Here is a 271,887-nt window from a genome sequence, read left to right as displayed (position 1 = left end):
TTCATATTGTCAAAGCCAAGGATGAGACTGAGACAGGTCAATGAAAGTAACAAATTTGATATAGCCCATACCAGAAGACATAGTGCACTGTAAACACTACATCTCGCCAGCAAAGGCATGATATGAAAGCAAAGTGTAAAAATCGTGCGTAAAGAAAGAAAGTTCGTAAGCAACTCATTACATATAATGGTACTCTACTTAAGTAAAAATATAAATCCTTGACGTTGTTGGGATTACTGCACTGAAAAAAACAGAAATTGACATTGAAACTTATTGCATAATAGCGAAGACAGAATGAAAAACAAAACAGAATTCATTGAAATTAGTTAATGCATGAGAAAACAGCAGGAAGTGATTATGAATTTCCAGATGCAGTATAAGAAAGACTATTCCACGAAAAGTGCTTAGAGCCAAAACGTATGAGATAGTTGCGTGGAAATATAGATATTTATAAGAAATTAAGAAGTTTCCACAACAGGGATATAATAATGTGAATTTTTTTGGCCGTGACCTTAATTAAGGTACAGCCCCGGCATTTGCCTGGTGTGAAAATGGGAAACCACAGAAAACCATCTTCAGGACTGCCGACAGTGGGGCTCGAACCCACTATCTCCCGATTACTGGATACTGGCCGCATTTAAGCGACTGCAGCTATCGAGCTCGGGTGATAATGTGAATTTAGAGGAAACTTAGTTCGACAGCAATACATGTAGAATGAAGAACTGGTCGGATACGGAAAACTGCATGATGACCGTCCCGAATCAGAAAGGTGACAGAATTGTGATTGCTCATTATGGAGGACGTTCTGGGTTCGTGGATGGAGTCATTTTTGTGACCTATCAGAAGATGGAGAGAAAGAACGCTTCTTCTGATTATCATGGATCTATGAATACAATTTTTGAGGAATGTTTTGAGTCCGCCTCCGTGGTGTAGTGGTTAGTGCTATGACTATATTCAACCCTACTGAAATTGTTTGGTCAGAAATTAAGAGGACCAGGCGAGTTGGCCGTGCGCGTAGAGGCGCGCGGCTGTGAGCTTGCATCCGGGAGATAGTAGGTTCGAATCCCACTATCGGCAGCCCTGAAGATGGTTTTCCGTGGTTTCCCATTTTCGCACCAGGCAAATGCTGGGGCTGTACCTTAATTAAGGCCACGGCCGCTTCCTTCCAACTCCTAGACCTTTCCTATCCCATCGTCGCCATAAGACCTATCTGTGTCGGTGCGACGTAAAAAAAAAAAATAAGAAATTAAGAGGAAAGTAGCATCTCAGTATCTGAAACGTAGAATACTTACTGAAGTGTATTGTTTGTTAGAATGTACGTTTGATAGTGTAACTGTAACATTTCCAAATTTGAAAAGTGGTACGAGGGCTGGAACGGGGTCCACTCAGCCTCGGGAGGTCAACTGAGTAGAGGGGGGTTCGATTCCCTCCTCAGCCATCCTGGAAGTGGTTTTCCGTGGTTTCCCACTTCTCCTCCAGGCAAATGCCGGGATGGTACCTAACTTAATGCCACGGGCGCTTCCTTCCCTCTTCCTTGTCTATCCCTTCCAAACTTCCCATCCCCCACCAAAGCCCCTGTTCAGCATAGCAGGTGAGGCCGCCTGGGCGAGGTACTGGTCATCCTCCCCAGTTGTATCCGCCGACCCAATGGCTCACGCTCCAGGACACTGCCCTGGAGGCGGTAGAGGTGGGATCCCTCGCTTAGTCCGTGGGAAAAAACTACCCTGAAGGGAAAACAGATTACGAACGAACTGTAACATTTCAATCAACTACATCAGGGATGTAGCATATAAATGAAGATCTTGTATATGTCTAGTGTGCCGCTAGCTATTTTCCTTTAAAATCATCATGAAACCTCATTTTTGACTTAATTTAGGTATTAGACTGCATTACATTTAAATCTCTGTGACTGTATGGTTCATGATTTTAATTTGCAAACATCATTGAAAATTACATTTCAAAAACAGGTAATTTTCAGAATGAGGTATATTTCTGCTTTAACCTAATAAAATTTGTAAAAAATATGGCCATGGAATTAATTGTGACTTACTTTTTAATTAAAGCGTAATGTTAAAATATGCTGTGTTAGTAGATGTTTAATGTACTTATTACATGTTAAAAACAATGAAATATGTTAGTATGCTGTGTGGCCTGCCACAGAAGTCGTGTCACCTAGTGGCACGCGTGTCATAGGTTCGACATCCCTGAACTACATCAAGCACGTGGCGAAAATGGAAGATACTTTAGCTACAGAAGTGTTCAGTCTGCTTACGATAATGGATCTATTTCGATTAAAGTGAACATATCGAAAGAAGAATTGTACGAAAATTAGCTGCATTTTCAGGTATGTAATTTATTTATTTCTTTATTTTATTTTATTTTTATATAAATATTCTTCTTCTTCTTCCTCTTCTACTACTTATTAATCTATTTACCCTTCAGGGTTGGTTTTTCCCTCGGACCCTGCGAGGGATCCCGCCCCTACCGCCTTAAGGGCAGTCTCCTGGAGCTGGAGATTTTGGGTCGATGATAAAACTGGGGAGGAGAATCAGTACTTCGCCCAGGTGTCCTCACCTGCTGTGCTGATCAGGGGCCTTGTGGAGGGAAAGGGAAGGAAGTGGCCGTGGCCTTAAGTTAGGTACCATCGCGGCATTTACCTGGAGGAGAAGTGGAAAACCACTTCCAGGATGGCTGAGGTGGGAATCGAACCCACCTCTACTCAGTTGACCTCCCGAGGCTGAGTGGACCCCGTTCCAGCCCTCGTACAACTTTTCAAATTTCGTGGCCGAGCCGGAAATCGAACCCAGGCCTCCACGAGTGACAGCTAATCACGCTAACAACTACACCGCAAAGGCGGACTTTTATTTAACTGGCGAAAAATAATAATACCACGCGACGTACAGTTTGAAAACTACGGCTGTCTCTTAAAAGTGACATGGTAGCGTTGCAATCCTGGTTTAGCCTACTATCTGGAACTTGAGGACTGTTACTTAAAGAAGGGAATAGGGAAGGTTATCATGTTATGAACCAGACTTTGACAGCCAATAGCAGCCAACCGAGCGGCCAATTTATTCACTCCAGCCGAATTTGTCATGTTCTTTTTCTTAATAGTATCAGCTACAGATTACTCTTACCTATTGTTTGGGAGTACGTATCGGTAATCCACGCCATTTCACGTGCACCACAATTCAATCCAGGACACAATATATCAGTGCATGGCCCTGTGAAAGAGACAAGCACCGAATGTTATTACCCGTTCTTTTTATATTGTGAAACACTACGACTAAAATGCAGTGAACCATTGCAGAGTACTGTCTTAATCACGCTAAAACCAAAATCATAATCGGGAGATTTTAAAGCAGTTCTGTTAGATATTGATATAACTTAATCAACAATGAATAAATTCGGTTGTCCGAAAAGTCCTGAGGAGTAATTTTGAATTAAATAATAATAAAATGGTTATAAACTTGTAACTTTAGCTTGTTGATATCGGCAGGGACTATCTAATCAAGGCGGTAAAAGTGTGCTGGGTTCACCCGGAAGGTGGTGGTGGTGGTGGTGGTGGTGGTGGTGGTGGTGGTGGTGGTGGTGGTGGTGGTGGTGGTGGTGGTGGTGGTGATTACTGTTTGAAGAGGAAGTACAACTGGCAACCACCCTGTATTAACACTAATCAGAGGGAAAAAATGGAAGGGTCCCGATACTTCGAAAAATGAAGGTATCGACCAACGAAAGACAAGTGCCACGAAGAGTATGAAAATAAAAAACTCCGTAGGCCTCGACACTTAATACCATTAAGGTCGGAAGAGAACGAGAATTGACCAAGGAATGTCGGATAGGATAGAGTGCTGCTTCTGCTGCTGCTAGTGGTGGTGGTGATGATTACCGTTTTAAGAGGAAGTACAACTGGGCAACCAACCTTTATTAACACTAATCCGAGGAGAAAATGGAAGTGACCCGATACTTCGAAATATGAAGATAACTGCCAAAGAAAGACAGGGGCCATGAAAGGCCAAATGGAAAACCATGACAATGTCCATGTTCATAGCCAAGTCGTCGCGGATCAAGATGGCGATATACCCACTTCACATCAACTTATCCTTAAGGGACTGTTTACACCCTTCTCGAATATACTTTTACTTGATTCTATATCAAGTTCTTGTCTCCTATTAATAGTGTTAAAGAGAGTTGGGAGGCGGATTAGGAAAGATCGTTGAAGTATTGAGTGCTGAGTGTGGGGAATGTTTAGAAGGTCTTTACATCTGGTGGAGCGGGAAGGAACTCGGAGAGAGAAGAATGACACAAGATGTTCCAAGCGGTAATGCCCATTTAATATCCCGTGGAAGAAACTTACGTCAGCTACCTGTCGCCTGATGTGCAGTGGTAACACATTTATTGCCCTTAATACCTGCTGCGTGGACAGATTTCTGAGCTTGGGGTTTCTGTTTTTAACAATTGCAGCAAAGAAGGACACTGCTCTGTCTGACTCGTTAATATTGGAGGGGGAGGCTGTTGTCCAAATCGGAGAGCAGTAATTCAAGACAGGTTGAATGATCGTGAGGAAGAAGCGACGAAGAGCAGTGGGATCAGAAATTTCTGTGAAGCGGTAGAGAATGCCTAGTAATTTCACAGCCTTGCTTGTAGATGTTTTTATGTGGTTCCTTAATTGTAATTTTGTATCGAATATTACACGCTGTTGCGTAACTACGGCGATGGACTTGACGAGTGAGCAATATGATGTTTCTCTACGAATATAGTTAACAAAATAAATGGAAATTTTAATTTTGGTGAGATATACGGACTTTTATTTTTTATGTTCAAGTTTAATTATTTTAAGACGAAAGTGAGAAAAACATTAACCGTTGCCATGAAAATGAGTAGAGATAATATTGGTTCCCAAATACAATTTGATGGACAATACATCACAACAGTAAAAGAATTCAAGTACCTTGGGAGCGTGGTCTCAAACCATGGTGGAGCAGGGCATTGAAGTTCTTAATAGAGCGGCCAACGGGACTAAATTCTATAAACTCATACGCGCCTTGATCTAGCTCAAGAAGGTACCCGTGCAAACCAAGATGTCCTTGTATAAATCGTATCTTATTCCCATACTCACATATGACTTAGAAACCTGCGCGTTGCGGACTAGAGACCTTAGTTAACTACAGGCCTTTGTAATGCAATATCTTAGGAATGGCATGCAGGAAACACGGCACGATCATGCGAGAATTGGGGGTGTTAGATCATCTTCAGGAGTGGAGCACTTCTAGAAGATAAACTTGTTTACAAGTTGCTTTACGTCACACCGACACAGATATGCCTTACGGCGACGGTGGGACAGGAACGGGTCAGGAGTGGGAAGGGAGCAGCCGTTGCCTTAATTAAGGTACAGCTCCAGCATTTGCCTGGTGTGAAAATGGGAAACCACGGAAAACCACTATCGACCCCACTATCTCCCGAATACTGGAAACTGGCCGCACTTAAGTGACTGCAGCTATCGAGCTCGGTGGTAGAAAGACTAAGGTCTGCAAGACTTAAATGGTTCGGGCATGTAAAGAGAATGCCAGGCACTCGAACACCACATGCATACCTGGAAGAGAGAGTTAGCAGGAGACCTGTTGGATGACCAAGGAAACAATGGCTGGACCAACTGAAGGAGGGAGAGATCCATATGGACAGACAACGCTGGCGAGAAATCGTTCAACACCACCCTACCCATCAAGCAGGAAGGGTTACATAATGATGATGATGACCACGTGCTTGATGTCACTGAGAGTTGCGGAGAAAAATTGTTCATATGTGTCTCCGTTCCTAACCACAACGCAAATCCTGAACTTGCTTTCTTTGATAAATTCACAGTAAAGTAACTACAGAAACAAGTTCACGCTTAAACATGTGAAAGGTGAAGTTATGTCCAGTACAATTTTAAACATATCAACAGAGTTCAGTTTTACGAGCATCTATTAGAGAACAAAAATGTAATTAAAGAAATTCCTTCTTTTGGAAGATATTCGTGGTTCAGCAAGATGGCGGATAAGTTTTCTCAGGGGAGCTATAAAATTGCCCCTAGAAACAATTAAATATGATGATTCTCATTATTAAAACATTGGTATTTTTGAAAAAGTACTTATTTTAGAAAAGCATAATGTTGATATGCCTGCGCCGTGGTGAAGGGGTAGCATGCCTGCCTCTTACCCGGAGGCCCCGGATTTGATTCCCGACCAGGTCAGGAATTTTTACCTGGACCTGAGGGCTGGTTCGAGGTCCACTCAGCCTACGTGATCAGACTTGCGGAGCTATTGACGGTGAGATACCGGCCCCGGTCTAGAAAGCCAAGAATAAAGGTTGAGAGGATTCGTCGTGCTGAGCACACGACACCTCGTAATCTGCAGGCCTTCGGGCTGAGCAGCGGTCGCTTGGTAGGCCAAGGTCTTCCAAGGGCTGTAGTTCCATGGGGTTTGGCTTGGTTTATAATGTTGATATAGTTCGTGAGTTTTTGTTATATTTTAGTCAGTAAATATCAATTTACTTTTGTCAGTTCCCTGTTTTTTCACGGTGGTCATATGGTAATCCTAACAAAGGAAATTTGTAAATTGCTATTAATTATCCATGACATTTAACAATTTTGTGATGAAATAACCAAAATATAATAATTAGATATCCATACCAGCAAATCCTTTCTTGAATAATTCGAGGGCGAATGTTCTAATAATTCTTTCCAATTCGCCTTGGCTGTGTTCATTGGGATCCATTTCTATCCCTGCTTTGGAACCTCCAAACGGGATATGAGAGCAAGCACAAATGTACGAGTTGAGACCAGCCAGAGCTGCGATCGAATCTCGGTTAACTTTCTTTGACAAACGGATCCCTAAAGGAAACGGAACTCAATTAATTTTGAAATAATTTATAGAATGCAGTTTCATACATTCAGGTATGTTTTAAATTCTTACCTCCTATACATGGTCGTTTGTGTGTATTATGTTGAATTCTGTATCCTCGAAAGAGCTCAAGACGTCCATTGTCTTGCTTCACAGGAAAAATAACCTCAAGAACATGTTTAGGAGGACGTATCAAGGCTAGTATATCTTCCACTCTTGTTCTACTTTCAGTAGTGCTGCCGTTACATTCATATTTCAATTCTCCGACTAACTTCTCATATATAACCTCACATCCGCGATAAAAGTAAAAATCGAGTATGTCACTTAACCTTAAAAGTTCTTTCCTGATTGGAGCCTCTTCAACTTCCACGAGAGCACTTGAAAATTTCCTCCGAAACCCTGTCTTAACGATTGGAATAAAATTTCCAGTATTAAGTTTCCAGCAAATGCATGTATTAAACTTCAATATGTACATATTTCAAGTCAAGGCTTCGCAAGTTCATTTAACTTCCTGACGCACAAGTAGGGGAAAAGCATACAAAACGTAATACGAACCGAAATTCACCTATAAGATGACGCATCTCTGATCTCATAAATAATTATCTTGAATAACAAATACAAAAAAAATTATCAAAATTTCCCTTAACCTACGTTCGCTCATGAAAGAGCACAACAATCAGGTAAGAGCCGTCAAACACAAGGCCATGTGCTTCGGGGAAATCGTTAAATCTCGATCGAGGACAATACGGATCAATAAGTACTCAGCGTATTTTTAATTTAGTTCATGTCAAACTAATGACTTAGACAACTACGTGAACTAATCATAGTGGCGCCACCGTTGATGCTTTCTGGAAACTGGACCGTCATTTTAGAGTGACATTTATAAGAATCCGATCATTTTATTCCTTGCCGATTGATAGAATTAAGACACAGAGCTATGTCAATATTACTTTTAGAATGTATGTGTAGATTACTGGCAAAAATAGAAATTGCAATCCCACGAATAAATGAGTCATTCATATTGATATTGAAGATATAGAATGGTGCCAGCCAGGTACGTAAACGATACTGCTGACAGGCCCATCGGATTATTCATACGACTGGTCACGGACGAACCACCTGTATAGCTTAGCTGACGAGTAGTTTGTGAACGGCAGTGACTGAAGTGTTCACTTATTCTCCGACGGTATGAGCAGGATATCAACTTTCTTTTTTCTTTTTGCTAGTTGCTTTAGGTCGCACCGACACAAATAGGTCTTATGGCGACGATGGGATAGAAAAGGCCTAGGAGTTGGAAGGAAGCGGCCGAGGCTTTAATTAAAGTACAGTCCCAGCATTTGCCTGGTGTGAAAATGGGAAACCACGGAAAACCATCTTCAGGGCTGCCGACAGTGGGATTCGAACCCACTGTCTCCCGGATGCAAGCTCACAGCCGCGCGCACGGCCAACTCGCCCGGTGATATCAACAACTGTCACCGGTTTAGAGGACATTGATAATTGGTCTACGTGAGAGTGGGTTATCTGTGCGGGCTCTAGCTAAACCCGTTCGCCGAATTTCAGTAGTTGGATGAAGGGACACATGTTCGGAGATCTGGGACAGGACCAAAACGACGGACAACAGAGAAGCAGGTTCACCGCATCATTTGAATGTTCCGGACAAACCCCCGAGCAACAGTAGCAGAAATACAGTGGCACATGTTACAGGATAAACAATACTGGTAATCGTTTGCGACCAGCTGGCTTACAATCCCGTGTCCCTGCAGCAAGTATTTCATTGATCCAGAATTTCGACGTGTGAGGGGATCCTCGTGTCGGGAACGGTCACACTGGGTCGACGAATGGCCGTACAGTCGTCTTCAGTAATGAATCGCACTTTGTCTTGCCCGAAATGATCGTCACAATCGTGCCCAATGACGTTCGGATGGAGTGGGATCAAGCCGATCTCAATGTTGAGAGTCACATGGAATTACAGTCTAGGGAGTTATTGAGTTTCATGCGAAATCACCATTAGTGAATGTTGGGGCACAATGACTGCTCGATAATATGTGGAGAGGGTTGTCAATCCAGTGATTGTCCCTCTGATGGCGTTGTAAATGAGATGTTTCAGCAGGACAATGCCTGCCCCCACGCCGCAGGCATCTCCAGGGAAGGTCTCCAAGATATCGTGCCTTTACAATGACTCTCCAGATCTCTCGATACAAGCACTATTAAGCATATGTAGGATACGATGAGTACACACCTGCATAAATCCCTTCATTAACTCCGAGCAGTGGACGAATTGACTCTCTCGGTGTCCCAAGGATGGGCCGTAATTCCGCAGGACGTGTTCCAGGGCCTTATATAGATTCAGAAGAAATGTAGGAACACGTAAAGCAATCCTGACTTTACGTCTGATCTTAGATGATCAAATTAAGAAGGACAAGGCCACGTGTACATGATGTTCGTAGATATAGAGAAGGCATTCAATAATGTTGATCGGATTTTGAAAATGATCGGGATCAAAAGAATTATCTATAGTCTGTACAAAAATAAAATTAGCCTGCTTTGAAAAATCCAGAAAGGAGTTAGGCAAGGGCGGTAAAGGAAATAAAAGAGGAATTTGGAAAGAGAATCACAATCCAAGGAGAGGATATCAAAATCCTGAGATTTTCCGATGACATTGTTATCTCATCCCAGACTGAAAAAGATGTGGAAAAATTGCTGAATGGTGTGGACAGAGTCTCAGGGAAGGATACAAGATGAAAATAAATAAGTTCAACACATAAGTAACGGAGTGCAGTCGAACGAAGTCAGGTGATGCAGGAAATATTAGATTAGGAAATGAAGTCTTAAAGAAAGTAGATGAATATTGTTCCTTGGATAGTAAAATAACTAACGATGGCAGAAGTAAGGACAAAAAGTTCAGACTAATATAAGCAAGGAAGGCCTTTCTTAATAAAAGAAATTTGCTCACTTTGAACAATGGTATAAGGATTAGAATGATGTTTATGAAGACTTTCGTCTGGAGAGTGGCATTGTATGGAAGTGAAACATGGACGATAACTAGCCCAGAAGCTTTTGAAATGCTGAAGATGAGATTGGTAGATCGAATCACGAATGGAGGTACACTAAACCGAATTGGTGAGAAGAGATCGATTTGGCTAAATTTGACGAGAAGAATAGATAGTATGATAGGACACATCTTAAGACACCCAGGACGTGTTCAGTTGGTTTTTGAGGGAAGTGTGGGCGTTAAGAACGGTAAGGGTAGACTATGTATGAATACGAGAAGCAGATTAGAGCAGATGTAGGATGCTGTAGTTACGCAGAAATGATAGAGTGGCATGGAAAGCTGCATCAAACCAGTCTATGGACTGGTGACTCAAACAACAACGCCATGAAGCCGCCCACAGCCGTGCTGTTGGAAACCTGAAACAAAGAGTGCAGCCGTGCTCTTAAATTTAGGCGTTCTATGTTCCAAGGCACTACCGCACCGTATGAAGCATTGCACTCTGTAAACTTCAACAGTTTTGCCAATATTACGACACTGTAGTACCATGTTTAGGTTTCAATGCTGTTTGCCGTTGTTTCTCTTGTCTTGCCTTGTTGTAAAGTGCGTATCATAACAAAAACAGTTTTTGCAAGTGGATAGAGGTGAATGCAATCATTAGTTTGCAATCACAAACATTTTATAATCGCCGTTAGAGGAGAAAATAGATATTAAACAACTTGGAAGAACAACACCGGCTTTTAAATTTATACAAATAATTATAATTTCAATAGAATATTTAACGCTGGTATGTGTTTAAAAAACATGGCTAATTGTTCAGTTGCGATGTCAGTAATAGCCTCTTTATATTTCCGTGTGTTTTAATAAACTCGTACGCTGCCAGTAACGAAGGAGAGCACAGCAGGTTATTTTTCTTTTTTGTCCGTTAGATGAGTCACATATTTCCGTTTTGAACTGTTAAAATATTTAAAATAGTTGTCAACTCAAAGGCATCATAGCTCCACTACCACTCAGAACAGCAGTCATTTCTGAGCATTATTGTGAAAGTGAGGAGTCCGTAGTGTATATTACTGTAATTAAAACTACACAACCCAATAGATGGAAATTCACCGGTCGCCACTACTGATATTGCTGCCCAGGTGTCCAGCGAATACATTTTCCTCACGGATCCTGCCCTATTGAGGGACAAACGCTAAGAAGATTATGATTTCCGAAAGAAGTACCCTTCAAGTGGTTGGCAATATCATGTTGTCTTTGGTGATCTTAGGTATAATAAATTTGTTTGGAAAATTTGCGTCTAAAAGGGTACGGTCTGTACGAGTAGACCAGGAATCATACAGAAATAGGTTCTTTTCACTTCGCTTACATGTTCCCCAAGGACTGAAGTTAGAAAATTTTTCATATGCTCTTTCTACTTCTGCTTACCTTCACAAGCTCGGGTTTAGCAATAGCCAATAATTGCAGTGTAATTATCAAAGTGTCTTTTGTTTCGGCATCTGAATTTCCAAATCATCATACAGTCATTTTGGGAATATGAAAGGACAATGTAGATTTGTAATAAGTTTCTCCTTAAAACCATAGATTCGTTTTTTAACAAAGCGTTCTCCAGGACTATTTAGAGAACGATGGAAAAAATATCCAAGTCAATTAAAGCCACTGGTGAACTGTATCATTTGACTTCCATGTAGTTTCTCCGAATGCGAGACGTTCAATGAACAACATTTTAACAGATAAAAGGAACAGAATTACATCTTCGGATCTGTCATCTTTGATGTTCATTAAATTAAATTGACCCCCTTTACTGAAGTTGAACGCGCTGAACAACTTGAACGAGCATCATGCAACGACATCAACACTAAAGGGAAACTCGTGCTCAAAACGAGGATTGTAGCGCAGATAAAGAAGAGATATGGACCTTATTTTGAACTATTACATATTATTATTAAGAAATAGATCACAATTGGGAATTATCCCGGTGGCAATGGTCAACAACAACAACAACAACAACAACACAAGAACAAGAGTACAACAAGCAATTCCATGGAAAGAAAATATTACAAAATATACTACCGTACTAGTTCAACATTCTAAATCCAGCATTATTATGTATAAATTCCCAACAACTTAAATATTTCCAGTGCTTAACACTACGGTTTATAATACCGTACTACAAGTTGAGCTTACTACTAGCTTAATATTACAGCAAAGTTAAAACATAACTACCCAACAACAACAAGAATACAACAAGCAATCCCATGGAAATAAAATATTACTAGAAATACTACTAGTTTAATACAGTATTATAAATCCCGCATCAGTATATACAAGTTCACACACAACGTAAGTATTTCCAGTGCTTAACACTACAGCTTACAACACCCTAGGCTGAGCTTACTACTAGCTTAGCCGACCCCGTGGTATAGGGGTAGCATGTATGCCTCTTACCCGGAGGCCCCGGATTCGATTCCCGGCCAGGTCAGGAATGTTTACCTGCATCTGAGGGCTGGTTCGAGGTCCACTCAGCCTACATGATTACAATTGAGGAGCTATCTGACGGTGAGATGGCGGGCCCGGTCGAGAAAACCAAGAATAACGGCCGAGAGGATCCATCGTGCTGACCACACGACACCTCGTAATCTGCAGGTCTTCGGGCTGAGCAGCGGTCGCTTGGTAGGCCTGTTGCGCCATGTGGTTTAGTTTTTCGGTTTACCACTAGCTTCACATTAAGAGTGATAATAAAGTTAAAAACATAATTACCCACCAACTACAACAACTGGTGACTGATTAAATATTAATTGATTCATGCATTGAATTCTGAAAATGTACTAGCTAATCCCAAGGTATATAGAGCTAATCCTCCTGTAACATAGTCCTATCCATATTCGTATATAAGTAGCCGGCATTGTTTTACACTATATACCATTATAACATCCGCCTCTGTAGCGTAACGTTTATCACTATTAGCTGCCGTCCTCAGGGGCCCAGGTTCGATTGCCAGAAATTTAAGAATGGCAGGAGGGCTGGTATGTGGTTGGAATGGTACATGCAGCTCACCTCCATTAGAGGTGTGCCTGAAAAGAGCTGCACCACCTCAGGATAAGGATACGAGTTTACTTACCGTGCAGTATATATGTACAGCAAGGTATATTATTTACCAGTACACTTTCTCATCACTTATTAATTTACACGGCATTTTATTTTCTTATCTGTAACAAAACAGTAGACCTATATTCGCGTTGAGGCTTCCACGGTGTGAAGAAATTAATAATAGGTACGCCAGATAGGTCATTTTAAGATTGTGTTAATGTTTGACGTAGCCTGTTGATAAATTTGAAACATCTGGGAGGAGCAAGTGACCACCAGCCAAGTTTTACGTATGGTTATATCTCACAGGTTAGAACACGAGGGAACTTTCCTTTTTTTAGAACTGCGTCACTGTGTGATACATTAAACAAATAAAGTGTATCACAGGGCTGTGACAAGAGCACTTTCATAAATACCTATCCTCGGAAGAAGTCTTAACCTATTCTAAATTTGCTCTGTTTCCAGAGTTTTCATCATCACAAATACTGAGTTATGTACGCTACGGTACGGTAGGCCCCTATGTGGGGTTATTTTCAGTAGTCTACCTTTCTTTGGTAACCCATAATAATGAATCTAGCCCATTCTTATGTCCAGATTCCCGAACATCACTTAAGGAGAAACTTATTACAAATCTACATTGTCCTTTCACGACCAAATCACTGTATGACGATTCTACCACACCACAACATGGTCATGTTGTGGTTTTAGCTGACAGTCAACAACTAATGCAATGGTAGGCCTACAATATGTAGAAAATTGAGGACCAAAGATTAAAAAAGGGGTGCCAGAAACATTTTTTCGAGTAAACGCCAATAATAAGAGGTCCCTGAGCACAATGACACTTTCGCCATTCTCTAGCAAAGGAGACCAGACCTACGGCCTTTGAAGTGCAAGTATACTACATCCAATGGAGTTGGCATTCAGACTATATCATGACACATATAAGTCCAAGTCCCTCTCAATTCAGGCCAAGTTAAAACATTACTGCGCAGTGGTTAGAACGGAGTGCCTTAATGGAGCAGAAACCTTGACGAGGATGGCTGATCCAGTCCTTGAAAAAAGAGAAAGAAGATTCTTACGAAAAATCTTAGGCCCAAGAAAGTCGACGAGTGACCCAAACAATTTCCGGCTAAGATCGGATTTGGACCTCTACAAAACAGTAAAAAGAAACACGACTGTGATGAGGAACAGGAGACTGGCATTTTATGGGCATATCAAAAGAATGAACCTGAGAGATTGGCCAACAGGATACTTCTTCTGCAGGAAAAGTGGAAAAAACAACCGGAATGGCTTACACAGGCGCACAATGACTTGGCAGAAATAGGTATCAAGGAGGAGGATATAAAAGAAAGGACATCATTTAGGAAGAAGTTTGCGGGAATGAGGGATGCGTCTGAAGAGCAACGGAACATCTCGGTGGAAGAGCGAGCAAGAAGTCAAAGACTCAACAATCTTTGGCGAGAGTGTAAAGAAAAGGGCATCAGTCTGCGCGACAGAAGGAAGATTGTGTAAACGTGTCCCGCAGGTGGCCGTATCGATAAATAAATAATAATACAATTTTATATAATTACATAACAATATTTAGTTTCTATAAATTTAATTTCTTTAATTAAGTTTCTCAGAAATTAGAAAATACATGAGTGATAGCACACTGACACAATGAACAGCACAGAAGAATTGCAGCGCGAGACGCTGGCCAAACTCAGTTGGGCACATTGCACTGTGGTTCTACCTGTTGAACTTCCTACCAACTAAACTAATGATTTCAGGCTCATCCACAAGTTACCACCATGTGCGGCATGCCTAATACATCCCCTTACACATTTTTCATATTTCGGCACTTTCACCATCTTTTGTCCTCAATTTTTCTGTGCAGTATTTTAATAATTTTATTTGTTTTACGTCCCACTAACTACTTTTACGGTTTTCGGAAACGCCGAGGTGCCGGAATTTTGTCCCGCAGGAGTTCTTTTACGTGCCAGTAAATCTACCGACACGAGGCTGACGTATTTGAGCACCTTCAAATACCACCGCACTGAGCCAGTCAGCCCGGCAAAATAACAATGTAAATATATTTTTAGCTTCAAGCTGCAATGTACCAACATTGAATATTGTCCTATGCTTAGCCTATGGTTAATGAGAGAGTATAACATGATATACGCAGTTCAGTGGTATTTGAGTGTCCTCAAATACGTCAGCCTCGTGTCAGTAAATTTACTGGCACGTAAAAGAACTCCTGTGGGACTAAATTCCGGCACCTCGGCGTCTCCGAAAGCCGTAAAAGTAGTTAGTGAGACGTAAAGCAAAGAAAATTATAATAAACATGATATACAAGCAAAGGTAATTCGAAATACGTGCATTCAACAATTTGGGGTCAAGATTCCGTAGACCCTTCAATGTCAAAGAAATTAGAAACGCAATATGGCGCGGCTTGGACGATGCCTCAGCGGGAGCACCATGAGCGCGAGTAAAAGAGTAAAATAAACAGAAACTGACAATAAACAAGTGAAAGTCAACTGAAAGGTTTGGCTCTTTTGAATATTCATAGAGACAAAATTGTAAAACCAACAGATTTCTTGAATCTATTTTCTACGAACCCTTGAAAGTTGGATTTTAGATTGTAATCTGAACATACCATTCGCCGTTAAACTATTCACTTTGGTCATATTGTTCCTTTTTTGTATTTTAATGCAAGATTTTGTAATGTACCGGTACTGAAATCTGAATATCAACATAATTTACTTGTATCAGTGTCCACACGTACATGCGCGCAGCACACACGCACAAGCACCTACATTATGTACTTATCATCATTTCGTAACCATAACCAACCAACCCCCCCTCCTCCCCCTTAGTTGGTCGATCCTGGCTACGCAACTGCCCGGCAGCAACCAGGGAGTAAAGAATACAGGGAGATACCTCGTGCCTCAGAACTCGGAGAGTGAAACCCAATGACATAGGGGGCGTGGTCATGTATAGGCACCAACGAGCTAGGCTTTCTAGCTCGTTGATAGGCACGAGTACGCATTTTGTTTTTTGACAGTCAAATCCATCACAGCTGATGCCTTAACTCACCTGGCAGCTAATGGATATGGGCAAATACAGTGGAGACAATACGCGACACTCAGCGAGATATCGAGGAACAGCTATTAGAGCTCTCTCTATCTCCTCTCAACATGAGGGGGAAAGGTATGTGCTGTGTTTGGCTGCAGTGACTATGAAGTAGAGAAGAATGCGCGGTCTTTCTTTCGCTACCCTCGTGACAAGAAAATGTAAGTAATATTGTGTATGCATATATATTCTTCCAGTGACAAAGGTATTTTTATAGTGCTTCATGATCTTCTGACCTGCTCGACCCATATTTTAACTGGCTTAAAATATAATACGCATATTTTATTGTATAGTGCAGCAGTTAACCGTCAATACCGATGTGTTGTTGTAGGTGCGATCTGTGGGTTTTGAAATGTCACAGAAGTTATTTAGATAAGGTGTACAAGAAAGAAGGGACGTTACGCTTATATAAGAATTATAAGATCTGTTCAGATCATTTCCAGGCCAGCGACTTTAAAAATTCTCGACTATACAGCCAAGGGTATGTTACATTTTTACTCTAATTTTACGTAACTATTCCTAAATGCATCACTATCGACAATATTTTCATACTTTTCTTTCTTTTATCCCTCTTCTCAGATTAAAGCCGGGTTAGTAGGCTTCACGTTAAGAGGAAAATAGTCCAGCTTTTAAATGTTAATTCATTGCATCATGGTGTGAGGAATGTGCCGATATTTTTATTGACAAGTGTCTTAATGTGATGACACAATGTTTCTTAAATGAGAAAAAAAGACAAATCTAACCGTAAAAGTTCAGGCAGGAATGCTAAAGCAAAAAGTAATGCATAAATGAAAGATCAACCCATTTCACATCTTGTTTGTATGTCTAATTTCAGTCTTTAAATAATAACCTTTTAAATAATTCTTCATTCATTTATCTAGAATTGCTTTAGCAACTTCGAAGTTAATATCTCAATAATACGTTCTTTCTAGACGTGATTTATTTATCCATTTTCGTATATGCATTTCCATTGATATTTGAATTTAGCGCGACTTTTCAGGTCAAGTCACTAGGAGCGCCACCGTCGAATTGTCTCCCATTTTAACAAGGCTAAATCTGTAAGTGTCGCGTATTGTCTCTACTGTATTTGATATGGGTTAGCTGTCAATCTGGCCTTACCATACACTGATTTTTTAAAATATTGTAGATCACACATTCAGCAAATGTGGCAATCGGATTGGAAGAGATCTGCGATAGAGAAAGGTCGTCACTTGTTTAAAATACTACCAGCGATTCCGGGGAAATCTTGGTTTATGATTCACTATTACACTCGACGTCATATCACCAACCTGATACGTACGAGGTTCAATCGCATGTGCACTCGTCTCATCTGTTTCAAATAAAAATGGTGGATTCGATCTTATGTAAATGTGGAACAGATATAGGTACTATTAATCACATTATTCCTCAATGTCCCCTGCTAGAACTGATTCGTAAACGTATTTTAAATCCACTTCTAGGAAAGAAATTCCCTCTCCCTACTCAAGTCTTTTGTCTGGTAATGGATCCTTCGCCTCCTATCGCTGAATCACTTTCTGTTTCTGTCAGAAGCCAATGTTAGAAGATCCCACTCCCTACGTGTTGATCCGGTCATGTTTGTTGTAGATAGCCGCCGTGATGGATCACACTGCCGGGAAGACTAGAATCTTGTGTCTTCGTGTATTATAATTTAGAGTTGTTTCGGCATAGTTTAAGCTATCTAAGTATGTTTTCTTTTAGTTCACCTTTTTATATTTCCCGTTAACAATAAAATAACATCCTGTATAGATTATCCCTGTGGGTGGGGGCTGTAGAATGACACCCATGGTATCCCCTGCCTGCCACAAGGGGCGACTGAAAAGGCGCCTCAGGGGCTCCTAACTTGGGAGCGTGGGTTGGCGACCACGGGGCCCTTAGCTGAATCCTGGCATTGCTTTCACTTACTTGTGCCAGGCTCCTCACTTTCATCTATCCTATCCGACCTCTCTTGGTCAACCCCCGACATCGACGGTATTAGGTTGTGAGGCCCAGGGAGTCTTTCATTTTCACACTTTCGTGGCCAATGTCATTCTTTAGCCGACACCATTTTTAGATGTGTCGGATCCCTTCCACTTTTTCTTTCTGATTAGTGTTGTATAAAGGATGGTTGCCTAGTTGTACTTCCTCCTAAAACAATAATCACCACCCCCACCACCACCACCACTCCTGCTCAGATTTGGATCCACTCCATAAGAGGACTAGTGGCTGGGTACAACGCACAAACGAAGCCCAATAAATAAATTTAGAAGAAGAAATCCCTCACAGCTCAATAAAGCGAATCGGTGAACGCAGACTGTAATTGCGCGAATATTCAGACATGAACAGCGTACGGCACTAAAACGTAAAAGAGGTACCTATTAAGTTGGTGCTGTAGCTGGTAGAATGTGGTCGTGTTGTGCATGCAGTTGCACGAATCGAAAACCAAAAATATTCCTGGAATAACATTTCACAGGAAAGATTCAATGCAGTTAGTGTATTATATTGCCTCCACTGTTATTGTGCTAGTTCACATTTCGTAAGAATTTTTAGATAAGACATACTTTCCACCTCTAAAATATGTATCCCTCCTGTGGGTGGAGGCGGTAGGAAAAGACCCACGGTATTCCATGTCTGTCGTAAAAGGCGACTAAAAGGGGCCAACGGGCTCTTAACTTGGGTGTGTCTGTTGGCGACCACGGAGCCTTAGCCCAGCCCTTCACTGCTTCCACTTGTGTTCGGCTCCTCACTTTCATCTATCCTATCCAACCTCCCTTGGTCAACTCTTGTTCTCTTACGACACCGACGGTATTACAGTATGTGTGGAGGCCTATCGAGGGAGTCTCATTCTCACGTCCTTCGTGATCCTTGTCTTTCTTTGGCCAATACCTTCATTTTTCGAAGTGTTCGACCCCTTCCATATTTTCCTTCTGAGTAGTGTTAACATAGGATGGTTTCCCAGTTGAGTTTCCTCTTAATCATCACCACCATTCTAAAATATGCAGTAAACAATGTTGATAAACCCAGTCTGGTGATTTATTGCACATTCTCCTCAAGCATTCGGATTGCAGTAAGTCCTTATTAATAGGCTATTTCTTGTCTTTACCGATATCTGGTGAAGATTTACATCTCCTACATCTGCCATGCCCGAGAGTGGATAGCCTGAGAGTCATGGCAAACACTTCTGTAGAACTTAGTAATAAATCGAAAATAGGTCTGCTGGCCAGAAAATTTTGCTACAGTTAATCGCCGCGTAATTTTGAAAACGATTATATATAATTATGCGATTGTAAGTTTCCTAATTGCCGATAATAATAATAATAATAATAATAATAATAATAATAATAATAATAATAATAATAATAATAATGTCTTTACGTCCCACTTACTAATTTTACGGTTTTCGGAGACGCCGAGGTGCTTGAATTTAGTCTCGCAGGAGTTTTTTATGTCCCAGTAAATCTACAGACACGACGCTGACGTATTTGAGCACCTTCAAATATCACCGGACTGAGCCCAACTCCCGAGAAAATGTCCTACTTTGTATACAGGGTGTATCAGAACTATACCGGCAAAAAAGGATCAGGGATGCTCTTCGTGTTATGTTCAGGAAGATGATGCAATCGGATTGGCGGAGAAAATGTTTCGTTTTTAGAAAATGAGGTTACTTTGTTACTTCCGGGCATGCGATTCAAATTGACGAACTCTCCGTATTTGCCATGCCAGAGTACAAGCTGCTGCCGTGCTTCAGAGAAGGGACGGGTGGGGCGGAAGTGGGGTGTATGGTGGAGACAGAGATAATGCTCCGCGCGTATGCACAAGTTTCCTCGTTCGACTCGCACAGGATTGTCCTCGTCTCTTACAAGCAATAAACACACTTGTCAGTCAAAGAATGCACCAGATCATTTCTCCTCTCGTCTGCTGGTCGCAGTAACGTTCTTTATTAAACATGCTCGAATATGCAACACTGCCGCCCCACGATTGTGTATTCCTTCACTCACAACATTGTAAATGGAATGAAATACAGAACGAAGGAAACAATGCGCCCAATGGTTTGATTACAGTACATGTTCAATATGCCCCCCCCCCTCCCTCCTTCTTACTTCGATGCACAGTTCACAACGATGTATCGCGACTTTTGGACTCTGTTCAGGATGTGGTGTGTGTCATGATCGACCTGGAAAGTCGCTACAATGTATATAATATTACACAATGATTATATGTCTATTAAATTACTTAATTCGATTCCTTTCTTTACAATACTTCTATAGTTGAGCAATAACATTTTTATGTCATCCCTACTTGACTTCCATTTTCCGGTACCCTTATCACCGCTCAATAGGCCACCCCGTTTCCCTGAATGTACCTGTTTAAAGCAATTGTTGAGGAATGTGAATATAGGTTTGAACCTTTAAAGATGGTAAGGAATAGTAAAGATCCACCATATTATAACAGAGAAGTAAAGAGACTAAGGAGGAGGTGCAGGCTGGAAAGAAATAGAGTTAGAAATGGCTCTGGAAGTAAGGAGAACTTACTAGGAAATTGAATCTAGTAAGGAAGTCAGCTAAGGATAACATGATGGCAAGAATAATTGGTGGTCATGCAAATTTTAGTGAAGCATGGAAGAGTACCGGTATGTATAGGTACTCTAAGGCAGAAACAGGTTCCAAGAAGGATATTCTAGAAATCATTGATGAGCAAGAGGAGTGTGTATGCGGGTTCTGACCCGAGGTCATTGACGCCAAGTTGAGTACCGGTAGTAGTGCAATGTCGATTCGCAGATTTTGCATAAGAGAGCATGCCTAACCTCACAGTCGCCATCCTGGAGGGGTCTAACCTCACTTTTACGGCCAATTACCTTTCCCGACGTCATATTTTGCGTACAACAACAAGCCTAACCACACAGTCGCCATATTGGAGGGAACTAACCTCACTTTTACGGCCAGACGCATTTCCGACGGCAATAGTCGCCATCTTAGAGGAGTCTAACCTCACTTTTACGGCTAGATGCCCATCCCGACGCCATCTTGAGTAGTAGAACAATGGGAATTCTCGTGACGCCATCTTGTATAGTAGGGCAATATGGATTCGCTTAAGAGAGCAAGCCTAAAGTCGTGGTGGGACCCAACCTTACTTTTACGGCTAGATGCCCTTTTGGACGCTATTTTGAGAAGTAGGGCAATGTGGATTCGCGTAAGAGAGCAAGCCTAACCTCGTGGAGGGGCCTAACCTCATTTTACGCCCAGATGCCATTTCCGACGAAATCTTGAGTAGTAGGGCAATGGGGATTCGCATAAGAGAGCAAAACTAACCTCATGGAGAGGCCTTAACTATACAGAGCCAAGTTTTACGGTCAGATGCTCTTCCCGAAGCTATTTTGGAGGGGCCTAACTATACAAGGCACAGTTTTACGGTCAGATGACCTTCCTGTCGTCATTTTGATCCTCCCACGAGAGGCGGTACATATGGCCTAACCTACTTTTATGGCCAGGTGCCCTTCCCGACGTCATCTCGGGGCCTAAATACACAGGGCCCAGTTTTACGGTCAGATGCCCTTCCCGACACCATTTTGGAGGGCCTAACTGCACAGGGCTCAATTTTACGGTCTGCTGACTTTCCCGTCACCCTTTGATCCTCCCACCAGAGGTAGCATATATGGCCTTACGACAGCTGTACGACAGATGCCCCTCCCGCCGCCATTTTGGAGGGCCTAACTATACAGTCGCCATCTAAGACCCAGTTTTACGGACAGATGCCCCTCCTAACGCCATCTTGGAGGGGCCTAACTACACAGTCACCATCTTGGGCCCAGTTTTACGGTCGGATGACCTTCCCGTTGCCATTTTAGAGGGGTCTAACTACACAGTCGCCATCTGTGATTTTGAGGAGGTCAACTCAAGGCTTTATGTTCCCATCCGACAGATTACTTAGTTGTACGCCTTTGTCATCGAGTGGTCTGCTCATGGCTTTATATCTCTATCCGTCGGACAAATAACGTGACGTAACAGTCATATCCTTGCGTACGAGAACAAGCCCAACCACACAGACGCCATTTTGAAGGGGGCCTATCCTTACAGACACTATTTTGGTGGGGTCTGGTCCAGTTTTACTCTGCTCAAGGCTGTACGTCTCCTTCCAACGGACAAATAACGTGATGTTACAGCGTGAGTGATTTTAAAAGAGGTCAGATCATGGTTTTACTTCTCCATCCGACAGTGACGAAGAAGTCTAAACATGCATAACCATGACGACATGATTCTAACGTGCAGCGATTACGTCGACATGGTTATGCATGTTCAGACTTTTTCGTTATCGAAGTTACTCTCTACTAAACTCAAGCCTTTACAGATTTTATAAGTGAGAATATTTTCGATAGGTGTGAGGGTGGCAAAGGGAATGCAATAAGTAGAACGTTTTTAAATTTGGTTATGTTGACAAGAAGGTTGTTGTACTCCTTAAAATCTTACTGTGAAGAGGTAGCATGATTCCAAAATTGTAATGCGCTCTACAACAATCAAATTGAACAAAACAAATATTGTTTATGAAAATGTTTCAAACTATTTTATACTACGCATGTTATGCAACACAAAAAAGATGACGCAGTTCTCAACTTAATGTCATCCATGTGTTTAGTTCCTTTCTGAATTATTATTAGGCACTGTAAAGAAGGGAAATAGCTCATCCATACACTGCCTACAGTTTACAATCGTCGGATTGTCTCCATTCCAATCATCTGAACCATTTCTTTTACCTCGATGCTTGTATTGTCGTCGACAGTGTCTGCATGAAGTTACATCGATTGACATCTTACTGTGGAAAGGCAGGGCATCCCAAAAAGCATCTTCGAAAGGAGCAACGTACATAGATAAAAAGAATCCTGGTGGTAAACACTGAATCAGATGTTTTGGCATCTGATATAAGGTTCTATGTGTATGTAACATCTCAATAGCTTCACTTACTTGAGTGAGGTAAATAAGATGTACCGGTAGCGTATTAGTTTTGCTGGTAGGCGAACAGCATGCACATTCACAGTTTTGTTTGTTATCAAGACAATTGTCTGTAAATGTGCAGGCTTTTTTTCTTCTTTCCGTTCCATAGTGTACGGTGTAAAAGCACACACTAATGATCATGATAAAGGGCTATCCTTATTTATAGTCTTGTAACAATATTCGTTAGCGGATGGTAAGTAACATCACTCATATGAATAATAAGACAATAACTGAGCTCGATAGCTGCAGTCGCTTAAGTGCGGCCAGTATCCAGTATTCGGGAGATAGTAGGTTCGAACCCCACTGTCGGCAGCCCTGAAAATGGTTTTCCGTGGTTTCCCATTTTCACACCAGACAAATGCTGGGGCTGTACCTTAATTAAGGCCACGGCCACTTCCTTCCCACTCCTAGCCATTTCCTGTCCCATCGTCGCCATAAGACCTATCTGTGTCGGTGCGACGTAAAGCAACTAGCAAAAAAAATAAGACAATAGGCTGTTGTGTTAGCAGGAATATTTTCAGATGTTTCAAATTCTAAACGAATATCGACAGGAGATTCTTTTATAGATTTTTTATGATAAGAGAAGTCTAAATACAATCGGTGCTTTATTTTTAAATTCTTCAGGCGAAAATAGCGGATGATCTTCTTTCTCATAATACGATGATTGCAATTTACAAAACATGTCATAGAGAAACCCAAATTTATTTTTTTCAAAATTAATGTCCATGTTTTCGTATGGATACGTAATTCCGTTGAGATATAGTCTAATATTTCTTAATTTACAGTGATCAAACTGTGAGCTATCTTTTTCATGGTTGAATTTACGATGGGTTTGAAATACAAAAATAATATACAAAGCCATTCAGTAAAACGTGACGTTTTAACAGCCCAGCTATGCTTGTTTATAGGTGGTAACACAGGATATTCATGCAGATCCAAATTTCGATAACGTATAGGTAATGGTGTATCATTTTCTACAATCTTAAGCAATCGAAGTTTTTCTCGATCAGATAATGTTACATGTGGAATCCTCCACAATATACGATGAAGTGTAATTTTTGAGTCTACTGATGATTCTGCTGCTTTAAGAGAATTGTAAACGCTTCGATCATGGGTCAGAATTAGCTCTTGTTTTGCGTTGATTATAATACGTCTGTAGTCTCCAACGAAGCCAAGAATATGTTTCAATGATAACATACGTGTAAAAGTTCCGTCCTCGTTACTCATTCAGTTGTTAGTAGCTTTTGGACACCATCCTGCCATCCGTTAAGAGATTACATTCGTCGATACTAAAGGAAGGGTAAAGTTTGATTGCACTTGTAATACCAACATTCTTCGATCTATCTATTTCCACATTATTTACTTCATATCGCGCTTCAGGAAAGAGAAAAGCTAGACGATAGTTGCTTAGTTGAGATGTGCTTGGTCCACTTCCATCTGACTTATCTAGTCGTCCTTCAATATAAAGGTAGCTTTCGAATGGTAGGGTGTATATATCTTGCTGATTAATGATAAAGCGAATTTCATCATCGTTATTTAGTCCAAAAGTAAAAGGTTGATAAGAATGAAGCTCACTTCGTACTACACCTCCCTGAGTTTCTACTGTGTTCATAATGTCTAGAATTTCTTCCATTTTGTTGAGTAGCGTACAACCTTAATCTTGGAGTATCTGCTTATGGGCGTCTGTTAACTCGTTGAGTCTTCGCAAACATGTAGTGTGTCTCCGAAATGTACACCGAGTTGTATAGATTTTTCATACTGGTTTATGATGAAGTTTATACGTGTGGATCTAAATTAATAAGCTGATTATGTTTATTCACAAGCCTAAGAGTGATGATACTTATGTGTTTTACAGACAAAGAATGATAAAGAACTAATGACGGTTTCTCACGAACAGCATTCCTCTGTACTAATAAAGTCGTGCAGGACGTGTGAAGGTTGTTGATTATTATTCAAGTTTGTAATTATATTACAAGTAATGTTTACATGATGATCATCGAAGAGTGTTATAGGTTGATCAGACTCGTAACGTACGTTCGGTATGAGCTCTCTTGAAAATCCAAGCAATGGTCCAATCTAATCATGTTTTGATTTGAAGTCAATCATAAATGAAGACCCAATAACACATTTACGTGTGAAGTTGCTCACAGTAATTGAGAAATTGTAATTGTGTTTACTAAAACTCTCTTCACTAAACTGTTCAATTAAGGTTCTTTCAGTGTAGTCATGAATATCGTCTACTGAATAACTGCCCGATGGTAGCGTTAGCACATACTCATCGTAATGGAACTTGTTTACGCCATCACGCACGTTATAGATTTTATTGTAGCTTCCAAACGACACAAGTCCAAAACTATGTAGCTGTTGAACGAGTTCGATCGGTGGATTAAAGTAAACGGTTGTTTCAGGTCCTCCTCCGCGTACAGTGAACGTTCTTTCACCGTAGGTCGTCACGAGTACACTGTTGCTCTTTGTCTATTGTCTGCGTTTGATATAAGAACATAAGACATAATCGCCCGCACATGCGTGTATTGAATTTTTGCACACAGTTTTTATAGTAAACAATGTCTGCACTGCTTCCGAAATAACGTATGAGCTCAAATGGAGGAGGTAAGTCTCCATAGCTATCGAAATATCATACTTTAGATTTACGTTTCACGTAGGCAACGTAATGAGTTCCATGTCGGCGACTGTTGTCTAAGTGGGCGTGCTGGTAGTTGATCACGCATATACACACCTCGAAAATAATGAATTCCAAGTTGTATAGCAAACGTTTAAAATCCCTTCGTGGGTTAGAGCTCGATGTGGCAGTGCATTCAGTAGACGTTTTATGAGATATGTAGATGCCAAGCCCTTTTTTGTATGGCGCAAGCTTCATCTGTACGTCTTTGCCTAGTAATGCATTTGCATCCATAGTCTTGTTATGACGTTCACTCTCTTTCAACTGTTGCTTCGCTTCTTCTACTGCCTTAACAGTTCTTGGTACAGCATTAGCACCACCCAGCAAAGACCCTAAAGCTGTTAATCCAGCAAACAGCACAGGAAGAAATCCTCGTTTAGGTACAGGAATAATTTATACACGTTTTCAAAACTTTGCTATGCACGTTGGAGAAATGTTCGCTCTGATGCGCGTAGTGCCTTAGTAATAGTTACACGCGGACTGTATTCCCAACGAATAGCTTTTTGTGCAGCCTTTACAACTTCTTTCCATCCAACAGTTTTAGTTTTCTTCTTTATAACGTTTGGATATCGTTTCACCATTCTGTACACGACTTTATACGTCAAGAGTGAATTATGAACTGACAGTTACATGTTGTTCCGTTTGATATATATGTATACAGGGTGAAGCGTAATTCGCGCACTTGGGCGTCGCAGCGCGACTCCTCACATGCCAGCAATAAAAAAAAATGTCTCTTACAAAATTTCATTTTGCGAGTATATCCGGCAGAAAAACGACGTTGAAGATTAGCAATCTGGCAACACTGTAACCATATGTAGGGTAACTACCTCTGTCAGCAGTAGTTAGTCGTATTGTACAGTTGGTGCAATGGATAGAGTTTTGGGTTAGCATGCGAAGGTCGAGTGGTCGATCCTGGGTTGAGGCGTATGTTTTCTATTTCGTAAATGGAGTCCAGGTGGCATCTTAATCGTCAACAGCGATTGCAGCGGGTCCTCTAGAAACCATTTGCACTTACATACTACGATCCTAGAAATGGACGAACAATCGTTTACATTGGTCAGCTTTGAAAGGCGCCCTTTCCACGTCGTGGGCGTGAATTTATTCGCACCACTTCATCTACTAGATGTGAAACCTGTTTTCTTTGTACCCTCCTCCAATGGTCCCATAGATTAGTCATCATCATCATCATCATCATCATCTGTTTACCCTCCAGGGTCGGCTTTTCCCTCAGACACAGCGAGGGATCCCACCTCTGCCGCCTCAAGGGCAGTGTCCTGGAGCTTCAGACTCTTGGTCTGGGATACAACTGGGGAGAATGACCAGTACCTCGCCCAGGCGGCCTCACCTGCTATGCTGAACAGGGGCCTTGTGGAGGGATGGGAAGATTGGAAGAGATAGGCAAGGAAGAGGGAAGGAAGCGGCGGTGGCCTTATGTTAGGTACCATCCCGGCATTTGCCTGGAGGAGAAGTGGGAAACCACAGAAAACCACTTCCAGGATGGCTGAGGTGGGAATCGAACCCACCTCTACTCAGTTGACCTCCCGAGGCTGAGTGGACCCCGTTCCAGCCCTCATACCACTTTTCAATCGAACCCGGGCCTCCGGGGGTGGCAGCTAATCACGCTAACCACTACACCACAGAGGCGGACCCCATAGATTAGTGCCAACTATTATTCTTGCCTCGATTAGGTCCATTAAATTTCGTTAGGGCCTTACGTTACCAGTAGGCCTAGCAACGTGCTCTGCGAATAATGTCCAAACTCGGTTACAATTTGTATGTGTTATCACCATGGTCTCAATAATTCTGCCTTTCAACATTGCGTGTTGCGTCTGGTAACCGCATGCTGTTTAGTACGTATCTCAATGTATTATTATTATTATTATTATTATTATTATTATTATTATTATTATTATTATTATTATTATTATTATTATTATTATTATTATTATTATTATGTTGTAAATGTAGGATACATGTGACCTCGGAAACGATGTCTTACTGTATTACAGTAGGTAATGTCAGATGGAAATTATCAAATAAAAAATGCGCCTCAACCCAGGATCGAACCATCGACCTCCTGCATGCCAACCAAAACCCACTGCACCAACTGTATAGCACGATGACGACGTGCTGACAGTGGTAGTTACCCTACATATGGTTACAGTGTTGCCAGATTGCTACTCTTTAAAGTCCGTTTTCTACCGGATATACTCTGAAGACGAAATTTTGTAAGAGACATTTTTTTATTGCTGGCATGTGAGGAGTCGCGCTGCGACGCCCGAGTGCGCGAATTACGCTTCACCCTGTATATTACTATTGCCTACTGTATTATTCAGTTATCATGAACATTATAAAGCAGTAAGGCACACTACCTGTTAGTGACATAGTGCCACATCTCTTACCTAGTTCTGGTACAACTACAAAAAGACGTCATGGAACGTTCTTTCTCCTTACTATTCGATGCACTGTATTATATCTGGCCCATCCGGATGTGGGAAGACAAATCTTTTATTCACACTCTTTACCTTTTTAAAAAGCATTCGCTTCGAGAATATTTGCGTTTTCGCAAAGTCACTTTATCAACCGCTATATATTTTTCTATAGGTTGTAATGCACGATCTGGTTAAAGATGGATTGAAATATTTTCAGTTTAATTCACATGAAAAAGTACCATCACCGGATGATGTGCTTCCCAATTCTCTTATGATCTTTGACGATGTCGCAAAAGAACAGCACAACGTTATTCGTGCATACTTTAGTATGGGGCGTCATAAATACAGTATGTAGATTGCATCTATTTATGACAGACCTATCCTCGTATGTTAAGCAGTTGATACGCGACAATGCAAATATTATTATGCTTTTTCGGCAAGATGAGCGCAACATGAGACATGTGTATGATGATCATGTTAACACTGATATGACATTCAATAACTTTAAACGTATGTGTGCTGCATGTTGGTCATCACATCGTTACCGCTTTTTAGTTATTGGTAAAGAAAGTGATGTTCATTGTGGACGATATCGCATGGATTTTTATTATTTTATATGCATCAACACAGAGTTACAGTCACCACTTGATCAACAACCACCATCATGTCAACATCCAGCAAAGAGATTACAAAACATATAATCCGTGCTCGAAAGAATATTCGACGAAAATGTAAAGAGATTAAACGTAATCAAGCAGACACTGATTTATTTTTGAAAACGCAACTAGGTACACCACTGAAAGAAATTTTTAATTCTACTTCGTTGCCCCAGCCTACTACAAGTTTTGTTTCTATGCAAACATCATATGATAAAGAGAAGCATGAACAAGAAAAACATAAAGAAGAAGAGAAGCATGAACAAGAAAATCATGAAGAAGAAGATAAGCGGAATGAGGAAGAGAAGCTAGATAGGGATGAAGAAGAGGATGAGGAAGAGAAACTTAACGAAATTTCACCATCTAAGCGTGTTAAGTTTTTAACTTCAGATGTTATTGCTGAAACACCTACTACATCAGATAGGTCTTATGGCGACGATGGGATAGGGAAGGGCTAGGAGTGGGAAGGAAGCGGCCGTGGCCATAATTAAGGTTCAGCCCCAGCATTTGCCTGGTGTGAAAATGGGAAACCACGGAAAACCATTTTCAGGGCTGCCGACAGTGGGGTTCGAACCTACTATCTCCCGAATACTGTATACTGGCCGCACTTAAGCGACTGCAGCTATCGAGCTCGGTGGATCTACCTCCTATGTCTAAGGTTATGATCACGCCAGAGAATCATAATCAGTTTAAGACTTTTATTCGAAATACGTATGGATTTCTCTTAGCCCCTTGTATAAAAGAACTCTTTACAGGACAAACTGACACAACATACGGTATTCACTATGAAGACGACAGTTTCTGGAGAGGTAATGCAAATGTTAAGATTAAGAGCAACAGTCTCATCGTAAATAGTGTTACCCATAAACGTACCAAAGGTCTCTTAGAACTTCTTTTCTCACGAATACCTGACAAGGATATGATTTAACAAGATGATCTTTAAAAATATAAAGCAATACCTTTTGCTACTAATACAACATGACGTAATTACAAGAGGACAGAAGCTGTGAGTCACAAGTACCGATAGTTTATTTCCAAGCTGTTTCCGCCACATCAACCGTCTGTACATGGTCTTAATGTTATCTAAATTGTTGTCGTTTGCAGACATAAGATACTGGAATCTCCCTGACTTACTCGTTGAAAGATTACAATTTCTAAGAGCTTCGCAAGATGCTGGTCACACAGGTCACGAATGAGAAATTCTACAAATAGAGAGAGAATTACGATATGCGGGTATTATTCAGTAATGGCTCCTCAAGATAAGACCTCAACTGTAAAGATAAGCATCGCACACGAGTTACATAAACTAGCACGTCGCACCTACAGTCGCAGACGCGTTATTACACGTGGAAAGGATTATCTCTGACAAGCAGATTGAGTAGAAATGATTCCATATGCCTCTAGCAATAAGGGGTATAAGTATCTACTTACTGTCATCGTTGTGTACTCTAAGTTTGTTTTTGCACAACCTGTGCGTTCTAAGACAGCAGCTCAAGTCAAAAACGCATGTAAACATATTGTTGAAGAATCGAAACGCTGCCCAAGGCTTCTTCAAACCGATCAAGGTCAAGAGTTTTACAACAAGGATTTTTCTTCTTACCTCGAGTTACTTGGCATTCATCACTACTCTACGTACAGCAATCTCAAGGCAAGTGTTGTAGAACGCTTTAATCGTACACTCAAAACAATGATGTGGCGAGAATTTACAGCAGAAGGATCTTATCGTTGGATTGAACTGCTAACTAGACTCGTGTCTACCTACAACGATAAACCTCATTGCACTATCGGCACAAAACCCCGTTTTGAACACACCATGCTTAGATGCTACTCATCTTATAGTCAAAACGGCTGATCCACGCCGCCATCGCTTTAAGAAAGGTGATTTCGTTCGTATCAGCAAACACAAGTCTATTTTAGCAAACGGATACACTCCTAACTGGAGCACAGATACTTTTCAAATCAGGAATGTCAAGCTTACTAATCCAGTTACGTATTTATTTCGCGATCTCACAAGACAGCCTATCGAAGGAGGATTTTACGTCGAAGAACTGCAGAAAACAAAATATCCTGATCACTGTTTAATCGAACGTGTTATTCGTCGTCGTGGAAATAAACTGTGTCAAATGACTTGGTTTTAATAACTTCAATTCATGGACTAATAACGGGGATGTACTTTAAAAACTTAAAGTTTTGCTCGAACCTCTACCTCTCATTTCTTCTATGTCATAAGACAAGATTAAACTTGCAAGATAACATTATTACTACTAGTTAATTCAGGTCATGCTGCAGGGTATAATTGATATTTAAAAAATTAAACAACACCTGCAATATGTTTCAGAATTCGTATTTATTTTAGAATATATACATTTTCTTTCTTGAAGTAAATCTGTTCTGTCCTTTCTTACATGGATTATTTCTACTGTCTTCGTTGTTTAATGGCACCACCCAGTAACAGTTTTCCTTTCATTGCACCGGCAACAAGTCCTGCTATCTTCTCAACAACAGTAGCATTAGGTGACAACACACGCTGCATAGCTTTACGATACAGATTTTCATCAGCTACTCGTCTTAGTTCAGGATCGTTTTGACGATAAGCAATGTCATGCTAATCTAACATCTAACATATTAATACCAGGATCACCACGTGCCAAGCGGACGTCAAGTCGTGTTCCAGGGCCACAGTACAGGTAACTAGGAAGATGAAGCTCAAAAGGAAGAAGATCAATCACCTTATAGATGAGTCCATGTCCAGCATGCTTCCTCACCTTTCTCCCAGCACGTTTCTTCACCTTTTTCTGCGACAGCTTGCTTACTCTTTTCCGCAGCCATGATAAGTGTTTATAAGCGAAGACAACTCGTTAGTTTTAGGTCCGTGATACAGTTTAATGAGTTGACATGTACGGCACTGTCTCACTGAAGGTCTCCTAGCTAAACTTCCTTGTTAATGATGTAAACTACACGTTTGAAGCTCTGACAAAACAGGATCTTGAGTCCACTCACAAGGCACCTTATGCCAGATCATCTTTACTGCATTCACGGCTACAGACCAAAAATGCCTTTGGTAATGCATTCAACTCTTCTTCAGTAAACGTGTTTAGTTTCTTTTTGCATGCATAAAACTTTACGATTGCCTTTTCAACTGCATTACACTTAGTTTCAGATAGAAATGACATGATGCCTTTACTCTACAAATGTTTATTTCACAATGACGTAATTTCGACATTGGAATTTACATATGTTGTTCACCTCCCGGCATGCACTGCAACACAAACAATCAAAGAGCATGCACACATGTCGTAAAGGCTGTTTAATTGTTTCTCCATTATACTCCTTGTGAAAACTTTTAAATGATGGACATCCTAATTCATGCATGGCGATAATTTTACACGTTGATGGTAGATACTCACGCAACCATTCCTTCTTTTCACAACCCTTTAAAAAAACACGATCTGCTCTTGACAAATGAGCGTTCATGATCAAAAATAGAAAGCGATAAGGTATTTCTTTTTCTTCCCACTGCAGACCTACATTTTTTCTATCCATTGTGTCCTCTTTTTGTCTTTTGCAAACAGTAAGGGAAAGGTGGGCTAAATACTAAACTGACGAGTTTTGGAACCCACAACACAGTGCAACCCAACATAGGCACCTCTTTGAACACATATTTGTTCCCGTTCCTTTGAAGCCATGTACATCAACTATTAATGTTCCTGTCATGATGGAATAAAGCACTCTACTCTCAATCACAGTATCTCAGAGACTAAAGATAAATTCACATTTATACCATCTATTAAGGCTTGAGTTTATTAGAGAGTAACCTTGATAACGAACAAGTCTAAACATGCATAACCATGTCGACGTAATCGCTGCATGTTAAAACAGAATGATCTTAGTATGGCACGTGCTCAGACCCGACGGAGACAGTCTGTCGGATGGATATGTAAAGCCTTTAGCATAAGATCACGTCGTCATGGTTATGCATGTTTAGACTTGTTCGTCACTGTCGGATGGAGAAGTAAAACCATGATCTGACCTCTTTTAAAATCACTCACGCTGTAACGTCACGTTATTTGTCCGTCGGATGGAGCCGTACAGCCTTGAGCAGAGTAAAACTGGACCAGACCCCACCAAAATAGTGTCTGTAAGGATAGGCTCCTTCAAAATGGCGTCTGTGTGGTTAGGTTTGTTCTCGTACGCAAGGATATGACTGTTAAGTCACGTTTTTGTCCGTCGCATAGAGACGTAAAGCCATGAGCAGACCACTCGATGACACAGGTGCACAACTAAGTAGTCTGTCGGATGGCGACGTAAAGCCTTAAGCTGACCTCTTTTAAAATCACAGATAGCGACTATGTAGTAAGACCCCTCCAAAATGGCAAGGGGAAGGGCATCTGACCATAAAACTGGGCCTACGATGGCGACTGTATAGTTAGACCCCTCCGAAATGGCGGCGGGAGGGGCATCTGACCGTAATCCTGGGCCTCTAAGGCCTGTGTAGTTACGCACCTCCAAAATAGCGGTGGGAGGGGCATCTGTCCATAAAACTAGGTTAGGCCATATGTGCCCCTCTGGTGGGAGGATCAAAAGGGCGACGGGAAGGTTATCTGACCGTAAAACTGAGCCCTGTGTAGATAGGTCCCTCAAAAATGGCGACGGGAAAAGCATCTGACCGTAAAACTGGGCCCTGTATAGTTAGGCCCTCCGAGATGACGTCGGGAAGGGCATCTGACCATAAAACAAGGTTAGGCCACATGTGCCTCCTCTGGCGGAAGGATCAAAATGGCGACGGGAAGGTCGTATAACCGTAAAACTGTGCCCTGTTTAGTTACGCCCCTCCAAAACGGCTTCGGGAAGAGCATCTGAATGTAAAACTATGCTCAGTGTAGTTGGGACCCTTCCATGAGGTTAAGCGTTCTCTCTAATGCGAATCCCCATTGCCCTACTTCTCAAGATGGCGTAGGGAAGGGCATCTGGCCGTAACAGTGAGGTTGGGCTCCTCCATGAGGTTAGGCTTGCTCTCTTACGCGAATCCACATTGCCCTACCACTCAAGATGGCGTCGCGAGTATCCTCATTGCCCTACTACTCAAGGTGGCGTCAGTTCTGGCATCTAGTCGTGAAAGTGAGGTTAGGCCCCACCATGAAGTTGGGCTTGCTCTCTTACGCGAATTCACATTGCCCTACTACTCAAGATGGCGTCGGGAAGGGTATCTAGCCGTAAACGTGAGGTTAGGACATTCCAAGACAGCGACTGTTGCCGTCGGGAAGGGCATCTGGCCTTAAAAGAGAGATTAGGCCCCTCGAAGATGGTGACTGTGAGGTTAGGCTTGCTCTTGTACGCACAATATGACGTTGGGAAGGGTATCTGGCTGTAAAAGTGAGGTTAGGCCCCTCTAAGATGGTAACTGTTAGGTTTGGCATGCTCTCTTATGCAAAATCCGCGAATCGACATTCCACTACTACTACTACTCAACTAGGGGTCAATGACCTTGGGTCAGAACCTGCATAGGTACACTACTAGGGGTCAATGACCTGATGGGAAAATGCTGATTCAGCGCCCATTGCTTTAGAACCGCTTTTGCTATACTACTAGCTCTGCCTTCGTAATGATCAGGCCGTATTTTAGCTCCGGTGACATCACACAAAGAGGTGGTCGGCTAGGTCCGTCCGACCCGCGAAATGCAAGTACATATCGTTGTAATGCGATACAGTTTGCCTTTTAGTAAAGAAATATTAACGAATGGTTGCATTGATATAACAGATGAAAACAATAACACTGTGATCTTTCGAAATATAGTAAATAAGCACGACATAATTTTAGGAGATTTTGGTTTAGAACGTGATAAAAACAGTCAATGCATAACGATTGTCTTACTTGTCAATGCACTCAACAAATTATATTTTTCATTAATAAAAGCACGGAGACAACGAACGTACAAAATTAAAATGTGTAATAATATAAGGTATTACCTCCATAACTTTAGATTTCCATAAATACGGCAGCTTTCCTGGTTTTGTTCTTGGAACTTCCAGCACTATCCTTCCAGGATCGTTTAAAGGCACTTTCTTCCACACAAACATTCGTTTGAATTTTACTGTAGTTATTTAGGGATATGTTTGCCCAAATGGTAACACACTGGCCAGCAAGATATACTAATGTTTTCCCACATTCACATACAATTGTACAGGAACTAAGTTACATTGCTTCCAGTACCAGATGATTAAGCATAGATTTTGGGTCCTCAGAATACAAAAATGACATTTTGTAACTATCAGAAACAAGAACTTCAAAAATTTGATACATCTGAATTCCAATTTCAAGTGAAAAACCACATGGATACTTAAGCCCTCCATGATTTAAATGGTTTAAATAACTCACTTCAGAGGGTAAATCACAAATTAAGTCTGAAGCTGTAATTAGAGTTGTCTTACACAACAAGCATTCACATCTGAGAGAGACTTTAAAGCTAACATAGCCAGCAAAAAATATTATTTCTAAAGTAGAGGATTCCATCTCAATTTCCTCACTTTCATTTATGACAGGGTCATATTCAGCTGGCAAAAGGAATTCACTGGATATGTCCTGGTCTGAAGCTGCATTAATATCTTTGATCATCTCAGAAACATTGCAAATTATTTGCCTAGACTTTAACTTTAGTAAGTTTGTAACTTTTATTTTCCTCTCAGATTCTATTATCTGCTGAACTGAAACATTGTAGTTGCACCCACTCATCTGCCTATACTTTCCAAATCTTTGCTCCAAGTCATCAGTTTGAAAAGTGCCTAACATGACATAATGCAACTTCAGATCATTCAAAAGGTATTTACTTAGTTCGAGCAAGGTCTTAGTGGAATGTAACAGTGGCGGCTGGTGGTTTAAAAGTTCAGTGGTGCACAGTTTTTACCAATGATATAATATGATTACAGGCTAATTTTCAAATCTAGATACATCAACAATACCTTTTTATTATTAAAAATAAAACAAACATTTTATATTTCTATTTTCAGGAATATTACTATAACGCATTAACATTTTTTCATTTAAAAACTCTCTTACCATACTGAAATGAAACACTTTGAGGTAGCCTAATTCCGGTATTGAAAAAATATCCTTTTGTAACGTATCTGGTTTCGAAATTAAACGTCGCGTGGGCCTTCCCATTCGTTTCACCTCGGATTGTTCCTCAGCAGTCCGTTGCGGAAACGGCCCAGACATTAAAGACTGCACCGAATTCATGATCTGGCAAAATACCGTACCACTAACTGATAAAAACGCACAATAATAAAAACACACATGCTGACACGAATGTTTACACAATGAAATCAATAATCTACTTAGCTTGTACGCACATAACAAAGCTCACGACTATATTGAAAGAAATGGCGGTTTTTATTATCAAATTTAGAGACATTAGTTATATATCCAGCCACGGCCGACTTGATGCGTCGCACTAGCCAGGACGAATAGCTCCAACTAGCTCCTTACCGAGCGCAGCAAGGGATCCAACCGGTCGTGATCCAGCAGATGAACTTCCATCTGGTGTCGCTAGATGACACTCCTGTTCTATAACAGAATCTCACATTGAGCAGCAACGGTCTCTAGCGACTTCGCTAGTAGTTCGTTACGTAGGGAGCACGGCCGATTTGATGCGTCACTCTAGGTAGCTCCTTAGCGCAGCGAGGGATCCAGTCGGCCGTGGTAGGAGGAGCCAGGTTGATAAACCTCCATTTAAGCAATGTATAAGAAGCCACGCCTATCTTTTCCTCTCCCCGCGCACCCCTCTAGCAGCCTAAAAGCACACTTCTAGCAGCCCCGCGCACCCCTCGAGCAGCCCAAGTTTCATGCTACCTCAGGTTGACTTCTCGCTGCAAACTTTTCGACTCCTGCAGTGAACATCTAAGAGTAGCGGCTTGTTAAGTACCCTGTAGTCAATATTTGCTCTTTCAAGCTCTTGAAAGGTTTGTCTTGCTGAATAAAAATACAGTAGTTGAGTAATCCAAATGATAAAAGTTTACCTAAAATAAACATAAAAATTTAATGGGGGTAGCGCAAACCTGCAACCTTATGGAGAAACCGCCCCTGGAATGTAACAAAGCTGAAAATGTCTCCTTACTGAGCTTTCCACAACTTTCGGGAGAGTCAATTATAACAATATCATTCCAGCTTTTGAGCCAGGAGCAAAAGGAATACAAATACTGAACACTTTCCTGATCCATGTTTCTAATAGGCTCAGCATATTTCTCTCTCAAACGAATCCCCTTCTCAGGATGCTTCACATTAACAATCATCCACCACTTCCTGATAATTTCCAACCACTCTTTCGTACCCTTTGTATCCTGGATAGTAGACACTGCAGCAATTGTTTTATTGTCAAAAAGATGTTGTTCAAAACTGCTTGCATAGCACACTCGAGAGGAAAGTCCTGGGGCATGCTTTTCATGATGAAGTTTCTGGTCCTGATAAATTCTTCTGACATCCTGAAATGTACACAATTGAATTGTGTTAACATCGTACATTGATGGGTAGATGAAAGTACTGTCCCTCTCGATTTAACCAATTGTTTCTTAAATTCTTCAACAGATGAACTGTATCAAATAGTAAAAAGCACTTCTTCTGACTGTCACAGGGGTTAAAGATAAAAGGGTGGATCACACACTATCATTACTTAACAGTTGGTAACATTTAACTTTAACCTTAGCAATGTCTGCAACAGTGGCGGCTCGTGCTGAATAATGTTGGTGGTTCTGCTCTGTGACGCACAGTCCATTGCAGTAAGTGTAATAGACAAATCTAAATTCGTATTGCATACGGAAAGTGTCAGCTGAGCTCGTTTGAATCCGTCCTCCAACTCCGCGGAAACGCTTTACTCCATGTCCTATCAGTGTGAAGTTCTCGAAAATGTACCGAAATAATACAGGTAGACGTTCATCTCAATTTGTAAGACCCCGATTTCGAGAGACATCGACAATATAAATAACTGACTTGTACAAAAAAACAACAATTAAAAAGTTACACACCGGGCGAGTTGGTCGTGCGCGTGCTGTGAGCTTGCATCCGGGAGATAGTAGGTTCGAATCCCACTATCGGCAGCCCTGAAAATGGTTTTCCGTGGTTTCCCATTTTCACACCAGGCAAATGCTGGGGCTGTACCTTAATTAAGGCCACGGCCGCTTCCTTCCAATTCCTAGCCCTTTCCTATCCCATCGTCGCCATAAGACCTATCTGTGTCGGTGCGACGTAAAGCCCCTAGCAAAAAAATAAATAAATAAAAAGTTACAAAAAATAATGCCCCTCTTCTACTTATCGAAAAAAAATGTTGACCTATTGACACATATTTACAAAGGTTCCGAGACCTGCATACATCTTTGGCAGCCGGCTTTCTTAATGGAGGGGAACATCATCTGATGGTACTTGCGTTTCTGTTTTCAATTTCATGACTACCTAACTCGGAAGAATTCACTACCGTTACGGAGAAACATAGTCATTATTACTGTATATAAGTTACTTGAAGGCTTAAGAACTCGCTCATTCGCTTCGTACGGGAGAATGTTTTCGGCCGTTGGATAGAATTTTGCTGAAGTCCTGGTCATATACACCAAATACAGAAAAATATACATACCCCCAATCATAAGGTAAATTGTTTGGACAGTAAATTGAATTGTGCTACTTAATCACAACCATCCTCTTTTATCACGCACTTATCCTGTATTTAAGCTATTTGGGCTTTCTTTCTACTCAACAGAAGCATCACAACTATACTGTAGTATCTGAGAATGTTGGCATGTAAGAATTTTAAACCATATCAATATCCACACAGTTTTACAAGTTCTCTGTTTACACTGACGAGTACAAAGGAGGGAGTTTTTCTCAAACAGCTGAGATTACAACATGCTCGTTCGCTACAGCGATTCTCTCACGGACGGTGGCGCTGTCTAGTGTATTATTTACTAACTCTATGGTCATGGGAATAGGTCAGACGTACTGCAAGGCGTGCAGTTCATACAGAACCTTATGGGCGACCCTTAGCCACCTATCGGAAGAAAGCTGTAATTAAGTGCGCTCTCCTAATATTCTGTCGTTCACAGTTCTAAACAGGGTTGCCAGATCACCAGCAGCTGTATGGGTATCGGTCTTTGGCAAACACTCAATATGAAGGATGGGATCGCTAATCGCTATACATTACTGTATATCTTTCATTGTGGTGGTTCTGCAGCTCTGCAGATCGTATTATGGAGCCGCGCCTGGTCTGCAATAACAGCAACAACCTCATAGCCTGCTTCATGAAGTGTGTGTAAAACATTCATTACTAACTGATGTCCGACTCGTTGGTTGAACGGTCAGCGTACTGGTCTTCGGTTCAGAGGGCGCCGGGTTCGATTCCCAGCCGGGACGAGGATTTTAACCTTAATTGGTTAATTCCAATGGCACGGGGGCTGGGTGTATGTGTTGCCTTCATCATCATTTCAACTTCATCACGACGCGCAGGTCGCCTACGGGAGTCAAATAGAAAGACCTGCACCTGGCGAGCCAAACCCGTCCTGGAATATCCCGGCACTAAAAGCCATACGACATTTCATTACTGACTGATAGAGAAAATCAGCATCCATAATTTTTACTGGCAGTAAAGCCACTACCGTACATCTTTCTGTTTTGACAAAATAGATTTAATCATAAAAGTCTGAACAATAATTGCTGATGTAAGATCCAATGAATTCCTTGCCATGCCAACAATTTTGTTGCCTTTATACTGTATGTAATTTTTGGTTTAACATATATCTCATCTAACAGACATACCAGTTTTTCATGTGCTTCCAGGGCATCAAATTTTACTTTCAGATACTTCTTAAGTGAATCATTAACATCAGAACTAATACTAGATAAAGTGAATGTTTTGAGATAAGAGGGGCGTGGCAACACAAGAATTTCCAAATTCCTAAGAAATCTGTAAGCAGCAGGAAATGAATAAAAAAAAGCTACAGGCAAACACTAAAGTATCAACAGAATGCCTCATCTGACTGGAAAATAAAAGTGCAAGCTGTAATGAAATCCAGAGAAGCTTTTATTCTGCTTTCCTCACAAACATCATTACACTCTTTAAGAACAACCTGGATATGTCTAATTTTATCTTTAATTGTAACATCTTTACTTTCAAGATTGTTTACTGCCGTTAACAAATTAACCAGTTTAGAGTAAGAGTTGCATAACAGCTCTGAGCCTAAATTATATGAAAACTGCCCTACCTCAATATTTATATTGTCAACAACAATGTTTACTTTTAACTCTTTATCAATGGTCACAGTTCTTTCACTGAAATCTACTTTCATAAAATACAATTTTTCATTTTTACCTTTGACTATCCAATCTAAATAATTATACTTTGATACTTTATACATGGTGTGGTGGTAGGTAGTTGTGTGGCGGTGAAGCTCCCTCAAACTGTGTAATTTCAGTGTGTTATACCTTGTGTATGCAGCTAGAAAGGTATGTACGTTTAACAATTAGCATTTTACTATCAGACTGATAAATACGTGTGCATCGAAATTCTGAAAGAACAGTAAAATTCCAAATAAAGTGAGTACGGATTGTGTAGGTTAGATGTAAACAAAGAGTAGTGAATGCACTGTTACCAACAGACAATATCAAACTAAGGGAGTAGTATCGCCGTTGAACTATCGATTCACCGTTTCGCAAGTTCTCCGCTATGAATTCATGTGTAAAATGTGGTAAAACTATTGGCAAACGGAATAGTTCACAGAAAATTAAGTGCAGAGCATGTCAGGGTTGGTACCACAGCAAATGTGTTGATTTAACAGAACAGGATGTGGACATTATAGAATCGGAGGGACGGTTATGGAAATGTAAGACATGTCAGGTTGTAGCCTGTGGTGATAAAGCCCAGGCGCCATCTGTTAGTGATATCTACCAACTACTAGCTGAGTTGAAGAATGAAGTAGCAAAAGTAAAAACAGAGATGAAAAGTGTAAAGACGGAACTAGAGAACGTGAAAATAAAGAACATGGAAACAGAACGGGAACTGGGCAAGAGTTTAGAATTAACTCATGAGAAACTTGACACCGCCGCGGAGCTAATTAAGCAACAATCAAAAGAAATAGCGCTGTGCTTAGAAAACATTGACAAACTGAAAGAGGAGAACCTGCAACTTAAAACGCAGCTTAATAACGTAACATTGCAGCTTGACGATTTAGACCAGTATGGTAGGAGGAATTCCATCGAAATTCATGGAATTCCTGAAACGAAAACAGAAGACACGCTGGAATTAGTGAAGGTGTTAGGTCGAGCAATGGACATTGAAGTGAATAACGAAATGATCGACACCTGCCACAGATTAAAGAAACAACCCCATCAGTCTTCAGCGGGAATCATTGTGAAGTTTGTGCGGAGAACAGATAAAGAAAACTTTATTCGGAGACGTAAAGTGAAGAGGAATCTGAACGCATCCTAGCTTGGCTTTCCAAGTAATGGAATAATCTACATAAACCAGAACTTAACTCCTTATCGTAAGAAGATTCTTGGACATGCGCGCAGATTGAAGAATGAGAAGAACTACGCGTATTTGTGGGTTGATCCTTCAGGCAACATAAAGCTTCGCAAGCGGGAAGAGGACCAGTACGTGTATAATCTGAAAACACTTGAAGACGTCAGCAGGTTAAACTAAAATGACTTATCTCTCAAACTCATAATGGACTCTAATATAATTTCTATTTATTATCAGAATGTGAGAGGACTCAACACCAAACTGAATGAATTTTGCGTAAATAGTACCGATTCAGAACATGATATATTGTTAATTTCCGAGACATGGTTGAGTAGTGACGTCAGCAATAGTGAACTCTTGGATAATAGGTATAATGTTTATCGTAGAGATAGAATGGGTACCAAGAGGGGAGGAGGGGTACTTATTGCTGTCAATCAGGAGATCATGTCACAGCAACTAGATGTAAAATTTAAGGATATTGAGGCAGTATGTGTTAAAATAGTGTTGCACCATCATACATACTACATTGTATCTGTATATTTTCCACCTGCCAGTGATCTAGAAACATACTTAACATTTTATAATTTATTTGAATCTAATGAAAAACTTCAAAGCCAGGATATCATACTTGTAGGCGATTTCAACCTTCCATTAATAGTTAGTTCAGATTATAATATGTTAAATGGTGGAATCGCATACAAGTCCCTAGCTAATTTTATGTCTCTGTATCAATTGAAATCTCTCAATAATGTTTTGAATGTTAATGATAGAACTCTTGATCTCGTTTTAACTAATGTAAGTGGTGTTACTGTGAGTAGAGAGCAATATCCGTTAGTCCCAGAAGATCCACACCACCCTGCACTAACAATTCTTCTGGAACCAAGAGGTGAACGTGATCGAATAAAGCAAACTCGTACTATAGCGTATGATTTTCAGAAAGCAAATTTTCTTGGTATATATAACATGTTTCGAGAAACGGACTGGTCTGAGTTGGAAAAAATCGAAGATGTAGATGAAGCAGTAGAACATTTTTACGTGAAAGTAAATTCTGTATTTGAAGCCACGGTCCCCAAAAGAGCATTTTTTTGTAGAACTAAATACCCGGTTTGGTTTACTTCGGAAATAATCCATAATATTAAGTTGAAAGAATTGCATAGAAGACGACAAAAAAATTCTGATCATAGTAAACAAATATATAAACAACTCAGGAAATATGTTAAAACCTTAATCAACAAAGCGTACAATCGTTATATCTCTGAAATTCAAAACAACATCACTAAAGATACTAAATCATTCTGGAATTTTATTAAAAATAAGCAAACTCAAAAAGATCCACCCTTACAGAGTATGAAACTTAATAATATAACGCTAGATAATAGTCAATGTATCTCCAATGGTTTTGCAACGTTCTTTAAATCTGTTTACTCTTCTTCTCCACCTTCTTACGCTATTCCTGATACACCGCGATTACTGGTAAACGATTCCCTAGGAGTAGAATTTATAACCACAAGTGAATATAAAGCAGCTATTATGAAATTAAAGTCCAAAAAATCATGTGGCCCTGATGGGATACCTCCCTACATCCTAAAAGCATGTTCTGAAGTGTTACTCATTCCTCTTCTGAGACTGTATAATTTGATACTTAAGAAGCAGACATTTCCCAAAGCCTGGAAAATATCGAGAGTTTGTCCAATCTTTAAATCTGGGGACAATAAGATGATTGAGAATTATCGACCTGTCTGTATTTTAAGCGCTCCGTGCAAAATCCTAGAACAAATTTTATATTGTCGTATTTTCGCTCATGTAAAGAGGGCTATAAGTGAATATCAGCATGGCTTTATGCCTGGTAGATCAACAATAAGCAATCTTGTTAATTTTGCGCAGTATTCTTTTAATGTTCTACATAGGCAGGGAAATGTTGATGTAATTTACTTGGATTTTTCGAAAGCCTTTGACAAAATTGATCACGATATTTTATTGAAAAAGCTCTCTGAATTTGGAATGACTTCACCAATGCTATCACTGATTTCATCTTACCTTAGAGACAGGCAACAGTATGTAGCATATCGCAATTGTAATTCAGACATTTTTTCTGTCTATTCTGGTGTTCCACAGGGTTCAAACCTGGGTCCGTTGCTGTTTAACGTTTATGTCAACGATCTCCCATCTAAGGTTAAGTTTTCAAACTGCCTTTTATATGCGGATGATGTAAAACTTTACAAAGAAATAAAATGTGATGGAGACATCGACAAACTTCAAAGCGATTTAAATCAATTATACGAATGGAGTATAGAAAATAATTTACATTTCAATATAAAGAAATGTTGCTTCATGAAAATTACACACGGAAAATTCCCTAAAGAACACGTGTACTCTATCAACAACGAATTACTGACGCAGGTTAATTCAATTAATGATCTAGGAGTACGCATCACAAACAATTTGTCGTTTAACTCACACATTTATGACACAATTAATGATGCCTACAAAAAACTGGGCTTCTTAATCCGACACACCAGAGAGCTGAATAATATCCAAGCCCTCACACTTTTGTTCAACACACTTGTGAGGTCCAAACTTGAGTACGCGTCGGTAATTTGGTCTCCCATTTACAAATCTTATCAAAACCATGTGGAGAAAGTTCAAAAACGTTTCTTACGTTATCTTTACTTTAAAAAATATAACAGGTTTGTTCCTAGCGGCATAATTCACTATAAAGATCTCCTGAAAGAATTTAACATCACTTCATTATTAAACAGACGTATAATAAATGATCAAAAATACCTCCATAGAGTTATCAATAATGTGGTAGATAACAGTTACTTTCTACAACAATTCTCGTTCAATACCCGGAAAGGAAGTTTAAGACACAGACATCTCTTGTTTCTTCCGATTCCTAAAACAGTATTTTATAGAAGCTCACCACTGTTCAGAATGTGCACTACTTATAACGTCACAGTTCAGAAATTTCCTGATCTTGATCTAGACTTTGCTGTTAGATACAATTATTATGTAAAATTATTGAAGAAGGCACACAGTTGAAGTAATGGTCACACTATGCTGGGCACTTTGAGTTCAGTTCACTATTTCTGAAGGTTTACCCTATAGGTGTATATATGTACTATATTTATACTTATTTCTTGGTTAATTTGTGTTTCATTTTTGTGTTTTATTTTATTTAAATTCATATAATTTTATATAGATGAAGAAAATGTAAGGAAAACTGCAAACAAATTATCATTACTAATGTCTATTTGCACTTAAGATTTAATGTGCTGTTCATACCTATTGCTACAACTCATCTCTCACCAAACACATATATTTCATGCGTTACTTTCTATGATTTTCTTTTGTATGTCAGTTTCTTTAACCGGAGTCAGTCTAAGATTGGAGTTATTTCTTTTGTAGATCCTAATTCCTAATTTATTTTATGTTTCTGTTTTTCTAATTTTTAATTCATTTTTAGATATTAAGTATTTTAGGTCATAAGTCCACTTCGAACCTGAAAAAGTCTACTTTTTAAATTAATTTTTAGATATTACAGTAAGTATATTTAAACTTGAAAAAGTATTAATGTGCTGTAAATTCTGTTTGCTACTCTACTTGTTAATAATGTTGTATATTTTTATTTTTAGATATTAAGTTCTTTCTAACAATTGTTATTTTTAATAATTAATGCATAATGACTAAGCCACCTGTAATTGGAGAAACATCTCTGTTGGTGGTATGAAATAAATGAAAAGTATGAAATAAATGAAATTATTTAAAACCTGATCTAAATTTGAAATTTCATCTTCTGACAGCCACTGAGTATATATCCTGTTTTCATTCTCGATATAAATTTTCTTCTTTCCTCTGAATCTTTACGATGAACACGATTGTCTGAAGTAAGATACTTTGGTAAATTTGGAAATATTGATGGTACGGCATCACTTGTCAGTTCCAATTTCTTGCGTGGTACCACCAATTCAGTACCTATGAAAAAAAGTTGACCCATTTGTTGTTGTCTTACAAGATAAACATCATTCATACTAGCAATAGTTTCATTTCTAAGTGTTATAATAATGCTAAAATCATTTAACAAAGATTAGGATTTATAAACTGCATTCATTTCTACATTTTAAGCTGTGTTTTAATCTTACCTAGCATCAGAGGAAAAAGGCAGCTAATTCTCAATATTCCCTACCCAAGAAACATCACAATTTCAGGCTCACTTATTGACCTTTCAATTACTTGTAGGCTTATTCTACAAAACTCACTACTATAAATCTGTACCACAAGAGGAAAAACAAAAGCAGGACTCACCATCAGCATGGGTTGCTCTGATTTCTCTCACAATCTGGTCTTCAGGAAAATGAATGAGGCATATTCCTGTATTCCTTGTGATTGTTAAATTTTCCCCTCGGTATTTTCCTCTTCCATAACCTCCTCAGTCCTGAGGGTATGTTTGAATTTTATTTTTTTGTTTTTTATACTTATTCTGGTGCTAAATAATGATCATAACACTAGGAAAATGATAAAAAATATCTTTGACCAAATCTTCATTCGAAACTTTAGTGTATCCTACAGGAGACATTAGGTCTTAGTCACTTAAAATCTGGTGCTCTTACATAATTATATTTTTATTATCATTGACATTCAGTGAGCCTTGTTTACAAGGAAATTGAGGGAGAAGATAATCTAATAAACACTTTTCTTAAAATTTGAAGTACTGTCTGTACTTTTATGTCTGTACTTGATGTATTGAAGTCCATTTTCTTAGCACTTGACACCTGTCATTACACACACTCTTGGTGACTAAATTAATGCTGCTTACATTTACAATTCGTGAAACAACTTGAAGCACTGTCTTTCTTCTTGCATACAGAGATAGACTCCACAAGTTGAACATTTTATTCTTGCAGAATTGGCTTTACAACCTGGCATTCTGCATCTATTTTTGGATGATGGTGTAGGGATCTCTGGAAGATGCAAGACGTTCTTCGTCCTCAGGTGACGAGAAGGTAGTGGTGTCCTTGCGTTGTACCTCATTTTCTTGGGAGAAGGTTCACTGGGCTCGTATTCTGAGGTATCCTGTTCATCAACTGATTTACAAATTAAATAATCTGCCAATTCCATTCGAAAACCCAAGTAGTCGAGTACATCCTTCTTTGGAGTTTTCAAGGCAAGTTGGTGTCTTTTATATTCTATCCAACTGGCTGCTATCACAAAATCAATAAAATGCATCATCATTCTGATGGTCCATTTTCTAGTTCTTGCAAAAATTCTGTAATAACTAATTATCCTGTCCAAGAGGTCGACTCCTCCCATGAAAGCATTATAATTTTTTACAGCAAGAGGACGATTTACTGGAATATATTCTTTATCCTTCTTCGACCACCGACGGCAAACATCTTGCGGATCCTTTCCTTCAACGGAGGATGCTAATATAACTGGCTTGTTATCAAACCATTTTAAAATACAAATTTGGCCATCATTTCTCACTTTCTCATCAACAGAACCTCGACCAAGTCTTTTCAGCTCTGCATCAGACTTGAAACTGATGTTTGAAGGGATCTGGGACTTCTTCAGTGTCCCCGTTGCTTGACATTGAGCCTTGCAATGGAGAACATCTAGTAATTGAACTGACGTAAAATACCGATCCATATACAAAGTGCAACCTGGAGGCATATGTTTAGCCAGTCTCACAACTACTCTTCCACCAAGATTTAAATTACAAATGTCAGGATCATTATGATCAGTGATTTGGTGACCGTGTCCTGCATAAACAAAAAAATCCAGCGGTAGACCATCCGAGGCAGTTGCTACGAAACATTTGAGACCACATGGGTTTGGCTTCCCTTTCACATACTGCCTTGCAGGTGCATGGCCGTAGAAGGGAATAATCTGCTCATCGATGGCAACATTAGAAGATCTTTCATTCAGCAAACATGCCGCTTCAATGTATTTCAGAAGAGGTCTCACTTTCCAAAATTTATCTTCAGCACGTTCATTGTCAGAAACCAGTAAATCATCCCTTAATTTTAAATTTCTCCTAATCAAGAAGTATCTATCCCTCGACATGTTATCTGCGATTTCAGGAACTTTAGTTTTCCGGGCCCAGTACATGCGGATCCTGGGATACTTCAGATAGGACATAACTATTGTAATTCCTAAGAAAGTTGTTGTTTCTGTTTCCGTTAGACCTAAGTTCCTGCCGGTGTCTCTTAGATATCTCTGGTTTGTGTGTTGTGTTAGTGTTTTTACGAGATCGTCTGGAATGTATTTATGGAAGTAGTCCTGTGGCTGTAATTCTATGCTGATAACAGCATTTTCTTCAAAACGAGGAGCTGGGGGTAAAGGATTGAATGCACCTGATGCCACATTCTTCCAGTAAGTTCTTCTAGATGTATTAGTATCCATAGCTGGAGAAACAGAGTCTGCAGGAGGAGATGTTTCTTGTGGAAATGTTAGTTTCCTTTGTGAGGTCCTGAGGGATGAAGAAGGACAAGAATTTGATGACTCAGGACATATCCGAAATGCATCCTTCGATAGTGAACTGTGTGTGGTAGTCGGAGTTATGGAAATGATAGATGTTTCACAAGAATCTAGATCATCTTCACTTTCGTCAGTAGAGGGTGATAAAGCGTCGTCCTGAGGAATATAAGCTGGATCTATTACATCCTCGTCATCGGAAAATAGATCACAGTCAGAGACATCTCCATTCAGGTTTTCCATCACAAACTCACTGAAGTGTGGGTCGTCTGCAAAGTAAAGTCAGACTTTGTCAATTGTTGACAGCTGTTTGTTTGCAATTTCTATAATACTATTAATAACATAATAAAGCAATGTTAATATAGCAATTATAAAATAATAAGGGGATTAAGTATAGTTAATAGGCAAACTATCGCATAATTTGTTGCTCAGATTCAGAATGTAAAGAAAGGAGTAATATATCAAACATAACAGTACTAATAATATTGGAATTATTGTTGCCTCTGTAACTTCAGTCATGCCCATTATTACTATTATTACTGTTGATGGAATTATTGTTGCCTATAATGACGTATTCTTCAATGTATGTTATTGTTGAGAACCAAATGATAGACACACAACTTACATTCATGAAAGTCAAACCGTACTAGCTTATGGCCTAATGTCTCCTACAGGATACACTAGACAAAAGTGAATGTTTCTAGCCTAGAGGATAAGACTAACGCCAAAGTAATATGGTGTTTATAACTATCAGTATCTTAAGTTAAATATTTGGTGGAAATCAGATCTTATGAACAGAAATTGCCAACAAAATAATTACATACCAGCACGAACTTCTGCTCCATCCTTCCTCCTAGAAACCGCCATTTTCAAACAGTTGGCTTCACTTCGTCAGTACCTCCAGGATGTCCAACTCACTCTCAGAATATAGCGCCAACTGTTGTTAATATCACGCAGTGGTACCAAACTATTATAATAATAATTTGATTGTCTACCACTAATTTCAAAAGTACATTGTTAGTGTCTCCTACAGGAGACATCAGGACTGAGGAGGACCTATGAAAAAAAGTTGACCCATTTGTTGTTGTCTTACAAGATAAACATCATTCATACTAGCAATAGTTTCATTTCTAAGTGTTATAATAATGCTAAAATCATTTAACAAAGATTAGGATTTATAAACTGCATTCATTTCTACATTTTAAGCTGTGTTTTAATCTTACCTAGCATCAGAGGAAAAAGGCAGCTAATTCTCAATATTCCCTACCCAAGAAACATCACAATTTCAGGCTCACTTATTGACCTTTCAATTACTTGTAGGCTTATTCTACAAAACTCACTACTATAAATCTGTACCACAAGAGGAAAAACAAAAGCAGGACTCACCATCAGCATGGGTTGCTCTGATTTCTCTCACAATCTGGTCTTCAGGAAAATGAATGAGGCATATTCCTGTATTCCTTGTGATTGTTAAATTTTCCCCTCGGTATTTTCCTCTTCCATAAATGAATTCTTTCCTCATATGAAGGAAATGAAAATACTTGTGTATAGTCACCTGTGTAGTTGGATTTGCATCCTGGTACACAACAACTTCTTGGCATAATGGCAATCGCTTTTCACACATACTTCAACTCACAACACATTATATTTACACAGAACAGAAAATATTCAATTAATATATTTAACGAGGAGCAATATATCTTCTGAATTAATTCAACTCCCCACGAGAAAATAGCATACCTAACCTAAACGACATTGTCCCACTATTTCAATTACAGCTACCTATGTGAATCTTGATTTGATGAATTAAGATCGTTTAGAAGAAAAGGCATTTAACATACTTAAAAATCAATAACTGACTTTCAATAACCACTATTTTTCACAGAAAGCTTTCAATCACTTCGTATTACACTCACAGATGCAACTCGCAACATTTGCCCTAATTGATCAGCTGGTTGTTGATAGCAACAGATAGTATCTGTTTTCTCGAACCTTTGCATCAACTTTTTGCACCAAGTCTTCAGAATTGACAGACGGTCCCCCCAGTACGCTTCTCGTCGTGGACATTAGTATGGCCTTCTTTAAATGCTCTAACCCATTTTCTTACCATTCCTTTGCTCATACTGTGTTCTCCATACAATTCCCTCATTTAAATGGTCCGTTATTGGACATTATAAATTTTTCAGCTAACTCATTCCTGGTTGCCAGCGTTTCGCCCTCGTGTGCTAGGTTGGGCTCATCAGTTGGTACCTAGCACACCTAACAAGATGCTGGCTAGTGCATACCGTGGAGGCCACTGCATAGGCTACTTGGAGCCACCAGCAGTGTCAATGCACTATGAGAGACTTTGTCTCTTTACCAAAAATTGATGCCTGCTTGGCTATCAGATGATAGGCTATAGCTATAGATATAGCAATTTTTGGTAAAGAGACAAAGTCTCTCATAGTGCATTGGCACTGCCGGTGGCTCCAAGTAGCCTATGCAGTGGCCTCCACGGTATGCACTAGCCAGCATCTTGGTAGGTGTGCTACATACCAACTGACAAGCCCAACCTAGCACACGAGGGCGAAACGGTGGCAACCAGGAAAGCTGGAAAATTTATAATGTCCAATAACGGACCACTTATATTGGTATTATAAATTTACTCATTCGGGACAAATATTTCAGATTCCCTGTGGGAATCAACATCTGTATAATTCCCTAACTTGCCGATGAATTTCAACAGCTTTCACGCCTTTTCCATTTAAAAATCAAATCACAGCACGTACTTCACACTCGGCGGGACCGTTAATTGTCAGAGGCATTTTCAATATGCACAAATGAACATAAATATGGGCGAATGCTTCCATAATGGTGTTTGTGACTAGCCTACAGATGTAACTACTGAGCATGTATGCTCTGAATGACGATTGAAACGCTGCAGCAGTCATATTTAAAAACGGTACTAATTTTAAAAACATGCTTCGTATGAACCAAAGGAATGCTATGCTATAAAAAGAAAGTTACCGAACTCCCCGGTTAGAAGCGGTGCAGCAGGCCCTAATGGCTATTAACACATGGCTCCGCAACCGGCAAGGCTCGCGCTAGTCACGGCAGTGCCCAGAAGGACTGATCCCTTGATAACTGGACTGGCGAGAATATGGATCATGGCTGGTGCATGATACCGTACCTTTTCTCTACTAACACAAACACCTTGTTAGAAATTCTTTATCTGACTCCATATTTATATTAAAACATGCCTTATTTTCTCTCATGAAAACTATATTGAAATTCACCTTCTGCAATGTTTATAAAAACAATAACAACCACATTATTATCATATTACCCCATGATAGTTACTTACTCCTAGGAGCTCTGAATCAACAGTTCATAGAGATAACAAATTCAAGGAGTATAAACAAAGTACTTGTAACACACCTGGACCTATCCAGAAACCACATCCTTGTATGTGCTGTCAAAATTAGTCGGGTTTTTACATTTAAGCTTTCTTTTTCCACCTATGTGGTTTTCCCTGACCCTTAATACCACGCCTCAACACCACATACTCAACACAAACTCTGGCCTTGGTAGTGTGTTTAACACAGAAATGGGCAGATACTCCTTGTATCACTTTCCTCCCTGCTATCTCTTTTCTCGCTAGAAACTAATAGCATGTCGGAGGCAATGTAGATTAGAGTCGATTGTCACGCCCCAACTCCCCATGAAGATAAAAAATCCCCGGTTACTTCCCGCCAGTATCTAGGCAGGTCGTTCTACTTGGGTGGCTAACTCCCTTCGCTCATGCTGTCCGCAGGAATAATGTTATCTACCGGACGTCCAGCTCCATGGCTAAATGGTTAGCGTGGTGGCCTTTGATCACAGGGATCGGGTTCGATAATTGGTTAATTTCGCTGGCACGGGGCCTGGGTGTATGTGTCGCCTTCATCATCATTTCATTCTCTTCACGATGCGCAGGTCGCCTACGGGTGTCAAATCAAAAGACCTGCATTCTGGCAAGCTGAACCTGTCCTCAGACAATCCCGGCACTAAAAGCCATATGCCATTTCCATTTCATCTATCGGACATGAACGGCTGCAGAAGACACAAAGCACATTACAACAAACAACAGCCATTTTAATGTTGTTGATCAATTTTACGGTCCGACTCGTTGGCTGAATGGTCAGCCTACTGGCCTTCGGTTCAGAGAGTCCCGGGTTCGATTCCCGGCCGCGTCGGGGATTTGAACCTTCATTGGTTAATTCCAATGGTCCGGGGGCTGGGTGTTTGTGCTGTCCCCAACATCACTGCAATTCACACACCACACAACACTATCCTCCACCACAATAACACGCAGTTACCTACACATGGCAGATGCTGCCCACCCTCATCGAAGGGTCTGCACTATCAAAAATAGATGTTGATTCCAATAGGGAATCGGAAATATTTGTTCTATATCATCTGATGGTCAAGCAGTGAGACAAAGTCTCTCATAGTGCATTGGCACTGCCGGTGGCTTCAAGTAGCCTACGCAGTGGCCTCGATGGTATGGACTAGCCATGCATCTTGGTAGGTGTGCTAGGTAGCAACTGATGAGCCCAACCTAGCACATGGGGGCGAAACGCTGGCAACGAGGAATGAGTTAGCTGGAAAATTTATAATGTCCAATAACAGACCACTTATATTGGTATCATTCATAAACATGTCGGAGGTCAAGGAAATGGGTTGTCACTTATAAACATTCTGAAAGCCAGCTTCAGATGGTTTTAATCCCCCATCTTGTAAACAGAAGGTCAAAGATTAACCCAACTAAACCATAAAGGTTGATCCCGACTACAGTAGTTTCTAATCTAGTCTGGAGTGAAGAACTGTAGAACGATTAACAGATTCTTCTTCTTCTTCTTCTTCTTCTTCTGCCACTTCCTTACAAAGTTTGGTGACAATGGAGTAAGTTTTCCCATTTTGTGTTTCCCGTATAAGAGTTGCAGTGTTGTCAAACCACTTTCAAACGTTACTTGTCAAGGATAATCATCTTTGCCCCCGTCCTCATTTCCCATCTTTGTCACCTTTGCGTCAGGCTGTATTTGTCATTTTGGAAGATGTGACTGAAATAAACCGCTTTCCTGCTTCTTTTTGCAAGAGTTATGACTTCACACAATTTGCCAGCTTAAATGCTAACTAATAAGCAGAGTTATTTTGCTCGAGTTAACATGAGATAGTGAGCAGATAAATGAAGAATTTAGGAACACTGAGGGTGAAGGTTCTCGCTATATGCTACTTGATGGAATACCTCCCAGAATAAATTAACAAATTACTATTGGAAAAAGTTTATTTGGCCTTTTTTTTTCACCTTCACTTTTACAATTATGGCAGCATAACATCACTTATTTGTTAATATAGGAATATTGTACAATTTGTGAGAATCAGAGAACAGAAAATTGATTTTTTGAGATAGTTTCATTTAGGATAACCAGTAAATAACCACTTTGTAGCTATGCAAGCACGTTTTATATCTTTAAGATTCACCTTGACAACTACAGTAATAATTCTGAAGCAAGATACTGCATAGTTGATTTTCACAAATGTATCATTAATGCCATTACTCATTCAGGATGGTACTGATAATACAAATTTTCATAACATAAATATCTTAAAGACTACAAAAAGGTACACTTACTGGTTAGCTAAACATGTTACTTATTTACAGTAGGGAATGAGCCTATTTATGGAATGTTACTTCAAATATGGGCTCTAGTCCTTATAGCATCTGAGTAGATCAAATTTCTACTGTTATTAAGCAATTGTTTTCCTTACAGAGTCATGAAATAATTCTGATGATATTTCTACTACTAAACCTGAAGTTTATTTTCTTTCTATCCAGTGTTTGAAACATGTATTCTACTAGAAATCAGCATTCATTCCTCCTTTACTAAAAGTAGTATAGCACACGAACCTTTCCTTGATCCCAAGTTCCCATTCAGCACTGTGGAGCTCAGGTATCAAGAAAAGGTTTGCGTACTATACTTGCAGAGATTCACATAAAGTAGTCTGACACATTCATATAGTGACAAAACTGTTGTTGCCTTCAAGGCTTGAAAGGTTCTACACAGAACTGAAAAAGGGAAAAATACTGGATGATAATGAAAATAGAAGGGTACTGATACATAAAACAAATTTTTTTCTAAATTCACCAGTAAAAAAGCAGTATGATATTCCTAGAAAGAAGGGTCCAGAAATAGTTCATGCAGAAAATGGCATGAATATTAAAGTGCCGTGCACACGGGAAATGTTTATCAATAACATTCCGTCATTTTGAAAGAGAGATCATTCTTTAGAGGTAGAAACCCATAAATTCAAAGACTGATACAATCTACAATGAACTTAACTCGCATAACATTAAAAATTATAAATTAATCTAACTTACTGTTAAATTAAATGCATACATAAGGTGATTAATCTATTGGCCCCACTTCATGGAACAGTACTGGTTGTGGCAGATAATATAATATGATACAATAATGTTCTGCATTTCATACAGATATAAATGGTGTATTTCATACCACGGAAATTTCAGATCCCTCCAATGTATTCAAAGACAAAAAGCTGAAATCTTGACCACTCTCAGGATCCCTTGCTCTCCTGATGGGTGTGTTAAGTGTTTCTACTAGAACAGCCAATATGTGAGAGAGACCTACTCAGCTCTTTGGAGCAACATCTACTGAGTAATACAGTATGAAGCAAAACAAACAGTACTGGAATTATAAATATACTCGGAACATCAAACAGAACTGAATGTCACCACAAACCTGCCTTCTGTAATGACAATGAATTGCAGACAAACCTATACAGTGAGGTCACTTCCCTACTGCAACAACTCAAGCTATCAGATGCCTACATATGAGGTATAGTGAAAGAATCAGTTTTCTGGTCATATGTTCCAATAGAGGAATGTACTCAAATTACAAGAGAAGACACAGTAATTTCTTGTGTCCTTGTGGTAACTAGAATTCATCAACATGTCCAACCAGCAATCTAAAGGACCTTTATAAACATTGCACGAGACATGAGGGTGCACATTTTGAACACAGGCTGTATCAACGCAGTGAGATGTGTTTCTGTCGTCACCTTGTTTGACATAATGACGTATCTTGATGTTCTGAGCATATCTGCAACTTCGGTACCGTTTGTTTGCCGCATACTGTACATGCTAGTAATTCAATGCAGATATCAACAGAAGAATGGGATGCAACAGACTGAACATTTCACTTTTCATTTGGATTTTGCACACAGAAAATCTCACATGCATTGACCAGAAGATTGAGTTTATTATTTTAAAAAATAATAATAATGCAAACTAATACTGCATGGGCAAAGTTACAGCATTATGTTATAAACATGTAACCTTGAATTCATATATTATATGGTCGAAGCTCCAGCTGTGGCATCAGTACATGTTACATACTCTATTTTAGAGTAGCTTTGGTCATTTGTGATGTATGCATGTTCTACTACCTGGGCAATTACTCCTTGCATCCGAGACAAAGATCGTTACACAAGTGAATGTGTTTCTGTGTACAGTGTGATGATTACATGTTTTGTGTTGTGGGGTGAGGTGGTGGTGGTGGTGGTGGTGGTGGTGGTGTAGGGACAGATTGAAACCTGGTATTGGTACATAGCCTATTCCTGTCGAATAACACCAAGCGATCTGCTCAAGGCTTAATACCCCCATCCAACGGACAAATCACCATCAAGAGTTATATGCCCTCACTCCACATTAGTACTGCGAAGACGCTTGGAATTGAACCTAGGCTTTTGTATACCACCACCAACACCTCTCCTACCCTATTGGCTAACATAATGATTTTTTTGTTCCCACCAACAAGACTCAAACTGGCTGATCACATCTCAGTTATAACAAATTGACACCTTAATAATAATGGCCACCAGGTGGGCTTCATTTGCGATATTCTTTTGTGCGTTTCTCATTATGTTTTCTTCATTTCTCCACCATTTACACTGAATATATATCCACATATAAAATGACCATGACCCAGACACTACTACTACTAACTAAGAAACCTAGAATTATGAGCTCAAGGATAGGATTTTGTTTATTTTTACTTTTTTTTTTACATCACACTGACACAGATAGGTCTTATGGCGATGATGGGATGGGAAAGGGCTAGGAGAGAGAAGGAGGGAGAAGGAAGTGACCATGGCCTTAATTAAGGTACAGCCCCAGCATTTGCCTGGTGTGAAAATGGAAAACCACTGAAAAACATCTTCAGGGCTGCCGACAGTGGGGTTCGAACCCACTGTCTCCCGATTGCAAGCTCGCAGCTGCGCAACCCTAACCACATGGCTACTTGCTCAGTAGAGGGGTGGGAATTTAATTTAAATGAGCATACAGCTAAATTTTCCATCATATGGATTCTGTGGGATAATACAGGGTGAGTAACTTAAGCCTGGACTCAGTACAGACTGGCTGAAATACAAGCCAGGTAGTTCAGTTTTAAGATGCTCACACAATATTAGTAAATATTACTGAATTTTCACACATTGGTTCCCCATTAGAATACCAGAATGTAATTATCAATTCAAGTGCTCTACATGAACATTTTGTAACACACCAGTCTACAGTATGTATGAAATGCACAACCAAATGAAATACAAAATATAATACAGCACGTCACCGTCACCATATTTCAAATTAACTTGAAAAAAGTCAAAATACTGACATAAGATTCTGCATGAATATTTTGTGGTCTTTCTTTCTTTCTGCCTATCGATAACTGTGTTAATAGACTTAATTACATTTCTTCCAAGATTTGGTTCTATTAAATTTGGGACAAATACCATATATATTTTGTACCCATGTATAGCATGTACCTAATTCATGATATGTTTTTAAAGAAAGAAAAAAAACACTATATATAATTAAAAATTCAAGCTCCAGAGTTTCATGATTAAATTTAATAATATGCTGCCTATGAAAGAGGATAGGAACATACACGAAAGATAACAAAATAACAGGCTAGTGCGATCAGAAGAAGCTACAGAGAGGCAAGAATATACCACAAATATAAACGCACAAGTACAAACTCTACATTATCATACACTGTCATTTTTATAGACTGGGTCTCTCTTCATCAGTCCCTGTTTCTTTCAAATCCATTTCTTCTCAGCCTATGCGCATGTTCTTGTCTCCTAGCTTCATCAGAGAAATGGGAATATCCACACTCTTTGAGGGACCTATTCTTTACAAATTTTTTCTCAATATGTAAAGTGTAGGACATGAAAAAAGCTGGACAGTAAATAAGATGGATGTTTCTTTTTTTTAACACAGGTTCCTCTACTCCTACATTTGCCATATGTTCTTTGTCTTCCTCCAAACTATTTAAAACTTTTCCCCCATTTCTTGTATTTAAACTATTAATACCTATTTCCCCCATTTCGTGTATTTGTGCTTAACAGTGGAATGTTCCAGAACTTGTGTTTATTCACTGAAATATGTCTCTATATGTACTCTTTGGCTTTTACAGCCACAACAGGCACAGATAGGACTCAAAGTTCAGTGCATTGCTGTAGCAAAGTCATGTACACTTTTATCTGTGTACTGGTGTGGCATTATGCCCAGACTGACCGTATTTTGAGAGAAATGTAAATACTGTACACTATTATAGCATGATAATGTTGTACCCAGTTATTATCGATTTTAACCCAAATATATCAATATGCTATGGGTCAAGCATACTTATAAGTGTGCATTTCGGTTAAGTGAAACCGCATTTACCATTTCTCAAGTCAAACGGAAGTTTAATATACTTTCTTCTTGCTCATTTTGAAAACCAATATGACTGAGGAAACTCTAACCAAAGTCACAATGTTTATTTTGGCCAGAGATGTTTGGCTAGAATTGTGTAAGTTATACAAAGGTATTATGGAGAATAAAATATTTCACTTGTGTATGCAGTTCTTCATATCTTCCCTTAAGAAACAAAACCTCATGCCTGACAATGCTCTTCCTGCCCATTAGTTTCCATAAGACTGGTCACACCTCCCACCCACATATGGATATACAGTCCATCAGAACAATTTTTGTTGTGTCCATTTTCCCATGTTTATGTGTAAAGGAAAATGAACCTTAAATACATTACAGTATACTGTAGGAGTATATAAATACTTCATGCAAATATATATTCCTACATTATGGTATGGTTAATTTTCCTTTACACATGACCATAGGAAAATGAACACAATGAAAATTGTTCTGATGGACTGCATATTCATATATAGCTGGGAGGCATGACCAGTCTTAAGGAAAATAATGGATAGGAAGAGCACTGGGGGATGCGAGGTTTTGTTCCTTAAGCGACAATATACAGTACAATCACAAAGATGATATGGCTAATCACCTATCTAAACTGAAAAACAGCTGGAATAATTTAATTGTGGAGATGAATGAAGGGAATAAAATGTCTTCTCTCTGTAAGATTCTGAAATCCTTACCTCAAGTTTTTCTTTCAGTTTAGTTGGCTATTAATGCCTAAATCTGACATTCAATTGAGAATTTAACAAGTCACTTATGTGTCCATGAAAGAGCCCTAAAGAAATGGAGATGCTTCGATGGTCAATGGGACTCACTAAACTAGACCACTTCAGAAATCAAGATGCGAGGATGGCATTTGGTGTGGCTCCAAAAACCAAGAAAATGCAAGAAACTTGTCTGAAGTGATATGGCCACGTTCTGCACGGCAATACCACTTCAGTTGCTTAGACAGCATTAGAATTGAATCTTGAAGGCCGTCGACCACTAGGGCAGCCAAATAATTGATTGCTCAATGCTCTGAAGGAGGACATGTTCTTGGTTGGCGTAACTCCAATGCCACGGATCGGGCAATATGGAGAGTGAAGTGCAAAGTAGCAGACCCTGAAATGAAGCAAATAAATACTAAAAAGAAGAAGATCCTCAAAGAATGTTCTAAATCCCAACCTGACCAGACATCAAACCTGGGACCCTTTGAACCGAAGGCTAGTAAGTTAATTAGTTAACTACGGAGCAAGATGCCTCTCTGTTGCTCCCTTTACTCATACTGCTTAGTCACTGTGTTCATCCTTTCTACATGCGTCTATCTCCCTTCATAGTTTCCTTTGTACATACGTAACATTTAAAAAAGATAAACACCAGTCAGGCTTAACTGGGATGAAAATGGGAATTTCATCATTTCAGGGCCCCTAGGTAAGAAAAAATAAATTAAATACATGCTTCACATAAGTAAATATTATAAAATGGAAAAATCAAAATTAAATACCTCAAGAATAGTAATCTCAAAATCTCTGCTACAGTAATGGCATAGTTCAGCCTTAGAGAAAGCTGCAGTTAGCATTTCTCTCAGGTCCAAAAAATGTATAAACTTACATGGAGGAAGAAAGCATTAAATGGGGACAGTGAAAGATGTTGAACCATAAGTCTTATAAACAGGAAATATTATCAAAGTATACTACATAACAGATGATTCACTCTATCAATAGATTTCTGACAAGTTTACCAATGTGCAAAACAAAAAAATCCTCCAGTGCAGATAATTTTGACTATATACACAAATCATGAATTATCTGTTTCTACTCTGGTAGGAATAATAAACATTTCATCTTTATACACAATGGAACAAGTAACAGTTCTAGGCTAATGCAGTAGCACTGAGTTTGAAATGGAACTCTTTCGTTCAAGTGCACGATGTTACCACACATTTGATAGGGAACTATACAGCATATTTAACAATAGCAGTATATCCTAAGATACAATTTATAGTGGCTTAAGAGACAAATTCACAACATACAGTTAGATTTACTGTAAATGAAATTTACAATATCAAAATACAAAATGATATTGTACAGTGAGTACAGTACAATAATTTATACAACAAAGGTTCTTGCAACAAATGATCAGAATCAACTAGTATCATTAGTGCAAAATTCTAATCAAGTGTCTTGTTTATTTGCTTTCTCAATAATTTTCTTCATCCTACTGCAAAGCTCAATTTCATCTATGGGTATGTATATTTTAATGTGATTTACTGCTTGATTTATAATTTTATTCTGACTGATTTTTTCAATACTTAAAGGATATAAAAGAAAATTTTACCTAAATTTTATGGTTACACAGCAATGCATGTATGTGAGGGTTGAAAATTATGGGGAGCATCTCTCTCTTTTTCTTTTCTATATTATAAATATTTGAGACCAATATTGGCAAGTGTTATTCTCTCCTTGACAATTTACTGTATACAGTAAAATTATAAATAACTGACAAATATTAATATTTTTCAATTTTACTCTTTGCTGTCCAAAAAAAAAAAAAAGTTTTAGTTTTAACTTGCAGCATGTGTTGAAAAACACTGATATATATATCCCCTTATGTTTATCAACTCATCAATCATTATCTTCTTACCATTTATCTACCCAAAATTTGCTGAAGTTCTTTCTTTCTAGCCCTGATATAGGGCTAGAAATGGATGTATAATAATCAAGCTTTAACACAATATATGTGAATAAACATAACCTCACCAAATTCTCCCTTGATTTTTAAGACAGCAGTGAAATAGACTAAACAGAGATTTTACTATTCTTCTTTTAGGCAAGAAGTTCAAATAAATCAGTGATCTTGTTACACAGATTTCTTTATAAAGGTATATTAGCAGTTAACAAAATTAATCACTATACTAATGTCAACTGAAATTTTAAGGAAATATTAAATTACTACAGTATCAAGTTGAAGATTCTGATAAAGATATACAAGAGTGTGTTATAGGAATATCATTGAAAGATTTAAGATACTGTAGACAATATTGTTCAATTCATTAAAAGAATGAAAACTACCTTTTTAAATCTGAGAAATCTTCCTGGTTTTCAGCACATGCTGCCAGTCCAAATTTAAAAAATAAAAAATGTACATAAGCCACAATTAAAAACAGTATCTTTTACAAACTGCCTTCTACAATGAACAACCACTATCAAATGTGAGCCACAAATGCACTTACACAATTTTCCCATAAATTGCATTCTAAAATATATGTGCTAGCTGGAAGTCAAAGAATAACATCAGTACAGTAACTCTCAGAACATCAAATACAATATCTTTCTAGTTATCTCATTCAATAAAATGTCTTTCAAACTATCATACAACTCTTATTACTAAGCTGAAACACCAACATAAATTTAACAATTCTTTTTCATAATCTTCAATCATCTTCACATGTCTCAGCAAACAATCCATCTGTACACCTAATAATGTCACCAAGTCGAACTATTCACCCTCCACCCTGCAAAAACATCAAAATGACTTCCACATTTTTAAGAGTTAATCTCAATATACACAATCTGTATTCCAAATAAAAGTTAAAAACCCTATAAAAATTTGTTACAATATGAGGTATCCATTCTTACTAGAATATTTCGATTATAATACACAAGATCTTCTATCTCAATGCCTTACGCAACCTGCAAAGCATAGTTTCATTTTTCCTTAAATTTGCCTCTCAGCATTTGGTATGAGGTCACAAAATACCAAGTAAGCTATTATTCATTTAATTTTTGAAATAATACAACCAGCTTAGTTCAGATTTACTGGAGAAACAAGACCAAACAACGATACCACAAGCATAGAAACATTAGGATTTTGATAATGGTACTACATTTAAAACATGTAGAGGGACAAATATAACATTTTCTTCCAATGAACTAAGAAAGAGTCCATACCACATTTATACTGCTTTTTTCTTTTTCTTTTTCTTCTTGAGGGAGAGATGGGAGGAGACCCCAAACTTACTGTGGTTGTGAATTTCACTTTTAACTCCATACATAAGCAAATTATAAACAGTCACTTTTGCAACAATTTACAAATACATGACAAACTAGTGACTAAAATCAACTTCCCCTTCTCAAGTACTTAGAAGCAGGAGACAGCACCTTTAAGACAAAATCAAGATTGTTTTTTTAAAAATCAAATACACTAAGAGATCCCTCATCTCCCCCAACACATATGCAAATACCTGTTATCCAATTAACCCATGTAATTTTCAGAATGATGGCATTCATTCTTAACTTACAATATACAATAAGACTGACTACCACAAATAACACCTACATGTTACCCTCTTTTCTGTCTTAACTCCTTTGGGTTCAATTAATTTGTCTTCATACAGCATAGTTCCAGCAGATCTACCACAAAGATGATGATGATGATGATGATGATGATGATGATGATGATGATGATGTTTGTTAGCCTATCAGCTAGGTCATCGGCCTCTAATAGTACGAGATGGAATTGTGGAAAAAACCATGATAATTAAAATTTTAAGATATATCCACTGACTAGCATTTAAAAAAATTATGATGAAGAATGATTATGAGATTAAAAGAATCAGATCTAATTTGCAACACCTTATTTTCTAATAAAATTATGGAAAATATAAATTACAATGGAATAAGAATAAAGATAATATATATCATTCTATTTAGAAGCTAAAATTTTAATGTGTTGAATACACTAACAAAAAAAAATTTTTTTAATGAAGGAAAACTTTCAAGGACTCCCCATGAAAAGATCTGAACCTACTAATTTTCTCAGTCTGCAACATCTCACGTCATTGACATCTAGATTTTCTGATAAGTGGTATTCGCTCCGTACCTATGGTGTCCCAGAGGAGTGTGTGTTGGTTTCAGCTCCTCCAACACAACTCTACAAGCTCTGTTCACTTTGCAGCTGGCGTCGCAGCACCGTTTGATATTCGAGTCGGGAGTTCATCAAGGATCCACCCTGTCACCTCTCCTCTTTATCCTGTGCATGGACACATTAACCGTGGACCTGAAAATAACCCATCCCTGAGCCCTTCTCTCTGCAGATGATGTTACGCTGGCTAGCGACTCACACAAGAGGCTTAATAAATTGGTTACCCAGTGGAAAACAAGGCTGAAAATATTTGGCTTGGGGATAAACCTCACAAAAACAGAATACCTGGAATGTGGCACCCAGACAAACGGCACAATACTGTTGGCGACATCCCATTATTGAAGATGACAGCTGATGGTGACACACTTGCAAACGCTCAAGCACATAGCCTAACTGAGGTGGCGTCAGGTCATGGGCATCCTTTTTGACCACAAGATACCAATGTGTCTCAAATCAAAAGTTCTACCGCACAGTCGTCCGTCCAATGATACTATATGTGGTGGAATGTTGGTCTGCAACAAAGAGACATTAGCAGATCCTGCATGTAAGGAAGATGCACATGTTTAGGCGGACGATGCGAGTCATGCGACTATACCACACTAAGAACAAAGAGGCCAGGAAAACTCTTACAGTTGTCCTGATTCCAGACAAAATGAGGGAAGCAGAACTGAGGTGGTATGGTCATGTGGCCAGAGCTGGTGCAGAATTTCTATTACAAAGCGAGTACTTACATTCAGCCAACATTGACAACGGCCTCAAGGCTGACCTAAAAGCAATGGATGGACTGCCTGAGAGAGGACATGACAGCTGCAGGTGTTCATCCTGCTGATGCTGATGACCAGGCAAAATTCAAGAAAGGAAACCCCACATAAGATGGGAAGAATGACAAGAAGGAGAAGAAGATGATATGTGTATAATGTATATGTACTGCATAAGTCTATATACATTTAGAAGTACTGACCTGAGTATTGCAATTGTATCTCTTTCTTACATGGATGATACAAAACATATGTGGGACAACAGTTTGAAGTTATGCCAAATAACTCAATAAAACAGGATTCCCCTAAAATGTGCATCTGGACAACCATCTCCCAAAGTATTACTAACTGAAACTATTATAACAATGAAACTACAAGCAAAATGTTGACATCAAGACAACAGTAATGTTCTAAGTTGATTCGCTATGGAACTCTCTTTACATCAGATATCGACCTCTGTGACTACTAATATACCATAATCACAAAGTGATCTGGTTTATGTTTTTTTAATATTATATTCATGACACACAAGATCTACAGTCCAGCTACATACATACATACATATATACATACATACATACATACATACAGTACAGTACATACATACATACATAATGCACATACAAATTACAAGCACTCATAAGTTGAAATGTAAGTCTGAAGAGAAACTGTCTGTTCAACGGTTCCTGCTGAACAATGTCATACTGCTAAAATGCCCCAATCGAACTGAAGGAGAAACATGCCAATCTCAAAATCCCTTTTGTCCCCTGGTTCCCTGTCTCTTCCTTAAAGTCACTTATGTATCAAGATATTATGGCATCCCTTACACCAAAACATATATCTTTTTATTCTCGACCATTCAGTCTCCTTATGACACAACATATAATGACAATAAGATAGAACATTAGTTGGCACAGAAACACTTCAAGCAGAGACCTCTCTAGATCAGAAATGCACAGTTCTGTTCCATAGGGTGAAATCTGCAACAAAAGTCAGGTTCTCAGGAATGGTATGTGCAAGTACTGGAAAAGCAAGTAAAAGCCATCTACAAAGGTTACGGCAATGAAGTTTATTTGTCCTTAGTGGTTTAACATTACACTAACACACCGAAGGTTTTCAGCGACACAAGGATGGGAAAGGGCCAGTGTTGGGAAAGAAGTGGCCACGGCCTTAATTAACGTACAACACCAGCATTTGCCTGGTACGAGAATGGGAAACCATGCAAAACCATGTTCAGGGCTCACTATCAATTGTCAATACGGACCATAATGAAATTCATAACTTATTATGTTCAGGGCTGCCAAAAGTGGGATTCGAACCCACTACCTCCCGAAAGTAAACTCACAGCTATGCAACCCTAACCGAATGGCCAGTAGACCTTTAGCTCATTAGGTCATAATTCCAACATAATTGGTCCATTACTGGATATTATGAATTTCCAAGCCAACTCATTCTTGGCCATCAGCACCCCGCCCCAGTATGCCAATTTGGGCTCATCAGTTGGTAATTAGAGCACTTACCAAGACGCAGTAAGGGACCAATTATATTGTAATTATGAATTTACTCAACCAGGACAAATTTTTCAAGTTCCCTATCGGAATCGAATATATATCATCTGATGACCCAGCTAATGCCAATTTTTCTAAAAAGAGACCAGGTCTCTCATAGTGCAATGGCGCTGCCTGCGGCTCCAGGTGGCCTCCACTACATGCACTAACCATGTGTCTGATGCTTTCCTGACTGAGCTATGATGGCCTTGGTCATTCTTATTCTGTTAGCAGAGTTCGAAGCAACAGGACTCACACTACGGCCAGCACAACTGTAGTGTGTACGCTACTTGCTGCCCGCTACAGGTCATTTGAATGGATTATTACAGCTGCCTCTGTGGATCAGTGGTAGAGTGCTGGCCTCCGGATCCCAAGATACCGGGTTCAAACCCGGCAGAGGTAGTCGGATTTTTGAAGAGCGGAAAAAAGTCCATTTGATAATCCATGATGTACGATGTCGGCATGTAAAAGACCTCTGCTGACACATTTGGTGTTTACATGACAAAATTCATTAAATCTCGGCCACAGACGCCCAAGAGTGTTCCAGTTTACTCAGTCTGCCATCTAGTAGGCATAGAGTAAAACAGAACGTCGAAATTGACGAGCAGACAGCCAGATGGCGTCAAATCTAAATGTCTGTACACGGTAGCTGAGGCCATACGATTATTATTCCTATTATTATTTAATGGATTATTATTAAGCTTTCATGACTACAATGCACTTTCAGCTCATCAAGTCATGCTGACTACATGAAGTACTTGCCAAAGACAATCGAGTGCTGGGTCGGCAATGAAACATACTCAGTTTGAGTATAAGGAATATAAACCAGCAACTTGAGAATAAAATAGTGAAAAAAGGGTTTAAAACTTCATTGAAGAACGTGAAACTGGGCAGAATGAGCAGCGAAGCAACTAACTGACTGGTCAATAATGGTTTGTGCAATAAAATAAACATTTTTATGATTCACATTTCTTGCACTTTCTGTACACAAGTGGTTTCTGATTCTATGAGCTGAGATAAAAAAAAGTGGGGTCCTGTTATGACAATAATGTCTTAATATTAGTGAAGACTATGTATAAAAGTAGTTTGAGGTGCAGTAAGTAGCCTAAAAATAATAATAATAATAATAATAATAATAATAATAATAATAATAATAATAATAATAATAATAATAATTAAAATACTGTTCTGTCTTTTTAATAGTTAGTTGGAATGTTGTTGATATTTGTGTTAATAGAAGGGAAGGAAGAAGTGATATTTTGTAATATATGCAATAGCAGATCTAGTAGCAAGTGTAGTTAGTGTAAGACTTTTCCCTCCAACTTCAATTATGATAGTCAGGCCCTGACAATATGCACCCATTTAATACACTATCCTACATAATACAGATTTTTCACAGAACCTTGCACATCTTGTACATAAAGCCTTTAAAATTTACCCTTATATTGCGATTCAATCCCACCTATCACCTTTCATTCGTGGATTTTCAATTCATTTTCAGCAATGCTAAAAAGTAAAGTTATAAATTTACATTACTTATTCTTGATATGGTCAATGATCTGTAGAGAATTTCACCCTTTACCTGCCAGCTTAGTAAAGTATTGATCCTGTTACCTGTATTCTGCATATCTCTTTTGTATGGAACAAACTGTGACTGCTGTTCTGTTATCCCTTCTACCTCTTGTAACAGGGGATTTCAGGAGAAAGAGTAGTGTATCAGAAATGTTAAAGGAACTTGGGTGGGAAACTTTAAGTAAGAGAAGGGAGAAAACTAGACTTATAGGATTATATAGAGCCTATACAGGAGAAGCAGCATGGGGAGATATGCGTGAGAGGCTTCAGTTGGAAAATAATTATATTGGCAGGACTGACCACAAATATAAAATTAGAAGGAATTTTAGCAGAAGCGATTGGGGTAAATTTTCATTCATTGGGAAGGGTGTGAAGCAGTGGAACAGTTTACCAGGGGTAGTGTTTGATCCTTTTCCAAAATCTGTACAGATATTCAAGAAGAGAATAAACAGCAACAGAGGAAATAAATGAAGTGTTAGAGGGCATTTGACCAGTGCAGGTTATTGTAAATAAAAAAATGTGTGTGAATAAATTAATTCCATCCCCTGGTCTAAGGAGTTTGGACAGCCAAAGTAGGGGACTGCCTGTAGGGGTGAAGTACAGTGGGGACTTCGAGGGCCCTGGGACCGCTACGGTAGCTGTGAAGGCCCTTCAGGAACTCTGAAAAGTGGTGGCAAAAGGGGCTCTGGTTAAGACGCAGCAGGTCGTTATGCTACTTAGGATCCAGAACGGGTAAAAAAAAAAAAAATTGTAAATAAATAAATGCAATGTAAATATTAATCTTATACCAGCTGTATAGTATCATTTGAAGTAATTCCACATATCAGTTGACTATATTTGTAAGTAGTACAGGAGATATTATAAGTAGAATTTTGTAAACAATATAAATTTATTAAGGATGAGCTGTGTGTTTAATAGAAAACATTGTTAGCGTAAATTGTATAATATTGTATTATAGGAAAATTTTCTTCTCTTGTTAATTTAATATTTAGTGCTTGACAATAATGTATTTTAGTGTACCATTTGCCACCAAGGTAGACACCTCATTTGCAAATAAAGACATTTTGATTTGATTTTGATTTACTCATATTTATAAGTTCTGGAAGGGGTATGTGAGAAAGAATTCCTCGTGGCATATCCTGGGCAGCGTTCTTTAGCAGAGTGGCTAAATTTTCAATACTGACAATCCCTAAGTCTCTTAATACTCAAAAAATGAGTGGTTTTTCTAAAAATCTGTCCTGTTCAGGACAATATGATATGCTCTCATAGTGATGTCGCTGAATACTGAAGGTTTCTTAGCAAGCAAAGCTGAAGTACTCAATAATATTTGCTTGCCAAGTGCTATATCCTCTACATCCAGGAGACCCACCATGCTGCTGATCAGGGGCCACTAGCTGTCCCAGGCATGTGACATTATTAATCATCATCCAAGCTCTGTGTACAGTAGCACTGTCTTCTGCCAACCTGGACCGACAAACTTGTCTACTTACATCAGTGAGAAGGAAGATACCGAAATTCTTACTACAGAAGAACCTTTGTAATCCAAAACACTTTTAACCTAAATGCCATTTAACCAAAACAACAACAAAAATTTGATTAAAACAAATTAGGGAATGTTCGCTTTGTTACGCCAAAGGGGATGATGAGTAACAGAATGCATGGACTCCGACCTTGACTTGCCTCCTTCCCTTCTCCATTGCCAACTGTTTTGGCTCTGTCATTAGTTCCATTGTTTGTATGTTGTGTTATGACTAGACATTGGATCTTCAGATCCCAAAAATTAAGTTTAAGGCACCTGTATTGGTGGGAAAAAATTATAAAATAGGTTCTTATGGTTTTAAATAGGCACAATAAAATTAATGAAATACATCTGGAGGAATACTGCACAAGTAGAAATAATACAGTGTTTTTATATTTTTTTTAACACAAAGTACTGAGGAGTTCTGTGCATTTAAAATGAGTGTTATATGAAAAGCACTTTCTTTGATGGGTGACTTAGAAATCTTAAGGAAGCATTATGAAAATGCCATACTTAATGAAAATTCTGTGATTCAGTACGGATCTCAGCATCATTAAGAATCCTGATTCAAGCACTATACCTGCAGGATTTGGAGGAAGCAACAAAGGAAAATAAAATGCAGGAAACAAGGATTTGGAGATTTCAGTTGAATGGCTTCATTAGTCCCAGAACTCAACAATATTTTGTGCATCTATTCTACAGTACGTACAGTTGGCTATCTTCCATTTAATACGTGGTTAGTACACAATCTCTTGACGAGCATTTTACTGGAGTTTTAATGCATTACAAAACAGGATTAGTGATTAGCACAAGCCCCTATTGTAAAGAATAGTCATTAGATACAATATTTTCCCCAGATTTTAACTTCAGAATTGGAAAGTAAAGGAAAATGAAATTTTGATCAACTACATCCCCTTTTATGGTCATTGGTGGGGTCACATTAGACTACCTTGCTTTTACAGAAATAATTACCACCTCCAGCTGATCTTCAGTTCAAATGAATTAATCTGTGCATAACTGGTCCAGATCACAGCCAATGAAGATGAGGAAGTTTACACATCAACTCTCATCGGTCTTTCAATAAGAATATAATAACTAAAAATTTTTAGGTGTATATCTGTATTACAATACTTCTGTTTCCTACTATAATTTGTATGATCAAGTGCCAATATTTACAGATACTCTTGATCCTTGAAGAGATAACATTAATCTATGAGATGCCATGGATCACAGTCAGTACTAACTAAAATATTTACAACTAACAGTGATAAACATAATTCACTAAATTTCAAAATATACCAAACTAAGGAGAGAAAACAACCACATATACAACTATAATAGTATCATACAGACATATTTAAGTAAGAAATCAAGGGACAATGCTGAGTATTCTTATTCCATCTCCAACTGTCCATACAATCAAGTCAAACAATCACTGATTGAAAATGGAAGAGAAGTGATGACTGCAGTTACACTCAAAAGCATGTCATAATCACTTGCAATACAAGATCCAACTTACCTAAGAGAAGGCACTAGTTTCATGACAATCATTACACAATCATTCATCCAGTCAGGACAGTAAGTAAATACATATCACCTCCATTTCATATAGCATATATCACAAGAAATGCCCATGGTATACAAATTATATACAATGAAATGCAAGAATAAATTTAGTGTAACTTGATAGATCTACCAAAAGTTTTCAGTCGATATATATTAAGTCTTTAAGTCATGTGTATGCTTATGAATCAGTATACCAGAAACATAACTAGCATTTCCTTCTTTTAAATAAGCTGAGTAAAGGCTTATTTACCCAACATCTGGAATATATCATGGCACTTTGGTTTATTCAGTTTACCTTAGTCTTACACTGTATATCATGGACACCCAAGTAAAACTCAGCAGAGTCTCAATTTAAGTGTGAAGTGACTTAGCATGACAGATAATTCCCTTTACATTTTACAGTGGAACTCAGCAAGAATATTAGATCTCTAAGAGTCTGATACTGGCTGTAAAGTGCACACTCCTCATTCATTTTCATTAATTCATTCATCTATAGATTACCGTAATGTTTTAATATAATTTAGGTAGTATCTTTATTTACCCCAATACATTATACAGTTACTGCCTATAGCATAAAAGGACATGAGCCCAACACTAGGCTGGACCTGTAAGCTGAAGTTTTGTCTGCACACACACATTGGCACAGTCATGCTACAAACTGAGACACTTCTTGCTTCATGAACAGGGCTTGGAACATTGTGGTCAACTGCCCTGTATACTTTAGTCATGTGAAGCATTTTGTCTGATAAGTGTGATTGTGGTGCGAGTACTTGTGTGAGTATTTTTAATTAATTGAGACCAAGACTGGGTAGGAAGGAACTATGATATATATATATATATATATATATATACTAGCTGATGTACCTGTGCTTCGCTACGGGATTCTCAGAAAGACTGACTTGGTGGTTTTCCTAACTGAAGTGAATATAGGACATTACAAAAACGTCAGTAGGAATGTAGCGATTAAAAGCAATGTTATCATATCCCTTTCAGACCGTGTACGCACAATTATACGGATTCGTATTTTATTTATGTCTGAGCTTATTTGAAGTTTTCTTGGTGCTAGACCAGACTGCAGTGCTTGCGCGGGACACGTAGCATGTACTTCAGCTGTTTTTATTTAGTACTTGACCACCAGGGGGGGGGGGCAGGAAGAAGAGTTTAAAAATACAGTTCATTAGCAAGATGGGGGGAAGCAGTAACACCTAAAGTAACTATTTATTTATTGCATTCATATTGATCTACAAGCTTTACTGAATATCAGAATATAATCAATGAAGTGTGTAAATTGTGTAGCAAACGTAAATTGTGAACTTACAACATCATACGTAATACCATGAGGTTTTGAATGTTGATACGCACATATGTGCGGGCTAGGTTTCCTTACATGCAATGCATGCAGGAGTGCTGGGTGCTGTCACAAAAAGGACTGTGAAAGTAAAACTCGTACTCTACATAAGAAATGTAATGTATAAGATTTTAATTGTTTAAAATCGTTCCACACTGTAAAATAGAACATTTGATCATGTCCATGTGCATATTCACTTGTACTGAGTTGAATTTATTAAATTTTTTATTTTTTGCTAGTAGTGAATGAAGTCCTGACACGCACATTTGTTTTTCAGCAGATAGTTTTTATTTTGTAAAATAAACTGTAAAAACATGTATTTGAGAGCATTTTAGTAAGTTTCTGACGTTCTGACACCTCCAGAGTTCTTTCAGGTCTGATGGCAAGTTGCTGCTGCCAAAAGGGCAGTAAAAGCAAAACTCTTCCTCAATGTAGAAAATGTAACGTTTACTTGTGTTTGAACGAAGATTTAATTGTTTTAAATTATTCCCCACTGTAAAATAGAACATTTGATCATGTACATATGCATATTCACATGCTTTGAGGTAATTTTTCTTTTTTGTAAGTAGTGAATTGTGCAGGTGCTTTTGTTCAGATGTTAATTTTTATTTTGTAAAATAAACTAAAAATATACGTATTTAAGAGCATTTTAGTCAGTTTTTGACGTACAAACAAAAATTCACACCGCCAGTTTTCTTTCAGGTCTGAAAGGGATATAAAATACTCGATCAAATGAAAAACTCCATATTTTCTCATTTTTAACGAACAGTACTACGGTGCTGATCTAACAGTCCAAAGTTCCCGAGCTGGAATGACCAGGCCGCAGACAGCCGTGAACACTTCTCTGCCTTTATTCCGTTATATATGCACACTTCTAATTCCAATCAGTGCCTCAGAGTAGGGATTGAATAGCTCAAATTCTATGATGAACCAGTGTATTACGTAGCAGTAGTATCGGAAAATTTATGAAACGGAGGAATGCCATGCTAGAGAAGAAAGTTATCTAACTCCCCAGCTAATTTCTGCCATTATTAAGGCAGACTGTTACACTCGTACGACTGGGCGAGTTGACCGTGTGGTTAGGGGCGTGCAGCTGTGAGCTTGCATCCGGGAGATAGTGGATTCAAGCCTCACTATCGGCAGCCTTGAAGATGTTATTCCGTGGATTCCCATTTTCACACCAGGCAAATGCTGGGGCTATACCTTAATTAAGGCCAAGGCCGCTTCCTTCACACTCATAGCTCTTTCCTATCCCATCGTCGCCATAAGACCTAACTGTGTCGGTGCAACGTAAGGCAAATTTTAAAAAGATACTCGGTACGCAGCAGTAATCCCATCTATTGGAGATGAGTGGCAACAGAAGACAAAGCAAATCACAACAAACAATGGTCAATGTAATGTTATTGTTGATCAATTTTATGAGCTTTCTATATTGTAGGCCTTCACATTTAGTTTTCTTTCGGCTCTGCGATCTTAGGGCGTCTTATAAAATTATTTGTAGCGTAGACTGTAGTTCCTTATTCTCAGATTTTACATACCGACTTTCATTAAATCCTGTCTACCCATTTTCTCGTGACTCTGCGCTGATAAGGACTTAGTAACAAAAATCCAAATTCATTAATTTCTTTGATCATAGCCGGTATGGTAACAATGTATAAGACAAGAATATAGTAGTTACTGATACGACCACTATTAACATAATTATTTGGGAATTATATTTTAGGCCTACCCCTAAACTACCATTTCATTCAGCGTGAATAAAATTATTTATAGCCCAGATTACAGCGACTTATTTCCTGACTTTGCATACCAATTTTCATTAAGATAGGACCACTAATAGCATAAATACTTGAGAATTCCATTGTAGGCCTTCCCCTAAACTACCATTTTTCTCAGCGTGAATGCAATTATTTATGGCCTAGATTGTAGCGACTTATTCCTTGACTTCCCCTACCGATTTTCATTAAGATACGACCATTAATAACAAATATTTGAGAATTAATTTTTAAAAATGGCTTTCACGGCTGCAGATCTTACGATCACGGGAACAGAACCAGCTTTTGGGTGGTTAGGCCGTGATCGTAAGATCTGCGGCTATGAAAGCCATTTTTGAAATTGTAACTCCATGGGGAGTACATATTCTGTAAACGGAGAATTCACTTCTCCTTTAGCAGGTTAGCAATCCCTATTTGCCAAGACGGCAGGACCACGCAGTTGGTCTACCATTGCTAGAGTCCTGGAGGGGCGTGCCAAACCAGCTGATGAGCCCAAATGGCACATCTGGGCGAAATTCTACAAATGCACATGGCCTAACCATCCAAAAGCTGGTTCTATTTGAGAATTAAATTGTAGGCCTTCCCCTAAACTACCATTTCACTCAGTGTGAGTAAAATTATTTATGACCTAGATTATAGCTACTTATTCCCCGACTTTGTATACCGATTTTCATTAAGATATGACCATTAATTAAATTAAATTTTAGGCCTTCCCCTAAACTACCATTTTACTCAGCGTGAATAAAATTATTTATTGCCTAGATTGTAGTGACTTATTACCTGACTTTGTATACCGATTTTCATTAAATTGTCTTCAGCCGTTTTCTCGTGATGCGTGTACATACATACAGACAGACAGACAGACAGAAATTACGGAAAAGTGAAAAGTGCATTTCCTTGTTACTGTGGGCATGACTGATACAGAAATACCATCCTTTTTAAATTCTGAACAATGTACAGACAAAACTCTTATTTTATATATATAGATAGATAGATAGATAGATATAGATTTAATTCATTTATTTATTTTAAAATAAATATTCCCAAGACTAAAGTGATGTCAGTAAGAAAGAAACCTAACAGGACTGAATGCCAGGTGGGGGATACAAAACTGGAACTGGTGGATCATGGGGAAATGACGGCTAAGTCGATGAACAAAGCTGTACGTATAAACCAGCTTTGGTAGTGGGGTCATATGAGGCTAATAAAGGAAGATAGGTTACCTGGAAGAATAACAGACTTTGTCATGGAGGGTAAGAAAAGTAGAGACCCACCAAGGTAACAATGGTTAGACTCAGGTTTTAATGATAAGAAGTATGGAACTAAGCACAGCTACAGAGCTAGTTGCAAATACATACGTACGTACATATGTATGTTAGCATTTGCCTGGAGTTTAAAGAAATAAAAGAAGAAAGAAAGAAAGAGGGAAAAAGAAAAAGAAAGAAAGAAAGAAAGAAAGAAAAATTGCAATAATTAATAACAATATTACTGTTTTTACGTCACATTAACAACTTTTTGACGGTTTTTGGAGACACCAAGGTGCCAGACTTTTGTCCCACAGGAGTTCTTTTACGCGCTAGTAAATCTACCGACACGAGCCTGGCGTATATGAGCACCTTCAAATACTTGAGCCAGGATCAAACCTGCCAAGTTGGGGGTCAGAAGGCCAGCGCCTCAACTGTCTGAGCCACTCAGCCTGGCATAGAAATTATTGTTTCACGAGGAAATACAACTGGCAAACTAAATGTAAATAAAAATAAACATAGAATGAATGACTTTTGAAAATAGAGGAAAAAACAATACATAAAATTATTTTTAAAAGTTGAAATTGGCAATAACACATCAAAAGGGAATGGAGGTTTCCCAACGTAACAAAATGGTTGAAATTTATATGTACGAATGACAACAACAGCAGTATTCTTTTCACTGGCTAATGAGAGTGAGTGTTTCCAGCACGCTGTGTTCTGTCTTAGGCCAGAGAAATGCACACACTCAGTGAGGAAGTGGGCCACAGTGAAATTGGCACCATGGGAACATATTTGGAGGGGGTTCTTCTCTCCTTGATAAGCAAGAGTGACTAAATCTCCCATGATCCACCTTCAACTTGCATAAAATTACAGCCTCTCGCCATGAAGGCCAGAAAGAAGACTGCCATACTGAAATTGTCTTCTTAATTGCCTTCAGCTTGTTGGGAGTTTGTTTAGCTACCCACTGTGACACTCAGTTCGCCAAGATGATTTGGTGTAGCCGAGAACGCATAACCCTAGCAGCACGTTCAGAATTTTAAGTGATAGGAGTACTACTGCTTCTGCAGCCTGATCTGCCGGTCTGTTTTCCACAACCCCCACATGACTAGGAAGAACAAGCAAAGAAAAAAGACAGAGGAGCGGGAAGGGGGGTGAATCATTTAAAAAAACTTTCAGGATGACAGGGCAAGATTTTAATCCTCTTCTTAATTCTACCCGTGAGGCTGAATGGACCCAGTTCCAGACTTTCATACCAGTCTTAAATTCATGCCACAGCCAAGAAGTGAACCTGCATCAATGAGTGATATTTCATTAAAAACAGTAAAGCACTGTGTTGAAGAAGGACTAAATGTAAAGGGTGAGAAACACAACAGAGGAAGAAAGGATGGTCCTAAAGAACCAGAGAAGTTTAATAATAATAAATAATAATAATAATAATAATAATAATAATAATAATAATAATAATAATAATAATAATAATAATAATAATAATAATAATAATAATAATAATAATAATAATAATGTTATTTGTTTTACGTCCCACTAACTACTCTTTTACGGTTTTCGGAGACGCCGAGGTGCCGGACTTTAGTCCCGCAGGAGTTTTTACGTGCCAGTAAATCTACCGACGCGAGGCTGACGTGTTTGGGCACCTTCAAATACCACCGGACTGAGCCAGGATCGAACCTGCCAAGTTGGGGTCAGAAGGCCAGCGCCTTAACCGTTGGAACCACTCAGCCCGGCCCAGAGAAGTTTTGCTTGTGGTAAGGAGATACTAAGAAAAATGTGATTTAGTAGAAATTAATCAATAACCCAAGAGACACTAGATCTGACTGACGAACAATGAAGTAAAAGAAGGCAAACAGGAAAGCAAATGACAAAAGAATGCAGCAGATAGAAAATCCCTTAAAGATAATAGCTGAAAGAGAAATATAAAGATGTACAGATTGCATTGTTATACGAAAAGTAGATGATGCATGCAGGAAAATTAGCTAAATGATCGCAGAATAGAAAAGCAGATACGTGAATATCAGGAGCTCCGATGGAAAACCCCACCTTAAAACAGGGGGGGGAGCAGGAAACTTGCAAGAACATCTTTAGGCCTATGAGCTCTATCAAATCAAAGAAAAAACTAATATGATACCATATTAAAGAAAGAAGAGGCAGCTGACAAAATAGAAAACAATTTTGAGGTCAGAATTTGACAGAGCAGGAACAAGACATCTGAAATTGATAACACTGCCTGTTCCTTGAGAGAAACTGCCAGAGTACAATTATTTTTTTAGTATGCACTTTACAGGAGGCAGAAAAAGTGTCGTCCTATTTCAAAAAATAAATATGTTCTCAATATCTATGGGACAATGTTCTGACAAGTGTGAAACATACTGCACCATTAATAAAATTTTAACACAAATTAATCATAGAAGAATGGTAAGACAAACTAAAGACAAAATGGAAGAAGTTCCATTCTGCAAAATAGAAAAAAATAGTAATACAGATTCTGAGGGACTCTCTACAAATCATTCATTTACATCTACACCTGAGAACATGATTAACATTCCTTGCCCACCCCCACCCTCCACCCCCAGGGAAAAGAAGAAGATAACAGCATTAACAATTATAAATTTCCACTTTTTGATGTTTTTTAAATTCAATTGAAATTGTAACCTTGACTGTATTCTGGATCCAAATGTTCACACTCATTGGAAGATGAAAGGTTTATTATTTCTTTAATAAATCTATCTCTCTGCTTTCTGAAGAAATACCGGTACTGGAACATATGAACACATACTGACTATATCCGATCACAGAAGTCTGAATAACGGTGAGCAAGCCCATATATATGACATTTGCAGATCTGAAAAAGCCATTTGATGTCAAAGCTTTTTTTCTGAATGTATTTGAATCAAGTACAGAGAAAGATGGGTTATCTACAATCCCTACAGGAATCAAACTGCAGTGATAAGAATCTTAGGTTATGTAAGAGAAGCAACTAAGTGTAGAAAGGACTTGGGCAGAGTTGCAGCTTGTCCCTTACCCTTTAAATCTGTATATAGAGCAGGTGATGCAGGAAATGTTAGGAAATAAAGTGTAGACCAGTCCAAGCAAGGTAGGCCTTAAAGTGATGTTTCTCAAAACATTTGTATGGAGCACAGCACTGTATGAAAGTGAAACATGAACAATGACTAATGTAGGAAGATAGTGGTGTTCAACAAGAATATTCAGAATGACAGGAGTAGATCAGATAGCAAATGAAAATATGCTGAATCAAGTTAGTGAGAAGAGAAAGATCATACCAGAGATGATGGCTAAGTTGTGGAAGAGATTTGTAGTGAAGGAAAGCTACGTAGCCATGACTGCCAAAGCGGCTGTGCATAGGTCTGTGCTTCTTCCAAAGAAGAAAAGGCAGATTGATAGAAAACCTCTACAGACACTCTGGACTTGTTCAGTTAGTTTTAGAGTGGAATGCTACATCAAACCATTCTACTGATCCAAACAAAAACAATAACATTTCACAAAAACAGCTGATAGATATTCTACATCTCCCGTGAAAATATTCAGAATTGTATAAAGAAGGAAGACTGAATTTTGAGCTCAGAATTTGACAGAGCATAGAGGGTCTTGTGTAGAAATTTTCCTGAATTTTTCCTACGAATGGATGTACCTTCTACCTGCCTCCCTAATCATGCATACTAAGCACCAAAGATGAACTGTTTAACGTTGGCCAAAGATATCATTTTATAGCTATCCAGAGTATAATTTTTCTCCAGATATTTCATTCACTTCAGGCAAATAGTGGGATAGTACCATATTCGAGTTCTCTACCCCAACACTAAAATTACATTCAAATAATTACACTTTGATATACATACAGTACAAACAGATACACCCACAGCAAAGACCATTAATCAGATAGTTTTCACACATACAAGTATACAAGGCTAATGACCAAGAACATTCAAGCCAATAAAAGAAAGCAAATATATTCATGTGGATGATGCTGAGTTTAAGATAATCCAGCACTTCAAACTGCAGCAGCAGCAACAGCAGCAGGAGACATTAGGCAACCAAAGGTATAACAGTTGAGACTAGAAAAGCAATCTTCACTCCATATCATGTGTTAACTGATCCTTCTAGGACTGTCAAAGAATGAAGAGGTGCTATCTTCTAAAGCCAGATCTAAAACATTAAGTATATATCTAGGGAATGATTCTTCTCGCTGAGAACCACTGTATACCCCAAGTCTTCAGTTCATCCAATAATTTATAGGATCAGTGCAGTGGAATCTCGACGTCATTAGCATATAGCCAAACTGGATGTCATATAATCCTATAATATGTCAGGTAATGTAGCTTATTTCTTTCTATTCTTTCCTTCAAATTTAGCAAAAAAATAAAGTTCCCACATTTATAGATGAAACTTATGGCTGGAATTATGAACAGGCCCAGGGTGCTAACAATTTGGGGGAGGGGGTGGCAAACTTTGCTAAACATAATAGCTGCTCCATGAAGGAATACTATGAATACTATGTTCATGTTAATTTAATTACTTTTGAATTTAAATTAAATAGTTTCTGCAATTTATAAATAATAAAAATAATTAGCACTATAGTAGAAGCTCAATATAACATGATTCAATACACCATGATTCAGATTTAATGCAATGAAGAGTATATCCCTCCCAAAAATATAAAGTATTAATTTATCCGTGAAATTCTTATTTTTGAAAGCCAGTAAATTAGACTGCTTAAAAATGGGGAAAAAGTACATGCAGGAGATCCGGACAATGAATTAATGCACTGAGCTATGGTGGTTGGTATAACATCTTGTTTTACTAATCAGTGGGTTGTCATTTCACTACAACAATCGCATTAATGTTACAGCTCAGCAATTCTTTCAAGGGCTCAGCCAATAAGAAACAATAACAATAAGGTACGGTACCTATCATGGTCTCAGCTTTTAAGGATGTAGGACTGCATTCCTGGGATACCAAAAAGCAACCAGAAACAAACAATTCCTGAGCTATTTACAGTATTTACATTTCTAGGAGTTCTTGCAAAGGCAAGCAGCAGTGTTCATGGAACCAGCCAAAAAACCTCTTACTCCACCTCCCCTCCTGTCAACAAGTGTAGGCTATTGTACAGTATTGTCATGCACAGTGTTGAATTCAGAGTTCACTGCACGTGCGTGATGTCACAGAAAAGCAAAGCATAGTGATAAACTCAAAATACTTGATCACGTGAAGAACAAGGAGTCAAAAGCAAATTTATCATGTGAGTAATATGTTGTCATATTTTTTGCTTCTTCTTCACTCTCATCATTTGCCACAGCGCACGCCACCTTCCGAGTTACTGCGGTTAAGCTATAATGCAGGGGTACAGTATGTTCTCAAACCACCACATTACATCAGGCTTTTACTGTAATATACTATTCAAATGTTTTCATATATTTTATATTTGAGCATTGTTAAATAGAGCTGTTACTTTATACCAGTTTCTTCACTTTTTCAAATGTATGCTTTTTCAATATTATATATACACAGTATATATATTTCTAAAATTTAAAAAAGTCTGTTCAGCATTTTGGATGACCACAAGGGTCCAGGAGAAACTGGAACAAATACAAATACATGCAAATGGCTAAAATTACACTCTCCATTTATAATTTAATGACAAAATATTTTAAAGTGCCATACAATTGGGGGTGCAAAATATTTAGTGAACCTTTCAAAATATTGGTACAGAGGTTATCGTTGATCTTATTTTCAGTGATGCCAAATTCTTTCAGGATGGATACCTTGTGCTTGAAAGCTGTTGCCCGAGTTCTGAAGAGAAGATACTCTACTGTCCATGCCTTTGTGTTCAGCTTATCTCTCTCACTGACGTGAGGTATGTATGGTTGGTAATAGCTTTCTTTTCCTCATAAACGCAAACTGCTTGCTGGTTGTCCTGCTCTACTCGCACCATTGGATCTAAAATCAGTCCTCATTTTTGTTTCTTGTCAATACAGATTATATCTGCTCAGTGATTACTGATAAGTTCTGAAGCACAGTGAACCTTCTTATAAACTTCCCAGCGCAATTTACTTAGTAATGTGGCAAGTGAAGAGCACACTCTATGATAAGAGTTTCTCAACAATTCTCATTTAGAACACTTCCCCAGCACATGACCCAACATCTCCCGTTCTCCACAACCTGGGTGTCTGCACAGTGTTGTGTGTTGGTTCCTCGGCAATGAGATTTTACCGGACTTGATGAAATTAGCCCATTGGGAACACGATAACCCCTTCTTAATATTTATTATTATTATTATTATTATTATTATTATTATTATTATTATTATTATTATTATTATTCCAACATTACAGCTAGAATCAACCGAATGACTGCCGCATGATGTGCAGTCTGAGAAGCAGGCAAATTATGTTACAATATTCAGTTACATTATGGAGAAATACTACATAAACTCCATCACCATTTATGAACTGTTAGTGGGCACAAGAGGTATCATACCAGAGATGATGGCCAAGTTGTGGAAGAGATTTGCAGTGAAGGAAAGCTACGTAGCCATGACTGCCAAAGCGGCTGTGCATAGGTCTGTGCTTCTTTTAAAGAATCATTTCTACTCCTTAATCACATACAGGTAATAATATGACAAACCTCTTGAGGATCAGTTTCCTGAAGAAAGGATTTTATATATTATATTTGCCTTTATTCATAGTGGTGAAGTTAGGACTCATGGTCCTCACTTGCACTTGACCAAACTTCTTGAACAGTGTACGTATGAGAAAAATATCAACCCACAATCTTATCCTAGAAACTATAGTTTACAAACTAGAAGCAACATAACACAAAATAACATCACATAAGCAGAATACATGTAAATTCAAATACATATTCACTCCTCAAAATTCATTCAACCAAGTGGACATGCATCAAAGAGATGCTAAGTGCAAGACTACTTGAACTATATACTGTATGGCTCTGATATTATAGGGAGACAGTTCCATATTCTAACTCCATTCACAACAAAGAAACGGCTACATGCTGTGTATCTGCTGAGAGTAACAGCAAGGGTGCTGCCAGAGCGCATGTTTGACTCATGAAATGAAGACAGGAAATTCAGTTGTGAAGATAAGTAATAGGGGGTATTCTCGTTTAACATTCAAAAGATTAATACTGCTATATGGAGATTTCTATACTGTTCAAATTTTAGAAGGAAAGTTCATGATACAAGAAGTAACATCAACATCATAGCCAAAGAAGATAAATCTAATACAAGAGTTCATAGGTCATTGTAATTTATTAATTTATTTAGTTGTTCTCTCATGGTATCAATTAGTATTACTGTCACAGTAGTAAAGTATAAGGAGAATAAGAGTATTTATAAGCCTATTTTTGATGTTCAGCAGCAACATATTTTGATAATATATTAGTGGGTGGAGGGAGGCATTAACTTTTTTTTTTTTACAGACATTGATAATGTGCTCTCCCCAGTTAAGACTCATTTATAATTATATCAAAATTTCTTACCGAGTTTTCACACAAAATAATTTAACCAGATAAAGTGAGCAGAGTAATTTTTTGTTCTTTACCACAGCAATCAATCAATCAATCAATCAATCAATCAATCAATCAATCAATCAATCAATCAAATCAACTAATCAATCAAATCAACCAATCAATCAAATCAACCAATCAATCCAATCAATCAATCAATACTGATATGCATTTAGGGCAGTCGCCCAGGTGGCTGATTCCCTATGTGTTGTTTTCCTAGCCTTTTCTTAAACGATCGCAAAGAAATTGGAAAATTATTGAACATTCCCTTGGTAAGTTATTCCAATCTCTAACTCCCCTTCCTATAAACGAATATTTGCCCCAATTTGTCCTCTTGAATTACAACTTTATCATCATACTGTGATCTTTCCTACTTTTAAAGACACCACTCAAACTTATTCATCTACTGATGTCCTCCCACGCCGTCTCACCACTGACGGCTCGGAACACACCACTTAATCGAGCAGCTCGTCTCCTTTCTCCCAAGTCTTCCCAGCCCATACTTGGGAACATTTTTGTAACGCTACTCTTTTATCGGAAATCACCCAGAACAAATTGAGCCGCTTTTCTTTGGATTTTTTCCAGTTCTTGAATCAAGTATCCTTCATCTGTCCAACAATTACAGCTTTAGATTTTGATAGATTAATTAAAATGTACTTTCCATGGGCATAGGTGTACATATTTTTTAACTTATAACTGTTAGGTTCTTCAGTCTACCGAAATAATTCTAACAATCCTCGCATATTTAAAACAAAAAAGAGGCACGAAATTCGGATGCGGGTTTTATTCGCGTCAAGGTTGGCAACATGCTCCTAGCTCACCTAGTTTTCGATACTGGGTGAACAGTTACGCTTTGTGTAACTGCAGATGGAAGAAAACTGCCCCCATATGTCATATTTAAATGGAAAAAATTCAGACTTTTAATTTAAAACTGCCTTTACATTTAAAAAAATAGTATTTTACAGAGTAATTTAAATTTAAAATTTCTCCGTGTCATGATATAATCCACCTTCTGGAACATGCAGGGGTAGCTTTCCGCACTTTCACTCATATCAAAGGTAATAAATTTCATATTAATCCGTACTGAAGAGCAATACACTGTAAAACAAAAGCTAAAGGTTACCACCTATTCACTCACTTCCATTTGTCGACAGTGTATTTCATAGTTGCTAAGTTCGAGTGAAATAACAATTCTTTTGTATTAAGTGTTTTAAGGAATGCCACAATATCATGTAACAGGCAGTGTGCGGAGAAGCAGAATCCATGAAAACTGGCGATGCCGACAGTTGGCGATAAAGCATGGCTCATAATTATAATCAATTCATACACAATGAACAATGTTGTCAATGCCAATGAAACTGCATTGTATTTTGATGCTTAGCCCAAGTGCACTTTTTAAAAGGAGATGGGGTCACTGTACTGTGTTGCAATGCAGACAGAAGCGAAAGACTTCCTCCCCTCATCACACGAAAGTTCGATAAGCCACGATGTTTTAAAGACGTCTGGTGCTTTCTGTGCAAGTACAAGGCATCTAAAAATGCAAACAGTACAGTAATCCAAAAAAAAGTACTTGCATAGGGGAGCCAACGTAATTTGTCCTCGTCTTTGAATCGTGTTGTTTTTTTTCGTTGCGTGAGATTATATTTGACAGTGATTTATCCGAGTGCATTATTTGAATAATGTAAATGCACCTTGTTGGATACATTTCGGGAATCATTCTTTCCATTGTACTTGAAAGGTTTTACTGTGAATCAAGGTGACTGCACGCATTGTTTTCTTTTTTCTTTCACTGCATGAGGTTATGTTTGCCAGTGAGTTATCCAAGTGCATTATTTGAATACTGCAAATGCATCTTTTTGGATACATTTTGGAAGTAGTTTTCTTCCATGGCATTTGAATGTTAATTGCATGCAGTAATGGATCTTGGAATATTTTGTGATGCAGCAAGGTTTGGCATTTCTGAAGTACGAGTTGTCGGTTAATTCGAAATCACGTAATTCAAAGTATGATTTTTGCGTACCAACGACTTTGAATTAATGAGATTTTACCGTACCAGAAAACTAACATCCAAGTTTGCCGGCGTATCTGTTTTAAGTGTTTACAATGCACAGAAAGAATTATCCACCACCAGTTGTGTTAATATCCCCATAAAAGACCACGTTGGAAAAGTATGTTAGACGTGGAGTGTGACGAATTTTTAAGTACAGTAATTTAGGAGAGGATTCTAGTGATACAAGAGACAACGAATCTCTCAATCTACAGGGAATCGAGCCTATTGCACGTACGTCAGATTAATGAAATACGTAGGCCTACTTGCTAATTTTCATGGCAAATATATTTTATAGCAGTGGTAATGTATTTTTACCATCTCAAATATATTCAGGCAAAGCAGCTACATCCGTAAATTTACACGTTCATATCTGCATAAAGACCACATGGACCTCATGGAGTGATATAAAATGTTTGTTTATGTCTATGTTACTCTTTCGATGAAAGGAACTTTAGTTAAATTCTCTTTTTTTCAAAATGAGCCTTCCTAAAATTAGGGTGCGGGAATTATTCGGCGGTGGGGATTATTCACATAAATATGGTATGTGACAAAAGCAAAGATGCTATTTTTGAATATGCATAAGCCAAAACACAGGTTCATTCAACAACTTCGGAAGAAATAAAAGGACCCTGCCAAAGCAGTTATTCCCATCTTTTGTGATAACCAGATACAATTCATGGTTCTATGCAGTCATCTACATCGAAGAATACCTTGTAGACATGTGCGAGTTCTTCAAGAACTCTGAAGAAGGTAGTTCTGCTATCCAATACATAACAAATACGACCAAAGAAACTCTCAAATGATACTGTATCAGGTGACTTTTGTTGCTGATTGAATCACTAGAGGGGCCAAAGTGCCCTTTCACTCACTAGTTGTACTAGAGGGTTAAGATGTGAAAAAGATGCTTTTCATTACTTCCAGAAAGTTGTTTTGGAAAGAAAAGAAGAAAAAATAAAAAGGAATACCCTTTGGGGTCAGTAAACCCTGAAAAATCCATTCCTATTAGCCAGTTCAAACACGTGGGAACATAATCTGTCACAAAGCTGAATGCTTTGATTTCAGCTGATCCAGCAGGTCCTTTTATTTGCTCTTTTGGCAACACCAGATGAATTACATCTAACTGCCTTGATGTCACCTTAGAGAATTTTCATACCGGTACCTGAAGGTGTTATTAATCAGTGAAGTTCTCAGAGTCATATTTTCTCTTCTATTCATCTGATTCACAGAAGGAACAGGCCGTTCCTGGTAAATCATTCTTCCCTTGAAGGTAGCCTGGTCAACTTCAGGAGTGTCATTGTCTGCACAGGATAGGGTGGCATGGAGAGCTGCATCAAATCAATCTCTTGACTAATAACCCAAACAACAATTCTTCTTCTTCTTCTTCTTCTTCTTCTTCTTCTTCTTCTTCTTCTTCTTCTTCTTCTTCTTCTTCTTCTTCTTCTTCTTCTTCTTCTTCTTCTTTCAGTTCACAAAAATGCAGTGATGGCTTCCCATTTCCTTGCCAAGTTTCATTTTATTTTAGTGCACCTGTGCATTAATTTCTTTGAGTCAATCAATAGGTGTTTTTTAATTTGTTAAAAATACAAATTAATATCATAATGGGATTTTAAGCACCACTGTAAACACTGCTCTGTAACTTTTTTCTTTTTTTCACTGATTACATATTCACTAAAATTATTTTCAAAATCTTCCTCCACTTGGAGGTTGCCAAAGACAAAGAATACACAAACAATTCATTCACAAATAAAATAAGTAAATTATGTCTCAATCTGGTGAGTCTCAGTCTGCCGAGTATAAGTGGTGTCTGTGTATCAAAAGAGAACCCCTGAGCACTTTCAGCCCCCAGTCAATGAACTCCTATATACAGTACATGGTTTTAATAAAATCACTAATTATCAACCTGCAACTAAAAATATGCAGAAATATTTAGTGATAATGCTTGTTATCCTAATGGTATGTTTTAGCTGTAGGTGATGGTGGGAATTATTGTTTTAAGGAAATTTACATCCCCTTCCCTTACTGTTCTAGTGTTTTCATTCTATTATCATCTTGTTAATCCTGTTATTGTGCAGATCCCATTTTTCTATGGATTTACAGTTGTTTTTACCTACTGCCAATCTTTTTTCCTCATCCTTATTTTTCACTCTACCAATTCCTCAAAAGATACATGCTTCTTTAAGTCAGATTTCTTGATTAAATGAATTATGAAACTTTTGCTGAAAAGAAGATTGTGTATGCTAAATGACCCGGTAGAGTACCTCTTTTATGTACCACACTTTTTAAAATAATTTTTCTTTATTTTTAGTTTCTTGAGTTACCTACCGAGATTCCACTGTACTACCTCACAGGTTTCATCATCATGAAAGAAATACAGTTTTAGAGTAAAAAAATGAGAAGATACAAAATAATACAGGGAAAAATGGATTATGAACAGCGAAGTACATGTAATTATTAATAAGATGGTTTTTTTTTTTGACAGAACAGCGACTGTACCATGTCTACTTAAACATATAAAGACAAGGAATTTTTGCCCTTCTAACATCTATCTTCTAGGTATAGTTTCCACCACTCTAATGCTTTTCTATTATGATTTATTTCATGCATAAGAAAATAAATTTCAAGGATCAAACATTTGATCAAATGTAAACTAATAACAGGCAAATAAAACTTACTGTGAAACAAGATTAAAAACACTCAATTATCTGATTCATGAGGAAAAGCATGAAGTACGTAGAGCTCCACAATACAATGTTGATGTACAGTTCCTTAAAACTAGCAACAAAAACATAGCAGAAGACACTGAACTCAACAAACAACAACAAAAAGTAATAATAAATAAACATTTAAACAAAAACATACAATATAAACAGGAAAGAACACTTCATAAATGAGATTAACAGAGAACATAATTACAAAATAATAAAACATATAAAAATGTAACTTGCTGCCATTTCATTCTTTTACATTCTAGCAGCACTCTGTGGCAAACATGCCTGAGGGAAACAAACCTGAATGTGAATAAAACTTACATACAAATGAGGAGACAATATTTCATACCAGCTGATGACTAGATACGACATAAGACTACCACACTCACTTGATCTTGATTTTATGCAGTTTCAGTTTGAAGCCCAAGAGTTCTGATAGGACTCCTGATAGTGCAGACAGGATAACAACTTTAGTGATGGTGTACAAATAAGGATTGGCTGACAGACCTGAGATCTTGAAGGGACTTTCCAACTCCTAAACAAAAATTTGATACATTAGTAATGGAATCATAAATGAATAAAAAATTCATAGTCTCATAATGCAAGCCATTAAATAAACACCACATTCAACCTAGTAACAGCTTTTCTGTCTTCCTGCATACATATATAGGATAGTCCAAGCAGAATGTACAACCAAACCCATTTTCAGGATACGTGTTATCTCGAATGAATGAAAACTTACATAATGTGAATAGCTGTAACTATGCGTGTGTTCTAATGTCAGATACTTGGACGTAAGTCTATTAGCCGCCATGATGGGTGGTTTGCAATCTTCATGTATTTTTGCACACCATCTTTCATCAAGGAGTTAATTACTCCCAGCCTTAGAGACAAAGATCATTTTGCAATTTTTGGTAAAGAGACAAAGCCTCTCATAGTGCATTGGCAGTGCCGGTGGCACCAAGTAGCCTGCGCAGTGGCCTCCACAGTATGCACTAGCCAGCATCTTGGTAGGTGTGCTAGGTACCAACTGATGAGCCCAACCTAGCACACGAGGGCGAAACGCTGGCAACAAGGAATAAGTTAGCTGGAAAATTTATAATGTCCAATAACGGACCATTTATATTGGTATTATATATTTACTCATTCGGGACAACCCTATGGGAATCAATATCTATATCATCTGATAGCCAAGCAGGCATCAATTTTTGGTAAAGAGACAAAGTCTCTCATAGTGCATTGGCACTGCCGGTGGCTCCAAGTAGCCTACGCAGTGGCCTCCACGGTATACACTAGCCAGCGTCTTGGCAGGTGTGCTAGGTACCAACTGATGAGCCCAACCTAGCACACGAGGGCGAAACGCTGGCAACCAGGAATGAGTTGGCTGGAAAATTTATAATGTCCAATAACAGACCATTTATATTGGTATTACGCCAACTACTGCTCGGCGTGCGCACTATCGTAAGTGGCTTATACGGTGCGAGAGCCGCGTCAACATTTTTAGTTTTATTTTCTATACGCTTGGCCATCTGGAGTTCCCACCTCGGGTACTTTCATTTCGAGCCAAGTCCTGCACATTCTATAAATTTGAGTGAAATCAGTAGTGACGGATAGGGAATGCCCCCTTGTTAGTCAAAAATGGAAGGGTATGTACAGGTACTTTAAGGCAGAAACAGGCTCCAAGAAGGACATTCCAGGAATCATTAATGAACAAGGGGAGTGTGTATGTGAGGATCTTCAATAGACAGAAGTATTCGGTCACCAGTATGTAAAGATTGTTGGCCACAAGGATAACGTCCAGATAGAGGAGGTGACTACTGCTAAAGAAGTATTAATTTACATATGATAACAATGACATGTACAGTAAGATACAAAAGTTGAAAACTAGAAAAGCAGCTAGAATTGACAAGGTTTCGAGGATATACTAAAGACAATGGTTTGGGGTATAGTACCATATCTGAGGTATTTATTTGATTATTGATTGCATGAAGGAGTTATACCAAATGAATGGAGAGTTGCTATAGTAGCCACTATGTATAAAGGACAGGGTGACAGACATAAAGCTGAAAATTACAGGCCAGTCAGTTTGACATGTATTGCATGTAAACTTTGGGAAAGCATTCTTTCTGATTATATTAGACATGTTTGCAAAATTAATAACTGGTTCGATAGAAGGCAGTTCGGACTTAGGAAAGGTTATTCCACTAAAGCTCAACTTGTAGGATTCCAGTAAGATATAGCTGATATCTTGGATTCAGGAGGTCAAATGGACTGTATCGCGATTGACCTATCTAAGGCATTTGATAGGGTAGATCATGGGAGAATACTCAAAAAGAGTGCAATTAGACTAGACAAAAGGGTGACTGAATGGGTGGCTATATTTCAGGAAAATAGAACTCAGAGAATTAGAGTAGGTGAAGCTTTATATGTCCCTGTAATAATTAAGAGGGGAATTTCTCAATGCAGTATTATTGGACCTTTATGTTTTCTTATATATATAAATGATATGACTAAAGAAGTGGAATCAGAGATAAGGCTTTTTGCAGATGATGTTATTCTGTACAGAGTAATAAATAAGTTACAAGATTGTGAGCAACTGCAAAATGACCTCAATGTTGTGAGATGGACAGTAGGCAATGGTATGATGATAAATGGGGATAAAAGTCAGGTTGTGAGTTTCACAAATAGGAAAAGTCCTCTCAGTTTTGATTACTCTGTTGATGGGGTGAAAGTTCCTTTTGGGGATCATTGTAAGTACCTAGGAAAGATCTCCATTGGGGTAATTACACTGACTGACAGAGCAAATGCAACACCAAGGAGGAGTGGTTCGAAAGGGATGAAAGTTGGGGAAAAAACAGAGACGGCACGGACGAATAATTGATGTTTATTTCAAACCGATATGCAGGTTACACAATGCGCACGGCATCGACTCAGTAGGATGTAGGACCACCGCGAGCGGCGATGCACGCAGAAACACGTCGAGGTACAGAGTCAATAAGAGTGCGGATGGTGTCCTGAGGGATGGTTCTCCATTCTCTGTCAACCATTTGCCACAGTTGGTCGTCCGTACGAGGCTGGGGCAGAGTTTGCAAACGGCGTCCAATGAGATCCCATACGTGTTCGATTGGTGAGAGATCCGGAGAGTATGCTGGCCACGGAAGCATCTGTACACCTCGTAGAGCCTGTTGGGAGATGCGAGCAGTGTGTGGGCGGGCATTATCCTGCTGAAACAGAGCATTGGGCAGCCCCTGAAGGTACGGGAGTGCCACCGGCCGCAGCACATGCTGCACGTAGCGGTGGGCATTTAACATGCCTTGAATACGCACTAGAGGTGACGTGGAATCATACGCAATAGCGCCCCAAACCATGATGCCGCGTTGTCTAGCGGTAGGGCGCTCCACAGTTACTGCCGGATTTGACCTTTCTCCACGCCGACGCCACACTCGTCTGCGGTGACTATCACTGACAGAACAGAAGCGTGACTCATCGGAGAACACAACGTTCCGCCATTCCCTCATCCAAGTCGCTCTAGCCCGGCACCATGCCAGGCGTGCACGTCTATGCTGTGGAGTCAATGGTAGTCTTCTGAGCGGTCGCCGGGAGTGCAGGCCTCCTTCAACCAATCGACGGGAAATTGTTCTGGTCGATATTGGAACAGCCAGGGTGTCTTGCACATGCTGAAGAATGGAGGTTGACGTGGCGTGCGGGGCTGCCACCGCTTGGCGGCGGATGCGCCGATCCTCGCGTGCTGACGTCACTCGGGCTGCGCTTGGACCCCTCGCACGTGCCACATGTCCCTACGCCAACCATCTTCGCCACAGGCGCTGCACCGTGGACACATCCCTATGGGTATCGGCTGCGATTTGACGAAGCGACCAACCTGCCCTTCTCAGCCCGATCACCATACCCCTCGTAAAGTCGTCTGTCTGCTGGAAATGCCTCCGTTGACGGCGGCCTGGCATTCTTAGCTATACACGTGTCCTGTGGCACACGACAACACGTTCTACAATGACTGTCGGCTGAGAAATCACGGTACGAAGTGGGCCATTCGCCAACGCCGTGTCCCATCTATCGTTCGCTATGTGCGCAGCACAGCGGCGCATTTCACATCATGAGCATACCTCAGTGACGTCAGTCTACCCTGCAATTGGCATAAAGTTCTGACCACTCCTTCTTGGTGTTGCATTTGCTCTGTCAGTCAGTGTACATAAATGGAATTATAATGGAATTGTAAATAAAGGGTACAGATCTCTGCAGTGAGGGTGTTCCAGAGGTGTCCAGTGAATTTCCTCCAGTTTTTCCTGCGTTAAAGCGGCAGTATGCGGCCTTGCATTGTCATGGAGAGGAATGACATTTCAGATTGGTTGCCGGTGGCGCTTGGTGCGATAAGCAGCTTTTGCTTCATCCAAAAGGTGACAATAATAGGCTGCATTAATTGTCCTTTGTTCATGAAGAAAATTCACCAGCAAAATGCCTACAGAGTCCCAGAAAATGGTTGCAAGCACCTTTCCAGCAGATGGGCGTGTTTTAGCCTTGACCGGAGCTACTTCGTCTCTTCGCCGCCACTCCATGCTTACTTGCTTTGACTCTTGGGGTCTAATGATGCACCCAAGTTTCATCACAAGTCACAATACAACATAAGAAATCCTCTCCTTTCTCCTCGCAGCGACGCAGGAGTCTCTGACAAACTTCCTGGCGTAAAGTTTTTTGTTCCTGGTTAAGGAGACGAGGAACCCATCTGGCAGACAATTTTCTGAAACGGAGTACATCTTGGATGATGGTTTGAACACTTCCGTAACTTATTCCTATGGCTGAAACAATTTGCAAAATTTTTATTTGATGATCTTCACCAATAATGTCACAAATGGCAAAATAGTTGTCTGCAGTGATGCTTGTCTGCGGTCTCCTTTCATGAAGTTCATTTCCACAGCTTCTCTTCCTGCCACAAATTTTTTATCCCACTCATACACTCGAGTCTGCAAAATTGTTTCTTTCCCAAACTGTGTGCAGAGCCGTCTCAAAATTTTGCAAGGTTTGGTGCCTACTTTTGCGAGAAATTTAATAATGATGCATTGCGCAACCAACATGTGGACCTCCTGCTCACTCATGGTGTACTGAAGCAGCCCAGCTCTCCACCGTCGTTCGCGCGAAAACCCCTTCTCCAGACCCCCTCCATCAACATCCTGGCAAAGCCCTGCCTCAGAATTATTACTAACAGCAGCAGTACATTCAAATTCCCATTTATATTTGATCTGCCTTAGTATGTGTCAGCTGGGAGGGGACAACGATAGCCCCTTCTCTCTATTGTTCACTTCGTCCTGTTTCTCATGGATCATCTGGAAGGTGTAACCAGAATGTTCTCATTCCAGCTACACCCGGAAAAGCCAGGAAACTTCATCACGGGGCATATAAACCAGCCGCCATAAACAGACAGTTAGTGCAGTGGAGTTTGACAGCAGAAGTAGCAGCTGCCAATGGTGTGGTTGGTGTCCCACCAGAGTCACTGTCAGAGTATCATTGTCTTGGTGTGTTGTTGGAGTAAGAAGTAGAGTACTGTGTGTGTACGGCCATGGAATCAGTGTGTAGAACAGTTGGTGTGAGTAGAGTTGGAGCAGTGTTCATTTTCAATGTTGTGAGTAGTATTGTAGTGCTTGTTAGTACTGGTGAGTTGTAGCTGTTATGTTACAGATGTTTAGTTGGCAGTATTGAGTAGATCACTGTGTGGTGCAGTCACATTGACTGAGAGTTAATTGCATTGACTGATCATTGTGTGAATTACTGGACTATTCTGGAGTCGAACCAAGGAACATTCGTGTGTGTCACGATTGCTAACAGACTGTTCGAACCTGTTTGTGTGCAGCTGTTATGTGAAATGACTCAGCGTGCAGAGCGAACTGAAAGTGAGGCCTGTCACTCAGGTTAATTGTCTGCCCCAGGTAATACCACCGAGACGGGCTATTTGCTCTGCGAGTACTAGAGACTTGTCAACGGCGGCGCCGGCCGATACTCGTATCAGAGTTTTTGTTTCTCGCCTGTAGTTCCGTAATCCTTAGTCCACACAATGAAGGTGGCGCTCATGGCCTATCGGACCAATTCTTGCATAAAACATATGCAGCCACACATGTTGCATCTGATGGAAGGTGGGGGACGTGGCAGTATTTGACATAGCTTCTTTCTCTTTTAAAGTTAAGAACTTTAAAATTGTTCCGTATTGAACTGAGAATCACAATACTAAAAAGAAAGTATAGAGGTTCCACCTTTTCAATACACTGTTATTAATTTGTACCGATATTAAGTTACCTCTTGTTTCATTTCTATTTAAGTCTCCTTTTCTTTAGGCTTCATATTTCCGCATTGAACTGAGGAACTTAAGTCCTACACTGTATCCTAGGACTTCATGTATGTCGCTTTCCACTCTTCAACGTGCCGATAAAACAAATGCCTATAAGATCTTGCTTAGCAACAACTGTACACAAGCTGCATCTCTCAAGATCAATCTTTTAATGAGTCGTCTCTCAACATTTTATGTTGGATCAAGTTTTTAACTCGTTATTTACCATCAATTCAATGTCTTTTTACGTGATTACAGCACAGCAGTAATATACATGACTGTCACGTTACAAATGAACTTCAACTGAATTTACTTCATAAAAAGTGTCGATATTTCTACGTAGACCCTTCTGATTGTGAATAACGTCTTATATTTGTTATGTGCGTTTATAATTGTTTATGATTTAGTCCTTTTGCCCTGTTTTCTTGATCGGCTGATGATGACACTTTAAATGCGTCGAAACCAGTCGCAAAGTTAACATGTTGTAACTTAATATTGGTACAACTTAATAACAGTGTACTGAAAAGGTGGAACCTCTATACTTTCCTTTTAGTATTGTGCTTCTTTCTCTGGCGAGTTTCCTCTTCCTGTCTTCGACGTTCCTTCTCAAACTGTGCAACTGTAGCTGAGATGGTAGCATGCCAGCAAGGGCGATCCAATGCAAGAGTATGCCAAGTATTTGGGTTTATATCTACTCTTCTCAAGGTCCGCTGAAGTTGGTCTTTATATCACTTCACAGGAGCACCACAAGTCCTCTTGCCAGTGCTGAGTTCACCATACAGGATTTGCCAAGGGAGTCTGCTGTCACTCATATGATGGATATGGCCTGCCTGTCTAAGCCGATGACCAACGATGGTGGCTTCAATACTGTTTAGCTTTGCTTTCTCGAGAACTGCTATATTAATTATACAGTAACCCCATTTGATGTTCATGATGGATCTAAGTTTTTGTTGATAAAAGTGTTCCAGTTTCTTGATGTCCCGGTGATATAGAGTCCAGGTTTCACACCCATAGAGTAACATAGAAATAATAACAGCTTGTTACACCATTATTTTTGTGCGGATACTTAGATCTTTGTTCTGGAATACACAATGTGAGAGACGTTCGAAGGTCACATGGGCAGCCTGTATTCTGATTTCCACGTCCTTCTCAGAGGTACAGTGCATTGAGAGAATACTCCCAAGGTACAAGAAGTGCTCCACCCTTTCCAGAGCTGTGCCAGATATGGCGATATCAAAATCTGGGGGGGGGAGAGTTCCAGAAGCAGGCTGAGTAAGCACTTCGGTCTTCTGAATGTTGACAGTCAGGCCAAAACGTTCATAAGCTCTGTTGAAGCAGATGACAGATTGTTGCTCTTCTGGTGTGTGGACTGGAGAAGCATTGTCATCAACATGTTGCAATTCTGTGACCCGGGTGGAACAGGTAAATCTTTTGGAGCTAAGTCTGGCCTGATTGAAAAGCCCCCACCATATCGATATTAATTTCCACACCTGTGTTGTTTGCAGGAGTTGTCTCAAAGCATAGCAGCCAGGTACAGGGCAAAAAGTATAGGTGCAAATACACATCCTTGCTTGAGTCCATTTGTGATTGGACATTCTTCTCAGATATCATTCTGATACAGTACCTGACCTACCACCACGGAGAGCTTGCCAGACCAACAAAATGATCATGGCATGTAAAGCACCTCAAAACCATGCACATAGTGTTTCAAGGAACCATATCAATGGCCTTTTCAAGGTCATAGAACACTAAAAACAGAGGTGTCATTTGTTCTCTGCACTTCTCCTGGAGTTGTCTAATGCAAAAGATCATGTCAATTGAACCACGAGAAGCACGAAACCCACACTAAGATTCAGACACAACCTGAAGTCGATTCAGCAAGATTCTAGCAAATATTTTTCCGGCTATGCAGAGCAGGGATATACCACGGTAGTTTCCACAGATACTGTAATACTGAGATTACTGGAAAGAGACCTGTTGGAAGACCTAGGAGGAGATGGCTGGACCAAGTGAAGGAAGATATCACATCCAAAGGAATCAACTGGGGTCAAGTCTTGAAGGAACAGTGGTACATGAATAGACTAAAACGGAGAGTTCTCGCAAACCACACCCGGGAAACTGGAGTGGAAACTTGATGATAATGATGATGACTGTGATCACCTTTCTTGAAGATTCTAACTATTCTGGAGTTTTTCATGGCAGCAGGAACATATTTGGTTTACCAGATTAGAAGAATCAGATAGAAAAGCCTGGTTTTTAGAGGTGAGCCTCCACTTTCAATGAGTTCACAAGGAATGTTGTCTGATCCTGGAGCTTTCAGTGTTTTCATTCTGCTGAAAGCTTTGATAAACTCTTAGAAGGTTGGAAGAGTGACCATCCCGGGTTGGGGATTATGTTCGGGAACATGTTGCAGAAAATCCTCAGCAGCAGCAGAATACGGTTCAAGAGTGAGCAGAAGTGCTCTTTCCATCGTTTCAAGATGTCCTGGCTGTCTGTAAGAATGGTGGTATTATCAACAGCTTTCAGAGTTCCTGATGATGAGAGGACAGAACCATACAGCTCTTTCAATCCTGCATAAAAGTTGCACAAGTCCCCGATATCTGAGAATTTCTGAAGTTCCTTGACTTTTTGCTGCCATCAGTTGTTCTTTATTTCCCTGATTTCAGACTTATACTTCTGTTTTAGTTCTTGAAAACGCATTTTCTTCTCTCTGGAGGATGGATCTTGAGAAACGAATAGATAAGCTTGTTTAGCCTTGATGAGGTTCAAGATTTCTTCATTGTTATTGTCAAACTTGTAAATAGCCACTAATTAGGGAACTGTTGTCATCCATTCTCAAGCATAACTTTTGTTACAAATAAAACACAGTCTCATTTACTGATCTAAAATTCAAGATGGTGACTGATCAAATGTTATTGAACTACTAACCAGAATTTTAGCACATAATATGATTGAAATTTATAGCAAAACGTTCACTTCTGCGAAAGTTGACATTTTCTTGAAAGTTGCCGCTTTCTTAAAAGTTGCCATTCTAAATTAATTTGAAAGTCAATGGACTTATAACCAGTAATTCAAAACCATACACTAGCTTCAACAGATTAATACTGAAGACAAAGCTAGCTACTTCAATTTCTTACATAATTCTTGAATTCCTTGGAATTAATGGTTTGCCTCCACATATTCTTATTCTAAAAATTGGAGCCATAGTTATGCTCCTTAAAAATTGGAACATTTCCAAACAGCTCCTAAATGGAACCAGATTAGGACCTAATTCTAAGAAGCACAGCACATATGAAAATTGTTTATATTTGATAACAATAATGGAAATAAAGCTGGACAGAGAGCTCTGATCCCTTGAATTAACTTACCAATATCTGATAAAACACCTCCATTTTTGTCAAGAGGCATCAATTTCCAATTCACTTGGCATTTTGTATCACAATCAATAAATCTCATGGGATGTGAATAACTATTTACCTCAGCCAGTTTTCAGTCATGGCCAGTTAAATGTTGCAATGTCAAGACAGCGAGATTTTAAAGTTGCAATAGTGCCGAAAGGTAATTGTACAAGGAATGCACCGATCAAGTGGCTACGTGGTTTTGGTCATGTAGTTATCAGCTTGCATTCAGGGGATAGTGGGCTCGAACCCCACTGTTGGCACCCTGAAGATGATTTTCTGTGGTCTCCCATTTTCACACCAGGGGCTGTACCTTAATTAAGGCCATGGTCGCTTCCTTCCCACTTCTAGCCATTTCCTATCCCATCATCACCATAAGACTTACATGTGTCGGTGTGAGGCAAAGAAAAAAAAAAAAAGGGAAAAAAAAAAAGAAGTAGAAGGAATGTCGTATATAAGGAAATCCTGCAATAAATATTTACCCCTATTGGCCGTCATGTCTTGATGGGTTTCAGCTAGTATTTTATTTAGTATTCTATCTCTTCATAAATTCTTTCTGATTTCATCATCTGCTGAACTGAAATGAAAATGAAATGGCATATGGTTTTTAGTGCCGGGAAATCCCAGGACGGGTTTGGCTCGCCAGGTGCAGGTCTCTTGATTTGACCCCTGTAGGCGACCTGCGCGTCGTAATGAGGATGAAATGATGATGAAGACAACACATACACCCAGCTCCCATGCCAGGGAAATTAACCAATGATGATTAAAATTCCCGACCCTGCTGGGAATCGAACCCGGGACCCCTGTGACCAAAGGCCAGCATGCTAACCATTTAGCCATGGAGCTGGACATCTGCTGAACTAATAGGCATGTACTATTGTGGTGGGGAGGTTTTCTACATATAAGTGTAAATTTCCCTAATTTTTCCAGACTTTACCCTACAATTTTTACAATTTTCAAAAGCAAAAAGCAAGCATGTATTTTTACAAAACGATTGGTATCATAATCAGAGACATATATTTTCTACTGTTTCAGAATGTAGTTACCACCTATTTTAATTACAGGTGGAACTTCTGCCGTATACAATGGCAGGTCAGTGTGGATAGGAGCATCAGAAAGTAAGGGTAAGTGCAAACATTAAAACACAAAAGGACAAGGTCAAATGTCACTTTTATCATTTCCAGGTATTTGCCTTTGGGAATGGCGACCCCATCATAACAATAGCCTAAAAGTCAGTGATGATGATGATGATTATGATGACTTCTAAGGTCTCAGGGAGTTTGTTTCTCCTTTTCCATTTTATTAGAGGGACAGGAATCATATTCATTGAGGGACCTCTTCTTGAGAGATCTTCAATCTCAGTGTATAAGAAGCATGCCAGATAAACTCTAGAAAAGGAGAAATCTAAATGAGGGGGAGGGGGAAATGAAGTTTTACCAGGTTTTCCTCTACCTTTATACCTGGCTTGCATGTGTATTTGTTCTATTTTTCCTCTATCGACACTTTTTTTTTACTTTTTTTTTTTTTTTTTTTTTTTGCAAGTGGTTTAATATCGCACTAACACATTGAAGGATGGGAAGGTATTGGCTGGGCCCTTCATTAATTTTGCCTAGTTTCTCCATACTGACCTGTCATATTTATCCTTTAAACAAGAGAGTCTTTACTTAATGCGCATCAGAAAGGACATATTCCCTGTTGAATTCTACAATATCACAAATTCCAACAGTTTACGAGACAGACAACCCTTGGGAAATTAGATGACAATTTCTGTGATAGGAAATAGGGCAATACCAATCATTATCAATACTAGTACTTAGTTATGAAATTGATAATGGTCTATAAATGTGATATATATGAAAAGATAGACATAAAGCATCATCCACCCATGACTGTCACTCCCATTTATTTGCTACTACACAGAACTCAGACGTATGTGGAAACCAAAGAAGGACTATTTGGGCCAAATCTCACTAAACACACGATGATTTCACTGTGTTATTTCCTTTTCTCTCATTGAAAGTTGCTGTAACAAGTTACTGCAAACTTATGAATAAATGATGGTGTCAGCCATCCAAACTGAAGATGTTTATCAGGAAGTACATATCTGAAGTACTATAATTATACCAGTCTTAAGAAAAACATTAAAAAATGTATGGAAAAAACTTTTACATTCAAGTTATACCAATAAGCCTGCTCAAACAATAAAAATATATAATTTAATGTGGCTACTTAAGCCACAAATAAACACAATTACATTTGAAGTACAAAATATACCTATTTAGGAATACTTTGTTTTGGTATAGTGGCTGTGAAAACATTGGGCTATGCACATTCCAACCTTGCACTTCTTGAACCACTAATCATCCCTTTTGCGGTACAGGTGAATCATCAGCCTGCGGCCTGCGTCTCTTCGTCTAAATGAAAAAATAATCCCAAAATTCTGGAGAGGTGAATTATTTCTATAGTTTGTATTTGGGATAAAATAATGCAACTAAAAACTTCCATTCAAAAGTAACGTAGCAAATAAAAATTATGCCCGAACTATCACTTGATAGGTTATCAGGTTCGTAAGCAGTGTCTTCATCACTGTTATCTATTTATGAGCCTGCTTCTCCGACAAAATATCCAGGATATCACTATCATTGAGTCGGCATGAGGACATGTTTGCACAGTAACACAGATGACAGCATGGCAGACTTGGAGCGCTCAGCACCCAGTACATCGAGTGTTTCAATAGAGGTCACGGCAAGGAGAAACTACCCTTTTTATCGTTCCAGCTTGAATTTCCCGATAACTGTTGCATTCTAGTGGACACTAGCTAAACTACTTCCTCCAAGCAAGAGATGGGAACTGTATGGGATACCTGCAGCTGCCTATAAACATGCATGAAAATCATGCCCTCACGGTATATGGGCATCGTCCACAACCAGGAAAGCAGTGCACCCGTCTCTCGTAAGGGCATAGTGTTGAAAGTGCTAAATATACTGCACGGAAAAACATACAGGTGCTGGTGGTGGTGGTTACTGTTGTAAGAGGAAGTACAACAGGGCAACTATCCTCTATTAATACTAATCAGAAGGAAAATGGAAAAGATCTGACACTTTGAAGAATGAAGGTATTGGCAAAAGAAAGGGGCATACAAATGAAAGTCTCCCTAGGCCTCACAAACCTAATATTGTTGGGGTCAGAAAAGAACAAGAGTGGACAAAGGGAGTTTGGACAAGAAAGATGAAAGTGAGGAACCTCGTACAAGCTAGTAGAAATAATGTCAGACTCAGCTACGGCAACCATGGCTCCCAACCAATGTTCTCAAGTTCAGACTTTCTTGCCCCCCTTTTATTTGCCTCTTACGACAGACAGGGGATACCATGGATGCATTCTATTGCTCCAATCCACAGGGGTAACAAAACATATAACTGCCTACCTTAAGTAGGTCTGCTGCCAACTTCAGCACACTGTTCGCCACCATAAGTTCTTCCTTCTTATTAGGCTTCTGCTCAATTTGAAGATACAAATTGATCTGAAAAAAAAAAAAAAAACTTGGTTAAGACAGCATACCAGCAAAATTTCAGAGCACGCGATAAAAATAATTATATCAGGTAGCCAAGTTCATTTTTGAAGAAGTGAGCCTATTTTAATTTAACTTTTTCCACTCATACTTTAATGAAATTTGTGTATACAGAATAGATTGTTCACAGGTAACTCTGGCATCTCTATAGACCTAGAGTACCTGAAGGGGAGATAGAAGTATTTAAGGTGCAACAATCGCACAGATATCAATACACAGCAAACAGAATACAGTAAGTATTATTAAAGACATTTTGCTAATATCAACATATGAGTTGAGTTTCATAATTCTACTGTAGTATACTCTTCGTGTTTTATAACAATGATGATTCTTTTTAAGCAATTATCATCACTGTCGTATACATCTGTTCGTGCTTCCAATAGCTTCTTGAAGTTTTACATTTTTTTTCACTACCTATGTTAACTGCTCTAAACTTTTCTTCCCTTCACAGTTTTAATTAAATTACATTATCCTTAATCAAAATTCAAAGTTTGTACTTGCATTTGAGGATTTGTTTTTCCTTCATTTTTGTAAGCTGTGGTGGGATAGAGAACTGGAACTGGATATTGTGTGTTGCAAGAAGTAAAAGTTTTTTTTAAATTTAACATATCTGAAGGATTTTATTTTGTTTGTAATATTTTGAGAAATGAAGAAAAAAGAACTCTGGACTTTGCTGGAATATTTGTTTATGTAGCTGAAATATGTGTGTAATAATTTTTCAAAACATTGCGAGATGAAAGAAGTATTTTGATTCTGAAATGATGTAACTAGTAAAATGTAAATTAAGAAAACCTCAAGATTGGATTGTTAACATTGCAAGAGTGATAAAGTGATTTGTATATCATGATGTAATTTGGTAACATTTAAAAACTGTAAGGGTGCTTTAATTTGGAACAGCCTATACCGCACGTGCGGTTAGGGATGTTGAAATAAGTGATGTAATTTATCTAGCGTCTGTTGCCCGGAAATCACCATATATGGTCATGCGAATGTATTGGTAAACGAGAATCCAGTGGAAATTGTTATTGGTTGATTGTAATCGGGCCATATCCGGTCTTCTTGCCGGCTTTGGAAAAATAATGCATATGCTCGGCGTCATTTTCCATCGGACCGCCCTAGCGAGCGTTCGCGCTCGAGGGCTACCCTCGGGAACTCCTGCCTTTCCGAAGTAAGTGTTATTTCAGTGCTATTTTCATGTTATTTTCTATGCTTTCTGATTTCGTTTAATTTAATTTAATTCCATTGCGTTTCGGTATTTTCTTGGCTAATGTGATTTTCAAAGTTTTAATATTCAACGTGTCTTGAGTTTGCCCTAGATTCTCGCTTTCGTAATTTAAAGTCTTTCCCCTGTCTTTTAATCAACTATCCTTTCATTTGTGTTTTGGTTTCGTAATCATTCCTTAAGTCAAATGTGTAAAGTATCTGCCGCTCTGTTATGTAATTTAGTCTCTTGTAATTTTGGTTATTTGTTATTTTTAATAGAATTGAGCTAGAGGGTGTTTCATGTAAGTCTTTCCTCCCCCATAACGTCATACATTCCCATGGACCTCATTAGGGCTTCCAGCACGTTCCACTATCCCTTCTTAGTTGTCATTTTAGGCCTGTAAGTGTTTTCTATATTTGCTTTAATTTTGCGTATTTAAAAGATACTCGTCACGCTTCTATGTTTTGATGTCAATACACCACCACTGCGTTATTTACTACTATTTCCTTAGTCAAATTATTAAGTATTATATTATTTACTACTGGTATTATTATTATTATTATTATTATTATTACTTCATGTTTATTATTATTATTATTATTATTATTATTATTATTATTATTATTATTATTATTATTATTATTATTATTATTATTATTATTATTATTATTATGGTAACCGTAATTGTATTGTCCTCCACGGTACCAATTTTAATCATCCATTTAAAGTTGCTTTAGACACTACATTCTTGTTCATCGCTCACACTTTACTACCTCGCCAGCCTGCTTGGCAAGCTTGTCTTGCACATGATATAACTACGTAATTGTCTCATTGGTTATTTCTTGTCAAAATAATGTTATTTGCTTTATATCCCTCTATCTACTTTTACAGTTTTCGAAGACGCTGAGGTGCTGTAATTGTGTCCCACATGAGTCTTTCACATGCCAGTAAATCTACCGACACGAGGTAACTTATTTGAGCACCTTCAAATACCACTGGTTTGAGCTAGGATCAAACCTGCCAAATTGGGGTCAGGAGGCCAGCGATTCAACCATCTGAGCCACTCAGCCCAGCCATGTCTTACCACATTACACTGTTTGGTCAATGGCAACTTCATTTACTATTGGTTCCTGATGACGTAATGTCATCAAAATCTGGGCCCTGTATATTGGACAGGTGTGCACAGAGTTTTAGCATTAATGTTTTTACAGTTGTTCATAATATTTATCAATTCTTAATAAATAATAATAACAACAACAACAACAGCACTAGCAGCAACAACGTTTGATTTAAGAGAATCAGATTTTTTCAAGAATAATATATAATTATGTAATTCTGTTTTTAATTAAATTATATATTTTCTGCATATAATCTGTTATTAAATGTTTTCTTTATCAGGTATTTTCTAATTTGATTAATTGTGCATTAGTTTCGACATGTTTTTGAGAGCATTTTAGTAAGTTTTTGAGGTACAAACAAAAATTCACACCTCCAGTTTTCTTTATTTATAAGGTGCTGCTGCCAAAAGGGCAGTAAAAGCAAAACTCTTCCTCAGTGTAGAAAATGTAATATATACTTGTGTTTGAACGAAGATTTAATTGTTTTAAATTATTCCCCACTGTAAAATAGAACATTTGATCATGTACATATGTATATTCACATGCATTGAGGTAATTTTTTTTTGTAAGTATTGAATTAAGTCCTGACATGCACAATTGTGCGGATGCTTTTTCTCAGATGTTAATTTTTATTTTGTAGAATAAACTAAAAATATATGTATTTAAGAGCATTTTAGTCAGTTTTTGACGTACAAAAATTCACACCTGCAGTTTTCTTTCAGGTCTGAAAGGGGTATCTGGATTAGGGGTATATAAACATACCTATTGCATCATGAATTTTCGCTATTACCGCTTACTAGGAAAACGATCACATTTTCCCTAGCCCTGAAAATGGTATTTGCCATCCCTTGTGAAAGAAATGTGATTTACAGCTTGGGTAAGAGCCGTCACCACAGTTGCATAATTACGGAAAAAGTGAGCCTATTTGCACTTGTATTACATTCAGAAGTTAGATTATTTTTTTTAGTGTTGAGTGGCACAGTGGTACGGTAGCCTATATCTGGATTAGCAATATAATTGTGTAAAATTGACTAGCGTGGTGCATATTTGTTTTGTGATAGCCTAGGTATGGATACCGGAAAGGTGAAATTACTTTCTAATGAAGACAAAATTAAAATCTTTTAGAAAGTGGACTGGCATCCTCTTTAAACGCGCAGACAAGACCAACTACAATATCATCATCATCATCATCATCATCATCATCATCATCGACTTGCCCTTCCAGCGAGCCGGGTAGGGTGTTTGAAAACGAGAGTCTTCCAAAGTTGCCTATTGAAAACAATTTTGTTGTCCATGACAGATTCCCAATTCCATCCTCTTCTCTCCACGTCTTCCCTCAATTGGTCCATCCATCTTCTTCGCGGTCTTCCAGCTGGTCTTCTACCTGTTATTCTCTTTTCCAAATAAGCACATGGTAACCTTGTGCTATTCATTCATTTAACATGCCCAAACCATTTAAGTCTAGATGACCTAAGTCTTTCCTCCATCGATGCATTTAGACCTACGTTAGATCGGATCTCATCATTTTTCACATGATCAAGTCATGTCTTTTGGAGGGCAGTTCTAAGAAATTTCATTTCAGAGGCTTGAATCCTACTATAATCCTTTGATGTTAGTGTGCAGGTTTCCAGAGAACATGTAAGAATGGGAATGAAATATGACTTGTACAGGATCATTTTTGTTCTTTGTGGGACCTTCTCATCCCATAGTAGGTGTCTAACGATACTGTAAAAGTTAGAGCCTTTGGTTACTCTGTTTGTTATTTCTATCTCAGCTCTATTATTTATTACTGGCCATTCTTCTTCTTCTTCTTCTTCTTCTTCTTCTTCTTCTTCTTCTTCTTCTTCTTCTTCTTCTTCTTCTTCTTCTTCTTCTTCTTCTTCACAGTACCATATCAAGTCCCCCTGACGTTGGCGATCACTGTGGCGAATGCAGTACGATCTCTTGCTAGGTGGAAAAGTCTTAACACTGTGAATTCCAGTCCATTCTTTGATGTTTCCAAGCCATGATGTTCGCCTCCTCCCGACACCTCTTCGACCCTGTATTTTCCCTTGTACAATCCGCTGTAAGATGAGGTAATGGTCATTTCTAAGGATGTGGCCAAGGTAAGAGATCTTCCGGTATTTATTGTTTGAACGAGTGTTTTAATGTTTGAATGAGTTCCCGACTTGCTCTTGCCCTTCTGAGTACTTCTTGATTCGTTAGTTGTGCAACCCACAAAATCCTGAGCATCCTACAGTGGATTCACATTTCAAAGGCTTCCAAGCATTTCACTGATATGTTCTTGAGAGTCCATGTTTCCACAGCATATAGCAAGGCTGACGATATATAGCACTGACCATCCTCTGCCTAAGTAGTCATTGCAAGAGAAAGATTTCATTTTGGTAAATATTCTTCGTACTATTGCTATCCTCAGTTTCACTTCTTTCTCAATATCAAATTGTTCAGTGACAATGGCACTCAGATTTTTAAAAGTGGTTACTCTCTCAATCTGTTGGTTGTTTAGTAGTAAGATTGCCTCAGCATTGGCACGACTGCTGAAAATCATGAACTTAGTCTTGTTTACATTTAAGTCCCATGTCCTCACTTACTGCACTAATATTATTGAGCAAGAGTTGGGGACATTCAAAATTGTCACACAAGATGACTGTATCATCCGCATATCTTATGTTGTTAATTATGCCACAATTTACTTTTATTCCATATTGGTGATATTCTAAAGCTGTTTTGAAAAAATTATCCGAGTAAAGGTTGAATAACAATAGAGATAAAACACAACATTATCTAACTCCTCTTTGGATAGCTATCTCGTTTGTAGTTTGATTTCCGATTCAGACAACAGCCTTTTGTCTCCAGTAAAGATTTTCAATAATGCAGATATCTTTGCTGTCAACTTCTATATCCATTAGGATTTCTACAAGTTTTTGATATTGTAATCTGTCAAATGCCTTTTAAAAATCAATGACACAAGCGAACACTTCTTGCTGTTGATCTAGACTGTTCTGAATTAGAATATTTAAGCACAAACAATGCTTCACTAGGTACTAAAAGAATTTCTGAACCCAAACTGTGTTTCGTCAATGTCTTGTTCACACTTAGTCTTGATTCTGTTATGTATTACAGAAAGGAATACTTTAAGTGTGTGGCTCATGAGGCTTATTAGCCTATAATCATTACACTTACATGCCTTTTGCTACTTTGGCAATGTGATGAATGTAGATAACAGCCAGTCAGATGGGAAGTCTCCAGTATTATATATAGTATTGAACAACTTTATCAATAATTGGATATTGTGTTCATCAATCATTAAAGACAATGGTTTGGGATATAGTACCATATCTGAAGTAGTTATTTGATTATTGTTTGGTTGAAGGAGCTATACCAAATGAGTGGAGAGTTGCTATAGTAGCTCCTGTGTATAAAGGATAGGGCGATAGACATAAAGCTGAAAATTACAGGCCAGTAAGTTTGACATGTGTTGCATGTAAGCTTTGGGAAGGCATTCTTTCTGATTATATTAGACATGTTTGTGAAATTAATAACTGGTTCGATAGAAGGCAGTTCGGGTTTAGGAAAGGTTATTCCACTGAAGCTCAACTTGTAGGATTCCAGCAAGATATAGCAGATGGATTCGGGAGGTCAAATGGACTGTATCGCGATTGAACTGTCTAGAGCATTTGATAGGGTGGATCATAGGAGACTACTGGCAAAAATGAGTGCAATTGGACTAGACAGAAGAGTGACTGAATGGGTTGCTATATTTCTAGAAATTAGGTCTCAGAGAATTAGAGTAGGCGAAGCTTTATCTGACCCTGTAATAATTAAGAGGGGAATTCCTCAAAGCAGTATTATTGGACCTTTATATTTTCTTATATATATAAATGATATGAGTAAAGAACTGGAATAAGAGGTAAGGCTTTTTGCAGATGATGTTATTCTGTACAGAGAAATAAGTTACAAGATTGTGAGCAACTGCAATGTGACCTTGATAATATTGTGAGATGGACAGCAGGTAATGGTATGTTGATAAACGGGGTTAAAAGTCAGGTTATGAGTTTCACAAATAGGAAAAGTCCTCTCAGTTTTAATTACCGCATTGATGAGGTGAAAGTTCCTTTCGGGGATCATTGTAAGTATCTAGGTGTTAATATAAGGAAAGATCTTCATTGGGGTAATCATGTAAATGGGATTGTAAGTAAATGGTACACATCTCTGCACATGGTTATGAGGGTGTTTAGGGGTTGTAGTAAGGATGTAAAGGAGAGGGCATACAAGTCTCCGGTAAGGCCCCAACTAGAGTATGTTTCTAGTGTATGGGACCCTCACCAGGATTACCTGATTCAAGAACTGGAAAAAATCCAAAGAAAAGCAGCTCGATTTGTTCTGGGTGATTTCCAACAAAAGAGCAGCGTTACAAAAATGTTGCAAAGTTTGGGCTGGGAAGACTTGGGAGAAAAGAGACTAGCTGCTCGACTAAGTGGTATGTTGCAAGAGGCTATCCTCATTTTTTCCGTATTGAAAGTCCGTTAAAACGAGAACAATAAAACTGTGATATCCACCTATTCAATACATTAAAAGCAATTATAAAATTAGGATCTCATCCTGATTTTATTGCTTAATTGTTAAAACATAGGACATGTTTTGTTCATATTCAGAAGAACCTAAAGAATATACTAAAAAATTCCACTTTTCTAATTAACGAACAAGAGTATGAAAAAATGATCAATATGAATCCCAAATTACTAACAGCTAAAGCTCTACCTAAAATCCATAAAACAAATATGCCTGTTAGACCTATAATCAATAGTAGAGGAAGTCCTACTTATAAAATCTCAAAATTCTTACACCAGTTTTTAAAGAAACATAACAAATTTAACAGCGGTTCCATGATAAGTAGTTCAAATGAATTTTGCAAAAACGTAAGTAGTTTCAGCTTACGATCACATCACAGGATGTGTTCCTATGATATAACTAATATGTATCCAAGCACACCTATTAAAGAAATTGTTGAAATCATCAAGTCTAATCTAACTAAATAGGGCAAGCTAATACATGCGAAATAGAAGAGTTTATAAATCTATAAAATTTTGTTTTAAACAACAATTATTTCACATTCAACAATAAAATTTATAAACAGATGTGTTTGGGGATGGGAGACCCCACGTCTGGAATTTTAGCCAATATTTACATGGATCATCTTGAGCACAGCAAAATAAAAACAAGCATAAAAGGACTATGTTTGTGGTTGAGATATGTAGACGATACCTTTGTTATAATAGATAGTAAACTTAATGACAGCGATAATATATTAAACTTCTTAAATAACCTAGACCAAAGAGTAAAATTCACTAAGGAGGAAGAAAATCATTTGTTAAACTTTTTAGATATTACAGTAACACGAACAGAAAATAAATTTGACTTTCAGATATATAGAAAGCCATCTTACATTCCAATATCTGTCAAAAATTATTTCCTACACCCAAAATCATAGAAACAAGCTGCTTTCTTTAGTCTGATATACAAAGCCTCCAATATGCCATTCTCTGATTATAGTTTAAAGAAAGAAATTAAATTTATAAAAGACTTTGCTTCTGTCAATGGTTATAAAATAGATGTTAACAAAATTATTAATAGAGTGAAATCGAAACTGGCCACTAACCTTATGCAGATCAAAACTGAAAAACCAAAATTCGCAACATTTACATTCACCAACCCAGCAGTATATCAAATCACGAACCCGATCAAAAAACAGCAAATTAATATTGCATTTAGAACACAAAATACAAATAGAAATATATTTTTCAACCATAATAGTGTAAATTCAGGCAACAACAAATACCAAAGTTCAGGAATCTATAGGCTGATTTGGTCAGATTGTGGTTTTCCTTACATTGGCCAGACTGGCATAAGTTTTATAACCAGATATTTAGAACATGTAAATGCTGCTAAACATAAATTTTCTGCTAAGAGTAATCATATGCAAGAAAAAGGACACCTTTTTAAAACAAAAGAAAAAGATTTAAATATAATCAGAAAGGTCGATAAAGGAAAATTAATGAATGAGGTGGAGAACATACATATCTACCTAGACAAACACTTCAATAGAGATAAAAACCTGAACAACAAAATAGAAATCAAAAACCCATTAACAGAGCAAATACCAAAATTAATACAAATATTCAAACTCGACAGCACAAAATTTACAAGCAATTTTATCCTGGATAAAAATAAGAATCAATCTATGAATACACAACCCCCCTTCCCCTACCTAACTTCTGACATTCCCCTCCACGAATCACGCCATTCGCTAGAACGTTGCCCTCTGTTACCTCCCCTCCTAATGCCCCGCAGATACGAAGACACATATACAACACGAGGAGCGCAAGTAGAACGACAAGCAGTCATCAAACAGCTGAGTGCACTAACGTAAATGCAGGCAGGAGTAAAAGGGTTAAGTGCTGATCCTTCAACGTTAGTTTCTTCAACTTTTAAACCATTCAGCAAATTCTTACGAAAAAAATTTTCCCTTACAGATATGTCAACAGACTTACTTACATAAATTTGGATGAAATTACCACTTGCAAATCACCAAAGCTTGTCTGTCACCATCTGACTGAGTCCCTACTTACGTCTATAGGATTGTCCTACTCTGGTTAAGACTAAAAGCAATTTGTGAATTTGACAAATTTTGACGTTAAATATTTAAAGTAGGACAATATTCATAACCTATAATCAACAGTGCGCAGCAGTGTTGTCAATTTTAAGTACGAAAAGAATAATATTCACACCTAAACTCAGCTGTTTTGAAAGTGTATTGAGATTTCAATTCCATATGGTACAACATGTGAAAAAATTTACGTCCAGTTGTAACAAAATGTTTTAATGTGTATACAACAAATAATTTTAACATATTCAGCATTTTAACAGATTGTAAAGGTATTTATACAGAGACTAACTAAAGGCATTGTATTTTAAATATTAGAATAAGGTTTTAAAGTTTCAAACTCAATAATAGTCATATTATTTTCAATAAGACGACATAATATATAAACGCTTTATATTTAAGAAGTTTTTTAAAGTTTAGTATGGATAAGTTTGTTAATGGCAAACTATAAATGAAAGTTCTAGAACTATGTTATCAATTTAACCTTGTAAGAAAATTTATACCTGAAGATGTTCAAAATATGAACAAAACATGTCCTATGTTGTAACAATTAAGCAATAAAATGAGGATGAGATCCTAATTTTATAATTGCTTTTAATGTATTGAATAGGTGGAAATCAAAGTTTCATTGTTCTCCTTTTAAGTGGTATGTTCCGAGCTGTCAGTGGAGAGATAGCGTGGGAGGACATTAGTAGACGAATAAGTTTGAGAGGTATCTTTAAAAGTAGGAAAGATCACAATATGAAGATGAAGTTGAAATTCAAGAGGACAAATTGGGGCAAATATTTGTTTATAGGAAGGAGGATTAGGGATTGGAATAATTTACTAAGGGAGATGTTCAATAAATTTCCAATTTCTTTGGAATAATTTAAGAAAAGGCTAGGAAAACAACAGATAGGGAATCTGCCACTTGGGTGACTGCCCTAAATGTAGATCAGAATTGACTGATTGATTGATTGATTGATGTGTCAACTGAAAGCACTAGAGATCTCAAAAGAACTCAAAACACAGGGTTTTACTGCAAGCTGCGAATGGATCCGAAACTTTTATCGGAGAAATGGATTGTGCATTCAGAGATGTATGTCTATTTCACGTCTCCCTGGGGCGTATGAAGAAAAATGAACGGCCTTTCAGCGTCACATTCATTTGAGGAAGCAAAATTCTTATTTGTTGTCGCAAATTGGGAATGCTGACCAGACACCTCTCTATTTTGAAATGCCATTGGAAAATACAGTGGATACAAAGGGTTCTAAAAGTGTAACAATCAGAACAGGTGGTAACGAAAAGCAATGATGCACGGTAATGTTATGCGTATTAGCGGATGTAACCAAACTCCCTCCGTATGTGGTTCTGAAAAGGAAAACACTTCCGAAAGGAAACTTTTGTCTGGTGTTATTGTTAGAACACATGAGTCCGGCTGGATGGACAATGCATTAGTTGAGGACTGGGTGATGTGCGTTTGGCAACGTCACCTGGGAGCTTTGTTATAAAAACGAAACATGCTTGTGTTGGACAGTTACTGAGGACATCCAACTGACGCCGTGAAAGATATGATGAGGAAAGGAAAAACCGATCTTGCGATAATTCCCGGAGGACTCGCTTCTATTCTACACCCGTTGGATGTGTGTGTAAACCGGCCTTCCAAAACTGCAATGAAACAGTTGTGCACCGAATGGATGTCTGATGGTGATCACACGTTAACACCAACCGGACGAGTGAAGAGGCCTGAAGTGGGACTAATATGCAGCTGGATCAAGACCGCATGGGCACGCATTCCCAATGATCTAGTGTCCAAAAGCTTTAAGAAATGTGGATTTTCAATTCAGTGGACGGTAGTGAGGACGATTATTTGTGGAAAGATGCCAGCGACGAGAGTTCCTATGGTGAAACTTCAGATGATTATGGTGAATTGTGAATGATCTTAGTATTGGACCGATTTTATTTATGATTTTTGTGATGATTTTATTAATTGTAAGCTGTTTGAATTTATATTTGTGGTATATTTGAATAAAAATTAAATAGGTATGTAAGTTATTCTTTTCTTCTTTTTTTTTTTTTCCGTATTTTGCAGTCTCAAATTTAGAGTGCGGGTCTTATTTGGCGGCGGGTGGTATTCGGGATTAAATGGTATGTGGCGCGTCTGAAAATGCCCACAGTTTTCTGCTAGAGTCAGCTGGATTGGAAATTGAACACTTTAGATTCTTTATGTTGCTGGATATTCCTAAGCATGTCCATACCTCTTTATTCTACTGGCTACCATCTGACGTGAAACCAATGATTCCTACACCCGCTCGCTCTAATTGTATAATGACCTGAATGAGAAATTTTGCAATTATATCACCAGGGGTGGCATTCTGGCTAGTGTATATTGCTATGGGTTGGATTCAGTTGTACAGAAAAGGAATAAGCATAAAAACTAGAGCATGATCTGCCAGCTGATCCTTGCTTTCCTCTTAAGTAAATGTTCCTATATGAACAAAACTGTTCACTTGTAACAAATCCAAGTTAAAGCAAACATTTCTTCTCTCAGCTTTACCTCAATAAATACCACTGTCCCTAGGCATTCATGCTCCTCCTTCCATTGAAAAATTGAGCTATGGCAGCAGTAGCATGATCATTTATTTCATACGAACATTTAAGGCCCATCACCAATTTTCTCAAATGACCATCAGACAGCAAAGGCAGCAAGTCATGGTTTAAGCAGGGCTGGTAACCCTTGGGAGACTTTATTCTGAAAAGAAGAGAATCCAAGAGAAATTCATCACTATATCTCATTTGTTTCTTAATTTTCACTTGACATTTCTTTAACATTGTAGTGAGTATAATTTTCTACATTTTGCTGAGAGATGCGAATTGTTTTCGTTGTGTGAAACTGCTCTTTGAGTTCATATCTGAATTACTTTTTTTAAAGCAAATGTAGTTTAGCTTCAGCGATATTTAGTTTATTCTGTGTTCTATTGAAATTATGTTTCTGATTCTTCAATCTCCTCCTTGACAAAGCAACTGTTTTCCTAGCATTCGCGGCATCAGGACTATCTTCAACTGCTAAGCGTTCGGGCTGATCACTGACATTTATGTTTTAATTAGGCCCTTCAATAGCAACAACTGTTCGCGTGGATTGCCTCTTCACAGGAGAGTTACGTTTCTTAACTGTCATAGAGAGATACTTGGGCATATTAAGTAATATATGGGGGAATGCTTCTGGTCTTAATTTCCACCACTATCTTGGTATCTCTACTCTTTTACCTTTCACCGTAAATGAGTCTACTTTTATTAAGAAGATTGCAAAAATGAATATCACACACCAAACAGTTATGAATTTTCTATCTTTTCTTCAGGCAGCCTTCTCCCACTTCAGGAAAACACTACTCTACTTAGGGGGTCTAAAGAAATGTCTACCTAAAGATGATCGGTCATATCCAGATCTACAGTTGGGTACGAAACACATGGGCATGTTGCATGAATACTTCCCGTACTGAAACACGCTGTCTTCAAGCACAACAGCTATGTAAACTACTGTTTATAATACATAACACAACTCACACTATTCACTAATGAATACACCAATAATGCAAACTGCCTAAACCACTTTAACAGTAATAATGGAGAGGAATATAACTTCCAATAACTTGACATAAATGTAATGCGCACTAATGACAAGTCTCATCTGCTGTCGGCAAACAGCGATTGTGCTGCCACTGGTGAAAGGACCACCACTTTCTTCTGTCTGCTTACAGGTGAAAGGAGAAGACTGCTCACTTTTCCTTCTATATGCTATGATAATATTATAAGAACACTGTTGTAAATTTAATAACTCAACTTACCTGCTCAGTAATGAGTACAGACAAGTTACGATATTTGCGGTTGATTTTTGTACCCAGTGTCATGAAGCGCAACAGAAACACTCCAAGGACTAAACACCAGGCCATGGCTTCCAAATTGTATTGACAATGGAGACGTACAGAGTCCTGCAATACAACACCCACAAAATCAATCTTCATATACAGCTACAGCCAGGGAAAAGTCCAAAAAGAAAGGATAAGTAACCAGCTGACCTTTAGGCACTCTACACTGAGGAAGGATAATAACAGCAACGTGATGAGGAAGGCTGCCGATACAATGACATCAACAGATCGCTGAGGACCACGCCTCTGAAACAGTCAAAATGTTACCATGATAGCATAGGATCTTTATTTAGTAAAAACCAAGAAGAGTCTCTAATAAGTACGAAGGTACTGTTGGTGACTAATACACCACTTTTTGCATAAAACATGTAGCCACCTCCCTTACTTATAATAGAAGGTGGAGGATATGACCAAGTCTAGCTAAGGTTCCATCTTTGACAGCCATGGTTTTCTATGATTGAAAAAATTATTTAAACAGTACAATGGCAGCCAAGGTGATAATATGCGAGAAAGTGAAATCTTCTGTAAATGCATTCCAAGTAGTGTATTTGGGTTCTGTGCTCTTCATAGCCTTTCTGAGCTGATTTTTTTTTACTGTTTCAGATGGATGCCATGTAGCTTCATGCCAGTGCCAAGCTCACTATACAGAATTTGCAAAGGGAGTCAGTTAATGATCATGCACTGGACATGGCCAATTCATCTGAACAGGCGACTAATGATGGAGGATTCTGTACTATTCATTTTTGCTCTCTTATGAACTGTAACATTAATTAATCCAAGTGTTGGTGAAAGTATTCCAGTTTCTTGATGACACTGCGGTAAAGGATCCAGATTTCACAACCACAGAATAATGTTGAGATGACAACAGCTTAGCATATAACAATTTGGAGCATATTAGATCTTTATCCAGGAAAATCTAATGGGAGATGCATTCAAAAAGAACTGAATGTGAGGAGTGCAAATTCTATTTTTCACATTCTCTATTTATTACAATGTGACAACATTCAGACAGTGCACTGCTGTTGGCAAATAATTTCTCAGCAATAAAGAGAACACCCCAAAATTAAAGGTATTGTTGACTGTACACAAATATATAACATTGGACCGGTATGATTCATACATAAACGCTGAGATTAAAGGAACAAAGAAATTAAAACAAAAAGCCACCACACTGTGTACTTTGCAATATTCTGACGTTTGTCACATGAATGCTGCAATGTGATATGGGAAACTAATTTCAGGTTATTGGGCATCATGAATTTCAGGGATTATTGGTACTCCAATAAAAATAAAGTTATGTTTTAATATTGTTATATATAACAGAAGAACTGAACTGCTTTAAAATTATATACTCTATATTAATCTACTGGACCACGAGGCATGAATCCGCTGTGGATGGGGGCGGTAGAATAACACCCACGGTATCCTCTGCCTGTTGTAAAAGGTGACTAAAACGGGCCGCAGGGGCTCTGAACTTTGGAGCGTGGGTTGGCAACCACGGGGCCCTTAGCCAAGTCCTAGCATTGCTTCCACTTACTTGTGTCAGGCTCCTCACTTTCATCTATCCTTATCGACTTCCCTTTGTCAACTCTTGTTCTTTTCCGACCCCGACGGTATTACGTATGGAGGCCTAGGGAGTCTTTCATTTTCACGCCCTTCGTGGCCCTTGTCTTCCTTTGGCCAATACCTTCATTTTTTGAAGTGTTGGACCCCTTCCATTTTTTCTCTCTGATTAGTGTTATATAGAGGATAGTTGCCCAGTTGTACTTCCTCTTAAAACAATCACCGAGCTCAATAGCTGCAGTCGCTTAAGTGCGGCCAGTATCCAGTATTCAGGAGATAGTAGGTTCGAACCCCACTGTCGGCAGCGCTGAAAATGGTTTTCCGTGGTTTCCCATTTTCACACCAGGCAAACGCTGAGGCTGTACCTTAATTAAGGCCACGGCCGCTTCCTTCCCACTCCTAGCCCTTTCCTGTCCCATCGTCGTCATAAGACCTATCTGTGTCGGTGCGACGTAAAGCAACTAGCAAAAAAAAAAAAACAATAATCACCACCATTAGGAGGCATGATTAGCTCAGTGGCTTAGCTCCCGACTTCTCACTTGGAATCCCAGTCAATTCTGGTCGAGATTTTCATCTCAAAAATCACATGACGTCAGGAAGGACATCCAGTCTTAAACCCCCAGCCAAAGCCGAGAGCCTAGGTGGCTCCAGCAACCCCAGAAATAACTGAATAAGCTGAAGAAAGAATTCATTTTCTGGACCACAGTTTAGTACAAATTAAATTTGAGAGTAAATATTTACGTGTATTTCAATACATAATTCATCAATAATAGTAAATTGTTTACTATACTGTAAGATTTTTCAATTTCTAAAAGTGTATATTCTCTTTATTTTAGTGCATATATCCTGTTGGGCTTTTTAAAAGTAAATATGTGCATGCATATTTTGCCAACTTTTAGTGCCTCTGAATCTGTGTCTGTTCATTACTCTTTATGTCACACTGATTCAAGCAAACATTTGGTAACAGCCCAAAGCGAGATTACTCACGCTAGCATGAAATAAAGTGATTAATTCCATAAATTAATCCTCCTTGCCTTGAACAACATTATTAATTTTACACATGTAGTAGTAGTAGTAGTAGTAGCAGCAGCAGCAGCAGCAGCAGTAGTATATATTTCTCAGAGACATCGGTCTGCACTTGCAGATGACCACATGGATCCACAAGACAAAACAAAATAAATCAATTAAAAAAATGGAAGCTCTACAACAATGACAAAAACACAAAACATAAATAATGAAAACAAAAATCATCACTAACAATAAAAGACTGACCAATCAGATGATAAAATTTTTGAGACCATGAAAACTACAGTGCACTGGTACCAGGAGGTGGAGGTGAAGAAGGACCTGGAAGAAATGGTAATACAAGGACTGGAAATCAGCAATGGGGATGCTTACAAGTCAAGGATAAAGGCCACAAAGAGGTTTCAAGAAAAAGTTAGATCCTGTACCCAAGCGCCATGGACAGAATAAAGGAGGAGATTGAAGAGTGATAGGATGAACGAGTAATGGACAAAGTTAAAAGCTCAGAAACAAATGAAGATGAATTAAAATTAACGTGGCCCACAGTCGGCCAAAAGGAAAGAAGAAGAACAAGAAAAAGAAAAATGTGAAGACAACTAACAAAAAACAAATGTGTAGATGAGTCCTTCAGAACCATAAGGAATAGATGTTGTAGATCCTTGGAGTATAAATCCCATCTTCTTGAGGATGGAGCTTGTGCCCTTAAAGGAAGTTCCTCTTGCTTCAAATGGAAGACCCTTCACTTCTCATGAGTATCCAATTGTATTGTAGCTCTCACTTAAGTGGGGGACACATGGGCAGTAAGCAGCTTTCTTCTCCATGTCAGTCATCGTTAGGGCGGAGTCGATGTTGCTTCATGCCCATAGGTTTTAACCTTAAAGTGCCCTACATGTGTCCCCCGGGTGTTGTTAAGATAGCAACATAACTGGCTGCCAGACAATCTTTCCAGATCTCCTGGCTACACAACAAATACATACCAAACTGATGACCCAACACTATATCAAAAGCCCTTTGCAGGCTTTGCACGGCCAAACATCTAGAAAACTTGGAACAAATATTAAAATATGTCAACTAAATATTGAGGGCATTAGTAGAACCAAGTGTCAAATCTTACAAAAGATGTTGGTAAAGTATAATATCGATGTGGTTGCCTTACAGGAGATTCATGCAGATAGTGAAGATCAACTTTGTTCTAGGGGTAAAATACCAGGATATGACATATTGGTGCAACATACCATCATGCCTATGGAGTAGCTACATACGTCCGAAATGATATAGAAAATGCCCATCTGCTATCAACTTCCACAAATGACAATATTCACTCAGTGACAAAATTGGGGAACTAATCATATGTAATATCTACAAACCACCAAGCTCCCCTTGGCCAATCCACGTTCTTCAGACGTACCAACATCCTGTAGTCTTTGTAGGGGACTTAAACAGTCACCACATGCAATGGCGATATAGAGTATCTGATACCAACAGTGAGGCATTAGTAAACTGGGCAGATGAAAATAATATCCACCTTATTTTTGATGCTGAAGACCATAGTTCCTTCCGGTCAGGACGTTGGAAACAGGAATACGACCCAGACTTATGCTTTGTCACAGCTGATGATAAACATCACCTAGTCAGCACTACCTGCAACATTCTACCAGATTTCCCTCGTAGCCAACACCGCCCAGCTATAATAGAAATTGGTACAAGTATCCCATTGATAACCTCAATCCCACGACCCAGATGGAATTTACAAAAAGCTGATTGGAACGCTTTCTCTGAAAACCTTGATAAATGTCTAGGCTGGATCCCACCATCTGTTGATAATTGTAACAGATTTGTTGGAGCAGTTATCAGTACAGCAAAAAAGCATATACCTAGAGGATATCGTAAAAAATATATTCCGGGCTGGGACGAGAAATGCAAAGGAGTCTATAACAATTTTCAAAGTAGTGGTGACCACCTATGGGAATCAACATCTACATCATTTGATGGCCAGGCAGGCATCTATTTTTGGAAATGAGACATAGCTCTCATAGTGCATTGGCACTGCTGGTGGTTTCAAATAGCCTATGCAGTGGCCTCCACGGTATGCACTAGCCTTGCGTCTTGGGTGGTGTGCTAAGTCCCAACTGACGAGCCTAACTTAGCACGAGGGAGAAACGCAGGCAACCAAGAATGAGTTCGCTGGAAAATTTATAATGTCCAATAACGGACCATTATATTGGTATTCCAACATCGCCTTCGAATGTCAACAAGAGAGCTCGCAAATGCACATAGTGGGTGCGCAGTTGTGAGCTCACATCCTGGAGATAGTAGGTTTGAGCCCCACTGTCAGCAGCCTTGAAGATGGTTTTCCATGGTTTCCCGTTTTCACACCAGGCAAATACTGGGGCTGTACCCTAATTAAGGCCACGGCCGCTTCCTTCCCATTCCTACGCCTTTCCTGTACCATCGTCGCCATAAGACCTATCTGTGTCGGTGCGAAGTAAAGCAAATAGAAATAAAATTGATGCACATAGTGAGAAAACTATACCGTACTGAAGATGATCGATCGCATATTTGGCAAAGTTTGTTTTCTTATTCAAACAGCGTCACCTATCCTAACTTAACCGTATGATGAAAACACGCTTCAAGCGCCAGTAGAGAAATTATAATCTTCTCGCTATAAATTTACGCAATAATAGCCTTTCCGTAATTTAACCAGACGTGAGAAAATATAAACTAACCTATGAAGTCAATTATGCACTCTGCCATATCTCGAGGTGAATCCCATTCTTATTAAATTGCAGTATTTTGCCTTAAAATTAAGAGATTGTTTAGTCAGCCTTTATTTTTAACGAGTTAACAACTGTTATCAGACACGTTATTTACACATGTATTATGAAATATGTCCTCTTTCATTTCTAAGTTTCGTTACGGAATGGCAGTCGACGGGTATTACTAATTGACTCCGATATTGCCTTTGAATTACATAAAATCAGCTTCATGGTCCGTATCACACTTTAACAGATTCACAACTAAGTATTTTTTATTTTCCACCTTGTCGATACATTAATTGCTTAAGGCAATTTATTGGTTAAAAGTGGTACATGTTCCGTATATTATTAACATCTTCAACCACATGACACTGTTTAAATGAAAAATTCATATAGTGACAAAGTATCAATGCTTGAGAGGAATTGTCCTTAAAATTAACATAAGAAGATTAAATGACAACATTAAAAACAAAATACTCAAGGGAAAATATATAAATTCTTTCTACAATTGAAAGCAATTGTCAAGGAAACACTTGTAAAACAGTCCATAGAGAATATGTCCTAATGAATATTCTTTTCTTAAAAAGTTCATGGAAGGAAAAAAATGGCCAATTTATAAATTAAAAATTATACATTTATAAATTGGCCTTTTTTTCTTTTCTTTTTTTTCCTTCCATGAACTTTTTAAGAAAAGAATATTCATTAGGACATATTCTCTATGGACTGTTGTACAAGTGTTTCCTTCTGCTTTCAATTGTAGAAAGAATTTATATATTTTCTCTTGAGTATTTTGTTTTTAATGTTGTCACTTAATCTTCTTATGTTAATTTTAAGGACACTTCCTCTCAAGCATCGATACTTTGTCAATATATGAATTTTTCATCTAAACAGTGTTATGTGGCTGAAGATGTTAATAATATACGAAACATGTACTACTTTTAACCAATAAGTTGCCTTAAGCAATTAATGTATCAACAAAGTGGAAAATTTTTAAAAAATACTTAGTTGTGAATTGCCTTCAAATGTCGAAAAGAGAACTCACTAGTGGAAATAGCGAGGAAAGGATACCAAAGGTAATCAATCGCATAATCGCTGGAGTGCATAAATACTGGTAACGGAAAAAATCGCACGCGAATAATCACTCATAATAACGGATGTGTCAGTGATAGGGCTCTCGTTGTAACCGAAAGATAATACACAGTTTAATATAGGAATTTTGAAGGGACAGCAAAAAATTGCTGTTATAACGGAGTTCTCGTTATATGTCGTACTCGCTATAGCGGACCTCTACTGTATATACAAATTAATTTCAGAGAAAATCTTGTCAAACTTACCTTGAGATATGATCGCACTGACAGCCACGTTTTGATATTCCGCACCTTATTTAAACGAAAATGTGGTAGTTCTGATTTCCGTGCTCGTCGGAATGACGTCAAGTGGGAAAACAATTTGGCATACAAGAAGCGTTGTTTGAAGGTACGTTCAGCTACAGCCAGCAAAAAGAAAAATAGTGTGGCCAACATACACCGTTCAAACATAGCAATCAACACGATAGTTCGTTCCCTGCAAAAGAAAATTCTGTGATCACATTCAAACATACATAAAAAGTATTACATAAAATGACATCAGAAAATGATATCCAGTCACCAAAATTACAAAGGTAGATCAAATAAGAATGAGACTTTTGAAACTGGCATGGTATACTTCAATGCTTGTTAATACAGCAACAACACATAGGTGGCAGGAGTGCTTAGGCACACTTTACACTGTATGCGTGCTTCTATCCAGTCATTTCTCTTATCGTAATCCAATGTGTTTGTTGAACAATGAATTTAATTATTAAGTCTTCAGCAATGTGAAAATATTAAACCAGCACAAATATTGCATAGTGTGATGATATATATCACATCCCCAAACTGAATTTATTTCAGCATTTTATTATTACTATTATTACCATTTCTTGGACCACTTGGTTCCTAACTCCGGTGAGCTTTCTTCTTAGCCCAGTATTCCTTCATCTTTGCACTGTGAGTTGTTTTCCTTTTCTGAGTCCACTTCATTCCCACTCCAGGACGCAGTGTTTTAGCTGACAGTGACCAGAACGAGTCGGATGTTCTGATCCACTTTCTAAATTTATCCCTGTTGAATATATCTTCGGGATCAATTCCTAGGTCTTTTTGAACCAGGTTTGTCCATTTAGCATTTCTCCCCTTCTCTCTAGAAAGGGTGTTGAAGATTCTTGAGGTCAGTCTCTTGTTGTTCATTCTGACTATGCGAGGTGGTGGTGGTGATTATTGTTTTAAAAGGAAGTACATCTTGGAAACCTAATAGAGTTGGGGTCAGAAAAGAACAAAAGTTGACAAAGGGAGGTCAGATAGGATAGATGAAAGTGAGGAGCCTGGCACAAGTAAGTAGAAGCAATGCCAGGATTCAGCTAAGGGCCCTGTCATCGCCAACCCACGCTCCACATTTCAGAGCCCCTGCAGCCCCCTTTAGTCGCCTAGGGGATACCGTGCGTGTTATTCTACCATCCCCACCCACAGGGGGTACTGACTATGTGACCATACAAGGTAAGTCTCCTCTTTCTCATGGCTGATGTTATGAACTCCGAATGTTGGTAAAGTTCGTTGTTATGCCTAATTCTCTATTCATCTCCTTCTTTAATGGGGGCCATGATTTTTCTCAGGATCTTTCATTCTTTCAGTTCCAAATTCCTGAGTTGTCCCTTTTTGACAATGATTTTTTTTTTTAAAGTGTGGTTACTTTTATTAATACTATTACTGTTTCTATTGTTAACATTATCATATTATGATCATCAGTAGTTATTATTAAGTGTTCTAGGTTAAGACTGGTTAAGTGTCAGAAAGGGAGTACATCCCTAACTTTGCCAGAATAAACATATCATCATCATCATCATCATTATTATTATTAAAAGCATTCTGAAGCATACAGTACCAAAGGTCTTACTACGGTTTCATAGTGTCGAAGTTTGAGGCAAAGGGAAAGGAATTTGGACTTGTAAACGTTTTTACAGAGATGAAAAGCTCTCTCCAGTTTGGCAAACCTGGCTTTCATGGCTAGATCTTCACTAACATTCAAGGTTACCTGTTCTCCGAGATATTTGTAGGAGTTAATCATCTTTATTACTGCATCCCCACGTGGGTTTGAGTTGGATGCATCTCTGATGTTGGTGATGAACTCAGTTTTGTTAATGGCAATCCTCAACCCTACTTTAGCTGCTATTTGACTGAGGGAGGAGAGCTGGTGTGCAGCTTCCTCCATACTTGATGTTAAGAGAGTGAGATCATCTGCGAAGGCCAGGCAATTGATGTTTAACTTGCCCTTCTTGAAACCGATTCTCAACCCCGAATTGTCTGGTAGAGTTTTCGTCCATTCACGAATGACTTTTTCTAGCATGCAGTTGAAGAGAATAGGGGATAAACCATCCCCTTGCCTAACACCTGTTCTGATATCAAAGCTTTCTGATAGTTCCCCTCCGAATTTTACTTTTGAGTGTTTGTCAAAGTAGCCTTTACGAGATTCAGGGTCTTATCTAGTCTCAATTCAGCAAGGGTCTGAAAGAGACTGTCTATCTAGGGAATCATAAGCTTTTTGGAAGTCAACAAAAATTGCCACAAAGGGTGAAGAGCTCATATTCTTGTAAGTGAGAATAGTTTTGAGATTTAGGATCTGTTCTGCACATGATCTGGATTTCCTAAATCCGGCTTGATACTCTCCAATGCAGGAATCCAACTGAGCTCCTAATCTTGAGAGAAGTATCTTGGAAAAGATCTTGTAAGTCACCCAGAGGAGTGAGATTCCTCTGTAGTTGTTTAAATCAGACTTGTCTCCCTTTTTGTGCAGAGGGTGGATGATAGGCGAGATCCACTCATTAGATACTTTCTCTGTTATCCAGATGTCACATATAATCTCATGAATACACTGAACAGAATCTTCGCCTGCACATTTCCACAATTCTGCAATGACACCATCTTCATTCGCTGCTTTCTTGGACTTAAGCTCGGAAATTACTTTCCCGATTTCTTCCTTCATTGGTGGGAGGGAATTTGGGTTAGGAACATCCTTTATTTTATAGAGTAGTTTCTCTCTGGGTTTCCCTGAATTGAGGAGGTTGTTAAAATATTCTGCTAGGGCAGAAGTGCAATCCACAGGGTTCATATTCATCTTCACATCTGGTCCCCGGAGGTGAAGTGTAGGGGATAAGTACGGGGTTATTTGGGCCCTGAGGGCTTGGTAGAGGTCTCTTGTGTTGTTCCTTTGAAAGTCTTATTCTCGCTGGTCGATAATGTCCTTATTGTATTGCCTCTTAGCATTTCTGATGATTCTGGTGGTGGATTTCCTGGTTGTTAAGAAGTTTGTGTAGTTAGCATTGTTCTTATTACTCTTCCACTTGAGCAATGCTTGTCTTCTTTCTACAATTGCATTATCACAGGCCGTAGTCCACCATGGATATTTGTTTCTTCTGGTTGATGGGATGGTTTTTGTAGCTGCATCTAATCTGGCCTTCTGCAGTTGTGGCCAACCCTTTTTCTCCTTATTGTCAGCTAAGGTATTGGTAGTGTAGTGCAATTTGTTTTACGTCGCACCAACACAGATAGGTCTTATGACGACGATGGGTTAGGAAAGGTCTAGGAAGTGGAAGGAGGCAGCCGTGGCCTTAATTAAGGTACAGCCCGGGCATTTGCCTGGTGTGAAAATGGGAAACCATGGAAAACCATCTTCAGGGCTGCCGACAGTGGGGCTCGAACCCACTATCTCCCGATTACTGGATACTGGCTGCACTTAAGCGACTGCAGCTATCGAAGGTACTGGTGAAGTCATCGTTATCTTTCAACACTATCACATTGAATCTTGGAACTTTTGAATTTCTGCAGCTGGGATCTCTATGTCTTGTGAGAGGAATGAAATTAATTTTGAGCGTAGACAAGAAGCAGTCTGAATCAATGTTTGAACTTCTCGGGACTTTGACATTTAGCACTTCTTTGTTATTTCTTCTGCTAATGGTGACATGGTCAAATTGGAACTTCCCTAACATAAGGTTCAAACACCTCCATATCTTTGTTTTTCTGGGCAGGCATTTAAAAGCAGTGGACTTAAGGACTGATGCTTGCTTGTTGTTTAAATGGGCCAAACATCTAAGGTCATCGGCCCCACACGGACTTAAGAAATAGGTTGTAGTTTCTGCATAGATCGATCAGTCATTCTCCATTTCTGTTGGTTCTCTTATGGGCTGCATTACTGAACATTATAGGATGCTCTTTATAACGCAGTAATTAGTGGAATGTCTCTGGGTAAGGTTTTATACATTATCAGTATTGTGTCACATTAGTGCACTGCAAATTGGTCATGGATACAATCCCACAGAATATTTTTAAAAATGGTGACATTAACTGAGTATACCTCTATGACAAAGACAAATTGCTTCACAATGTGGTGTTGGTGTGGCTATGATAAATTCAATTTTGAAACGATCCCAAGAAACCTGGTCTTTTTTTTATATTTTTTATTATTATTGCTGAAGGAAAGAAACTGTGGTTGAAATGCAAGACTACACCAAAAGAAGACCATTATTTTATTCATTCAGAAAAATAAAGTAAATCCCAGACCTAAACCGAGATTTAAGTCAGAATGGGCGAAATGTTCAGCTGTGGCTGCCAATACCCCTTAAGCACAGGTAATTTTGTATATATAATTTATACCACCTGCACCATTCACTAAAACTTGTAAGTTACTTAGAAGTTTTTCTGTTTATCGGGTCAAATTTAATAATCAGCTGTTTCAACAATTACAACAGTTTGCTGCAGACTGTTTGAGGAAGGAAAAGAGCAAGCAAAGCAGCAAAGAAGTTGCTTCTGAGGGATGGTGAGCACAAAAAGCAATTGACATGGGCTAAACTACGTGAAGAGTGGACTGTGGAAGAATGGAAGAAAGTCATATTTTCCGATGAAAGCCATTTTAAAAGTTTGTGGTCAACATGTTCCTTATGTGCATAAAGAAACATCAGAGGAAATATCACTGACCCATATGCAACAAGTAGCTAAACATCCTCCAAAAGTGATGTTTTGGGTCTGTACAAGGGGTGAGGACCTATAGTCCCCATTAAGGGTATGAAACAGTGACAAGAGGTACATATAAATCCTCTGAAGGAAAGTAGTGCCTTAGTTACAAAAACTCTCTCCAGATGGTGAAGGTGTTTTTCAACAAAATCTTGCACCATCCAGAAAGAACAAATTTTTTGAAGACAAAAACACTGAAGTGCTACCTTCAGTGCTGGCAACTTGCCCAATATCAACCCCATCAAAAATTTATGGGGCATTTGTAAAGAGAAAAGGGCAAAACTGGATAGATCAACTAAGGTGAGTATGATATGTTTGCTTGTCAATGTGTGGTTTCACGATGAAGAGATCAAGAATATTTGCAAAAAATTGGTGGAATCCATGCCAAAATGTGTTGATGCTGTTTTGAAGGGAAAGAAAGGAGACCACAATGTACTACGATGTAACTTTCTGTAATTGCAGAACCGATTCAGTAGCTTTTAGGAATTTTTTATGAGATAGCTTTTCTGTATTTTGTTTAGATTAATTTGCACACCTCTGTACCCTCAGTGTCTTTAATCATTATGGAGTCCAGTTTAGATAAAGCCATGCGATATCAAAATCATCTCTTTTCAGTTTTAACTCAGTTAATTTGTAACTGTTAGGTTCTTCGGTCTGCCAAACTAATTTTCAATACATACATTTTTAAACTACCCAAAATAGAAAACATATGGTACAGTGACAGAACTATACCTGAAAAAGAAACAATTAAAACAGAATTATTTCCTTTTTTTTTTTGCTAGTGGATTTACGTCGCACTGACACAGATAGGTCTTATGGCGATGATGGAATAGGAAAGGCCTAGGAGTTGGAAGGAAGCGGCTGTGGCCTTAATTAAGGTACAGCCCCAGCATTTGCCTGGTGTGAAAATGGGAAATATTTTCTTTTTAGGTATAGTTCTACTACCATATGTTTTCTATTTTAGGTGTGTTTGTCCAACCCTTGTCCCATTGCTCTACGGCAGGGCCTCTCAGGGTGCATGCGCCTGGTGCATGCGCTGTGCACGGTGCAAAAGACGACTTCACGTTGTGCCCGTTGCATTTTTGGACGTATTCCAAAATGGCGCCTAACATAGGTATAGACCACTCAAGCTAAAGAGAATACACAACGGAATCTTAATATTGAGATGATAGGAGGCCATGTCTAACTTGGAACGACAGCATTCCAAAAGCAGTGCAGAACAGTGCAAGGTCAAACAGATTGTTTCGAAAAAAAAAAAAAAAAGTGAAATAGAAGGGATTATTATAAAAATGGACTTGAAAAATTGAAATCATCAAGACAAGAAGTGAATTGCGGTTGCTCCATAAAAATACAAAGATTGTCAAGATTAAGGCAGAAATTCTTAGGAAAAACTAGTTTAAACTAGAAGGAAATTATAAAACATCGCATAAAAACACTGTGGAGTATATAAAATACATCGAGATAAACGGCAATTTATTCAAATACGCATATTGGTAAACCCAAGGCGCAAGTCAAGCGATACGGCTGGAAACGTAATTTGGAATCTGCGAGAAGAGAAATAAGAAATCATTCCATTAGAGGAAAATTTAAAGAAGAAGAAATATTCGTGAAAAATAAATAATCTAAATTTGAAGATTTTCACAGAACAATATAAAACATCTTACACAAAGTTAGAGCGTTAGCCAATTACGTCGCAGAAGAAAACTAAAGAATAATTGGAGAGACATATTATTCTGACAAGAACTTAAAATGAATATTTACTTCTCAGAAATGTTTGATTTCATTGGCAGCTATTTGAAGAAGGTGATGTTCTGCTAAGCATCCAGATGGACCGACCTGGAGGGAGGTATCATCCGACCAGATGAGCTTACCCGAGATGAGAGGAGGATATTGCCTACCTAAACCAACTTGAGATGAGAGGAAGAGTCCAGACCAACATCAGACCGAGGCCATAGAACCAGCCATGTGATGGGCCGAACGAGAGCAACTGACGTTGGATGTGGCGAAAGACGAGCTAAGTTTTTTTTACAATTAATAGCATAATTCTTAATTTTGTTTTGGCATATCCAGTAGACTTGAATATTTTAAAATGAATTACTTAAGTGTGCAAGTGAAACCATGTAGTGAAGTGTATTGTATTTAAGATGCTAGTGCTACATTAAGATAGTGTTGAATTATATATATCGCGTCGGATGACTATGTTTGAACAAGTGAGTCAATGAAGTAGTTGTAATACGATTCGGAAAGAAAATAATGTAACAGCTGATTGCTAAAACTGTCATATGGTAAAGAGTAATGATAAATCTCGCGAAGTTATTCATCTAAAGATTACGTCATAGATGGACCACGTGTAAGAAGAGATTAATTAAAATCGAGTATTCCTTGTAAAGCAACATTATTAGCTGCACAATTAACGTATTTAAGGTTATGCATCGTAAATATTGGAAAGGAATTAAGTAATGAAAAGAAGTGTTTTGTGCATTAAAAAGTGATATATCTCAGTAATTGCGAGTTATATGGAGAGGGTTATGAGAGTTGAAAATAGATAATATGGAAGTTGAGATGGAATTATTTGATGGTTATAAGAGGTAATATGAAGTTATATGAAATGATTTTAAAAATTATAATGTGCGTCATGGTAATTTCGAGATATACATGAGGTAGATTAGCGTAAAATATGAATGATATTGGTTCAATTCGACGATGCGATTATTAAGAAGGAAATACACCGTGGCACTGACTGGATATAAAGTATGGATTATGAATAATCATTTATAGATGAGATTTAGGAGGTAATATGATAGTAAAAACAGCTGTTAATGTAGAGACATGTGAGTTGTGTGATATATTCTCAATACATGTGAAATGTGAAATAGGTGAGATGTTATATATAGTGGTGTTGACGCGAAACATAGCACTGAGGTATTATACTGCAAATACTTTGTAAATGACTTGCACAGTAGGAATTTGAACTTGGCGAAGGTATGCATATTGAGCCAAAATATTATAAATTAAGAATTATGTGAATAGAGTAGGAAGATGGATTATTTATATATTGAGTATTATTTTTTGTATTTGTGAAAAAATTACTAGATAAGGAAATAGTAGATTAGGAGCCGGATTTAAGAGGCAATAGGGTCGCATAACCTTAGCACGTCAGTCGTCCCAGTATAATTTCCTAAAATGATATTCTATACCAATGGACTCAGATTTCATTACATATAGAAAATGTGATTAAGAAATTGAACTCTAAATTTTCTTAATGTTGTTATAATTGTGGCATAATAACGTATATGAGTGATTAATTTAATTTTTCAAGAATAATTTGGACAATTTATTGCCATTTGATTTCATTTCAGAAGAATTCAATTCATGTTATGTTATTTTTGGTAATAAGCCAGCGCTGACTTAATTGTAGGATTTCATGAATTATTTATTCCAAATAGCGATTAGGGAAATTTATGATGAAGACAGTTCTCATTTCTTTTTGGATTTTCTTAATTTAATAAATATGATTTTTCATTATTTTTATAATTCTACGAGTAATAATTTATAGTAATAGTTAGTAATAGACTTAGTTTATAAGGTGAATTTCTTGCGGATTGCGTATACGATATTAGAATTAGATATTAGAATTAAAGAAGGTTCAACCTATTCAATACAAAGTGTGTTGTACAAGGTGTTTACAACATGTTATTTATTATTACTAGTACCGATTTCGACGCTTAATGGCGTCATCATCAGCTAGAAATCACAAAGTGGGCAGGGTACATAACATAAAATTGTATACATGATACATGCACTGCAAAATACAAATGATTGACTGTTTTATATTAAGAGCTAGATGAATAATGAGTAAAATATGATGGCATAATGTAACGCATAGGGGCCTTATAGTCTAATGAGGTAGGTAGGTATTGTACAATAAAATTGGTCTGATGAATGAGATTAAAAATCTTTGTATAATAATAAAACAATTTGGTAAAATTGTCCACTCTTCTGTTATTATCAATGGAGATATATAAGTCCAGGTCCAGTGTTGTGTGTGGTTGGCAAGACCATTAAATATTTGTTTAAGGCCGGTACACCTGACGTTGAGTGCTTCAATAAGGTTGAATTTTGAGGTCGTCTCAGCTCAACATAGGTGATGAAGCTTAAAAGGAAGAAAAACTAAGTTAATGAAATGGATAGCTAAAGATGGGTTCACGGCCAAATGTGATGGAATATGGGACTCACCTTGTCCAGCGTGCTGGTTGTGTGTTGTGAGAAGGGTTGTGGACGAGTGAGATGGATTTGGAGTTCTTAACGTATAAATACGATACTGCGGTCGGTGGTGAATTTTACGCTTATGCGATAGGATGAAGACGATAATTTGGAAATTATCGCGTATGGTAGAGTCATATTCTCTCGGAATCCACATAAAGCGAGATCTACAGAAAAATTAAATATTTTTCTTATTCAATGGCATACCCTGGAATTGCGTTCTGACTGTCGGGAGTTATTTGTGTCCTGCTTGGACATGAGCGAGTACGGCGTGGTTGACCAGAGTGCAGACCCCCACTCCTCGATTTGGAGCAATAGCGCTGTCTCTCTCTTTCCCCACACCTGTCTTGCTCACTCCATCTGTCTCCCTCTTTCTCACTTGCTCCATAGCGCTCCAAATCCGAGCTGAGTTGAGCCGAGTTGAGCAGAGTTGAGCCGAGCTTAGCTGAGTAGCCCAAAGACAGTGTTGGTCCGAGCCGAGCGGGACCGATGCACTGTGCACAGGAACTCTGCGCCGCTGTTTGCACGCGTGAGATTTTGGACGTTTGAGAGGCCCTGTTCTACGGGGTCGGGTACAAGGCAAGATGAATCTGTCGTGGCGGGTTTTTATGACCGGATGTCCTTCCTGACGTCAACCTCATCAGAGGAGTTACTGAGATGAAATGAATGATGTGATATATGTATGATAGTAGGGAGAGGGTGAAACCTGGTACCGGCACATGGCTTACTCCTGTCGAATAGCACCAAGGGGTCTGCTCAAGGCTTAACATCCCCATCCGACGGACGAGTCACCATCAACAGCGTCATATGCCCTCACGCCATATGAGCACAATGGAGAGGTTTGGAATTTAATCCAGGATTTTGGCACCACCTCTCCTACCCTGCCGGCCAACATGCTGATGGTGAAAATTTTTTGAGCAACGGGACTCGAACCGGCTAATCACGGTGTCAGACCGTTTAGACTTCAGCGCCTTAACGATCACAGCCACCAGGCAGGCTCCTGTTTTCTATTTTAGGTATTTTATAAATGTATTTATTCAAAAGTTAGTTTCAGCAGACTGAAGAACCTAATAGCCACTCTCTAATATTTCACATCTGGGTCTCAAGTGAGCAATTTCAAAAAAAAAAAAAAGAACCAACAACAACACAAAGTGAACTAAGGGCTTATCTTTAGATTGAAACTCTAAGATTGGATATGATATGAACATGCAGTTATCAGAAACGGCTATTGTTTGTATCTTTACAATATCGTAGTACGGTATTTGGCATCATTAATATAATAAATTTCTAATAAATTTTTTGAAGGAACTGAATGGAGACTTTCTTTTCACAAAGGAAATCTACAATTGCATCAAAATATTTACCACTGAATGAAACCAACTAGATTAGCATAGCAGTTGCCCAGTTATGCAGAAATATGTTAAAACATTGTAAATTAAAGTCTTATAGCAGAAATGGATTTAATATGAATCAATGTATTAAAATTGAAATTGGAGTAAATTAAAGTCACAAGAACTGGAAAAGAATGAGAGATTATATAACTCTTATTTAAAACTGATATAGAGAAATTGGTGGAAAGATTTCATTGTAGACCAAGTTCTTGGTTTGAACAGAACCATCTGTCGTGACTCTCTGGTCTTTCACTGGAGTGATCCAAAGAACGGAAGCATCTAATGACAATATAGAGCTGGCCATGTGGGAGATAACTGCCAGAGAGAGAGAGAGAGAGAGAGAGAGAGATATTGGCTCTGTAAGTGATTGACAGTCATCACAAATGCCAGGAGGACAGGGAACCGCAACCGCTTAAGTTCGAATGGAAACAGGCCTTTGATCAATCCAAGTGTGACTCATGGGATTAAAATAACCTTTATTTATCAATCAATCAATATTGATCTGCATTTAGGACAGTCCCCCAGGTGTCAGATTCCCTATCTGTTGCTTTCCTACCCTTTTCTTAAATGATTTCAAAGACATTGGATACTTTTGAATATCTCCCTAGGTAAGTTGTTCCAATCCCTAACTCCCCTTCCTATAAATGAATATTTGCCCCAATTTATCCTCTTGAATTCCAACTTTATCTTCATATTGTGATCTTTCCTACTTTTAAAGACACCACTCAAACTTATTCATCTACTAATGTCATTCCACGCCATCTCTCGACTGACAGCTCAGAACATACCACTTACAAGTTATAAAAATCATTGTGATTCCTCATCAAGTCTTATAAAATATTTTAATTTGGAGCTTTATTCACCATTGTCATTTTTTACCATTTAGTTTAATTAAATCATATTTTACATCTGACTATCGCCTTGGCCATCAATATGTTAATTCTTCTCGTATCTAATCTAGTTTCTTTTGTAACGTCTACATATTAAATTAAATTCGTAAATGTTCCTAATAATTCTTTTAATAGACATAGGTTAAATTTTAATCAGGTACCTCGTTCAGTTTTAAGGTGATATGGCTGATGATACCCTTTAAAAGGGGAGAAACATGTACCATTTCATATTTTAATGAGGATAAAACCTTGATTTTATGAGGTATTCCATTGGGTACTGAAACGCAACCGCACTCTTATCACTGACGACCTTGTCAACTGAGAGAGAGATATTCATGAGACTCGCCAGGTAAAAGTAAAAGGACTTGCTGGTTGATTTCAGGACAGTCTTTATTCTTGGGTACGAGGATTGCATGGTCAATGATTATACTGTTGTTGTTGGACTCAAGAATATTTCCATACATAAATTTCTTGATACGCCCTGACCAATGAACTGAGGAGACACAGAATAGTCTCCTGTATCGACAAGCAGACTGTCTCCAAGCTTTCAGAAGGAAGGAAGGAAGGAAGCAAAATCATTCTCTCTAGCATCAACTTGTATATTTTTAATTAGAGTTAAGCTCTGCACGGATTGGCAGTGTGGACTGCCCTTGACCAATGACTCAACAAAATGCATTTTTCCAGCATGTGACACAACTGGAAGTGTCTGAGAATACTTTTTGTTAATGAAAGCCATTTCTTTTCAGTTTCAACTTAGTTGATCTATAACTGTTAGGTTCTTCAGTCTATCGAAACTAATTTATGATTAAATAAAATTTAGAAAATACTGAAAAAGAAAACATTTAACCACAGATTACATCAAAAAAGAAACAATTTAATTAAAAACAGAATCACATGCTTCATTCTTGAAAGGACATCAGATTCTATCAAATCGCGCTTAATTTTCACATGGGCATGCTATCTCACTTCTAACCAGTTACAGTATTCTGCACTTAACTGAGTTAGGGATACAGAACCCTGAAATTATGTTCCCGCTAGAAAGCTCTATGACCAAGGACCAAAACAACCAAATAATGATGTTGATAACTCTTCACCTCCATAGCACCCCTCTTCAATGTACTGCAAATGTAATTTTAAAATTGATGGGAATGCTTAGAACTTCCTGGAAAATCTGATAGTATTTACAATATACAATCTAATCCAATAAATCTGTGGATACAAAAAAGTATTTTTCACAACTACTAAAGTGTGATTAACACTAAATGTGCCTTGCAAAATTCCATATGATACTGAATTTATATTTACCACATATTATTGCCTAGAGCTGCATCTATAATAACCATGACAGACGAGGAGATTCGAGACACCAAGGAGCTAGTCAACTGCACAACAGTGACAGTGAGTACAGCAGGCACTTCAGTGGTTGCTTCTCCTAGAATACCTTCAGGTAAAGCTTCACAAAAACGGCAGATCGAAGGAAGAGCAGCCAACAGCACAGCCACCATCATTCCTATAAACAAATAAGCATCTATGAAGCCTTGTTTACAATTATGAGGAGGATAAAACATGAAAGTAACAATACAGGCAAATAAAATATATAGGTACTGATATTGTGGATCAAGCCTTCAACAGCATCAATACTTTTATTTATTTTTCCATTACACAATATTAGTTGGTAATAAGTACACTTTGTCTCATAGAACAGAAACTCTCAAAAGAATAAACATAACCAGTATGGATACCTGTCCTCTTGATAAAGCCGGGAAGCAAAAAAGAGCTCATAAGCTGACAAGAAATAGATCACTAGTAATTCTTCATTGATTTTTTTTTTCTTTTAACCTGCTTTGAAAATGTTAACTATGCTACTATTTTAGGAGATGATGATATATGGTACTTGTCCAACGATAGCAGGTGCTGAATAAGAGGAAAAGTTTGCATGCAAAATAAACATAGACCATGTCCGGCCCCGCCGTGTAGGGGGCAGCGCGTCCACCTGTCACCCAGCTTCAATTCCCGGCTGGGTCAGGGGTTTTGAATTGTAAATGATTAATATCTCTGACCTGGGGACTGGGTGTTTGTGCCGTCCTTAATGTTCCTTTCCTCACATTCAACACTACACTTCCGCAATTCCAATTACACACAGGTTCATATCATATGGTGCAAGTAGGGGCAAAAGATCTCTATAGGTCAACAGCCCAAACAAATAGAATTTCTTAAAAATAAAATTAAAAAAACATTGACCATCTTTAGTTCTCCTCCCCTTGACACCCTGGTGGGATCACAGGTGCAAACGATTTATTATAATAGAAAATTACCGTATTTACGTGTGCATTAGACCCCCTCACTTATTAGACCTCCCTTGGCTTTTCGAGACAAAGAAAATGAAAAAAATAAATCTTGCATACAAGACCTCCTAACATAATTTATCAGAGAAGAACAACGATTCCGCTTCTAAGTGGGTACAAGCCCTACTGCAGCTCTGACAACATTATACAAATTCGTGAATAGTTTCGTCCATATGACCCACGCAATGAAAACGCATTGAAGTTATGCGGTGTACCTGTGTTTCATAGTTAAGAAATGTCCCGCCTCCGTATACTGCAGCTGTGAGGACGTCACACAAATAGGTGAATAGTTTTGTGTCCGACCCATGCACTGCAAGCACGCATCATGTATATATGTGTTTTGTAGTTAAGAATGTCTGCCAGTGTAATGGTTAGCGCAATTAGTTGCCATTCTCAGGAGCCTGAGTTTGATTCCCAGTACCGTATTGCCAGAGATTTACGAATGGCAGGAAGGTTGATTTGCGGTAAAAATGGTACATCCAACTCCCTACCACTGGGGGCCTGTCTAAAACGAGCTGCACCACCTCGGGATGAGGAAACGAGTTTACTTTAGTTAAGAAATATTCACAGTTGTTGCTATTAATATAGCAAGAACATTAACAAAGTGATCGTTTAATATCTGATAACTCAGGCCAATAAAGGTTCTTTTTTTTGGAGAGAAGTAGGTTTAAAACGTGTTAAAAACAATCCAATCATACCGATTGTTTTACTTGCCAACGTACATCACGAATAATAATTATAATAATTTAGTCTATTTTACATTTTATAGTCTACATTGGACCACTCTAGTCAATTATACGAAGGATTTCTTGATTTCCTATCAGCCCAATATTTTTTCATTTTGAGAGATGCTCCCTTTCTTTCTTCTGTTCAAAATACCCTCCCATTAGACCTTTTATTGATGTTGGTCTATAGCCTGATGTGTGTGTCTTAAAGTATCTTAATTTTTTCTGTTTTGTTTTTGAGATTGTCTATTGTTATTTGTAGTTCTTTAATCATTCATCATCATCCTAAACCATCTCCAGTTTCCCGGGTGTGGTATATGAGCCTCCTCCATCTCATCCTGTCGTTGTACCATTCTTCCTCCACCAACTTGTCCCAATCATCACCTCTCAGCAGTACATCGCTCTTAACTAAATCTATCCATTTCCTTCGTGGCCTTCCCACGGGTCGTCTTCCTTCTAACTTTCTGTCAAATTCCTTCCTTGCAGTTCTGTTTATTGGCATCCTCTTCATGTGACCAAACCACTTCAGTCTTGATATCTGAATCTTACTGAGGAGAGAATCATCTATTTCTACTTCTTCTCTAATTTTCTCATTCCTAATCTTGTCTTTCCTGGTTTTCTGGATCATAGTGCGTAGGAATTTCATTTCAGCTGCCTGAAGTTTGGAATTATCTCTATTGATCAGTGTTGTGGTTTCGAAACTGTACGTAAGAATTCTTTAATACCCACCTTAATTTCTGTGATCCATTTAATCTTGTTCTTGCTATTCCATAATTTTTCCATTATTCTTCTGCTAATTCTGATGTCAGGTGTTCTGATAAGATGTGCAAAGAATGGTATACTTTTTTCCTAATCATGCTCAATTATGGTTCAATTTCCCTATAAACTGTTTCATTTGATGCTATTTTCCATTGTCCATTAACTTGATACTGTTTATTTATGCATGTTCAAATTATTCTTCTTTTTGTCTCAAGTATTTTTGTCTGTTTCAGCTGTATTAGTAGTTTTTAAAATGTTTTCACTAGTATAAGTTATTTCTGTCTGTGTGACTATATTATGTCTTAACTTAACTGCTATCAATAAGCTCTTTTTATAGTATGTAGTCTTGATAATATCATTCGCTTTGTTTATTTTATAGATTCTGTTATGCCAAGCTGGTTCCTCTTTAAGATTATAAGTTATGATTTCTCATAAATATTTAAATTTATCAACAATTTTGATTTCTTGCCCATCAGTTATTTTATTTACCAGTGGGGGATGTATAAACACGATCTCAGTTTTTACAAAGGATATTGTAATACCTATTTTTTGTGATATTTCCTGTAGAGATTTAATTTGGTGTCAAGTTTCCTGAATATTGTTGGACAACAGAGCAAGGTCAAATCCTAAACAGTTTTGGAGCTGCCAACTTTTATGTTCTTTGGGTTGACCTTGTACCATTCCCTTATTATACATTCTAAAGCATGATTAAATAGTAATGGTGATAAACAGTCTCCTTGTCTTAAACCTGTTTTAATCAAAAATGGTTCAGAAACCTCTCCTCTAAACTTCAATTTTGATATGGTATTAGTTAAAGTAAGTTCTATCAGTTTAATTAATTTAGGCTAGAGTCCAACGTTCTGTAAAATTTTTAACATTGAAGGTCTAATCATATGCCGTCTTAAAATCAACAAATGTTATTACTATAGGCTTGTTTTGTTTTGTGTAGTAAGCCATTATTAGAGTGATGAACTGTTCAGCACAACTTCTCCAGGGCCTAAAGCCTCCTTGATATTCTCCTCTTTCTCTAGTTGATCTTTAATCCTTCCATACAAGAACTGGTATTTTTATATTTATTATTATTATTTTTCACACTTTCATGGTAATGATATTGAACTAATTGTACAGATTTTAGGAAATCAAAGCACAATAAACCATAATTTACACTACATCTTTACGTAGAATTCGAACACATAAATTTCTGTACAATTCAAGTTGTGGCAGTGACCACCGTCTTCTGCATGGTCTTGTAGATATTGGTGCTGATATCCAACTTCTTCAGTCCTTCCACCAGAGTTTTAGGTATAGCAGCTGTACTCAAAAGGATGATTGGTACAATTATCAGCTCTTCACAATGCCATAATCTTTCAATATGTTCTGTCAGTGGTGTATACTTATTAATTTTCTCAGTATACTTTTCACAGAGGTCCCCAGTGTTCGAGACAACCATGTCTATCAGAGCGGCATATTTTATTCCCTTCTCTAATACCAATAAATCCGGTCTGTTGTGAAGTCGTCTTATCCATGATAATTGTTCGGTCCCCCCAGTACAGTTTATCTCATCATTTTCGAGTACAGTTTGAGGGCTATACTTAAAATAGGGCAGTCTTTCATCAACCAGTCTGTATTTAATGGCAAGTTCTTGGTGCAAAATCTTGGCAACCAAATCGTGGCATTCCTTATACTCACTTCCTGAGAAGTTTGAATATCAAGAAGTAACATGATGGATGGTTTCTTGCATTTGGTAGCCACATTGCACGAGTCCCTCATGATTGTTGGGTCTCTCACCACGTTTTTCAGGTAGCTTCTGGTTGGAATGGCTTGGTCTTGAATAGCCAACATAAAACCTTCTGTTTCGAGGAACATTTGCCCTGCAGTCGGCCAAAAGTTCGATGCTTCTAAATCGACATTTTCTTGTCTAACTGGATAGGCATGTTTCCCATATAGTCGTTTTGCTAGCCATGCATCCAGCTTTTGCAAATCAGTTCTTACTTCCCACCCTAAGTCTCGGTGGTTAAGAATTAACAGAGTTATATCATTCACTTCACATATCATTCAGTGGAGGTCTAAGTTTTCAGCTGATGTATGAAAATACTCCCTCAGTGACACTAATTGGCATATTAGCTGAGCTCCGATGTCCACAATACCATGACCACCCAGACGGCGTGGCAGAGTCGGTCGCTCAACTGCTGACTTTGGGTGGTGTTTTCGTTTCTTGGTCATCAGGCGGTGCAGTTTCTTCTCAAGATTTTTTATGTCAGTCTTGCTCCACTTGATAACTCCGAAGGAGTAGTTAAGAACTGGTATCACATATGTTGCAAGTGATAAAAATCATTGTTATCCGTATTGAAGATACTGAATGTAGGATGCTAAAAGGTTTGTTTTATCACCTATTCAATACATAAAAATTTTACAAATTAGGAATTTATTATTGATTCCACTTGAGACATGCTTCGCCCTTCATTGAGGGCATCATCAGTCAAATTATCACCTCAAGGCAAAAAATGAGGTAACTGGTTAGTAGTTGACATGCACAAATTAATACATATTATTAATACACATTACAAAATTAAGTATGAGAAACAGTTGTACAATAGTGAAGGTTGAACATATAGGTTTATAGAATAAGAAGTCAGCACCAATGCGTAAAATTAAAATAGTAGAGTTCGGCAGTGGTGCTCTGGAGAACAGTTGACGCAATCATAGGAAAATATAAAGTTTTAAAAATATCTACATTATAACAATCAAGGGAGAAAAGGTGTAGTGTTCGGCGTCAATGTTTGTAACCAAAAATTAATGTCAAAGGTTGGTAACTATACAATATTTACATTGTCCAATTGAACAGTTGAGATAAAGTTTTAAAAATATTTACATTATAACATTCAGGGGAGAAAGGGTGTAGTGCTCAGCGTCAATGTTTGTAATAAAAAATAATGTCAATGGTTGGTAACTATATAGTAATTACATTGTCTAATTGAACAGTTGAGAATTTTACAATTATATACATATTTACACAAGAGCAGCTTGGTGAGCAAGGATTTAAAAAATATATATATATTCTAGTACCAAGTGCGTCCTGATGTTTTAAAGGTTGGAAGAAGAAATTAGCATTGAAATTTCAGAAATATGTAGAGAGGTTTATCTTAGTTAAAATCACCAGGGGTAGGGAAATATTTCATAGCCATAGAAATGAACCTCCTAAACAGAGACCTAAAACACAATTGGCCTAACCCCAATACTATCGATGACCTAACCACCACTATTGCAGAAGTAGAATCCAACATTAGTAAACAGATCACCACAGAGAAACAAAATGACGTCAGACACGAAATTAAAAAAAAAACTGCCCTCCCTAGTTAATGAGTTAAAAACCAATAAAAACACTACCCTTTCAAAACAAATCCATGCTTTAAAGACCAAAATAAACACCAATAACGTTATAGTAACAAAAGCCGACAAAGGTAACACAACTGTACTCATGAACAAACAGGACTACATCAAAAAAACTGAAGAATTCTTTTCCGACACAACCTACACCATCATCAACAAGGATCCTATACCAAAAGTACAACGCAACTTGAAAACCCTTCTCAAAAATTCAACTTTCCTCTTAAATGACCATGAAATCTTTAAACTAGTCAACATGAATCCAACTTTACCCACAGCCAAGTCCTTACCCAAAACCCACAAAAAAGACATCCCCATCCGACCAATTATCAACAGTAGAGGCAGTCCAACATACAAAACTTCAAGATTTCTACACTACTTTCTCAAAAAACACTACAAATTCAACAACAAAAACCCCATTAAGAACTCAATTGACCTATGTCAAACCTTGAATAAATTTACACTGCAACCAAACCGCATTCTATGTTCCTTTGACATCACCAACATGTATCCGAACATCCCAGTTCTCGAAACCATCAGCATCATAAAAAACAACCTCTCCAAACACAGTGGACTAAGCAAAATAGAAATTGATGAGTTCATTAAAATATTAACCTTTATATTGAACAATAATTACTTCACGTTCAACAAGATTTACCACCAAAAGGGCTTAGCTAAGGGAGACCCTATTTCTGGCATTCTAGCGAACATCTATATGGACAACTTAGAACACAATAAAATAATAAATTCCATCAATGGTATTCATCTTTGGCTCCGCTATGTCGACGACACACTAGTAATCATCGATAACCAGTGCAACAGCCGCGACAACATCCTCACATTCCTAAACACTTTAGACAACAACATAAAATTCACAAAAGAAGATGAGGACAACGGCTCCATCAATGTTTTAGACATCAACATCACACGAATGGACAACGCATTTGAGTTTCGAATACACAGAAAACCCTCCTTTACCCCACTAACAATAAACAATAATTCTTTACACCCAAACTCCCATAAACAAGCCCCTTACTACAGTTTAATATACAGAGCTTTAAAAATTCCCCTTTCACCTACCAATCTAAAAAAAGAACTTGATTACATAAAAGATATTGCCAGGTTCAATGGCTTCAACACCAACATCATCAACAAGATCTTCAACAAAGTAAAACTAAAATTAACAACAAAACTTTCCCCAATAAAACCCAATAAACACAAATACACAACTTTCACATACACTAATCCAGTCATCCACCAGATAGCCAACCCCCTAAAACAACACGAAGTCAACATTGCTTTCAAAACGCAGAACACGAACCAGAACATATTTTTCAACCAGAACTCTGTCAACCCAAGAAGAAACCACTACGCGGGCTCAGGTATTTACAGACTCACCTGTTCACAATGCAACTCCTCGTACATCGGACAAACTGGCCGAAGCTTCCAAACTCGTTATTTAGAACACTACAATGCCCAAAAACATAATAAATTTTCCGCAATGAGCACCCACATGAGGGACACTGGCCACCACTTCACCACAATAGAACAAGACTTAACAATCCTAAAAAAAGTCGAGAAAGGCAAACTAATGACTGAGTTTGAGAACCTATACATCTATCTAGACCAACACTTCAATAAAGACAAAAACCTCAACGAGATAATAGATTTAAAAAACCCCCTTTATGAACAAATTCCCACCTTACTACAAAAAATAAATTTTCAAAGCAACAACTTGTCTAAAATCTTCAATACCACATTAACTAACTCACCCAGCACGTCGACAATTACACCCCTACCCCCCACCTCCCCCTTTCCCACCAATTCCCCCACACATCCTCCCACCCAAGCACCTCCCCCCCCACCACGACCCCACCGATACAAAACGAGAAATAAAACCACTCGACCTTCAAAAACACAACACCCAACACAAGCAAATAACATTCATCGCATTAACAAAAAGGCATCAATACTATCCGCGTAACTTTCGAGTCCATATATCCCCCCCCCCCCCTTTTTTTATAAACCAACACTACATCAACCAGCACTCCCAATACACAACAAGCTCGCCCCTCCACTCTACCTTCCTCCATTCTGACAGCTCACCTCTGCGCATGACTCCGCCCACGCCCCTCCCCCCCAAAGCTCTCCACCCCTCCCGCCGCCATTGCTAACCACATGTGCGTATTACCGACTGAGCCTCCTTCATAGTCCACCAATACTCATCAACAATTACCTCTCAGCGACACATCAGGTATGTAACATAACATTCACTCTTCATTACTTACCATAAACCTTTCTTACACACCAACTAATATTATTAACATCTCAATTACAGATAACTTTCACTTCATACAACAAAACTTTCAACAACACGCCAGAACTCAGCGCACATCAGCACGAATATGGCGTGCCACTACGGCTCCTCTTCGCAGTCAGAATGAGAAGATGCCTCACCCCAGCTACAACGCTCTGACTCTGCAGTTGCCGTATACATTCTAATCTCTCCACCGCAGTTCACAACTCAAGCAACTCTATTCTATCTCACCAGACCAGTAAAAAACAATAACTTCATCCCAAAGTCTGCCATACTTTATTCCATGGAATAATATCAATTTGTCTCACCGGCATCTCACACCGATGTCTTCACATAACATTCGAAACTACAGAAGTCAACTAAAAGAATAAGCGAAAGTTTCAACCCGCAACATATTCCTAATTAGCAATTACCCACAAATAACTGTCACCATTGTTGCCATTCAAACGCACGGAATACCCATGAATCTCCATCCACACTGACCAGTCTCCGTACCGATCTCGGTGCTGCAACCAGACAACTTTCAGCTTGATGCCTATAAAACCTCATTTGGCTATGAAATATTTCCCTACCCCTGGTGATTTTAACTAAGATAAACCTCTCTACATATTTCTGAAATGTCAATGCTAAATTCTTCTTCCAACCTTTAAAACATCAGGACACACTTGGTACTAGAATATATATATATATATATATATATATATATATATATATATATATATATATATATATATATATATATATATATATTTTAATCCTTGCTCACCAAGCTGCTCTTGTGTAAATATGTATATAATTGTAAAATTCTCAACTGTTCAATTAGACAATGTAATTACTATATAGTTACCAACCATTGACATTATTTTTTATTTCAAACATTGACGCTGAGCACTACACCCTTTCTCCCCTGAATGTTATAATGTAAATATTTTTTAAACTTTATCTCAACTGTTCAATTGGACAATGTAAATACTGTATAGTTACCAACCTTTGACATTAATTTTTGGTTACAAACATTGACGCCGAACACTACACCTTTTCTCCCTTGATTGTTATAATGTAAATATTTTTAAAACTTTATATTTTCCTATGATTGCGTCAATTGTTCTCCAGAGCACCACTGCCGAACTCTACTATTTTAATTTTACGCATTGGTGCTGACTTCTTATTCTATAAACCTATATGTTCAACCATCACTATTGTACAACTGTTTCTCATACTTAATTTTGTAATGTGTATTAATAATATGTATTAATTTGTGCATGTCAACTACTAACCAGGTACCTCATTTTTTGCCTTGAGGTGATAATTTGACTGATGATGCCCTCAATGAAGGGCGAAACATGTCTCAAGTGGAATCAATAATAAATTCCTAATTTGTAAAATTTTATGTATTGAATAGGTGATAAAACAAACCTTTTAGCATCCTACATCACATATGTGTCGATTGCTTTAGTCATATTTTTGCTGTTTAGGCCTAATTTCAGGATTAATTGGGTCCATCTAACAAATTCCTCAACCAATTCATACTTAACCACTGTGTGTTCTGTGTCCGATGTTTGCATGATACCCAAGTACTTGTAAGGCTCGTCTGAAATCATCGTTTTGATTGATCGCCCATCTCTCAGCTCAAACGAATCTTCTTCACATAATTTACCTTTGACCATTTGGCATTTTTCAATTCCAAAGTCCATACAAATGTCCAAAAAGTTCTCAGTGATTCTCAGTGATTCTCAATAGTTCAAGCTGTTGCTGGTTGGCTGCATACAGTTTGATGTCATCCATGTACAAAAGATGACACAATAGGTACTGGCTTTGTGATTTGGACTTGATGGAACAGCCAAATCGAGTGGAGTTCAATATCCTTGACAATGGATTCATTACCAGGATGAACCATAATGGACTTAAGGAGTCTCCTTGGAATATTCCACGCTGTATGCTTATGGTATCTGTTTCAATGTGTCCTGTAGATGTATTGAGATGCATTCTTGTGCTCCAAGTTATCATGGCATGAGACAGGAAGTTGATGAGTTGTGCATCAACCCTATAAATCTCCAGCACTTTTAGTAGGCAGTTATGTGGCATGGAATTAAAAGCTTTCTTGTAAAGTAATAGATCGATACCTCGCAGGATCAATGACTTTTTTTGTCATTTTTTGGGAGAAGGTATGTGATGCCCTGAGTTAAGAATGTTGGCATTTGTGATGGATTGGTCACCATTGTGTTGATCAACTTTGTTAATTTCTTACGGGTACTCCAAAATCTTTTGTACCAAAAGTTCTGAATTTTATCAGGACCAGGTGCTTTCCAGTTGGGGAGACTCATAATAATGCATGTTACAAAATCAGTCGTCAGGGGTTCATGTTGCATTTTTTGACATTGAAAAAGCGTCTGTTCTTCCTCAGCTATCCAAATTGCATCCTTCTCATACTTAACAGGAGTTGAGAGTTGGTCTTCCCAAAATTCTTGTATTTGTTGCTGTGTCGGATAATCTGTGTTTGAACAAGTCTGGATCATTTTCAATTTACAATAGAATGACTTCTCAGCTCGGTCAAAAAGTGCATTATCCTACTTCCTCTTTGCACTTTTCATGTATCATTTTTTTTTTTTTTTTTTTTTTTTTTTTTTTACAAGCGAATGGATCACTAAGGATCACGCTACAACTTCATTTCTTTCTCTTCGTGTGGAGTTTTCTCTGTGTCCAATACTCCTTCATGCGTTCGCTGGCCTGCTTCCGTTGTTCATCTGTCCAGGCTCTTCCGGTCTTCCTAGTTCTTCCTGCGGCTTGAACACCTTCCAAATTCTTCAGTGTGTTCCTAAACGCATTATTATTATTATTATTATTATTATTATTATTATTATTATTATTATTATTATCATCATCATCATTATCATCATTATTATCATTATTATTATTATCATTATCAATATCATCATCATCATCATCATCATCATCATCATCATCATTATTATTATTATTATTATTATTATTATTATTATTATTATTATTATTATTATTATTATTATTATTATTACGGGGTTACCCGTGGAATGCAGAGGTGAAAGAAGGTGCGGGCTGGAATGGGTCTATCCACAAAGCTGAGATATGAATTAAAATTGCATTAAAGGAAAGCTTCAACAAGAAGAAAAAACTGCTTTGTGGCCCGCTAGAGAAAGATCTGAGGAAGAGACTTGCAAGGTGTTACGTATGGAGTATAGCTCTATATGGCGCTGAAACATGGACATTAAGGAAGGAAGAACAGAGAATAATAGAGGCATTTGAGATGTGGATTTGGCGAAGAATTGAAGGAGTAAAGTAGGGAAGATAAAATATCAAATGAAGTTCTGAAGAGAGTGGGAGAAGAGAGGAGCATGATGTCCATAATCCAAAATAGGAAGAAAAATTGGATAGGGCATAATCTAAGACACAACACTTTACTACGAATAGCAATTGAAGGGATGATAAAAGGAAAACGAGGAAGGGGAAGGAGATGATACCAGTTATTAGACAGCATTAGAAAAAGAAAGGAAGATTATGCAGCAGTGAAGAAAAGGGCACAAGATCGAGAGATATGGAGGTCACAGCCATGACTGGACCTGCCGGATGGCAGAACAACCTATGACTGACTGACTTTCGAAAATATCAAAAATTAACAATTTTCACATAAAATTTGAACAAATAACAACAAGTCAAATCAGGTACAATGCCCAGGAAAGCCAAGATTTAGAGACAATTTAACAATCTGGGCCTCAAGCCCTAATTTTTTCCATTTCTGAGCTCTCAGCTCACAACCACATATTTACCAAAGGGCAGAAAACCCCTAATAACATGGAGCACCTGCTCGAACCTTTGAATATCAAGCCTCTCTGAGGCACTTTTACCACAAATAAAAGAGCTGACCCGCTCTCTATGTCCTGAGCCTATCAAAGGCCACAACAGAGTTTACCATAAACTGCCCTTAAGGCACACTTACAAAGAAACAGGGGTATCTTGTACCCAACCTACTGGGCCTTAGTAGAAAAATAACAGGTTAAGTTAATGGCCCAAAATGCAAAATGAATGGAGGCGAGAATTTGCACTCCTACATGAAACTTCTTAAAACCTATGAGGCACTAGGCCGATGAAACAGAGGCTATTCCCAAACTATGGAGGTGACTCGTATACAGAATAAATTTAACACATTAAGGAAGAGTAGAAAAACGGTTATGAAAACGTAGTCACCTCAAATCCAAAATGAAGGGGAGCTCGAGAGGGTAAGGCACTCTCTATCCCCGATTTACAGTTAAAGATATATGAAGTTTTTATAGAATTCTACATGTTTAAGAGATAGGTTACATTGTAAAGGTTCCCCGCGGGTTAAACTGCTGAGCTAGCAAGAAATAAAGATGTTAAGCGGCCATTACCTTACTGAAGACTGCTGCCTGAAGAAAGAGGCGCTTCCCACCTCCTGCTACACGTCCAGACACTAAGTTAACTGTTGATGATGTGGCCGAGAGACAAGAAAATCAGCAGTTTTTATACCCTCGAGGAAAATTTGAGACCTTTCATGAATAAAACAGCCACACCCTCAGGCTTTTATTGGCTGGCTAAAAGTTACACATCAAAACTGAAGAAGAAGAAAGACACAATTGGTCAAAAATTAATTACCGAAATAATTGATTGGCTAACTTCAAAACTGGCGGAAAGAAAAGATTAATATTGCCAACCCACAAATGAAAGAACGAAATTTCATTATAGGAAAACTTATGAGTACAAAATATCTTCAAGAAAAGTTCCTTCACTTCGCACCAGGGTGCATGATCATACTTTTTTAGTAGAGACATCTATAAGAGAATGTCCACACTTCTTAATCAATGGAAAACAAAACAAGTGGATCTCCACACAGTATTGACAACTTCGTAATCACAAAATTTACTGTAGTGACATCTTCAGAGAAACTAATGAGTTGATCCAGTTTTTAAAGTTCAGAGTTTCTCCTGTAGGGGAGTACTTTAAGGTGGAAAATTCAAATGTGCGGCGTAGAGGTGTACCAACCGGTACAATTATTATTATTATTATTATTATTATTATTATTATTATTATTGTTATTATTGTTGTTATTATTATTATTATTATTATTATTATTATTATTATTATTATTATTATTATTATTTTACATCCCCACTTAACGATTTTCGGACACACCAAACAAAACATACTATGTGTTAGTAAAAAATGGAGACAACGAAATTAAACATGATGATGATAAAATGCATTACCGCAACACCTGTAGATATCCATAAATTCGGCGAACTTTCCTGCTATCTGTTTGTAATCTTCCCATTGTGGAACTTCTGACTCTATGTGGGCACTTGATAGCATCCCTAACCTAAACAGTGCGGTCTCTCTTCTCTCATTTACAGCTGTTTAGGTAAATCCTGATGTGATGAATGTGGAGAACAAGCATGAAATATAATTTTAAAATAAGGGTCTGGCTTTCAACTGCCGCAGTTATCCAAAGAATGCCTCCAGTCGCTATGTACCGTATTTACTCACGTATGAGACCCCTTTCTTCCCCACTTTTACAGCCAAAAATAGTAAAGGGGGGTCCAATATGCGATAACCTCAAAATTTTGTGCAGCGAACACATGACTTCTAGGTTATAAAGAGCTAAAAATTGTACGTGTAAACATTCTATACATACTATTATTTAACAAACTTAGAATGTATTTAAGTTATACTGGCTATTTTCGTCCGGAGGCAGTATTTCTAAACGTAAAAAGACAATAAATGATGAACACGACTTTTAAGCCTACGGTACATATAAAAGTCCGTTTTAGATACTCATATAACGTCATTTGTTACATCTCATTAATTCCTCTGGTGAGGCTGACGTCAGGAAGAGCATACAGTCGTAAAAACTCGCTACGAAGATTCGTCTCACTTCATACTCGATCCCGTAGAAGAAAGAGATAAGGGTATCGATTTATCATAATTAAATATTGATACAAAAGAACTTAACAGCCAGTCATTTGTCTCTGTCAGTTCAGCAGTAGGCCTAGCCCACAGTAAACCTGATCACTGCTTTCATTCACCACCGGTGTTTTCATTTGACTTATCACCTTGCGCTGCCAACTTTCCTGCCTTGCTACCGGCGTGTCGGCATTCTAAGTGACATCACCTTCACTGCTATCTCTCGCCAGTCGCGTCAGCCATGCTTCATTCTCTTTGAGCCACGCACTGCAATCAAGAGCATTCGAGGTCCCCTATAGAGTCTAAACAGTGTAAATCTATTCCCAGTTGGTATATATGTAGCAGAAGCCAATACTTCCGAATAAAGCTGTGCTTGTAGAAGGCATGCCAAACCATCAGCTGATAACCAGCATATGTTATGAGTTGTACTTCCGAATGTAATACATAGTAACTGGAAACATTCTTTTGATAATTGCAGCTGTTGAAACAGACCCTTATTTTTAAGTACATTTCATGCTTGTTCTCTACATTTATCACATCAGGATTTGCGTAAACAACTGTCCATGAGATAAGACAGACCACATTGTTTAGGTTAGGTATATTATTGCCCTAATAGTACCAAAATTTTGGCGGAAAAAATAAAAATACATAACAGAAAAATATACCGCATTTACGAATATCTACAGGTGTGGCAGTAATGCGTTTTATTATCATAATGTTCAATTTTGTAAAATTCTTGACCTGGGTGGGAATCGAACCCATGACCTCCGGGTGAAAGGCAGGCACGCTACACTTGGCCCGCGGAGACCGGCATTTAGGTAATGATAGAGGACTTTATGTGACTATAAGTTTTAGCAGAGAGTAAGTGAAAAGTAAATTGAAGTATGATAAGGGCGGAGAATCAGACGATAGGGCATGTTTAGGTCCAAGAACTTCCTTTAGGAATGTTGTCGGGTTCATTGGGACAAATTTCCACAAAATGTTCTCCAGAGACATCATCATCATATTCGTTATCACTAGTTTCATCTACCACCATATTCAGAGTAGCTTTAGTGCTGTTAAGACAAAATTAAATGTCTCTTCTTTTGCTGCGGTGATTCGCGGACGTGTCTGGTATAATTTCGTCGCTACTCTCTGAACTAAATTCCTTATCGCTATCCGAAAAATCATCCGCGTTAACTTCGCACTGTTCCAAATACTGCATTAATTTATTGTCATCAATACCTGCTGAAAAAATATCACGTGAACCACATGCCATTTTCCTGTCACAAATCCACTCACTGCAAGGAGCAATCTCTTATTGACCGGTTAGCGGTATTTGTAAACATAGGAAACGACTCTTGTGAAAGGTATAATACCCTCTTAGAACTGCCAAAGCAAGGCCAGGCACACAATAACTTCTAGTCCCTTTACTACAGGTTGCAACAAAAGTATGCACGTCACTATAGGTTGTCTCAAAATTATGTATATCACAGAATTTTAAGCCGGCCAATGTAATCGGCTCTGGCAACTTCCGACTGGATTGTTAAAGGCCGACCAGATCGGCTCTGGCAATTTAAAGGGCGGGTGCTCGCACTACCGCCTGGCACCAAGAGAGTTAAGTTCTTTAGTATCAATATTGCATATGATAATACAATACCCTTATCCCTTTTTTCTACAGGGTTGAGTATGAAGTGAGACGAATCTCTGTAGCAAGTTTTTACGACCATATGCCCTTCCTGACATCAACCTAATAAGAGAAATTAGCGAGATGAAACGAATGATGTGATATGAGTAACTAAAACTGGCTATATTTACTTTATATGTAGGCCTAAAAGTCATGTTCACCATTCATTGTCTTTACGTTTAGAAATACTGCCTTCCAATGAAAATAGCCAGTATAACTCAAATATTTCATAAGTTTGTTAAAGAATATTGTAGAATATTTACATGTATAATTTATAGCTCTTTATAGCCTAGAAGCCATATGTTCACAGCACAAAATTTGAGGTTATTGCATATTGAACCCCCCTTACTTTTTTGGCTGTAAATGTGGGGGAGAAGGGGATTTAATACGCAAGTAAATACGGTATTTATTCATTCATACATGAATGGATGAATGAATAATTATCTAATTATGATAAAGTGGACAAGGTGGATCCAACACAAAATATTTTAAATAGTTTTTTAATTGTTTTGGTGCAAACTGTGTTGCGCATGTAAACTTGGCCCAACTCAATTGTACTTCAGTACATAACATGAGTTCAGGAACAAAGTCATCTCCATTTGATGCTAGATTATACATCGACTTATCTACGATCTGATTATCCGAGGCTCCATCTTAACCGAGATACTAGTTTTGTCAACAAAAATTAATTAAATCAACTGTAAAATTTGTAATGATGCCATTCTAAACCTCTGCCAAGTAGTGCTATGCCTTACCTGTAAACTAAAGGCAACACACAACATGCAGCACACACCTGTAACACATCAATAATATTGATTGGCTGGGAACAGAGTTGTTTGTGGACCTTCATGCTTAGTTTCATTAGTAGTCTACAATTAGCCACACCCACTAAGTTACTTTTAGATTCATGTTGCTTTGCAGCTGCAGGCTGTCTTTAGAGTACATTCCTTCATACAAGCTTTTCGCCCCCAGCAAACTTTAAAGCAGTTTAGTTTGGAGAATATCTTCCTCCTTTTTAATCCGATACCCAACAGCCTCTGTTCGAGTAGATTCAAGATGCAAGACTGTGGATTCATCAGGTGTTGATGGCATCTGAATGGTGGCATTTTGAGCTTGTTCAATTTGCATTGTGATTTTGCTAATTCCATTCACCTTTGTTTTGAAACCAGGTTTGTCCCACCCCCCTATCAGCAATGCTCTCTTCTGTTTTTCTTAATCTGTTTACCCTCCAGGGTTGGTTTTTCCCTCTGACTCAGCAGGGGGTACCTTATTTCTTTAAAGGTTTTTCCTGAAAACATTTCCATGCAATCACAGACTTTCTTCAAGATCTGTATCAAAGCCTGTCTGTTATGTAAGCTGGTAAGCTCCAGTTCTTTTACGTCCTTCTCAGTCTCCATGAGCCCTGTAGTACAGACTTTGTTTTGCCAGAAGGTGAACAGCCGGTTTGTCAATCTGTTGGAAAACAATCTTGTCACATGACCATAGAAAGCTACCCTTCTTTTCTTGGAACAGTCACAGCCACCTCTCTATCTCGAAGGAGAGTTCTGAAATATCACATCTCTATTATTCCCCATATTTACAGTACCGGGCCTAGGATCTGTCTGAAAAAATTCTTCTCTCTCTGACTTCCTGTTTTTCAAACCTTTTCTGTTTAGTGACACACACTCCGTAGCATACAGGCCTTCCAGGTGGATGACTGTAATGTAGTGTGCCAGCTTCAGACCAAGTGACAAGCATCGCTTGTTGTAGGTGTTTTGAGTCAGTTGATAGGCCAGTCCCAGCACGTTAAATCTCTACTCTGCATATCATAGTATTTTACATTACGCATGAACTCACTGAAGTACAAATGTGTCTAGTCATTTGATCAGAACATGAACTGAAAACTAATGAAGATATTTAACAAATGTTTCTGAAGAATACAGAATAATAATAATAATAATAATAATAATAATAATAATAATAATAATAATAATAATAATAATAATAATAATAATAATAATAATAATAATAATAATAATAATAATATTATTTATATTTATTTTGACATCACACTAACTGCTTTTACAGTTTTCGGAGACACCAAGGTGCTCGAATTTAGGCCTGCAGGAGTTCTTTTACGTGCCAATATATCTGCTGACACGATGCTGACGTATTTGAGCATCTTCAAATACCACCAAATACCAAAAACCTACCAAGTTGGGGTCAGAAGGCCAGCGCCTCAACCGTCTGAGTCACTCAGTTCAGCACAAATATTAATATTGACTTTGTTCTTTAACTGTCCTCCTCTGTAGTACAACAGCACTATTAGCATCATCCTCTGAGGCCTTGGTTCAATTACCAGAGATTTACGATTGTTAGAAGGGCTGGTATGTAGTTATAAATGTACATGCATCTTGCATCCTATGCGACTGTACCTGGAAAAGAGCTGCACCACCTCAAGGAATACAAGAACACGAGTTCACTTCATGTTCTTTAATTCTGAAATTTTTTACAGTAAAGTTTCTCCTACCATGAGTATTATAATGCTCTATCACAGAAATCAGACTGATTCTCATCTCCAACTTATCCAGAAACAGTCTTATAGAATGATAAAGCACACATTCAGAAAGTTAAGAATAAGTTATTGCAATTCATTCAATTGAATCTGGACTATACAAAACTAAAACTAAAGGCCAGAATATTACAACAAAGCTCCAACAGAGCTATGTTCCTTTACCTCCATAGAAGTAGTCCATGTTCTCTGGCATAGACTCAACTCTCTCAATAATAGCCGAACTAATATCCAGCACAGACAGATCAGCTTTCTTCACATCACGTTTTTCCCATACGGTACAGCTCACTGCAACAGAGAAAAGTTCTACTAACTAAAACTGCTCCAGTCTTATTACAGTATTCATCTTAGGTTGTCTTCTTTCTCAACGTAGTAAAGCGAACTGAGGTAAAATATCCGAGTCTAAAACTACTGAACTTGTAATTAGCATTTGCTCTAGTAGTTGTGATATGAACTGAATGATTTAAAGAAATTTATTGATACTAAAACAGTGATTTTGTAATAAATGATATGTGGTAGATGTCTATCATTACATTTATAAACAGGGTATCCAGGGAATTTGTTTCATTTGGAATTAATGATGAAACTGGACTAGTGTACATACGCATAGAGTTATTTTATCTTCTAGCAAGTCACACACAAATTTTGAGCTAGTTAATTCATGTTGATACTTAGTTTGGAGATATGAATACGTTCCAGTTAATTCAAGGGCCCTCCAGTCTGAATATGTAGTCTGTTATATTGAGCTTTATTAGAAAAATGGTTCATTAAACATAGAACAACATAACTGCACAAGGTTGTGATAGTGGAAATAATTACTGTTTTAGGGGAAGTACAACTGGGCAATATTCCTCACATTTCCTAAAGTGGGCAAGGTAATGTTTAAAATTCAAATTGTATTCCCAGAACTTCTAAGCAACCCCAACAGTAATCTTTACTGAAATGGCAGATACTTAATTCACAAATATTTCAGATTTTTTTTTTTTTTGTAAGTCTTTGATTTAAAATTCTATTATTTTCTTTTCTATATGATCATAATTATTTTGGCAGCACAATGCAAGACTATTAAGCATTCTGTCTAGAAAAGACTATGCATAACGAATGTAATGATGGTTAACTGGGACTAGAGGTTATGATTTTCGTTTTGGTGTTTGGGTCTTTGCTGACTTAAATGTCACAATAACAAAGGTAAGATTTTGCTGACACCAAGACAGGGCTAGGAAAGCAGAGGCCATGACCAAAGTTAAAACACAGTACTGTCATTTGATGTAAAAATGACAAACTGCAGAATACCATCTTCAGGGCTGATGACAGTGGGATAAAAATCCTCCATCTCCTGAATGCCAGCCTAAAGCTACATGACCCATACAGAGTAGCCAACTCCCTCTGTGATCAGTGGTAGTGTGTCTCCCTCCGTATCACAAGATAATGGTTCAAACTGGACAGGGGGAAGGTAGGCCTACTTGGACATTTCAAGGGTGGAAAAAAAGTCCATGTTGTATAAAGATCACTGGTGACACAATTGGTGATTACCTGACAAAATTAGTTAAAACTCAGCCACAGGCCAGCCAAAAGAGTTCCAGTTCCTTTGCCTGCCAGTAGAGTAAGAACGGAACATTGAAATTGAGGATAGCCTAAATAGCGTCAAATCAAAATGCCTGCATGGTAACTGAGGCCATATGATGATCATTATTATCTGGTAGTTTATATTTCGTTGGGGTTTTTGTTTACGATATATGACATGGAGAAAAAATATAAGGCTACAAGGTGGTGCACAAATACCTGATATACAACAGAAGTCCACTATAATGTGTACAGCAAATAATGAGAATTCCATTATAAAGACAGTTTTTGTCTTTCCCTTCAAAATTCCTACATGAAACTGCGTATTATTCCTTGGTTACAGCGAAAGCGCTATCACTGACGCATCCGTTGTTACGAGCGATTAAGCGTGTGCGATTTTTTCCATTACAGACATTTATGCACCCAGCGATTACTACCGCATGCGATCAATCATCTTCGGTATCGTTTCCTCGCTATGTTCACTAGCGAGCTCTCTTGTTGACATTCAAAGGCAATGTCAGAGTCGATTAGTAATACCCGTCGACTGCTCTTCCGTAAAGAAAAATGGAAATGAAAGAGGAGAACATGTTTTCGTAATAACGTGGTTGATAGCAGTTGTTAACTCGTTAGAAATAAAGGCTAAGTAAACAATCACTTAATTTTAATACTCTACAATGAAATTAAGTAAGAATTGATACACCTCAAGATATGGCAGAGCATATCGCTAATCTCTGAAGATAGATTATATTTTCTTGCAACTGGTTAAATTTCAAAGAGGCTATTCCCATGTAAATTTAAAGCGAGAATGTTATTATTTCTTTACTGGCACTGGGGTATGTTTTCATGATACATATAGTACAGTTAAATTAGGTGACAATGTTTGAATAAGAAAACTGAAACATTTGCCACAAAATGCAATCAGTCGTGCGATCGGTCATCTTTGGTACTGTATCGTTTTCTCGCTATGTACACTTGCAAGCTCTCTCCTCAACGTTTGAAGGCGATGTCTGAGTCGATGAGTAACGCTCATCGACTGCTGTTCTCTAAAAGAAAATTCAAAATGAAAGAAGATAATACGTTTTCATAATAAACGTGTAAATAATGAGGCCAACAGCAGTTGTTAACTCGTTAAAAATAAAGGCTAAAATAAACGATTGCTTAATATTTAATGTTATATACTGAAATTAAGTAAGAATGTGATAATACACCTCAAGATATAGCAGAGTACATCACTGATTCGGAGGACAGTTTATATTTTCTCACAGCTAGTTAAATTTCAGCAAGGCTGTTCCCATGTAATTTTGTAGTGAGGAGGTTATCATTTCTCTACATGCGCTTGAAATAAGTTTTCATGATACACATACAGTTAGGTAATGCTGTTTGAAGAAAACTGGAACATTGTCCACAGAAGCCTCTGGAGTGATACAATTTTTTCAGAATGAAATTAAACACACACTTTCACGTAGTATCAGAGTTCAAAAAGTAACAAACTAGCAAAGCCGTAGTGTGCACATCATCCACAAGAACACAAGTTTTGAACAAGCTGATTGCCATTTCATACCGATTTCAATGTGTATGGGTTTTTCCCCGATGTTTACGAAAAATCGGATATAACGACAATCCATAATAACGATTATAAATTCTCGCTTTAACGGACTTCTACTGGTTTTTTTTTTTTTTTTTTTTTTTTTTTTTTGTGAATGCTTTATTTTATGAAATGAAATAATTTATTCTTCACCCGCAGGTATACTGCTACTTGGAAATACAGTTCACATGTTCAATGAGGCCTTCATTATGTCGTAAAACCTCTTCAAAGTGAGTGGATGTATTCCTGACAACTTGTCAAGACACATCTTCATTAATCTCACCACACAATAACAAATCCAGGCATACATTTCCACAACATGAGGTAATACAGGGGTGGCCGATGTTCATGCTGTTTTGCCATTTATAATATCAATCACCACCAGCAGAGTTTGTCTTTCAAACAGCCACACAGAAAGAAAACACAAGGATTTAAATATGGGCTTAACAGAGCATCCGCCATAATGGTACTATGGATAACAATGGGTCACGATCACACAAACTAATATTCTCCTCACAAAATCCACAACAGAGGAACTCTACCCTTTGATGCCTCAAACTCTTAACGAAATGTGTGCCTGAATTATGTAGTTATGTGGTGTGATTAATGGAGATCTGTGTCAAAGAATCATCAGAAATACATGCACTTGCCTTGAAGAAGTTGTAAGCTGCAATTGAAACCATGCTAAACATGTGATACAGTATACTGTAATTCCAAGACTGGTGAATCTGTAAAATATAAATATTTTATTTTATAAACTAATCTTCTTCTTCTTTTCCTACCGCTTTTCCAACACCTGTAGGGTCGTGGGTGCGAACTGCGTTGCACATGTGGATTTGACCCTGTTTTGCGGCCGGGTGCTCTTCCTGACATCAACCCTATATGGAGGGATATAATCACTATTGAGTATTTCTGTGGTGGTTGGTAGTGTGGTATGTTGTCTGAATATGAAGAGGAGAGTGTTGGGATGGACACGAACACCCAGCCCCTCAGCCAGAAGAATTAATCAGAAGGGATTAAAATCCCCGACCTGGCCAGGAATTGAACCCGGGACCCTCTGAACTGAAGGCCAGTACTCTGACCATTTAGCCAATGAGTCTGACTCCTTTTACAAAATAATGTTGTTGTGAAAAGATTAAATGTGTTAACTATTTGTACACCACCCTGTAAAACAAGAGTATGATACGATTAATAGCAAGGAAATTACATCAGAGAAGAGATTTAAAATGGTTAGTAATTATAAATTCCTATTATCCTATGATTTGTAATATTGATAAAGTAGAAAGTTAGATTATGGCGGAACTAAAGACAGGCAAAACCACTCTTGACTACTCCAGCAGATATACTGTGTCCAATGAAGTCCAATAAGATGGAGGTGGTGGGATACCTGCTATCAAGATCCAATTGTTAAGAGTGACTAACCCACAAGGGGGTGGTGATGCAAGTAACGCAGTAGGGCCTACTGTAGAGCTATCCTGTGCCCAGGGTCCAGTATGTTTGTTACCTGTGAAAGCTTTACATGAAACCTAAAATTGACAGTTAGCAGGTCAATGGAACAGTTACGAGGCTGTTAGCCAGTGGATGATAAAATACAAGCTTTAACAGGGAACAATCCCCAAAAATGCATTTTTGCATATTCCAGCAAATATTTTCAACCTCAATTAAATTACTTTCTATAAAATTAACTTCAAAGCACACAATCGGGGATGAAGTTAACAAGAGGGTAGCTGGTATTGAAGTCCCTATTAACAGTGTAAAGAAGTGCAGACATCAGTGGTATGGGCATATTATGAGAATGAAGAGCAAGGAAACCTGCCAGAAGATAATTCAACCTTACTCTCCAGGGAAAAACCCAAGGGGAAGATTAAGGAAATGCTGGATAGACACAGTGAAATCAGATGTAGAGGAGAGAGGTCCCAGATGGGAAGATGTCCTGCAACAGAAGATGCATGCAGAGAGGAAGAGATAGCGAGCGCTTTTACACCACACCCTGGAAACTAGAGTTGAAAAATGATAATGAAAACCAATAAACAGTCCATCTAGGAGTCATTCAGTCACTCAATAATACAAAATGTTGATAATACTGGAAGACATTGAAATTTCTCTCACAATTTTTAGGAGTTATTAATCAGCATGATATTAAGTATATAACAGAAACTAAATTGCTTTTACTTTTACAAGAAGTCTGAACTGTATAATGATGAGCAATATAATAACATACTAGAAAAAAGTAGAATGTCAAAAAATTAATGAATTGTGAACTTTTTAGAAAACATTAAGACTGTTTACATCCAGATTCACAATAACATCAATACTAGTGATTGTGCCTATAACATTTTTAAATAGCTATACACCTTAAAGCTTGTACTATATGATTATAGTTATAAACTTTAAAAAAAAAAAAAAAAAAAAAAAAAAAATTCTGACTATAGTAGTGCCACCTTTCTGAACAGCCAGTTGAATTATTCACTACATTTATTCTGTATTTCAGTGAAGTACCTACTAGTTCTAAAATCACCAGGAAGTGAAATTTAACATCATTGTAAGATTAAAATAATATGTCCATACTGTCATCACATTTTCCAAGAGGAGAAAATTAAACAATGAAGATCCACAAACAAAATTGCAGACACACACAGTTAGTAGCTCCACGATATGTTAATCTTACCTCTAATGGATATCACTGATCCTCACCTCGATCTGAAGCTGCACAGCTGGGATTCAGGATCACTGTAGGTGACTGGAATATAAAATTGCAAGTGTCTCACATACATACACACAAACTATAGGAAAAATGATTAATATAGAAAAACTAATCAATTACTCAGAATTAAAAAAAAAAAAAAAACGGAATATTTAAAAAGTCAATCAACATGTTAAATCTAATATACTACCTAGCTCCTTGTAGCCTTCAGTTTAAGAGGTCCCGAGTTTGTTTTCCAGCCAAATTTAATATTTTAGCCATGTCTAATTAATTCCTCTAGCTCAATGACCTAGGTGTTAGTGTTCACCTTAATACAGTATGCATCTCTTCAAATACACCACACTAATCTTACAATCCGCTTTATGTTGCACTGACACAGATAGTTCTTATGGCAGGGATAGGAAAGTGTTATGAGTGAGAAGAAAGTGGCCATGGCCTTAAATTATGGTACAGCCCCAGCATTTGCCTGGTATGGAAATGGGAAACCAAGAAACAAGGGCTGCCAACAATGGGGTTCAAAACCACTGTCTCCTGAATGTAAGCTCACAGCTGCACGCCTCTAACTGCATGGCCATCTCACTCAGTCACACTAAACTACCAATCATCACAAAAGGATACAATATTGAATACTTCCCCACATAGGATTGGTAACAGGAAAAACATATGGCCATATAACAGGACCATGTCCACATGTTTGACACAGTAGACCTGTGACACCACCAAGGTGAGGGAAAAAGTGGCAGAAGGTGAAGAATTCTCCTTAATATACTGTTAAAATAGAAAAGTTTTCTAAGGCAACAGGGAGAAATGAACCCTCCAAATATTTTCTTATCATGGGAAAAATTATTTACATCTAGCCATCTGCTATGGTAACGGATTAGACCGTACAGCCAGAGTCTCTATGCTGAGTGCTAGGCAGTAGTAGCTGACCCACTGTAAGGATCAATGGCTAAGAGCAGAGGAGTCCTTATAGAAGGAAAATGGGCTGTCAGTGGAGGAAATGGCACTGAAACCACATACCAACAGTAGTGTCTGCATCCCATCTCAGGAGCAATCTACACTACAAGTTTCAGCTGACAGAATCTGCACCACAGGGAAGTGACCTTTTATTTTTTATATCTCCATATACTGGCCAGTGACAATGCCACTCAGCTAGCATACCCTCTTTTTGCCATTTATCATCGACATGCATACCTTACAGGATAGTTCACTGATGCTGAACAAGATTCCTCCAGAAAAACCTCACTCTACTGTTGATTTCCAGCTCAATTCTCTTTTCCCCAGACCCCCCTCTCATTTATACATTGCTCTCTACTGTTGATCTAGCCATCACTTTTTGGGTCTCGTTAACCCCTCAGCACCGACCTCTATACGTGGTATAGACCCTCTTTTCTTCCATAGCCGCCGAGCATGGTATAGACCCGTATATGGTTTTGCATTTACGGCTATAGTGTGAAGAGTTTTGGAGTTATGGATATGTAAATTGTTTTGTTTCCAAGAAGACATTTTCAGGTTTATCAGTGTTGTAAATAAGACTTGAAAATCGTTAAAATGTAGTTGTTTTTGCGAGGATAAGATTTGTCAATTAAGTCTGAGCACTAATCTCTGCTTTTTTAAAAGTCTGTTTGCTTCATTCTTTCCCACAGAATAAAATAAAGAAATGATGATCTGAGAAGTTTGTCTTTTCACGTGATGTTCTTTGCTCTAACTTTACATTAAGAGTGTGGTTTACTTGTTATATTTGTCTTTATTTCTTGGCTTGTAATATTTTCGTAACTCTCCACGAGCGCTCTGTGTAGCCATGAGTTACTGTAGTTGCTGCTTTCTGTCATATGATATGAGAACCAGTTATTCATGGTATATATCTCGTTTAAAAGACGATGTCTCGACCTTTTATCTTAAATATGTATCGAGCTGGTTTGTTTCATCATAAATGTTATCCTCCTAATTCAGTTTCGTCCTGCTGCTTTCGGTCTCGCTGCAGGTTCATCAGTCCATGTGACGCGTCGCGCTCAATGGCTAGCTCCAGCCTTGGTTTGACTGACAGTAACGTGCTTGAAATATGTATAACTCGGATGAAAGTTTAGTCGGAAGTAGTATTAAGTATTAGCAGCAGTGATAATGAAATAGATAATGTGGCTGTGGCGGATGCAATGGTAAATGATGACTGTGACGATGAGGAGGAACCAGTACTTAGAAATTAGACTATAGATAATTACACAGGCCAAAGGGAAGTTTTCAACAGTGAATTCTGATTCCTAAATTCTCCAATGATATTCAGACAAGTCACAGGGACAAACATTGAGCAGTTATCTTATCGGGTTCAACTGGTGGAAGGTTTGTTTACAAAATATACTCGCTCGAGCAGGGAACGAAATGTTCAAGGTCGGTGCGCATCAGATAATACAGTTCCAAGGTTGCAGGAAAGACATTTTATCAGAAAATTAGCACCCAAGAGTGAGAAATCAAAACCTCAGAGACGTATCGTGTGTTGAAAACACGGCGAAAAGAAGACGTCGGTGTACTGCTGCCAGGAGTGTGACTTGGGTCTCTGTCTCGAAGAGTGCTTCGAATTCTATCACTCATCGTTATAAGATCTATCTGTGTCGGTGCGACATAAAGCCAATAGCAAAAAAAAAATTCTATCACACAAAACTAAATTACTAAGGAAATATGAAACAATTATGTAATTATCTGCACGTACATAGTTCTATCGTAAGGAATTCCAAATTTCGTGAATATCGGGCTACTCTTATACTTGTAGTAACGCATTAAGTGAATCAATGTATTTCAGTCACGCGTAGTTGAAATATCATCCAGCCGCGGGGTGGGAAGCTCTTTAAATGGCTGCGTTAAACATCTTCACGGATGTTTTCCAAGCAGCGCCTTACTCATTAGCACGTATTTCCTAATTCCAATAGTCTGAGCACGCATATTCAGTTTCATTCTTAAAAAGTGTAATAGCATCACTCTAGAGGCTTGTGGTAAGCATTTCCATTTTCTTACTTCAAATGGTGTCATCTAACCTAGGTTTACCACGCACGTATTATGAAAACGTATTTCAAGCTCCCTGTAGAATAATAAGATTTTCACCATAAATTTACATGGGAACAGCCTTTCTGAAATTTAACAAGATGAGAAAGTACATAACCTAACCTCTGAAATTACTGTAGTTATAGACACTGCTGTAGCTTGAGAAAGAGAAATATCGCATTCTTATTTTATTTCAGTACATAGTATTAATGTGCCGGCCCCATGGTGCAGGGTTAGCATGCCTGCCTCTTACCCGGAGGCCCCAGGTTCGATTCCCGGCTAGGTCAGGGATTTTTACCTGGATCTGAGAGCTGGTTCGAGATCCATTCAGCCTACACGATTAGAACTGAGGAGGTAGCTGACGGTGAGATAGCAGCCCCAGTCTAGAAAGCCAAGAATAACGGCCGAGAGGATTAGCTGTGCTGACCACATAACACCTTGTAATCTGCAGGCCTTCGGGCTGAGCAGCAGTTGTTTGGTAGGCCAAGGCCCTTCAGGGCTGTAGTGCCATGAGGTTAGGTTAGTTACATAGTATTAAAATTAAGCAACCATTTACTTCAGCCTTTATTTCTAAGGAGTTAACAACTGATGTCATTGCACTTATTGCAAAAACATGTTATCCTGATGTTTGTTTACATCAGTTGGAGTTGTGAGTAGACCTCAGACTCACTCAAGATCGACTCACTCGGGCGTAGTGAAGAATCGATACGGATAACGACCGATCACATTCAATATAAACTCTGGAGTAGTCTATGAATATTGATAATGGATAAAAACCAACACACCCGAATTTACCCGTAATAACGGATGAATCAGTAAGAGGGTTCTTATTGTAACCAAAGGATACTGCACAGATTAATATAGGAATTTTCGAAGGTTATAATAACACTGTCATTAAAACAGAGGTTCTCTTCTGCTACAGCGGCCACGATCAGATGTGTATATGAGTCCAAAATCTCACTTTAGCCCTGAGTGCCCGTGTTCTAAATTCCTCTTAAATTCCTCTTCTGCCTTGAATCATCCTCAGCAAGCTTACGACATCTTTTTTCATAGGTTCTTAATGTCCAATATCCAAAACTAATAGAAATAAATATTCGAGAATTTTATAACATTTTCTTAACGCTAAATATGGGTTTTGCCCTACTGTGAATTACGTTAAATCAAATATAAAATTGCATTGCTCTTATAGAATAATTTTCAGGACCGGAAATTTCTACTGTTAAATGCAGGTTTACACTAAATCATGGTCACGCAAAATCGAGGTTATACTGTATCTAAGTGATGAAACTTTTGCTAGTGCATTACAAATATATTACTGACAATCTGTACACCTCAGCTTTTGGTGAAATGTTTCAGTTTTGTATCCAAATGATTGAAAGTTTTATTATAATTTTGAATTTTGCAATTACACATTTTGAGCAGACTATATTTTTCTACTCAAAACATTTATGCAATTTCATGTCAACATGACAATCCTCAGTGTAATAGCTTTACGTTTATAAAACTTTGCAGATTTTTTTCATAACTCGTGGATATTTTGTATTTTGCTTAGACAAGTAAAAGCTGCTAAATATGGCTGCCATCACAAGATTTAACATTGCCAGTTCTGGGGTTAAGGTATATGACACCCGAAACTGATAAAATTCTAGAATATTTAAAAAATACATTTCAAGCTACTCCTTTCAATGAGTCAAATATCAGTAATCCTCATCCAAACAAAAGTACTTCAGTATAATTTGTGATACCTGAAGCCATTTCTTTTCAGTTTCGACTCTGTCGAAACTAATTTATGAATAAATAAATTAAGAAACTACCTGAAAAAGAAAACATTTGATAACAAAATTATACCTGAAAAAGAAAAGACCACCAGATTTATACAGAATCTGCACCTGCCTTAATTGTTTCTTTTTCAGATATAATTCTGTTGAGTGTTTCCTTTTTCCTTTGTCCTTTTGTGTTTCCATGTTTGTCCTAGTCTCCATTTGTGTTACCTCCTCTTCCCACACTGACCTGCCATTGTGTTCTTCCTATTATGTGTGTTCCTTTTTTATCTCTCACTTTGTATTCTTATAATAATGTTATTGATTTTTACGTCCCACTAACTACTTTTGACAGTTTTTGGAGACGCAAAGGTGACAGAATTTTGTCCCACAGGAATTCTTTTACATGCCAGTAAATGGCCGGCATCCTCCTACGCCTAGTCAGACGGCTGTTTTTTTTATTTCAGAAATATTGCTACTATGATGTATTTGAGCACTTTCAAATATCACTGGACTGAGCCAGGATCGAACCTGCCAGGTTGGGGTCAGAAGGCCAGTGCCTGAACCATCTGATCCACTCAACCCATCTTTATTTTCCTATTTTTTCAGGTAGTTTCTAAATATATTTCTTCAGTACAATGTATATCGTGCAAATGCTCACCAATTCAAACTCCCAAGCAAAAGGATGGTCATTAAGTTCCACACCATTGCCATTATTACATTCTCGTTCAGACTCTTCGAGCTCTGAGCTGTAGCTGCATTCTTCACTGTTGGTAGTCACTCCAATCCATTCCCCCGCCGACGTGGTACCCTCCGTGAGCAGTGGACAGCTACTCCCAACGCCAGGTGATGAGATAGTTTCTGCGTCTTCACTCTCACAGCTGCTGTTATAGCTGCTCTCAGCAAGAGGAGTATGTTGCCGGGGCAGCAAGCGTTCCCTCTAATAATAAGAAAAGATGCACTTGTTTCATAAAACTTAAGACTCTCACAATATTATTTAAAAAAACATATTTTATAAGTATTAATCACTGTATAATTAATACCATTATACACAGCTATGTCTTTCATTCAGTCTGCAAGCCTCTGTGATTAAACTGTCTCCACAACCTATACTTGGAACAGTAACACGTACACCTCTCACCTTCTCTCTCTCTCTCTCTCTCTCTCTCTCTCTCTCTCTCTCTCTCTCTCTTCTTCCTGGTGTTTATTCTGACAAATGGGGTCCAATGTCTTGCTACATCTCTGTGAATTGGCTTAGTCTAGGACATCTTGAGGGTTGAAGCCAGCATCCCTCGTGTTTTCCAGGATGTAATCCATCCATCACTTCAGATGTCTCCTTCATGGCCGGCATCCTCCTACGCCTAGTCAGACGGCTGTTTTTTTATTTCAGAAATATTGCTACTATGGACGGCACAACCATTTCACCAGAGTCAATCCTCCCTCCTCTACTCTACTCTATAATTTGGGCCACACCAAGGTTTCTTCACATAACTTCATTTCTAGTATGGACCAAGCGAGTCAGTCCTAGTGTCCATAACGTGGAGGATCTGTCCTCACTTCCTACTCAAAGTACAACATTCTACTCCACAGAAAGCTACAGGCCATATCACTGTCTTATAAAATTTTGCCTCCAGGAATTCAGACTGACCGTTATTGATCTCTAGGGATTTTCACTGAGCTCACCATGCCTTTGCTTGGCAATATCCTTCCATGCTGGTCACTGTCCCGACTGGATTTCTTGCAAGGTCTGCCCAATGCCCTCATCCACAACCTTCTTCGTCATCAGAGCAGCACAATCCCAGGCTTCTGCTGTCATAGCTCTCATGGCTCAGACATCCACATGCCTGTCTGCCCCTGAAATTCCATTTTTTTCCTAGTGATATAACGGCGCACTAATACATTGAGGTTTCTAGCAATGCAAGGATGGGAAAGAAGCAGCCATGGTCTTAAGGTATAGGCCGAGGATCTGCCTGGTGTGAAAATGAGAAACAATGGAAAACCACCTTCAGGGCTGCCAACGTGGCACTCAAACCCACAATCTCCTGAATGCACACTAACAGCTATGTGATCCTAACTAGGAGGCCAACTCGCTCAGTTCTCAACTTTCTGATAGTGGTTACAGTTCTCAGTGCACTGTCTCCTGTACAGGGCATCAGCATTACATCATATAGTCATATTCCTGTAGGCATTGTGCCCACTAAGCTACCTGTCCTTCCAGATTTTTAAAGTTCAGAAGCCACATCAAGACGTAATTGTCTGTGCGCAAATAGAACTACTGACCTTACAGGGATTAACGGAAGTGCTCCAGTCCTTTATGATGGCCAATAGTTCACAACAGGCCATTTAGTAGTTCTTATTTGCTCTGGATAACATCCTGCTGTAGTACACCATCATCTTTTCCTATCCGTTCTAGTGTGTATCTACTTCTCTTACTTGTACTGTCCACCTTTAAGTTCATTCAACTCAGCTTACAGTTCTGTTTTAAGTTCATCCTGACTCGTTTTAAGTTCTGTTTAGAGTTCTATCTTAAGTTCATCTAGATTAGATTGAATTTATGACTTCATCATACAAAGCTTATCTAAGAGGTCCTGGAAGCCAGAATCCATCTTATCAATTACTCTTAATATGTTCTAATACTGAAACAATTTTGCTTTTGACAACAGTTGTGGCAGATTATCGGTGTCATTAAAACTAAACTAGAATATTTTACTATCCACTAAATTTACTGAACTATTTACAGTTAATCACAAGTTCACTTGTGTTTGAGTTTCCCCTCAACACATGTATTACGATCGTAACACATACTCAATCAGGTGATCACACTGCAAACCAGCGAGTTGAACTCCTAGCTCCCAACACGGCTTCTCACAGAACAGTGTTGTTCCAGAACAGTTGACAATAGCAAGTCTTGATGAACTCTGCATAGCCATCCAACCGACTCACTCCCAATAGAAGACTAATTACGAAGCCGCCAGTGTCTTCAAACAGTGTGGGAATCTATCTGATAAGCCCACTAACACACTGGGGAAAAACGCTGGTAATTCCACCATTGAACAGACCTGAAGGGCTTGAATGCTTTTAACATTTGCAACTGAAATTAAATTATGGTTTCCTTCTGGGAACTTAATTTTTGAAGAGATTCTAGCATTTCTAATTCCAGATTATCCCAAGTGCCTGATCGATTGTTAAGCAGCTTCCAGCCTGCTCGAGGAGCTTCTTTATCATGAGCCTCAACAGTTCACTGGTGCAACGGTTTTGTTCGTTACTGGCCCCGTCCATGCTGTTGACCACAACGCTGCAATTATCTCTCACTTGCATTAGTGTCAGCCACCCTGCTCTGGCCTCCATTGCCACAATATTAATCCTTTTACAATGAACAGGTTGGCTGCAGGCTTGCTTAGTGTAAAAGTGGAAAACCACAAAAAACCATCTTCAGGGCTGCTGACAGCGAGGTTCAAACCCACCATCTCCTGAATGCAAGCTCACATCAATATGACCACAAATGTGCAGCAAACTCACTTAGCAGAGGTAATACTACACTGATATGTAAAGCCATTATACAATAGAAAAACAATAACAGAAATTTTCTTCCTTTAACAGAAATTTTTTTTTAAAAATACCATAGAGAACATTGAGATAAAAATGTTCATTTACCTGCACTGAGCCGCTCCTCACTTCAGTGTCTGATGCATCTGTATCCACATCAGCTCCATTTACATCTGGTGATGTGTTTCTGCAAGTCAACACTTCTTGTACCCAAGCATTCCTAAAAGGTTTTCCAGGAAGATTTATTTCCTTAGGCTTATCTATATTACCACACTTAGGTTCAGCTGAAATGATAGTCACATCATCATCAACTGGTGACTTATCGGCAGGCTCCACAGGAGTTTCAACATTAACTACATCATCAACATTGAGAGCAGAGCGTTTCCTCTCATGACTAGCACCATCTTTAGCTTGCTCACCATCAGCAGCTTCATCTCCATTCTCACTTGAACCATTACCGTTTAGGCTCTCAAATCCATCATCATCCAAGGGTGCTGTCTCTTGCTGATTCTCAGCATCACCCTCAGCCTCATCCTCCACTCCCACCTGAAGCCTGCAAAAAAAAAAAAGTTATTGGTTTATAATTATGGTCAAAAAACCTAAAGCTGTTAGAAGAGGTAATAGAAGAGAGACTAAGGAAGACAGTTGAACCTTTATTGGAGAAGAACAAGATGGCTTAAGATAATTGAAGAGCTATGGATCTCATTTCTACAGTGAGAATGTCGACAGAAATATTCTGGGAACACAAACGTACGTCATCGTGGTAGTTTTGGACACACAAAAAGCATATGACAGTGTTCCTCATATCAAGATCTGGGAATGCTTTGAAGGTCATTAGGCCTCCAAATAATATTATTATTGGTCTTATGTCTAGTAATTTTACAGTTTTCAGAGATGCCAAAGTGCCAGAATTTTGTACTGCAGGAGTTCTTTTACATGTCATTAAATCTAGTGACATATGGCTGGCAAATTTGAACATCTTCAAATACAACCAGACAGAGCCAGGATCGAACCTGCCAACTTGGAGTCAGAAGGCCAGTGCTCTATGGTCTGAACTACTCAGCCCAGCATGTCCCAAATTTCTTGACTTACAGCATCCAAAAAGATACAGAAGATGATGATAATCCTTGTTGTTTAAAGGGGATTAACATCTATTGTTGCAGCCCCCAAATTAGGCAGGTGAGGAAAACTGCACTGTCGTCAGATATGGGAACGGCGAAGCAACAGATGGTCGAGAGTCACTTACCTCCGGGCATGGATTGGCAACGCTGATCGTGCAGTGCTGTCTAACTGAAGCCCATCCGCTCCAGGCCACCTAACCCGAGTCATTCCTTGTCATGCAGCTGTTGAGCTCGCACCGTAAGAGCAGTTAAAGGTGGATAGGGAATGTGAATTGATTTGGGCTGAAGTCAAAAGAGAAGTGGCAGAGAGGAACAAGACATTCAAAATAAAGGACCTAGAAAAACTCATGTCAGAAGCCAACGACCGTGTGACTGCTGCAGATTGGGAAAAGTGCTTCAATCGCGCGGAAAATCTTCAAACAGACAATTGAGCCAAGGAAATTGTAAGGGATGAAAGAATGGAGCCATTCATCATCAGTGTAAATGACGACTCGACAGATAGTGAGATGAGTGATGACAGTTACTAAGAAATCTTAGACTGCCTTGAAGCTAGAAACCGATTCTTAATTCATTGTAAATTAATATAAACCTCTTCTTTAAAGTAGTTCTTTTTCTATATTACTCAGTACAATATACAGTATTCAAATATTTGAAGTTATAATGTAATAAAACTGATACAGATTAATATGTAATCTGAATGTATTTACAGCGTCCTGCAGCCTGTGCAGGTGCACGCGCCCCAAACTGCCTCAGCTAGCGACAGTTACACGATCGCTTTCCCGGCCATTTTCCACGAAAATTACAAGACTCACGGAAATATGTTTCAGATAAAAATATAAGTCAGGCAATTTTTTACATTCTTCCCACAGACAAAATTTTATTGGCTGAAGAAATAAAAACTTGGTCGCTTACTGAAATTTTCAATACATGATTCTACGGATTTAAATTTACTCGTTCAAGATTTTATTTTTAATAATTATTTAAAGTGGTTTATATGGAAAATAGTTATACCACTGAAATCAGCAATATTTTCCGAAGCTTGTAGTATAATTTGTTTTGAAGCATTGAAGTAACATCAGGATCTTGAGAGAGAACAACTTGCCTCGCGCTCCGAAATGATGTGTACAGTTAGACATTCCTTCGCCAGTTGCTACATAACCTTGGCAACAGTGTAATTTATCTGACCTGCCTAATTTGGTGGCCACGACAATAGGTCAATGGCGCCTAATGGTACAAGGTGGAACAAAATGAAATTAAAATTTAAAAATTTTAATATATACCCCTGACTAGAATTTAAAACAAATGAAGATGAAGAATGATTATGAATTTAAAATGATCAGTGGATCTAATCTGCAATACCTTATTTGCTTATAAAATAAGAGAATATGGATTACGATAGAATAAGGCATTGTCTTGAAGTGCAGACATATATATATATATATGCATATTCAAATTAGAAGTTAAAATAACACATTAAAATACACTAAAACAAGCTAAAACTGAATCAGTTAATAAAATAAAAGCAAATAGAAAATACACTTTATACATGATAAAAAAAGGCCACTATCCCTCATAAAACAGATGACGAGGTCTGCTGACTGCTCGCCATCTCATAACATGAGGGAAATGGTACTCAGAACACTTAAACTAGAGCGTAGATCGCCCAGGTCTATGCACTCTGTAAGGATCTGTACCATGTAAGATGATCACCACAAGTACACACCAAGGGGCCTTCTCCCTTCAGTAAGTAGGAATGCATTGCTATACCGTGGCCAATCCAAAGATGGCATAATACAACTTTTCCCCTCCAAGAAGCCCAAAGGGAAGTCTTCCATACCTTCGTAGTTCCTTTCATCACTCTCAGCTTATTTGGGAGAGGGGTGGCCTGTCACTCCATCTCCCATCAATGGAACATAACCAAATGTCTCAGCTGAGAATGAGTATCACTGGCTAGAAACTTATAAGGCAACAGGGGCAATGTGACAGCCTCTTTGCCAGTCGTATCAACTAACTCGTCCCCCTCTACACCCATGGGATTTGGGAGCCACACGAACGTGATTCTGGTGCTAGCATCCCAAACTCCGGCCAGCAGGTCCTGGATCCACTGCACCAGAGAGTGCCAAGGGAAACAGACATCATGGTCAATACAGAACTGTGCGCGATACTGTAAAGATCATTTGGCACGCTGCAACATCTCCAGCATAATGGATTGGCATACTTTGATGATGAGCTGTCTAAGGTGAACACGACTTGCTGCCTTCTGTGCATACACTGGTTATTTTACACGGCCTCATGGGAAAAAAATACAGGGGCATAAGATTGGGGAATCTGGTGGGCCAAAGGACAAGTCCTCCCCTTCCAACCCATTTATCAGGATACGTCACATAGAGATGGTTCTGGTTGACTACCAACACATGCAGTAGAACCCCGTCATGTTGAAACAACATCCTGCAGCGGTCAAGCAGCGGCGCATGTCCCAACAATAGAAGTTCATCATGGAGAAACCGCAGATAGCATACGCCTATCAGATGGTCTTCAAAAAAATAAAAGATGGGGACAAATGCGGTGATCACCCACAATGCCACACAATACGTTCACGCCCCACTTTAACTAAAAAGTGCCTGCCGTACTCAATGGGGATTATCCACACTCCAATAGTACATATTGTGGCGATTAACAGCTCCATTGCTGTGGCACCGTAATTCATTGGTAAATAAGATGGTCGCTAAAAAGGCAGATCAGTGTCCACATGATGTAGGGTCCAGCAACAGAACATCACCTGGACTTTGAAATCATGACCATAGAGATCCTAGTGTAAGTGCAGATGGTACAGATGAAACTGAGGGGTAAGCAATATCCACATAACAGATGCCCAGCTGTTGTTCATCTCTTGTGCAATGGCCCATGTGCTAATGTGAGGGTTATGCTGGATAGCAATCCAACACAAACTCTTCATAGTGAGCAGACGTGACAAGATGATCTCGAAAAGACTGTATCATTCATAGGGATGCAGTTGCACACAGATGTTTTTTCCACACTCCGAAATGTCATGTCTGTCAGTTGTTGTCTATACGGATAACGTTCTAGATACAAGTGAAGTGCCAGGTCGAATTCTGTCTAGTTTCTAAATAGACAGGTAAGATATCCACATACCTGTTGCTGGAATACATCACGAGGGAGCTAATAAGCTTTGTACTGTGTTGTGACCCATCTGGAAGGAGGAGAGTTCGCGGAACTGCATATCTACCTGCCGTCATATGTTGTTTTCATTCCAATGGGGCGTTCTTTGCCTTATCTGTGTCCTACAAAATTTGGAACACATATCATATACCTAACTGGAATTTTGATTGCCTGTGTCCTAACCACATACAATCACCTCCTCATCCTCATCCAACCAAGCTCCATACCCTATGAAACGATAACAACAGCCCTTTTCAGGGCCACCCAAACAACTCAGTCTGTGGAAATTATTAAGTATGGAACTTTGATACATCCCAGGCAATTGGCATTTTTTTTAAAATATTTAATATTACTTGTGTTAGATTTGAACCTCCATATCCTCAAGCCCTGTCCACTATCATACCTCCGACTGCGACCCTACCAAGTGCACTACTGTGAGGCTTGGCATGCAGTGGGTTGTTTCCAGGCTATACAATACCTGTAAGGTGTGTGCACCACATGTTGTAACATAAATGTTCTTCTTATCTGTTTTGCAGGTTCATTCGGAGTACCCATAATTAATTAATAGTGGAGCTCTCAAATCCTGCTGTCTTCGAGCCCGTAACTACACATCTCATTATATTACTCCAGATTAGGAAGAGGGACAGATGTTTTCCAGAATTGTAGTTAATACAGCAGGTTGCATAAAACTAGATCACAAGGCACGGATGGACCACATAGTATAAGCACTGATTTGCACTTGATTGTTCCTTTCCACTAAATAAAATAAATTGCTACTGATCTGCATTTAGGACTGTCGCCCAGGTGGCAGATTCCCTATCAATTGTTTACCTAAACTTTTCTTAAATTATTTCAAAGAACTTGGAAATTCATATTCATCGAACATTTTCCTTGATAAATTATTCCAGTCTCTAATTTCTCTTCCTATAACAGAGTATTTGACCCAATCTGTCCTCTTGAATTCCAAGTTTATCTTCATATCTTCATATTCCTACCTTTAGCTGCTCCACTCATGCTTATCCTTCTACTACTGTCATTCCACACCATCTCTCCACCACCAGCTTGGAATATACCATTTAGTCAAGCAGCTTGTCTCCTTACTCACAAGTCTTCCTAGCCCAAAGTTTGCATATTTTTGTAACGCTACTCTTTTGTTGGAAATTCCACAGAACAAATCATGATACTTTAATTATATTTTATCTCAGCCACTTAAAATCGTATAAATGGAGATTTTTTTAAAAAATCAGAAAATTTTAGGTAAGGTTATTTGTTTTTATACTTTATTATGACAAGGAATTGTCAAGATGTTGATACTTTGATTAACCCTCAAGCACTCACGTTAATTTTCATCACTCAAGCACTCGCGTGGCACGTGTGCTCCATTACGTATTTTAATGTCTCCTTCAAAGTTAATTAAATGAAATGCCTAAATTCTATGTTATATCATTGATCTATCAAATATCGTTGATCTATCAATGCTTTAATTATTTTACATTGTATTAACTTTATTTTACCTTGCTATACTACATAAAAATACAGGTAGCATGTAGGGACCCTCTTCAGAGGCAGGCCTACCCAGGGAGTGGCGCCCCTGCCTATGCGAGTCCCAGAGCACACTGATCCGGTGTGTAACATCTGGTATGGGTTCCAGCTCAGGGTTACGAGTGAAGACCTCAACGGCATCTATGGCGGAGAAGGTGGACTTCGGTACGGTGAAGATGGCAAACCCGAAGCGTCTGTACTCCAGAGAGGCAGCTACGACAGGAGTCTGTCTCCATGTTTGGGGCGGCCTAATTTTGAACCTGGCAGTAGGTATCAAATGCCTTTGGGTGTGGCGAGCCCATTGTAATAGCCTATACGAACTAAGCAGATATGGTTCCAATTTCCTAGATGGAGGCCTAAGTCCACTTCATGTACTAGCACTAATGGTTCCCTGCCAAGAGACACTTGAAATGTCTGAACTTTTGCTTGAATACGGGGGCAATCCCAATGTTTGGGCAAAGATGGAATACAGTAAAGATGACAAAGCCTTTGATTTCTCAGATTATGGCAAATGCAAGTGTAATGGGAAAAACGTATTGCATGATCTATGCATGCGGCCAGATGCTAATTTCGACAATGTTACAAATGCTGGTAGAGAAGGGGAACGCAGATTGTGAGGCACTCTAACTGGGGAACTCTCCGCTCACACTTGCAATAATCAGGGGGGAATGTCGAGCTCGTCAAAGCACTACTAGAAAGAAGAAAGGCAAACCCCAACCAACAGCTGACGTCAAAAGTTGCAGTGCCACTAGGTGTACTGATGACTCTGTCAAGCACGAACAAGCTACTGCCGAACGACGTCATGGAAATTGTTTAACATTGGAACATCGTGTCAGAAGAAGGAGGGTGGAACAATAGAACAAGGTGGAGAGGAATCATATTTGCTGGAAATGGGAAAATGATGAGGAGGAGGAGGAGGAGGAGGAGGAGGAGGAGGAGGAGGAGGAGGAGGAGGAGGAGGAGGAGGAGGAGGAGGAGGATGACTACATAAAAATATAATATTAAGTTATGGAAATTCACTAAGCTTCTATATAAACCTCCTGAACTAACATTAACAAGACCGGGCAAGGTGGCCATGCGGATAGGGCCGTGCAGCTGTGAGCTTGCATCTGGGAGACAGCGAGTTCAAACCTCACTGTCGGCAGCCCTGAAGATGGTTTCCCGTGGTTTCCCATTTTCACACCAGGCAAATGCTGGGACTGCACCTTAATTAATGCCATGGCCGCTTTCTTCCCACTCCTAGCCCTTTCCTGTCCCATCGTCACCATAACACCTATCTGTGTCGGTGTGACGTAAAGCCAATTGTAAAAAACATTAAATAGTGTATTTATTAAGGCAATGAGTACATTCAAATCTAACATCAGTGCAGTCTATTTTTGTGTGTCAACTATCATCATCATCATCATCATCAATGACCCACTCCAGTTGCCCAGATGTGGTTAATAAGCCTCCTCCACTCCTTTCTGTCCTTCCACTTTTCCTGCTCCATTACTTCCGCCACATCCAATCCAGCTTCTCTAATGTCCTTCCAAATCTGATCCATCCACCTTGTTCTCGGTCTTCCAACTGGTCTCTTTCCCTTAACTATTCTTTCCAACTATGATCATCATCATAATCATCATTTCTTCGCTCCAGCAAGCAGGGTGTGGTTGAGTACGAGCCTCATCCAGTTTGTTCTATCTATCCACAGATCTGCTCATCCAACTATCCAACTTTCCAACTATCAGAAGTATAATTAAATATTAAAGCGCATAAATTTAAACCTGGCTTCAGCGTAATTCAGTTCTGTCCCATTTACTCTGCATCACTGGCAGCTGCACTCTTTCAGAGTTATTTGTTTATTTATATACTGTAAATTTTTGCTCATTTTCAGTTCAGAATTGTCATTTCTACTTTCACAGTCGTCCGCTACGTCAAAATCTGAATCATAATTCTGTAACCAGTACAGATACTTCACAGATTTCTTCCAGCCCAAAATAAATGGAACCATTATAGGAGACTTTCCATAAAAGGCAAAAAACAGTGCACAAAATACTAAAGGAAGACAATTCCAATGAAAAATAAAAATAATCTGTAAATAAAAATATACTTACATGATGACACATGTGGTGCAACGAGTGCACCAGTTGTGACACTGTGAACTTAACACATTCACGCCCATCATCTGAGCGGCTATTTAAAGGGCTGGCCCAGCTATTCCAGCTGTTAGTGGCAGAGCAAACAACAATGAATTCTTTTCACAGTAAGTTCTAAACTAAACAAGATACGGAAACAAAATTTTCCACATACCTTAATGAAGTCCTCTAGTATCTCTGTAGGGTGTGGTAGGTAATGTCACACTTTCATGGGTGAATGGGAACACCACACTTTGCACAAAAATAGCGTGTTTCACTAATAATTTTATTTTTGAAGCACACTTTGCACCTTCTTCAGGGGAACTTGACTATATTTGATGGTGGAAACTTCAAGAGAATATGCTCTTTTCTCTTCCCATCTAACCTTAATGATGGATCCTTGGCCGGTGCCCTTTTTGGCGGCAAAATCGCGGGACGTTGACTTGGAGCTGATGAAGTAGATGGAGCTAAGATTTCAGAGAGAGGTGACTGTACTTGTATGTCGGGTTCACTCCCCCCCCCCCGGTTTGAGAATTGCCTGGTGTTCGTTTAGATCTTTTGGTACACCCCTATTTGACCGTGTTGTTCCACTTTCGGCAGTGTTCTGTTCCCGTATAATTGTTTTGCGAGACCAACACTATTTGTTATAATTGTCCATATAGACTGTATACCCCTGGCCAAGATAATTTTCAAGCAGCTGAAAAACTGTGCTTTATAAATTCGCATCACTTGCATCATTTATATTGTCCCTACATGCCATGGTTACACTTCAGAACGCGATTATACACATGCTTGTGCAATCACAAACCAACTACGCAGCTAGTTGTGCAAACACTAGGCTACCTTCAAAAACAAAAAAAAAGAAAGTGCATTGGGAGGGAAAATTGCCGTGGCCATGTGGTTTCTGGTGAGTAGAAGCATTCATAAGGGTATTACTTTCACCTCTCTCACACATATTTGTGACCAAAATAGATCCCAGCTGTGTAGGAACAGCTCGAGTCCAAGGTTGCGCTCGGATACGGTCCACAGCATGGTCACGCGTTATAGGCAATAACTCGGATACGGGCATGAACGTGTTAAAAACACTGTTTATTTCGCTTCTGTTGGAGAAATATTTATTTGACTTCTCACACAGATAGCTAGAACTGTACCGAAGGAATAGGTAACAACACGGATCTGCAGATTGCTGGTAGAACAATGTTCATCAGTTTTCTTTAAACATGGCACACTCAGTGCACCATCGCAAATACTTGAGGGTTAATGTTTTCACAACACTACTAATACAACTGGCACCAATATATCCTGCTCTTCTTTGTGTTAAATGATGTCAACATACTATTCAGTATGACAGATGCCAATATTCTTTGAACTATGATGTCCTATTATATAGAACTGTAAAGCTGAGTTGAAGTACAGTGTGCAAAGAATTTTGATTCAGAAGGTAGGTGGACCAGAAATTGTGATATACTGTATATCACTCAGTGATAAAGTGGTAATCTTATCTCATTAAACAATCTAATTAACATAAGGGCTGATTCCAGAGAATAGTCCACCCAAGTAAGAAAAACTGAAGTTTAAAATAAAACTCAACAATTTGTTTTTATGATAGATAAAACATAACATTTTATTAATTTTGATATACTATGTGATCAAAAGTATCTGGACACCTGGGTGAACATGACGCACAAGTTCGTGGCGCCCTCCATCGGTAATGCTGGAATTCAATATGGTGTTGGCCCACCCTTAGCATTGATGACAGCCTTCACTCTCGCAGGCTTACGTTCAATCAGGTGCTGGAAGGTTACTTGGGGAATGGCAGCCCATTCATCAGGGAGCGCTGCACTGAGGAGAGGTAGCGATGTCGGTAGGTGAGGCCTGGCATGAAGTTGGCGATCCAAAACATCCCAAAGGTGTTCTATAGGATTCAGGTTGGGACTCTGTGCAGGCCAGTCCATTACAGGGATGTTATTGTCGTGTAACCACTCGACCACAGGCCGTGCATTATGAACAGGTGCTCAATCATGTTGAAAGATGCAATCGCCATCCCCCAAGTGCTCTTCAACAGTGGGAAGCAAGAAGGTGCTTAAAACATCAATGTAGGCCTGTGCTGTGATAGTGCCATGTAAAACAACAAGGGGTGCAAGCCCCCTCCATGAAAAACACGACCACACCATAACACCACCGCCTCCAAATTTTACTGTTGGCACTACCCACGGTGGCAGATGACGTTCACTGAGCATTCACCATACCCACACCCTGCCATCGGATCGCCACACTGTGTACTGTGATTCGTCACTCCACACAACGTTTTTCCACTGTTCAACCATCCTATGTTTACGCTCCTCACACCAAGCGAGGCGTCGTTTGGCATTGACCTGCGTGATGTGTGGCTTATGGGCAGCCGCTCGACCATGAAATCCAAGTTTTCTCACCTCCCACCGAACTGTCATGGTACTTGGAAGTGGATTCTGATGCAATTTGGAATTACTGTGTTATGGTCTGGATAGATGCATGCCTATTACACTTGACGACCCTCTTCAACTGTCGGAGGTCTGTCAGTCATCAGACGAGGTCGGCGTGTACACTTTCGTTCTGTACGTGTCCCTTCACATTTCCACTTCACTATCACATCAGAAACAGTGGACCTAGGGATGTTTAGAAGAGTGGAAATCTCACGTACAGACTTCTGACACAAGTGACACCCAATCACCTGACCACGTTCGAAGTCCACGAGTTCCGCGGAGCACCTCATTCTGCTCTCTCACAATGTTGAATGACTACTGATGTCACTGCCATGGAGTACCTGGCAGTAGGTGGCAGCACAATGCACCTAAGATGAAAAACGAGTTTTTGGGGGTGTCCGGATACTTTTGATCACATAGTGTATGTATTAATTTATGGATGTCTTTCAGTTTTTAATTGTGTGCTTAATTGAACCTTTATGTAGAGGCTAAATTCATTTGACCAAGCTCGATAGTTGCAGGCGCATAAGTACGGCCAGTATCCAGTATTTGGGAGATAGTGGGTTCAAACCCCACTGTCGTCAGCCCTGAAGATGGTATTCCGTGGTTTCCCATTTTCACACCAAGCAAATTCTAGGGCTGTACCTTAATTAACGCTACGGATGCTTCCTTCCCAATCCTAGCAATTTCCTGTCCCATCATTGCTATAAGATATATCTGTGTCGGTGCGACGTAAAACAACTTGAAAAAAGAAATTGATATTTCTCAATAGTTTTAGGGATTTCTGTTTATTATGACAAAAAGTTATGAAAATAATTATAATAAATGTTAATTGTAATGCTCTTTTTGTTTGCAGTAAAGTACTTATTTAAGTTATTAACAGTTTATATAAGGTGTAATAAAGCGACAAATTTATTGCTTCGTCGCCATAAGACCTATCTGTGTCGGTGCGACGTAAAGCCCATAGCAAAAAAAAAAAATATATTTATTGCTGCACGCTATGTAAACATGTGACGAAAAAGGTATTCAACGTCAAGAATTTCATTATTTGGTCTGTATTGAATCGAGATCCACAAAGCAATAAATTGAAGTATGAAAGTCCACCTGTTCAATACAAAATATGTAGGAGTTTTAAATCACAACATTAATATTTATTACATGGGACCGGTTTCGGCATAATGAATGCCATCATCAGCCAAATAGGGAACTTACGACATATATAGTGGACATAATCATAATAGACCCTATAATTAAAATGTACTAAGCAACTTAGAGTGGATATCCATGTTATAAACAAACACTGTTTTTTACAAGTATAAAACTTGATGGTCATATTACAACTAATTTTACAAGTTTGAAACTTGAAAGTCATATATTAAAAGAAATTAATAATTTAAAAGCTCAATATTGATCGTCTTTGACACTATGATAATTTGTAGGTCAACTGTGGCATGTTGTAGCTATGATTCACTTGCAATATTATGGCATATAAGTAACAGGGAGTTCCTATGGAATGTTGTTCGTCATTAGAGATCAACTTGCGTCAATTATATGTAGCACATGAATGTTATAGCCTTAATTCAGTTGTAATATTATGCATAGAAGTAACAGAGTTCTTTTTGAATGTTGTTCCTCAAGAAAGATCAACTTGTGTCAATATTGTCAATATTGTACGGCACCGAGTTCGAACTTCATTAATGTGGTGTAGTAACGTGGCTGGGAGAGTGGATCTTGTAGCAACAGTTTGATGTTACAGGTTTAAACTAAATGGTTCTCGATCCAAGATGGACCTTGGGTGACAGGCTGTTAGTTGAACGGCCATGGCCGTAATTAAGGTACAGCATTTGCCTGGTGTAAAATGGGAAGCCACGGAGAACCATCTTCAGGGTTGCCGACAGTGGGATTCGAACCCACTATCTCCCGGATGCAAGCTCATAGGTATGCCTCTGTTCAATGTTGAGACTCGGAATCATTTGTCGACATCTACACTAATGAATATGCAGATATGGAGTATGTTTAAGACTTCTGTGACTGTAGTGTTCCTGCTGCTGTCGAGGAATACCGTCGGTGCTTTCCGACACATCGAATTCCTGATCATAGAGTATTTACCAGAGTTTACAGCACACTGTGTGATATTCCAAGTTCCCATTTTTCTTCTGAAAGTGTAGTTCAACAACGTCTGCAGTAACAGCAACACATTGTTGAAATGGTGCAACGCAGTCCTACTACCAGCACACTGCAACTTTCTGCACGTATCCATGTCCCACAAACATGTATATGATAAACATTACATGCGGAAACCTAGTACCCATTTCAAAACGTTAAAGAGGTTGGGTGGGTCTAACAGATACATGAGCGCCACTAGCCCAAAAACAATTGTACATAGGACATATGTCCATATGAAGTTTTTTTCTTCAAATGATCGTTCCTGTCATAGCTCTACATATTGACCATTCCTCCTGGAACACCCCATATATATGGAGAAAGTGGAAATGGACAAAGATAAACTGTATGTCTTCACATACTTTGTGGACAGAGCAGCAATATGTTTGAAATGACTAATGATGTACTAAAAATTAGTTTAAACTTGGTACAGGCCGCAAGTACACCAATCTAGGGCTGACTCTCAACAGATCGCAGCATGGCAACTGCTCTACCGAGTACTACACCCCGCCCGGTACCTAAGTCGTCTACAGATGATTCCGAGTCTCTACAATGAACAGAGGTATACCAATGAGCTTGTATCCGGGAGATAGTGGGTTTGAATCCCACTGTCGGCAGCCCTGAAGATGGTTCTCTGTAGCTTCCCATTTTTACACCAGGCAAATGCTGTAACTTAATTACGGCCACAGCCGCTTCCTTCCAACTCCTAGGCCGTATATATACCTATGATCGACCACTAGGAGGTGGATGGAAGGGATAAATCCTGACACAACCGCCCAAGCTGCTCCATTCAGCAGAGCCACAGTCCAATATAAGCCATGCAATTAGTACCTGACTCTCTGTCGTGAAGCTTCAGGTTCAACAGATACCGGTAGATCCTGGTCTCCAGATGGAGATACACAGCTCTTGGCAGTCATGTCCCACACTACACCTCGCCTTCTAACATCTTCTGATGATGACCTGTATAAAGAAATCAAAATTTATTGTTAATGAATTTTTATTGATATGTTTATACATATGATTTAATTTAATTGGATTCCATTATTACTCTGACAAATAGGCTATTCTAGCCAGATGTAATACACATGTTTTGTATACATGAAACTTTAAAAAGATGGCAACAGAATTTTGATAGTTATGAACATGTAATCATTATTATAACATGAAACAATAAAGTAAAAAAGTAAAGTATTTCTAAATACCGGAAATGTAAACAAGGTTTCCATACTGGAATACAGTATAGGACATGTAAACCAAACTGCCGTAGCCATTCATAAAGAACCAATGTTTTAAAAGCATTTAAAAGAATACTAATGAAGTATGTAGTAGCCCCAAGAGTGAAAATATGGTTGAATGTTGTTAAAAACATTGCTATCATAGGAAATGCTCTATGAAATTGAAAGCAGCACAGATTCTCATTTTTCACTAAGAACACTACTGCATCGTAATTCTGTACTGTATCTAGACCAGGAGGTAAAACTTTACATCTGGTCGCCTGTTCGCCGTTGCTCCCTTAGCACCACCCAGGGGTCACGTGTAGGGTACTTTCAGGTTAAACCTGTAGATCTTATAACAATAGATGCTGTATCTCTAGCCATACGCTAAATAAAATAACACCACTGCACGATTACAATCTACCCAATGGTGCTAGAATGACTTGGCCACTGGTGAAGACCGCTATGCTGTATCCATTCAGTGTGGAAACTCCCGCCAACCACCCATCCATTATCTAAAGGCTAAGCCTTGTTGCTGCAACCGCTTACCACGGTCTTCAGCAGTCCTTTTCAACATGACATAGGAAGCAAAACCCAACTGAGTGATATGCTCCTAAGGCACGAGAGACGCGGTCTTCCTCTCGACTTCTTCCTTAGGACCTTGTCTTCAAAGAAATTTTGGAGAAAGGTATCATGTAGTAGGGTGTGTCCAAGAAATTTACCTTTCCTGTGTTCTATTGAATAAATTAAGGTCCGTTTCTCATTAAAGTCTTTCAAGATTTGGATATTAGTCTTCTTTTCTGTGCAACATCAATGGAATGACAAGAGAAGCAAGAGGAGGAATTGCTATGACAAAACAACTGTTTCAAAGCAGGAAAAATCTATTGTTAAATAAGCACATAGGAATTGAAACCAGAAGAAATTTGTTAAAACCTTTGTTTGGAGTGTGTTAACTTACTGTTGTGAGACCTGGACTTTGGGAAAACAAGCACAATCAAGACTAGAAGCTGCAGAAATGTGGTTCTGGAGAAGACTGACAGGAACGACAGAAACTCCCTATTACTATCAAACAGCATTCCTCTCCAACACTGCCTCTAGGTCCTCAACCTCATGCTTGATCTCGGATGGCAAACAAGACCCCCACATGCCTGATCTTGAACACATCAAGTGGTGGAAGCTACCCGAGCACAGGAGCGAGTTGGTAGATGTTCTTTGCACACTGACCATTGACCCAAGCCAACAGGTAAAGGCACTCTGGAAAAGTATTGTAGACTTTGGTCATGCTGTAGCACCTGATACTGTCAAAAAGAGAAAGTCTGGCAGGGGATTTATTGAAAAGCAAGTCCGGTGCAGGTAGCAATCAAGGAGAAGAAGCTACAAGTCCTGGCAAACCTCACACTTTAAGGCCAATCACCAGCAGTACAGAAACCTGAAGTCTTCAGGAAAACAAGCTGCCATAATACTAAAGCCCAGCACTAAGCACAGCTGTATGAACTGCTGGGAACACCAAATTAACAAAAACTTTCACCTTGCCAATTCTCGTCATTGGTCAACCAAAGTTTACAGCACTTCCCCACGAGAATATAAACAAGAAGTCCTTAATGAACATGCTGTGAGAAAACAACTTCCTGGAATGCTTCCAATCATGGCAGAGCCAGTATGATTTACACCTGGGCTCAAAAGGGAACTAATCTGAAGGTAAAAAGTAAACTCGTGACCTTATCCAGAGGTGGAGCAGCTCTTTTCAGGCACACCCCCATTGGAGGTGAGCTGCATGTACCATTTCAACCACATACCAACCCTCCTGCCATTCTTAAATTTCTGGCAGTACTGGGAATCGAACCCGTGCCCCCGAGGACAGCAGCTAATAACACTAACCATTACGCTATGGAGGCGGACAATCTGAAGGTGATGCAGAAAAATAATATCCAAGGTACAACTACTTAAGAGATCAGTTTGGGAATTTACTGACTTGACTTCGTACACTAAAATTCACAATTAGTTTATGAATATTTTCGAATATCAAACTTGAGAAAAAGAATTGCTGAAACTAAACGAATCACCAGATCTGTGTCTGCTATTATGGCCCAGTACAATTTATTGAACACTATACAGTCTATATCAGCACACTTTATAAAATATTTGAACTATAACCAGAATATAGGGCAAGAAATGGAGTGGGGATAATGACCAATGGAATAATCAAGATACAGTTACAGACAAAGAATGGAGGAAAGGATTTCATCTCAAAATATGCACCCCAGACTGGATGCAAAGAAGAACATATGGACAAATTCCTGGAGACACTGGAGAGAGAAATAAAAGATGTGGAAGTGATTCATCATCATCATCATCATCATCATCGTCATCATCATCCCCCATTATCCAGCTGTAGCCAGGTACGGGCAAATATGGTTCCAGTCCACTTTCTTCGGTCTTTTCACCACTCCTCCTCCAACACTGTGTCCCAGTCCAGATTTCTTTCTCTAATACTGCATTGGATAGTGTTCTTCCATCTCAATCGTGGTCATCTGTGGCCTCTCCTTCCATGCATCTGCATTTCCATCACCTTTTCTGGCATTCATTCATCACTCATTCACTTCGTGTGTCTAAACCATCTTAATCGGCTCTTCTCAATTCTATCATTAATTTTTTACACTCCAATTTCTCCCCGGTTTTTCTCATTCCTTATTTTGTCTCTTCTACTCTTCTGTATCATATTCCTCAAGAAATTCATTTCAGCTGCCTGTATTCAACTCTCATCTGTCTTTGTTACTGTCCAAGTTTCTGCTCCGTAAGTTATGGGTACTAATACATCTTGTACATAGTTACTTTGCTTCTATTGGCACATCTCTGTCCCATAACATGTTACATACACTATGACAGAAACAGATTCCAGCTTGAATCCTCTTACTAATCTCAGCATCCAGTCAAGCATTCTCCATTAATTCACTCCCCAGGTATTTGAACGTCTCCACTATTTCACGAGACTTGTCTGCAAGTCTAATCTGACATTTCCCTTCTTTCTCCCCTCTAGTCATAACAAGAGTTTTATTTTCTACACTTATTTTCAATCCACATTCTTCGATCTTCCCATTCACCACATCCGACTGTTCTTGAACATTCATGTCCTCTTCTCCCCAAATCACAATATCATCTGCAAATGTGCATTTCTCTTCCTCCATATGCTGCTTTTGCTGTTCTCATGTCATCCATTACTATTGTAAACAGGATTGGCAACAGAACACTTCCCTGTTTCAGCCCACTAGTGATTTTGAACCAACTTGTCCTGCCAACTTGTGTTTGCACACAACTACAACATTCCTTGTACATTGGCATGATCATTTTTATTAATCCTGGTCCAATTCCTTTTTGCACCAGACTGTCCCAAATTTTAGTCCTGGAGACACTGTCATATACCTTTTCAATGTCAATGAATGTCATCACCATATCATTCCCATACTCCCATTGCTTTTTTATTAGTTATCTCATAATGAAAATGGGCTCTATTGTTGACCTTCCACTTCTGAAACCAAACTGATTTTCCTGTATCTGATTTTCAACCTTCAACCTTATTCTACTTTCCAGAATCCTCACCGTTATCTTAGTAACATGGGATATCAGAGTAATTCCCCTGTAGTTTTTCAATACTTTCTTATCACCTTTCTTGAAAATTAGGATGATTATTCCTTTTTGCCAATCCTCAACGACCTTCTTATTCTCCCAGACAATCCTGAACTCGATATGTCCACTGCAGGCCTACTGCTCCAGCTGCCTTTACCATCTCCACTGAAATTTCATCTATTTCAGCAGTTTTTTCATTCTTCATCTTTCTTACTGCCCTTTCAATTTTATTGACTGTAATTTCTTTATCCATTTATTTGTGAACTAACTGCCTTTCCTGATGGTCTGTTGAATGACTCATTAGTTCTCATGTTCAGCAACTTCTGAAAACACACTCTCCATCTATTTCTTATTTCTTCTAGCTTTGTTAATATTATGCCACCTTCATCCATCACAAATCGGGTGTTTACTTGATCTGTCTTTTTGTTTCTTAAGATACCATACAATAACTTCTTGCTGCCCTGCATATCATCTCTCAATTTCTGTGTTAATAAGGCCCAGCTTTTCCTCTTTCCTTCCTTCACTACTTTCTTGGCCGAATTCTTTGCCTCCACATATTTCCTTCCACTTTCTTCAGTCTAAGACATTTTCCATGCCATTTTCTTTTCCTTTACTTTAGATTAAAGAAAGTGACTCTCATGGGAGACTTTAATGCAAAGGTGAGATGCAACAGAAAAAAAAAAAAAAATAGAGAAGTAATTGAACATTTTGGATATGGAAAGAGGAATGGAGAGGGAGGGAAGTTCGTGGATTTTTGTGTGAGAAGTGGGTTACATGAGGACAATGTGTGGTTCAGAAAGAAGACCAGTAGAATGATTTTAAGATATGGATGGGGAAACAGAAGGATGAAGACAGTATTTGATTACTTCTTGGTGGAAAGAAAAAAATTGTAAACAGCTGTTAGATGTAAAAGTCTTGCCAGAAGTAGCCTCTGATGAAGTTCAAACAGTTATGGTAGCAAAAATGAAAGTATGAAAAATAGTGAAAATGAAAGAATAACAGAAATAAAAGTATGAAAATTAAAAGATACAAAACAAAAGGAAGATTCCAATATAAATGGAAACAACACGTACCCATAGCTGAGGTGAGAGTGTGAGTGTGGAAGTGTAATGGGACATATTCAAGAAGACATTTGTGAGGTATACAGAGTGCTTGTGGCAGAATAGCTGAAAGAGTGAAAAGAGAGACCCCAAAGAGGAATGAGAGGGTAAAGGAGGCAGTGATAAATAAGCAAAACAAATATGCAATAGGGATAAAAATAAGAAAGTAGAAGAAAGCATCAGGAAATTAACAGAAGGTTCAAAAAGTAATAAGCGAAGAAGAAAAGCAGTGAAGGATTTACACGAGAGTTGAAAGAGGATGTGTATAGCAGTAAAAGGATGATATATGGACTTGTAGGGGGAAAAAAAGAAAAGAGTAAGTCTACATGAGGAAGGTGAAAGGGAAAAAATGAGAAATAATAACAACCAGAGGAGATAAGGAAAAGATGGAATGATTACTTTGATGAATTCTCAAAGTTAGAATGTGAAGAGAAAAAATCTGAGAGTGAAATTACATTGGAAGAAATGCAAACTGCTTACAAATGAATGAAAGTGAGAAAAGCAGCAGGGACTGGATGAATTGTGTGAGAAATGATAAAAGGAGGAGGACCTGTTGGTCTACAACGGCTTCATATACTATTTAGATCAATTTAGAAAGAAAAATCTGTACTAAATGACTCGAGTAAAGGAGTAATCAAATCTGCATTTAAGAAGGGGGATGAGAAGATATGTGATAATTATCAAGGAATCACACTTATATCTCAGGTAGCAAGAATATTTGAAAAAGTACTAAAAGAGAGAATAAGAAAAATGGAAGGAAAATTACAAGAGGAGCAATATGGCTTTCGAAATAGAAGGCCAACACAAGACCCAATCTTCAGTATAAGGCAGTTAATAGAAAAACATTGGGAATACAGAAGAGATATGGTATTGACATTCCTTGATTTAGAAAAGGCTTATGATAGTGCACCCAGAGCTAAGGTATAGAAAGGATTTGGAAAACAAATTATAGAATATGTGCAAGCAATGTACAAAAAGTGTTGCAGCAGTGACCAAATACATGTGGGGAAAAACCACAGTGGGGTTTTGGAATGAAACTGGATTATGACAAGGAAGTGTGCTGTCACCACCGTTATTCATAATGGTTAAGGATGAAACTTTGAAGGAGACAGACGTAAAATATAAGGACAACGAGCTGAAGGTAACTCTGTTTGCAGATGAACAACCAGAAGAACAACCAGAAAGGAAGTACAAGGGCAACTCGACATGTTAAGCGAGATCATTGAAAACTATGGAATGAAAATCAGTGTGGCATCCTTCCATCTTCCATCCTCTTAACATGTCCAAATCATGTAAGTCAAAGCCTTAATCATAAACATCCTAACCCGGTGGGAGCTGGATGAGAGAAATGGATGGTGGTGATCACTGTGAAGAGTCAAGAATACTCCACCAACAGTTTATAATTTTCCAAAGGCCGATCTCTATAGGTTATATACAGTAGAAGTCCGTTATAGTGAGAATTCATAATGGCGAAAAATTTACTCACTATAGCGGATTGTCGTTATATCCGATCTTTGGTAAACGTTGGGGGAAAACACACACACACATTAATATAGGTATAGAACGGCAATCCGTTAGTTCAAAACTTGTGTTTTTGCAGATTTTCATACTATGGCTTAGTCATAATTTGTTTTTCTAATTCCAAGACAACGTAAACGCTTATGTTCAATTTCATTCTGAAAAGTTCAAGCAGTATCACTCCAGTGGCTTCTGTGGCATACATTTCAAGTAGTATCACTCCAGTGGCTTCTGTGGCAAATGTTTCAGTTTTCTTATTCATACAGAGTCACCTAACCTCATATGCATCATGAAAACATATTTCAAGCACCAGTACAGTAATGATAACCTTTTTGCTACAAATTATTCAGGAATAGCCTTTCTGAATTTAACCAGATGCTAGAAAATACTGTGAAACCTCGTAGTGCATTCCTCATTAGATGATTTCTCACTTAGGAAGTCATAAATTCGAAGTCCTAATTCATGTCATATTAAATCTATTTAAACATACCTCACTTATCCCGTCACAAATTTTTATTATTACCGCTCAGTACGACCACATTTTTCTCAGTTCTGAAATTGTTCTTTGTCATCCCTTTTGAAAGGAACAATATTTCCATCACAGATTAGAGCCCTCGCCACAGCAGCCAGGTCGGGGAAAGTTACGCTAAAACGGGAAATGGCCCTGAATTCTGGAAATTTAGAGAGTAAATTATAGCTTTGGGATGCAAGCCATTAGCCTCAGGAAAGTTCAGTTTTGTTCTCCAGTTTTCACTGATATTGCTGAATAACCCAGAAAGCCTGTTTGTGCTTATATTTCGCATTCCATTCAGAAGTTGTGTTGTATGGTTTTTATTTGTGTATTCAATAGTACGTTTTCACGCTTACTGCATTATTTTTCCTTGACCCCTGCAGCAACACCTAATGATGTTTTGCTCCATAAACTAATCTCCGAAATCAGTCATCCATTCTACGCCGTATTTTGAGTTGTATCACATTTTTGCTTAATTTCAGTATATAGTTTTAAAATTAAGCTATCATTTATTTTAGCCTTTATTTCAAATGAGTTAACTACTGATATCGGCCACATTATTTATGCCTTTATTACGGAAACATGTTCTCTTTCATTTAAAATTGTGCTTATAGAACACCAGTTGACAAGTATTACTAATCGACTCCGATATAGCTTCGAGTTCATATGTCTAAGAGAGTGTTTGCTAGTGCACATAGCAAAAAAATCTATACCGAAGATGATCAATCACATTCAATATAATCACTGGAGTGCAAAAATATTGATAATGGAGAAAATTACACACGCTTAATCCCTCGTAATAACGGATGCATCAGTGATAGGGTTCTTGCTGTAACCGAAGGATAATACACAGTTTAATACAGGAATTTCCAAGAGACAGGAAAAAACTGTCATTATAACAGAGTTTTCACTATATGCCATACTCGCTATAGCAGACTTCTACTGTTATTGAAACAGGCTGACTGGAAACTCTTGGAAGTATTTGATAACCCCAATGAGGCTTTAGACTATTTTTTATAAAATATTCAATGGAGTAATTGCAGAGTGGAGTGATCACGCATGTTAACACACTATGGCTATGGAACCATGGGTTCAAACCCTACCACTAGCTCTCTTAAAAATGGTTTTCCTTGGTTTCCCATTTCCATCCAGGTAAATGCCAGGGCAGTACCTATTCACAGTCAGAGCCGATACCTTCCACCTCCTTACTCAATTTCATTCACCATCATTCATTTCATCCTCATTACCTCCTCAATGTGAAGAATATGGTAGCTAGGAACGTAGGAGGGGAAGGAAGGAGATAAGTTGTGGAAGACAGGTGGGGTATGTCTTAAGGGAAGGAAAATGGGGGCTAAGGGTCTTCCACAGAGAGTGGGCTCAGGAGAGGTATCAGGGAGGAATCTGTATGAATCACTGTAGGGAAATAAGCAGAGGGAAGATGGAGATCAGGGAATTATTACAAGGAGGGGCAGGGCCAAGAGGAAAGGGAATGATAGGAAAGGAAAATGTACAGAGGAGGATAGGATGAGGAAGGTGAAACATGATAGTGAGAGGGAGAGAAGGAAGCAGGAAGTAGGTTCTTCAGCCATCAGGAAAGTTAAGGGAGACCAGGAGAGGAAGGGATCTAATGAGTAAGATGGGGCTGAGGCTCTGGTCATGGATGACTCAATTGTTAAGCATGTGGAGAAAGTGTGTGGAGGAAAAGGGAATGCTGGCAGAGTGTTATCCAGGAATTAGGTAAAGGCAGATGTTGAGGAAAATGGATGGGAAGGAGGAGGGTAAGGAGACGGTGTTAATTTTCCATGTTGGTACCAATAATGTAAGCCAAGCAGGAATAGGTATTAACATAGTTGGGGATGTGTGGGATCTGGTTTAAGGGAGTGGAGATTGTTATCAGTGGGATACTGACTGGAGGGTGATGGAGGAATTTAAACGAGACTATGGAATGGGTATGTGGGAAAAGTAGGAGATGGTTCTTACAATATTTGGCTAGCCTCTTGTGAGCAATAGCTAGCTTTTTCTCCATGAAAGAATCATACTAAAGTTATATGGAATAACAATCAAAGGAATGGGAAGTCTTACCTTCTCAGCCTCACTCTCTTAGTATACTTGTTGTTTTGTACATCTACTATACTTCCAGTCTTATCAGAACCTGTATCAGGGGAAGACTTGGAATCCGAACCTGAAAAAGGCAAACAGCTGTAGTATTGTGACCATACACCTAAAGCCACAATCCCACATCAAATATCAACATAATAATATATATACATGTGATCCAGTGCGCGGAAAGGGATATGAAGTAAGATTCTTCATTTCTGAGATTCTTTTTGGTACTAAAATGGACTATTTTTACACTCCAAGACACTTCTGTTCAGCTCTGCTGTAAAATTTCCACCGCGCCGGGCTGAGTGGCTCAGACGGTTGAGGCGCTAGCCTTCTGGCCCCAACATGACAGGTTCAATCCTGGCTCAGTCCGGTAGTATTTGAAGGTGCTTAAATACATCAGCACTATGTCGGTAGATTTATGTGCAGGACACAATTCTGGTACCTCGGCATCTCCAAAAACCATAAAAGAGTAGTTAGCGGGTCATAAACCCAATAACATTATTATTAATTTCCATTGCTGACTTTGGGTCCCTTTTCGCACAACAGGTCATATACTGATATCAAATACGTCTGAAATCAGAACCAGTAAAAGTTAAGAAAGAATCAGGGCATTAAACCATGTATAAGAAGACAGCAGTAAAAGGGATTTGTGAACCTAGGGTTTAGGACAGGCAATTGAAATACTGACGGATGGAAGAAGCCCTCATTAGGAGAATTGTAAATTCCTAACCCTAAAGTAACCTTACAGTAACTATTAAAACAAGAGGCAACAATGGGATTCACATACTACTGTAATACAAAGACCATTTCTAGAGACAAATGGCAAGGTTCAGACAGAGCTGGATAAACAGAAAACGAAGGGCAATACCGAAGATAACCATAAGCAAGAAACTGGGATTAAAATAACGGCCCAAGCGAAGTGTGAAGGTAGCCATGATATTTCATCACTGGTCAGTCAGTCATGCTTTACAAATCATAACTCTCATCTTTGTTCCGTATTGAAAACAGTCAATCATGCTTTTCCATGCAATTCAAGACAACAGATGCCATGCTCACCCACACTAATGGGTGAAAGCATCATCAACTATTTTCAAATGTGACTGGTTCAGAAAGAATTAGGCCGCAATTGTTGATCAAGCTTGTTGAAAATTATATGTAAATAAATAATAGCTTGATACGACAATCACTATGCCTTTGCTGGCAGGACCTATGTTTACAGTACACTGAGTCTTCTGGTATAGGCTAGAGTAATTTTGTTACTTTCATTGATCTGTCTCTGTCTTACCCTTGGCTTTGACAACATGAAAGTGACTGAGGTATGAGCGATGCTAGTAATGCCATTCCTTATGTAGCCAGTCCCTGCTATGAATGGTGTGAAAATGTTGCTCATAGGGTCCGTAGGTGCATGCATTTCAGTGGGCTTGGCAGACTGATATGTAATAGCAACTTCTGGCTCGGTGAGGAAAGCAACGGGAAACGACCTCACTCCTCATTTCCCTAGTACCCCTCTTCAGTGATGCCTAGGCCATCTATGACAGCTGATGGCAGAGCTGTTGAGGATCCAACCAGCCTTAGGGCTGATGACTGAACATACATACAAGACAATCACTATAATTCTCGTATAATGTTTCTGAAGGTGGCAGTCGCGCTGCTACATTTTCATATAAATTGCTCTGGTATAAAGTTTATGAAGGTGACAGTTGTATAGTTTCATTCTGGTATAATTTTTCTGGCAGCGACAGTCGTATAGTTACATTCTCATATGAACTTTCTTGTAATAACATTCAAGCCTCAAGATATTTGTAAGTGTATTCAGTCTCTTTAAATCACAGAAAATTATTCTATTTGAGTTACCATGGTAAGTTTGTATGTGAAACAGATTATGTAGACTAACTGTTCAGGATATGTTCACTAACACCTAACTATATCAGTTTAGTACTTGATTTTATGAAATTATAGAATTATAAGACATGTAAATGTATAAACGTCAGGACTCACAGAAAATTAACCACAGATATTCCAAAGTATTTGCGACCTGTACATACCTACAAACTGTTCATAGCCTGGCGAGGTTTGCCCTGCTCTGGTAATAGAGTAAACTGTACAGCTAGCTGCTTAATGTCAAGAGTTGGGCTGTGGAAAATAACCCTACTTCCTTGAAGGGCCAATGGCTTAGGGCAGATGAGTCCTTGTAGGTTGGTAATGGACCCTAAGTAGAGGAAATGCTACTGAAATCCCAACAGAGCTAGCATCTGTACTCCAGTGCAGTGGCTACGAAAGGAGTCTGTTCTCCATGTTAGATGATGATGCTTGTTGTTTAAAGGGGCCGAACATCGAAGGTCATTGGTCCCCTCCATGTTAGGGGCAACCTCATTTGCTACTGGCAGTAGCTCTGAACTGCATGATGTTAGGCAGTGGTGACAGGCCGGTCAGTAAATCCTGTTGCAACCAAATGGATCAAGACATGCCACTGCCGCTTTTAATTAATGCTAGGCAACAAGCGATCATACAGTATCACCCAACTAGAGTGAGAAAAAGGGTTAGTGACTGTTCAAAGTAGTCAGCTAAAGAAGCCAGTTGGAAGAAAGGAGAAATCATTACATTTCGCTATACTCTATTAGGACACTGACTTGGCGAAGTCGGGCACCCGTAGAGATTATCAAACGCTGTCATGTGGACATTTGCATTTAGGAGACAAGGTGGAAAGGTCAGAATTCATGTGATATTGGTGAGGGCTATACACTCATTTACCATGGCATGACTGGGAACAAAAGAGTCGCAATCATAGTGAATTCAAAGCTACGTTAAGTTGTTTTCTTTTTCAGGGATAATCTATTGTTGAACGTTTTCAGGCATTTTCTAAATGTTATTTAATCATAAATTAGTTTCAACAGACTGAAGAACCTAACAGTTATGGACTATGTAGTCGAGTCGCTGAAGTATACAGATACAGTAGTCCGTTATAGCAAGAATTCATAATGGCGAAAAATTTACTCGCTATAGTGGATTCTTGTTATATCGAATGTTTTGTAAAAGTTGGGATAAACCTCATACATATTAAAATTGGTATGAAACGGCAATCAGGTTTGTTAAAATTTGCGTTTTCACGAATTATGTCCACACTATGGCTTAGCTGTTTGTTATTTTTCGAAATCCGATACTACGTGAAAGTGTACTCAATTTCATTCTGAAAATATAATAGTATCACTCCACAGGTTTCTATCGCAAGATTTCAGTTTTCTTCAAATGGCATCACCTAACCTAACCTAACCTAACCATACCATTCATGTATCATGAAAACATATGTCAAGCACATGTAGAGAAATGATAACCTCTTTGCTAAGAATTAAATGGGAATAGCCTTTCCGAAATTTATCTAGATGCAGGAAAAATAAACTATTCTCTGAAATCAGTGATGTACTCTGCCATATCTTGAGGTGTATCATATTCTTACTTAATTTCAGGAAATAACATTAATTTTTTTTTTTTTTTTTGCTAGGGGCTTTACGTCGCACTGACACAGATAGGTCTTATGGCGACGGTGGGTTTGGAAAGGCTTAGGAGTTGGAAGGAAGCGGCCGTGGCCTTAATTAAGGTACAGCCCCAGCATTTGCCTGGTGTGAAAATGGGAAACCACGGAAAACCATTTTCAGGGCTGCCGATAGTGGGATTCGAACCTACCATCTCCCGGAACATTAAAATTAAGCAATCGTTTACTTCAGCTTTTATTTCTAACAAGTTAACAACTGCTATCGGTCATATTATTTACACATTTATTACAAAAATGTGAACTCTTTCATTTTGAATTTTCTTTAGAGAACAGTAGTTAACAGGTATTACTAATCAACTCCGACATCGCCTTCGAATAGCACCGAGAGAGCTCGTGAGTGTACATAGTCAGAAAACGATACCAAAGATGTTCGATCACATTTTGTGGCAAATGTTTCAGTTTTTTATTCAAGTAGCGTCACCTAACCTTAAAATATTTCAAGTGCCAGCAGAGAAATGATAACCTTTTTGCTATAAATTTACGTGGAAATAGCCTTTCCAAAATTAAACCAGATGCAGGAAAATATAAGCTAACCTCTTAAATCAGTGATGTGGTCTGCCATATCTTGAAGTGTATCACATAATTACTTAATGTCAATGGTTTATTGAACAGCAGTTCACAGGTATTACTCATTGTCTCTGACATCACCTCTGAATGTCGACGAGAGGGTTCGCAAGTGCACATAGCGAGAAAATTATACCGAAGGTCGCATTTTGTGGCATACACTTCAATTTTTAACATTCAAACAGAGTCACGTAACCAACTTAACCATATATGTACCATTAAAATGTATATCAAGTGCCTGTAGAAAAGTCGTAACCTTCTCGCTATAAAATTTACTTAAGTTTGTTCAGACAAGAGAAAATATAATCGAACCTCTGAAATCAATGATGTGCTCTGCAATATCTTGAGGTGTATCATATTCTTACTTAATTTCAGTATTAAAATTATGCGATTGTTTACTTCAGCCTTTAAACTGCTATCGACCACATGATTCATGCATTTGTTACAAAAACATGTTCTCTTTCATTTTGATTTAGCTTTACGGAACAGCAGTCGACATGTATTACTAATCGACTCCAACATCGCCTTTGAATGACGACGAGAGAGCTTGCTAGTGGATATAGTGAGGAAACTAAACCGAAGATGATCGATCGTATGCAACATAATCACTGGGGTGCATAAATATCGGTAACAGAAAATTTGCACATGCTTAACTGCTCATAATAACGGATGCATCAGTGATAGAGTTCTCGCTGTAACCGAAGGATAGTACAGAGTTTAATATAGGAATTTTGAAGGTACAGACAAAAACTGTCGTTATAGCGGGGTTCTCGTTATATGTCGTACTCGCTATAACGGACTTCTACTGTATTTTGAATGCCTCGTGCCCACTGTCATTGATGCCGACAACCACCATTTGCACATTATCTTTGCCTTTGCTCCCCAAACGGGTTGTGATGAAGAGAAAAAAAGGATCGGTTCTGCAATGAGCTGCATGACCATATCTCGTCCTGACCAGCAAATGATCTACTACTACTTTGTGGAGACCTGAACAGCCACGTTGGAAGTGCCAGTGATGAGGATGACTGTGATGGGAACAAAGGAGGAATTATGATGGTTGGTGAATCCTTGATTCTGTAGAAGCAACCAATCTGCTCATCACCAACATGTATTTCAAGATGCGACCTTGTCACTTGATCACCTAAGCTGGTGACAATACTAACAGACTGACTTTGTTCTTGTGCAGAAGCAAGATTTCCCTGCCGTGCTAAATGCAAAAGTTCTGTCTGAATACTTGGCCCCTCAACACAAACTACTTGTCGTTGACATGAAAATAGTCATAAGAATAAATTAACAAGAGCGTCCACCTTTTCAATACAATACATTAAGTAAGTGATATTACATCAGTCTTGGGACTAGTTTTAGCCACTTAGTGGCTATCTTCAGCCAAATAAAAATTAAATTATGTGATAACTAAAACCTATGTATACCAGACAAAAACAATGTTATAGGAATAATTATAACATTAAAATATATATAATAACAAAAAATAAGGTTATGATCTTCTTGTCACAATATGATGCCTTTAAGTTGACTTAGGACCTCAGGCAAAGAAGAAAATCTCTAATGTCTGATGTAGAATAAGCACTGACTTGTTGGAGGAAGCAGGCTGGCCATGTAAACGAAGGTTTTAGTTGTCATATAATTTGTTTAATTTTTATTTGGCTGAAGATGGCCACTAAGTGGCTGAAACTAGTCCCAAGACTGATGTAATATATACACTGCGAATTTGTGTAGGGTAAGATGGTAAAATATTACTCGGAACACTTGTGTTAAAAATACATTCAGGCTATGTTGTCAGGAAGTGACAGTATTATATCTTCTAGTGATGAAAACAATGAAACAGACAATAACAGTTAATGTGGCAGATATTAGGCCTAATGGTGTTATCCCTCTTCAGATTACTACTACTACTACCAAATACAGTAGAGACAATACGCGACACTTATGGATTTAGCCTTGTTAAAATGGGAGACCATTCGATGGTGGCGCTCCTAGTGCCTTGACCTGAAAAGTAGCGCTCATCATCATCATTTCTTCGCTCCAGCAAGCCGGGTGTGGTTGTGTACGAGCCTCCTCCAGTTTGTTCTATCCATCCACAGATGCTGCTCATATATGCGACACCAGTTCGCATCTCTAATTTCAAGGCCCTTCATTATCAGTTTTTCCCAAACATCACGAGGTCTTCCTCTTGGTCTCTTCCCAGGAACATTGTGTTAAAGTATGTTCGAGGAGTCCTGTAAGGGTTCATTCTTTTTATGTGACCATACCATTGCAATCTGTTCACTTCTAGAGTCTCCAGCAAGCTTCTTTCCAATCCAACCTGTTGTCAGATATCCACATTCCTTATTTTAACCATTTTTGTTTTCTGTAGACAAGAACAGAGAAACTTAATTTCTGCTGCCTGAAGATGACTCTTTGTCGGTCCAGTAAGTGTTGCTGCTTCCAAGCCATATATCAGTATACGTACTAGATATATTTTGTACAAGCTGATCTTGGAAACTAACGGAAATGTTTCATCCCAAAGTATTTGACGTACAGCGTGATAGAATTTGGAAGCTTTCTGTATTCTGTTACTAATCTCTTGATGTATGGTATTGTCTGATGACAGAACACTACCTAAATACTGGAAGTTGTCTACAATATCCATCTCCTCATCTCTAATTCTTAGATGAACAGTTGGAGAGTTTCTACTCATCACCAAGCCAACTGTCTTCGTTTTGCTGATTTTGAGACCAAAGGTTGTAAAAGCTTCATGCCAGAGATCTAGTCTAGTTTGTACTTCCGCTTCTGTCTCACCCCATACCATTACATCAGCAAAAACCAGGGCATTAGTTCTTGGATCCTTTCCCTTAACCGCTTTTAAAACTTCATCCATTATAATTATGAAGAGAAGTGGTGAAAGACAACTTCCTTGCTGGACGACACTCTTCGTTTCAAACCAACCTGACCTTCCATCCTGGACCTGGACACAACACTTGGTTTCATCATATAGTAGTTGTACTCATGCTATGATGTCATTGGGCCCTTTCTTATGTCTCAAACTTTCTCATATATGCCTGCATGGAACATGGTCATACGCTTTCTTGATGTCCAGAAAAACAGTTATAAGTGTTTTACCTTTCTCCCAATACTTCTCATAGAGCATTCTGGTGGCAAAATGAGGTCTATAGTTGATCTATGAGGTGTGAATCCATGTTGTTCCTCCTCAAGTGTAGGTTCAACATATTTTCTAATCCTGCTCCCAAGGATGAATTCATAGATTTTGAGGCCATGTGACAGCAGAGTTATACCTCTGTAGTTGGTACATTTCTTTCTATCACCTTTTTTCAACAATGGGATGATGACTCCTTGCTTCCAATCATTGGGTATTACATTCTCTTTCCAGATTTTATTTAGTACCCTGTACATCCACTGTTGTCCTACCTCTCCGAGTGCTTTGATCATCTCAACACTTAATTATTCTGATCCAGTTGATGTGTTGTTTTTCAGCTTAGATATTGCTGTCTTTACTTTCAACCATGTCAGATTAGTGGTATTTGTGCTGCCAAAATCATAAAGTTTGCCATCTAATGGGGTGACATTTTCATAACAGTTCAGCAGAGTTTCAAAGTGCCTTTGGAACTCCTGTAATATTTTGGTCTTATCCCTAGTCACCTCACCATTAGGAAGTTCTACAGATTGGATAGATTCATTTAGAGTTCTTCTATTCTTAACAATACTGTATAACAGTTTCTTATTTCCATCCTGCGTTATTTTGGTAGCCAGATCTTCCTTGCATTTCCGCTTTTCAGCTACAACCAACTGTTTGGCATGTAATTTTTTATTTCTGTAAAGTGACAGCTTCTCCTCTATTTCATGTTGATCTCCCCACATTCTTGCTTGATGTAAGGATCTTCTTGCATGGTTTCTGTCATTGATAGCCTTTTTAATATCATCATTCCACCAGGTTTTCTTATTTGACTCTGTTGTCCACAAACTTTTTCTGCTGTACCAACCACAACCTTCTTTAGAGTATCCCATTCTTCATCTACCAATTTCAGTTCTTCTCTTGGCAACAACCTGCGGACACCTTCCCTGAATTCTTCCTTTTACACTTGGCTTGGTTAGTCGCCAAGATTTTTTTATTTTTGGGACTCTCTTGTTACAGACTTTGGGAGGTATTTTCTCTGCAATAACGGCAACCAACAGTCTATGGTCTCTACCAAGGTCTTCACTTGGAATGACCTTAACATCATTGACATTTTTCCATACATTTTGATCTATCAGAATATAATCTATTACTGTACCTATTTTATCATCCCAGCTAAATCTTGTGATTTTATGGGAGTCTCTTTTCTTGAACCAAATGTTACTAACTATCAGGTTGTTTCTCATAAATAGATCTAGCATATATTCTCCCTCTTCATTTCTGTTTCCCATTCCGTGAGGGGCCAGTATGGATTCATATCCTGTTCATTGTGAGCCAACTTGTGAATTAAAATCACCCATTATAATAAGATTGTCATACTCCGTGTGTTCTTCCAAGTTATTAAGGAAGTTGGCCTTTTCCTCTTTTGAGCATCCTACCTGTGGAGCATAGACTTGGATCACATTGTACTTTTTCCCTCCTAAGTTCACAGATAAAATTATCCTTTCACTAACAAACTCAACTTCACTACAAGCATCTATTGTCTATGTATTAAAAATCCTACTCCATTCTTAGACTCTACTTCATTTCCAGCAGCGCTAAATTCAAATATCAATGCAAATGCATATACGAAAATGGATAAATAAATTACGTCTTGAAAAAAAGTGTTATTGAGATGTTAACTTCGAAGTTGCTAAAGCAATTCTGGATAAATGAGTGAAGAATTATTTAAAAGGTTATTATTCAAAGACTGAAATTAGACATATAAACAAAATGTGAAATGGACTGCTGTGAAATGGCTTGATCTTTCATTTATGCATTACTTTTTTTGCTTTAGCATTGCTGCCTGAACTTTTACAGTTAGATTTGTCTTTTTTCTCATTTAAAAGCATTGTATCATATTAAAACACTTGTCAACAAAAATATCAACACATTCCTTACACACATGATTCAATGAATTTACATTTAAGAGCTGGACAATTTTCCTTTTAACTTGAAGCCTACTACCAGGAAGAAAATCTCTAAATTTAGCGTCAAAAACATTCAAACTTAACCTGTAAGCAATACTTGCCATAATGCCATTACATTAGGGTAAAGCAAATTTGCATCATACTGTTTCAACAAAATATGTACATTTCTTAAATCACCCATATTTTCTTCAGTGCTTGACAACGCATTACGGCATTCCAAATGGGGTAACTTGGAACACAACCAGCCACACTCATATGCATATGTATTTTCCTGAATTAAATCAAACCCACAGATCACATCTACAACAACACATCGGTATTGAAGGTTAACTGCTGCACTATACAATAAAACATGCACATTATATTTTAAGCCCGTTAAAATATGGGTCGAGCAGGTCAGAAGATTATGAAGTACTATAAAAATCTCTCTTTGTCACTGGAAGAATATATATGCAAACACAATATTACTTACATTTTCTTGTCACGAGGGAAACTGAAGAAAGACCGCGCATTCCTCTCTACTTCATAGTTACTGCAGCCAAACACAGCACATACCTTTCCCCTTATGTTGAGAGGAGATATCAACTATTTAATTATGTCAACTCACTTAAAACACATAAATAACACCAAAAACTTCACACACAAATACACGTGCTCTTATGACAGAATCAGTAGTTCTCAGGTCTATCCGCTAGAGAAAGCTCTAATAGCTGTCCCTCGATATCTCAATGAGTGTCACATATTGTCTCTACCGCATTTGATACCACTACTTTCGAAAGTGAAGATGACAATTATTTTAATATTAACCAGCAAAATGCATGTCATCGCGATGAAGAACCTAAACTCAATATTCAATTTCAGAAACTAAAATCATTTGGACATTTTTAAACACTGAAATTTAAAACTTTTAACATTAAAAGACAACACGGTTTAGTGATTCTAACAGTGACATTAACATTACATACATACATACATACATACATACATTATCATTATAGACTTATGCCTTTCAGCGTTCAGTCTGCAAGCCTCTGTGAATTTACTAAACGTCGCCACAATCCTCGATTTGCAACTAGTGTTGTGGCCTCATTTAGTTCTATACCTCTTATCTTTAAATCGTTAGAAACCGAGTCTGACCATCGTCGTCTTGGTCTACCTCTACTTCTCTTACCCTCCATAGTAGAGTCCATTATTCTCCTAGGTAACTTATCCTCCTCCATTCGCCTCACATGACCCCACCACCAAAGCCGGTTTATGCATACAGCTCCATCCATCGAGTTCATTCCTAAATTAGCCTTTATCTCCTCATTCCGAGTACCCTCCTGCCATTGTTCTCACCTGTTTGTACCAGCAATCATTCTTGCTACTTTCATGTCTGTTACTTCTAACTTATGAATAAGATATCCTGAGTCCACCCAGCTTTTGCTCCCGTAAAGCAAAGTTGGTCTGAAAACAGACCGATGTAAAGATAGTTTAGTCTGGGAGCTCACTTCCTTCTTACAGAATACTGTTGATCACAACTGCGAGCACAGTGCATTAGCTTTACGACACCTTGATTCAATCTCACTTACCATATTACCATCCTGGGAGAACACACAACCTAAATATTTGAAATTATCGACCTGTTCTAGCTTTGTATCGCCAATCTGACATTCAATTCTGTTGAATTTCTTACCTACTGACATCAATTTAGTCTTCGAGAGGCTAATTTTCATACCATACTCATTGCACCTATTTTCAAGTTCCAAGATATTAGACTGCAGGCTTTCAGCACAATCTGCCATTAAGACCAAGTCGTCAGCATAGGCCAGACTGCTTACTACATTTCCACCTAACTGAATCCCTCCCAGCCATTTTATAGGTACCTTTCAGCAGATGATCCATGTAAACTACGAACAGCAAAGGTGAAAGATTACAGCCTTGTCTAACCCCTGTAAGTACCCTGAACCAAGAACTCATTCTATCATTGATTCTCACGGAAGCCCAATTGTCAAAATAAATGCCTTTGATTGATTTTAATAATCTACCTTTAATTCCATAGTCCCCCAGTATGGCGAACATCTTTTCCCTTGGTACCCTGTCATATGCTTTCTCTAGATCTACAAAACATAAACACAACTGCCTATTCCTCTCTAGCATTTTTCAATTACCTGGCACATACTGAAAATCTGATCCTGACAGCCTTTCTGTGGTCTGAAACCACACTGGTTTTCATCCAACTTCCTCTCAACGACTGATCGCACCCTCCCTTCCAAGATGCCAGTGAATACTTTGCCTGGTATAATAATCAAAGAGATACCTCGATAATTGTTGCAATCCTTCCTGTTCCCTTGCTTATAGATAGGTACAATTACTGATTTTGTCCAATCTGAAGGTACCTTACCAACACTCCATGCTAATTTTACTACTCTATGAAGCCATTTCATCCCTGCCTTCCCACTATACTTCACCATTTCACATCTAATTTCATCTATCCCTGCTGCCCAATGGAGTTTATTTACAATCCTTTCCACTTCCTCAAGCATAATTTCACCAACATCATTTTCCTCCTCCCCATGAGCCTGGCTGTTCGCAACACCACCAGGATGATTTCCTTTAACATGGAGAAAATGTTCAAAATATTGCCTCCACCTCTCCAGTGATTCTCTAGGATCTATTAAGAGTTCACCTGAATTACTCAAAACACTGTTCATTTCCTTTTTCCCTCCCTTCCTAAGATGTTTTATTACTGTCCAGAAGGGTTTCCCTGCTGCTTGACCCAGCCCTTCCAGGTTGTTACCAAAAATTTCCCATGACTTCTTTTTGGATTCAACAACTATTTGTTTCGCTCTGTTTCTTTCATCTACATACAAATCCCTGTCTGCCTCTGCCCTTGCTTGGAGCCATTTCTGATAAGCCTTCTTTTTACGTTTACAAGCTGCTCTCACTTCATCATTCCACCATGATGTTCGCCTTTTCCCATCTTTACACACAGTTGTTCCTAAGCATTCCCTTGCTGTTTCTACTACAGTATCCCTATATGCCACCCATTCACTTTCTATATCCTGAACCTGCTTACTGTCTACTGTTTGAAACTTCTCACTAATCATATCCATGTACTTCTGTCTAATTTCCTCGTCCTGGAGATTTTCTACCCTTATTCGTTTGCAGACAGATTTCACTTTCTCTACCCTAGGCCTAGAGATACTTAGTTCACTACAGATCAGATAGTGGTCTGTATCATCGAAAAATCCGCAGAAAACTTGTACATTCCTAACAGATTTCCTGAATTCGAAGTCTGTTAAAATATAGTCTATTATGGATCTGGTACCCCTAGCCTCCCATGTGTAGTGGTGAATAGCCTTATGCTTGAAGAATGTATTCGTAACAGCTAAACCCATACTAGCACAGAAGTCCAGCAAACGCTTCCCATTCCCATTAGCTTCACCCTTTCACCCTTTTGTATCCTTCAGTTCTATTCCCAACCTTGCACTGAAATCGCCCATTAGCACTATTCTATCCTTGCTGTTGACCCTGACCACGATGTCACTCAATGCTTCATAAAACTTGTCAACTTCATCCTCATCTGCACCCTCACATGGTGAATACACGGACACAATTCTAGTCCTAATTCCTCCAACTGACAAATCTACCCACATCATTCGCTCATTTACGTGCCTAACAGAAATTATGTTGCGTGCAATGGTATTCCTGATAAAAAGCCCTACCCCAGACTCTGCCCTTCCCTTTCTAACACCCGTCAAGTACACTTTATAATCTCCTATCTTTTCCTCGTTATCTCCTCTTACCCAAATATCACTTACTCCTAGCACATCCAGATGCATCCTGTTTGCTGACTTGGCCAGTTCTACTTTCTTTCTTCCATAACCCCATTAGGCCTAATATTGATATCTCCCCATCGAATTCGGTTTTGTTCGCCAAGTTGTTTCCAAGGAGTCCCTCACCTGTCAAATAGGAGTAGGAATCCGTTACTCCCATAGGTCCGAGGCTTGCTTAAAATGTTCTGAGCTCGGTAAATTCATGAAGCAGGATGCTACCCTACTTGCACATAGTCCAAGTGAGGATCTCTCCTTTAACAGGTTATGGAGAATAGTTACTTGTAACTTGTAAGGTTATGGACCACCGGTGAATTGTTTAGTCCTAGCCACCTGAGCACAAGGAGGGCCATGACTCGAATATGTCCGAGATGCCCACTCTCATTCCATAGCAACTGGTATCCCGACTCTCAGGACCACTTACTAGGCCACTCAGCCATTGCCCATGGTTCACGAACTAGGACGTGACTACATTAACCCACAAACATGAACCATAGTGACATTAACAAGTATATGAAATAATTACTATGCCAAATACCAATTCAAATTTACAAAATTAATTACAGAAAGTGGAAATTAATAATTCATTAATTTTTTTAATGTAAAGACATAAGCACCAATAAGGTAAATCACAGAATATATCATGAATCATTTTTAAAAAATCATCTATATAGCTTCAAAACTGAGGTGAGTACAAAATTTCCAGTAAGACCTTATATTTTGCCATAATTTAGGTTGGCAGTTTTAGCAGTACTAGAGCATTTTAGCTTTGCAGGGAAAGGGTTAAAAAAAATGATGTTATACCATTTTGTAGTAAATCAGATAAGAAACAAGTTCCCTGAACCTGATTGAATTTATCACACAGTACGAGCTGTTGAGGATGTTCTACTAAGCCTTAAGTTATTTGTTATTTAGGAAGATGAGTATTATGCAAATATTAGTACAATTTTATAAGCCAATTGTGTCTGACTGGTATGATTTTTGCACTTGAATGCACAATGAAACACCTCCACTATGTACAGTATATGGCTGACAGCAAGTGGGTAAGTGACGTCATGCATATTTAACTCTGAATTTCCCCTTTTTGTAATTACATCTCGTTAGGACAATAAACCAGTATTCTTGCAATTTGTTTCTATTTCTTTCAGGCAGCCATTCTGATGAGTGATTTTAGAAAGGACTGCTCCTTTAAGCGATAAGAATGATAGCCAGTATAATTTCAGAGTAAACCAATATTATCTACCAAAGATGCTGTAACTTCTTAACTTCCAGTGTTTCAAATCTAATCACACAAAATTGTATTTATCCTATTACAGTACACATTTCTTTTCATGTTCCTATCTCTTTAATGACTTAATGTGACACTTGTTTGTACCAATACTTATATTGGCCATCTTTTATTCTTTTCACCTTCCGTTTGTCCTGTGCTCCTAGTTCTAGTCGTTTATCACTGTATTCATTTTTATCTAATGTCCCTTCTCTTCTTCTGTCCTTATCCAGCATTCTCCTTATCCTACACTTCCTGCACCAAATAAGCATTGATGCCCACCCTCTTAATGAAACTGGGAAGCAGAAATAAAAATAATTTATCCATAAAAAAAGATATGCTTCTATTCCATGCTAAATAAATTTAATATGAGGCTCAGAAGAACTGGGGTTTTAATGTTCTGATCTCTTTACATACATACATACATACATACATACTGATAATCTAATAACAGCACTGATCTAGACAGCAATACAGAAGAGTGCCATACTGCTTTCAAGAACTGCTTCAGAGGGCAGTGACCAAGCTTGAGAATGCTGTCTACAGCACTGCATTTCTTAATCATTGCTATCAACTGACCTCCAGTCACCCTCGCCAACTGTTTGACAAGCTCAGAAATTGTTCCTAATAAGTCAAAAGAAGTTAGTATCACTCCCATTTCATAGAAGATCACAGATGTATTATAGATCCTATCACTTCATCTTCTCGACTTATGTACAAGTGACAAAACTCTCGATAGCCAAGTGCCATCTTCATTACCTTGAAGATTATGGAATTTTAATGAAGAACTAACATGGCTTCATCCCCAAAGTCAGTGATCACTGACAAATACTGAACAACCAAACTCCTACCCAATACCAATTATGTGATCTAACTTTCAAAGTTGACGCTAGACAAAAGCATTCGGTCAAGCTTCAATATAAACTCCTCAATAAAACACAGTTAACAATCTCAATACATTCACAATTAAGTATTTATTTATTTTCCACCTAGTCGATACAATGATTGCTTAAGGCAATTTTTAATGGTCAAAAGTGGTACATGTTTCGTATATTATCAACATCTTCAGCCACATAACACTGTTTAGATGAAAAATATATAAAATTGACATGTACCACTTTTGACCATTAAAAATTGCCTTAAGCAATCACTGTATCGACTAGGTGGAAAATAAATAAATACTTAATTGTGAATCTATTGAAGTGCGATACGGACCATGAAGCTGATTTTATGTAATCTCAATAAAGTCGGATGGATGAACGGACGGATGGATGGGATGGGTGAGTGGAGGTTCTTTTTAAAATTGTACCATGAACATCTTTGGCAACAGACAGACTGATGGGATAGGTGGGTGGATGGATTGCCCTTTAACCTTCATAAATGAAGTTTTTAGAAATGCTTGGTAAGGAGTAATACAAAAACAAATTAAATTCTTACGCACAAAAGTATAATATGACAATATTCAATTTTCATACATCTGAATGCAGTATATCATCAAAATTTTATAGAAACAAAAAGTTCATAGATATTTTAAAACTTCTAAAACATAATCGTAAGATCTATAAAAAAATTTCACTAAACACTCGTTAAATGTATTTCCAAAAACAGTTACATCTGGATGCTATTATCCATAAGAAAAGATATGCTCCTATTCCATGCCAAAGTAGTACCGGTAATCCCCTACGGAATAAATTTAATATGGGACCAACTTACAATAACACACCTGAAAACCATAAAAAGAATAAAAGCCAGATACTTAAAAAGAATGCAGGGCATATTAAAAAGTCTCCTTCGAAACTAGCATGTGTTCTTGTGCAAGAACCTTTCTTAATAGAGTTAATAACAGTGCAACTACCATCTATTAGACAAGAGCAAGAGCTGTTGAATATCAGAGGGGTGAAGCAGAAAACAAAGAGTGATTTCTATGCCATGGATGCCATGTATACAGAACTGGACATTGTCCAGATGAGAAGTGCAATAACAAGATTGGCAGTGCACAGATTTCACCATAAGGTGGGTATGCGAGCTGGGTTTCATGAACCAGTGATCAATGTGTGTACTTTGTGCAAAAACTTGTGTAACTTACCATTTTGTTAAGTGTTCCAAAAGAATCAAAACATTGTGTGACTACAGTAGAGAATATTAAAAAAACAATGAATTTCTGAGCGATATTTTTGGTGTTAATATAATGTTAATACATAAGATGTATTTTATAACAATTATGGCCATTTGGCTGCAATATATTCTCAGACTTACCAGCTCCGGTGCGAGAGCGTGACGCTACAGGTACTCTCCTCTTAGTGCGCTTCACACGACGTAACTTGCTGCGAGGAAGTTGATGAACTGGTGCGGTATGGGGAGAGACAATTTGGGAATGCAAAATGCTCAAGACTAGCATCATAGCAGAAGGAACAAGCACCTCAGAAGCTGACACATGCTGTCAAGATACAAGTAACATCTATATCATCCATCTTATGAAGTGGTTATTATCATCGATCATCATCAGTACTAGAACCAATAAAGATACAACACTGAAATACACTGATGGACAATTGAATTAGAAATATCTGGCTAGCTGCATGTAGCACTCCCTTTTACTCCTATAATAACAGCAATACAGCATGACAGGGGCCCCACTATATACTGGAAGTGTAGGAAGTCAAACTGTTGCATGACCACTGCACAACCTCCTGTAATGCACACAGATTGTTTGAAGCAGGGTCACCAGCATATACATCTCTCTTGTCAGCATCCTCAATGTGCTCAACAGGACTGAGGTGGATGACCTTAGGGACAGGCAAGAATCCTCATGTCCATGGAGTCTTCATCGAACTAATCAACCACAATTTGGGAGCAGCTGGATAGTTCACTGTCTTATTGTATATACAGGTTTCCTGCAGTATGCTGGATGTGAATAAATGGGTGGACATGATCTGACAGCAGGTTCCTGTATCATTTGTCTGTGAAGGATATTGTCAAATGTAACATGGGACCCATTTCATCCCATCTGAACAATTCCAATACAATGATACAAGCCCCTCCGGATTGAACTGTACACTGCTGACAAGAGAGTGACGCACTAATACTCTGCCACAGCATGTGCAAACTGGTACCACTGGTACCATGTGATTTTTCTCTATGCTTTGAGAATTCAATGGTGGTGTTCCAGTGCCCATGTGCCCTTGGTGGTGAACAGTAGTACCCAAATGGGACAGTAGCCTCTGTACCTCATTGCAAGGAAGTGGCCCTGGATGGTAAGGCTGCTCATAATTCATTAGTAATCTGTTGCACTGTGACCCACCTATCCGCAATTACCATCCAAGTCAGTCGATGGAGACCCCTGAAAACAACATGATAGTGATAGTGGCTTTGCCCAAATCTACATACTTGTGGTACACTCTGGACATAGTGGTTCATGGAAGGCCCACTGCCCGCAAAACTTCAGAGATGGAATAGCCCATATGTATGACACAGACAATCAGGCCGTGATCAAACATGCTGATATCTCATATCTTACCCATTCTATGCTCACTTGTTACTCGCAAGGACAGTACAAAGTCTGATGACATCACAGTCACATACCACACCAAATTATTACATTCACTGGACCGACCACAGCGCTGTCTTGCCAAAACGGCAGCTATCTCTAATTCAATTGCTTATCAGTGTATTTATACTCTCTTTATGTACATTGCGACTGTAATATAGTTTCGGTTTTGAAAATTTTCTTAGTGCATTAGACTTCAAATTTCAGTTCCAAAATGTATATGGTCAAGAGTATTTTAGAGCTCAAATAATACAGCACATTTCATATATAATGCCAGATTAATTTCCATAATAATTGTATAACCCTTGAAGAAATAGTGCAATATAGTATATATCGAGTCATTTCACATTTCATGATCAGGTCCAAGAAAATAGCTGACACCTAATAGTTGCATTTTTCATATTTCATGATCAGGTCCAAGAAAATAGCTGACACCTAATAGTTGCATTATAAGGAAAATTAGATTGTGGAACAAGGAGTCTAACAGCGAGTATTCTTTGGTGACAATCTACTCAATTTAATGCATAGTTATTTAGAAGCGTTTATAAGACTCTTGCCTTCTCAAAGGAAAACATGATTAAAGCAATTATGCAGAGAATTATCGAACATAAGAACGATTTTGAATTGTAAGAAATCATATGAGTGGGAACTATCAAACTGGAAACAGCACTGAAGTGAGTGATACATTATGGGATAGTCAGCTGATGTAAGCTGTGGAGCCAATTACAAATATGAACAATCTTAACATATTAAACATTTTATTAAAGAATGAATTATTTTATTCTACTACAAATATGAGTAATAATTAACGTTGCTTTGGAATGCAAGCTACTGGGAAAGTGATTTACGAAGCTACACACAAAGAGAACAACCACAGGAAAGTTGTCTTATAACTGCAAAGCAATTCTAGTGTTGTTGAAAGTTGGTTTATTGTACTTCAATGTGCGAATATACTACAGTATTACCCCGCATTTACATTCCCGGCTTTTACGTTTTCCCGTCTTTTACAACATTTTTTGTTGGTCCCCTGAGATTTCCTATGCTCACAATGTATTAAAATCCTCAAATTTACGTTTGCGACATTTTATGCTTCCCGCCATTTAATGCATAGTTATTTAGAAGCGTTTATAAGACTCTTGCCTTCTCAAATCAAGGAAAACATGATTAAAGCAATTATGCAGAGAATTATCAAACATAAGAATTATTTTGAATTGTAAGAAATCATATGAGTGGGAACTATCAAACTGGAAACAGCACTGAAGTGAGTGATACTTTATGTGATAGTCAGCTGATGTAAGAGAAAAAAATTTGAGGTAAAATGGTGTCGCAGCTAACCTAAAACGCTTTGAGTAACCATGGTATGACAACCAAATCAAACAACCATGGTCTATAATAACTCTTAGAACTCTCAGTATTGAACTTCCACTTAACAAACGCAACGCATTCTTTGATATCAGGTGTTTTCCACAATGTCCTAAACCTTATTTTCAAATCAGACAACGAGTTGAATTAACTCTCTAAGTCCGCGTGCACACCGAGCGCGCTTCGCATAGTGTGTCGCGTGTTGCTCAACGCTAAGCGTCACGCTAAGCTTAACCAGTGCTTTTTTCCTAAGCTAGGTGTTCACACCGTCCGCGCTTTGCTGCGCTGAACGCCTACCTTACAGCTAAGCGAAGCGCCAGACAACGCACAGTGTTGGTTAATTGCTTAGCGTTACCTAGCTGGTTCTGAAGCTATGGAAAAAGAAATTATTCATGCAGTGTTTCAAAAAGAAGAAATATGGAACCCAACACACAAAAACTATAAAAATGTAATTGTTTTGCAAAATAAGTGGACTTAAGTATCTAAAACAGTTTTACCGCATTCCTACAGTAAACACATACAGTAATATTACTTCTACCGTCACACTTCACTGGGCTTAACATTGTGACAGGATGAAATTGCGTATGGATTTTAGTGTCGGAAGTGTCCGAGGAGAAGTTCGGCTTGCCAGGTGCAGGTCTTTTGAATTGATGCCAGTAGGTGACCTGCGTCGTGATGAGGATGAAATGATTATGAATACACAAATACAACCCAGGCCCGTGCCAATGGAATTGACTAATTATGATACAATTCCCGACTCTGCCGGGAATCGAACCCGGAACTCCTGTGACCAAATGCCAGTACGGTGACCATTTAGCCATGTAGCCGGACACTTTGTGACAAAGTGCATAGAATCTCTCAAACTCTGTCATATCGGCTTATAATTTTGCCAATGGAGGGTGGTAACGTGAAGAATATCACTCTGCAGGCTAGTAGTGGGCTTGGAAGTAAATATTTCTGTTTATGAATTATATTTGTCACACATTTTCTCCACCTTTGTTACGATGAAAAATTGTGTATGCTAATTGTAACAATATTGCAAAGTACTATTTATAATTATTATATAAAGAGCGTAATTTAGCCGGAAATTTAATTTCCACGTGTTTGCTGCCCGGTGCTCCTAGACAATTTGGAAAATTGAATTTTTCTCAATACTTCTCTGCTACTTGTCGCCACATTTCAGTTGCAGGGTTTAGAAGGGCAAAAGTATTTTTTGTCACTCTTAAGTAATCATAAAATTTATCGCGATAAAATCTTGCATCTCCGTACAAAATTCTCCGAAAGTAATTCATTCTTCATTAATTTCATTGAACCCACTTTCAATTCTTCTTTCTAATTTTCAACTGTTTCTAGTGTACTTGGACAACGGCATTAGTTTATGAACACCCTAAAACGCCTTGCGCTAAACTAAGCTGAGAACACGGCGTAGAGTTTTCGGTGTGAACAGCAAGCACGCCTTACGCTATGCATAGCATATCACGCTACACGCGACACACTATGCGAAGCGCGCTCGGTGTGCACGCAGCCTAAATCTCACACACACAAACTTTCCACCATAATCCTATGACTTTTGAATGCAAGTAAACAAACACCCAATAGAAATCAAAAACATGTATAATACCGCACATACAGTATCTGGGTAATGGCAAAATGCAGAGCCCAACAAACCCTCAAAGCAGAAGAATAAGAAGGAGATATCAGGTGTTTTGCTTTATTACTAAGTACAGTATAAGCCACAAGAAGGAGACATTATCAAGTGATTCAGTGTTTGTCTTGCCCGAGTTTGTTATTTCACGGTTATTGTTTTACACTTGCGTTTGTTGTTGGAGTTGTTAAAGTTGCTGTCACTGATTCGTCACATTTATTTTTGTTATTTGTTATGTTTTTTGTTCTTGTATGCGAGTCGAGCGATCAAAGTGAATTGTCGTGATCTTCCTTTCCCGCCGTGTGTATTTGTTAATCCTTCTTTGTTATTGCTTTATTGTTTTCCAGCTAATAATGGAAAAAAGGAAGGAAAGAAAAACTTTCACTATGCATGAGAAAGTTTGGATATTAGAAAAGGTTGATTCGTACTGTGGAATACGTGTTTCATTGGCACCTGAATTGCAGCTTCCTGTATCAACGCTGAATACAATTGTGAAAAACAGAGGAAGCATTACATCAAGTGCTTCAGAATGTGGACCAAAATCCAAGAAAAGGAAGTATGCGTCATACTGCAAATACGAGAAAATGGGAAATATTGTACAAAGTTGGTTTGAAACTTTAAGAGCTGCAGGCATTCCAATTGATGGTGTGCTCTTAAGGGAAAAGGCGTTTAAACTGGCAAACATTCTTGGCATTGAAAATTTCAGCGCGTCCAATGGCTGAATTGACCGATTTAGGAAAAGGTATAACCTAACCTATAAAAGTGTTCGTGGGGAATCTAATGCAGTTAGGTGATGAAACTGTGGAAGAATGGATCGACAGAAGATTGCAGGAGCTGACCAAGGATTACGAACCCAAGAACATTTTTAACCTATATGAAACTGGACTGTTTTTCAGTGTGTTGCCCAGCAAGACTTTGGCATTCAAAGGAGATAAATGCCATGGTGGGAAACACAGCAAGATGAGGCTCACAGTGATGTTGGGTGCCAATGATGATGGCTCTGAGCAGCTCCATCCCCATGTGATAGGGAAATCTAAAAAGCCTTGTTGCTTTAAGAATGTACAACCATTACCTACTGCCTACGATGCCAATCATAAAGCTTGGATGACCTCTGATCTTTCCTAACAGCAGTTAATTACTCTGGATTCAAAAATGGGTGCGCAAAATAGAAAGATCCTTCTTTTCACCGACCGTTGTCCTGCACATCCCATGGATGTTAATTTGAGGAACGTGCAGTTAGAATTTCTGCCTGCTAACTGCACAAGCAAGCTACAATATATGGATTTAGAGGTTATTCACTCCTTTAAGTCACTTTATAGGAAGAACCTGGTGCAGCAAATTTTATTCCTTATGGATGTTGGAAAGGATCCATCATCATTTAAAGTTTCAATCCTGTATGTGCTTCACTTCATTGCAAAGTCTTGGAAAGTCGTGAAGCAGACTACCATCTCAAATTGTTTCTTGAAAGCAGGATTTTTCAAGAATCATGCCGAATCTCAGCTGCCAGAAGGAGAAGGAGGAGGAGAAGAAAGAGGAGAAGTAGTAGAAGAAGGAAAACTGCTACCTGATGTATGGAGAATGCTGCAGTCAGACTGCACTACTAAGATTTTCTTCGGGTAGATGATTCTGTGACCACTGCAGAGGAAAGAAGTGTGGAGGAGTTGGTTGCTGAGCAAACAGCAGCCGAGTCTCCCACCAGTGACAGTGATGAAGCACAGGAAGACCGTGAAGTGATGCCTACCATTGCTGATGCAAGTGCAGTAGTGGATGTTTTACACAGGTATCTGTCATCTGTAGAGGGGAGTGAAAATAATTTTCATAACCTTTATGAGCTCGAAAAACAAATAGAGGTCATAAGAAATAAAAAGTGTAAACAGAGATCGATTCTGGACTGTTTTGGTAGGAAGCAGTGATTGTGTAGTTTTCCATCTGGAATAAATTTGTGTTAATATTGTAAATACAGGTACAATAGTAGCAATTAAAATGTTTCATTCAGAGAAAATATTGCATCTTAGATAATTCTACAGCCATTCTAAGAAAGTAACTACTGTATATTAAAAGAATATATTACATAAATTTTTAACCACCTACCGGTAACCTTCTCCTGGGCAAAGGATGAGCAGAATTACAAAGGCAGTGTAGTCAACAGTTAATACAGTACAGTAATTAACTTACATGGATCTTTATTTGAGGTAAGTACAGTAAATCGATTGAGATTGAAATACTCCATAAATTAATAATATGCATTTGTGTAACATTTACCTCCTTTTCCAGGGCATTTTTATATATACCTATACAAGTTGTTTCCCATGATTTACACTTTCCACCCTTTTTTTTTTTACACCAGTATTCCTTGGTCCCTTGAAAAGTGTAAAAGAGGAGTAATACTGTAACAGAATATCACAAGATAAAAACTGCAGCTTGTGTTATTTATTTCATGTATAAAATTATGTTAACAATGATATAGATGTTGATTCCCATAGAGAACCTGAAATACTGTATTGATCCCATATGAGTAAATTTATAATACCAATATAGTTGGTCCATGGTATGCACTAGCCACGCGTCTTCATAGGTATGCTATTTACCAACTGGTGAGCCCAAATTTACACACTGGGGTGAAACGCTGGCAGCCAGGAATGAGTTAGCTGGAAAAATTATAATGTCCAATAACGGACTAAGTATACTGGTATGATGATAAGTTTCTCAGAGTTTCAGTGCTACGACAATGCAATAGAGTGTGATAAATTGGAAGACCAATATGTAGTGGAAACTATCACAGACCACTAAGTCAGCATGGAATGGTCAACAAGATGATTGCCCGTTAATCAACATCCAACTTAAGAGGGTGAAGCCAACATTAAGATACGTCTGTTATTTTTTCTTCTTTTTTTAAAATATAGTTTGCATTGTAATTCTTTTAGTTCTTCCAATCAGGAGTAGGTTTATTAATTTTCATATAACTTAATGTCACCATAAGCAGAATATGATATTTACGCACAATTCGAAAGAGATAATAGGAAACTGATAGTTTCATCTGGATAATTTTATTGGAACAATTTTGGGGAGGATTAAATCTCCCAGAGATAATCAGAAATTGCTAACATGAATAATTTTGAGAAGAGTTAAGTCTTCTTAAAAGATAATGAGTACATTGAAATTGCTGCAGATTGCTATTACTTTGGACTTGATTATAGTAGAATGTCATTAAGATTAACCTCATGGCCCTTGAAAAGAACTTCCACATTTTATTGCTACAGGAGGAATGTTTATTATAGAAGTTTGTAAGAGATCATCTGCAGTCAGTAACCTAACTCCATTGTAAGGTATTCTTCATAACAATATGCCAACTTGAAGCTATGTTACGTTATAGATATGGATTTAGAAGCAGACATTGCATAATATATATGGTTTATTGAAAATGAAGCCATGCTACAAAGTTACATTAATATATATGGGCCGCAATTCTTCTAATACTGTTTGCAGTTGAATTTATACATAATGACGAGATATTGTACGAGAGGGGTCCAGAAAAATTTAGACACACTCCTTGATAGTCAATATTAATGGAACAAAATGGCATACGGTTACAATTCTTGCACGGAGGGGAAGGTTATCTTGTGTGTTCAAAGTGACCCCCATTAGCAGCCAAACAACGTCAATTCCGCTGAACTTCTAACCAAACTACGGCTGTCAGTGTTGCCAGTGTGATAGCTGCACAGGATGCCTCGATGGTTTCTCGTAGTTCATTCAGTGCAGCTGGCTTCTGTCGATTAACTTCATTTTTCAAGGTCGCCCATAGGTAGAAGTCAAGAGGTGTAAGGCCAGGCTGAGTGGCTCAGAGAGTTGAGGTGCTGGCCCTCTGACCCCAATTTGCCAGGTTCGATCTGGGCTCAGTCCGGTGGTATTTGAAGGTACTCAAATATGTCAGCCTCGTGTCAGTAGATTTACCAGCAAGTAAAAGAACTGTTGCGGGACTATATTCTGGCCCCTTGGCATCTCCGAAAACCATTAAAAAAATCGTTAGTGTGACGTAAAAAATTATTATTAAAAAATAAGAGGTGTAAGGTCTGGAGACCGTGGTGGGTACTCAATAGCTCCTCTTTGACCTATCCATCGTCCAGGTAGATTTTCATCCAAGTAGGCTCTGACATCTCTGTGGTAATACCAATATAAGTGGTCCGTTATCGGACATTATACATTTTTAAGCTAACTCATTCCTGGTTGCCAGTGTTTCACCCCAGTGTGCTAAGTTGGGCTCAACAGTTGGTAAATAGCACACCCACCAAGACACATGGCTAGTGCATATCGTGGAGGCCACTGCGTAGGCTACTTGGAGCCACTGGCAGTGCCAATGCACTAAGCACTATTTACGTATAATAACCCGACGATTCACCAAATCACGAATACGTTCAAGAAACACGGTATGAACATAGCCTTTAGAACTTCTAATACGAATCAAACTATATTTTTTAATCATGGCAAAATTAATCAGGGAAACCATCATTACTCGAAATTAGGAGTTCATAGATTGAAATGCTCAGAATGAGGGTTTTCTTATAACGGACAAACTAGGAGAAGCTTTTTTACGAAGTACATGGAGCATTTCAACGCAGAAAAAAAAAAATACTTGGCAATGAGTATGCACATGAAAGAGACAGGACACCATTTTACTTCCATAGAGATAGTGCCCACATTTGACTCCTGCACACATTCTGCGTCCTGTCTGTTATGTTTAAAGCAATATGGATTATTGTGTTTTCACAATTCAGCAGGCACTCTATTTTAACTTAAATTCTGGAAATACCATGTCACTTAAGTTGCATTTTAATTTTCGTCTTTCCACAGAGAGAGAGATTTATTAAAAAAAAAAAATCATCCTTCCTCCAATGAGGGTGACCATTTGGATCCGGAATACAGTTTCAATTTCAATGAAGTTTAAAAATATCAAGAAATGAAAATTTAATCATTGACACTGTTAACTTCTTTTTTTTTCCCCAGAGTAGGCTACTTGTTAATGTTAACACGTCTTTAGAAGTGCTTTAATGTTGTCTTTTAGATGTAATGTAATTTGGTTTTTAGACTACTGTAATTTTAATTTTAACTATAGTCTTTTTAATATGTTTACAACTGTTCAGAAACACAATTTTAAGATTTTAAAAAATTAAGCCTGAAGATGCTCTTTATATGAATGAAACATGTCCCTTAGAAGAATTAATTGTATGAAAGTGTAAACACCAATAAAGGAGATTTGTACTGAATAGGTGGACAAGAAATGCTTCTTATTATAACTGCTGTGAATAACATCATCCAATACGGAACAACCATGAGGATAATGACCTGTAACATACCACTTAGTCGGGCAGCTCGTCTTCTTTCTCCCAGTTCTTCCCAGCCCAAACTTTGCAACATTTTTGTAACGCTACTCTTTTTCCGGAAATCACCCAGAACAAATCGAGCTCCTTTTCTTTGGATTTTTTCCAGTTCTTGAATCAAGTAATCCTGGTGAGGGTCCCATACACTGAAACCATACTCAAGTTGGGGTCTTACCAGAGACTTATATGCCCTCTCCTTTACATCCTTACTACAACCCCTAAACACCCTCCTAACCATGTGCAGAGATCTATATCCTTTATTTACAATCCCATTTATGTGATTACCCCAATTAAGATCTTTCCTTATATTAACACCCAGATACTTACAATGATTCCCAAGAGGAACTTTCACCCCATCAACACAGTAATTAAAAATGAGAGGAGTTCTCCTATTTGTGAAACTCACAACCTGACTTTTAACCCCGTTTATCAGCATACCATTGCCTACTGTCCATCTCACAACATTATCGAGGTCATTTTGCAGTTGTTCACAATCTTGTAACTTATTTATTACTCTATACAGAATAACATCATCCGCAAAAAGCCTTACCTCTGATTCCGCTCCTTTACTCATATCATTTATATATATATATAAATAAGGAAACATACAGGTGCAATAATACTGCCACCAACCTCGATAGCTGTAGTCGCTTAAGTGCGGCCAGTATCCAGTATTCGGGAGATAGTAGGTTCGAACCCCACTGTCGGCAGCCCTGAAAATGGTTTTCCGTGGTTTCCCATTTTCACACCAGGCAAATGATGGGGCTGTACCTTAATTAAGGCCAGGGCCGCTTCCTTCCCACTCCTAGCCCTTCCCTGTCCCATCGTCGCTATAAGACTTATCTGTGTCGGTGCGACGTGAAACAAGTAGCAAAAAATAAAATAATAATAATAATAATAATAATAATAATAATAATAATACTGCTTTGAGGAATTCCCCTCTTAATTATTACAGGGTCAGATAAAGCTTTGCCTACTCTAATTCTCTGAGATCTATTTTCTAGAAACATAGCAACCGATTCAGTCACGCTTTTGTCTAGTCCAATACCACTCATTTTTGCCAGTAGTCTCCCTTGATCCACCCTATCAAATGCTTTAGACAGGTCAATCACGATACAGTCCATTTGACCTCTTGAATCCAAGATATCTGCTATATCTTGCCGGAATCCTACAAGTTGAGCTTCGGTGGAATAACCTTTCCTAAAACCAAACTGCCTTCTACCAAACCAGTTGTTAATTTTACAAACATGTCTAATATAATCAGAAAGAATGCCTTCCCAAAGCTTACATGCAACACATGTCAAACTTACTGGCCTGTATTTTTCAGCTTTATGTCTATCACCCTTTCCTTTATACACAGGGGCTACTATAGCAACTCTCCACTCATTTGGTATAGCTCCTTCAAGCAAACAATAATCAAATAAGTACTTCAGATATGATACTATATCCCAACCCATTATCTTTAGCATATCCCCAGAAATCTTATCAATTCCAGCTGCTTTTCTAGTTTTCAACTTTTGTATCTTATTGTAACTATCATTGTTATCATATGTGAATTTTAATTTCTTTAGCATTAGTCATCTCCTCTATCTGGACATTATCCTTGTAACCAACAATCTTTACATACTGCTGACTGAACACCTCTGCCTTTTGAAGATCCTCACATACACACTCTTCTTGTTCATTAATTATTCCTGGAATATCCTTTTTGGAACTTGTTTCTGCCTTAAAGTACCTATACATACCCTTCCATTTTTCACTAAAATTTGTATGACTGCCAATTATGCTTGCCATCATGTTATCGTTAGCTTGATTCTTTGCTAGATCAATTTCCTAGTAGGTTCCTTCAATTTCGCCTTACTTTCACAGCCATTTCTAACTATTTCTTTCCAATCGGCACTTCCTTCTTAGTCTCCTTATTGCTCTATTATAATAAGGTGGGTCTTCACCATTCCTTACCACCTTTAAAGGTACAAACCTGTTTTCAGATTCCGCAACAATTTCTTTAAACCCATCCCAGAGTCTGTTTACATTCTTATTTACTGTTTTCCACCAATCATAATTACTTTTAAAAAACTGCCTCATGCCTGCTTTATCAGCCATGTGGTACTGCCTAATAGTCCTACTTTTAAAACCTTCCTTTCTATCACATTTATGTTTCAATTATTAATTCCAGCCGCTTTTCTAGTTTTCAACTTTTGTATCTTACTATAAAGACAACCGTAATGTGTGAGCCATACATGCTTAAGTTCTGAGATGGTGGTGATATTATTGCATGAGAGCTCATCGATATCCAACTTCTACTGTAAGCGATGACGATAGGACCTATCAGATGGAAGAAATACCTCTACTAATCTATCAGGTATGCCCGATGTCGTTATACCACAAAACTGGTTGACTGTCATTGCATCAGCAAAAAAAAAAAAAAAAAAAAAGAAGTAACCTCGTTTCCATGTCACTCGTATGAACAGCAGCATGTTCTATTCCTGCAAACAACTCCAGAACGAGATTACTAACAGGATGTCATCTATCGCAGGACACAGGTTGACAAACGTATCTTTTCCAGCGTTGGAATCACCTGAATTCTACTCAACTAATCCATCACTAAGCTGAATTCTACAGATATGACACCACACATAGTTAAAATGATAATTATAGAGTAACAGGAGCTGATAAAACCCTTTACTTGTGCCATGCAGATATATATGCGTACTAACGTGAGCAGCCATTAGCATCTGGTGAGCTCTCATAATCTTCAAAATGAGAGGTCAAAACTATATGACGTATTTCGCACAGCCAACTTCTATAAGTTTAACTGGAGCCGATAACCTCCATGTTATTGACCCTCAAATCTCTAATTTAACTGTAAAAGTATTTCACACAATTTAATTTTGCCAATCCATTCTATTTCAGTTCCTTACGTTCCTGCTGCATTGATGTTTAGAGCTTTAAATATTCCAGATTACACAGCTATCTAACAATCGCATTAGCTAAATGTAAGGAAAATATTGTTTTTGTTCCACATTAACACATTCACTTGTATGCCGGATACATTCTAACAATACGATCACCTATTGCACTCGTATGTCAGAACTCTCCTGGTATTTGGAAGAGATGTTTTCTATCACAAGGAGCCACTGAACTGACAGCCACACTTCATCATCTAGCTGCACATTCAGAAGATTACCATGAACCATGCTGATTGTAGTAACATACTGACCCATATCGTATACGCTTCAATTTATCATTTGCAACACTGTGGCAAAATTTTATTCAAGTGCTCAATATATTTGTGGGGAATGAAGGAAGAAACCCTGAATGGCCGTGCCATAGACTGTGAGAACCCTGTAGCGCTCCAGTAGGAACAAATTCCTCTAGTTGGACCTCAGCCGCAAGCCGTGATTCTGATCATGACGACTCCATAGCCGCATCCTCACGCGAACAGCAAACTTTGGAGGGGGTGAGAATTGAACAAGGGAATGCACCAAACATTTCACACAGGTTGACAAACTTCTCTTTTTCAGGGCTGGAATCACCTGAATTCTAATCAATTAATCCACAACTAAGCTGAATTCTACAGATCTGGCACCACACGTAGTTAAGATGATAATTATAGAGTAACAGGAGCTGATAAAACCTTTTACTTGTGCCATGAAGATATATATGCTTACTAGCAAGATACCCGTGCTTCGCTACGGTATTATACTGAAATTTATAATTGAATGCTTATTGTTTCAGATACATAATCCGCCGAAATTCGCGATCTGACTCGTTTTCTGCGAGAATCCACTAAAATTCCAGATCTGACTCGTTTTCTATTAGAATACGGCACGTTTCCTCCCATTTATTAATCTTCCTTTCCAGCAATCGATTTCGTACTTACCGGGCTAGGCTCAGGTATTCCTCCCGGTCAGTTGGGTCCGTAAAGCTTTGCCATCTTTTCCTATAATCATTTTTAATATGGATAAAATCCTTCAGGAGATCCGGCGTGGTGTCATATTGGGCGCCTTGGCGGCACTGAACCCGCGGCCGGACTGCATTCTTAGTCATTACCCGTCCAGGAGCTGTTTCCAGCGCGGTCCGCACATTTGACGACGGTCCGGAACATTATTATTATTATTATTATTATTATTTTATTATTATTATTATTATTATTACTATTATTATGTGTTGCTGGAGTGGCTGATGACAGGGAAACCGGAGTATCCGGAGAAAAACCTGTCCCGCCTCCGTTTTGTCCAGCACGAATGTCACATGGAGTGACCGGGATTTGAACCACGGAACCCAGCTGTGAGAGGCCGGCGCTCTGCCGCCAGAGCAACGCAGGATCCTTCTAAGCACATTAAGAACAGTAATATCAATTGGTCTCACCTCCTTCTACACCGCACCGCCGTTAAGTTTATTTACCGCCCCCCTGCCCCTCCCCCCCAAAAAAAAATTAAAAGAAGGCTTGTTTCTTTATGTTTAAGGGAGATTCCAAACACCAATGTTCACGTCTATTACCTTCAGTTTTGAGATATAAGTATCCCCATAAAAATAATTTATTTTTTCACTTCAGTTCACACTATCCCCCCCCCCCCCCCCTAAGTGAATTTTCCCGCAAAAAATACTTGTTTCTTTAATAGTAAAAGATCATCTAAATATCAATAATCACGACTCTAACTTCTTCAGTTTTTGATTTATGTGTCCTCATGAAAGGAATTCAACTCCTTTACACTCCCGCCCTCCAAGATGGTTTCCCCCCCAAAACGCGTTTTTCTTTGTTTTTAAAGGAGATCCAAATACGAATTTTCACGTCTGTAACAACTTTAGTTTTTATTATATGTATTTATTCTCATACAATTAAGTCTTAATTTTTCAATTCTTTCACTCCCCCCCCCCCCCCCCGCCCTCCCTTCATTGGATTTTCCGAAAATACGTGTTTCTTTACTTTTAAAGCAGATTGCAAATATCAATTTTCACGTCTGTAACATCTTCATTTTTGAGATATCAGTAGCCTAATTAAAAGAATTCAACACCATTTTCTGTCACTTTTAACCCCCCCTCCAATCAAGTGGTATTTCCGAAAACTAAAAATACACGTTTCTTTATGTTTAACAGAGATAAAAATACCATTTTTCACTTCTGTAACGTGTTAAGTTTTTTTAGATATACTGTAAAAATTCTCATTTTAAAATTTCACCCCTTTTGAGTTCCCCGTAGGTTGAGTTTCCAAAAAAAAATCACCTATGTTTCTTTACATTTACAGGAGATTCCAAACACCCACCTTTTACGTCTGTAAAATTTTACGTTTCCAAGATATTCTGTAGATATAGTCTTTCTAAAAATTCACCCCAATTTGTCACTCCTGTTTAACCGCCATTAACTGGATTTTCCAAAAAATAAAAAAACGTGTTTCTTTATTTTTAAAGGAGATCTCATATACAAATTTTCAGTTCTGTAATATCTTTCGTTTCTGAGATATATGTATCCTCATTAAAGGCATTCAACCCATTTTTCACCCTTTTACACCCCTCCTATTGGGATTTACAGGAAACAAAAAAATACGTGTCCCTTTATTTTTAGAGGAGATTCTAACTACCAATTTTTACATCTGTAAACTTTAAAGTTTTAAGATGTAGACACACTGATTTTAAAAATTTCACCCCCCTTTTCACCCCCCAATATTTGGATTTTCCAAAAACGAAAAAATATGTGTTTCTTTACTTTTAAAGTAGATCCCAAATACCAAAATTCAGGTCTGTAATATCCTCAGGTTCTGAAATTTAAGTAGACTCATGAAAGGCATTCGAGCCCTTTTTCAACCTTTTCTACCCTTCTTATTAGGATTTTCCGAAAAAAAAAATATGCGTGTTTCTTTATTTTTAAAGGAGATTCTAAATACCAATGTTCACATCTATAACCTTTAAAAGTTTTGAGATATAGATACACTCATTTTAAAATATTGCCCCCTTTTCACCCCCCTTATTTGGACTTTCTAGAAACAAAAAAAGTACGTGCTTCTTTATTTTTAAAGGAGATCCCAAACACCAATTTTCAGGTCTGTAATATCTTCAGTTTCTGAGATATAAGTAGCCACATTAAAGGCATTCAACCCTTTTTTCACCCCTTTTCACTCCTCCTATTGCGATTTTCCGAAAACAAAAAAATACGTGTTTCCTTATTTTTAAAGAAGATTCTAAATACCAATTTTTACATCTGCAAACTTTAAAAGTTTGGAGATATAGATTCACTCATTTTAAAAATTCACCCCCTTTTCACCCTCCCATTAATTGATTTTTCCAAAAACAAAAAAAATACGTGTTTCTTTATTTTTAAAAGAGCTCAAAAGTACCAATTTTCAGGTCTGTAATACCTTCAGTTTCTGAGATATAAGTACCGGTATCCTGATTAAAAGCATTCAACCCCTTTTTCACCCTTTTTCACCCGTCCTATTGAGATTTTCTAAAAACAAAAAAATACATATTTCCTTATTTTTAAAGAAGATTCTAAATACCAATTTTCACATTCGTAAAGTTTTAAAGTTTTGAGATATAGGAACACTCATTTTAAAATTTCACCCCCCTTTTCACCCCCTTAGCGACGGAATATCCAAAAATACTCTCTTAGCGAGCACCTACATCTTAATATGAATATATCCCCAAAATTTAATTTCTTTATGTCCAGTAGTTTCGGCTCGGCGATGATGAATCAGTCAGTCAGTCAGTCAGTCAGTCAGTCAGGACAAGCTATTTTATATATATAGATGATTAACATGAGCAGCCATTAGCATCTGGCGAGCTCTCACATTGGAAGAGGGTTTATTTGGCCGCACTTCCCCTTGAAGCCCGAGACCTTGTGAGGCTATATAAGGTGGGTAGACAAGGGAAGCGCTCTCTCCTATTGCATTTTGAACAGCAACAGTGAAGTATCATGTCCGTAAGCAGATAAGACAATAGCTTTGTGACGTTTATGTTAGACTTGAACGAAAATCGTTGTGATTTAGCTCACAAGAGCCAGTGATGGTGAGTATATATAAATAATATACGGAGCGTATGCGAAGGGTGAGATTAACGTGCATGATTCTTTAATACGTAACCCGCCGACAAGGACAGATAGCAACCGGGCCCAGTTTCCTTAATTTAGTGCCGTATAGATCGGACTTACATGTGAGTGGCGGCTATAGTAAAATTATTAGCCAATACTAAGGTTGCGATCATGCATTCAAGCACACTAAGCTGAGTAGATGGTTAATTTAATTCAACAGTTCCAGATAGAGCCCCACATCAAGAGAGACAGCAGCCAGGAACTACCCAGGAGTAGGGTTGGGCAGACCAGAACATTCAGTTGTTCCGCAACATTAGGAGCTTAAGGTGGAGTGTTTCGGTACAGAGTGCCGGCACACGGGACTGCAACTGCATAGTAGATAGAACTTCGACAGCCAACATGACATGCTCCGCGTCAGCTGGAATGTGCCTGTATCGAACGTGCTGTGTCAAGACCGCATTAGATAGACTAGTTGGCCTTGGCTGTGTGTAGTGGGCACACAGGACACGGGACTGTAACTGCGCAGTAGAAAGAACCTTGAGAACACGAAAATAAAAATTAAACACTATATTATACTGTACTGTATTATACTGTACTGTACTATATTATTCTGTACTGTACACTACATACTGTACAAAGAGAACACGAAAATAAAAATTAAGTGAAACTACCGACAAATGTTAATCTCACAAGTATGAAAGATAAGTTTTCCACCTAATCAATACTTTATTTTACAAAATGTTTAGAATTATTGTGATGTTTGGGACATCACTGCATGTTTTCAATTATTGAACTATATAATTAATTGATAAGATGTATATATTTAACCACTAATAGGTCATTTTTAAATTAATATATATAGGGTTTTATCATCCATTTCAACCATCATTTCATTTTTTTGTATCGCGGCTATAACGTATTCTGAACGAACAAATAATTGGGTAAAGTATTTCATCATTCATATTAATAACTTGCAGCAAATTTTCCAATAGCTGTTGTGAGGTGACCAGAGTCAGCAGGCTAATTTCAGCCCATTTCCAGAAAAAATACGTCATCAAGGTTACGAGAGATATTACCCTCTCCACCTCACAAAGAGACAGTTGATACATTATAAACGCCCACTTTTCGAACTTAGCTACCTGACGCTTTATTTCAGCGGGAAAGTTCAGCCTATGTGAATGAACGTAATGAAGCAACGTGATGGATTCACAGCAATACATAGGAGAAGGGATGAGACCTCGAAACTTACTGGACCATGTGACATGGCTGATGTTAGGAGACTTTTGAACCGATATATACCCGCCGACAAGAGCTGGAGAGGGCATTCTTATTCTCACTCTTAGACACTGAGACACTCCTGGAAGACACTCTTACTACGATTCTACATCTGCACATCGGAGAAATTTTAACTTAATTCACTTCGCATCTGAGTAGTACTGTAGGATACTACTCAAAAGTTACTCTCATTGGGACTTGTTATCTCAATGACGAGAGGTATAGTCAACAGGAGACCGGTTTTGACTAGTACAGGGAAGGAGAGCTTTTATTATGAATTTAGCTACACTACTGTTCCGTAATACGGAAGAATACAAGTGTATTCTCACCATGAACATAACACATGGTGGTTTTGCATTTAAAATTAGGACTTCATGTAAGGAGTACAGTAGGAAGTGTTAAAGACAGGAAATGTAGGACTGGAATAATATTAACAACGTAAACGTTTCCACCTTTTCAATACTAAAATATATTCACAAAATTATAAATTACACGGTACTAGTTTTGACCCATCTAGGGGTCATCATCAGCCGTATTGGAGCAAAGATCACTTTTGGCGAAATCCTATGAAAATGTTATTTTAAAGAATAACAAGTGAAATGAGATGTTATTATGGTAATAGTTAATAATACAAGGAATATACATACTAAGAGGTTTTTAACAAAGAATAAAGTATAAATGGGATGTTGTAAAAATTATAATCATGGAAATCAGTAAGTTCTTGTATTGAAATGACATATATAAAATTATATATGGCTTAGGAAGAGGGCTTAAGGTGGGGCTGAAGGGTGCGGGAGAAAGTGTAATTGTCTTGGAAGAGTACCTTTGATTAAATTTAGGATTGAGTTTAGGTTGGCTGCATTATTGTTTCTGAGGAAAGTGATAAATAGATCGAAGAGTATGTTGGGTTTCTCTGAGATTTCATTGAGATTGTGACTGGCATTAAAGTATTGGTCTAGGTGTATGTAGTAATTTTCCATTATGTTGAGTAAAGGGCCCTTGTTTGCTAATACGAGGATGTCCATGTCTTGTTCAATATTGGTGAAATTATGGTTATAATCTTGCATGTGTTGGCCGATGGCTGAAAACTTGTTGTATTTTATTGCGTTAGTGTGCTAGTGGTATCTGATAATGAAGTTTCTCCCGGTTTGCCCGATGTAGGTTTTTTTTACAGGTGGTACATTTGATCCTATAAACTCCTGATTTTAAAAAACTGCTGGTCTTGTTGATGTGTGAAGTATTGTATAAAACGTTCATGTTCTTATTGTTGGTTTTGAAGGCTATTTTAACGCCTTCTTTCTTAAAGATGTTGGTTAACTTGTAGATATCATTGTTGAACGTGAAGGTGGAAAATGTTAGAGGTTTGGTTATTTCTTTTTTGAGGGTAGTTTTTGGGCGATGTTTGTGTTTATTGATTATCCTTTCTATAAAATGATTGCTGAAGCCGTTGAATTTTGGTATTCCGCGGATTGTGTTGAGTTCGTTTTTTAGATCTTTATTGGACATAGGTATGCTGAAGGCTCGGTGAACTAGGCTGTTGTATGTGGGACTGGGGGTGCACTGAATCTTGGCGAATGGTGGAGGCTGTTTGAGTGGGTTTTCTGAAAATTTTATAACTGAAAGAATCTGAGTTTCTAGTGATGGTTAAATCTAGAAAGTTGATTTTTTTATTTGATTCGGATTCTAGTGTGAATTTGATATGAGGATCAATATTGTTGAGTCTTAAGAGGGTGGTGGGTGCGTTAATTGATTTCTCATTCATGATTACAAAGACATCGTCGACATATCTGGCCCAAAAGAGAATGTTTTCGAATTCGTTGTCAATTTTGGTGTATTCGAGGAAGTCCAGGTATATTTCTGCTAAGATACCTGAGGCTGGTGACCCCATCGCCAAACCATTTTGTTGATATATGACATTATCAAAAGTGAAGAAGTTATTGTCGATGATAAGTTTTAATATTGTGATAAAGTCTTGTATCTCTAGTTTGCTTAAGTGGCTGTTTTTGTTTAAATTGTTTATAATTATTGGAATTAATTTTGATACTTGTATGCTTGGGTACATGTTTACAATATCGAAAGAGTGGATGGAGTGATCCGGTTGCAAATTGAACTTGTTTAGTTTTTCTACTAGCTCAGATGTGTTTTTAATAGACTTTTTGGTTAAGAATTGATAATTTTTTCTTAAGAAACATTGGATGAATTGTGATATTTTGTATAAGGGGCTCGGTCTATAGTTGATAATTGGCCGGATGGGAATTCCAGTTTTGTGAATTTTGGGAAGAGCTTTAGCAGTGGGGAGTCCTGGGTTCATATGTATGAGTTTGGATTTTTCCTGTTCGGTAAATAAAAATGAAGTGTTTTTAAGAGTTTGTTCAACAATGATATCTACAAGTTAACCAACATCTTTAAGAAAGAAGGCGTTAAAATAGCCTTCAAAACCAACAATAAGAACATGAACGTTTTATACAATACTTTACACATCAACAAGACCAGCAGTTTTTTAAAATCAGGAGTTTATAGGATCAAATGTACCACCTGCAAAAAAAACCTACATCGGGCAAACCGGGAGAAACTTCATTATCAGATACCACGAGCACACTAACGCAATAAAATACAACAAGTTTTCAGCCATCGGCCAACACATGCAAGATTATAACCATAATTTCACCAATATTGAACAAGACATGGACATCCTCGTATTAGCAAACAAGGGCCCTTTACTCAACATAATGGAAAATTACTACATACACCTAGACCAATACTTTAATGCCAGTCACAATCTCAATGAAATCTCAGAGAAACCCAACATACTCTTCGATCTATTTATCACTTTCCTCAGAAACAATAATGCAGCCAACCTAAACTCAATCCTAAATTTAATCAAAGGTACTCTTCCAAGACAATTATACTTTCACCCGCACCCTTCAGCCCCACCTTAAGCCCTCTTCCTAAGCCATATATAATTTTATATATGTCATTTCAATACAAGAACTTACTGATTTCCATGATTATAATTTTTACAACACCCCATTTATACTTTATTCTTTGTTAAAAACCTCTTAGTATGTATATTCCTTGTATTATTAACTATTACCATAATAACATCTCATTTCACTTGTTATTCTTTAAAATAACATTTTCTTAGGATTTCTCCAAAAGTGATCTTTGCTCCAATACGGCTGATGATGACCCCTAGATGGGTCGAAACTAGTACCGTGTAATTTATAATTTTGTGAATATATTTTAGTATTGAAAAGGTGGAAACGTTTACGTTGTTATTATTATTACTTATATATTATTCTCAGTTCAATACAGACCAAAAACATGAAATTCATAACCATTAATGTAGGACTGGAATCAAACAACAGATGAGGCAGCCAGTACGAGAGATCCACCCACCATCAGCTTCAAGACAACAGAGTCGACATATGGTGAGCTTATGGCATAAGTTACTGCAAGTCTTCACGCAACAGTTCATTTTCTTAGAGTTAATTTCATTCAATTTTTCTTTTGCTTCCGTAAGTTCAGAATTTCGTTAATACGCCGTTACATCACGTTTTTCATCCTAATAAATAGCTGTTTTAATTTGTATGTTCTGAAATTATCATTAATGATCCTTAAATTCCAAGTTAGTGTACTTAATGATTTGTGTCCCATCACCCTACCCCTGGGTTTTTTTTGAGTCTCATTACGTATTATTATTATTATTATTATTATTATTATTAATTATCAACTTTCGTTTTCAAGCCATAAGCTTGAAGACTGGTGGCCATGGGATATTGTTTATGGAGAAACAATGAGATATTTATTTATTTTAATATTAAAGTGACCCACCACGTTATAATTTTGTCAAACATCTGTGGGCTAAGTGGGTACGTCACATTATTTACATTTATTTAAATTAAAACTCATCCTTCATACTTGTGTTCTTAAATTATCAATACAGACAATGAAGCTGATAGATTATAGTATAAATGTTAATCTTCCATTATTACACTTTTTTTTTTTTGCTAGGGGCTTTACGTCGCACCGACACAGATAGGTCTTATGGCGACGATGGGATGGGGAAGGCCTAGGAGTTGGAAGGAAGCGGCCGTGGCCTTAATTAAGGTACAGCCCCAGCATTTGCCTGGTGTGAAAATGGGAAACCACAGAAAACCATATATTACACTTTAAATGGTGCTCAAGGAAATTCACAGCATATTTGCATTCAGGAATATGATTTTAGAAACTTTGTCACTTTTTAGACCTGCTTTGGGAACACTCGTTCACAAGGAACTGATGTCGCCATAAGGCGAAGTCTCTTCTTCAATAAGTTGTAGAAGGCTGGCAAGGTATCTTTGTTGTCATTCCACTATTGAAGAGGATTCTCTAGCCTACGCCGAAGAGGCATATTTAAATATTTGTCCATCTGTATGATACTTGTTGCTTTTGGATTAACAGTTGGCGCTTGAATGGCCTCTTCAACAGCTGCATCTAAGTTTTTCCATAGTAAGCTCGAAAATGATACTGTAGACCCATATGCCTGATTCTCAACTGATGAGGGCTCTTGTGTCCCACCTGATGTTTTAACAGCTGTCTGTTGGTGTGCAGTGCCAATAACGGTAGCATCATCATTAATAAGTTTTTCCTTTATTTGAGTTTGCTTTCATCCTTTTTAAAACCATACGTCTTAAATCTTGGATCTAAAAGTATTGCTTCCCACAATATATTTATATTGCAGTACTTGTTGCAAATTTTACTTCTCAGTTCTATACATATCTTGCCAAGGAGTCGAGAAATGGCCGGACTGTCATATTCCATCTCTCGCAGCTGTTGGTAATGAGTTTGAAGGTTCCTACTCATCAATCCAATCTTTGAAAAGTAACGTGCTTTTCACTGCTGACTTCCCTTGTCATTTCATTGAAGCATTGTACAATTTCAATTCATTTCTCTATTATGTACCAGTCTTCATTGTTTTAAACTTCCACAGAATTATTGTTCATTATTGCAAGAGTACTTCGTAGTGGTTCCTTGGTCTGAATGACTCCATTCATCATTTAAAGTTAAAAACTTCATGATCGTTCCGTATTGAATAGAGAAATAAGAAGATGTACAATATTAGAAGGATCCACCTTTCAATACTTCATTGTAAGTTGAACTAAAAAGAAGTCACAACTTGTTTTTCAGCTGATGATGACACTTGTAATGTGTCGAAACCGGTCCCAATAAACAAGTTGCGACTTCTTTTTAGTTCAACTTACAACGAAGCATTGAAAGGTGGATCCTTCCAATATTGTAGATCTTCTTATTTCCATTCATCATCTCATATGTCGAGTTACACCGTGTTGAACAGTCCTGCTTTAGAGTCAGAACAGGATAGCCCATCTGTTTTTGGAGTGCTGTGAAGTTTCTCCAAGGATTGTGGGCTCCTTTTAAAGAATTTGACAATACGTTTCACCTTCTCTCTCGTTGGTTTTATTTCTTCCAGGCTTGATTGTGCTACTAGATTCAAACTATGCACCAAACACGGAGCGTGCCACCAGCTGTACTTCTGAACTGCACTAACCATATTTGAAGTATTATCTCTTGTCCTGAAGATCCCATTCTGTTACCACTTTCTTGAGTTCTTCGGCAATGTTGTCTGCTGTGTATCTTCCTACGAACTTCGAATAGGACAGAAGCTTTGAAGAGAGTGTGCTATCCCTTTTACGTATGGATTGAGCGGTAACTGCTATATAGTTTTCATTTTTCAATGAAGTCCACCCATCTGTTGTGAGGGCTACATATGAAGCATTTTCTGACAGGTTAGCCTTGACATCTTGCAATGCTGTGTCATAGATTTTATTCAAGAGACTATTCAAGTGTTTTACAGCTTGGGAGGCTATAATTAAGATTTAACATCAATAAAAACTTCTGAAACTCCTCAGCCTCAACTGTACTGAAAAGTAAAAATCTTTTGCAAGCCATTTCAACAACTGTTTGTCACGTTTCTCTTTCTTAGTTATTGTCATAGGCCTAGATGAATAGGCCTGTACACAATTTTGTTTCAATCTTTGTACATTCCCTCTGCTTAAAGTACTTAACTCGAGTGTATGATCGGACGTACCGTTTGTAGTAGTAGTAGTAGTAGTAGTAGTAGTAGTAGTAGTAGTAGTAGTAGTAGTAGTAGTAGTAGTAGTCGTTGTTGTTGTTGTTGTTTTGGTGGTAGATGATGATGAAACTGCTTCCATTGGCAACACAGGAAGATAGGTTTGTCCAATTATTACTTGAACAGATGTGGCAGGCACAGGACTTGAAGCTTGTCAGTTGTTGCCTTTTCATCTTCTGAGTCATGATGCACCGATAAATGTCTGTTGTGGGATGTTTAAGTTTGAAATGTCTCAACATTGTGTCGGTTGAAGATCCCTTTGCACACAAAATAGAAAAACATATATTGCATTTCACTCTGTTGGATTTTATTCTAGTAAAAATCCCAAACAGGAGTCCGGTCCAACATTATGGAAAGTTTACTGTCTTTTGTATGGTATATATTCCTAGGCTTCAATGAAAACACTTTTATAGAACAGTTGAACACAAAACAGAACACATTAACTTATTCACATGTACCGAAGGCCAGTGGCTGGTGCAACGGAACTCACAGAACAAAGAGGATATGACAGAACATGAAACAGTCCAACATGAGCAGCACGTGGCAAGACTGGCGGAGGCACACTGCCGGTATTGACAGTCAGCTAGTAGGCGAAGGGGGAGGGCAGTGCGTAGTGGCGCTTCTGATGGGATAGCAAGTCACTATCTCAGACTCGCTTCAGAATGTTTCGGAACAATTGACACTCCGTGTTCCGGAACAGCAGAACATAACTGTGCACCAGCACAGTGTGCCGAAACAGGGACATAGTGCCCAACCCTACCCAGGAGTCAACAAGAGGACCTTCACCCCTGTGCTGTATGTCATAGTCCTGGACTGAGCCCACATAACATAGTGGCGTGGCGGTGATTTGCCGCTGATGGAGAGGTTGCCACCAAGTTCTTTAAGCATGTGAAGTGATAGCTAGATTCACTAGGAGAAGCTATTTTAAATACGTAAATTAACTCTTAAATGTAAGTCAGAGGGGCATTTGCATTGCTCATACCAGTAAATTTAAATACGTTTAAGGCTGCTTGCATGCTAAGTCGTCACGCTGTGTACTGTAATTATTTATATGGGAAATAAGGGAAAGAGTAGTTTAGATATAGGTGTATGTTATGTTATTTGTATTTTATTTCAGTTTATTTTGAGATGGGCAGATTCTTCGAGAAAAATCTAGTGGATTGTATGCCACCAATGTCGAACCGGGAGTGCGGATTAACCTAGAGCCAATATATGCTTGGATGTTTTGTTGCACGATGCATGAATAGCTATGAAAGCCGCGATGTTATATTTGGAGCTGGGATGATTAGACAATGTACCGACCTGTTAAATGTGAAGTATGTAAGGCTGTGAATCGTATTTGCTGGCCAGATTTGTGTGCTTATCTGTAGCACCGACAATATTGTCAAGCCGGATGCGCCATTTGCTCTTGCCCCAGGCAGTCTGAGACCCAGCTGTATGCTGATCAAAGAAGGGTAGTGAAGTTTTTACAAATAGCTCCGTTATGTTTGTGAACTGCAAGGCCACAAAGACCTAGTTAGTTGTTATTTCTGTTGCCCATCAGCTGATTTCCCTGCCATATCAAATGACTGCTATGCTGCATCTACATAAGATATGCGATATCCAGTGCACGGACATGTTGGATTCTTGACCAGATTAACTTTAGTGTTGCTTCATTTTCCAGATTTTGTTTATTTCATAGTGTGTTTTTGTACGTCATGTCCAGTGTGTTATTTTCCTTGTTGTGATGTTGTCACTAGTTCGATAATGGGCAGATGGCTATTTTTAGGAAGAGAGGGTTTGACCTTATCTGTGATCATGGGTTTAGACCCATACGGTAGAGTCTGTGACCAGTCTGTGATTCAGATGAAGTCCTGAACAAGTATTTTATATGTTTGTGTCCGAGTGATCAAAATATGTACGTAATTTAGGCCATTACTACTGGATCGGGTATTATTATCGCATATCATGAACGGTTTAGGAAATCGAGCCCTCAGACAAACAACTAGAGACTTAACAAAGCGCACAACTACAATATGTAAATTTAAATTATTCCATGTAACAAGAAAGTCTCTTAATATCTCGGGTTCATTACCCACATCGTTTATAAACGATTTGTTTGATAATTGTAATTTATGTAAAAAATTGTGATTTTTCTTTGATTGACAGAACCAGTGCCCGGTTGTTTTATTTGATTTTTTTGTTTAGAATGGTTTCTTTTCATGCTTTTGGTTTAATAAATCCATTTTACCTGATTTTTTGAGTTCTCATCACTAGATTTGTATGTAAGTATTACCTGTCCATATACTTTGGAGTATTTTATAGTTAGATATTTTTTATTTACTGTCCGGCTCCATGGCTAAATGGTTAGCATGCTGGCCTTTGGCCACAGGGGTCCCGGGTTTGATTCCCGGTGGGGTCGGGAATTTTAACCATCATTGGTTAATTTCACTGGCATAAGGGCTGGGTGTATGTGCCTTCATCATCATTTCATCCTCATCACGATACGCAGGTCGCCTACGGGAATCATATAGAAAAAGACCTGCACCTGGCGAGCCGAACATGTCCTCGGACACTCCCGGCACTAAAAGCCATATGACATTTCATTTCATTTTTATTTACTATCTACCCTATTCCGACGCACCACGCACTTACCCCTGAGCTAGGCCAAAATTAGGACAGGATGTGGTACAATACAGAACAAGGAAAGACAAGGAGAAACTCATTCTCCAAAACATTTTCTATGAAACTAGGCCTTCACTCAATGAGGTGGTGTTTTAAGGTGTGGTGTACAGAGAGTAAAAGTAAATATAAGAACCATATGTGCAAATCTACACATTTTGTATTTCCACCCACTTATGTAACCACTTTATTTCAGACTCAGATTAGTATTAAAACATTTTAGTTTTAAGAATACAGTAGACTGCAATAAATCCATATTTTCGCTCAGAAACAAGGGCTATAGAAAAAATTATGCAATCATGGAGGTAGGACCACAATTCTCTTTACAACATGAATTTCATATAATATATTTTCATCTATGAAACAACCATCACCAGTCACTTAGAAGTTTTATTAATACTTAACAATATGTTTCGGAGACTGTGTTCCATTTTCAGGTGGTAAAATAGGTAATGAGTTTCCTTATATCAGCTTATGTCACCTGAACAGAGAAAAAGAAACACTAGACCACATCCTGGGATCGTGCCTGCATGGTGAAGTACTGAGAAGTTATCAGCACCGTCGAGTAAGATCTTTAATCGCAGATGAACTTTGGAGGAACAAGGAGCCACTGAACTGACAGCCATACTTCATCTATCTACACATTCAGAAGATTACCATGGAACGTGCTGACTACTAGGATGAGAGGTTATGAAACAGGTCACAAAGAACTGGCAGGACAGGGCGATCACAAACATTAAAAATTAAAAATATCTGCCTTGCTGAAAAAGTTCATGGCATATCATCAGTTTGGCAGGACTATACACACAGACATGATCTGCTCTTGAAATTAACAAGGAAAAAGGACTATATAATAGACCGAATCATCAGGTTTGAGCATCATAAAGGCCAACCAGAAGAAGTAGATGCTGAGAAAAAGCATCCCAACAGCCCCCTTCTACAAAAATAAATACCATCTGCAAGATATTGAAGTAATTGGCTGATGCAAGGAGCATGTGGTATAATACCAGCAACAGTGACCATGGACTGTCAAGGCCGGAGACAAGCTGCATATTGATGGTACAATGTATTCACGTAGACTACAAAATTTATAGCAGTGTAGGTCTATAATGTACATGGTATTAATTCATTTTATCAATCATGGCAACCTGTAAATTCATGAAGTTAGGTTTCATAACAAATCATCTTTCTCTCAGGTATTTAGAATATTTTATGTAAACTTTGGTGCATTCAGTTTAAGTAACTTTAAAGTCACTGAAGTGAAACTTGCTGACCTGCTGACAAAAGTAAAAGATGTTACTCTATTATACAGATTAGAAATCTATCTCAGCAAGTCCAAATTAATGATAATTGATCGAGGAGCATAGGTCCAACTTACAGGTCGATAAAGGGACTTGAAGGTGGGGCATTCTTTCAACTGTCTTGGATCAACCGTCTGTGACAAGGGAAGTTGTGAAGATGAGATAAAAAGACTTATCACACTAGGACGAGAGGTTTTGAAGCAGGTCACCAAGATCTGGCAGAACAAGGTGATCACAAACGGTATAAAGATCCTCCTTGTTGAAACACTTGTGTTTTCTCTCTTCTAATACAGTTGCAAAATATGGACTCTCAAGGCCAGACACAAGCTGCAATTTGATGCATTCAAGCTTTGGTGCTGGCCCAGAATGCTACATATAACATAGATTTTAAAAAAAGAACTAATGAGTCAATTATCAGAAAACTTAATTTCTCCAAGCGCCTTTCTTCCTATGTCAATCATAAAATCCTTCAGTTCTTTGGACATATTGTGAGGGGAGAGGGAGGAAACCTATAAAAATTTATCACGAAAGGGAAGGTTGGTGGCACAAGACTGACAGGGAAAACAGCAAGCAGGTGGACAGACGAAGTCAAGATGAAAACTGGTTTACCTCTTCAACGGGCTTTAAGACAAGCTGGTAACTGTTCGGTATAGAGACAGTTAGTTCATGGGGTCACGACAGTCATGATGATGATGAAGTGAAAAATATATTTGATTCATTGTAGAACTGTAAATAGTCATGCGACACAGGTTGATACAAGAGAACTCATTAACTATGTCACAACCTGAGCATGGACCACAGTTTCCCAAATGAATTGCAAAGCATTAATAAAAGTTCCACGTGACTGGTAGTGTTTTTATAGCCTCATAAGAATAATTTCACAGTCACAGACACTGCCTACATCAAAATGGGCCATGCTGAGTAGGTCGGACAGTAGAACACTGGGCTTGTGATGCCAACTTGGTAGGTTTGATCCTGGCTCAGTCTGGTGGTATTTGAAGGTGCTCAAATACACCCCAGCCTTCTGTCGGTAGAATTACTGGCATGTTAAAGAACTATTGCAGGCCAAAATTCTGGCACATCAGTGTCTCCAAAAAACCATAAAAGTAGTTGGTGGGATGTAAAATCAGTAACATTAATTACATCAAAATATGGTTATGTTTAAAAATATATTTTCCCCTTCCACACTATCTGTAGTAAGAATTAAGCTTTTAAAAACAAACAAACAAACAGACTCGCTCATTTCCCTGGGAATGGAAGTTACTTACACACCATTGTCAACTGCAACTAAAAATATGATGGTGAAAAAGACATATACTTATTAGAGCAGAAGTGGAAAAAATATATCACTAATTTAATAATAATGTACTAATGATAATAATAGTAGTAACCTGTAACACGTCTTCAGCAAGCTGAGATGTACAGTAGGCATAGACAAGCATGTTGAACAGCTGCAGGATATACAAGAGTGACAGTAGAGCGAATACTCTAGGAGACGTTTGCTGCGACCACCAGCGACTGTATGCAGGCAACAACAAAAGACGCATCAGTGCCAGTCTAGTCACAGTTACCAAGCCATGCTTTGGCTTTGCTTTAGGGAATGATGAGCCTGAAATCACAAAAAAATGAATTTATACCAGAAGAATCAATCTCACCTATTAATTCTTGTAAATTATACATGAAAGAAATGCTTTTGATAGGTGCTGCATTTTTTCTTTTCTGCGATACACTTGTTTCTGCCCAATTGCAATACAGATCTTTAAGTGAGGACATAAAATGAATGTTCACTATAGGGCAGAAATCATAAATCCAAACATAAGTTATGTTGTACCTTAATGATGGGAGAATTCAATGTAACAGAATGGATATAGCCAATTAGAAAATAAGAAAAGAAACTCCTGGATAATTCAAGTATGATACTCTTCAATTTACTTTTCATTTCATTCCCAAATCATTTTTAGTGTTTAAGGCAAATTCTACTAACCACTATTTGTCACATACCACTTAAAAAACTCTGGTATTACCATTATTCAGCAAACAAAACAACAGTGCAACAGCCCATTAAGGCCTTGGCCTGCCAGGAGACTGCTTTCCAACCAGATGGCCTGCAGATACTGGAGTGGCAAGTGGTCAGCACAACATTTTTAGCCATACTGCTCGTCTTTCTGGATCAGGTCTACTATCTCGCGTATCAAACAGTTCCTCAGTTCATCTCAATAGGCTGGGAGAGCCCCATTCCTGTCCTCACTCCAGAAATAAAATCCCTACACTAACCAGGAATGAAACCTGGAGCCTCCAAATAAGAGGCAAGCACGTTATCCCTCCACCAACGATCATTTCATTTCGATCATTAGGTAGCCCTTAGAGGGCTGTGACAGTTGTTGGACATCACATGCCTTTTACTGCAGGAAGCTCTGCTGAAGCAAGCATTTCTATCATCCTTTATCCTTCATTTGCCGGGCTGAGCGGCTCAGACGGTTGAGGCGCTGGCCTTCTGACCCCAACTTGGCAGGTTCGATCCTGGCTCAGTCCGGTGGTATATGAAGGTGCTCAAATACGTCAGCCTCGTGTCGGTAGATTTACTGGCATGTAAAAGAACTCCTGCAAGACAAAATTCCGGCACCTCGGCGTTTCCGAAAACCGTAAAAGTCATTAGTGGGACGTAAAGCAAATAACATTATTATTATTATTATCCTTCATTTAGATCTGAACAATTGTTAACCATTCTTATGTGCTGTAACTCTTGCAGTATTAATATGCCTACAGGTTATGGGCATTTGCACTGTTGGCAACAACAAATGGTAGTGCATTTGACTGAAACAACAATATACACAATAAAAATATTTCCAAAGTCAATATTGTAGCTTTGAAATCTGTGAGCATTAATTTCATTCACATGAACTTCCAAAATATCTATGGTCTGCTTAAAATTGTATATGAATGTTACAAACGAAATGAACATGCATATAAACAAAAGTATGTATATGTGGAGGTAAGGTCTCAATCCCTTGGCAGCTTATTCTTGCCAATCAACAATACATCTGCATCACCTAGAAAGACTAGCATTTTTGAATCTTGTTCAAAACTCAACTTTCAAATCAAAATCAACTTCGGTATCATCCATCTCCGGCAATCTAACAGAAGTGCAAAACATTTTAGGACAGTTGAAACACGTTATTGCTCACGTTAAATCGATTTTAATACTTTTATTGTTAATTTTACTTATTACCATACAGAACAAGTTGCAGATGTGAAAGACCTTGTCAGAGCGTAGATCTTATACAAATTTTAGTAAAATCTAAACTAACTGCAGATTCGCTAGTTTGTCACTTTTGCTGGTTTGCCAGAGGGAGGGATGATATAATGTCTTAAACATTAAATATTCTAATACTAGCAAAAAGAAGTTCAAAACTTTTATAGATGATGTACAAAATGTAACTAGTAATAGTATGAAAATAATACCAAAGTCCAAATGATGATGATTTATTTCATGTTTTTGTAAGTGTAAGTGACAAAGTCAGAGTTCTCGGTCCTCTTTTACACTTAACCATACATACATCCATACATGGTGACAATTTCAAAGTTAGTTCATAGTACTGTATATCTACAATTACAAATACGAACAAGTGCAGTATTATGATAACGCTAATGTGAATATTCTCTTAATGTATATTTTAACCTAATGATAACTCTACATCATACATACTTGCATTCACTCTAACAATCAGACAAGGTTGTAATATTTTATCTTAACCACATTGGTTGTCAATTGTACCTTTCTGATTCCATTACTAATTGTGTTTACTGAAATTTACATGACACTAAATTTATGACTAATTTATTATTATTATTATAGTAATTAAATCATACCGGTACATACATACGAGGGCGAATCACAAAGTAAGTTATACTAGCTCGCCGCAAGAGCACGCTGTGTGTCGTGACTGTGGCCAATGTGGAGCAAGCTACAATAACTGCTGACACGTCCGATAGGAAGGTTGGTGTGGTATCCCATCGTGTTGTGTGAGCAGAGTGGGCAAGGCTCAATGGCGCATCAACTGGATGTTCGCTCCAAATTGGAGGTGCGTGCAACGATCAGATTTCTGTGAGCTAAACGGCTCAATTGCACGGATATTCATCGTGAAATCACTGCTCTATATGATGAGCATGCAATTTCTTGCCCAGGTATTGTAAAGTGGTGTAAACAATTTGATGCCTGACACACGGATCTCATGGACAAATATCGCAAAGGCAGGCCCGCAACGTTCAGTACCACTGCAAATGTTGACCGAGTGGATGGGATCATTAGAGAGAATCGGCACATAACACAGCAGGAAATTGCAATCATGCTGAATATTTCGTATGGCAGTGTTCTCCATTGTTCACCAGCACCTTGGATTTCATAAACTGTGTCAAAGATGGGTCCCATGTCTGGTCACCGATGTTCACAAGGGACAAAGTTTCCATTCGTCACTGGCATTTTTGCAATGGTATTCTGTGGAGGGCAACGAGTTTCTGCGGCGAATCATCACAGGATGAAACGTGGGTCCACCACTTCACCCCCACAACAAAGAGAACATTGATGGAATGGGTGCACACCACATCACCACCACGAAAGAAGGCCAAGGTCCAACCTTCAGCTGGAAAGGAAATGGCAACAGTGTTCTTTGACAGTCCCCCATAAGTCCAACCCCTCGTCTGCGTCGTGGGGGATGGGCAATGGTATGAAGTAAGGGGATAGCCAGTAAGGGCGAGAAGTACAGTGGGGACCTTATATGCCCCAGGACTGCTATGGTAGCTATGAAGGTATTACAGGAACCCTGAAAAGTAATGGCTAACGGGGCTCTGACAAGGTCCTTAACGGCAGCTGAGACGGAGAAGGAGACCTTTGGTATGGCAAAATTGGCGGAGGAGGCAACCCTCCCTCTTGGAGTTAAATGAAGTGGGAAACCAACTACCCTGTGATGAAGAGGGATCTTCAAAGGCTAAGGAAGACATCCCCCACAGAACACAGCATGCCTGGAGGCTTCAGGTGGCAGCCCCACCATCAGGCTTAGGTGCTGTGGGCCAATAACTCCCACAACCTTAATTAAACCATTACAGAAACATCAACAAAGAGAAACCAGACTGATCCGAAGGTGACGACTTTTGGCTTGAAAAAGGTAACAAACATTGGATTGTATCACAAGTAGATCTTCAATACGGACAAAGAAGATGAAATTTATAACCTGCAAAGTGGAAGACTACGACAAGTTATGGCCTGAACATCTTAGAATTAAGTGAGGTGAGATGGAGCAAGTTTGGGGAATTGATCACCAATGATGGAGCTACATTTATATATTCTGGGAGACCTGAGGGTGATTGAGTAAGTTGTGAAGGTGTGGGTATAATGATGGACCGGGAGGCTAAGAGGAGCCTTATGGAGTGGTATCCAGTATCGGCAAGGATAATTGTGGCACGTTTCAAGACCAATATCAGAAATGTTGTGATGGTAGTGTGCTATGCACCCACTGAGACAGCAAAAGGAAGACAAAGAGGCATTTTATATACATCTAAATAGCACAATTAAGAAACAGAAGAGAAAGGATATTATTATAGTTGGAGGAGATTTGAATGCAAAAGTGGACCAGGATAATGAAGGACTTGAGCACATCATGGGAAGGCATGGCCTAGAAGAACGACATGAGAATGGACAGCTCTTTGTGGACTTCTGTCAGCCATGATCTGGTTATTGGTGGTACAGTATTTCCACATAAAGATTGCCATAAAGTGACCTGGGTATCACCAGATCATAGGACAAAGAATCAGATAGATCATGTGGCAATTGGACGAAGGTGGAGGCGTTCACTGTTGGATGTGAGGAATAAGAGAGGAGCAGACATCGGTAGTGATCATCATCTTGTTGTGGCTACCTTTAGGATGAAGATCCAGGCAGGCACAGAAAAGGAGGACAGAACAGATAAGGAAGCGGTATGATGTTGGAAAGGTAAAGGATGACAGTAAATTGAAGGATGTCTTCAGAATAGAACTAAAGAATCGATTTCAAGCACTCACTGACGTGGAGGATGAAACTGTTGAGGAAAAGTGGGTGAAGATTAAATCTGCCTTTACGGAAGTGAAAATATCCTGGGTTTTAAGGATAGGAGGAAAAAAGACTGGATGACCGAACAGACATGGGAAATCATTAGAGAGAGGAGAGAGATAAAGGAAGCGATGAACTCGTGTAAGACATGAGCAAGAAAAGCAAAACTGCAATCAAAATATTCTGCAAAGGATAGGGAAGTAAAGAGAAGTGTGAGGAGGGATCAAAGAAACTGGACAGGTGATCTGTCTCAACAGGTAGAAAAGGCAGCCAACAAGGGAAATTTCAAAGAACTCTATACCATCACCAGAATTATGGCAAAGAAGCAGATGCAGAAAAACTGTCCAGTCAGGAACAAAGATGGAACCCTCTTAACTAACCCTGAGGATCAACTGATACAATGGCAGGAACATTTTTCGGCACTTCTAAACCACTCCATAGAAGATCAGTCAGATGTGAGGGAAGAAGCAGGAGAAGAAGAAGAAGAGATTCAGTCTGACCCAAGGATTAAAACCTGCATTCCAACAGTAGAAGAAATCAAGAAGGAATTGAAAGAGTTGCATATTGGTAAGGCAGCAGGAGGTGACAACATTCCATCAGAAGACATGAAGACTATGGACACCACTACCAAAATATTGCAGCCTCTATTCGAGAAGGTATGGGTTACTGGAGAAATGCCTGCAGACTGGAAATGTGGGTTGTTGGTGAAGTTGCCATAAAAGGGGGATAAGTCCAACTGTAACAACTGGAGGGACACTACGCTTCTCTCAATCACTAGCAAAGTCTTCACCAGGATTCTGCAGTGTGCCAAATGGTCATCTCACCTCTATGCAGTGTTTGTTAACTTTGAAAAAGCTTTTGACTCGATCAACAGAGAAGCCATGTGGAAGGAAGTGAAGTGTTATGGAGTGCCAGCACAAATTGTCAATCTCATTCAGGAAACTTACCATGATTACACATGTAGAGTCATTCATGGGGGCCGTATATCTGTACGTTCAGGAGTTCGTCAAGGGTGTATCCTGTCGCCAACTATGTTCTTGGTTGTGATTGACGCGGTAATGCAGAACGTGGAATTTATGCCAAAAGGCACGACAATCAATTCGGCTTCGTATTATCAAATGTTGAACCGGCTGCATAAAGCAATTAAAAATAAGCAGCAGGGAAAATTGAGCACCAGTGTGATTTTCTTAACAATAACGCAACACCTCACACCTCTGCCTCATTATCTCCCCTTACCCAAATATCATTTACTCCTAACACATCCATGCATGCGAGCATACTTTTTATATATTATGAAATTTACCAAGTTCTGATGAGTGAGTTCAACAGACTTGTCTGTGCAACTCCATGCAGTTGACTGTATTGTGACCCTTGTTCCTAACATAGAACAAATTGTACAGTCCAAATTTAAATAAACTAAAACACATCCCATTCTCAGGTCACAGTCTTCTTTTATTTGCTGAAAAAAGTGAATACATGCACCAGTGTGCAAAGTACTATTATAAAATATTTTGTTATATTAAATTTGATTAATAAGGCTGGGAACAAGGATATTGCTTCATCATGTCTGATTTCACTGCAACACGCCTTCTGTGACTTGCGGCATACACTTTCACTATCGCATTAGAGAGGGATAGCTGGAGTGCTGGCCAGAGTTGATTTCATTCCTGGAAGGATGCTAGCATACAAGAAGTGCAGGACTTGGCTGTTGCTGGTCTAAAGGAAGATTATTCTTCCAAACCTTAATTTTTAAATGCATGAAGATGTGGTGGGCTAAATTCAAATGCAGAACAATCAGACTTCTTATCACCATCACCACCATCATCATCATCATCATCATCATCATCATCATAGTCTCTTCTCCAGCAGTGTGAGTTTCAGAATGAGGAAGTCTCCCCCAACTTCTATCTTGCTATCACTTCTCTTCCAGCATCTTCTCCCATTTTGGCCAGGTCTTTTTCTGTCTTCTTAATCGAGCAATCTCCATGTCTCCCTCATGGTCTTTTTCCATTAATTTTCCCTTCAAATAATCTTAGGCACTCTTATTGATTCCATTCACATAATATGGGCAAACCACTTTGTTGTGATTCCTCTCAAATATCAAGCACATTCTGATAGTTGGACGTGGATTGATACAGTACAAAATGAGGAAATGTACTGTACTTTAATTTAGTTATCTTTAAATCAAATCCCTATGGTATGAATTCCACATATAATCTTTGCTCCTGTGGTTGTAGTTGCACAATATGAAGTGATGTTAGAGTGTGCAATGAGTTCTAAGTGCTAGTGAGGGATTAGATTTCCACCTGTGTTCAGTTTCCATGGAGACAGTTGGATTAGAATTTTATTTTTCATTGAATATCTTGGACCATTTTACTGTAGCTTTGTCATGTGTTCTTTCAAAAATCACAATTTATTTTATCTTATGTCATTCAGAATCTATCTTTATTTTTTTAAAGTTATTATTAAGCTTCAGTTTGGACACTTGCCTATCTGGCAAGATACCAAAGTTATATTCCTTGAATATGCCACTCACCATTCTCTTCCAAACAGTTATGTGCAAGATCAAGTTTTAAGGACAAAAGGCAGGCTCAATAACTGAGTAACTGAAAGGGCACTCATATTTGCCAGTATTCAGGTTGCAACATTGTCTGCATGTCTGATGTAAGATGTTCCTCAATTTATTCATTTTTGAGCCTTATAATCTTTCACAGATTACCGCAATTAATACCACTGTTTGCCAAGGAATGTTTTTTCTTTAACTTTTAGTTATCAGTGACCTTTCAATTAATGTCCTTTTTTAATCTTGAAGTAGTACTGAAATAAATTACTTTTTTTTTAAATTTGCTTTACGTCGCACCAACACAGATAGGTCTTATGGTGACAATGGGATAGAAAAGGCCTAGGAATGGGAAGGAAGTGGCTGTGGTCATAATTAAGGCAGCCCCAGCATTTTTCTGGTGTGAAAATGGGATACCACGGAAAACCCTCTTCAGGACTGCCGATAGTGGGATTTGAACCCACTATCTCCCGGATGCAAGCTCACAGCTGCGTGCCCCTAACTGCATGGCCAACTCGCCCAGTAAAAAAAATAAATAAATAAATAAATAAATAAATAAATTATTGATACTGTTGATATATTGATACTCTGCTGTCTTTAGCATTTATTTCCCAGAAATGGTCAAGATGCCATTAGAAAATAGGCAGTATTTATGGACCTCTATGTCTTCTTATGTATATAAATGATAAGTGGAGAGCTCACTTGCACCACACCTGGGAAACTGGAGGCGGTTAAATGATGATGATGATGAGTAAAGAACTGGAATTGCAGAAGAGGCCTTTAGTGGATGATGTTATACTGTACGGAGTAAAATATAAGTGACAAAATTGTGTGAGACTGCAAAAATACCTTGACAAAGTCATGAGATGAACAGCAGACATTTTTTTTTTGCTAGTTGCTTTATGTCAGGCAGATACAGATAGGTCTTATGGCGACGATGGGATAGGGAAGGCCTAGGAGTGGGAAGGAAGCGGCCGTGGCCTTAATTAAGGTACAACCCCACCATTTGCCTGGTGTGAAAATGGGAAACCACGGAAAACCATCTTCAGGGCTGCCGACAGTGGGATTCGAACCCACTATCTCCTGGATGCAAGCTCACAGCCGCGCGACTCTAACCGCACAGCCAACTCACCCGGTGAATAGCAGACAATGGTATGACAATAAACAGGATGAAAAGTCAAGTTGTAAATTTCATGAAAAGTCTTTTCATCTGAGTTTTAATTACTGTGTTGATTGGGCGACAGTAACTCATGGGATCACTGTAAGTACTTAGGTGTTAATATAAGGAAAGATCTCCATTGAGGTAAAAATAGAAATGGGATTGTAAATAAAAGTTACAGATCTCTTCATATGGTTATGAGAGTGGTATTTAAAGGTTGTAGTAAGGATGTAAAGGTGTATAAGTCACTGGTAAGACTCTCACCAGGATTATTTGATTCAAAACCTGGAAAAGATTAAAATGAAAACAGAACGAGTTGTTCTGTGTGATTTCCAACAAAAGAGTTTTTTTAAATAATTTGTTTTATGTCACATCGGCATTGATAGGTCTTCTGGCGACAATGGGATAGGAAAGGGCTAGGAGTGGGAAGGAAGTGACATGGCCTTAATTAAGGTACAGGCCTGGTATGAAAATGAGAATCCATGGAAATCCATCTTCAGGGCTGCCGACAGTGGGGTTCGAACCCAAGGCAACAAAAGAGTAATGTTGCAAACTTTGGGCTGGGAAGACTTGGGAGTAAGGAGTCTAACAACTCAAAAAAAGCTGAATGTTCCAAACTGCCAGTAAAGAGATGGCTTGGAATAACATTAATGGACTAAGAAGAGTGAGTGGGGTTTCTAAAGTAGGAATATAAAGTTGGAATTCAAGAGGACAAATGGGGTAAAATACTTGTTTATAAGATGAGGAGTTAGGGATAGGACTAATTTACCGAGGGAGATGTTTGATAAATTTCCAACTACTTTGATATCTCAAAGGCATGTCTGAACGGCGTACTAGACGCCAGCGTCTTGGAAAGGTGTAGAAATCCAACTAACTAATGAGCCCACTGCTACATGGAGGCGAAACGCTGGTAATTTCATGACTGAAAAAGTCTAAAGAGCTTAAATGTTTTTAACATTTGCAATCGATGTAATTAAATTATGGTTTCCTTCTAGGAACCGTATTTTTTATATAAAGGCCAAAGGCAGGCATTTATACAAGTGGAGGCACATGCTTCCCCTAGTGCACTCTCAGTACATTGTCATATATAAGAGGCTTGCAGTGGGGTCTCAATGGTGCACTAGCCGCCAGCGTCTTTGAAAGGTATCCAACTGATGAGCCCACTGCTACACTGGGGCGAAACGCTAGTAATTTCACAATTTTTTATTGTTTTTGTTTTTCTGTTGCTGTTGGCTTTACGTCGCACTGACACAGATAGGTCTTATGGCGACGATGGGACAGGAAAGGGCTAGGACTGGGAAGGAAGCAGCCGTGGCCTTAAGGTACAGCCCCAGCATTTGCCTGGTGTGAAAATGGGAAACCACGGAAAACCATTTTCAGGGCTGCCGACAGTGGGGTTTGAACCCACTATCTCCCGAATACTGGATACTGGCCGCACTTAAGCGACTACAGCTATCCAGCTCGGTAATTTTACGATTGACTAAAGCCTTAAGCTTAAATGTTTTTAACATTTGCAAATCAATGAAATTAAATTATGGTTTCCTTCTAGGAACCTTTCTTTTTTTATATATAAAGACCAAATGCAGGCATTTATACAAGTGGAGGCACATCCTTCCCCTAGTGCACCATCACAGCATTGTCCTATATAAGAGGCTTGCAGTGGTGTCACAACGGCGCACTAGCTGCCAGCGTCTTGGAAAGGTGTAGCAATCCAACTGATGAGCCCACTAATACACTGGGGAGAAACTCTGGTAATTTCACGATTGAAAAAGAATAAAGAGATTAAATGATTTTACTGTGATATCATTTAAGAAGAGATTAGGCAAATAAATGATGGGGAATCTGCCACATGGGTGACAGCTCTAAATGCAGATCAGTGGTGATTGACTGACTGGTTTACCAGAAAGCACTGTCAATGATAAGGTTAGGTTAACATACAGTTAGAAGCAACTGCTAGTTGCTGTGATACTTAACTGTGTGGAAAGTTGAACATCTAGTGATAAGCACTTCGTGCTGTACTCATGCTATGATGACAGTCCTACCCAAGCATAAAACATTGCCCATGTAATCGAAATCGACTTTCAACCTATTAAGTTGTGTTACGTACATTTAGTACATGTAGAAGAGATGATAAGCCAAACCAAACCAAACCCCATGGCACTACAGCCCTTGAAGGGCCTTGGCCTACCAAGCAACCGCTGCTCAGCCCGAAGGCCTGCAGATTACGAGGTGTCATGTGGTCAGCACGACGAATCCTCTCGGCCGTTATTCTTGGCTTTCTAGACCGGGGCCGCTATCTCACTGTCAGATAGCTCCTCAATTCTAATCACGTAGGCCGAGTGGACCTTGAACCAGCCCTTAGGTCCAGGTAAAAATCCCTGACCTGGCCGGGAATCAAACCCAGGGCCTCCAGGTAAGAGGCAGGCATGCTACCCCTATACCACAGGGCCAGCGAGATGATAAACACAGAACAAAAATGGCCAACCGGACACCAGTGGGATCCGAACTCACAACCTCCTGATTTTGCGTTGGTTGCTCGACCAATTGAGCTATGGTAGCCTAGGTCATCCTTGTTCTGTCGGAAAGGATCTAAGCTACAGCTCTGGCACTACTGCCATCACACCGTACAGTACGTTCAAGCTGCCCGTTGTGGACCAATTCAATGAATGAATTTTCACAACCTCATTGTAATTGAAATCAACTTTCAACCTATTAGGTCATCTTACGTACATTTAGTACGTGTAGAAGAGATGTTAAGTACAGAACACAAATGGCCAACCGGACACCAGTGGGATCCGAATCCACAACTTCCCGATTTTGCGTCGATTGTTCCATACTTAACATCTCGTCTACATATACTAAATGTACGTAACACAACCTAATAGGTTGAAAGTAGATTTTGATTAAATAGCGGTCGTGAAACTTCAATATTCATTGCCTACGTCTTCACATCACACTCCAACACAATGTCTTCCAAACTGAGCGTAGTCACACTGACACAAGAAGTTGAAAAATCCCTCTCTACCCATGGGATATGGTAGGACCCCTCTAGCACGGCTACAGAACACAGCAATTGACTGGTATGAAATAGTACTTCAGAGATTATTCGATTGAGTTTCCTACTTTTCCGTACTTTTCCAGACTCCTAAACAGCACACATTCATCTTTATCTAAATGTTCTAACAAACTAAGTTTATGCTCTATTGTTAAAACATTCAAATTTATTTTCCTGGCACTCATTTTACAATCACTAAAATAGTACACCTGCTTACTGCAAAGTAAACCGACAAAAATGACACCCATTATTGTAAGAAATAACCAATATGAAACAAGTTCCACCTTATCCATAAGCAGGGCAGGGTGGGAGGCAGCATGGATGCTTGTGACCAAAATGGAAGCAACCTTATTCACCAAGTTGGTCATTTAAGCTGGTTTAACCTGATGTCAGTTAAGAGGGCATCCACTATTCATGAACAGTCAACACTGATCAAATGATCAACCATATTGTAATCATCAAAGATCAAAAAGAGAGAGAGATTCTACGTCATCTTCAGATAGTGGTGTCTCTTATACATAATCATTCATTAATATCAGCTAGGGTAACTGAGCAGCCCCGTAATGTCATCAATCTGTTGTTTGGAATAAATGCTGTAAACAAGGTCAGAGCACCCCCCCAACTCCTAACACTTTATTGATCTTACATGCCAGGGAGACAGACCTGCCAAGCTCATCATTTTTATGTCAGATGTTATAACACTAAAAATATTTCAACATAACAAAAGAATATTCTTATCACAAACGTCTATAGGATGTTACTATGTGAAATGGTGGAACTATCCAGGGTGTCCCAAAGAAACGTACTCACTTTTCAACTGCCAGTAACTCATGGATTTCTCAATGTTTTTTGTTTGTTCTAGTAACTGGAAATAATGGTGGATGCGCAACTAAACTTTGAGGAAAGAAAATCTGTGCTCAAGTGCAAATACTGTTTAGAATGGAGTTTCAACGACAGCCACCAACATTATGCAGCATTGCTTGCATCAGAGATAAGTTTGAACCAACCGGAACTGTTCAAAACATTCACAAACAACATTCTGGAAGAACATGGCCATCTACCAGTCCCACATGGGAAGAACAACAACTGCTGGAAACCCTGCACAGATATCAACAGAAATCTGTTCGGCAAGCAGCTTGTGAGGCAGGAATCTCAAAATCTAGCATTCATCAGATGTTGAAACGAGTCCATTAGAAAAGTTACATTCCAACATTCCAGACTCTTAATGAAGATGATCCTGACTGGAAAGCACAATTTTTTCAATGGTACTTGCATAAATGTGCAGAAAATGCAGCCTTTGTAAACTTAATTATCTGGAGTGATGAGGCCACATTTAAATGAAATGGTATAATAAATTGACACAACTGCACCTACTAGACTCCTCAGAATCTACATGTCACTGTGGAACAGAATCTACATGTCACTGTGGAATGCCATTTGAACTCACCAGGAGTTACAGTGTGATGTGGAATAATAACAAGGGCCCTCTTGGGATAATTTACTGGAGTCAAGTACTTAAAGCAAGTCGACTTACCTTCAAATTTCCACGTATAATTAAGCCAGGACAGTCAAGTTTTAACTTCACCTGCAAGTAAATTTGAGTTGCCAAGCAGTCAACTTTTGCATCCACTTTCCCATCAGATGACTGACTTGACTCCAGCATTTGCCACATCTGAACCCCAACTTGTAGGCAAATCAACTTGAAAACAGAGCATGTGCATTTTTCTCGAGATTTTTAATATATTTGTTGGTATATGATAATGAATGATCATAATAAAAAGTGGAATAAAATCAAAACCAAACCCAATGGCAAAACAGCCCCAAATGGCCTTGGCCTAACAAGCGACTGCTGCTCAGCCTGAATGCCTGCAGATTATGAGGTGTCATGTGGTCAGCACGACGAATCCTCACGTCCATTAATCTTGGCTCTCTGGACTGAGAATAATAAGCGGAACGCAAACCAAGTATTGCAGTTTATCACCATTATTTTATGAACAATACGAAAGATGTAAGATGCACCATGCAAAGCTCTTCTACTAATCCATCCTTTAACTCAAGTTTCCCTATTACCAAGCTCGGTAGCTGCAGTCGCTTAAGTGCAGATATGTTATTTGCTTTACGTCCCACTAACTACTTTTACGGTTTTGGGAAATGCTGAGGTGCTGGCATTAAGTCCCGCAGGAGTTCTTTTATGTGCCAGTAAATCTACTGACGCGAGGCTGTCGTATTTGAGCACCCTCAAATACCACCAGATTGAGCTAAGATCGAACCTGCCAAGTTGGGGCCAGAAGGCCAGCACCTCAACGGTCTGAGCCACTCATCCCACCTAAGTGTGGCCACTATCCTGTATTCAGGAGTTGGTAGTTTCAAGCCCCACTATCGGCAGCCTTGAATATGGTTTTCCGTGGTTTCCCATTTTCACACCAAGCAAATACTGCGACTGTACCTTAATTACGGCCACTTCCTTCTCACACCTAGCCCTTTCCTAACCCTTCGTTGCAATAAGACCTATCTGTGTCGGTACAACGTAAAACAACTTGTTTAAAAAATCCCTATTCTTCTTTTTAAGACAGTTTTTTAATTCACGCAATAATAATGCGCCAATTAGCTGTACACATGCTTGTATTTGTGCACTTGGCATCTCCACTTCAATAAACTGAATGCAAATTCACAGACGGTCTGATTAAAAGTATTGGCTTCAAGCTTAAAGATTTCAAGTACTTCCCTCCAATAAACTGTCCCCGTGTGAATTAGCCTTTAGGACCATTCCTTTTTGACAACACTGTCACTGGTACAGTTTATCTGGACATGCTACAGACAGTTGTTGGGCCACACACTGAAGAGAGGTTTGATGGTTTGATGATGAAGAAATATACTTCCAACAAGATGGAGCACCTCCTCACTACCATAATGAAGTACGGGACTATCTCGACACAACACTTCCGGAAAGATGGATTGGACGAAGAGGCAGTGTCGAATGATCCGCCCGCGTTCACCCTACTTGACGCCCAAGGACTTATGGGAGTACGTTAAAGATAAGGTTATGTCACAAAACCAGCAACAGTCTGTGCGTTGCAACAGGTGGTGATGATGATGTTTGTTGTTTAAAAAGGCCTAACAGCTAGGTCATTGGCCTCTAATGATACGAGGTGCAACGAAATGAAACTATAACTAAAACTTCAAAATATATCCACTCACTAGAATCTAAAACGAATAATGAAAAAATGATTATGAATCCAAAATAATCAGTGGATCTGATTCACAATGCCTTATTTTCTGGGATGATGCTAGTTGTCCAAAGGGGTCCAAAATTCAGGTCACCGCCCCTCATAATAGTATTAATTACTGGTAAAGCAGACCTATGTTCTCCTATAGTAGTACTAACCACATATAATGAAGAATAACGGTGTACCTCGCATGGTGGTACTAATCACAAATAATGTAGTCCCAGGGTATGTCACATACAACTCACAAGCAACACAGACCCACGAGGTTCCTCACATAAGGGTACTACCCACAAGTAATGTAGACCCATGGTGTTCCTCACACAGAGGTACTAATCATTGCGCCGGTTAGATCCATGGTGTTCCTCATATAGTGGCACTAATCACAGGCCACGTATACTCATGATGTTGCTTGCATAGTGGTACTCATCATAGGCTACGTATACTCATGGTGCTGTTCACATAGTGGTACTAATCATAGGCAATATAAACCCACGGTGTATCACACATTATTGCACCACCCAAAGGCAACACAGGCCCATGGTGTTCTTCATATAATGGCACTACTTCCACAGTAATCCTCCCCTGATGATACTAAACGCAGATCCAGCTGGAAGTAGTGGTACGAGTTCCTCAGGTAGTATTAATTATTGCTCTAAGAGGGAGCATAACCAGGCATAAGCAGTAGTACTAATCACAAGTTGACTCATGGTGTTCATCGTGTAATCACAGATTTTCTCATGGTTTGAAAAGTATCCCTTGGTCGCCCCCTTCATTCACCTCTTACAACAAGAAGAGGATACCATGGGAGTATTCTTCATCTGCGTCCCCTACCCACAGGGTGTAAAAAGAAGGATACGACACTTCGAAGAATCAAGTACCAGACAAAGAAAGACAAGAGACATGAAGGGCGTGAAAATGAAAGACTCCCTAGGCCTCGAATGCTCTAATACCATTGGGGTCCGGAAAGAACAAGAGTTGACCACGGGAGATCGGACAGAATAGATAAAAGTGAGGAGCCAAGCACAAGTAAGTGGAAGCAATGCCAGGGCTCAGCTAAGGGCCTGTGGTCGCCAACCCGCACTCCGAAGTTGAGATCCCCTGGGGCCCCTTTTTAGTAGCCTCTTATGAGTGGCAGGGAATACCATGGGTGTATTCTTTGACTGTGTCCCCTATCCACAAGGGGTCGTTGCAGTAGGAAATTGAGAGACAGTGTCTCCAAATTCCAAATGAATTGCTTCAAACAGCTTGTGATTCCATTCCTGCACATTATCAGCTGTCTGGATAATGATGGCAGCCAGTTTGAACATATGTGAAGAAGAACGGTACAGTAAATTTGTTTCCTTCAATTGAAATATTCCATATATCCTAAAGCAGTAAGTCGGCGGTCGGAGAAAGGTGTCTTCTTTGTAATGTCTCACCAAACGAGCGTCAGCAACTACTACAACGAACAGAAGTCGACAATAAACTGGCAAGTCTAGGACTAAGTCAACCGCCGCTGGGTCGTCATCATCTGCTCCGCAGGCACCCCTGCGCCGAACATGCATTACATTACCAGGTCACAGAAGGACCTCCTGAAAGCACAACGCACTGAAATGTCAGACCAGGATGTTCAACAGCAACAGGCACAGCCACCTAACATTGACAGGGACGCACTTCTACGCTCCATTCATCGCATCAAGGAGAACCAGGCCAAATTGCTTCAGCACCCCGAAGCGCCTTCGGTAGATGATGACCAGGATCACCAGAACCAGCACTGACAACGTTGACCAGGAAGTGGCCCCTCTCAACTGGCGGGGTATGGCGCCGGCGATGTACTCCAAGGCCCTGCCAATCCCTGAGACGACCAAGGTTCACTGCCTCGCAGAAGCCTTGAGACAGCTGGTTCCAGCCACACCCGTGGGCCGGGACCAACATGAGGCGCAAGGAGTCATCTGGGCCCCGACCTTCTGGCCACATATGGACCTCGGACAAAGGCAATATTTCTACACCTGGGCCAGCCTCCTGTATGTCGCCTTAACGCATGGAGGGAACTATGCTATTCAATTGGACTCCGCCACTGGCGGTGACATCCTTTCCCTGCCGGCCGGATTCCAGTTCCAACAGCCCACCCGGATGCCCGCAGTCAGCCGTGGCACGTCTCGTCGCGGCAGAGGCCGCGGTGCTCACAGAGTCTGAGCGGGAGCCTAGAGCGGTGCTATTTTCTTTACGTCGCACCGACACAGATAGGTCTTTTGGCGACAACGGGATAGGAAATGCCTAGGAATGGGAAGGAAGCAGCCGTGGCCTTAATTAAGGTACAGGCCCAGCATTTGCCTGGTGTAAAAATGGGAAACCACAGAAAACCATCTTCAAGGCTGTCAACAGTGGGGTTCGAACCCAATGTCTCCCGATTACTGGATACTGGCCGCTATTAAGCGACTGCAGCTATCGAGCTTGGTTCCAGCGGTGCCACCTAGAGCCTGCATCCCAGTGTCTGCCCTGGGCCACGAGACTCCAGCCAGTCATCTAAGTCTTTTGGATTAATTTTGCATGTTTCTTTGTCACCGGCTTTGCCGGCTTGCTTATATACTTGTCAAGATGGTGGAAGACCTCTCTCTCCAACCGCCGACTGACTGCTCACCAGGCTGCAGACCCTCTGGGCCTTACATAGGTAACCTGAGGGCATGTGTACCATATATATAGCAATGGCAAGAGCCGCAGCGGCCGAAGAGATCGGCGAGCAGACCTTCCCAAGGGGAGATCCATGAGAGTCCGTCCCATCCATGACAGGGCGCCTCCTGCAGACCTCCCAGTTGGGGAAGCCTCTCAAATGCTTTATTATAATATTCAAAATACATCATGCCATGGGCCAAAGATAAATACACAGAAGTCAAACAACATACATGAGGTTATACATAAACAAATCAATAGTGAGAGAGAACCCTGGACAAGAATATAAGCAAGCCGGCAAAGTTAGTGACAAACAAAGAAACACACAAAATTACTCCAAAAGACTCAGAATTTGTTAATAAAACTGAGTACATGAGTTACTGACAGTCGAAGAGCGAGTACATTTTTTTAGGACAGCCTGTACAATAAGTGAGCATTAAGTCCATTCATGGAATCTTAACCCCTTAAGTGGGTATGACGTCTTTAGACGTTTTCGCGATGGGCTTCTACAGTGGGTATGACGGCATTAGTTGATCGTAAAATTTATCGCGTATGTATCTTGACGGTGAAGGCATATGGAATCTATCGCATTAGTTGATATGTTTTCCACAAGATCACGCTGTGTATTGTTTTTTTGAGCTGTCACAGCTTCATGAAATGCATTTGTTTTGGCGCCTAGCACGAAGTTCCTGCGCAGCCATTTAAGTCGCGAAGCATGGCTTCCAAACGTAAAGTAGATCGGCTACCTCTCCGAAGGTGTATTGTGTGTTGGTCCCAAGGGAAGAGGAAGGAAACATCATACTGGTGTCCTGACTGTGAAAAGGCTTTGTGTGTAACACCTTGTTTCTGCCTATATCACACAGATAACAATCTACAAAACCTATAATCATCCTGAATCAGAATAATGTAAATAATGTTAGTAACACATTTGGATTCATAACGATGTAAATAATGTACATAATGTTAGTATCACATTATTGAAAAATAATAATTACTATCGTATTAGATTAAACTAATTGCGTACACATTTATGACGGAAATATTTAAATATCACAAAGTGGGGAAAAAGTACCCACGGCAGGTTACGCATGTGGAGAATTTAGTACCCAGTTAAGGGGTTAAGTATGGTCATGCATTACATTATTTGGGAGAGGGTGGAACGAGGCAGTGCACGCTCCTTTTACATTCCCCCACATAGTCACCAGAAGGAAGTCAGTGAGTTAAGAACACACTGTGAGTCGCATATACCATTTCATGCTTAACACAGATTGGCGTAACACAGACCAAAACTCTGATGTGATGCACCTGACTTCTCTTAGGCTAACGTTATTTTCAAATATTAGTAGGCCTATGGAGCTTTTTGTTTTCAGTATGAAACGCATTTCATTTTATCTAAGATGAAATTTTAAAAGAATTTAATTATACAAAGTTCACCTATTCAATACACTTCTGCCGTTTAATAAACGGTCTGTTTAAAAGATGACATAGTTGTTATAATACAACAACCTCGGACATGTTTCGACCTAGCCTAGAGTTCATCATCAACTAAAATAACATGAAGAAGAAAGAAATGACAAAAACAGTGATTATAAAAAATCTGAAATAAAATACAATCAACAAATACAATGGGAGTTTATGTTAAAATGTACATGGCTTTAATATTAAAAATATACTCAACAAATACAACGGAAAACTGTTAAAAATGTACATGGATTCAAACCTGGACTAATTAAGTTGTAATTGTGGGTCCAACCGTATTTAATACAATACTGGTTGGCTGGAAGAAATACTTAAAGAATTGTGAAGACAGATGTTCTAATTTGTCATGTTTCTGGAAATGGAGTGAAGTTTTTGAAAAATCTGTTATATTGCATAACGGAGAAAACAAGTATAGCCAGGATCTGAAAGTGGAAACAAAAAGTTGAGTATGAATACGAAAAATGAGGTAGAAGTAAAAGATAATATGAAGAGTCGCGAAATATTACTCACGTCCTCTTTCCTCCAGCCCTATGCTTGTATGGATCAGGTTGGGATGGTGTTGACCTCCACACTGACTGGCGACCGTTCCGATGATGCGTTGGGTGAGAGAAACAACGGGTGAGGGGAGGGAGAATGAGTAGAAGTGTGGGAGGATGGACAAGAAATGTGTGTTGTGACAGATTTATTGAACTTTGCTTTAGATCTTTCTCAATTATTGTGTCAACCTTGATGTTCGTTTTTCTTGGATTTCGTTAAGATTATAGACGGGATTTGATTTTTGATCGAGATTTATATAAATATTTTCTAAAATGTTCAATAATGTTCCCTGTTCGGTTATATGTAGGATAGGAAGATCTTTATTTATGGTGGAGAATGAGTTATTGTGATCTTTCATATGTTCACTCATAGCGGAAAATCTTTTGTATTTAACTGCATTAAGGTGTTCTTTGTAGGAGATATTAAAGTTTCCCCCAGTTTATCCGATATAGCTGGCACTGCACTGGTTACACGTCAACTTGCAATTGTTTGTTGGATTTGTTAAGTGTGTTTGTGTTATAAAAAGTTTAGTAGTGTTGTTAGTTCTAAAGGCAACAGTGAGGTGTTTGTTTTTTTTTTTTTTTTTTTTTTTTTTTTTTTTAGATTCGGTATAAGTTACTGCTGTTGAAAGTGAAGGCAACAGAATCAGTATTCTCGTTCTCTTGTTTTTTAAGTGTGGTAGTGGGTTTATTTTTTATCTTATTGAGAATTCTGTCAACGTAATTGCTGTTAAACACATTAAGGTGTGCTAAAGTGTGGATGGTGTTAATTTCTTTCTTATAAGCTTTCTTGGACATGGGAATGTTCAAGGCTCTATATATCATGCTATATAAAGAGACCTTTTTGTGGGAGCCAGGATGTATTGAATCTTGACTGTCATGTTGGCTGCCTGGGTGGGTTTTCTGAAGATTTCAAATTTTAAATGGTTGTCACTTCTCCTCATTTTAAGATCTAGGAAACTTAAAGATATATCTGTTTCAGATTCAACTGTGAATTTCATGTAGGGGTCTAACTATTTAGCTTATTAAGGCGCATTGTACTGTCAGTGATAAGTGATCAATAATGGTGAAAATGTCATCTACGTATCTTGACCAATGAAATATACCTGGTAAATTATTGAGTATCTTGGTTTTACCCAGATTGTCTATATAAATTTCTGCCAAAATTCCAGAAATAGGGGATCCCATATGGAGTCCTTTCTGCAGATAAATTGTGTTATTAAATGTAAAATTATTATTACTGAGAACAAACTTCAGAATCTATAAAAATTCTTCTATTTCAAGTTTACTTAAAAGGTTATGTTTGTTTAGGTTGTCTTTAACTAGGTTAATGGTTTCAGCTATGGGAATGTTGGTGTACATATTCGTAATATTGAATGAGTGCATAGTGTGATCTGGATTAAATTTGAGTTTATTTGTGATGTTACTGAATTCTAGGGAATTTTTGACAGAGGTTTTACTGGAAAATGTATAATATTTAGCCAATATTTTCCCATTTTGACATGTTCTCTACTTCAAGACCAACAGCCAAATGTGTAGTGTCAATGTATTATACTCCATCTCTCACTCTATTCCTTTTGTAAAGACTACTCACTAGACCAGCAATCTATGACACCAGTTTTTTCACTGCCACTTCAAAGATTTTGTGAATGGTCTTTAGTTGGGATTGATGAGGGGAGAGCCAATTTATTTGTAGATGATCTGAAAAGTATGCGACCTCACACTAGGATTACTTGATACAAGAACTGGAAACAATCCAAAGGAAAGCAGCAAAAATTTGTTCCGAGTGATTTCTGACAAAAAGAGTACTGTTATGAAAATGTTGCAAACTTCGGGCTGAAAAGACTTGGGAGTAAGGAGATGGGCTGCTCGACTAAGCAGCTGTCAGCTGTCAGTGGAGAAATGGTGCAGAACGACATATTATCTGCGCAATTTTTAGCGATAGATTTACACCCTAGTGCTGAATCGGTCAACTTCGGTTATCTTCGAGATTCGGGTTGGCAACCTTTGAAACACAAACTAAGAATCGCTCATCATCGCTGTGCGACATCTGGCGTACACTTTAAGTACTCGTACTGTTGTTGTTTACACAGCAAAGCCAAACTATAGAATACCTGCTAGGAACACGTTTCGCATTGGGAAATGTTATATAGTATTATATATTGTATGTGTGACACAGTTGTTGGCGTAAGATAATAAAGGTTTAGAAAATTCATATTGATCGATCATATTATCGATTCAATTCAGATTTAATTTTCATTCCGTTGGCAGTACTACCGGAACAGGCAGTGCTCCCTTCTTACTCCTCAACCAAGTACAAAAATCTATCACTAAAAAGTGTGCGTACTATAAGTAGACGAATAAGCTTGAGTGGAGCTTTTACAGGTAGGAAAGATGAAGATAATGCTGGAATTCAACTATCTTTTTCAGGTAGTTTATAAATTTTTTAATTTAAAATTAACTTTGACAGACTGAAGAACCTAGCAGTTATAAATCAAGTCAAAAGTGAATTTATAAATCAAGTCAAAAGTGAAAAGAGATAGCTTCAGATATCACAAAAAAGAAAAAGGAGTTCAAGAGATTCAAGGGGACACAAACTGGGGCAAATATTAATTTATAGGAAGAGGAATTAGGAAATGGAATAATGTATCAAAGGAAATGTTTGATAAATTTCCAAGATTTTTGAAATCATTTAAGAAAACAACTGATGGAGAAACTGCCACCTGGGTGACAGCCCTAAACGCAGATCAATGATGCCTGATTAATGAATATATATGAAGATTATCCATGTCCTTATGGGTTTTCTTTCTATTTCTCCCTCTTTACACACGGGCCAGTCATTGTATTTATCATATTACGCATTCCTTCAATGTTGCCTTCTATAGCCTATATGGCTTGTTTGTTCCTTTCCATTACTTATTTTGACCCAACGGGCTCCTTTTGTGTTTGTGTTCCTAGTCTTTTACCACCTGTATTCATCTCTGTAATTTTGTATCTTCCCTTTTCCTGTACTTACCCAAATATTTTTCATCCTACAACTTTCCACATCTGTCAAGAAGGCACCTCATTGCCTGTTGATGTCTACCCTCCTAAAGAAGCTGGGAAGCAGAAAGGAGCTCATCAGGGGCTGAGAAGAAATGCAAATAGAAGAATTGGGATTGATGAGGAAAAAGCCAATCTATTTGAAGACAGCAGTATATGAAGACGTGCAGATAGTCCTTGTCCCTTCACATTTCCTTTTTATTTCTCCCTCTTTCACCACTGACCTGTCATGGTGTTCATTCTGTATGCCTTTTGATGTTCTACATATGACATGAATGCTGTTTTTACATCTATCCTTTATATAGTCCCATCTTCCTCCACCTGTCTTCAACATATATATATATATATATATATATATATATATATATTTATTACCAAATTTGATAATGTACAAGGATGATTTATATGAACATTATAGTGAATCATAAATATGAACCTTTACAGACTAAGAAATTTAATAATCAGGTTATGTAGCCTATATGCTATGTAGTTGTTACATTGAAATTATCTTTTACAGTTCCATTCTTTAAAGTAGCCAACTGGTACTTCTAGAAATACATTTAACTTTGTAAGCTCAGGTCTGTCAAAACTCATTACAGAACAAGAATATCCTAATTCTGTGGCAGAATTAATAATACAACTATATGGTGTAGAAACAGTTAACAGACTCATACAAGTGCAGAAAAAAGTATAGTATGGTACGCAAACCTTTTTTCTTGATCCCTGAGCTCCATAGTGCTGAATGGGAACTTGGGATCAAGAAAAGGTTCACGTACTATATGCAAGCAAGCTGCAACTACATAATTGTCAATAATACTAAAGAAATGCACACATTATGCATTATGTTTGTTTAGCATAGTCACACAATGATTTTGATCTCTCTTCACCCGATCGAGACTTGTATACATACTAACAAGAAAAAAAAAAAAAACTAATACAAGAGATCAGAAATAAAATCCTTCTACCTTCAACAACCGCCTTTCAGCAAACATTACGAAGACGACAACAATAATTGTCAATTAAAGAGTACTTTTTAAATACAATCTATCAACTCAAAAAATGTATTTATGTTACTCACCTCTCACCAAATCAACGTCAATGAGCTCTGTTTTAAGTTTGGCAGTTTTCTTGGGAACATGAGTGAGCCCATGAAGAATTCGCTGCTCAATAGTCCTCTCCCATTGCTGCTTGTCATATGTTCCTATCTTCTTTTGATACCTGCCACATTCAATTAATGAGGAATAGTTAACAGTAATTCATTCCAAGTGTACACAAACAAATCAAACAGCCTATGAATTTAATTTATTAAAATGCACAGAATTTACGATATTTCAAGAGAAAAAGATTAGAATATTACCCAAAAAACCTCACAAACTAGAAAGCCAAAATGAGGTGCATTTCAAATTTGTCAAAAGAAACAAGTAAAAATTAGTGTCATTTTAAAATCAATAAATCATCATGACATAGGCTTATGAATTTCAAATCTGAAATGTCCCAAAAGTTTTCCTTACCAAGACACGATTTCTTGCAAACCCATCTTCAAGACAAACGTCAAGATGAATTCTTGTGTTGCCTGTAAAGAAAAAGAAATGTATGAAATAGCTACGATTTTGATGTTTCTTCTTTAAGCTGAGGCCAGACGTCTGTGTCTTAGGCAATGCAAACATTGAATAGTCTTGAATGTTGGCCAAACATCCCCAACAAAGCGTATACGGCTACTGAATTAGCACCGCCAGTGTCTATTTCAAGATCATGTTAGAGAACAATAAAGTCAAGGTCTGGGTCAAGCGTCCGACTACATTTACCAAGAGCAGGTTCTGTTTTGACAAGCGAGTGACAGCTGGCGAATGGTACAATCAATCAATTGAAAAAAAATTCTCATCAAGAAAGCTACAAATTTAGAAAGAGGAATACGGCCTTCAACCGATAACAGTGTGTTCACAGAATGTTCTGAGAAACAAAAGATGAATATCCAAATTTATTTCATTCGGGGACCCTTCCACAATTCGTATAGCTTAATTTCAACAAAACATTGTGAAACATCATATCGCACAGTTGTGTTGGTTTTCGCCGCTGTCAACTTTACGTCATGTTTACAAATCTACTCACAGCTGTTCGACTCGATTCGACTGCTATTCTCGGTGCCTTCCTTCTTCCGGTATTGTGCAAGGTTTTGTTTTGGCTAATGTTAAACAACCGTATCCGTAAACCAAGGCATCAAACCGGCATGGAATAAACAACCTAGTACACAGGCACGATTATGGGACAAGAAGCTAATTCTGACCCACAAATAAATTCCATCTTGTAGCAAAGACGTATTGAAAAATATCGTCTTTGGCTGTAGTACGGACTGCAGAAGTAAAAACCAAGAACTGTCTACTTACACAGTATTTAAAACAAATTTAGCAGATACTGATGTTTTATGCAAAGAATATTATCGTATACGTCAGCGCGATCTGCGAATGCTCAGGTCTTACCTAAGAACCGGGTTATTTGAATAGTAGTCAAGATTATGTATCACATTGGCTTGATCCAAGACCAACTACAATATTATCGTAGTGACTCTCTCTTTTTATTAAAATATATCTAGCATATCTAGCCACAGAAAGAACCTTCTCTCAAAGACCCCCCTTCTACTCGGTCCACACAGTAGCGGCGATTAGGGGGGGGGGGCGAGGAATTCTAGGAATTATTTTAAAATATTGTACAAGCTATGTTGTCTTATCAGCTAATTCTTTTCTTTATTTTCTTTAATTATTAACAAAATTATTAGCGGAAATACGCACAAAATGTCGTTCGTTCTGGCTAATCGATTTGTCAGCGCCACAGCAAGTAGTGGAGACTGCATGTGCTGAGAGGAAGGGTAGCAGGGGTATAAACAGTATTTATATTTGTCATGGTCATGGACACTGGTATGATTCACCCACTTGCCATGCTCATTCATCAGTCTGGCATTCTCTTTAGTGTCTGTTCTTAGTGTTTAGTCAAATACTCAATTATTTTAATTGTATAATCACATTGTACTTCTATTTAATTGTAATAAATGCATAATATTGTTCCTTTGGTGAAAGTTTTGTTGTGTAATATTGAACCAAAATCTTAAAATAACATTACCGGTATTACTGTACTTAAATTGGTAAACCCTCAACCTTTACCTCTCTGTTGAAATTCACAGGGAGAGCATCAAAAAACTTACCATTTTGTACCTTGTTTCTTCAGTTTTGATGTATATAACCCCTCCCCCCCCCCCCACACACACACACTGCCCCGCTATACCTCACAAACCCGGATACCCTTTGTTGCCTCCCCCCCCGCACTTTTAATCCCCAATTGCCACTACTGTGTCCACACAGGGCTGCTCCGTCTTCACGATGTATGTAAATAATTCCCAGCTACTATGACATCACAATTTTGCAGTTTAAAATGCTACAATTACAAACTAGTGCTGGGCAAAACAGTTGTCGCCACAACCGTTGCGTGCAGTAGCGGTGATTGGGAATTAAAAGTGCGGGTCCAAAAAGAATGTACAGACGACAAACAGTACCCAGGTTTGTTGGAGAGGGGGGGGTTATACACTTCTACCAGGACATCCATGACAACAGAATGATTGTAAGTAGCAGCATCAGATTTACAGATGATCCTTACTGGTGCATAAAATGTCTCCAAAGTGATTCCTTAAAAGTGTGAATAGCACTTAACCCTCTGATACTGTTGGAAAGGAGGTTTCACTCACGGCAGGCAATTACTGTGAATGATTTATCGTAGATGGCAGCTCTATGGGTAGGTAAAGCAAGGATGGAATTATTAGTAGATCTGGTGTTAAGACTGTGATAAGAAGAGAGGTATTTGAAATATGAAGTAAGCTAAAATGGCTGTGAAGAATGAAGGATTTTATGGAGATGGCTTAGGGTGTGCACAGTGTGACGGATTTCTAGTCGGGGTCAAGATAGGTGGTTATATGAAGGAGTTATATGGTCATAGTACCTAAGGTTACAGACATATATCACACAAGCATTTTGACCATATTGTAATATGCATAATAACCTGCACGGAGCGTCTCTATAAATCGTGTCACAATAGACGAAATGAGGGAAAACCAGAAGTTCTACCAGCATTTTTTTTTTTTGTTAGGAAATAAGTATTTATACCCACCCAGCATGCAAGGTAGAGAATTTTTTCTGCGTGATGTTCGTAATATGCATTTTCCATGACATGTCATCATTGAAAGTAATGTCTAGGACTTCTACTGATAACATGAGTTGTACATTAGTATTACATAACCTTATAGATGGAATCCCTGGTCGATTGACCTTTGCAAGTAGTTTTCAGTGTCGAAGAATGATGGCTTGTGTTTTGGCTGGGTTTAACATAAGAACATATCTCAAAGACCAAGAAGAAAACGATGTTAGATCCTGATTGATTTTGTCTTTGGCTGAAAATATTAGGTCTGGAGATGTATGGAGGTAAATTTGTACATCATCAGCATAAATATGGTATTTGCAGTGTGTTAGAATTCGGGAGACATCATTAATGTAAATAGAAAAAAGAAGAGGTCCTAACACCAACCTATGGAGCACAGCACACTGCACGAACCACTAAGTTGATATGTTTATAAGCTGTTTCTATAGCATCTGAATTGTATTAACACCAATATTCAGTTCACTATGGAGACAGAAAACGAGGGAAAGCTCCCTTTCCTCGATGTTCTGGTAATGAAGACTGCTGATTTAAACTTGGGACACACAGTATACTGCAAGTCGATCCACACAGGCCGCTATCTTCAGAAGACATCCAACCACCACCTACGACAAAAATGCGGAATGATTAAGACGCTATCCAACCATGCTAAGAGAATTTGTCAACCTCAGCACTTAAATGAGGAACTCAGCCACCTCAATAGGGCCCTACTCACTAACGGGTACAGCTATAAAGATATCCAGCTAGCACTCCATCCCAGACGTCCAACAACCAAGAAGAAAGAAGAGGAGCAGCCGGCAGCTAAAGTCTTTCTGCCGTATATTGAGAAAATAACTGACAGAATAGGGAGGCTACTGGAGTCCCATGGGGTTAAAAACATATACAGGCCGACGAAGAAAATCCAGGAACTGCTTAGGTCTGCCAAACACAGCAGGTGTCTACAAGATCCCATGCAGCTGCGACCAGATATACATAGGCACTACCAAACACAGCATCGCCACGCAATTGAAGGAGCATAACAGACAGAGCCGGCTGGGACAGACAGATAGATCATCAGTCGCTGAACACTCGCTGCTAGCAGGCCATGACATACAGTACAGCGACACCGAAGTACTGTCAACTACTGTGTCTTATCACGCCCGGCTACAGAGGGAAGCCATTGAAATCTTGAAGCACACCAACAGCTTTAACCGTAAGGAGGAATCTGAACGGGTAAACAAAGCCTGGTTTCCAGTCTTGAAACCATTAAATCCTGAAGGACACGATAGCTGCGGCAGACCAGAAGAAAGCAATGGGTGATCAGCTGCCTGTCTCCGAAAAGGCAGGTCAATCTACACCGGGCTCCCTAACACTTCAACCATTGGCTGAAGAAAAGCCAATAGCAACCGGGGGTATGAGAGAGGCGTTGGAGAGTTTGAGGGAGATAATTAGGATTCTCACAGAAGATAGGAAGGAAGATAGGCCTCCCTCAAACAATATACAGGTTACAGTAGATGCACAAGAGGGAGGGGAAGGAAAGGGGGGAGTTGTAGAAGACAGGTGGTCTAATGTTCTAAAGGGAAGGAGATTGCAGGCTAAGGGCTCTATTCAGGATCAGAATTCAGGACAGGTGTCTGTCAGAAAGCAGTATGAGTCACTCCAGGTAGAACAACAGAAGGAATATGAGGAACAGGGAACTGTTGCTGAGATGTGTGGAAGTAGGAGGAAGAGAAAAGGTAGGAAAGGGAAATATAGAGTAGAGGATAGGAAAAGACAGGTGGAACAGAGTCATGGGAAGGAGAAAAGGGAGGAGAAAGCAGCTTCTGTACTTATCAGGAAAGATAGTGCTGACCAGGAGGAGAGGGGATCAAATGAGGTGGGTAGGGTTGAGGCTCTGGTCATGGGGGATTCCATCGTTAGACATGTGGGGAAAGTGTGTGGAGGAAAAGGAAACAGGGTAGAGTGTTATCCAAAAATTAGGTTGAGGCAGATGTTGAGGAAAGTAGAAGAGAAAGAGGAGGGGAAGGAGAAGGTGGTAATGTTTCACGTTGGTACCAACAACGTAAGGCAAGCTGATATAAGTACCAATATAGTTGGAGATGTGTGGGATCTGGTAAATGCAGCACGAGTGTAGTTTAAGGAAGCGGAGATGATTATCAATGGAATACTGTGTAGGAGGGATACTGACTGGAGGGTGATTGGGGATTTAAATTAGACTATGGAGTGGGTATGTGAGAAACTCGGAGTGAAATTTCTAGATCCTAACGGGTGGGTAGGAGATAGGGATCCGCACTCAGATGGCCTTCACTTAAACCGCAGTGGTATATAAGTTAGAAAATTTGTCTGGAAGGTTACTAGGGACGTACATTCAGAGAAACGGGGTGGCCTAAGGAGTGGTGATAAGGGAACAGGGAACTGGAAATCAAGTATGGATGACATAAAAATGTTAGTGTTGAACTGTAAAAGTATTTTAAAGAAAGGAATAGAATTAAGTAATTTAATAGATATATATTTACCAGATATTGTAATAGGAGTTGAATCATGGCTGAGAAATGATGCAGAAATTTTCTCATGGAACTGGAGTGTGAATCGTAGAGATAGGATAGGAATGGTGGGAAGGGGAGTATTTATTCTGGTGAAAGAAGAATTTGTAAGCTATGAAAAAGATGACGGACATGAAATTCTAGGTGTAAGGCTCATTTCTAAAGATAATAGGCAACTTGATATCTTTGGAGTGTTCAGACAGGGAAAGGGTAGCACTGACATGGATTTAGAATTATTTGATAAGATAATCATCTATGTGGGAAACGACATGAAAAGGAATGTGATTGTAGCGGGAGAATTGACCAGAGAATTTACCAGATGTCAATTGGAAAGGTTATGTGAACGACAGGAAGCATGACCAACAAATGAAAAATGAGTTAATATTGGAAGAACAGCTTATTCAGAAAGTGATTTAACCAACTAGAGGGAAAAATATCCTGGATGTGGTGCTGGTAAAACCAGATGAGCTCTATAGAGAAACCAAAGTAATAGATGGTATTAGTGATCATGAAGCTATTTTTGTGGTAGTTAAAAATAAATGTGATAGAAAGGAACTTTTTAAAAGTAGGACTATTAGGCAGTACTACATGGCTAATAAAGCAGGCATGAGGCAGTTTCTAAAAAGTAACTATGATCGGTGGAAAACGGTAAATAAAAATGTAAACAGACTCTGGGATGGGTTTAAAGAAATCGTTGAGGAATGCAAAAATAGGTTTTCTAACTTTAAAGGTGGTAAGGAATGGTAAAGACCCACATTATTATTCTAATAGAGAAATAAAGAAACCAAGAACAAGGTGCAGACTGGAAAGAAATAAAGTAAGAAATGGCTGTGGAAGTAAGCAGAAATTGAAGGAACTTACTAGGAAATTGAATCTAACAACGAAGGCAGCTAAGGATAACATGATGGCAAGCATAATTGGCAGTCATACAAATTTTAGTGAAAAATGGAAGGGTATGTATAGGTATTTTAAGGCAGAAACAGGTTCCAAGAAGGACATTCCAGGAATAATTAATGAACAAGGGGAGAGTGTATGTGAGGATATTCTAAAGCCAGAAGTATTCAGCCAGCAGTATGTAAAGATTGTTGGTTACAAGGATAATGTCCAGATAGAGGAGGTGACTAATGCTAAAGAAGTATTAAAATTTACATATGATAACAATGACATTTACAATAAGATACAAAAGTTGAAAACTAGAAAAGCAGCTGGAATTGATAAGATTTCTGGGGATAAAGACAATGGGTTGGGATATAGTACCATATCTGAAGTACTTATTTGATTATTGTTTGGTTGAAGGAGTATACCAAATTAATGGAGAGTTGCTATAGTAGCCCCTGTATATAAAGGAAAAGGTGATAGACATAAAGCTGAAAATTACAGGCCAGTAAGTTTGACATGCATTGCATGTAAGCTTTGGGATGGCATTCTTTCTGATTATATTAGACATGTTTGTGAAATTAATAACTGGTTCGATAGAAGGCAGTTCAGTTTTAGGAAAGGTTATTCCACTGAAGCTCAACTTGTAGAATTCCAGCAAGATATAGCAGATATCTTGGATTCAGGAGGTCAAATGGACTGTATCACGATTGACCTGTCTAAAGCATTTGATAGGGTGGATCATGGGAGACTACTGGCAAAAATGAGTGCAATTGAACTAGACAAAAGAGTGACTGAATGGGTTGCTCTATTTCTAGAAAATAGATCTCAGAGAATTAGAGTAGGCGAAGCTTTATCTGACCCTGTAATAATTAAGAGGGGAATTCCTCAAGGCAGTATTTTTGGACATTTATGTTTTCTTATATATATATAAATGATATGAGTAAACAAGTGGAATCAGAGATAAGGCTTTTTTCAGATGATGTTATTCTGTATAGAATAATAAATGTTACAAGATTGTGAGTAACTGCAAAATGTGAAATCATTTAAGAAAAGGCTAGGAAAACAACAGTTAGGGAATATGCCACCTGGGCAGATCAAGATTGATTGATTGATTGATTGATTGATTGATTGATTGATTGATTGATTGATTGATTGATTGATTGATTGATTGATTGATTGAGCAGCGTACCGTATCCTGCACTATATAATGAGGTGGAATTACAACAGCACTTCTATCTCCTCATATATTCTTTCGATTTCTTCATCATCCGCTGAACTAGTAGGCATATAGACCTGCACTATTGTGGTGGGCATTGGTTTGGTGTCTATCTTGACGACAATAATTCTTTCACTATGCTGGTCGTAGTAGCTTACCCGCTGCCCTATTTTCTTATTCATTATTAAACCAACTCATGCATTTCCCCTGTTTGATTTTGTGTTGATAATTCGGTAGTCACCTGACCAAAAATCTTGTTCTTCCTGCCAACGTACTTCACTTATACCAACTACATCTAACTTTAGCCTATCCATCTCCCTTTTCAGATTCTCTAACCTACCACAACAATTCAAACTTCTAACATTCCACGCTCCGACTCGCAGAATGTCAGTACCATTTTCCTGATGATCGCCCCCTCTCGTATCGTCCCCACCCGGAGATCCGAATGGGGGACTAGTTTACCTCCGGAATATTTTACCGGGAGGAAGCCATCATCAGTACATCATTCATACAGAGAGAGCTGCATGTCCTTGGGAGTTAGTTACGGCTGTAGTTTCCCGTTGCTTTCAGCCGTGTAGCAGTATCAACACAGCTAAGCCATGTTGAGTATTATTACAAGGCCGTATCAGTCAATCATCTAGACTGCCGCCCTTGCAACTACCGAAAGGCTGCTACCCCCCTTTTGATGGACCATTCGTTAGTCTGGTCTCTCAACAGATACCCATCCGATATGGTTGCACCTGCAGCTCGGCTATCTGCATCATTGGGACACGCAAGCCTCCCCACCACGGCAAGGTCACATGGTTCGCAGAGGAGGGTGTATTGGAGTACAGAATGTAAAAAGTTTCAAACAAATTTATTAAAAACCACCAATCCAATACTTTACAATCTTTAATTTTAAGATACAAATATTACATAGATGCTAAAATAAGACATGTTTCGCTTAAGCTTTGTAAGCATCTTCAGCCACACTTAATCTAAAGCTAAGTCAGGGCCCTGAAATGGGTCCCCATTAAAGTATAATACGTGCTTTAATACAAGATAAAACAGTGATAAAAATTTAGTCTGTGGAGAAAGCGATGCTTAAATGTAACTAAAATTCAATAATAAACTTGTCATAGTATTAAATGTACATGGAATGAATACTAGTATTTGTCTAAAATAGTACAAGTTGGTTATTTGTAGAATGAGACATAGTCATAATGATCTGACATACAATTGGATTGTACAAATTATTTGATATTAATGAAGCATGGATTAATTAAAATTTCAAAAAATAAATCTTCGAACATTGTTGCATGAGAATCAGGTACGTAGAATTACAGTAGAGTTGTTGAGTCCAAGTGGTTGCATGATAAGGTCAAAAGGTGCTTGAAGCATCAGTATAGAAATGTTGTGTCTCCTTCTAGGATAATCTTTGTAATAGATTGCAGTCGTGAGCTGTCTAGTGTAGATTCAACAAATAGGGTGTTCAATAAAGCCTTAGATGTGGGAGAATTTGCAATGTGGCACGTGTTGGAAACCCTAGTGTTGACAGAGAGGTTACTAGCCTTGTTGGTTGTCTCAAACAACCAACCATCGTCTCAAACAACCAACAAGGCCTCTCTGTCAACACTAGATATTTCAACACGTGCCGCATTGCGAATTCTCCCACATCTAAGGCTTTATTGAACACCCTATTTGTTGAATCTATGCTAGACGGCTCACGACTACAATCTATTACAAAGATTATTCTAGAAGGAGACACAATACTTCTATACTGATGCTTCAAGCACTTTTTGACCTTATCACGCAACTACTTGGAGTCAACAACTCTACTGTAATTCTACGTACCTGATTCTCATCCAACAATGTTCGAAGATTTGTTTTTCGATATTTTAATTAATCCACGCTTCATTAATATCAAATAATTTGTACAATCCAATTGTATGTCACATCATTATGACTATGTCTCATTCTACAAATAACCAACTTATACTTTTTTAGACAAACACTAATATTCATTCCATGTACATATAATACTATGACAAGTTTATTATTGAATTTTAGTTACATTTAAGCATCGCTTTCTTCACAGACTAGATTTTTATGACTGTTTTATCTTGTATTAAAGCATGTATTATACTTTAATGAGGAACCCAGTTCAGGGCCCTGACTTAGCTTTAGATTAAGTGTGGCTGAAGATGCTTACAAAGCTTAAGCGAAACATGTCTTATTTTAACATCTATGTAATATTTGTATCTTAAAATTAAAGATTGTAAAGTATTGGATTGGTGGTTTTTAATAAATTTGTTTGAAACTTTTTACATGCATTTTTGTTTTTGGAAAATACACTTAGATGGGGGTGGGGGTGGGGGAAAGACTGATCAAGGGGTTGAATTCTTTTTATTGGGATACTTATGTATACTTATGTAACTGAAGATGTTACAGATGTGGGAATAGGTATTTGGAATCTCATTTAAAAATAAAAAAACATGTATTATTTTTTACTTGAGAGAAGACTGTTTCTCACATGTACAGTTCTATGTCGCATGGACGTCTTAGCCCCAAAAGCTAATACAGTACCACAAACATGGTTTACAAAGAATTTCTGGGGTAAATGAAACTAATTTTTTGGGTGAGTTATTATACTTCAGGAATTTTCAGATAATGTTTTAGTACAATGCCGGGGAATGATTACTTTGATAAAATTACAAAATCCACATGAGTGAAGCCGCGGGTAATTGCTAGTCTGTACATATTTTTCTACTTATATTCCACTGAACTTTCTTTTTAGTGTGTTTTGTTTATTTTTCTCTATTGTTTTGTAAAATGGTATTACAATTAATAAACTATTATTAATTATTAATATAATTGGCTATCTTTGTAACTATGCATTTTATTCATTTTACATTTTGTAGCTTACATCGGGCCACTCTAGTCAATTATACAGAAGATATTTTTGCTTTTCTATCAGCCAAATATTTCTTCATTCTAAGAGATGTTACCCCCCTTTCTTCAATTGAAAACACCCTTATATTAGACCTTTTATTAATCTTGGTCTGCAGAACCCCCCAATCCCCTCCTCTCTCTCTCGCTGTGCTTTTTTAGTTCTTTATTTGGAGTTCCTTAATATCATCCTCAATTTCCATAATCCATTTAATCTGGGTTTTGCTGATCCATAATTTTTCAATTATTCTTCTGCTAGTTCTGGTGTTAGGTGTTCTGATAAGATGTCCAAAGAACGATGTACTTTATTCCTAATCATGCTTAATATTGGTTCAATTTCCTTATAAACTGTGTTATTTAATGCTATTCTCCATTGTCCATTAACTTGATATTGTTTATTTATGAATATTCTAATTATACTTCTTTCTGTCTTAGGTATTTTGTCTATTTCAGCTGTATTAGTAGTTTTAAAAATGGTTTCACTAGCACATGTTATTTCAGACTGTGCAATTGTTTTATAATGCCTTTTCTGCTGCTATTGATATGCAGTAATCTTTTTTGTTGTATGCAGTCTTGGTAGTATAACTTGCTTGGTTTAATTTATTTATTCTGTTATGTCAAGTTGGTTTCTCATTATGATTATAAGTTATAATTTCTCCTAATACTTAAAAATTTATCAACAATTTTTATTTCTTGTCCATCAGTTATTATTTTATTTACCAGTGATGGATCAGTAAACATGATCTCAGTTTTTTCAAAGGATGTTCTAAGACCTATTTTTCATGCTATTTTTTGTAGAGATTTAATTTGGTGTCGAGTTTCCTGAATATTGTTGAAGAACAGAGCAAGATAATCAGCAAATCCTAAACAGTTTAGACTTAACCAAAAATATGGCTTCCAATAGAGATAGCTAAATAAAATTCAGGAAACTTAATCATAAAAAATTACCCATGTTTCGGCCCAATGCAGCATGAGCTGAATTTTATTTAGCTATCTCAATCGGAGGCCATATTTTTGGTCATGCTAGCCCGAGAGGGCATATATAGCAAGTGGAGATGTAATTCTCACCTAGTACACCGGGCACTGCATTGTGCTTATCACAGGATACTTTGCAGTGGTGTCAGTCGGTGGATGGAGAGTGGGTCTCGGCTCACAAGTGCCCACGGCTGGTCCGTGGTCCAACAGCTCTGCACTCCGACCGGCCGTCTGAACAGAGGAGGGGTGGCCACTGCTCTACCATGGCTCTACACCTCTGCATTCGGGAGACGGGACAGGGCTGGACCTCACAGCTGGCCCCAACTGTCGGCTCTTCTGAGAATGGTTTTCTGTGGTTTTCCATTCTCCTGCACTAAGACGAATGCCTGGACAGTTCCTAGTACAGGCCACGGCCGCCAACCCCCTCACCTTTCTGTGCATCTCCTTCGCCATAACAGATCTCCCGGCCTGAGAGACAGCGTTAACATCTAAGAGGCCCGCCTCCCCACCTCAGGGGAGGAATGAAAACATTTTAGTATCGGTTGTAGTAGTAGTAGTGGAGTCACTACCAGTGTGCTAGCCGGCCAGTGTCTTGGGAGGTGTGGTATCCAGCTGATGAGTACATGCTGCAGCAGGGTGAAACACTGGCAAATTTTGACAATTGAGTTTCCTGAATTTTATTTAGTTTAAACTTAAATTTTGTTTGGAACTTCCAATTCTTATGTTCTTTGGGTTGACCTTGTACCATTACCTCATTATATATTCTAATGCACAAGTAAATCCCGTATTTGCTCGCATATAACGCACCACCACCTATATCTTGCACCCCATTTTTAACCTTTGAAATTACAGGGAAAAAATCCCCGCACATAACTCACATTAATTTCTGACATTGTCATAAAGACATACGGTGCATACACAAAAAAAATGTTTGCGTATTCCATGCATGTGCCTACATTAAATATTGAGACTGTACCAGTTGTTGTTACGGTACTTTGTATGTGACAGTACAAGAAGAAGCTGCATTTCATTCTACCTGCAGAACAGCTGAGGCTAGTTATTGTAACAAAAATACCTAACTCACAAACCCCCGCTCGAGGGTCGCATTCCTAGGCAGTCAATCACACTTGGCCATCCCTCTCACTCTTTCATCTTTGTCAATATGCTTGTCCAGGCAGTCAAGTCATCATGGTATTAGGTATTGTCCATCTGTTGTATTGTCGACAAGTACCAGTATTCCGTCTTCGCATTTCATTCTTGTTTCTCACTTAAGTTTTCTTGTGTAGGTCGATCTTTAAGTTATGGAGAAACGAGGGAGTTATATGGCTGGGTTTAAACTGGATTATAGTCGAGCTGGGAGCGGCATGGAATTTTCCAGAGGGTAACTAGCCAGTTTGAATTCAAAGCGAGTCATTGTCATGGTTACTAGGCACGCCACCCACACTCCAACCTTCAAATTCAAGTGATTTGTGTGTGGGAGTGGTTGAGAATTCAGTATGACTGAGTTTAATGCTCGCTACTGGCGTAAAAAGAAAGCTGCGCTAGAAACCACCAACCGAACACGTACGGCATTCAGGCGCTCAAAAACTGGTAAGTTTCCTGAGCTGGAAGATGAGTTGCTTCAAAACGTTACAGAGTTGCAAAATGATGGCTTTAGTATCTCGCTTAAGTTACTACATTTCAAAGCGTGCAAACTAGCGATTAAAGGAGGAATCAGCTGTTCAGATCTGAAAGTGAGCCAGGTTGGATCCGTAGATTCATGACATGAAAGTGATTGTGTCTGTGAAGGTGAACATCTCTCTGCCAGAGAATGCCAAGCGATTTCAGAAACAAAACCATAGATTTACATCACTATGTGATAACAATACAGAAGGAAAACAATTATCTCTTATCTCAAATTGGCAATGCAGATCAAAACTGATAAACCTTGACATGCCATGCAACACCGCCATCAACATAAAGGGAGAATGTAGTGTGCTTGTACATACAGCTGGATGTGAAAATCATAGATTTACATCACTATGTGATAGCAATACAGAAGGAAAACAATTACCTCTTATCTCAAATTGGCAATGCAGATCAAACACTGATGAACTTTGACATGCCATGCAACACTGCCATCAACAAGAAGGGAGAATGTAGTGTGCTTGTACGTACAGCTGGATGTGAAAAACAGCACTGCACTGTCATGCTAGCAATAACCGCAGACAGAAGAAAATTGCCACCATACGTTATTTTCAAAAGAAAAACAGTGGTTAAAGTGAAGTTTCCCAAAGGCATTCATGTACAGGTTCAAGAGAAAGGATGGATGGATACAGCTCTTCTCCAGGACTGCATCTGTACGTTGTGGGGAGCACAGGCAGGGGCACTGCTTCGACACCCAGCAATGCTAGTGTGGGAGAGTTTCCGCGGACACTTGGTGGAAGACACGAAGAAACGTCTTCAGGAAATGTGTGATTGCGTTGTGCTGGCATGGGTTATGATGTCGAGAGACGTTATTGTGAAGAGTTTCTTGAAGACGGGTATTGCAAATGTGTTGGACCGAAGTCAGGATTATGCAGTATGGGATGGTGATCAGAAAGTGCACGCGAGAATAGCTCAGAGACTGAAGGTAGTGACAGTGAGTAGAGTAAGTGTGCCAGTTGTCTTGTTTCAATAGCCTAATACAAATTTTATAGGGTTTTTTGGGGAATACAATCTTTTGCACACTATTCCTTGCATAATTATATCATGCACCGAGAATGTTCACATTATTTTTTTGTCAAAAAAGTGCAAGTTATATGTGAGCAAATATGGTAGGAAAGGTAATAAACAGTCTCCTTGTCTTAAACTTGTTTTAATCAAAAATGGTTCAGAAACTTCTCCTCTAAACTTTACTTTTGATTTGGTATCAGTTAAAGTTCTATTATTTAATTAATTTTGTATCTAGTCCAAAATTCCTGAAAACTTTTATTGAAGGTCTATTTATACAATCATATGCTTCCTTATAGTCAACAAATGTTATTTCTATAGGCTTGTTTCATTTTCTTCCAGGTCTAAAGCCTCCCTCGTATTCAACTTTTAAGATCTTTGTGTGCTTTCTCTGAGTTTTGAAATGTTGGAGGGTCTACGTAATTAAATGTATTTTTATTGGAGAATTTGTATTAATTTGTAGTAGTTCCTTAGGTTATTCACAATTCAGCCATAATCTCAGCAATTTCACTATTACTAGTCCCTTTTTTCCATCTTCATCTTTAAACATTATTGTAAGAGGGTCATTTCTGTAAGTTACTTCCAAATATTTTATAATAGTTTCTAGAATAGGTGTTATGATAATTAACTTCTATCATCAACATATAACTACGCCTTTCAAGTGTCCAGTGTAAGGCTATGAAATTCTCTTCCAATTAATGTTAGGAATTGCACCTCTGTAGCCTCTTTTAAGCGGTCTTGCTGAGATTGTCTATTAAATATACAGTACTAGCAAGATACCCATGCTTCGCTACGGTATTATACTGAAATTTATAATTGAATGCTTATCGTTTTATGTATAACCCACCGATATTCACGATTTGACTCGTTTTCTGAGAGATTCCGCCAAAATTTATGATCTGACTCGTTTTCTGAGAGATTACGACAACGTTCCTCCCATTTTTCAATCTTTTCTCCAACAATCAATTTCGTACTTCCCGGGATAGGCCCAGGTATTCCACCCTGTCAGTTGGGTCCCTAAATCTTTGCCATCTTTTCCTATAAGCATTTTTAATGTGGATCAAATCCTTGAGGAGATCCGGTGTGGTGTCGTCTTGGATGCCTTGGCGGTAAATTACATCTTCTGCCGTTGTCATTGATGACAGTATGACCAGCACCATTGTCGCCCGTAGGCAAGTGCGCAGGACTTCTGGCGATACGAATGACATACTTCCGTGCATTATTGACCTTATTACAGAGGTG

The 271,887-nt window shown here is 38.6% G+C and overlaps 1 protein-coding gene across 2 annotated transcripts; it reads right to left on the bottom strand.

The window, feature by feature from the left end:
* Window positions 1–53,073: 53,073 nt before the first annotated feature.
* On the bottom strand, window positions 53,074–256,930 carry phtf (putative homeodomain transcription factor). 2 transcript variants are annotated; one of them, XM_067138331.2, is made up of 17 exons: window positions 256,749–256,930; window positions 256,316–256,455; window positions 232,840–233,057; window positions 203,383–203,563; window positions 186,807–186,906; window positions 177,589–177,717; window positions 164,284–164,728; window positions 161,291–161,569; window positions 155,827–155,872; window positions 150,150–150,272; window positions 131,588–131,792; window positions 118,996–119,224; window positions 112,470–112,565; window positions 112,239–112,382; window positions 99,285–99,380; window positions 86,521–86,666; window positions 53,074–61,075 (listed from the first exon to the last, which is right to left on the bottom strand). In XM_067138331.2, exons 1-17 carry the CDS (start codon window positions 256,772–256,774, stop codon window positions 61,060–61,062), a joined length of 2,619 nt encoding a protein of 872 aa, XP_066994432.1. In that variant the 5' UTR covers window positions 256,775–256,930; the 3' UTR covers window positions 53,074–61,059. The 2 variants fall into 2 exon arrangements, with proteins under 2 accessions (XP_066994432.1, XP_066994433.1); XM_067138332.2 differs by lacking the exon at window positions 53,074–61,075 and having other exon boundaries at window positions 84,324–86,666.
* Between the last annotated feature and the right edge of the window lie 14,957 nt (window positions 256,931–271,887).

The sequence above is a fragment of the Anabrus simplex genome, chromosome 1, assembly GCF_040414725.1.
Source record: "Anabrus simplex isolate iqAnaSimp1 chromosome 1, ASM4041472v1, whole genome shotgun sequence".
NCBI classification, from domain to species: domain Eukaryota; kingdom Metazoa; phylum Arthropoda; class Insecta; order Orthoptera; family Tettigoniidae; genus Anabrus; species Anabrus simplex.
The sequence above is the reverse complement of the archived record's forward strand: the minus strand, read 5'-3'. Positions and strand labels throughout refer to the sequence as shown.

Excerpts from the sequence above, each read along its gene's own strand:
- phtf (XM_067138331.2), bottom strand. The coding sequence starts at position 256,774 with ATGGGTTTGCAAGAAATCGTGTCTTG. Across the intron at positions 161,570-164,283 it reads TGAGGAGCGGCTCAGTGCAG|AGGGAACGCTTGCTGCCCCG; the intron begins GTAAATGAACAT and ends TCTTATTATTAG. Across the intron at positions 155,873-161,290 it reads TTGCTTGGGAGTTTGAATTG|TCACCTACAGTGATCCTGAA; the intron begins GTGAGCATTTGC and ends TTTATATTCCAG.